Here is a 288,358-nt window from a genome sequence, read left to right as displayed (position 1 = left end):
CGGACACGGTACAGGAGATGACCAGAGACTGCGGACACGGTACAGGAGATGACCAGAGACTGCGGACACGGTACAGGAGATGACCAGAGACTGCGGACACGGTACAGGAGATGACCAGAGACTGCGGACACGGTACAGGAGATGACCAGAGACTGCGGACACGGTACAGGAGATGACCAGAGACTGCGGACACGGTACAGGAGATGACCAGAGACTGCGGACACGGTACAGGAGATGACCAGAGACTGCGGACACGGTACAGGAGATGACCAGAGACTGCGGACAGTACAGGAGATGACCAGAGACTGCGGACACAGTACAGGAGATGACCAGAGACTGCGGACACAGTACAGGAGATGACCAGAGACTGCGGACACAGTACAGGAGATGACCAGAGACTGCGGACACAGTACAGGAGATGACCAGAGACTGCGGACACAGTACAGGAGATGACCAGAGACTGCGGACACAGTACAGGAGATGACCAGAGACTGCGGACACAGTACAGGGGATGACCAGAGACTGCGGACACAGTACAGGGGATGACCAGAGACTGCGGACACAGTACAGGAGATGACCAGAGACTGCGGACACAGTACAAGAGATGACCAGAGACTGCGGACACAGTACAGGAGATGACCAGAGACTGCGGACACAGTACAGGGATGACCAGAGACTGCGGACACAGTACAGGAGATGACCAGAGACTGCGGACACAGTACAGGGGATGACCAGAGACTGCGGACACAGTACAGGGGATGACCAGAGACTGCGGACACAGTACAGGAGATGACCAGAGACTGCAGACACAGTACAGGAGATGACCAGAGACTGCGGACACAGTACAGGGGATGACCAGAGACTGCGGACACAGTACAGGGATGACCAGAGACTGCAGACATAGTACAGGAGATGACCAGAGACTGCGGACATAGTACAGGAGATGACCAGAGACTGCGGACACAGTACAGGGGATGACCAGAGACTGCGGACACAGTACAGGGGATGACCAGAGACTGCGGACACAGTACAGGGGATGACCAGAGACTGCGGACACAGTACAGGGGATGACCAGAGACTGCGGACACAGTACAGGAGATGACCAGAGACTGCGGACATACTACATCATATAAAGTCCCAACAGGGCCCCTCCACCCAGAATATCAAATGATCTGACACCATACACCAAGGAAAAGGACTACAACTCCCAGCATCTGTCATTTTAACTTACAGAAGGCAGGCTATAGAAGGCAGGGGGCGCACTGAGCTCCGAGGACAGGCCACACCAGCAGATAGGACCGGACTGTAGAGCAGGGAGCACACTGTGGACACATGCCAGGAAAGGGGAGGCGCTGTAAGGACAGGCCACACCCGCAGACCGGACTGCAGAGCTGGGAGCTCAGTACATAGACATGCCATGAGCGGGGAGGAGCTCCGAGGACAGGCCACACCTGCAGGGCGGACCGGACTGCAGAGCAAGCTGGCTGGGTTCGGCGAGGGGACTGTCTGCTATGAAGAGCTGCTGGGACAGCCCGCTGAGAGAGGGCAGGATGAACTTCGGTGACAGGCTACACTGGGATGGGACAGCCGCTGGCACTAACACGGCAGTGACAGGTGGAGGACTGGTCAGTATTCGCTCCATTAGACGCAGAGACATTTTCCCCCATATTTTTTGGGGAAAAAAGTGCGTCTTATGGAGCGAAAAATACGGTAATTAAAATTTAGTTGTATAAGCACTGTTTCTGAGAACTGCTGTACATCTGTGTTGCATGGAGTCAACCAACTTCTGGCCCCTGTGAACAGGTATTCCAGCCCAGGATGATTGGACTACATTCCACAGTTCTTCTCTATTTCTTGGTTTTGCCTCAGAAATTGCATTTTTGATGTCACCCCACAAGCTTTCTATTGGATTAAGATCCAGGGATTGGGCTGGCCACTCCATAACGTCAATCTTGTTGGTCTGGAACCAAGATGTTGCACGTTTACTGGTGTGTTTGGGGTCGTTGTCTTGCTGGAACACCCATTTCAAGGGCATTTCCTCTTCAGCATAAGGCAGCATGACCTCTTCAAATATTCTGATGTATTCAAACTGATCCATGATCCCTGGTATGCGATAAATAGGCCCAACACCGTAGTATGAGAAACATCCCCATATCATGATGCTTGCGCAACCATGCTTCACTGTCTTCACAGTGTACTGTGGCTTGTATTCAGTGTTTGGGGGTTGTCTGACAAACTGTCTCCGGCCAATTGACCCAAAAAGAACAATCTTACTTTCATCAGTCCACAAAATGTTGCGCCATCTCTCTTTAGGCCAGTCAATGTGCTCTTTGGCAAATTGTAACCTCTTCAGCACATGTCTTTTTTTCAACAGTGGGACTTTGCGGGGGCTTCTTGCAGATAGCTTGGCTTCACATAGGCGTCTTCTAATTGTAACAGTACTCACAGGTAACTTTACACCTTCTTTGATCTTCCTGGAGCTGATTGTTGGCTGAGTCCTTGCCATTTTGGCTATTCTTCTATCCATTCAAATGGTGGTTTTTCGCTTTCTTCCACGTCTTTCAGGTTTTGTTTGCCATTTTAAAGCATTTGTGATCATTTTAGCTGAGCAGCCTATCATTTTCTGCACTTCTTTATATGTTTTCCCCTCTCCAATCAACTTTTTAATCAAGGTATGCTGTTCTTCTGAACAATGTCTAGAACGACCCATTTTCCTCAGAATTTCAGAGAGAAATGCACTGTAACCAGCATGTACAACATTTGCTGCCTTCCTTCCTTAAATAAGGGCAATAATTGCCACCTGTTTTTCAAAGAATGAATGACCTCACTAATAGAACTCCACACTGCTATTATTTTGAACATGCCCCTTTCAATTAGTGATTCAATTACACAGAATCAGCAGCATGCATGTCATGACTGTTGGGTCTGTTGGATTTCTATTACTCTACTACACCTGCTAGTAAATTATTTGCCATGTAGAAATATCATTTCTACCAAAAACAGTGATTGATCAGGTTAGTGATATCTGACTGCTATTATTTTGAACACAACTGTATATGGTAAAATGGGAATCTGCGCAATGTGGGATGTTGCAAGTAGTGTGTATGTATATAAATTAGGTGGGTGCTAAACACCTACCACCACCCCAAAAAAGGTGTGTAAAATCCAAATAAATAAATCAATAGGGTGTAGCGCTACCTGAACTGATAATATGAAGGTGTGAACAAAAGTGAAAGTAAAATGTGGCGGCCGATCTACAGTGCACCTCCCCCTCTACCTAGTGCAAGTGTAGTGGATGGGCAGTGAGATGCAGATGCACCTTGTGTGATAAACTCTATTGTATGCTATGTGAATTTGAATTGAATTAAAACCAGTACTACAATACCCCTTAAAACTTAATAAATGTAATTCAAAATCAGTCCACAGGACTAAAAAGCTCCTTCCATTCATAAAAGTCCCAATTCTTGACCATAAATATATTATTGCTGCTGTGAACGTGCACTTATTCAATAAATCGGTGTTTTCACACAAGCTCCCCTTGAAGCCACCGCAGCCACCACAACTCCGTGACTGCTTAGTAAGCAGGTCAAATGCGCTCTGGTTCCAATGCCTGGCTGACACGGTATCCTTCTTATCCCTGGTGTCCAATATGGCTTAAACTAACTTTCCTCCTCCTCTAAATGGACTGTGCTCAGATGTATGCAAAAGAAACCTTCATGGTGTAAAACCCTTTTATTGGTCTCATAAAACAAAGTATCGCACTTACAGAATAGCAAACAATGGGCGCTTAGAGGCTGTGATACTTCAGGGACGCTGCCTGCATTCCACCACGAGTAATCGTGAAACTGGAAGTGACACAATTAGCTCCGCCCAATGCATTTTGTCATTGTAACATCATCAAGAGCAGGGCCATCTTGGATCACTTCCCTCCTTATACACAAGGTGGTAGCATAGGAACCGTTGACTCTGGCAAACAGCAGCCATTTTCGTGAAGTCCACATATTATTATTATTATTATTACTACAAGTTTATATAGCGCCAAAGGGTTTGCTCAGCGCTGTACAATAGGGGGGGACAATACATGGCACAGTACAACAAAGACAGACAGCGTACGAGGGGTAAGAGGGCCCTACTCTTACGAGCTTACAATCTAGGATTTCTGAAGCCAGATGTACCTCTTATCCTACGTCCCGTAACACCAAGCCTTCCTCGTGTGTAAGCCATTACCAACCCCTATAACAACTCCATATAATTATATAAGGTGATAAAGCTGCAGCCATCAAATATGAACTTACACCAGGTTTTTTTTTTTTTTTTTTTAGTCCATGTGAATATTACTGAGATTGATCGTTGAAATGATCACGAATGCTAAAGCACCCTAGGACCAATGTTCCACTCTCAGTTGTAATGCTTAAAATTATTCCATTACAAAATTCAGAAAAAATAAAGGAATACATAATATTTCTGAACAATTCATGTATAGTAAAATCATCTCACGTTCCATTCCCCTCATAAATTTTGTGCTACACGTTCTTTTGTACCAAATACCTAACTACTTTTGATTTCCATATAAAGTAAAAATAGGTTAGGATTATTGGTAGGTAATAAATAGGATGAAACATTCCCTAAAGTAAGGCCAATGTTAGAATAATCTGAGGGCAATTACTAAGAAGATATCTCCTTATACTAAAGATTGAAATGCAAATAAAAACAGATTAAAAGGTAAAAATGAATGTAAAAAACCACAACAACCTTGTATGTCATAACAATTGGTGTACTATCCTATCCCTCACAAACTAATTTCACATGGATAGCAAGGATACACTTACTCCATTATTATTCCACTGTGTGTGGTTGTGTATACAGTAAACTATAGGCACCATGATAAGACATAACCCTAATGGTTGCAGCAAGATATACTGTAGGTCTACAATTGAGTTCTAGATCTAGGTTTAGGCCTCCCAGGGTCATAGATTACAGCTCATAGATCCATTTCATTTTATTTCCAGAAAAAATCTGGTGCAGCTCGGCATAGAAAGCAATCAGCTTCCAGGTTTTTTTGTCAAAGCTTAGTTGAACAAGCTGAAGTTAGAAGCGGATTGGCTGCCATGCACAGCTACACCAGATTGTGCACTCTCCAGTTTTAGTAGATCAGCCCCACAGTCTTGTATCTCACTGATAGTTTCTGTCTAGGGGACAGGAAAAGCAGTTTTACTTACCTAATCTGGTGCTCCCCTACACTCCAGCAGTCAACTCTTCTACCTTTATTTGGTCTTGATAACATCAGAGGACCTTTGACCACCAGAGCACGGGGAGGAGAGGTTGCAGGAACCAGTCTAGCAGCACGGAGATGCCTGCAGGAGTGGAGGATCTGGTATGTAAAACTGCTGTACCCGGTCCCCTAGACACAGAGCTCCACTGCAAGAGAGGACTGCTGCTGCTCAAACATACACATACTAGGGACAATTTACACAGGAGCCAATTAACCTACCAGCAGGTCTTTGGAGTGTGGGAGGAAACTGGAGTACCCGGAAGAAACCCACACAGGCCCAGGGAGAACATGCAAATTCCAGGTAGGTGGTGCCATGGTTGGGATTTGAACCAATGACCCTAGTGCTGCCAGGTGGATGTGCTAACCATTTAGCCACTGTGCTACCCACTATTGTATTTTTATACCTGTTTTGAAAATCTAATAAAAACCACTGGAAAAGAAAACCATTCCTGCAACATACCAGGTTAATAAACATCTCCTAATACCATGCTCCATTCTAAGTATACATTGATAGTATCACCAGTCAAATAGTTCCTGTGATTATCTAAACAAACTTGCAATGATTGCTGTAGTTAGTGCATAGACTATATTGTCAAGTTTTGAACCAGTGGCTTGTATCTTGAGTTTACATTGAATACATCCTAACAAACTGTTGTACATGCTTGGTCCCTTAAAATATTTACAGCTCTGTTCAGGAATCTATTCTACTTGTACCCCAGCAAGGTCATGCTGTGAGTTTGAGTTGCTTTTGGTAACCTTCATATACACTATATTGCCAAAAGTATTGGGGCACCCCCTCCAAATCATTGGATTCAGGTGTTCCAATCGCCTCCATGGCCACAGGTGTATAAAATAAAGCACCTAGGCATGCAGACTGCTTCTACAAACATTTGTGAAAGGATGGGTTGCTCTCAGGAGCTCAGTGAATTCAAGCGTGGTACCGTGATAGGTTGGCACCTGTGCAATAAGTCCATATGTGAAATTTCCTTGCTACTAAATATTCCATGGTCAACTGTTGGTGGTAATATAACAAAGTGAAAGCAACTAAGAACAGCAGCAACTCAGCCACGCAGTGGTAAGCCACGGAAAATGACAGAGAGCGGGGTCAGCGCATGCTGAAGCACACAATGCGCGGAAGTCGCCAACTGTCTGCAGAGTCAATAGCTAAAGACCTCCAAACTTCATGTGGCCTTCAGATTAGCGCAACAGTGTGTAGAGAGCTCTATGAAATGGGTTTCCATGGCCGAGCAGCTGCATCCCAGCCTTACATCAAGTGCAATGCAAAGTGTTGGATGCAGTGGTGTACACTAGAGCAGTAGAGACATGACCTCTGGAGTGACCAATCACGATTCTCTGTCTGGCAATCCGATAGACTTGTCTGGGTTTGGTGGTTTCCAGGAGAATGGTACTTGTCTGACTGCATTGTGCCAAGTAACGTTTGGTGGAGGGGGGATTATAGTGTGGGGTTGTTTTTCAGGAGTTGGACTTGGCCCCTTATATGAAGGGAACTCTTAAGGCGTCAGCATACCATGACATTTTGGAGAGTTTCATGCTCCCAAAATTGTGGGAACAGTTTGGGGATGGCCCCTTCCTGTTCCAACATGACTGTGCACCAGTGAACAAAGCAAGGTCCATAAAGACATGGATGAGCGAGTCTGAGCTGGAAAAACTTTACTGGCCTGCACAGAGTTCTGACCTCAACCCGATAGAACACCTTTAGGATAAATTAGAGTGGAGACTGCGAGCAAGGCCTTCTCGACCTCACAAATGCGCTTCTGGAAGAATGGTCAAACATTCCCATAGACACTCCTAAACCTTGTGGACAGCCTTCCCAGAAGAGTTGAAGCGGTTATAGCTGCAAAGGGTGGGCCAATTCAATAATAAACCCTACAGACTAAGACTGTGATGCCATTAAAGTTCATGTGCGTGTAAAGGCAGGTATCCCAATACGTTTGACAATATAGTGTATGTCTGCATGACTATACACATAATCCTATCTCCTCAGATATGACAATTTTCAATTTTATCTGTATTAGATTGAGTAAGAAAGTTGAGGCAACCCTCCAATTTTTAAGGCATTTTGACATTAAATTGCTTTGCAAAAATTTGGATTTTGTGTTTTAGTTCTGGTTTTCTTTCTGGTTGTGTTTTAAATTGCAAAATAAAAACACATGGACAGCACTAGGGCCAGGCACCTGCTGCAAATGCCCTGCATCTCTTGCTGGGTGCCCCAGATACTGCATGCAGGGCCAATGCCAGCATAAGGCTGCTTAGGCAGCCGCCTTAGGGGACCAGGATAGGGGTTCAGTCAAATCTGAATCCCCATCCACTTGCTGGGAATTTGGATTTTTAAACCCTTGACGACACAGTAAAACCTTACACAGCATCCAGGAGGTGGGCTTTAAACCTTGGCACTGCATATATGTGTTCCTGTGTTTGTGCTGGGAGTACGCTGTGCAGCTCACTGAGAGCCCCAGGCCACGTACTAACAAACAGGATCCTGGTCTTCAATTTCCCAGTCACCTGATCACTGTGATAGCTTTCGATTGGCTATTAAAATGATCAGGCGCTGGGCAGCCCACCCATGTGTTTTCCTTTCTCCTCTGAATGGAGAGAAAGAGACATTGGGGTTGATTTACTAAAACTGGAGAGTGCAAAATCTGGTGCAAGTCTGCATAGAAACCAATCAGCTTTCAGTTTTGTTTTTGCTTAATGGAACAAGCTGAAGTTAGAAGCTGATTGTCCACCATGCACAGCTGCACTAGATTTTGCACTCAAGTTTTAGTACATCAACCCCATTGCATCTTCCTCCCCTTGCCAGGGAGAAAGATTTTAACAAACAAAAGAATGTTAAAAAAAATAAAAAATAATAGCTAGATGAAGGTCAAGGCCAGGGTCTGTATATTTTAGGGAGGATTTAAAAAAAATATTTTAAAGCAAAATTTGCACTATTGTTTTTGAACCCTACTACAGATACAAACAACATACACATATGTGGTATTGTTGCAATCATCAGGAGCAGGAGATTTTATTTTGGGTTGTTCTTTGTTGATAAGTTATAGTTAGAGCAAAAAATATACAGCTACATTAAAACAAATCTATATTTTTTTTACTATTTTGGGCGAGTTTTCCTTTAACAACATATACAGCTACAGTAAAAAAAAAATCATATTTTTTTTTACTATTTTGGGCCAGTTTTCCTTTATTAACATAAGTAAAAAAAAAAAAAAAAAAAATCAGAAGAGATCTATTACCATTTACCACCAAATGAAACCCAATTTGTCCTGGTATAATCCACCTGGATATACAAAGTAGTTCTGATCATAAACAGTTTTACAGACATGTGACAAAGTTGCAAAACTGGGTCTGGGCATTCAGGTTTGCTTTACCCTTGGTCATGAAAGGATTAAAATACCGCTCTTCAAATTCCCTAACATTGCACCCTTTCTCCTACCGGGAACAGCATGGAAGTTTTAGCTTGCCTCACCTAGCAGGTGCCCGTAGTCAGTGAGGGTAAGTGGGGAATGAATAATCCTGCCCCCTCAATGCACACTGCTGTTTACTGGCAGTTCAGCACAGCTCAAATTTTCAATTCCTTGTGATGTCCTTCACACTGTTCCCTCTTGTATTACAGGTACAATGTGAAGGAGGTTACCCCGCCTTTGTATTTTGTGGAAAATTTATATTTTTGATTAACAATGTGAAGGAGGTACCCACGTGGCTGTAGACAGTGAGGGGCACCAAATGCACCTTCGCCTGTGTAGACAAAAATCCTTGCACCAGCCCTGGACAGAGTTTGCAACCACCCGTCGTTTAGTTTATTCAAACTTACTGCTGAGCCAAGCTTGTACTCTTTGTAGATTAGGAGAAAAGGAGTGTACTGTATGTACTAGACCCAGACCTAATTGAAAAGAAAAGAAAAAAAAAAGTGGAGTGGGTATAGGCCTGTTGCACATGGGTTGCAGCTTATATAAAAGTAATGTGAACAGCAAGCTTCTGGTAGGAATCAGTTCTCTTTAAAGCGCCCTTCAGCTCCTGTATGGAAATGTCATGCATAGAGACACAACCATTGTAAAAATAAATAATTTACAGAGAGAAATCTGGTATGCTCCTAACTTCAGATCCTCTGCAGCATTATCAGCCCTATCCTGTTCACCTCTGTAGTCCTAAAATAATTGTTGCCCTAAAGTGGCAACTTTACTCCTCCATAGATGCAATAAAGCGATTGAGCATTTTCATTTGGGACAGGTAAACTGCAATATACAATATTACACTTTTTGTTCTTGGGTTTAGAGGCAGTGATTACAGTCCCTCTAGTGGCTAGTCTACATATCTATTAGTATTTAATAAACCAGTAGAATGGAGAATGCAAGAAAAAATGTTTAGGTAAAACTAAAAATAAGATTTATGCACTGTAAAATTTTTCTTGAAGTCTTTTAAAAGGACACAGGAATTTCTATACCGTTGGGTTATACTGTAGTCCAGAGGCGTCCCTAGGGTTGGTGTCACCCGATGCGGTAACACTTGGTGACACCCCCTCCGACGATCCCCACAGAATGGATCGGATCTGCGGATTGAGCATAATGGATCGGACTCCAATCCATTATGCTAATTCCACAGATCCGATCCATCCTGCGGGGATCGTCAGCTTTCTTTACAACTTACCTTTTCTTGGAGCGGGTCCGGTGTCACCCCGTATAGGTTGCATGCCGACGGTCCCCGCAGGATTGTTCGGATCTGAGGATTGAGCATAATGGATCTATTATGATCCCCAAGCCACAGATCCGATCCATCCTGCGGGGATCATCAGCATGCAACCTATACGGGTGACACCAGACCGGTATCAAGAAAACGGTAAGTTGTAAAGAAAGCTGACGATCCCTGCAGGATGGATCAGATCCATCCTGCAGGGATCGTTGGCATGCTTTACAACTTACTTTTTTGTGGAGCCTGTCCGGTGTCACCCCTGTGCGGGCTGCACCCCCCGCACCTGCCTCAGGACAAAAACTGCTGCAGTCTACAGAAAGTTGGGACACTGGCGAAACCAAAAAAAGTAGAAGACAGCCCTCATACAACCCCAACCTCCAGCAGTCATGCCTTATTTTTGTGTGTAAGCAGTACACAAATGCAAGTAGAGAGGGACTGTACTTGAGGGGCAGTTCACACCAGAACGCAGTGCCAGAAACCCACATTTCATGTGCGTTTCCCGCGTTCAAAACACACTGCCCTTGTGATCTGTAACGAGTGTCTGTGCAATGTGCATGACACCACAAATGCAGTGCTGACCTGCGAATGGGCTGCTATCACACTGCACCTAGATCATATTGCGATCCTGTGCGCTTTATGGTGTGATCCAGCCCTTAGTCCCTCAAAGGACTTCAAGGAAAAGCTTTTACATTATGTACAAAAATATTTTAAAATTTTCTTTATCGTCCATTGAAGGAAATGTGAATTGAGAAATTCTTAAAGCAGTTCAGCTGAGTGGTAGGTAACAGCTACAGAGTTCAAAACAGAAGTAGAGGATCAATCCACAACAGTTTTTGAAGGAATCATCACCAGAATCAATGCTACGTGAAAAAAAAAAAAAGTACCAAACAAAATATGGGGAGGGCACTGAGGATCAACCTGGTATTCCAGACCATGACATATAAGCTCCACCACCAGGGAGAGCTACCTGAAAGAGGAGAGTCAACAGACTATCCACTAAAAAAAAAAAAAAGGTGGAACACACTACCCAAATGGGAGGGAAAAAAAGCAAAAAGCAAAGCACTAAGAACAGCCTCTTCAGAAATAAGATTGGGAGGACTCTGAATCAGAGAGGGTTAAAGGGGCTTGAAGCACTTTTTGACATCAAGGCCCAGATGGGTCATAGCTAGACTCTGCTGGGAACGGAGCTGGAACGTTTAGAGGCTCTGAAAGTAGATTGTTACAATGATTGGGCACAAACTGACAAAAAGTCCAAAGTGGACACAGAGGTGCACTTGCCCTCACCCAGTGAAGATGAAGACTGTGTAGAAGAAATCCCTGAAATAACAGAGGTCCTAGGATCTAGATTACAGACCTTGGTTCCTTCATGGGACACTGAGTAAATGCCCCTAGAACCTGTAGAAGAGTATGGGTTGAAGTCACCTGTTGCTGAGGGAACGTCCTCCGTGTTTCTGTAGCACAAAACTAGGCCCAAAGCAGAGCTGAACAAAAAGTTTCCCAACTTCCTCTAGAGGTCACTAACAAAAAGAGGCTGTTAGATGCAGGGTTTTACAGGCTGCTTACAACAATTTTTTTTGTTTGCCAGTGCCCCAACCTCCTGAAGGTGGCAGTATGACTCAACTGTTTAGGAATTCCTACCAAAAATGCAGCAAGCAGGATTTTACTAACTCTGTCAATGGATAAAAAAAAATTGTTCTCTCTCTATAAAACTTCATCAGAAAATTTTAAATGGAAACACAGGACACTTGCACAAGAATAGGCTGGTTAAAAAGTTTGTACATATTCAGTTTTATTCATACACCGTGCACTCCATATACAATACAATAAATGCCCTGGATACATCATTTCCTCCCTCAAAGGGACCAACAAGACATCAATTTTATCTCTCAAAGCTGAACTCTAGGCAAACAGTTTAATGCTCACCTGAAATAAATATATGAACTAGTTTTCACCTGCCAAAAGATTTGAAATTCTATTTTGCCATTCTTTGATACAGGCAGCTCTGCCAGACAGCACAGCCAGATTCTCAACTTCAACCGTACAGCTTGGTCAGGAATGCACCCAACCTGATTGGGGAATGACAGAGCTATCACTATTCTTGTTCCTTATGTGAGCATATTCTCTGTCTGCACATGTGCAAAGTAACAGAGCCTCACTGGTTGCAATGATGCCCCCCCCTCCTAGGAGGCTGATATCAAAGACTCATTGTGAAACATGCACCAACTGCATTTAAAAATAAATTTGTTTTAAATGAATACATAACTGCATTAAACGACTTTTCATGTCTACCTGGAATTCAGCTTGGAGTACATTTTCTTCATGGACTGGCAGGCCATGGTTATAAATGACGGAGTTTAATAATTCCAACAGTAATCAGTTTGCATATATTTATAAATTATAAACTTTATCACTTGTGTTACTTTGAGGAAACCAAAATCTATAATAAAAAATATATTACATGTAATTAAGACAGGTGCAATGAAATATATGTATACAAAATGAACATTGCATTTAATTAGTTTAGCTCACGTGTTAGAGGAAACCTGTCATAAAAAAAAAAATTAAAGCTGCTATTACTGACTTCTGAAAATGCTAGCTGTCTGGCAATCATCCTGACCTCCCCCCCCAAATACGTTCAGTAACTGTCCCAGATCAAGTATGTCTTTCCTGTTCTCTATAATTTTTCTGGTTCTGTCTTTCACACTGATCCTTAGCAAAAATTTGTAAAAACACATACGCATGTTTACCTCATTTGCGGTGCTTTTCACAGGACATGACAAAAACAGCATCAAAAACGCAACGTGGGTAGGTTTTTGATGCATTTTCCCATTTTTTCAATGGGGAGGCACGTTTTTGATGTTTTTTTTTTACCGCACCAAAAATGCAGCAAGCAGGATTTTACTAAATCTCAGTGGACCCACAATGGATCAGTGTGAAGAGTTCCATAGGATTACGTGGTCACACTTTTTTTTCTGCTGTTCTTTTAAAGCAAGAGTGGAAGAAGAAACAGATCAGTGTGAAAGCAGCCTAACTCAAAAGGTACTGAAACCAGAAGGTTAGCATAATATCGAGACAACTAGCATTTCTAGAAAGAGGGCAGAAAGGGAAGCCCCCTTTTTTCTCTTAGCACAAGATCTGCGCAGTGCTTTGCATCTACATGTACTTCACACTGCCCTTATGAAACAAACCACAAACCTGGGCAATTAAAAATGAGCATATGATGAAAAATCCATCTGCAACATAGCTTCATCATGTGTTAATCTCACCAGTGGATCCCTCACATTTTCACTTCTGTAAAAGGATGACAACATTGTTTGTTCTTCAGCAAAGGTGCACAGCAGTGTTGTAACCACATGGATAGGGTAGGGCATGACTTCAAAACCCCCTAAAAAATTTACAGATCATTTCTACCTCAAAGCCTACAACTGGCTCTAAAAAATATATAAAAAAATAAAATAATCACAGGTGTGAGCTTGCTTTAACCCCTTAACAATCAGGGTGTCTATAAATGCACTTTGGTAGACCTAGGGCTAAACAATATGAATAAGTGTTGTATGGTTTGTAACAACTGTCACAAACAAACAAAAAAGGTATGTATAATGAAAGAAAAAAAAGAGTCACATACTGAATACAGTCATTACAGGTATTAAGACAATACAGTTACCAGTATACAATGTTTTTAATGGTTCTTTAAATGTGATTTGTTTTGACATCTGATTTTACTACATGTAACTTCTGATTTAGGATTTTAACCATCATGTACTTACAGTTTAAATTGCCCAGGTTTGCTCCATGCTTAACTTGAGCCCAGCTCAAGTCAAAACTTTTGTTTTAGTTTTGGACAGAGAAGGAAGAGTTATAACTTATCAGGTTATTATTGCTGTATCTTCAATGGTAAGTTTTCTCACTTATTTCCTACCTGTCAAAAGAGAGTTATTCTCTCTAAAAAAGGATACAGGTCACCCAGTATGTAATCACATTATTTTTTTTTTCGTTCAATCCAGTGGGCTGAACGAAAAAAAAAAGCAGGGAGATCACTATACTAAATAAGCAATGTTAGTGCAGCGATCTCTCCCACTGTGCGTTTGTGTTCTGACAAGGTGACCGTCACCCCTCCCCCCACCAGAACACACTAATCAGCGCTCACAGCCATTGGCTTCAACAGCTAATCAGATGCTGGCATTCCATGTCCCTTTGACAAAAGCCAGTCCTTAGACCAGCTTCTGTCAGAAGGACAGCTGTACACACAGTCCGAATGTCCAGAATATTTGGACCGTGTGTACCCACCTTAGTGTGTGATTGGGTGTCACCAGTACAAGCAGTGAATGGAAATATCGCACTGAATATTCAAAGAGCAATAAAGACCTCATCGTTTTGGCTTGAGCTGAGATTATGTTTTCGGGTTTAAAACTGATCAATCTCAGTGCAACCATTTTACAATAAGCTACAAATGTCAGTGGAAATGCTTCAATCCTGCCAATTGAGCAAATGTTCCTGTGTGACCTTTCCACAAGGCTGAGATGTACACTCTTATGATGTAATCCTCCAAAATACTTGCAGACATCAAACGTTTTCTAAAAAGATTTTGCAGGCAGCAGACATCACGTTTGTGGGGAAGATTGTCTTTGACAAGCTCAGCTTGTCAGTGTGAAAATGTGATCACATACATTACAATACAACTGGATCATTGTTATTAAAACCCTACCTAAAAGTGTTTCTGTCCCACAGGAAAAAATATGATCGGATTTGAGTGTAAAATGAACCTGTACAGATAAATAAAACAAACATGGATCATAACTGCAAGCCCTATAAGATGTGAGAGCATACCTATAGTTCTGATCAGTGGCCCCCAACATTCTCCAAATTCACCATGCAATAAATCAATTTTCATAAAGTTAGAGCACACACACTCTGTCCATGATGGGAGTGTGCCTGTGATCCATTTTCAGGTGGTTCAGCAGGGCTCCCAGGGTGATCTTGAGGTCCTTGGTGCAGAATTGGAACCATAGGATGTATGTTATGTACCATGTTTATTTTACCATTTTCCCCCTTGTACAAGTCTACTTTAAAATGCAGTCAATCGTGTTTAAAAAAAAATAAAATAAAACCTATGTATTTAGTAAAGATTTATTGTTACTAGGTTATTGGAAACAAACAAGGTAGCACCAAAGTGTTAAAGGACCACCAAACCAAAAACACTAGTTATTTTATCTGAAAATGATAGTAATATCAAATTGCAGTCTAACCCTGTAAAGCCATTGGAAAGTTTCAGAAAATATATCTCAAAATACATAATTTAGAAAGATAAATTAAGCAAGTGATTTCATTAGCTGAGTTCCAATTGAGGCATCAGGGGGGATTTACTAAAACTGGTGCACTCAGAATCTGGAGCAGCTGTGCATGGTAGCCAATTCGCTTCTAAATTCAGCTTGTTCAATTAAGCTTTAATAAAACCTGGAAGCTGATTGGTTTCTATGCAGAGCTGCACCAGATTTTGCACCCACCAACTTTAGTAAATAACCCCTAATGACTTTGGAAGAGCTCATTCACAATCCTCTCTAACACACCGCCAATCGTTGATAGCCATTTTACACAAGGCAAGCCATGACCATACACTATGTGAATTTCAGCCAATTATTGATGAACCTTTTTGCCACCTTCCCACCCAACATCCTTCAACTGAAAATACAAAAGGAGCCAGACAGAAATTTTTCAGGCAAACAGTGCCTGCAACCAATCTGTTACAGTGGCTCTTAACAATAGGAGCAGTAGGAGATTTGTCCATCTCCACTGAATATGATGGAGGAATCAGTTATCGGTTAGATTTTACTGTATTATCAGCTTAAAACTCATGGACTAATATAAGCACTTATAAAGTCCAGATGTGCCTGGAAATTAGCTCATTGCCTTTACTTATAGTCTCCTACATCTGCAAGTGCAAATGTAGTGCAGCCAGTGGTTCCAAGACAAGATGCTGATCTCAACTTGTGGCAGAAGCAACCATGTACATAATAATCCTAACAGAACAACCAACATCCCAAAGTATCTCAGTGCATGGTGGGTATCTACACACATGGCAACGGTGGAATCCCAGAACAAATTTGGCCCTGTCCTGATCCACCCAAATTTGATATCGCTAACCCCACCCACTTGGCCAAAAACCTATTTTTTCCATCTGAGGAGTCAAGCTGGTTAGCCAATCTTATAGACAAGTATTTTTTTTTGTTGCTTTTTGATATAGGGCAACAGCTCCTTTTTATCAGTGGCTAAATTGTAGTTTTTCACTTATTTTCTGAAATACAAAATGTGTTAACTGCAGGATCAAAAGGCTACATGAGAAGGTATAAAATACACAAGTAAAAAGCAAAGAATAAGCATCCTCTGTAATCAAAAACTTCTATAAAGACTACAACGACTGAGCCAATTTCTTTAAGTCTGGTCAAAACTGAGTAGCTCTGCAGGCTTCTAACACTGGGGTTGATTTACTTAAACTGGGGCGTGCACAATCTGGTGCAGCTCTACATAGAAACCAATCAGCTGCCAGGTTTTTTTTTTTTTCGTCAAAGTTTAATTGAACAAACTGAAGTTTACCTGCAGAGATGCACCAGGTTTTTCACTCTCCAGTTTTAGTTAATCAACCCCACTGAGTTTTTATCCAAGGAGAGTTTATATTGCAGTTCCACTACCTAACTTCGAATGGAGTGTATACACAAAAAAAAAAAGGAGTCTTTTGCCGCTTTTGAACAGTAGCTAGCCCCTTCTTCACAGAAGGCCTCATATAAAAAATCCAGACATAGGGCCTATTTATAGAGAAATAATTTGCTTATAAAATCTCATTCAACAGTTTAGCTCACCGTTTTACATTTCTTCATTTACCACTTGGAAATTCTGTTGTTTTAACCATTTTTTACCATAAAGTGGTGATATTTTGTACTTTTATCAGACTAACAGTAGTCTATAAACCGTTATACATTAGTATAGTAATACAATATTCTTCATTTTCATCTGTTCTAGCAGTTTTACTCCATTTTGCCATTTTTTTCAGTGCTGCTTTCTTCTAGTAATCCGTTTTGATGACTAGACCAACCCACATTGTCTACTTTTTCACAGCTGTATAAAGATCTACAAATATGTCTGGTAGCACCCATCAAACCACTGTCAAGTGAGAAGTGCCAACACTTTGCAATTCTGCACCATCCTTATAAATAAGCCCTATATGATAAGGTGTGGTCCACCTTGCAACTAGGCTGTTACATTTTTACACCACAGGCTAGGAGATGAAAGTCAATATAATTAACTTTTTTTCCTTTCCTTCAGTTTATATATCTGGAAATTTGGATTTTTAAAAGAAGAAAGTTGTTGTTTTTTTTTTCCATTGGTGGCGATGTTCTATAAAAATTGGTGATCCCCTTTAAAACCCCTAATGCTAGCTACTTTCTAGAAGAAAGGGTTATCCCCTATAACAACTTGATGCAGAGATACGCAGTAACCTACTGTAACCACATCTCAAACCTAGCTACATTAAGCTTTTAAATTCACATATATCATTAGCTGCTCTGGTTTTCAGTGTTTGCTCATTGCTCTGTATTACAAAAATACTCAGATTGCTGACTGGTTTCTATAGACTGTGGCACTTTTCCTTATTTAAAAAAAAACAACAAAACAACAAAAAAGAAAAAAAAAAATTACACAGCAGATCAGATTGTGGGATAATTACCGGGAAATAAATGAAAAATGTTATGAACAAAGCAAACAAAATCCCTATTGTACAAACATTAAAGGAGAAACATGTAGGATTCCTTTGCTGACACTAAAAATGCTACTTGCCTGGCTGTCTCTTGCTTCAACACTTTGAGTCGCAGATAACAAATATTCGGAAAGTGAAGTAAAAAACTGAAACAAGCAGTGAGATCAGAATTCCTGGTCTGCATATCTGCTTTGGGCAAGTTACGAAAAAAAAATTAAAGCTCTTGGATCAGCAGCCAGGCAACTAACATTTTTAAAAGTGGTCAGCTATGGCTAACCAATTTTCCTTTAATAGGATGCAAGCTGTGATGAAAAGTAGATGGCATTTGTGTAGGAAAGAATAGAATTTGTGGCACCGTGGAATGGTAGAAAAGCAGAGCTTGCCGGGGAGAACTATTAAAGAAAATAAGGTTTTGGAAGCTTCACAGCAGAGCTCATGACAGAACAGTTAGGTATAATATTTAGAAGGAAAGTCTGGCTAGAATGAGGTTTCCTTTACCATAAGCACGCTTATCCTTAAAGATCAGCCACACTTCTATGAATTCCACAAATATATGCCCTTTTAAAATCTGGGTCGACACAAAACTGATGCTGTTGTTATTGACAGGTGCTGGTGTGCTGAATCACCAACTTCTTTTTTATGCAGCATAAGTATACAGTATTGCAGCACTGAAATTTCCACACCGGCATTGCTTGCCCTGTCCTCACTCTCACTGTGCAGTTTCATTCCTCCTGCTGCATTCTCTGTGAAATAAATAAAAATATTCAGCAGGGAGTTTGAAATGAATGAAATCAGTTAGAGGTGGATTGACCTTTTAGACAACTCCATTATACAGATGGATAAAGGATACGTAACTATATAGAGGGCACAGCTCAATATTTTCTTGACACGAATATCCGTACACTGTAAACAGCCCTAAATATGCAGCAGTGCCAACATCTGGTTTCTTCCTCCTAAAGAAATATCCTGTGACTTACCAACATACAACACTCTCTGTCAGGCACCCTGTATAAAGTGTCAATGAGCGAAGTTCTTAGTTTATATAAGGTAAGAATACACTTGTGTTTCATTGACTGATAAAAAGAGAAAAAGGAAAAATAAAGTCTGTGTAACAAAACAAAATCCATTTACATATAGAATGTTGGTTCTCCATCACTGAGACTTTGTTCATTGAAAACTTGCTGACATTTGCACAGCTAAAAATCAGCAAGGTGGAGGCAGAGTCCCCGATGTGCAAGTCCTAAAAGCATAAAGGGAAAAAAATTAAATTAAAAAATATCAAAAGTGTAGAGTTCTTTGGTAGATACAGAGTCTGTGGAGTGATCTTTTGGCCCTCGCTCATGGTGGAATCACTGCTGGTAGGTGGAAGGCGAGGGCTAGACCCGTATCATAGGAGGTTCCTTTGCCAGAGCATGTCAATAAAACAACATGGCTTATTTTTCCGTGAGAGAAAGCCGCAGGATTTCTGCAAGTTCTTCCTCTTCTTGCAGACGCCGCTTCTCCTGTTCCTCCTGTTCCTTGGCGGACAGTTCCATAGCAAACTGTAAGTCCTTGTCATAGCTTTGAGAGTGGCTGCTAAGACTGGAATGGGCACTTAGAGAGTTGGCAAGAAGGCTTTCCTGCAAGGCCCTGCAAGGTACGGAAAAAATTTACTTTTTTTTTTTTCTTTACAAGCACCATTTTAAATAGGGATGCACCAATACTGGTATCTGTGCCGATACCAAATACTTTCAGGAGTACTCATACTCGTGAAAATGCTTTGGATACCTGAAACCGATACTTCAAAATGTATAGACTCAAATCACACTGCAAAGAATAGCATGCGATTTGAACAGGAGTGTGGTGCGATTTCTGTCCAAATCACATCCAGTTTCTCCACTGCTCCTGTGTGAACCCTGGCTTGTCATTCCCCGAGTTCACACAGGAGCGGTGCAGGAAACCTCCCTGCACTGATCCCTTGCTGTCACATGCTTCACAGATCAGCTTTCTCTCCTCTCATTGCAGGGATGACAGTATGGGATTGACAGCTTCCGTGACGGTGCTGACCAATCAAAAGCCATCTAGCCCGTACAGTCATTCCTGCAAGGAGAGAAGAGAAAGCCACGGTGATTTCACATCCTCAGACCTGTGTAGCGGCTTTTCCTTGTGTGACAGCATGGGATCGGTGTAGGGAGGTTTCCTGCACCACTCTTGTGAGAACTCAGGCTATCACAAGCCTGGTTTCACAAAGGAGCATTGAGGTAACTGTATTCCTGTTCAAATCGCACCGCAAAGTATCAGTACTCGGCAAGTAATTGACAAAGTATCGATACTCGTACTCGCGGATTTAAAGAAAAAAAAGAAAAAAAAAAGGTATCGGTGCATCCATCATTTTAAATTAAAAATTAAAAGAAAAAGGAAAAAAATCAGGAAGAGAAAAGAAACAGGAAAAGGAACAGGAAAAGGATGTATATAAATATACATGTATATTTATAGAAACATCTGCTACATACTGTATACACACCATAAAATGTTTTACACGTTTAATGTAGATATAATGTTACCTTTCATACTGAGCATCAAAACCCTGATTTGAAGAGATACTTCCATTAGACTGGCTTGGAGACAAATGCTATAAAGAAAAAAAAGAGAATATGGGAAAAACCAAATTAAAACTACTACCAAATGTGTTTAACTGATAATTTTCTAAAGCAATATTTCTCTCCCTCCAGTCTATCAGTTCAAAACAACCTCTAATCAACATTTTGTTCTACACAATATTTCTGTGTTAAGCCAAACTGATTTACAGCTTAAAGTGGTATTAAACCCCAAATCAAAAATGTAATATATTGCAGCTTACCATTCATTAGATGTAGTGGCTGCTTTGGTTTTCTTTTTAAGACTTTTTTCCCCCTCTGTTTTCACCTGGTAATCTAGCCAGTAACACACTTCCTGTATTAGAGTGCCCCCACTCTGGATGAAGGAGCACAAGGGGGGGACCTTTGGACACCAGCATTGTCAGTCTTGGGAAAGGGGAGTGTTAGAGGTACTAGCAGACTTAAAGAGGAAATTGAAGCCAAACTTCAGCTCACACTGCACTTACAGCAAGTGTTCTTTTCTTTAGGGATAAAGGTTTGAATGAATTAATGAATAACCAAAAGCTGATCATTGTAAGCATCCCTGGAGGTGTCAAATGGTTTGTCTCAACACTATTAACTGCTACATTTGCAGGAGAGCTTGTTCTGTGAAAAAAAACCACAGACTTGATCACCAGGTGTAAAAGAAAAGAAGGCCTAAAAAAATAAACCTAATGCAGGAATCACATCCAAGAACTGGTAAGCTGCAAAATAATAAATGTCTGCTTTTGTGTTTAATACCGCATTAAAATGACTGATGTCCTTATTCTCCAAAAATAATCCAAGCACATCCACTAATTAATCGCTCAGTAATCTATTTTTCATTAAAAAAAAAAAAGTTTTTCTATCACTTTCTTATGTCCTCTGAAGCCTCCCCCCAATTCTGTGTGTTTGGAATGAGCAGAGCATGTTAGTTGTGGTTATGTGAGCTGCTCTAGGCACACTACACATCCCATAATCTATAGCCCTTCTCAGGAGCTGAGAGAGGGTAGCTACATTTCTACAGAAAGTAGGATAATGGAGAATGAACACACCCACTTCTAACAGCATGGTGTATCACAGCACATCAGAAAAAAATGAATTTTGAAGATTTGCAGGAGGCTATGAGCTTCATATGGTACTTTTTGGAGTGTTGAATATGTCACTTTCAAGCCCAACTCCTTAAATTAGAAGAAAAAAAAAAACCCAGGGAGGAACAGATTTACTTTCTTTATCCCCCACTACAGCGCTGCCCTCTGCTCCCCAAATCTACAGTCTACGGGAGGTTACTCAGTGTCCTCAATACATATTATTAACTTTGCAATGTACGTGATGGGTGAAAGCATATGGCTGTGCAGTTACGCGATTTTGAAATTACTCTTCAATAAAAGTAGAGCCACATCATTCACACCTACGATGGCCAACAAAGGTGGAAAACAATGAGCCTACCAGGACTACAGTGCTGCAGGGAGAATATACTAAGGTCTTAACCAACATGTCGCTCCAGAGCACAATATATAGGCCCATGACATATACATAGTAATAGCATCTAAATATTAAATGTACAACAAAAACACTAAAGGCCATTTATAAACTGCTCAAACATGATATAGGCCAGCCTTTTTCAACCAGGGTCTCCAGGCACCTCTTGGTGCCTTCAGGATTCTTCAGGGGTGCCTGAGCAAAATGTCTAAATACCTGGAAATTGTAAACAAGCCAGTGGGTGGATCAAGCCTGTTTTTTAGTTACTTAAAGCCACAGGCTTTGTACCATTACAGCCTTGTAGCCGCCGGCGTCCTAACAACCAATTACGCCATCAGTTGATAAGGAGGATGTTGGGTGCCTGCACAGCTTCCTATTTTGCCCCTCCCCTGCCCCTGTCCATCAGCACTGGGGTCACATTAGCTGAATGAAGAAGAAAAACATTGGAATACTAGTCAATACCAGTGTGCAAACGTGTATTATAATATTGGGTGTCTTACGTGTGTGGATGTTGCTGCAGTATGTAAAACGGTTAGTTATGTTTTTGACATTTTAGAATGAGGTGCCACGAGATTGTACAGAATTTTAAAGGGTGCCCTGACTAAAAAAAAAAAAAAAAAAAAAAGATTGAGAAACAAAAGGACTTTTCCTTCCCCATCCTGGCAAATAATCATGAGGGAAAGCTCACCTGATTTCCACTGCACTCCAGAAGGCTCTGCTGAATGGCAAACTGCATGATTTCATCATCTTCATCCCGCATATGAAGACTCCTTCCATTCTCCTGGATATGATAGGATGGTGGAATCTCAAAGACGGACTGATCAACTTCAAATTTCGGAAGTGCAGCACCTGCAACTATATAGCAAGAGATCAAATGAAAAATATGAATTGGAAAAAAAAAAAAAAAAGTCCAGCAACAGCATTATCTTCTTAGCATGGGTTAACATAAGAGTCGAAACATTACAAAATATGTATCAAACTTGCGCCAAAGAAATTAGTGAAAAATTAAGTGAATAATGAAATGCTGCTGTTCAACGATTGACTAAACATCAAGAAAAAATAATAAAAATAATACAGTGCAAATAATACAAATAATCAAAACTGTGACAAATTATATGTGAAAGTCCAAAAAAAAAGTCCAAAATTAAAGTCCAATATCCCAAAAAATGTGAAAAAATTATTTACTCAAACTTTATCAATTTTCCAGCTTGCTCACATCTTCTGTGAAAAGCATTTTATAGATCCACACTCACCAAATGCTGTGAATTCCCAAACTGGTATGGCTTTAAGAGGCAAAAAAAGACAAACCTGCAGGTGGGGTGTGGTGTCCTCAGAGATGATATAACTCTTAATGCATAAATAAATTTATCTGCAAACTTTTATAAGAAAAACACTTTTTTTCAAAATTTTTGGACTTTTTCATTTACATAGCAAAAAAAATAAAAATCCCAGCGGTGAATAAATACCACCAAAATAAAGATCTGTATAAAAAAAATGGTAACAAATTCATATGGGTACAATGTTGCATGACCGCGCAATTGTCATTCAAAGTGTGATAGCGCCGAAAGCTGAAAATTGCCCTGGACAGGAAGGGGGTAAAAGTGTCCGGACTGGAAGTGGTTAAATAAAGCATCACAAAAACTGAATTGACCCTGCCATCTAAGGTGCAAAATAGGAGCTAGCACAAGGTTGAAAACCGGATCATTAGCTGTGCCATGAAAAGTTTTCTATTTTGGTACATTAGTTTTGATTAGCAATACTCACTTTCATTATCAGGTGTCCCTTTTGGAGTCCCAGGAGAATCTTCTGCTTGCGAACAAGAGTTCACATTTCCAAATGTAATTCTTGCATTTAAAACATGAAACAAAGGGATTTCTGTGGGAAGAAAAAAATACATTAAATTGCATGTAAACCCAAACAGTTAACTTCTCTTATTGGTTTCCTTTTTGTCTGTTACATATACCATTGAAAGCATTTTTGTTCTGTCGGTTCAACAAGTGCCAAAAAATACCTGTTAACTATGGCAGAAATCCAGTGAGCGCCTGTGACCACAAAGCTGCCATGAGTATGACTTTCCTATAGAATGAATGGAGAAGCAATATGCATGCACAGTATGAAGCAGCTATCTTGGGAGCCAAGATTGCTGGATTGGGGATGAAGATGGATTCATTCAAAGGGGTTGAGGGGCCTATTAAAGGAAAACTCTTCAAAGATACATTACTATAAAAATTGGATTTGCTTCTACATGCTTACCTGTAAAATACATTTCCTGGAGTACAAAAAGACCAACCTTGTTGTTGAAGCTGGATACAAATAGATCTACATCCGGGCAACCCAATCGCTGGCAGATTTCCTTGAAAACATTAGGATGCAAAGCCCATTCCCCTGGAATCAACTACTGGCAACTGAGATAATCTGCCTGCCAATTTTAGACACCTGGAATGAACACTGCTGACAGACTTGGAACATATCTCTTTGCCCAGGTCAGAATGTAGTTCACCTCGACTCCTGGGACCTCCTTGGTGGTTGATATATGCCACTGCAGTGGCATCGTTGGACTAAATCCTTACAGGTCAACCCTGAAGCCTGGATGTCCAATACCGCAGAGCCAGCCTCACTACTCAAAGTTCCAGGACATTGATGAGAGAGGATATTAAAGCGGTCCTTCAGCTAGGTTCCTCAGGACCTGGCAGAGGTACATTAGTGCCCTTTCCTGCTGCACCTCCTGCACTCCGCTTTCTGGAAGACATTACTTCCAATAGAGCAAACCTGTGCACCTTCACTAATAAACAAAGATCTCAAGATATAGCTATGCAAGTAGTGTACTGAAGTAAAAACACTCAATGTAAATGCTGTCTTATGAGCCACCTAGGGTGGCTCCTGACTGACTGGTCCACATTTCCACCTCAGGGGAGTACCCATGTGCCCCTACAGAATAGCCCGCTCTGTGTCCCGGCCACAGGAGATTCCCCAACAGCAGCAGCAGCCCAAGTGTGTCCTGGCCTCCAGAGAAACAAAATATGTCCCACTTCCATTTCCGGCCGTACTCCCCCTCTAGTGGCTGAAAACAAAAAGAACAAGCACATTTCGGAAACAGTGAGCACTCCCCCTGGTGGAAACAGTCACTAAACATCTCCTTTTCCCTCCAATTTAAAGCTTTGTTTCTCTTTAGAGGGGAAAAAAAAAGGAGATATCTTAACAGTACCGCAGCAGGTCCCCGACTTCCGTCAGGCACCAACCTAAACCCATCATGGTGGGCATTTTCATACAAACCTTCAAGGACTCAGTCCACATGCTGAGGGGCTACTGCCTTGGACCCGTATAGCACCCCACTGGAAGCATCTTGGTCAGATTTACAACTGCACAGGGTTCCATCTGCACGTGGTCCAGCACCATAAGGCTGCATTACTGGTAAAAAGGACTCTTCTCCTTATCCAGCGAGGCTCAGGTACCATCCACTTTAGCTCATAGTCTTACGAATGGATCCGATTAAAGTCCCTGATTCTCTAATGAAACCGTTCTGGACTTTCAGGTATGCTCCAAGAGCACAACAACACTTTCAGTGACCATCCACCTTACTGACACTGGAAAGAAAACAGGTACTTCCTTTATAGGAGGGGTTATAAAAGGGGAAGGCCTCCTCTCTGATTGGTTGGCCTGTGACCATTCACCTATAGGTGGCCTATAACCCACATAGTCCTGAATAGTCTGCTCGGTGTCCTGTAATTTACGATAAAGAAACCATAAAATAGCACTTCATATATGTTATGTAAAGTAAAAATGAGCTTTGAATCCTACAGGAGTGGAGAGAAACTATGCACTCTGAAGAATTTGTTTTCAGGAAATATACAGATTGGAGCAGAAAATATTTTACTTTGAAGCGTGTAGCATTTGATTTTAAAAAATAGGATTTTTGTACTCCTCATAAAATCCTTTTCTTGGAGTCCATTGAGGGACACAGGAAGTCTTGCCCTTAAGGTTATGCTGCTGCCTAAAGGATTGGACACTGGCAAACAAAACTGTAGGCCAGCCCAGGATAGCTCCTCCCACTTTTAGCATGCCTCAATTGTATGCTAAAGCAGTACCAAGATCATGACCATAAACCTACAGGGGTGGCACCTATGTACCTCAATAGAAAAAAAAAAAAAGGATTTTATGACTACATAATGACAAAAATAATTTTATTTTGTGTCCATTGAGAGATACAGAAGTCTTAACATTTGGGCACCTAAAAGCAGCCCAACTGAGGGTGGGCAAAACAACAAACACCAACAGGGCTAAGAAAACAGCAAAAAAAGAGGACTGCCTGCAGTTTAAAGAGCCTTACAGGAAGTAGCCTTCCTTGCCTTTATTATTGTAGGAATCACATATTCAGAGATGCCCCCCCCCCCCATCTTCCAAAACCTGCTTCAAATAGCCATGCCTTTACCACTTGTGACCGTGAAGCAGGATGGAAATCCATCCTTGAGACATCCACCAGGAGTCTTACCAGGCAGGCGTACCATATAAACATTGGCCATTTCAGATCAAAGAGAATCATCAGAATGGCTTCCATTTTGATCCTTTAAAGCAGAGGTTGAAGACGTTTCAGGCTTCATGAGGCACATAAAATGGCCTACAGCAAGAACATTATTCAACTTTAGTCAGAGCTGCCCACTTTGTTTCTATCTACAGGCACCCCTTACCTGCACTGGCAGCTCTTTGGTGAAGGCGAACTATTGTTTTAAAGACAGGTGAATCCTTCACTAGTATGGTAGTCCTTTTGTCAAGGCAGGCCACTACTGGATCCACAGTGGCTATGGACCACTTTTACACAAAATCCTCCCCAAACAGCCCAAGGCTAATAAGTGCTTATGAGAGCAAAGCTTGTCAAGGTTCTTCCATTGTCTGTAGAGAACAAGTTAGAACAGCAGGTGCAAATGTAAAAGTCTTTGCAGCCTTAGGGGCTTTAAAGACCCAAGAATGGAAACAGCACTGGTAGAAGCACCAAGCTCATTTTCTAGTTTCAAAGTGGTGTGCACCACACTTCTAAGAATCAAAGCAGTCTCTCAAATTTGGGAATAATAGCTGTGGGCTGTGACTTCTCAGGAGCAAGCTTAGCAGTCAAAAGCTAGAGCGTATCAGACAGTCTCAGCAGCTGATGGCTTAGAAGCTGCCAAGGTCACGGGTATATCAGATACAGAATCCTGTGGATAGAGTAAGTAAATAACCAGATAATTTGAGCCATAAAGCCTTACATGACTAATGAAAACCTTAGCCGAAAGGGAAAAAAAAAGCTAGCTAAAAATAATAAAATTTTGATAAATGTTGCATTTAGCTTTTTATTAAGATATTACATAGATGAAATAATAATGCCAAAATCCACAATAGTGTTTTCCTTCAAGACATGTTGGCATGCAAGTATAAATGGGACATATACCTATCTTGACTGGAAATCCAGGTGGGAACTGTAATGTTATGAAGTCCCTCAAATGAGCAAAATGAGAGCTTGTTCTGGCCATCAGGTCTATAATGGGGGTGACTTGTTCTACCAGGGACAGAGGGAAGTCTTCACACATCCACAGAGTGCCCTTAAACCTGAAAAAAATAGGTGTGTACATTTCAACTGCAATCACACAAAAAAAAAAAAACATTTTTAAAAATATTTTGTACATAAACATTTTCTTGCACATCTGTTTACATCTGCCTGCCTAAAGGAGACCTTATGGGTCAGTAAAAAAAGAATTCAGGTTGACTGACAATTTAAAATAATTTTGATAGGCCAGCTTGGACTAAACAAATTATTGGCATGCAAGAACAGGCTGGCTGTTGCTTAGGCTCTAATATACTGTAGTACCTTGCCCTATGCAAGAGGTATGTTCCAGAAGCAGTGTCATCGACTTTCATATTACTATGCATGTAAAGAGAGTTGACCATCCTGTAATTCTGTGATTAAAGTGGTTGTAAAGGCTAAAGTTTTTTTTTTTTCTTTTTTTACCTTAAAAGCAGTGTTTACATTACTGCAAAGCATACATCAACAGAGTAAAAGAAGCCCCTCCCACAAATCTTTCCCCACAGCTGTCAAAGAATAGGGAAAGATCATGTGACCACAATAGCACTGCAGGAATAAGTTACTTAGAGGCATTTTTTAAATATACTAAAAATACAATGGCAAGATATATGAGGGGTGTTCAAGTCAAACCAGGACTTTTGAATTTATATAAAAAAAGAAAAATGAAAACTGCATTTATTTTTCATCATACTCTCCTGCTACATTTATACACTTGTCCCAGCATTTAACTAATGCCTGTAAAGCTTCGGCATAGAAAGATTGTCAGTAGGCCTGAACAATCCTAGGACAGCCTGCTTCACTTCGTCCTCAGTGAAGCAAAGAAAGATTTGTTTCTCGTGCAATTTCACGGCAGGTTACTCATTCTGAGTCGATTATCCAGGATCAAGCATTCCACACGCTGAATGTTCACAGGAATGACTGCTGTGGGCTAGGAACCACCACAGCTGGGATCACCGCTGACAGATGGCCATCTTTGAAACATTTACACCATTCAAATGTCTTGCTGTAGCTGAGCGGCTCATTAGCGTACTATGCTTTAAGTCTTCTGTAGATATCCTCAGGTTTTACACCTTCGTTCACAAGAAACGTCACCACCACACACGCACTAACACGGTTGTCTGCCATCCTGATTAAAGGTCTCTGAACTGGCCTGCGACATGTGCGCCTCCTATCAGTAATAATACACACTTACCACTTACTACTGCATGTAGTACAGCCACACTAGCATCCCTCTTTATACCTGTAAAATTAAAAGTCCTGGTTTGACTTGAACGCCCCTCGTATATGATTTATGTCAATTAATTATGGCAATCTGTTTAGTATCACTTTATTGCGGTGACTGCATTAAAGGTAACAAACCTTTGACGTTCAGCTTCTCCACCCCTCTTACCCGAGCCTGATCTCAATCCAGTGCAGCTCTCCTCACTGGACATGGAGGCAGTAGCAGAAGCCACTAGCCTGTTAGAAGGGAGTGGGGGGAGGGTCCTAGGCTGCACTGTGTGTGTCAATAGACTAGCACTGCCCGACTCAGGATCGAGCACACACAAGTGCCCCCATAACAAGCAGTGGGGAACCCCAGAAATGGAGATTTGGGGGTGTGTGTGTATATATATATATATATATATATATATATATATATATATATATATATATATATATATATATATATATACACACACATACACACACACACACACACACACACACACACACACATATATATATACACACACACACACATTTTATTTTATTTATTTAAACCACCCACACACAACCATTCTAACAACAGCCTTATATTTTCATCAATGAAGGTAAAAATACAGCTTGCTATTGGGGCACTAGGAGGAACAAGGAGCAGACAGCAGCAGAGGAACACTCCAAAAGAGGTGGTAATATTGCTGCACAGAGCAAAGTATAGCATCTTTTTTTATTACAACATTAGCAACAAAAAATACCCTATACAATCATGTTAATGAACCTAAAACTAGTCAGAATACAGAATTGATGCTGTCAGCGTACTATGAAACCTAATGAGCACATCATAAATAATATGCTAAGCATTAGCAAGACAAACCCAAGTTCAGGTTTTATCAATGTATTATGGTGTTCACACATAAGGACCAGCAAACCTTTGTAAGACTGAGATTTTAGCCAATATAAATACCAAATGGAGGCACACATCGATAAGCTTGCCTTTAGGCTGAATCCACACTGTGCCATGTGCATTGTAGCATGCGTGGTAATGCACAGGTATTAAACATGAATGGGAACATAAAGTTTTTCTTTCCCATTAAACTGCAGTGCATAGATCTGAACTAACCCCAAAGGAAATAATAGGATATCTACTCGTAAATGTTTTTTTCATGCAGCGAAAAACATGAGCTGTGTTGCATGAAAAATGGCCTAGTGTGAGCAAGCCCATTAAGGTAATGTATTGTGCATTTTTATTAAATTTGCAGAGACCTTAATAAGGGCATTCTCCAAAATGATCCAACCTGTCCGATTGATGTGCCTGCCTGCTGCAATAGTTTTCTTTCTGTAAAAACTTAGATTTTGTGTATATATAGACTTTGTGGAAACATATTGATAAGTTCTTGCTACAATGTTGTAATGCCTATGAAATGTGTTGGCCTTGGGCCCTTTGTTTCTTGGGTACTTTTTACAATAAAAGCATTGTTGCCTAAATGCCAGGGGCATGAGAGGTGACTGGTGTGTCATTTCTCTAGGCCAAAGGAACAGAGTCACAAGATATTCTGCTCAGAGCAAAATAAAAACTTGTTTATGGAAATTGAATGTGTTTATGACATCTAGTATGTCACATTAGAAGAAAAAAACCTGTTTAAAGAGGTCTACTTGCTTGAGAAGTTGGAAATCCTTAAGTTTGGGGTAGATGAGTAGAAGTTTAGGGTAGAGAAGAAGCAAAAGTGATAATGAATATGGTGGTTAAACGTGACTCTGTTATCCTCATGGAACCCTTCTGTTAGCTCCTCCTATGGTGGGTGTGGCACCCGCCCACTATTGGACAGTTTCCAGAAAAATGGTTTAAAAGCCGGAGGTCCAGGCAAGACCAGGAGGAAGCCCCCCTAGTGGCCAGAGGACGCTCTGATGCTGGGATTTTTGCAAAGGCTATATGGGATCATCAACTGGTCGTGGCATCGGCTTCCCCATGACCCCCTGGACAGTATGGTTCCGATGGGATTTGTTCCTTCCAGCTTCTAACTTTGGTAATGTAGTGTTATTCTATGCTGTGAAGCTGTCAAATGATGTGTCTATTTCATGCTGTAATGCTCACATTATTATTGGTGTGTGTTATTATGCAGATTGTGATGACTATAAGATATATCCTCCTGTGTGTCGTGTGATAATAAAAGTGGAGGTTTTGAGAGTGCAAGAATATTGCAGTTGGATTATTTCTTGGAGTGCCGGGTAAATGTTATGATGTGCCGGGGCAGGTGTTCACTTGGTAGATGGTCTTTCACATGAGTAGAATATGTAATGGTTCAAATGATGATTAACAAGGTACCTGCATGTTGATTGTGTGCATGTATATGACTTGCTTTTAGTTATTACACCCAGCACTTCTATTTCAAATGTCAAAGGCATAAAGACATTCCACATAGAATAAGTCATCTTTTAAATACAAAAAAAAACAAAAAACAAACTTACTGCAAACTTTACATCACTACTCACTTTTGCGTCCTGATAGCTAACTCCTTGGGCCTCCCAATGTCTCTGTTTTTAAGATCAAACTCAGGATTAAAATATTCTTCAGGAGTAATAGCTGTAGGGTTGTTAGCTGTGGCAAACTCTGTAGTAAGGTCCTATGAACAATAAATGTTCTGATAAATTCTTCGTATTTTAGACAATTTCAAAGTCAGATATTCAACTTACCCATAAGTGTCATGTACAATATGTGTTTGTATCTATATCCAAAACTTTTTTTGTAGTTCGGATAAGACTGAAAAAGGGGGAGAACCTCTGTCAAGAATTATTGCTCTCCGTGTCTATGTTGCTGTGAAATCACCTTCTCTGTGTTTATCTTGGTGGCCAAGTGAGATAAAACTCAACATTTTAAGTTGTCACCAGTACAATATAGGGGAAATGTTTCAATCGAAAGAGGACACTTATTTGTTTTTCTTGTTTGTTTGCTTTTTTTAAAACACAAGTCGTTTCCTCTCCTCTCTATTGTATCCAATGCTAAAAATAGTAATTTTGTCTTACCTGTAAATTACTTATCACAGAGTTCAGTACAGGACTGGTATTTATAGATCATGGGCTATATGTTGCTACCTTCAAGTGACTAAATGCTGCCACCCCTAGAGTGTCCTCCTATAACCCTGCCCATTCAGGAAAGCACCAGTTTTTTTTTTTAGCAAGCAATAAGGAATGGTCAAGACAGAGTGAAGGACCTGTCCTGTGTCTTGTAACGTACTGTATGTGGTGATCTTAAAAACCCTGGATACAGAAGCTTGATGATGAAAAGCCCAGAAGATACCAGCAGCTCTGGTGTAATGGACTCTAAATGAGGGACATGAGTAAGACTAAAAGGAACTCAGTCTTGTGAAGAAGCTGTAGCTTTCAGGAAGAGCCCGACAGTTATATCCAAATACAAACATTTTTCTTACCAGGTTTTGGAGCAGGATAGAGGAAACAGAGGACAATATCCTCACTAAGGTAAAAGGAAGAGACCACCTTAGGCAAAAAGGAAGGATTTAGCTTCATAACCACCTTATCCTTCAGCAAAACAAGAAAAGGCTCTTTACAAGAAAGAGCAGCTACCTCAGAAACATGTCTAATGGACTAGATGATGACCAAGCAGGCAACCATAAAAAGGTGAGGTCTTCCAATGTCTATTATCAGTTTAAAGGGGAGGGGGTCTCTGAAGAGCAGAAAGCATAGATTGAGATCCCAAGGTGATACAGAAGGTCACACTATCAGAATAGAGAAGGAAGAAACCTTTCCCCTGAGGGTACTGAGGGCTAGGCGCTGGTCAAGATCAGACTTAAGAAAGCCCAGAATACAAGTGATAGAGTAAAACTAGGGTTAAGCCTTCTATCTGCGCACCATGCAAAAAAGGCCTTCCATCTGTGATGGTAAATCTTGTGAGAGTTGGATTTCCTTACTCTGAGGAAAGTGGTAATGATTAAGTCAGCTTCTCCAATCCTTTAGGACTTGGGTTTTAACAGTCATGCTATAAAGCCATGGAAGAAAGAATTAAAAACGGAGCCTGAGCCAATAAGAATGGTCTGTTTTGAAGAAGCCAATGTTTTCCCACCAGAAGTCTGAGTTTGTCTGTTTACCGCATTTTTCTGGGGCAATTTGGTGCAACGAGAATCACTAGGACCCTCTCCTCTATTTTGCATAGCAGTTGAGGAAGGATCTTCCCCTTAGGGAAGGCATAAACCATATGGAATTGAATCTAATCAGCAGAGCATCTAATGCGAATGCTAGAAGATCCCTAGTCTTGGCAACAAATTTGCTCAGCTTATTGTTGAACCTGGAAGCTAGGATGTCCACATTTAGTTTTCCCCACTTTTGACAGATTTTGAAAGATCTCTGGGTTCAGAGACCACTCCCCAAATCTAGGCGTTGATGGCTTAGAAACTCCACTTGCCAATTGTCCATTCCCTGAATGTGGACTGTAGAGAGGTCACTGCTGTGTCATTGCCCAGTTGTTCCCCTACTGGGTGACCTTGTAGATGGGACATCAAATGTTATAGAAGCAGTCTGATGGCTCTCAGTTTCATGTCTCATGAACAATCATTGCATTAACTCCTATAAGGCTCGCATCTATCATTACTACATTCATACAAGTCTTGTGAAGGAATGACTTCCCCAATTCCAGGGGATACACCATGTCAGTAAGATCTTCTCCTGACTGGATAAAAGCACTGGGTGATCGAAGGATTGTATTTGCTTTTTCCATGTCTTGTTAGGTTGAAGCTGACTAGAGAGAAAAAGGGCAAAAGGGAACTGCCTTGAAGGAGGTCACCGTGAGGCCCAGAACCCTCATGCAGACGCAAAATTAGGGATGATGTTGCAACCTGATAGTTCAAGAACCTCACTCTTAGGGAGGCAATCTTGTCTTGAAGGAGAAATTTTGTGGCTCGGGCTGTGTCCAAGATTAGACCTAGGTACTCCAGATAATGAGAATGCTGGAGGAGGGCAGACATAGAAAAGTTGATTATCCAGTCAAAGGTTTGAAGTATAGAACTGTATGGTTCTTTAGATGTTGGCAGATAAGGACCTAGCTGAGGGGTCCTTCAGAAAAAGGCTGTCCAGGTTACCTGTGACAGGAATGCCCTTGGTTCTTAGGGATGGAAGTGGGGCAAGCACTTTTGTGAACATTCGAGGTGCAGAGGAAAGCCTGAATGGCAGTGCCACAAACTGGAAATTATCGTATCCAACAGCAAAACACAGGAAGCGTTGGCGTGATTGGAAAATGAAGATAGGGTTTTGGTACTGTGAACAGGAACTTTTCTGCAGAAGGAACTGGTACAACCACTCCTTGAAGGAAAAAAGAGAGGAGGGAGTAGGAATAGAAATGATCTTTTACTCCCCTGAAATGACAGATTGGACCCAAAGATCCAGGTCCAGACTAGCACAAATGCCAACAGACATCCCCCCAATCCAAAGAGTGGGGGTGCCCTTTTATTGTGGGGGGGGGCTTCTGCGATGGCTAAGTGGGCTTAGTAGGCAAGGGCTTGCAACAAATGGTAGCGTTCTGTCTTGGTTTTGAGGTTGATGCCTTAGAAGAAAGAAAAGACCCTTTTCTTGGAGTAGAGGTAAAAGCCTAGGAGTGGGAGAAGACCTAGGCTTTTTCTTGTGGGGTAGGGGTACTTTACCTCCAGTAACTTCCTTGTGAGACTTATCAAGAGATTCCCCACAGAGGCATTTACCTTCAAAGGACATATGTAGATGATGTTTCTCTCAAGCATGTTGAGCAGACCAAGCTTTAAGCTATAAAATCCTGTGTATGTGCAAAGATAAAAGATTCTTGAGACTTGTCAAGAGCATCAACACAAAACTGAAGGTATCAGCTGAAATTCAACAGGACCAAAGTTATCAGCTGTAATTGTTCTAAGACAGCAGGGTCTTCAAAGATAGGTCCCTGGTCTCTGTTCATGCATCTTGTCTAGTTAGTAATGGTCTGGAAAACAGACATGATAGCAATAGCAGGCTGCAAGGCTGGACCTGCAAGAAAAAAAGCCCTTTAAAAAAGAAGGACTTCAAAAAGCCTATTGGAATGTCACTGAAAAAGCAATGGAACCCTTAAAATGGGGACATCCACACTAGAAATTGTAAGGTGATTATTGAGAACTGAAATGGCAGGATCTTCTGCCAGAACAGATATTTTCTTTTTAAAATCCTTTTCCATAGGAAAAATATCAGCAAATAGCCTAGGAAAGGAGTATAAAACGTTTCAGAACAGAAGATGGATGTGCAATTATTTTAGTAAATATAAACTGCTAAATACCTTTTTGTCATTAGAAGTTAGAGCAGTCTGGTGACTTCTATGTCCAGCCCAGCTCTAGCAAAAGCTTGTAGGAGTGTTAAAGCCCCAAATATGACATGATTCAGCTGTGTCACTTACCCCCTGAGCTCCAAACTGGTGCTCCACGGTTCCAAGTAACGACTCCAAAAAGTTTCTGTCAGCTAAAAGGAAAATAGGATTAAAAAAAAAAAAAAAAAAAAAAAAAAAAAAGTATTTTACTCCATATGCGAGCATGTATAAAAAGTTTTGGCCATGTGTCCTGCACTTTTTTCTAGCCATCTCCAAAAACAGATGTATAAAAGATTGCTCAGAGCTTGATAAAAAATCAGTGGCCTTTAATACTCTTCTAAAGCCACTATTGGCTGCGGAGGAACTACCTTTCTTAGTACATCTGAAATTTCAGGCAGTACTTTATAAATGCATATATTTCCTGGAATAATGATTATCGCTAAGCCCCATCCATAACTTACCATGTTATAATTTGTGGAAAGTAATACTGCAACATTTTAGATACGAGCACCACCGCACATTGCATTCTACTCCAATGTAAAGAGAACTAAAGACTATATTCAACTCAGGTCCCCTCTGACATTTTCCACCTATATTGGGCTTAATCGTAACTCTACGATTAAGCCTAATGTAGGTAAAAAATGTCAGAGGGGTGCGACCAATGGATAGGGACTGGAGCTGAAGTTTGTCTTTCATTCACTTCACATCAGAGTAGAACACAGTGTGCGGCGGTACTTGTACGCTATATTGCATCTTGGAGCGAGATGTGCTCTGCCTCTGCTAGCGCCTGAAACTACAGTGTAAGAGACTACGATGAAATACTGTCGGCTTGGAGCTATTACAACATACATGTTGCAAAGGTCCCAGTGCTGTACTACATCAACAGGTACATCCCATTTCTTTGAATCACACTGAAAGGACAGAGTTTAATTCACAGATGAGGGCCTTAAAGGCTCAGTGTATTAAGCATTGTCAATTTCCTGTTGTGATTCAATTTATTGGAGTAGTCCCATAAAAGCAGTGAAACTCCAGGACATTCATTGAATTTGGATGTAATGCATAGATTGTGGACCTTGCCTAGTTAGCTAAAGTAAACTAGGAACAAACATGCTACAACACATGTGGGACACATGTAAAAGGAAGTTTAGTCCTACCTTCCATCAGTTGGAGCACCAATTCTTATTTCTACCCATCAGTGGTGGCTTTACATATACTGTATAATTATGTGTATATTCTAGTGCCAACTTTGTAAGGCCAAACTCAACCTAAGCATTTACTCTTCTGTAGTAGGCTAGGTTCACACCTATGCAGTTTGCATACGTTTCTGCACTGCTTTTTCTGCAGAGGTCTTTTGGTAGACTGTAATGAAATTTAATTTTCAGACTAAAACCTAACTACAATCCATCTGCTATTAGATTTTTTGTTTGTAAGCTAATTTTAGAAATGGTCAAAGAACTTAAAAGCAATAGTTACATACTAAAGCATAAAAGAGTACTGAAGTCAGGACTAAGTAGATTTAGTCCCCGGTCACTCCGGTGCAACTTGTCATGCTATTTGATAGTTTCAAATTGCGTGACAAATTGCACCCTATTGTCTGCAATGGAAGCGGTAAAATCGGTGTGATTCCAACTCCAACAGTCAAACCAATTTTGAAAATACTTCCTGCACATCTTTTGTACGTTCAGGAGCGACTTACAGTTGTGTTCAAAATAATAGCAGTCAGACATCACTAACCTGATCAATCACTGTTTTTGGTAGAAATTATATTTCTACATGGCAAATAATTTACTAGCAGGTGTAGTAGAGTAATAGAAATCCAACAGACCCAACAGTCATGACATGCATGCTGCTGATTCTGTGTAATTGAATCACTAATTGAAAGGGTCATGTTCAAAATAATAGCAGTGTGGAGTTCTATTAGTGAGGCCATTCATTCTTTGAAAAACAGGTGGCAATTATTGCCCTTATTTAAGGAAGGAAGGCAGCAAATGTTGTACATGCTGGTTACAGTGCATTTCTCTCTGAAATTCTGAGGAAAATGGGTTGTTCCAGACATTGTTCAGAAGAACAGCATACCTTGATTAAAAAGTTGATTGGAGAGGGGAAAACATATAAAGAAGTGCAGAAAACGATAGGCTGTTGAGCTAAAATTATCGCAAATGCTTTAAAATGGCAACCAAAACCTGGAAGACGTGGAAGAAAGCAAAAAACTACCATTCAAATGGATAGAACAATAGCCAAAATGGCAAGGACTCAGCCAACAATCAGCTCCAGGAAGATCAAAGAAGGTCTAAAGTTACCTGTGAGTACTGTTACAATTAGAAGACGCCTATGTGAAGCCAAGCTATCTGCAAGAAGCCCCCGCAAAGTCCCACTGTTGAAAAAAAAAGACGTGCTGAAGAGGTTACAATTTGCCAAAGAGCACATTGACTGGCCTAAAGAGAAATGGCGCAACATTTTGCGGACTGATGAAAGTAAGATTGTTCTTTTTGGGTCTAGTGGCCGGAGACAGTCTGTCAGACGACCCCCAAACACTGAATTCAAGCCACAGTACACTGTGAAGACAGTGAAGCATGGTTGTGCAAGCATCATAATATGGGGATGTTTCTCATACTACGGTGTTGGGCCTATTTATCGCATACCAGGGATCATGGATCAGTTTGAATACATCAGAATACTTGAAGAGGTCATGCTGAAGAAGAAATGCCCTTGAAATGGGTGTTCCAACAAGACAACAACCCCAAACACACCAGTAAACCTGCAACATCTTGGTTCCAGACCAACAAGATTGACGTTATGGAGTGGCCAGCCCAATCCCCGGATCTTTATCCAATAGAAAACTTGTGGGGTGACATCAAAAATGCAGTTTCTGAGGCAAAACTAAGAAATAGAGAAGACCTGTGGAATGTAGTCCAATCATCCTGGGCTGGAATACCTGTTCACAGGTGCCAGAAGTTGGTTGACTCCATGCAACAGATGTACAGCAGTTCTCAAAAACAGTGCTTATACAACTAAATATTCATCAAGTGATTCAAAGGAAAGCAAAATCTTCAAACATTTTTCAGTTTATATAGTGAATGTTTGAGTTTGTAAAGAAGAATACAAAACACTGCTATTTTTTTGAACAGTCTAATAGTCACTCCTCTTCAATTTCTTTAGAGGAACAACACAAATTTGATATATTTTTCTTCATGTTTTGATTTGGAATAGAATGTGTAGTGTTCCCAATGCATTTGTTTGTATGGAAATAAAAGCTATTAGAAGGATTTTGAGCTTTATTCACTTTTTTCAACACACTGCTATTATTTTGAACACAACTGTACATAGACATCTGTGCATGAAGTCACACAGATGTCTTCTAAGTCGCACCTGAAGTCGGACTGACATCCAACCTTGAAATTTCAAAATCAGATTCGGTGTGACCGAGAACCTAATGAAATTCATGTACAGCTGTTGCATAACATGAAAGAACTGGCAAGTTACCTTTATACCGTGACTTTTCTTCTTCTGTTAAATGTTCAGTTCGTGTTTTTGTGATAACATTGACATTATTTGCAGAGTAAACCTTGAAAGAAGAGAATAAACCCAAAATGTATACCAAGCAACAAATTACTAAGAAATAAAAAAGGAAAGCAGCAAAAAGAAAATTAACAAACATTTGTGACATAAGCCATTATTGTTCTTACCTTTGCTTCATAACTATTTACATTTTCTTCTTTATCAGTCCTCCATCCCCAAAAACCTGCCTTGGTTCTTTGGAAAAAAAAAAAAAATATATATCACAAAGCTGCTGTCAAGGGTAAGCACGCTCAGCACAGTAAATTAAGAAAAAAAAAATACAGATGCTAAACTGCAGTTTCCATGAAAAAGGATATATTAGGAATTAGGTTCCTTATATGCAGCTCTGCTTTAATCTATTACACTTGATAGCAGTCTGTTGAAAAAACCTTTCCCCTTTACCAGAATCATATTTATTGTGTGATGTTCCCTCTTCACATATGCCCAGCTTTAGACTACGTTCACGCTAGCTTGTCAACAGGTATCAGACAGGCATTTGGGAAGTGTTTTTAATGCTTCTCAAATGCCTATGAAAATTTTGTACATGGCAGCACACAGTGTCAGAAGTTGAAGCCTCCCATTCAAGTCTATGATGACGCCTGGCAGGCGTTTGCAGAACGTTAATACCAATAAACTTCATTATAGGCGTTTGTGGCACGGTTTTAACGCTTTGCAAATGCCTATCAAATGCCTCAAATGCCTCAAAAACGAGCATAGGGAGTTTGGGGAGCATTAAAAATGGCGTTTGGCAGGAGTTAGAAATAAAGTCAAGTGTGAATGTAGCCTCAGAGTGACGCTTTCCTAGCAGACATAGGGGGCTGCCATCACCAGTCCGCTTTCTGAAGATGCTAGTTGTCTGGCTAGTACTCTGTATGGGTTGCATAAGATTTGAGTAAATGATCTGGAACAAGTATGCATATCTGTAAAGTAAGACATGCTCATGAGCATACAAGTAAAAGGGAGAGAGTACTGAAGCCAGAGGGTAAATGAGATTGCTAGTTTTCTGGCTTTCACATACTAGAAAGTAGCATGTCTTTCAGTAAAGGTTCCCTTTAACCTTTTCTCTGCCAAGGACATAGGAATAGGACTGCCACCTCAGTAAGCAGTATATCCTCTGCATTCTCTGCTGTAGTGAGCAACTCTGTGTTCATTCAGAAGAGATAGTAAACACAAGTCATATTTCTTTTTGTTTGTGAAGCAACCTCTACTGAATATTTCAATTTCCATTAGCAAGTGTTGGGTTACAGAGTAGAAAGAGATGAGGACCCTTTGTCCCATATCTCTTTCTGTATCTCAAAATTAAAATATTAGGGGTCTGCTTAGACCTAGGATATCCCCCCCCCCCCGAAAAAAAAAAATTAATTAAATAAAACTGAAATACTACCCCTTGCCTAACTTTCCCCACGCAGCACACATATGTGCACTACACACAATGTAATAATGCAAGCTATATGTATTACTGCACTGTGGTGCACCAACATGCTATGGGGTAGAATTACTAAAGATGGTGCACACAGAATCTGGTGCTGCTGTGCAGAGTAACCAATCAGCTTCTAACGTATGTTCAACTAAGCTTTGACAATAAAACCTACAATCTCATTGGTTACTATGCATAGCTGCACCATATTCTGTGCAACAGTATTAGTAAGTCTCTCCCTATGGGTCTATTCACACTAGCAGACTCATATTATAGTGCAGCTAACACACACGGCACTGCGGATTGGGCACTACCACAACGCATAAGTGTGAGCCCAACCTTCAGATTTTTAGAAGTTACTTATTCACAGATGTGGACCTACGATTTTTACCATTTCACAAAATGGCACAATTTAAAGTTTACAAATGTTTGTCATTTAATAACCTGATATTATTATTATTGGCACTTGTATAGCGCCGTCAATTTACGCAGCGCTTTACATATATATTGTACATTCACATCAGTCCCTAACCCTCAATGGGTGTACAATCGAAGATCCCAACTCACATTCATACATACACATACTAGGGCCAATTTAAACAGGAGCCAATTCACCTACCAGCAAGTCTTTGGAGTATAGGAGAAAACCGGAGTATCAAGAGGAAACCCAGGCAGGCACAGGGAGGACATGAAAACTCCAGGCAGGTAGTGCCATGGTTGGGATTCGAACCGACGACCCTAGTACTGCCAGGTGGAAGTGCTAACCATTTAGCCACTGTGCTGCCCAATTATATAATTTTATTTTTTAGATCTAGTAGAAATTTTTCAAAGTATGACTAAAGGAATTTTTTTTTTTAAATATAGTTTTGGAGAGAGTAAAAAGAGAGACTAGAACACCTCTCCAGTTAGGGAGAGATTAATCGAGCGTGTATCTACCACTTTTTGTGGGAGGAGTTTGTGGTTCTCATGACATGGCCAGGAGGGAACAGAAGGTTGTAAGGGAAGGATCCTGGTTATTTGGCTTTGGGGAAGAGGATTTACTCTCAAAATGTGTAAGCCGATTTGGATCTCGGACAGCGTCTTTCTGGGAGTGGAATGTTTTGGGTCTGACAAACCACTGAATACTACGGAATAGAAGCTTGATTTGCTGTGAACCTGCATGGATTGCAAGAATGTTTTTTTATAGATCTTGAATAAAGTATCCATGGGGTAAAGCACTAGGCTGGTGAACCCCTCTTTTTTGTTTTTATTTTTTTTGCAGTTGCCATCAGTAAAACCCTAGTCCTTAGAGGGCAGCAAGGTTTGAATTATCTCTGGTTTGTGCCAATTAAGGAGTGCACGTGAAGAATAGACCACAGTCCACCATACTCATGCACATGAGGTGTTAATATACTGAGTTACAAATGTTTCAAAGTGTTAGGCTCAAGAGCCTTGTAGCGAAAGGTCTCCAAGACACCCTAGGCCACCACCATATAGTGTGGTGATTTTTTTCACCAAAGCAAGGACTACATTGATGAGTGAATAGAAGGGGAGTATAACCCATCATGTCACATTTGCTATTAAAAATAGAAATAAAGCTCTTTTATGAGAGATATAATGACAGGTCTACAGTAGACTAGCTACTGCAGTAATTAGGACAGATGTCAGATTTAAGGATTCAGACTTGTCCCTAAAAACGACAAGGGGCCTTGTGCAGGATTTGGAAATTGCTTGCAATTCTTCCTAAAGGGGACGGAGATGACCACCCTCTGTGATTGTAAAGCTGCAAGGAGCTATAAGGAAACAACAAAAAGAAGACAGCAATAAAGGCTCTTGGTACCTCCAAAGACAGAGTGAAATAAAGGCCACAAGGGGTAGGGGCAAACTTTCATTGTGAAGAAGGCTTAACATGTCCAGTGGACTTACAGATAAAGGATCTAACACAAAAGAATGAACCAGCTGTAGATAATGCCTGGAGGGGGTGAACAGATCACACTGTATATATTGAGGAAGAGGACAAAAACATGGAGGTGCAATTGTGGATAGCGGGGTAGGAACCCCCTACCCTCCATAACCACCTCAATGTATTCCAAAGGATTTTTTTTAAAAGAGGATTTCACCTTCAAAAAGGGCAGTAGAAAAGGCACCCTTTCCTTCCCAGAAAGGTCAGCCGACCAAGCTCTAGCACACAAGTGTCAAACTGGTGGCCCTCCAGCTGTTGTCAACTAAAAGTCCCATGAGGCATTGCAAGATTGACAGTTACAAGCATGACTCCCAAAGGCAGAGGCATGATGGGACTTGTAGTTTTGCAACAGCTGGAGGGCCACCAGTTTGACACTCCTGCTCTAGCACATATTTTCTGTGCATATGTTCATAATTTTAAGGATATTCTGGAGATTTCACAAATTGCATTCACTATGCAGTCTATGCAGACTGGTAGGGCTGAAGGCAAGAACAAGATTTTCCATAGCAGAAGAAAGTTCACTGTGGAAACAGAATTCCTGTGGCTGTGTCTCCGAGGTATTAGGCAACAGAAGAGACAGCAAATATCATCATAGAAAATGGTGGACGGAAGTGTATTTTATTTGAATCTTAAAAGTACGACATTACCAGCCAGGGAGCTTTCTGGATTGAGGTGTAAAAAAAAGGCTGCCAAGTTTAAACTGATAAATGCTATATTAAACATTACCTTCAAAGGCATATAAAGTGAAAAAATAACATCTAGGGGAAAAAAAAAAAAAAAAAAAAAAAAAAAACCACCACACACCCAATAATCTGTGCCTTCAAAAAAAACTTGTGTGGTAAGCACTGCGGCATGTCTTGCAGGATAAAAGGATATACAGTGTAGTTTGTACTACAGGTCCAAGTAATGATTAAACATGACATGTATAGCCAGGAACTGTTAAGTAAAAAGGTACAGGGAAATCCTCTCTTATCTTTCCCACAACACTGGTCGAGGCCAGGGTCCAGGCTTCTCCCATCAAAGTGGGTATACCCTCAAAGGAATCTTCAGGGTCTGGGTGCCATAGGGATGAACCACAGCTGTGGACCTGTACAGCATCCTGTGACCAACTACACTTGTTGCACCATGTGCCAAGGATGGCACATACAAGCACGGTCTGCTACCTGAAGCAAGCATTAAAGACCAGCCCTGCTGCCATGTGGTCTGAGTACAGTTCCCCAATGTAAACACTGAAGGTAACCAATCTGGAAAGTGCTAGCGAGCCATAAAGCAATAAGCAGTCAGACCTTTCTAAAAAGTGTCAAAGGAGTAAAAAAATAGAAAACATCTGCAACATCTTATTATTTTACTAGTCCTGTCTTTTTTTTTTTTTTTGGGGGGGGGGGGGGTCCTTTTAAAAAAAAAATGAAATGCTGTAGGTTAAAATATGCAAACCATTGGCCCACGTTTAGGTTAAAAGTGGAGTGCAGAGTCTGGCATTGAAAGCATTAAGGAGAACCTGTGCTCAGCTCCTGCAAGGCAAACTAACAAAATTCACTTGCATAACCACCAGCAAAGCAGAGAAGAAGCACTAGGCGGAGCCTGAGCCATGTGCCGGTCCAAGCTTCTGGGTGGATCCCGACCATATGGTCACGATCTTTCCCCAGCCTGAACTGGCTGGGTGACATAAGCCGACAGCAGACTTAAGCCTACTGATGGCTGAAAACAGGTTATAGGTGTGTAGAATGAACTGCACTCCTGCGATCCATTAAAGTACAGCCAAATTAACTTTGGCTGTACTTGTCTTTTAAGCAATGGTTTTTCTTGTAAAAAGGATCACGAGAATTTCCTGAAAATTAAAAATCTATACTGCCTTATAAAGATCTGCTGAGCTGCACACCCTACATTTTCAGGCATGACTAACTTTGCTGTATCATTTGTAAATATGGGATGTTGTAAACTCTCCCTTACTCTACCAATCATTAATTGTTGATGTCTTCTAAGATGATATTATCGCAGCCAAAAGCTGTAAAAGAAAAAACCGACAACAGCTATGAAACTTTTTTAACCCGCTGAGCATAGCATTGCAAAAGTTCTGGTATATCATTTTTTTTTAGTCAGCTGCTAAAATATATACATAGCTGTTAAAAGTTGGCAAACTGACATAATTTTCCCCAAAGATAAAGAAATATACTATACCTTTCAAAGGCAATGGCTGATGTATCCAGGGAGGTGTTAATGACTGGAGAGGTGAGCCGCTTGCTAACTTCCCGCTCTGCTGGTTGCATGGAATCCAATGTAATGCCCTCTATCTCCTGGGAGATGTCAAAGCGTTCCTTGGTAACTGTCCTGTCGTCATGGTTGATCTCCATGAGCTCGGCCCAGTTATCTGTGGACATTGGAAATCTGTTTGTTTCTCCACTGCATTAACCGGGAAATTAGATTCAAAAAGGTCTCCAACACAAAAAGAAGCTTTATCTAGGGTGATTGTCATCAATCAGAACAGGAGACTGATAAACTGATGTCAGTGGATGTTATGGAGTCCCCAGGCTTATTTGTACCCAAAATGCCCTTGAGTCCTAGAGTGTTTTTTTATGAATACATTTTAGCAAAAGGGCAAAAAGTGAACAGTCACAGATTGTAAGAACAGATAAAATCATGTTCATACAAGATTAAAAATCACATCTGTCACATAGAAACTGGTAAATTTGAATGACTAACTATCTCAATGTGAACAGCACATGTACAGTCAGGTCCATAAATATTGGGACATCTACACAATTCTAACATTTCTGGCTCTATACACCACCACAATGAATTTGAAATGAAACGAACAAGATGTGCTTTAACTGCAGACTGTCAGCTTTAATTTGAGGGTGTTTACATCCAAATCAGGTGAACGGTGTAGGAATTACAACAGTTTGCATATGTGCCTCCCACTTGTTAAGGGACCAAAAGTAATGGGAGAGAATAATCATTATAAATCAAACTTTCACTTTTTAATACTTGGTTGCAAATCCTTTGCAGTCAATTACAGCCTGAAGTCTAGAACGCATAGAGATCACCAGACGCTGGGTTTCATCCCTGGTGATGCTCTGCCAAGCCTCTACTGCAACGGTCTTCAGTTCCTGCTTGTTCTTGGGGCATTTTCCCTTCAGTTTTGTCTTCAGCAAGTGAAATGCATGCTCAATCGGATTCAGGTCAGGTGATTGACTTGGCCATTGCATAACATTCCACTTCTTTCCCTTAAAAAAACTCTTTGGTTGCTTTTGCAGTATGCCTTGAGTCATTGTCCATCTGCACTGTGAAGCGGCGTCCAATGAGTTGTGAAGCATTTGGCTGAATAGGAGCAGATAATATTGCCCCAAACACTTCAGAATTCATCCTGCTGCTTTTGTCAGCAGTCACATCATCAGTAAATACAAGAGAACCAGTTCCATTGGCAGCCATACATGCCCACGCCATGACACAACCACCACCATGCTTCACTGATGAGGTGGTATGCTTAGGATCATGAGCAGTTCCTTTCCTTCTCCATACTCTTCTCTTCCCATCACTCTGGTACAAGTTGATCTTGGTCTCATCTGTCCATAGGATGTTGTTCCAGAACTGTGAAGGCTTTTTTAGATGTCGTTTGGCAAACTCTAATCTGGCCTTCCTGTTTTTGAGGCTCATCAATGGTTTACATCTTGTGGTGAACCCTCTGTATTCACTCTGGTGAAGTCTTCTCTTGATTGTTGACTTTGACACACATACACCTACCTCCTGGAGAGTGTTCTTGATCTGGCCAACTGTTGTGAAGGGTGTTTTCTTCACCAGGGAAAGAATTCTTTGGTCATCCACCACAGTTATTTTCCATGGTCTTCCGAGTCTTTTGGTGTTGCTGAGCTCACCGGTGCATGCCTTCTTTTTAAGAATGTTCCAAACAGTTGTTTTGGCCACGCCTAATGTTTTTGCTATCTCTCTGATGGGTTTGTTTTGTTTTTTCAGCCTAATGATGGCTTGCTTGACTGATAATGACAGCTCTTCAAATCTCATCTTGAGAGTTGACAGCAACAGATTCCAAATGCAAACAGCACACTTGAAATGAACTCTGGACCTTTTATCTGCTTATTGTAATTGGGATAATGAGAGAATAACACACCTGAACAGCTGAGAAGCCATTTGTCCCTTAACAAGTGGGAGGAACATATGCAAACTGTTGTAATTCCTACACCGTTCACCTGATTTGGATGTAAATACCCTCAAATTAAAGCTGACAGTCTGCAGTTAAAGCACATCTTGTTCGTTTCATTTCAAATCCATTGTGGTGGTGTTTAGAGCCAGAAATGTTAGAATTGTGTTGATGTCCCAATATTTATGGACCTGACTGTATGTGGTGCTTGAAAACAAATGGCTGGTAAATCTAGGACTATTTAATGAATTCTGAAAACCTTAGAAAACATAGGTTTTGGCTAGACCATTTGAGCCTGTATGATCAGCTGTTAGTGACACATGTTGTGGTAATTTTAGAACACAACTTTGTGTGTTAAGAGAGATGATATATAAAAGAGAAGGTGATTAAAAGGAGTACAGACAGAGGCAGAGAAGGGAAGGAATAGGGGAGAGAAAGAACAAAGAGGGGAGAGGGTGGGTGGGATATCAGGAGTGCAGCAGGGTATGTAGCTCAGCTCTTGGGTCCGCTCCCACACTCCAGTTCCAAAATTTCTGTCAAAATCCTAGGTAAATGAGTCATCAGTAGGTTTGATCAAGTGAGTGGCAGGAAATTAATACCCATGCGGTCCATGTACATTTGTATTGGTGCGCCTGTATTAGTCAAGAGTATAATTTGCAACAACGCAAACTTCCTTTATCCTGGCTAGTTGATCATTTCTACGACGCCATTTAGTGATGGTAGGGTGTGGCATGCTCTTCCAGTGTCTGGAGATAAGAAATTTGGCTGCGTTAGGTAGGGGGATGGTTAGAGACAACTTCTATAAGACTACTGTGATCTTAGTATAATGTAGTTGGTACGTTTGGGGTGAGAAAGGTAGAGTTTAGTATGTTAGCCTACCAATAGTTGTGTGTACTTCTTTCCAGTAAGGGGTGATCAAGGGGCATTCCCACAAATGTCGAGGATGGAAAGGAAGGCACCACATCCCCTAAAACATAAGTCTGAGGATTCCAAGGTAACTGTGTCATGCCAGATGACATGTTGCCACCTCCCTGTTGCCAGACTATTGACAACTGGTCTAGACACAAGCTTTTTGTTGATACCTTTGAGAATGTCATTCAACAAGTCTCAAGAATTGCTCAAATCTCTGTGCACATTTAAAATAATTTTTGTGGCTAACAGCTTGGTCTACTGAACATGCTTTTAAGAAATGTGTTCTAAACATGCCATTTAATGGTGAACAACTCTTTGGGAAATTCTTTGACAAATTCACCAAAAAAGTAACTGGTACTGTCCCAAAATAATAATCTCAAGTCCCCTACTTGAAAAAGAAAAGAAGTCCCCTACTTGAAAAGAAATGGGTCTCTGTTCTCCCCAGGCATCAACCTCAAAACATAGGCTTATCACTCATTTGTTGCATGCCCTGGTCCATCAAGCTTTTCCAGAAGTCATCCCACCATTCATGACACAATGCATATTCAAGGATTTGCTATGTTTAACCCATTCACTGCCTAAACCATTTTCATTTTTTTAATACATAAAAAAAATGTAGATTTTAGGCCTAATAGCCTAACTTCAGGTTTCATTTAACATTAAACAGTTTGTTTGGACCAAGCTGGTTGAAAAACTTTTTCCTTCACTAATACACGCTACCGCTGTCAGAAATGAATTAACTGCTCTAACAGCTACATACAGCGCTGTGTTCAGGCAGCAATACAGGGACTCCCCTTCCCATTCCCAGAACAAAATAGAGGTGGGCTGAGAGATTTTCAAATATTCATAGGAAGCTTTGCATTTTATGAATGAATACAAGGCTTCTTCTGAGTGGCTGAGATGGAAATCACCCACCCATCTCTTCACCCAATTCATAAACCACAAGGCTTCCCGTGACAGGCTAATGCAGTGCACAGCTCAACTCTTTTTGTTCCCGGGAACAAAAAGTCCCCATACCACTGCAGAAACACAGCTCTGTATACTGTATGTAACTGATGCTACTTACAGTTTCTTCAGTGCAGACAGCGGACACATCTGTAAGTGAAGGAAATGGCTTGTTTGGATCATACAAACGGTTTAAAGTTTAAGTCATTTTTTAAAGCCTAACTCCAGGTTTCATTAAAATGAAACTAAACCCATTGATTTAGCAGTTTAACAAAAACGGTTAGCATTCCCAGCACGCCGGAAATTTAACAGTCACATTTGCTTGTGCTCTCAACCAAACCGTCAAACCATCAAATGGCTGGTGTCATAACTGATCACATGTGCAGCACCATGGCAGTTGCAGATCAAACAGAAGGTAAGATGGCAGTTTCCTTGGCTGAAAAGGTTAGTTCCATTTTAAAACTGTCGAAAAATTATATATATTTTCTGAAAGCAGAGACCCTATAGAATAAACTGGCATCAGTTGCAAGCGTTAAAAAAAAAAAGTATTAAAACTGTAACAGCCAGATCATCGTTTACCTGTGGGCACTGTTGTCAAAATAACCCTTAAGGCCCCATTCACACTTGTGTGACTTGTCATGCGACTTTGGACATGACAAGCTGCAGCCCCTTGGTTTCAATGGCACCCACAGGGATCTGTGCAACTTAAAGTCGCAGCAAATTTTGAAAAGGTGCTTGCACTACTTTGATACATATTTTGATGTGACTTACGTCCAGAGAGTGTAAGAGTCAGATCAAAGTTGCACTCAAAGTTGCACTCCAAAACTGCACAATGAAATTATACAACTTTTGAGTTGAACAAGTGTGAATGGAGCATAAATTTAGCAGTAGTGCAAGGCTTAAAGGTTTTTGCTGAGAATAAAAGCTGCCAATGACCCGGTTCATCAAACTTGAAAATGTACATAAATGTTTGTTTTGGTTAAAATGGAGTCAAGAATCAAACCCTTTGTCAGGTTTTGACTGCTGTCTGTATCTTTGCTTGGGAGTTTCACTCCTCTATTATTACCTAATGAACATGGTCACCAAGAAAGAAGTGAGGGGAAACCCCAAAAAATTGAGTTGTCATCTGTTCCTGTGACAATTGCCTAAGATAGGAGTTCAATTCACCATGGAAAGATTTCGTTTCACTCCCATTGTGTCTCTAAAACAGGATGTAAAGGGAAACCTCCCTAGCGAAACACAGGCTTTACTTATGAAATGGCAAGGGAAACAGGAAATCCTGCCAATATATATATCAAGCTCACCTTCCTCTTTAAATATAAAGCTATGCTTTCCTCGGATCCAGCTCATGTTCTCAAATCCCAGCAAGGTGGCATCAACTCGAAGTTTGGCTCCACTCTTCCATATCCGACAGACATCACTGGGACACACTCTTGATAAGAGAGGAACTAAAATAGAAAAGGGCAACTAGTTTCTACAGCTGGAATCACTGCAAACATATGAATTTACAAAATATAATAACTAGAGGCATAAAACTAGAATAGATTATTTTTTGATTTACATAGAAAATGCATTTGAGCTCACCCCAGCTTGTAAACTCCCACTTCATTTCCACATAAAAATCACAAGCCTTAAGCAGAAAGACATAAAAAACATATTATCAGAAAACATTTATTTCAACGTGTCACAGAAAATCAAGCCAAACAATTATGAATGCCAAATAAAAGCTCAAAATAATCTGAACAGTTGAAGGATATAAAACAAATATACACGAGTAGATAGAAGTGGTGAGAGAGTTTAATATCTTATGGATTCTGTAAGAGTATGACGCTTGCTTTACTAAAGGAGTTCATCTAGCAAAGTGAATGTCCACCTTGTTAGTGGATAAGGTGAAACTGTGTTCAATATTAAACACTCGAGTCTAAGGGAAATGGGAAAAAAAAGCAGGATTTTTCCCTGATGATTGGGTATCCAAAGAACACAGCTACAACCTATTCACAAACATTTACTTCATTAGGTAAACAACCTCTACTCCTTAAGTAAATGAACCAAAATTGGATTCAGATACACAGCTGCATACAGGCTGTGCACATGGACAAACACCACAGCCATGGAAATTAGTGGAAAAACTGTGGATGTTAGGCCATTCCTTGTCATACCTGAAGGGTCAATTATAACTGGCTGCTGTAAAGCAACTATTTTATTTTTGTTGCTTTCTATTTTTAGATCATCAATGCTACCTTAAAGTGGAGCCCACCAAATGGGAAAGTTTCATTTGTTTGCACCCTCCCCTGCTCCACTGTCACATTTGGCACTTTTAGGGGGGGAGCAGGTACCTGATTTTGACAGGTGCCATCTCCCACTTTGGCCCAGAAGTTTGGCCACTTTCTTCCCCCAGCAGTCTTCTGGGACACTTCACAGTTCCCAGAAGACTATGGACCCATTCAAGGTGCAGAACGACTTGTACATGCACAGTAGAAAACCGGCTGTGAAGCTGCAAGGCGCTGGACCCCTGGACAAGTAAGTGTCTTTATATTAAAAGTCAGCAGCTACAGAATTTGCAGCTGCTGACTTATTTTTTTTTGGGGGGGGGGAGCCTGGTGCTTCTCGAAGTTCTTCATCCACTAGGCCAGGGATCTCCTAAAGAAAAAAAGGGCCAAGTTACTGTTCTTCAGACTTTGGGGGAGGCAGGCGGTGACCGATGAGAGTAAATAATGCCTCATGTTTGATGGTCAGTGAGAGTAAAAAAAAAAAAAAATTACAAAGCACTTGTGGTGAGTAGGAGGAGCACTAGTGGTCCATCATTGATAATAGTGGTAGGAACAATGCCCCTTCTTTTGTGTCAGTGGGAGAAATAGTGCCCCATCATTGTTGGAGTCAGTGGGAGGAATAGTGCCCTATCAATGGTGTCATTGGGAGGAAGAGGGCTCCATTGGTGGTGCCAGTGGGAGGAATAGTGCCCCATCGTTGGCTTCATTCGGAGGAACAGTGCCCCATCGTTGGCGTCATTCGGAGGAACAGTGCCCCATCTTTTTTAATGTCAGTGGGAGCAATACTGCCCCATCATTGCCATCATTGGCATCAGTGGGAGAAATGATGCCCCACTGTTGGCATCAGTGGAAGGCATGGTACCTCGTCATTGGTGTTAGCGGCAGGATACAGCCTTGTATCAGTGGGAGGAGTAGTGCTCCAAGAGCTGGAGAATAGCAAGCAAAAAGGCCACAACTGGCCCATGGGCTACAGTTTGGAGACCACTGCTCTAGGCTCATCTAACTCATTGTTTTTAGAAGCTACGTTGAAAAAGAGCCTTTGAGAAAATCTATGGTAAAAAGGGACAAAACAGAAGATGCAGGTGTTCAAAGGCTGCTCCCGTGCATGTATGTGGTTCTCATATGACTGATTTTATTGTCTAGCAGAATATGGGAATTGTGCACTGACACAATGCTTGCACATCTACATAACACATTTGCCCATCCCCACAGTCTGTTGAATATCTGCTTTGAAGGATTTTGGCAGCATAAAGCCAATTTAAAATTGCAAAGAGATCTTCTTGTTATGCAACTTCACTAAATCAATTTTTCAAACTGTATTGTCTTTTCATCACTACCTGGAAGAGAATGGCAGCTTCAACTGTTAAAAAAGTATTAAGCTACAAAAGGTTTTGTAAAAAAGGGAAAAAAAAAAAAAAAAATCAATAAGACACTCATTTACTCATTCTTAGTGAATCTACTATGTTTGGGTTACTAAAGAAGGCGAATTTGTATTAACAATCAGCAAGTGTAACCAAGAAAGTCAGCTGAAGGTTAAAAGAGCATATTGAAAATAGTATTATCCGATTTTGACATCCAATTAACAAACCTTACTGTGACACATCTTCAAGAGTCAAAGTAATAAAATGAAACTCAACCAAGAAAAAATACTCTGATGTAAAACAGGTAAGCTCTTGTTATCTTCTTGTAGCTCAGAATGTAAAATACTACAGAAGATGGTCACAATGTATGCCATATTTCTGTTTACTCTAAATCTCTAGATAATGCACTTACATTTGAAGTGCATTGTTAGGAGAACCATTGCTTGAACTGGAAAATTTGATTTCACTTTTGGTTACTAAAAAACACAATAAGCAGTTAAAGCAGGGCATAGCTTTGTACATTGTGGTCACTTTCAAATTCTATATACAAAAATGCTTGTATGTACATCTCCAAAAGTACTAGATAGAAGTCAAAATGACTGTCAATTTTACAGAACATCGATATTAGACTGACAGTTACCATAACTTAGCAGTTGTACAGCACAGTCATTATTCAACAGACTGATGGACCTAGGGCAAAATGTAATTGAGTACTGAAAGCCATGCTTTTGAGATTTGTTTTAATAGTTCAATTTTCAGAACAAACTTTTATGAGATTTAGAGTAGTGCAAAATAAAAAAAGCGGAGTCACATACAGTATTCAACTGTGTTATTACAAGAGCACCAATATGACCTTATGAATAGATAACATTTAAGAACCAGGTAAAAACCATTGTATTTGAAAGAGTAATGCCCAAAATATTGACCATGTGACCTTATAAAAGGCCATGGGGAATATCAACATCCATGGCTCCAGTGGTATTATTACAGTGGTTAACCCCTGAATACATCAGTAGGTAGGACAGTATTGCTCCCTGTTTTACAGTGCTATTAATATGGTTTTCATTTTCTGGCTACAATCCTGGTGTTCTGACTTTTTAAAACATTAAAAAGAATTATAAATAATTTTTCAATACTCAAGGCTACTTATAATCTAATAAGCATTAAATCAAATCCAACTAGTACTTACCACTTGGTTAACTGCTTTTAGAAACACAAAAACTTGTTATTGTGTAGCATTCATATCTTTTTTATTATTGCAATACTTATATTTGTATATTTTCAGCCAAGGCTATACATGCAATATTTAATTTTTTGGAAACATGCAGATAAGCATGGACCCAAGCTTGTTTTACCAACTACTCTGAAGAGAAAACAATTTATTAAAAAGAGCAGTGAGAATGCATTCTCTTTTCCCTTGGTATGGGGATACTAGCCTGTATGCATGCTTTGCTAGAGTCATACTGCTTAGCAAGAGCAAAAAAAATAATAATGTATATATATATATATATTTTTTTTTTTTTTTTTAATAATAAAAATAACACATTGTGAGACCCTCTGCGATTTCTTCTTTTTTTTTTTTTTAAACCCACAGGCTGCAATTCATGATTATCCATGGATCTTGAACGTGGCGCCATATACACTGTTCTCCACTGATGATTTGTGTAGAATATTTAATAACATTGTGACACATGGCATGTGCAAGGGATACGTTTAGTGCATTAATGCTCACTCACCTCCAGTGTTTTCTTTAGTAGTTCAGGTACACCTCCAAGAGCTGTGGATGCTTTGTGAAACTCTCGATACTGCAGAACCATTTGAACCATCTCTGGGTCCCCTGTGCTAACTGCTTCATGCAGAACTGAAATAAAAATACCAATTTTTCAAAGGTTTAAAAACTTCCATGTATACTTTACCAAGCAACGTTACACATCCTAGTTCTGCATATAATGAAAGTGTCGAGGAAACCTTTGAAAGACATGTTAATAAAAAGTGACACTAAACAATACAGTCATGGCCGAAATTGTTGGCACCCTTGATATTTCTCCAGGAAATCATGTATTTCTCACGAAACGTATTGCATTAACACATGTTTTGCTATACACATGTTTATTCCCTTTGTGTGTATTGGGACAAAACAAAAAAAGGGAGGAAAGAAAGCAAATTCGACATAATGTCACACAAACCTCCAAAAATGGGCTGGACAAAAGTATTGGCACCCTTTCACAACTGCGGATAAATAAGAATGTTACAAGCATGTGATGCTCCTGTAAACTCACCTGGGGCAAGTAACAGGTGTGGGCAATATAGAAATCACACCTGAAAGCAGATAAAAAGGAGAGACGTTCACTTAACCTTTGCATTGTGTGTCTGTCTGTGCCACACTAAGCATGGACAACAGAAAGAGGAGACGAGAACTGTCTGAGGACCTGAGAACCAAAATTGTGGCAAAATATCAACAATCTCAAGGTTACAAGTCCATCTCCAGAGAACTAGATTTGCCTTTGTCCACAGTGCGCAACATTATCAAGAAGTTTGCAACCCATGGCACTGTAGCTAATCTCCCTGGTCGTGGACGGATGAGGAAAATTGATGAAAGATTGCAACGCAGAATAGTCCGGATGGTGGATAAGCAGCCCCAAACATGTTCCAAAGACATTCAAGCTGTCCTGCAGGCTCAGGGAGCATCAGTGTCAGCGCGAACTATCCGTCGACATTTAAATGAAATGAAACGCTATGGCAGGAGACCCAGGAGGACCCCACTGCTGACACAGAGACATAAAAAAGCAAGACTACAGTTTGCCAAAATGTACTTGAGTAAGCCAAAAGCCTTCTGGGAAAACGTCTTGTGGACAGATGAGACCAAGATAGAGCTTTTCGGTAAAGCACATCATTCTACTGTTTACCGAAAACGGAATGAGGCCTACAAAGAACAAAACACAGTACCTACGGTAAAATATGGTGGAGGTTCAATGATGTTTTGGGGTTGTTTTGCTGCCTCTGGCACTGGGTGCCTTGACTGTGTGCAAGGCATCATGAAATCTGAGGATTACCAAAGGATTTTGGGTCGCACTGTAGGGCCCAGTGTCAGAAAGCTGGGTTTGCGTCCAAGATCCTGGGTCTTCCAGCAGGACAATGACCCCAAACATACGTCAAAAAGCACTCAGAAATGGATGGCAAAGAAGCGCTGGAGAGTTCTGAAGTGGCCAGCAATGAGCCCAGATCTAAATCCCATTGAACACCTGTGGAGAGATCTTAAAATTGCTGTTGGGAAAAGGTGTCCTTCCAATAAGAGAGACCTGGAGCTGTTTGCAAAGGAAGAGTGGTCCAAAATTCCGGGTGAGAGGTGTCAGAAGCTTATTGATGGTTATAGGAAGCGACTGATTTCAGTTATGTTTTCCAAAGGGTGTGCAACCAAATATTAAGTTAAGGGTGCCAATACTTTTGTCCAGCCCATTTTTGGGGTTTTGTGTGACATTATGTCATATTTGCTTTTCTGCCTCTGTTTTATATTTGTTCCAATACATACAAAGGGAATAAACATGTGTATAGCAAAACATGTGTTAATGCAATACCTTTTTTGTGTGAAATACTTGATTTTCAGGAAAAATATCAAGGGTGCCAACAATTTCGGCCATGACTGTATATTTACTCTCCAAAAACCATCCACTACCCAATCGCCCTCTAATGTACCTTTCATAAAATAGTCTCTTACTGTGTTTTCTGCCTCTTTGCTTTGTCCCCTATGAGCTCCCAAACATTTTCTTTTCCCTCTCACTTCTGTTTGGAGTAGTGTATGTTGTGGTCACATGCACTGCTCTATGTACTCTTCAAGTCCCATAGTCCAGCCTGTTTCAACCAGGATGCCCAGGCACCCTGGGGTACCTTCATGCTTCTTCAGGGGTGCCTGGGCAATATGCCTAAAAATTGCATACAAGCCAGCAGGTGGATCAGTCCTGCCTTTTAGTACACAAAGCCACAGATGTGCACTATTTAGGACCTTCTAGCTGTCGGCATCCCAAAACCCAAAAATGACATCAGTTGATAAAAAGGATGTTGGATGCCTGCACCGCCTGCTTTTTGCCCCTCCTCTGCCCTTCTCTGTCAGCACTGGGGTCACAAACTGAGTGATGGAGAGAAATTGAGGGATTAACATTGGAATTCTAGTCAGTACTAGTGTGCAAAGGTGTCTTTTTTTTTTTGGAAGAATAAAATCACCTCTAATGTTGGGTGTACTATATGTGTGGATGTTGCTGCATTATGTAAAACTAGTAGAATAGTTTTTTAAATTTTAGAATGGGGTGCCTTGAGATGGATTGTGCAGGGTGCCTTGAGATTTTAGAATGGGGTGCCTTGAGATTATCCATAATTTTAAGGGTGGCTTGACTAAAAAAAGTTTGAGAAATACTACCATAGTCCATTTCAAAAACAAGCAAGAGAGGGTGGCTATGTTCCTATATACAGTTGAACGGTGGAGAACAAAATGTTGCCACCATTTAAAGTAGGGATGCACCAAAATTTTGGTGGCCAAAACGTTTCGGCCGAAAACACCCCTTTAGGCCGTCAGCTGAAATGAAAAAAAAAAAAAAAAGCACCGATACAGATGCCGAAAAAACCCCGCCCCTTGCCACCGGCCGCCGCTCGATAGTTCTCAGCCTTACCTGAGAAACCATCGAACGATCCTGGCGCTGGGCATAGAGATGAGTGAAGGAAAGATGGCCTCCACTCATCTCTATGCCCTTGGAGGACCGGAACGATGCCCCTTCCGGTTCCAGCCATTTTTTTTTTTTTTTTTTAAAAGAACAATGCTTTTTTTTTGATCCAATGCTTTACATTGTAGAGGAGAGATATGGGGTCTTATTGACCCCATATCTCTCCATAAAAAGGACCTGTCACTCATTATTTCTATCACCAGGGATGCATGCATTTCTTGTGATAAGAATAAAAGTTATTACATTTTTTTTTTTTTTTTTTTAAAAAGGGACAGCGCAACCCCCCCCCCCCCCCCAAAAAAAACCAAAACATTAAAATAAATAAAAAATAAAAGCAAATTAAAGTGCCCTGTCCCACCGTGCTCGCACGTAGTGGTGAACGCATACGTAGGCCATGCCCCCATATGTAAATAGTGTTCAAACCACACACGTCAGGTATCGCCACGAACTTCAGAGCAAGAGCAATAATTCTCACACTAGACCTCCTCTGTAACGTTACACTGCTAACCTGTAGAAATTTTTAAAGCATCATCCATGGAGATTTTTAAGTACCGCAGTTTTATGCCATGAGCGTGCGCAACTTTAAAGCGTGACATGTTTGGTATCTATTTACTCGCAGCAACATCCTCTTTCATATTTTACAAAAAACTGGGGTATATATAGTTTTTTTTTTTTAATCAAAGTGTATTTTTTTTAATATATTCATTTTAAAAACTGAGCATTTTGGTTTCCCTTTTTGGCCAAGTGCATTATGAATTTATGTTTTCGGCATCAGAATTTTCATTTCAGTGCACCACTACTTTAAAGTGTTACTAAACCCAGTACCCTGCATTCACTATATCTGATCTCCCACATTACACAGAACATGGAAATGCAATTATTTCAGTAAATATAAACTGCTAAATACCTTCTCTCATCAGCAGTTAGAGCACTCTTGTGATTTCTATCAAGTGTTCAGAGCACTGGTTACAGCTTGTAGGAGGAGTTTTCTCTAGAAGGATGCAGAATCCCTGACCTCTGTCTGGGCAGTGCTGATTGGCTCTGTGCTGATCACATGCACTGTCCCAAGAAAAAAAAAAAACCTCTCTAGCAATACACACTAAACTGGGCATGTGCAGAGTGTCTTTACACAATGTCTTATCAGGAGATAAGAGGGGGACACTGGGATAAGGGGAGAATCAGAGAAGGCAGGATCAAACAGCATTTTTAAACAATGTAGAAGATTAACCCCTTAGGTTCCACAGAGAGTATAACAAGCATGCCTTACTGCATATACAGACTAAATTTTACTGTTGTGGGTTTAGTAACACTTGAACAGCAGCACAAAGAAAAAAAAAAAAGAATTTGAAGATTTGGACGGGGTTGAGAGTAATAGAATGTACTTTCTGATTTTTTTTTTTTTTTTTTTTTTACTTTTTACACACTTGAATCATAGTACCTTACTACATATGGAAAGACCATGACAGAAGGGCAACATGCATTCTGAATCATATACAGCAAAATTTCTCTCAAATATAAAGTGGCACATTAATTTGACTGCGAGGGCTGAAAGAATTTCAACTCATTTAGCCAGCAGAAAGTGCTCCTGTAATAAAACAACAAATGGAATGGTTCCAAAACACAAAATGGCAGGGATCTTCTGCAATATACAAACTACTATCCCATAACTGATCTTTTTGAAATCTACATGAGTGATCTTGAAACACAATTTTTTAAGGCTATGGAAACTTTTTACAAAACCCATTATCAGCCAGGATTTGTAGCAGCAGTGTGATAAGATTTGTAGAACAAGAAATACCAGGTAACCTCAGGTGGTTTGACAACTCAAAGTTAGCTGATCGGGCAGTTCAGGTGAATGAATAGATATCCATGTGCAGATCCTGGTTTTCTGGTTGTCTTGAAACATGTTTGTTAGATAAGTGATTTCCGCAGAGAAGAAGTCTGAGGAACACAGGGCAGAGGGCACACTGTGGGAGGAACTGCAAGACTCTTAAATGGACAATCTATAGGAACAGGGGCAAAGAATCTAGACTACCTGTGCACTACACCATTACCAAATCAATTAAGTTTGATTTTTTCTTTATTTTGGGAAAGAATGGGTTTTGTGTTTATGTGAACGATATTTAAGTACTTACCAGTCCACCCATCCTTATTTTCTTTTGTGACATCTGCTTTATGCCTCAGGAGGACTCTAGCAGACTCTAGGTGTCCAAGTGAAACAGCAAGATGTAATGGACTCCTGCCTCGTGGATCCAGCTCCTCTATATCCTATGGTGAAATTACAAATGATAAATTTAAAAAAAAATTTTTTTTAAAAAGGCAGCAATGCCAAAACCATACATGCATCATCGGTTAAGATAAAGCCCTAAATCCACCATGTAAGTGCAGCTTTAGGCTTAATGAATCACTTGAGCGTGTGTTTGGCAAACTACTCAAAATATACTCTCGGTTTTAAAACTGAAAACCTGCATTATGAAACAGGCTATGTCTTTAAGCTGTCAAGCTGTCAAGTCACTGGGCAACAGCCAACACTGAAGAGAAATCCTCTCTGCCAGTTATGGCCAAAAGAGCGATTATTTGCGGTTAATCCGGAACAATTAAAACCCATTTAATAGTAAGAGGATTACATTAAGTGGGAATATTACTGTATCACCATACATGAAAGGAGATTTCAGGCATCTACAATAACACAAGTTACAGTGCAAGTTTAGACCAATTAAAGTGAAAAAGCCCAGCCTAATGAGTATGACTAAACTTTCCTTAGTTCAGCACTATAGATGCTGGAGGGAAATGTGAGTGAAAAAAAAAATCTGGTTTGCTTATCAAATAAGTACTCTTAATGCATGTGTACTAAAATATGTCAATGTTGTTGTAAGGATAATGTTATGGGGCCATGAAATAATAGTACAACAAAAAATATGAATTTATTGTAATGTAAAAGTTTTATTTGTACACTATATATAAAGCACATTGGTATTCTTTAAATCAATAAACTGTAGCCATATTTATTCATCAATTACGTTTTGTTGTATTATTATTATTGGTGAGAAGATTACTAGATGCCTAGTTAAAATGAGACACAGTGGAAGCTGTCTCGGCTTCATTTTTCAGCTTCTCTACTTTTACTCAATGTCTACATAGGATCAGAAGTGTTCTATTGAGGGGTCTTTATATTTGTTCACCTATGACAATCACGGTTGTCTGAATCTTTTTGCTGTTGTTGTTTTAGAACTATTACACACCTAAATATACAATCCATATGCAGTATATACTGTATATTCACTTTTAAGACATGCCAGAAATATAAAAAGAGAGACTGTCAGTTTAAAGAAGCTTTCACGTGTTCCCTCTTAGAAAACACAGCATTCAAGTGAACCAGGAGACATGAAAAGTTTTTGAAGGTATGTTTAGGTACCAGTACTTCATACCAGGCAGCAGCTTCAGATTTCTTAAAGCAGTAGTAAAGTCCGATTTTTTTTTTAAATAACTACAGGTAAACCTATTATAAGGTTTACCCAATATATAAATATTTTTTGCCGCTTACTACCGCTTTAAACTAAACATCACTGGGAGCTAAAATGAAAGAATAATAGGGGTCCATATATATATATTTCTTTGTGAATGTCTCAGTAATCTTGCAAGTCAAGAATAATCGCTGTAATGTTTTTGTGAAGTGTCAAGTTCTAATTGTTGTCTTTCACAGGATGAATGTAACATTTCCTAACAATTAATCCTAAGAGAAAAAGCCTTAAGAACACTCGACCAGAAGAGATAAAGAACATTTAAAAAGGAGACGTAAAGCCAAAGCCCTTTTGGATATACTTCTCCTATAGATCACATGATGTCACAGAGCCGTCCAGGCTGATGAAGGATAGCAACCGTTTGGTCAAGATCCTCCCAGATGCCTGGACCGGCACCTGGCTCAGCCTCCCAGCGATTCACCAAGAACATGAGCCAGCTCCTCCTGTGCACCCCACCACAGCCCAGTGTTCCAGTGAGCTGGAAACTGACAGTCACAACTCTCTGCTCAGTATGGAGAGGAGAACTGAGCAAGTAGCTGTGTTTGATCGCTCAGTTCTCTGTGCAGAGCCGGTCTGTCCAGAAGAGGAAATTATGAATAATGAGGGAGACCTCTGTCTGCACAAAGTGTACGGAGATTCCTGTGTTCATCAATGACAATGTAATGCAGCTTCTCTCAACCAGGATTCTTCTAGAGGTTGTTAGGGACTACTTGAGCAATCAGCAGTTTTTGCCTCTCAGGTGAAAAAAAAAAAATTCAATCTACTGTACCTATGGCTATTCCCATTCAAGATGAGCCAATTTACAGATGGACTGTTCATGAACAGTCCTGCTGGAAAATTTTGCGACAATCAGCGCTTGCAGGCCACCAACTGCATCTGATCAGAGTATATTGACAGTGGGGGAGTCCCACTGTCAGAATACAATTCCACAGCAGCGAGGATTTCCGATCCTCCCTGGATGGAGATGGGGAAATTGGCTGTTTTTTTCTTTCAGCCAGCTGGCCGAACTAAAAAAAAAAAAATTGAGCCATGTATGACCAGATTATGGGAAGATTCTTCCTAATGACCACAAGTGTAAGGAGCATTATTCCCACTGACCATCACACTAATGTACTGTGAGCTGTAGATACAGTAATTAGCAGGATTACTGAAAGTTATTTCAAGAGTTCTTTTATTAAAAAGGCTAGTGTAATCAATCAGCTACTGCACAGAGTAAACTTTTATACGGAACCGATACAATGTTGCAGAGATGGACTCCTACTCAGACGTCAGAGTTCCATCTTTGCAACATTGTACTAATTCTGTATTGCAGTTCACTCTGTGCAGTAGCTGATCCATTACACTGTTAGTGGTGGCACCGGAATCCCTATACACTTTGTACAGAGATCTCTCATATTATTTACTCTTCTAGTCCAATGTTGAATGTTCTTGAACACTCTTTTGGTTAGGGATGCACCAAAATTTCAGTGGCTAAAAATACCCCTATTGGCCATTGGCCGATATGGAAATATGCACCAATACAGGTGCCGCCACTCGGTGGTTCTCAGACTTACCTGAGAAACCACTGAATGATCCCGGCGTTGGGCATAGAGATAAGTGAAGGAAAAATGGCCTCCACTCATCTCTATGCCCTTGGAGGACCGGAGCGATGTCACTTCCGGTACCTTGTAAAAAAGACCTTTTTTTTTTTTTTTTTAAAGCACTGAATCAATGCTTTTTTTGATCTGTTTTACATTGTAGAGGAGAGATGTGGAGTCTTATTGACCTCATTTTTAAAGGGACAGTGTTAAAAAAAAAAAGTTTAAAGTGTCCCTGTCCCCCCTGTGTCGCACATAGTGGTGAACGCATATGTAGGCTATGCCCACATATGTAAACGATGTTCAAACCACACGTGAGGTATCGCCACAAACGTCAGAGCAAGAGCAATAATTCTAGCACTAGAACTCCTCTGTAACTTTAAACTGGTAACCCGTATAAATTTTCACCCATGGAGATTTTTAAGTACTGTAGTTTGACACCATTCCACGAGCGTGCGCAATTTTAAAGCAGGACATCTTGGGTATATTTACTCAGCATAACATTCACTTTCATATTTTACAAAAAAATTGGGGTATATATTGGGTTTTTATAATCATTAAGTGTATTTGTTTCCAAAAAAATTGCTTTTGAAAAATATATGAATTTTTAAACTTAATTTCGGTTTTCGGCCAAGTGCATCCTGAATTTTTGGTTTCAGCACCAGAATTTGTATTTCGGTGCACCACTACTTCTGGTTGAATATTTTTTTTTTCCCTCTTAGTATCAAATGATCAAGAATGTTACATGCGCCTTGCGAAAGACAACAAATCACCCTGAATGCGCCCAATGTTGTCTGATCTCAGAGGCTAAGCAGGGTCAGGTCTGGTTACTACATGGATGGGAGACTGCCTGGGAATACCAAGAGCTGTAGCTAGCCTACGGCCACATCACCCTGAATGCTCCTGATCTCGTCTGATCTCAGAGGCTAAGCAGGGTCAGGCCTGGTTAGTACTTGGATAGGAAACCACATGGGAATACCAGATGCTGTAGGGTTGGTGGCGGAGCTGCAGCAAGTGACGTCATTCCGACCAAAGGAGACACTCGGAAGTGGTGAGGAACACCTGTGTGGTGCAGCGGACCGAGCCTGCACCAAGTTGCAGTGGATCCGGCCAGCTATGACAAAAGGCTGCTACACCCAGGTGCAGGGCAGAACCATATTTAATGTATGGAGTAGTTTTAATAAAGGGGTTTACACTATTGGAGCCTCTTACATGATGGTCTTGGTGACACTGAACGAGCTAAAGAGGATTCCTGGTTGCGATACATCTCATTTGGGAAACAAGAAGTGCATTAAGACCAACTCTTAAATGAGTGGTCATGACTATCTGGTGAGTTCTCCAGAATGGTGGTGATACACTGGTGGAGTGAAGCACTGAAGGCAATAGTGAAATACTGGAACTGTGGTTGGATCAATTGTTTAAACTAATATTGCAAGAAGCACTTTTATTAACATACCATAGAAGAGAAACATAGCTTTTGGATGATATACTTTTTATTGCACTATAGGATTGGACTTTACAGCACTTTAATGGATTTATGAATGTATTATTTATACGTATAAGATACATCGCAGGAGAGTTGTATTTTTGTGAGTAACATTGTAGCACTTAGTTGAGGTTTTAACTTATTAGGAGAGCTGCATACTGTGCGTTATATTGGTTGAAGCACTTAATTGAGTGCAAATACAGTTGCTGAAGTGTGGGGTATAGGTTTAGAACAAGTGTTAATGGTCAGAAATAGACATTTCAAACATATTACTAACATGTTCTGCATCATTTGTCAGTTTGGTACAAAGGCTGAGGCACTTGTAAAGTGATATATATATATTTATATTAAATAGGGACAATTCACCAAATGATTTTGCATGTGATATGACCGTCACATGACCCATTTTCAGACATATCACAGATACTAAAAGAGTCAATTCATCAAAGTTAAATATTGAATGTGAGATAAATACTGGGAAAAAAAAAAATTTAAGTTAATTCACCAAGACCCCGGTCACACTGGGTGTGACTTTGCATGCGATTTGCATGCCAAGTCGCACCCTATTGTCTACAATTACAGTGGTCAAATCGGTACGGTTCCGACTTAGAGCCGCACCGACTTGTAAAGTAGTACATGCACTACTTTTGGTGCGAGTTGCATAGACAGCTGTGTCAGATGTCTTGCAAATCACACTTGAAATTGGCATGTCCCCAGACTCAAGTGACTTCACTGTAAGGGAAGGGCCGGTCTATGGGGGCGTGATGATGTCAGCAAAAGTCCACCGCACGAGACCTCGGGGCGGCAGGGACTGGTTATGCGCTGGGAAGATCGCGCGGATTAGGTAAGTATATTTCCACTCTCCCCTAGACAAAAAAAACAGTTAACCCATGCAGTGCAGGCACAGCTCCACTGCATGGAGTTCTGCTTTAAAATGCATTGCAGTGCCTAAAGTAAAAGATAGTTGTGACAGAGTGTCTTTAAAGGCAAGCACACACTATTAAGCGACATGTAATAAGTCCATTCTACTGACAAATTCAGTAAGCGAAACCAAATTGCAATTTGATTTTCTATTGATACAATTCATTCTAAAGCTAGCTATACACTGATTGAAATTTGACCAGTGCAGCAGGGGCTGTCCAAATTTCAGTGTGTGGAATCCCCCACTGAACAGAAGATATTCGCAGATGCTTGTGATCAGCCATAGCCAATTCAATGACAGGCTGACTAGCACCATAGCTGTTGCACCACACATCCAGGCGGACAGATGAGCAGCTACGGATGCAAACTGTTCGTGTTCAGGACCACCCATCTTTCCTTAATTTTATGTAATCACTCATGTGGGGTTACAAGCGAAAAGCCACAGCGCCTGTTAGCTTTTCATTTATTTATATAGGATTCCTGGCTGCTGCTGATCACAAACACCTGTCAATACCCGCTGCAGAAAAATGATGATTCTTGGCAGCGTACAGCTCAAGTTGGCAGCATGAATAAGCTCTGCAGCCTGCGTTTGCTTAGGCACGGTAGCCCATTCATTTGAATTGGCTGCTGCGATTTGTTCCTTGCAAGAAATAGGTACCTTTAAAAAAAAAAAAAAAAAACGCAGCTGCAAGGAAACCACATGGTCTCTTTAACCATACATTTTCACTGTGGATTCCGCATCCACATATGCACTGTGAGCTGAGATGCGTGGGGTGAATTCAGAGTGAATGGCAGCCCCATGTGACTTGCAAGAGCAACACAATTCGGTTGCAGGAACAGGTGCGATTCCCGCCCCCACGAGCAGCCCTAAAGTGTGAAAAAAGTAAAGTTAGCCACAGATAATAGGTCTGTTGGTCACGCATGCGTGCTGATCATTTTTGAAAATGGTCATTATGTGAATATATAACTCACCCCATCATGTGTAGAGAAAGAAAGCAACAAGGGAGCAGCCAGATATCCCAGTGCAGGCCTCATTGCAGCTGAAACAGTGAGGTAGATTTACTAAAACTGGAGCACTCAGAATCTGGTGCAGCTGTGCATGGCAGCCAATCAGCTTCAAACTTCAGCTTGTTCAATTAAAGTGCAACTAAACCCACTACAGTAACAGCAGTCTATACATGCAGTAATGAATGCTTGTTATACTCACTGTGGAGCCTAAGGGGTTAATCCTCTGCATTGTGTAAAAAGGATGTTTGATCCTCTCCTCTCTCTACTGTCCCCAATATATGGCCTGATAGAACAGAGGCTAGGAGGCACTCTGCACATGCTCAGTTTGGTACATATTACTAGAGAGGTTTTTTTTCTTGGGAGAGTGCGTGTGATCAGCACAGGACCAATCAGCACTGTCTAGACAGAGGGTAAGGGGTCCTGCAGCCTCATAGGGGAGAATGAAAACTCCTCCTACAAGCTTTAACCAGTGCTCTGCTGGACACTGATAGAAATCACAAGACTGCTCTAACTGCTGATGGGGAAAGGTATTTAGCAGTTTATATTTACTAAAATAATTGCATTTCCATGTTGTGTGTACTGTGGGAAACCAGATATAGTGAATGCAGGGTCCTGGGTTTAGTAAAACTTTGGCAATAAAACCTGGAAGCTGATTGCTTTCCATGCAGAGCTGCACCAGATTTTGCACTCTCCAGTTTTAGTAAATAACCCCCAGTGATTCACAATAAAACCCAACCAAAGCAATCACTGATTTCCTGAGAATGACCAGTCAGGATAACACCTGGTACCTGTAGACATGAAGATGGATCTGGTCACCACATTCAACCAATGTCTATGGGGTACCAGTAGCAAGCCTCACAATTTAATGGTAGAGTCTCTGTATATTGCATTTCTGTGTAAGCCACAATGAAGTAGTGTATGTACCTACCTAAACAACCCATTCAGTTTATACCCAATACGATCGGCTTTCACACTTCACAATTGTTATTAAACTAGAACGAAAGGTAAAACTTTTTTTTAGTTTTAAATAGCGTGCAAAGGAATTAGAACACCTGTGTTTTCATTGTTGTCTGTGCCCTGTTAGGGAATTTCCCTATTTGTCCTGTTTACCATTATCATCAAAAGTGAAAATGAAAGAAAACCCCACATTTTGGGTTGTCCCCAGAACAGCAATAAAAGGGAAAGTTTTACCATGGGGACACTAGTGTTGGTGACCTTGGGGCCCCAGGATATTCCCTTAAGGTGATTCTATAGGCTTATTTTTTTTTTAAGAAAAAATAACAAACATGTCTATACTTACCTGCTGTGTGCAGTGATTTTGCACAGAGCAGCCTAGATCCTCCTCTTCTCAAGTAACCCACAGGCTCTCCTGGCCCCTCCCTCCTGTTGGGAGCCCCCACAGCAAGCAGTTTGCTATGGGGGCACCTGCTGCTCCATGTGTCCATTCACACATGGAGCCACCACTCAGCCCCGCCCCCTCTCTTATTGGCTCACTGGCTGTGATTGACAGCAGTGGGAGCCAATGGCTCCCACTTCTGTCTCAGCCAATGAGAAGAGGGAGTCCCAGGATAGCCAAGACACCAGTACATATTGCTGGTTCGAGAGGGGGCTTAGGTGAGACTGCTGCACATAGAAGGTTTTTTTTTTTTTTACCTTCATGCATAGAATGCATGAAGGTAAAACAGCTTGAGCCTTTAGAACCACTTTAATTTGCAGAGATTTCCTGTTTGGCTATGGGACAGGCAGTGAAGGTAAATCTTCCCTATAGGATACAGATGGCAAGAAAAACAAACTGACAGGGGTTATATCCATCTTTCTTGGATATGGAATGCCTTCCAACCTATGTTATTGGACGCATTTTATATCCAAGAAAGAGGTTTGTACCTAGAGATGATTATTTATGTCAGTCTAATAAATTGTCATTTTTATGCATATTTGTGTCAGCGTATAACATAGGTCCACTTGTGAACCCTTGAGGTATAATTAAAGTCCCACTTCCACAACCCAATTTGTACATATTCAATCAGGATGATACCTCAGGGAGTCATATTTTCATTTACACCACTCCTATCATACATTTATGTGACTCATTAACACTAACAATTGAGGGGCGGTAAAACCACATGATGAAGACACATTTTTACCATCCTCAAGTGCTACCTCCTTTTAGCTGCATAGGCAGCGGCCATGGGTATACACCTGCCATGGCAGGAATTCTGACCCCTTTTGCTTTTGGTGGATGTAGTGCGAGTATGACCGATTCAAATGAATGGGGCTCGTTCTGCAAACGCCCCACAACCGCGTGCAATACTGGTACATGGATCAAGGGGTTAAAGTAGGTGGTAAACAGGGGATATAACAACTCCTTACTGCCTGTCATAAGCTCTCTGATGAGCGATCTGAATGCAGATTGCGCTTCAGAGATCAAAGCACGCGTGAACGAGCCCGTAGACCGAGCACCGCGATGCACAGGTGCCATTGTTCTTGTGGGTTGTGGTTGGCTGCATGTTGAAAAATAAAGAACGACCTGATTTCTCGTGAATCATTTAAAATGAAAGCCTTGTGGGGTGAGCGAGTCCTTATGTCAATCAGCAAGGTTGGTACTGGCAATCTGATTGCATTGGTTCATCAATGTACACAAGACTCATCACATGACCTGCCAATCAGAAATCATTTGAAAGATATAGATCTATGTATGTGTGTGTGTGAGTGACTAGGACAAAGCCCCCATACCCCCACAGGCAGTGTGTGCTCTCCCTCACCTTGCCGTCCAGCTCTCTCTCCAGTGCCCGGAAGTCATTACTCCAGACCAGGGCATGCAGGGGGTACTTGGCCTGGTGGTCGTCCCCGGTGCTCATGGTATCGGCTGGTGTGGTCGGGCCTGGCACGGAATGTCCCCCTGCAGATCACACCCCCCGGGCTCGGGCCGCCCCGGAGACACCGGACTCTCCAATACAACTTTTCAAAACAGGGAAGCGGCGGACGTGTCACAAGTGACAGCTGTAGGGGGGACACAAAGCACACATGTCACTGCACACACGGCGAAAGCGGCGCAGGCGCTATGAGGTCCGGCAGCAGCATAGCAGACGCTGGGCTCAGGAGGGCACCACACCCCGGCCGGCTCCCATCCCCTACATCACCCGCACAGCGGTGCAGCAGCCCTTAGCCCCCCTGTAGGAGGTGCCGCAGATGGTACGATCCAGGACGCGGACGCAGCCATTGTCACTGGGAGGGGAGGAGCTGCCATTTTGTCATCCGCAAGCTAGTACAACGTCATTCGCTATAGATCGGATCACGGGGTAACGTGACCATCAGCCAAACCTTGCCGCTGTCATTTCTGGAAACCCCCCTACGCCGAGCCCCGCCCGTACCTTGCGTTGGTATGACCCACGGCAAGGTGTGCATCTGGATACAGCAGCTCGGCCTTCCTTCCATAGCCTGAGTGGGGGTTGTAGCCGGCGTGGGACGAGACAGCTCTGCTCACTTCAAGCTGCGTCCAGCGGAGCTGGCTGTAGAACCATACACGGAAGCCGTAACCATTTTTTGCGTTCCAAATTGTGCGTTCCACGCCTCGCTATGGCTCCACCCATGGTCGTCGCTGTGCAGCTAGTGGGAGGAGCAGCCTGGTACTGTGCGGCTGTGGAAGGAGGTTCTAAGTCGCTCCCACTCAGTTGGAGGAGGTGTGTGTTGGTTAGAGATTCTCTCCCCCACATATGCGACAATTATTAGAGAAGGAAGCTGCACTGGATACTAATGTATTATTCGCACTGCCAAGGATTGTTAAAGGATAAGTTCACCTCTTGCTACAACAAACAATCAATGCATATTTCTCTGCAGGTTAAACAATGTGCATTTATTATTGTTTGTTGCAGGAGCCTGGAAACCATTGCCCCAGCGATCAGCAGATCAGGTCTCCTGCAGACCTGTCCCGATCTGCTTGTCCGTATGGGATGTACAAGTAGGCAGATATACTGACAGGAAGAAGCAATGAACTACCACGGTGCCCCACAGCAGCTGAGGCTGTCAGTAATTGTAGTTTCTCATTCACAGAAGACTGAATGAGTGACGTGGCCTGAAGATCCTCCACTAGCTGTCAAAGGGGGGGTGCAGTCTATTCCTACATATTACACCGTGAATATGGAAGCAACATATTATGAAAGGTGAACGTACAGTGGATATAAAAAGTCTACACACCCTGTTAAAATGTCAGGTTTCTATTATGTAAAAAAAATGAGACAAAGATAAATAATTTCAGAACTTTGTCCACCTTTAATGTAACCTATAAACTGTACAACTCAGTTGAAAATCTGAAATCTTTTAGGGGACTGGGAGGTAAACAAAAAACTAAAATAATACGGTTGCATAAGTGTGCACACCCTCTTATAACCGGGGATGTAGTTGTGTTTAGAATTAAGCAATCACATTCAAAATCATGTTAAATAGGAGTCAGTAAATACCTGCCATCATTTAAAGTGCCTCTGATTAACCCCAAATAAAGTTCAGCTGTTCTAGTAGGTCTTTCCTGACATTTTCTTAGTTGCATCCTACAGCAAAAGCCATGGTCCGCAGAGAGCTTCCAAAGCATCAGAGGATCTCATTGTTAAAAGGTATCATTCAGGAGAAGAGTATAAAAGAATTTCCAAGGCATTCGATATACCATGGAACACAGTGAAGACAGTCATCATCAAGTGGAGAAAATATGGTGCAACAGTGACATTACCAAGAACTGGACGTCCCTCCAAAATTGATGAAATGATGAGAAGAAAACTGGTCTGAGGACTACAGCAACATTAAAGGAGCTGCAGGAATATCTGGCAAGTACTGGCTGTGTGGTACATGTGACAACAATCTCCTGTATTCTTCATATGTCTGGGCTATGGGGTAGAGTGGCGAGACAGAAGCCTTTTCTTACTAACAAAAACATCCAAGCCAAATTTTGCAAAAACACATCTGAAGTCTTGCAAAAGCATGTGGGAAAATGTGTTATGGTCTGATGAAACCAAGGTTGAACTTTTCAACCATAATTCCAAATGATATGTTTGGCGCAAAAACAACACTGCACATCACCAAAAGAACACCATACCCACAGTGAAGCATGGTGGTGGCAGCATCATGCTTTGGGGCTGCTTTTCTTCAGCTGGAACTGGGGCCTTAGTCAAGGTAGAGGGAATTATGAACAGTTCCAAATACCAGTCAATATTGGCACAAAACCTTCAGGCTTCTGCTAGAAAGCTGAACATGAAGAGGAACTTCATCTTTCAGCATGACAACGACCCAAACCTTACATCCAAATCAACAAAGGAATGGCTTCACCAGAAGAAGATGAAAGTTTTGGAATGGCCCAGCCAGAGCCCAGACCTGAATCTGATCAAAAATCTGTGGAGTGATCTGAAGAGGGCTGTGCACAGGAGATGCCCTCGCAATCTGACAGATTTGGAGTATTTTTGCAAGGAAGAGTGGGCAAATATTGCCAAGTCAAGATGCGCCATGCTGATAGACTCATACCCAAAAATACTGAGTGATGGAATACAATCAAAACGTGCTTCAACAAAGTATTAGTTTCGGGGGGCACACTTATGCAACCATATTATTTTAGTTTTTTATTTTTATTTCCCTCCACCTAAAAGATTTCAGTTTGTTGTTCAAATGAGTTACAGTTTCTAGGTTACATTAACCTCCCTGGCGGTATTCCTGAGTGTAGCGCGGGGTAAAGTTTCAGTACCACAAGCGGTAACCCCGAGCTACACTCGGGAATACCATGCGGTGCTGCTCCGGGAACCCTCGATCACTTACCTTGTCCTGCACTCCTGCGATGTCCCTCCTGCAGTGTCCTCTGTACTGTCCTCCGGCGGATGCCGGCATCTGTCATCTGGGTTCCGTCCCCTGCGAGCGTCAGGACGTACGGGGACGGAACTGGCGGGAAATTGGAAAATGACAAAAAGTGACATTCACTAAATTCACTAAAATCACATAGTAAAACATTACTTCTCAAACCATTTCACATACATTTTGTCCCTAGTGCTTTGTCTTGTGCCCTGCCTGCATTTTTACCATTCTTTGTGCCTGGAAACTGAGAAACGTCGATGGCATCCAAAAAGCGTCCCTTTAGGTCAAAATCGGTTTTAGATCAGCTAGAGAACAGCAATAGTAAATCAGAACCACTTGCAGAATTGAGTGATAATGATTTGTGGGGAAATTCGTCATCAGACACTGAAAACAATTTTGCGACTTTGCTCAGTCGATGTGTGAACTTGGAGCTTTATATCAAATTTCAGTGTTTTTGGTTTGATTATATTATTGAATTAAATTTATTATTATATTACTTTTTCTGATTATTTATTATATTATAACTTATGATTTTGTGTTTCAATTTTTAACATATGCGGGGTATTTACTAGACTCTTGTTCGGACAGATTTCAGTGAGTTATTCCTAAAAATTACAAGCCTACAATTAAAATAATACATATTTCCATGCAAAAAAAGTACCGTTTTGAGCACAGAAATATGGACATAATCAGACCACTAGGGAGGTTAAAGGTGGAAAATGTTCTGAATTGATTTATCTTTGTCTCATTTGTTTACATCACAGAAACCTGACATTTTAACAGGGGTTTATAGACTTTTTATGTCCACTGAGGGCTCATTTACACTTGCTTCAACTTTACCACATTAAAGCGTCTTCTACTTCAATGTGCTTTTTTGATGCTCCAGTGATGTTTTAATAAAGCGTGATCAATGTCCTGGGTGTAATAATTTTTCTATTGTTTTAAAATTGCCTAATAGTACCCCCACTTAGCAGATCCCCAGCTCATTAATAATTCTGTTCAGCAAATCCCCAGCTCATTAGTAATTCTGTTCAGCAAATCCCCAGCTCATTAGTAATTCTGTTCAGCAAATCCCCAGCTCATTAGTAATTCTGTTCAGCAGATCCCCAGCTCATTAGTAATTTTGTTCAGCAGATCCCCAGCTCATTAGTAATTCTGTTCAGCCAATCCCCAGCTCATTAGTACTTCTGTTCTGGAAATCGCCAGCTCATTAGTACTTCTGTTCTGCAAATCCCCAGCTCATTGGTACCCTGTTCAGCAGATCCCCAGCTCATTGGTACTTCTGTTCAGCAGATCCCCAGCATATTAGTACTCATACAGCAGATGCCCTGCTCAGGAGTACCCCCAGCTCTGCAGATGCTCCATTTAGAAGTAACCCCGAAGTCTGCTGATCTCCCACTCAGTAGAAATCCCCAGTTCTGCTGATCCCCTGCTCAGTTGTAACCCACAGCTCCACTGATTACCCACTCCATAGTAACCCCCAGCTCTGATCCCCTGCTCAGTAGTAACCCCCTCCTCAGTAGTAACCCACTCCTCTGCTGATCTCCCAGTCAGTAGTAAACCCCAGCTCTGTTGATGCTTCTCTCAGTAGTAACCCACAGCTCTGCTTATCCTCCATCCAGTAGTAACCCCCAGCTCTGCTCATCCTCTGGTTTACTGATCCTCCTTTCTTTCCAGTCCCCACCCAACTCCCTCTATATTTCTCCCATGCTGCTCACCATGTGTAACATTGCTAGTTTCTCCTGCTCTGTTCCCCTAGTTTTGCTGATCCTCTGCCGCTCAGTCCTCTCTCTCCAGTTCTCGCTCACCTTCTGCTATAGTGTTCCCATGTTGTACACCATGTGTGCCATCTGCTAGCTGCTCTGCTCCAGTCCGGACCCTGCTCACTTTCCACTGTTCCACGCTGCACACCAGATGTGACATGTTCACCAGACACTCCCAGAATATATACACTTGAACCAGAGGTGACTGCTGATGACATCTTGTTGGTTGCACAGTGCATTCTGGGATATATCATCTACTTACCTGCAAAACAAATTGAAACTAAAGCTGAATAAAAGCCTCTCAAAAGCTGCAGGTGCTGTAAGCGCACTTTGTCATAGACTTCTATGGAGGCTTTGGAGATGCTTTGAAGCACCAAGAAAGTGACATGGGGTATAACGTTTAAAGCAAAGCCAAAGCAACATGTAACCAGGTCTGTATGCTTGCCATATTTATTTAGTGACAGCTGCTTGGAAAGGCATTCAGAGCGCTTCAAAAAACATGCCCAATGCCACATCTTGAAGCAAGTGTAAATGAGCCCTAAAATCATCACCAATTCACCCAACTTTTCATGTCCTTGGTAAAGAAATGACACATCTTGACTTACACACTTTATTAATATTACAATACAATAATTACAGTCTTGTGTAGGGCCAGCGGCTTTAAAATTCAAATGCAAAATAACTGTTTTACAGCTAAATAAAATGATGTTATATCTACACAAAGTATAATAAAGGCTATAACCCTTGTCATTTTATTTACTTGTGCCCAATTGGGGAAATTTCACTTTGCTTCCTATACCTTAGATACAACAGAAAGTGAGAAAATCTTTCATGAATTACAGGCCGGGACCCAGTGATTGACATCTCCAGGAGCCAAAGACAGCGCAGGTAGGGCGTGCCCCCTACCCAGAAATGCAAAATCACCTATATATACGTGATTTTGCACAGCGCGGCCACCCTGTAGCAGTATATCTGCTATAGGTCGGTCCTTAAATGGTTAAAGGTGCAGTACATCTTTTACCCAAAGTTATCTATGCAGGTAAGAGGTGTCTGTATAAAAAACAAACCATGTAACAACCAAAGTTGAATAATGCCTATGGCGTAAGTTATTTATGTACCCATGAAGCTTGACTGTAAAAATTTTAGTCGTGCCTTGTTACTAGGATGTTGCTAAAAAACACCTAGCTCCTACTGTTCACCTCCACCATCACGGCAAGCTTTTTCTTTGATTCAAACCCCTCATATTCGCTTTCTTTCCCTGATCTAGTAACTCTGAGCTCAGTGTTTGAGAGCTAACGCCTGTGATGGAGGTGAACAGTAAGAGCTAGAGCCTGTAAAGATTGCATTATCCCATCCTGCCTTGTTGCTGGAACATTGCTAACAGTCAGGCTTCATGGCATATGTAAATGGCCTATACCTATATCAAGTTCATTATTCAACTTGTGTCAAAACTGTACAGTTTTTTATCTATAAAGTGCCCCTTAACTGCAGAGGTATTTTTGTTTAAAGATGACCATGCCTTAAAATTTTACCCACTTTCAGTCCTGTGACAATAGATATTGGAATGATTGGAGAGGGTGACTCTCTCTAGCAGGGACTAGACCGCAATAAAAACTGACAGGGTTTGCCAACTCTTCCCTACTCTGTTCAAAACCAAGGGAAAAATTGGCTTTAGATACACTTTAAATAGATAACCTGCAAGGGCAGCATGGTCATTTAATGCAGCCCTGGGCATACATGGAAAGAAAGGGACCTTTACCATGCTCCAGAATAGATCTTTCTATGAATTACAGGTATTGAAATCTATCTTCAAAGAAAAAAAATCCTTCCATGCAGTGGGGCTGCACCTGCACTGCAAGAATTAAATGTTTGTCTATGTCTAAATGAACAGGAAAAGTAGTTTTACTTACCTGAACCCACTTTTCCTGGCAGCCAGCACTCTCCTACGTACACTCCAGCAGTAGGAAGAGTCTGCAATGGAGGAATTATTTCAGCACAGCATCAGTAACTTGATGGTATAGGATGGGCAACAAATCTTGTTATTGGATGCAGAAGAGAGCTCCGGGAGCATAGACGAAGGGGACAACCGGCAAGGAGAGGCAATTTCCATTATTGTTCCTGCAGCTGCACCTTACTGCCAAGTGGGCCTAAGCATTGAGGATGATGCGGATGACAAGGTGACAGACTGTACCAGAAATTGTAAAGGAGGAAAGTGAGGGAGAAGCACAACAGCAGTGTGGGAGGATTTCTACCAGGGGCAGTTTTCAGAGGAGTTGAGGGAGCAGCTGTCCTTTTCCACTGGATGGTGCTGTCCTAAAAGTGCAGGCAACTGCCTTCTCCAGGACCATTACACCTAGCTCAGCTGTCTGGGCTTTTATCATATATCAGCTACTGTCAGCACCATAGTGGTCTGTGACCTTTGCCTGCATCATATTTAGCATGGTAAACCTACCAGTCATTTGATCACCACTCTAATGTTTATTGCATTATATAACCTGCTTCATCTCTCCATCTTATGTTGCTTACAAACTATACCATGAAACCAAAGATTATGAAGTTGAGGGCTTCAGTTTTATGTTTTATCAGTACACTTTCCTATAGTCTTTAGATTTTATATATATATATACAGTCATGGCCGAAATTGTTGGCACCCTTGATATTTTTCCTGAAAATCAAGTATTTCACACAAAAAAGGTATTGCATTAACACATGTTTTGCTATACACATGTTTATTCCCTTTGTATGTATTGGAACAAATATAAAACAGAGGCAGAAAAGCAAATATGACATAATGTCACACAAAACCCCAAAAATGGGCTGGACAAAAGTATTGGCACCCTTAACTTAATATTTGGTTGCACACCCTTTGGAAAACATAACTGAAATCAGTCGCTTCCTATAACCATCAATAAGCTTCTGACACCTCTCACCCGGAATTTTGGACCACTCTTCCTTTGCAAACAGCTCCAGGTCTCTCTTATTGGAAGGACACCTTTTCCCAACAGCAATTTTAAGATCTCTCCACAGGTGTTCAATGGGATTTAGATCTGGGCTCATTGCTGGCCACTTCAGAACTCTCCAGCGCTTCTTTGCCATCCATTTCTGAGTGCTTTTTGACGTATGTTTGGGGTCATTGTCCTGCTGGAAGACCCAGGATCTTGGACGCAAACCCAGCTTTCTGACACTGGGCCCTACAGTGCGACCCAAAATCCTTTGGTAATCCTCAGATTTCATGATGCCTTGCACACAGTCAAGGCACCCAGTGCCAGAGGCAGCAAAACAACCCCAAAACATCATTGAACCTCCACCATATTTTACCGTAGGTACTGTGTTTTGTTCTTTGTAGGCCTCATTCCGTTTTCGGTAAACAGTAGAATGATGTGCTTTACCGAAAAGCTCTATCTTGGTCTCATCTGTCCACAAGACGTTTTCCCAGAAGGCTTTTGGCTTACTCAAGTACATTTTGGCAAACTGTAGTCTTGCTTTTTTATGTCTCTGTGTCAGCAGTGGGGTCCTCCTGGGTCTCCTGCCATAGCGTTTCATTTCATTTAAATGTCGACGGATAGTTCGCGCTGACACTGATGCTCCCTGAGCCTGCAGGACAGCTTGAATGTCTTTGGAACATGTTTGGGGCTGCTTATCCACCATCCGGACTATTCTGCGTTGCAATCTTTCATCAATTTTCCTCATCCGTCCACGACCAGGGAGATTAGCTACAGTGCCATGGGTTGCAAACTTCTTGATAATGTTGCGCACTGTGGACAAAGGCAAATCTAGTTCTCTGGAGATGGACTTGTAACCTTGAGATTGTTGATATTTTGCCACAATTTTGGTTCTCAGGTCCTCAGACAGTTCTCGTCTCCTCTTTCTGTTGTCCATGCTTAGTGTGGCACAGACAGACACACAATGCAAAGGTTAAGTGAACGTCTCTCCTTTTTATCTGCTTTCAGGTGTGATTTCTATATTGCCCACACCTGTTACTTGCCCCAGGTGAGTTTACAGGAGCATCACATGCTTGTAACATTCTTATTTATCCGCAGTTGTGAAAGGGTGCCAATACTTTTGTCCAGCCCATTTTTGGAGGTTTGTGTGACATTATGTCGAATTTGCTTTCTTTCCTCCCTTTTTTTGTTTTGTCCCAATACACACAAAGGGAATAAACATGTGTATAGCAAAACATGTGTTAATGCAATACGTTTCGTGAGAAATACATGATTTCCTGGAGAAATATCAAGGGTGCCAACAATTTCGGCCATGACTGTATATATATATATATATATATAAAATTAATAACTGTATAAATATATATCTTATTATCTTTAGAAATTGCGAGAATTGATTTAGTTATTTTGTTGATTTTCAAGATTTAACCGTTATAGACTTCAGTGGAGCTCAGATTTAAGTTTTCAATTGTTCACGCTACTTTAGGTTCATCAAGCACCCCATAAACTGAACCCCGAGTCCCTTTAACACAGTACCACCTGGATTAATTTTTTCTGCTTTGAGAACCCCCTAAGCTTTTGTTTAATGAACTCCTTACTTCTTTCTCAGTGCAGCTACCCATTGTGCCGAAGTTCAGCCACCACCACTCATAAACCATTTGCTGGATCTACTTATTTGGAACACGTATACTTACGAACAGCTGTACTTGTATACAAGTATGTCTCGCCAGGGATTCTTTAGGCCTTTCACCTATGCAGGAGAAACATAACTTGCTAAGCCTAATAGCCAGAGCTCTCTGCAAAGCTAAGATGTAACCCACTTATTAATAGCGTGTGTTGTCAACTGTCTTCTAGTTCCACAAGACTCTTTTATGGTGACTGGAAAAATTGGAGAGTTTCACCAGAAAATTACTGTAAACATGAACTTTAACCACTTGCCTACCAGGCACTTTCACCTCCTTCCTGCCCAGGCCAATTTTCAGCTTTCAGCGCTGTCGCAATTTGAATGACAATTGCACAGTCAATCAACACTGTACCTAAACCAAATGTTTATCACTTTTTTTTAGACAGAGCTTTCTTTTGGTGGTATTTAATCACCACTGGGTTTTTTATCATTTGACAAACTAAGACAAAATTTTGAAAAAAAAAGTTTTTCTTAGTTTTTGTTTTAAAATTTTGTAAATAAGTAATTTTTTTCCTTCACTGATTTGTGCAAATTAGGCTGCACTGATAGGCAGAACTGACGGGTACTGACAGACATCATTGATGGGCAGTAAAAGTTAGCACTGATGGACACTGATATGTGGCAATGATAGACGGCACTAATGGGCACTTACAGGTGGTACTGACTGGCAATGATAGGCAGCACTTACTGGCACTGCCTTGCACTGATAGGTGGCACTGATGGGTACAGATAGACTGCACAGATGAGGAGGCACAGATAGGCAGCATTGATGGGCCTTGACAGGCATCACTGATGGGCACTGAAAGGCAGCACTGATGGGCACTGATATGTGGCACTGATGGTCACTGATTGGCACTGATAGGTGGCACTGATGGGTACTTATAGAATGTACTGAAGAGGCACTGATATGCGTCACTGATGGGCATTGACAGGCATCACTAATCGACTCTGGAAGGAAGCTTTGATGGGCACTGATATGTGCCATTGATGGACACTGATATCTGGCATTGCTGGGCACTCATCTGCAGCAATGATGGGCACTGAAAGGAAGTATTGATGGGGCTGCACTGATGATCAGTGCCCTGATTATTGGTGTAGATGTCCCCTCTGTGGAATGCTGCTTACTCTTCTCTCCTCATGCGCTGTCAGTGTGAGGACTGCCTATAACCGGCATTTCCTGCTTACATGTGATCACCTATGATTGGACACAGCTGATCACATGGTCGAGCCTATGTCATCAGCTCTTTACCATGATCGGTGATCCGCTGTGTCCTAGGGACACAGCACACCACCTATTGCCCCCTGGGGACACACATGCGCAGCTAGTGTGGGAGGACATCATATGACATCCTCCAAGAACAAGAGATCTCCTGCCCATCCATCATTTCCCTATACAGTGGGTGGAAGGTGGTTAAATGTTCTTTCTACTGTCCATCAGCAGTAGGTAGAGCAAGCTGCAACATCTGTACCCTAGATGAACATTTTTTGCAGTCATTACTTTACATTCAGTGTGGCATCACAAAAAAATGCCCTGGGAACACTTGGCACTTTCATGGTATTCCCAGGCTCCTTCCAAGTGTGAGAGTAAAAAGTATACTACCCTCTCTAAATTCTGTGTAGTATAACTATATTCTCCTATACAGTCTTCCTGACCTTTCAGATATTTGGGCTGATTTTTGAAAATTAGAGAGAAACAAACTAGCATTACTGTAACCAGTTTTATTCCATGTTTCTTTTGAAATAATAAATCTTATTGGCTGCTAAGAACAGTTCTCTATTTGCTGCAGTGCCTTGAGTAAGGTGCGTTCTTCCCAGCAAACCTTATGTCATCTTTTCTACTGTGTGCAGTATACATTGTTTTTAAAAAACACATGCGGCTGAAAAACCACCTCACCAATGTACATATCATAAATGTCCACTTCAGGATGAATCTTGGTTCATAGCATTTCACCTTTGAGAACCTAGAACACATTTTTCTAGTGCAGTGTGTTGTGCTGATGTTATATGCACTAGCATGTTGCGGTGCCATTCTTTTTAAATTGGGAACACAACACACTAAAGCATTACAGTTCCAATACACATGCATTACAGAGCACAACGACATGCGGTAGCACACTACCATACGCTGTGCTGAACTGCACTGCAAAAAATGGTGCATTTGCATTTTCTTGTGCATTTTATACATTGGCAGCCTATTAATTTAAATGGACCACCTTATAGCCCAACTCCGGGCACATAAAAATTATCTGTTGCAGTGGGGCTGTACCTGCACTGCAAAGGTTAATTGCTTGTTCTGGTCTAGGGGAACAATAAAAGAAAATATACTTACCTGGTCCTTCACTCCTCCCTGCAGCTAGACCAGTCCCCATAGCTTCTGCATCCCTGTGCTCTACCTATCTAGGGTCCTGATATCAACAAGACCAGAGTAGGGTCCACAGCCCTGCTCCGGATATGAGGACGCCGGGAGAGCGTCCACCACTGGATCATGGGGAAATGCCATCTGCTGGGAGAGTGGAGGATCAGGTAAGTAAAACTATTTCTCCACTCCCCTGGACTAACCAAGCTAATAAACCTTGCAGTGCTGGAAAAGCCCCACTAGAAGGGAGCATTATTTTTCTCCCTAGAGTTGGCCTTTAACTCAACACACATTAATGCTTGAAAAAACTTGCATTCACAATCCTCCAGGTTGCCAAGGTCTGTATGGGTCCTTACTATTTGGTAAAAAAAAAACTTCTTATGCTGAAGTTGAGTTTTCAATTGCACTTGTTATTTAAAAAAAAAAAAACCCTTATGTTGAAGCTCGGGTTCTACTCTTGTTCATGTGTCAATTTTTGATCATAAGGTTTATATGTGATCATTCTCAACATTTTAATCTAGGCAAAATCTGTTTATGAAGCCCAGAGCACATCAGCTGACTCCTAATTCAAAGGAGCTAGGATCACCAACCTGTCATCCCATTACAGACAAATAATCCTGTTAACCCAACAAAGAAATCTAATTTCTGCAGCTTGTGCTCAATCATTACATCACTGTAAACCTGCTGCTGCTGACCATTTAGTGCAGTGATAAACATGTTGTTTGTGCATGTTTTAAAGCTAATGATTTATTAAGAATGTTTTTTCAGTATAGTTCTAGGACACCATAACATCTCTTCAATGAGTAGAGTGCTAAACAAGAAATAACTAATATGTTAACTTGGGATTTGCAGGTTCTTAACAGAATGTGCAATCAGCTACAGTTGCAAGAAAAAGTATGTGAACCCCTTGGGATTACATGGAGTTTTGCATGAATTGGGCATAAAATGTGCTCTGAACGTCATCTAAGTCACAACAATAGAAGAACACAGTCTGCTGAACATAATACTACACAAACATTAGATGTTGCCATGGTTTAATTGCACATAACATGTAAACATTCACAGTGCAGGGAGGAAAAAGTATGTGAACCTTTGGACTTAATAACTGGTTGACCCTCCTTTGGCAGCAATAACCTCAAACAAACATTTCCTGTAGTTGCAGATCAGACCTGCACAAGGATCTGGAGTAATTTTGGACCACTCCTCTTCACAAAACTGTTTCAGTGTAGCAATATTCTTGGGATGTCTGGTGTGAATCGCTCTCTTAAGGTCATGCCACAGCATTTCAATCGGGTTGAGGTCAGGACTCTGACTGGGCCACTCCAGAAGGCGTATTCTGTGCTGTTGCAGCCATTGTTTTGTTGAATTACTTGTATGCTTTGGGTCATTGTCCTGTTGCATCACCCATCCTCTGCGGAGCTTCAGCTGGCGGACAGATGGTCGTACGTTTTCCTGCAAAATGTCTTGATAAACTCTGGAATTCATTTTCCCATCATTGACAACAATCTGTCCAGGCCCTGAGGCAGCAAAGCAGCCCCAAACCATGATGCTCCCTCCGCCATGTTTTACAGTGGGGATGAGGTTTTGATGTTGGTGTGCTGTGCCTTTTTTTCTCCACACATAGTGTTTTGTGTTCCTTCCAAACAACTCAATCTTGGTTTCATCTGTCCACAGTATATTTTGCCAGTAGTGCTGTGGAACATCCAGGTGCTCTTTTGCAAACTTCAAACGTGCTGCAATATTCTTTTTGGACAGCAATGGCTTCCTCCGTGGTGTCCTCCCATGTACTCCATTCTTGTTTAATGTTTTCCTTATTGTAGATGTGTCAACAAAAATGTTAGCATGTGCCAGAGATTTCTGTAGGACTTTAGCTGACACTCTGGGATTCTTCTTTACCTCATGCAGCATTCTGCACTGTGCTCTTGCAGTCATTTTTACAGGACGACCACGCCTAGGGAGAGTAGCAACAGTGCTAAACTTTCTACATTTGTTGACAGTCTGTCTTACCATGGACACATGAACATCAAGGCTTTTGGAGATACTTTTGTAACCCTTTCCAGCTTCATGCAAGTCAACAATTCTTGATTGTAGGTCTTCTGAGAGCTCTTTTCTGCGAGGCATGGTTCACATCAGACAGTGCTTCTTGAAACCAGTAAACCCAAAACAGGTGTGTGTTTTTTAAGGGCAGGACAGCTGTCAGGAACACATCCAATATTATCACACTGATTGGAGTCAAGGTTGGCTCACTCCTGGCTCCAATTATCTCTGGGAGAAGTCATTAAGCTAGGGCCTCACATGCTTTTTCCTCCCTGCACTGTGAATGTTTACATGTTATGTGCAATTAAACCATAGCAACATCTAATGTTTGTGTAGTATTATGTTCAGCAGACTGTGTTCTTCTATTGTTGTGACTTAGATGACGTTCAGAGCACATTTTATGCCCAATTCATGCAAAACTCCACTTAATCCCAAGGGGTTCACAAATTTTTTCTTGCAACTGTAAATAATCAGATGGGCTGTAATCAGCTAAATAATCAGACTGTTTAGTGAACTTGCAGATTACTAAATAGGTGCGAAGTTAGACACAATAATGCAAAACAGGTTCAGCATGGCAAAGAGCAAGTCTGATTATGAAAACTGCACAAACATGGACTCTTTACTGCAGTGTCTCTGTAGGTCAGTCAGAGTAACATGTAGCTGCAAAGCATTGAGGGTAGATTTACTTAAGGCAAATAGACTGTGCACTTTGCAAGTGCAGTTGTACTCTGTAAGAGGGCTTATGATTGGTCGATGTTTGACACCAACTTGTACAAGTCCTTGCCTTGCTTCTTTTTTCTAATACAACAAACCACCAACTTGAAGCCCTAAACCTCTGCCATATTTTGCCAAACTCCTTGCCAGAGACCTTCCCATCACATCCTTGGCCATTAGTCTTTATATTCCGAAGAAAGAAATGTCCACACAAAAGAAATATAGTTGCTACACCTTACAGATGTCACTTCAAAAGATGGCATGTAAAGTCACATAGACATACTATCTGGGGGGTCACTTGACAGTACTTTGTCAATCACATAGAGTGGACGATCCGCAGCAGTCAAATGTGAATGCAGCATAAAACACTTCCATCTTCCTTTTGCATAGTCTCTCTCCTTCCCAGTGTCATTAGTACGTACTCAGAGGGTTTTGACCTGCCATAGGCTCTATGTATCCAGCTCACAAATACCTGCTTGTCGTTTCAGAGACATGATCACTGTGGCTGCACCTCTAGTTTCAGTACACTTCTCCCAGGTCCTCCAGGGGGATAGAACTCACTGCAGAGAACACTTGGCCTGGCCTGAAAGGCTTTTTGCAATCTACTCTAGCCTCCACCAACCAAGAAGACTACAGCTGGCCTTTTTGGGTGCAGAACTATATCTCCCTGTCCTTCAGCCCTATCCAGGACCTCCACTTAGCTGACCACATCTGCATGCTGGTGGGGTATCTGGCTCCCATGCCCCATCTGCTCTAGGCTCCTCCCAACTTGGCATTATATGCCCACTGACTCACTCATGACAGGGCTCTAAGTAAAAGGGACCTATCACCTGATACACTATTCTAGGATAGAGACACCTAGTGGCAGGCTAGCCAACTGCACCTGCTTACAAGTGCATTTGCACTCATTTTCCCCAGAGATTAGGAAATGTAGTAAAGCTCTGCTGATTTCCATCATGTGCAAGTAAAAATGCTTTTTATTTTCCCTGCACCTGATTGGGTATACTTTACAAAGTGAATCCTTACTGTACTTACATTTACTAAGGAAAATTGGGGCAACTGCACTTGCAAAGTGCACAGTCTATTTGCCTTTAGTAAATCCACATCATAGACTCTATAACAACAGAGACTCTAGCTGAGATTCAGTACTTAAGTAAAACAGTTCAGTACACAAACAGCTACTTGTGATTTTCCTCAGAAACAGCATCCCTCTCAGTGAAGTCCAGGGTAGCTCTGGGAATATAGGTGAACAGTTAGAAGGATCCAAGGACAAAAGGCAGTCCCCTGCTAGAACTGGACTAGTCTGGTAGCAATTGTGGAAATGTAGCAGGGTCTTCCAGGGAAGCTTTGCGCCAAAAGCTCAAGGCAGGCTGCCTGCATGCCTGTTCAAACAGTGGAGGGCCTTGCACCTGGTTGCATATCACTTGTCTAGCTAACTCTGCCTTAAGTGTTGCCTCTCTGAGCTGCTGAATGTCAGAAATTGAGGAATTTATCTTCCCACGGTGTGTCCACAAACCCAAGGAGTTTTGGGAAATGGAGATAAAGAGGCCTGTATCTGAACATGTTGAGCAAATAAGCACTCAGCAATAGGTTTTACCTTGCAAGACTTTATCAAGGACCAAGTGTATATCAACTCATTATTAGTATTCAGAACCATATCATCATACTATGCCATATCATACAACAATTTTATTGTAGCACTAAGGGTGCTGCTATGCTGATGATGCTGGCAAAAAACATTGATTGGTATTTTGAGTAATTTTGTGTCTGGTGAATGCAGAATATGTTCAATCCACAAATAATCAGCCCTTCATCTCCATACTAAGGATCAGCAGTTGTTCAGAACAATTTACAGGTGGAGGAGTAGGTCTATAGATAAGCCCACTAAACCAAAAAAGTGTAAGCTATGACAAGAGACAATAGGTGGAGAAGTAGGCCTACAGATAAGCCTACCAAACCAAAAAAGTGTAGGCTATGACATGGCGCAATAGGTGGAGAAGTAGGCCTATAGATAAGCCTACCAAACCAAAAAGTGTAGGCTATGACATGGGGCAATAGGTGGAGAAGTAGGCCTATAGATAAGCCTACCAAACCAAAAAAGTGTAGGCTATGACATGGGGCAATAGGTGGAGAAGTAGGCCTATAGATAAGCCTACCAAACCAAAAAGTGTAGGCTATGACATGGGGCAATAGGTGGAGAAGTAGGCCTATAGATAAGCCTACCAAACCAAAAAAGTGTAGGCTATGACATGGGGCAATAGGTGGAGAAGTAGGCCTATAGATAAGCCTACCAAACCAAAAAAGTGTAGGCTATGACATGGGGCAATAGGTGGAGAAGTAGGCCTATAGATAAGCCTACCAAACCAAAAAGTGTAGGCTATGACATGGGGCAATAGGTGGAGAAGTAGGCCTATAGATAAGCCTACCAAACCAAAAAGTGTAGGCTATGACATGAGGCAATAGGATGACTCAGAAAGGAAAAGCAGCTTCCCTGACTGTGGTGAAAAGCTGTGGTATCAGTCTTTATATCACTGCAGGTATGTTCAGCAATAGAAACAAGTTCTGTTTGCTCTTTTGCATTTTAATGCTTTTAATTTTTTGGTCTGTTTTTGCATGTTTTAATATGCGTTTTTACATTAATGTGCATATACTATATGTAGCGCTCTCCTAGATAGATGCTAGGATTAGATAGATTTAGTTCTGGCTCGTTGTGTTCAGTGGAGCTGTGATTTTGTTGTTAGGTAAATTTAGTTTGTCTCCCTGTAATTAGTGTGGTTGCAATTCCTGTGTTAGTCAAATTTAGCTCTAGCTCACTGTGGTCAGTGCTGCTCCATGTGTTTGGTTAGGTCTGTTCTGTGTCTCACAGGCTGCTGGTTTGATTGCTCTTTCTGTCTTTTCAGAACTCTCTGGTTAAATCTGGAACATAAGTAAGAGTAAAGGTAATGGGAAGCATGAATTTTTAAAACCGTCTCAGTCAATCTTGATGAAGCCATGCACAGGTGACTAATGGGAAGGTATATAAATAGTCTGAGATCTGGAGTGATCTTGCCTTGTCCTGGAGAGGGGAATTCCACCATAGTGGGCATGCTGCCCTCCTGGGCAGCCAACGTGTGCTTCTGCTCATCCAGATCCCAGCTCTGCTGGCCTGGGGACCCATCCTATCAGTCACTTTGCTGAAGCTGATCAAGAGGAATGTTCTCTTTTGGGTCTAGTCTACTATAACTGGAAAAGGAGTCCAGAAGATAGTGGAAGGAGGCAGCCATTTATCCAAGGACTTTTAGTGAGTACAGACCTGTGTGAAAGATCTCTGAGACTGTGCTGCTGCCATACCTCTTGCAATAGAGTCAGCCTATGTCAGTTCTACCTAAAGGGAATGCATTATAGTTTTCCTGAAAAACCCAGGCCAATATTTGCAAGCAAAGACTCATGCTCTCATTTCTAATAGGGAGATTAGTGTCCTCAAGTTTGTTGCTAGGAGTTACTGCAGTATCCTAGAGTCACCCTTTACCTATCCAAGTTCAAAATGTAACCGCTTCCCAACCACCCTATAGCAGAAACACTGCTACAGGGTGGCACGGGTGCGCAAAATCATGTATATATACGTGATTTTGCATTTCCGGGTAGGGGGCGTGTGCGAGAGCAGCGTGTGCATCTTACCCGCGTTGCCATTCCTGGCCGTGGCTGTCAATCACCAGGCCCCAAGCATCTCCGACAGGGAGGAAGAGTGTTTTGTTTACAAACAGTTTTCCTCCCTGTCAGCTTGGGCACACTGCTCAGGATGGCTGTGCACAGCACAGCCATCCCGATCAGTGTGCTTACAGTGAAGCACACCCCCCCTGCCGCCTAGTAAAACACTCCCTACATATAATTAACCCTTTGATCACCTCTCATGTTAACCCCTTCTTGCCCAGTGTCATTAGTACAGAGTCAGTGCTTTTATTTTTAGCACTGATCACTGTATTGGTGTCACTGGGGTGTCAGTGACACAAAGTTAGTTCCCCCCCAGTGTCAGAATGTCCGCCGCAGTCCTACTATAAGTCTCTGATTACCGCCATTACTAGTAGAAAAAAAAAATCCCAGTATCTATACCGCCATTTGAAAATGCTATAACTTTCCCATAAACCAATTAATTTACACGTATTGTAATTTCTTTTAGGAAAGACATGTCGCAGAATACATTTTGGCCTAAATTTATGACAAAATTTGATTTTTTTATGTTTTTTTACTGCACATGTTTAATAGCAAAAAGTCCAAAATATAGTTTTTTTCTCAACATTGTTAGTATTTTTTTTTTTATAGCACAAAAAATAAAAAACACACAGTTGATCAAATACCACTGAAAGAAAGCTCAAATTGTGGGGAAAAAAAGGACATAAATTTAATTTGGGTGCAGCGTTGCATGACCGTGCAATTGTGAGTTAAAGTAACGCAGCGCCGTAATGCAAAAAATGGCCTGGTCAGGAAGGGGGGTAAATCCTCAGGAGGGTAAGTGGTTAATTAAAGCATCAGAAGGCTTCCCCTTATGCAGGCCATAGACGAGTTGTTTATCGGCCGAATTTTCGTCCGCATGAAAAATTGGCTGATATTCACGTCGTTAGTGAGGCCAGCCGTTGGCCGTTTTTCGTGGATTTTCTCATTTATTTTTATCGGTCATGCTGGAAAATCCACGTAATTGGTGGCAGCATCGGCAACAGCACCGACCGATTTTTTGTTTATCGGCTGATAAACGGCTCATCTATGGCCTGCATAAGACTAGTTAATGAGCCTGACGAGTGACTGGAATTCTGTGTTTCCCTGCAGTGCAACAATTAGTGAAACTATACAGTGGCCTGTGCAGAGGGGAGCACTACATGTGCGCAAAAAATTCCACTATATGCCGAACCAGTACTTTGCCCATGCAATGTGAAGCAACAAGTTTTCGTGAATGCTTATTTCACTAACAGCTCATGCATATCTTTCCTTCGCTCCACCATCTCTCCATTCAGCCTCCAGGAGCAAACAAAATACCCAACAGAAGAGAAGGTGACTCACTTCATGTGACAGCAATGGTGTTTGCTGATAGGTCAAGTGTAACCACTGTGGACAGGGAGAGTCCTCAGTCCTTTGTAAGCTCTGACTGGAGTCCAGTTCAGGAATGTATTTTTCGGAGATTTGTGATCCTCAGATTTTCTGGAGCTCAGGGATGTCACCAACACAGAGGTGATGTGTCGGAAGTCATGGTCTAAGTCAGATTAAAGGAATATATTACTGCATTAATGGATGTTATTTTTTATATGTTTGGAGATCAGCTCTAAAATAACTAAAATTTGGAGATCAGCTCTAAAATTACAAAGATCTCCACCTCGAGTTAATATGTCATTAAATCACTGCTCTGAAAGGAGAGGAGGCATATTGTGCAAGGTGGAGGAAGTTATGGGGGCTTACGTACCAAAGAGGGGTTAGAAGGATAGGAGCATTAAATACAGAAAGTAGTAGGAGTAATGATGTTGTAGGGATTGGGGTGTGTGTGTGTGTGTGTGTGGGGGGGTCGGGGTTAAGACATATAGGGTGTTAAATCCAAAGAATTGAGTATGGTGTAGTGGTCATGCCTGTAGGGGCTGCTGAATGTGGTCCTTTCCTATTCAGTGTAGAGGCAGCCAGGCACACAGCAGCAGTTACTCTTTCTGGCTCAATGAACAGTCTAGTGGTCTGTCTTTTCTATATTTATTGCTGGAAACTTTTAGGCCCCATGCAGACAGGCAGGTTTGGGCTGGGACAAAAATAAGGCCCTGGAATTTTAGACTGAGCAACTTCAAGCCTGTGGGCCTTTCCCCTGGAGCCCGGTGGCGGAAAGCCGGGGCCTGGACGCAAGTGCAACCTTTGCAACCCTGGTAGTTCCACCACTGGTGTCAGTAGTTTTTTATTTTTATTTTATTTTGTTTATTACTTTTTACCATTGTATTTATTTTTTTTTACATTTTTTTTATTTTTGTATTTTTTAGGAGCCCCTCAATCTCCATCTCAGCAGCACAGAATGAAAGGACAGGAATAGCTCTGTACAGAGCTTCCCATTCATTCATAAACTGAAGTATAGTAAACACAGTTTACAGTTTATGCCTCAGAGTCAGTTATGAATGGACGAATTCACTGATTGGTACCAATCACTGACTGCCCCTTCATACAGGGAAAGGTCTGGTAAATGACATATTTACTGCCCCTTCCCCAGAGAGGACAGGGGCCTGTGGGCAGCAGAAAGAAGATGGATTGGAGGGGCAGCGGGACGGCATATAGAGGAACCAATCCATCTATTTCTCTCTTGGCGCCGCTGAATGCCTGCGAGAGGAGAAGAGGGAGTTCAGTGGTGGCAGGAGAGAAATGAATGGATTGGTTCCTCTATATGCTGCTCTGCTGCCCCTCCAATCCATCTTCTTTCTGCTGCACCTCCTATCCAGGCAGCCCCAGCCAACTGGACAAATGCCCAGTGTGCCCTATGCCAGTCCAGGCCTGCACATAGGGCATGTTTGCAGCCACCTTAGGTGTGTGTAAATTATCTATTCTGACCAATGAAATTAGTCCAATGATGCCTGCAAAAGCTGCTAAAAACTTGTAAACGCTTTAGACACTTTTACAGTGTCAGGCATTTTTTCTGCAAAAATGCTACTGGCTTCTAAGAGAGTTAAATAAATGTCCTTAACTACATGAGAACAATAGGGAGTGGGATGCTCCAAAATGCATGAGCATGAATGCAAGCTAAGGACAGTTCTTGTTGAAACAACACTGTCAAATCTCTCACAAAAGTCCATGAGCAAAAAGGGGGTTTGAGGTAGAACAGCTCATTCTAAAACCTCTGCAGTTGAAAACGATGGAAAATCTTGAGCAAGTTCAGGGCTAACCGGGAACAGTCACTATCCACAGCTGGGGACCACGGAGACTGCATCTAAGTAATGAAGCTCTACTCATGGACTCAAAGAAGAGTTCCAGAGGTTGAGGGCCCTGCCCATAGGACTAGTCCAGCAGCCAGTCCTGGATGGCTCCAGGAGCAAGCAGCCGCCTCAGCCTATTTACCCCCTTCCCTGACCACCAACTGAGCACCCCCCCAAGCTGAGGAATCTCCCTGCCCTGGACTTGGGAAGTTTCTCCACAGAGCTAGGGGAAAGTAGTCAATCCCACAGCCTGTGAAGCAACAACAGACAAGTACAAAACTCACTCTGTGTAAATTTCTCTAGCACCTATGGGAATGAAGCTCAGAACCCTTGCACTGGAGTCCTACATCACAGGCACAATGATGCATGATAGCAGCCTAAAATTCAGATCAGTAGCTTTATGGAAGGAGTTGAAATACATTTTTCTTCCTTTTCCTGTGTTTTTCTCACTGCACTGTGCTCCGAGCATTTTGATGCGTTCTAGTACAATTCTGTGCAGGAAAAAAGCGCCATGTTGTACTTTTTTTTCTGCAACTGAAATGCACTGGAACTGACAACACTGGAGTGAACTATGTCCTTGGAACCCAGGTAACACACTTTCCATGTTTTTAATGCAGAAAGATGCACTGCAGTGCATGTGGTGTGAACTGACCCTGATTAAGGATGGCCATACATTATACAATTTTCTTGAAAATTTTGCTTTAGATTTACCAAAAACCATATAATATGAGGTCAAACCTAAAGAACACTTTCATTGCATCCTATCAGGCAGGCCCTTGCACTACATAGTTGGAAGGTAAATCTAAAGGAAATTGGGCAGAAATTGGACAGAAAATTGTATAATGTATGGCCAGCCTTACTCAAACTGGAGAGTGCAAAATCTGGTGCAGCTGTGCATGGTTGCCAATCAGCTTCTAAGTTCACCTTGTCCAGTTAGAGTGTTACTAAATCCACAACAGTAAGATCAGTCTGTATTTGCAGTAAAGCACGCTTGCTATACTCACTGTGGAACCTAAGGGATTAATCCTCCACATTATGTAAAAAGGATGTTTGGTCCTGTCTTCTCTGATCCTCCCCTTCTTCTACTGTCCCTAATCCATCTGCTGATAGTACAGAGCCTTGGGGGTAAGCTGCACATGCTCAGTTTTAGCTGTGGCATCACACTAATGCTTCTTTGGCTAAGTGTAGGATCTGTTCTTATCAGTCTCCAATAGGGGTGCTCCACTGTCATTCTTGCTTTTCGGCGAGGATGGCTGGCTGTATAGTACCCCTGCTGGTATGATGGGGGCTCTGAAGGTTAGTACCGGCTGAAAGAGAAAGAGAGAGAGAGGAGAGCTCCCTAACCTAGTACTTGGTGGTCAGCTTTGGCTAGCCACAAGGAAAGGGAACCGCAGGCCTTTTGGCTAGGTGGACTATTGCAGGCCATAGACGGGGAGAAAACAAGCCGTTTTTTTGTTAAAAAAATGCAAAAACGGTCGTTCAATCAGCCGTTACCACCATTGGTAAGAAAAAAGTCGGCCGATTTTCATCCCATCTACGGCCTGCAATTATATAGAATATGTAGAAGGAGAAATAGAATATGAATAAGATGAAGAAAAAGTTGCAACATTGTATCTATTTGTATCAATTTCGGATACAGATGTTTCTATTCGGATACAAATAGATACAATGTTGCTATACTTTTAAATGTCAAATAAAATATCGGACTGAAATTCTTTTTCTTTTTCTTCTTATTCATATTCTATTTCTTCTTTTTCTTCTTCATATTCTATTTCTTCCTCTTCTTTATATTGTATTTCTTCTTTTTATTCATATTCTATTTTCTTCTCATTCATATTCTATTTTTTTCCTTTTCTTCTTTTATGTCACTGCTCATGTGCATTTTTTAAATTCGGAAAAAGATCGGCAGATTTGTCCATCGTTGCCACAAAAATCAGCAGAACGACAAATTTGGCAGATTATTTTCCAGCAGGACCGATAATCGAAAAGGGCAAAAATCACTAAAAACAGCCGACTGATTACCGCACTAACGATCCAAAAATCAGATGATTTTTTTTTTCAGCCGATTTTCGGCCATTTTTCATCCCATCTATGGCCCGCATATGTTGGAAACCCTTTGTCCCTGTCAGGAGCCTTGCACCCGGGGGGATCAGAGTAGAGGTCCTACCCCATCGGGGGGGGGGGGGGGGGGGGTTGGGGACAAAAGCACACCATTAAGTGCACGTTTTTGTGTTTTGCACTTGCACGGTTTTTTTTGTTCACTTCCGGGTTCTTGTTTTTTCGCACCTACACGAAACAAAAAGAAGAAAATCACAATAATGCTGCAGCATAGAGGTGAGTATAATTTTTTTTATTGCCATGCTTCTCCTTTAAAAGGTCCATACTGCCATAAAGAGTGTGGTAAGTCCTTTACTGAAGGCCCCACTCTGTCCTAGGGCCCCATTGGTGTGACCACGCGTTTATTTTTTGTGCGTTTTCACATGACATGCATTAGGCAGCCCATTGATTTGAATGCCAGACCTGTGCATTACAAATGTACCAACCCAGCTCCTACAACTTTGTTAGGCTTAGAGCTTTGCGCTTTTTTAGGTGCCATTAATGGAAAGTGCTGATGTGAATAGAAATTCGATTGCTGGGCAAAGCTGCTTCCAAATGTGTAATGCCTCTTTTATCACCATGTAAGCCAGACTGAAGGTTTTCCCTCACTTCCAGGTTTGCACACAGCAAATGGGAAGTCAAATTCTCCCTGAGAAGTTGTGAATGTAAACCATGTCTGTTCCATGACGGAAGTCCATAGCAGAGAGGTGAGGTCGCCCCTCCACACACAGCAGGCTTCAACCCCCCCTTCCCAGCCCCGTCGTTACAGACAGGACGACCCGCTCCTGACACTCCTCCGCTCCTCAGGAGGGGGCGGCGTGCTCGTGCCAGACGAGTGTCCGCGGGCATGTGCGCTGGGTGGAAGGGGCGTGTCCTGTAGTCGGGAGGGGCGGAGTCGTGTCTGTAGCCCGTCCGGGGCTGTGTGTAGCGCCGCTTAGCGTTTCCCAGCCCTGGCCTGCTTTGTGTGTCCCGGGACCTGAGAGAAGGCGAGAGCATCTCCTCCATCGTCTGTGCGCCTCACCCTGACGGTGCGGGACTGGCCCCCCGCCATCATGTCCAAGCGGCTGAAGAGCCCGGAGGTGTGCGCCGACTGCAGCCTGCCGGGTAAGAGGGCGCCTGTCACCTGAGGGGAGAGCACCGGGGAGTGTGGGCGAGCAGACAGCACCGAGGCGGGCGGAAGACATATTGAAGAGGATGTATTGGTGGGAGGAGGCCGGGGATGGTGGGAGCATATCAGAGGCTTGGTGTTCATGGCACGGAGAGGGCTTCCTGTGTATGGAGGACATCACCCCTCTGCTATGTATACGTTTGTCATCTCATTCTCTCCTCTGACTCTACACACCCGGCCCAGCTGCCAGGGCTCCCTGATCAACAATAAAAAGCGAGCTATAGGAATCCTGGTGTGCTGGGTGTATTTCTTCCAGCTGTGTGCCGTCATCCACTGTGACACTTCCCTTTCCTGTAATAAAGACCAGTCACTGCTGCTCTCTCCTTATGCAGGGTGACTGGTCTTGTCTCCGCCCCCTCATGTAGTGGGTGGAGCCTGCTGGGCCCCTCCTACACCTCTGCAAAGGCTGTGTAAAGCACTGCTACATTTAGGCCAGTTCACGCTACAAAAATGTACTCCAGCTACATTTGTGCTTGCAGTTCATACCACTGTGTTCCAGTACAGTTCTGTGCAGAAAACATTCAGCATGTTCTTACTTTTATTATTTCAGGTATTTATATAGCGCCATCAATTTACACAGCGCTTTACATATTGTAAATATATATTACATTCACATCAGTCCCTAACCCTCAAGGAGCATACACTCTAAAGTCTCTAAATTACATTCATATATACACATACTAGGGACAATTTAGACAGGATCCAATTAACCTACCAGCATGTCTTTGGAGTGTGGGAGGAAACCCACACAGTCACAGGGAGAACATGCAAACTCCAGGCAGGTGGTGCCGTGGCTGGGATTCGAACCAACGACCCTAGTACTGCCAGGTGAAAGTGCTAACCATTTAGCCACTGTGCTGCCCAGACTTGCACTGGAAACTGACTAGAACTGCACTGGTGTGCACTAGGGCCATTGGAATACATGGAAAACACTGTGTATGCATTTTTGATGCAGAAAAAGAAGCACACTGGACTGCATCTGGTGTGAACTGGCCCTTAGGACTGGTTCTTGCCACAATTTCTGCCATCCGGATGGGTTTTGCATGTGCATGGTATATGTGGTTTTGGTGTGTTCCAGTGCATTTTTTTCCCTTTCACTTTGACACTTAACATGTTTGTAAAGTCAGTTTGTTAAAAATAAACATATACGTACCTGCTCTGTGTAATAGTATTGCACAGAGCAGCCCTGATCTTCCTCTTCAAGGGTTCCATGCCAGCACTCCTTCTTCTCCCCCCACCGGCACTCCTGGCTAGCCAGCACACCATCGCGCCAACACTCCTGGCTCCCCCCCCACAGCAATTCTGCAATCCTGGCTTCTTCTCTTTTTGATGTGCGACAATAAGAAGCCGCTTTCTATTGTAGCATACCTGCAGGGTTAAAGTGGTTGTAAATCTCAGAAATGAAATATGAACACAGCATATCCCTCTGTGGTATCAACTTGTCTCAATCCAGAGCACTAAGTGTCATTTCTGTCTGCTGCTTCATTCCTCTGCTATCAGCATGATTCACTTCTAACAAGTTTTCCTGACCCCAATAGAAAAATGGTGATGGGGAAGGGCCTCAGCTCTGTTTTTGGGAGCTGTGTGGAAGGGGTGTGTATTTTTTCCCTCCAATCAGCTATCCTCACTGAGCTCTGCAGAGTGTAATTTCTGCTCTCCGCCCCCTTTTTTCTGAAATCTGACAAGTTTTATAAATTCAGCACTTTCAACAGGTGTAGAGAAGACAGGAGATAAACAGGTACAACTTATGTAGGAGGATTTGTGTCATCTCTCTGTATCACTTGAGACCATTCACTTCACTGGTTATATGTAACAGTTTACAACCACTTTATAGGTTAAGTTCACCTTTTAAAAAAAAATAATAAATGCACTTTTTTTTTTTTGCAGGTAAAAAAATATGCATTCATTATATTTGTCTGCAGGAGCCTGGAAAGCATTGCACCAGCAATTAGTAGATTGCTGATGCCATGCAGGTCTCCTGCAGACCTGTCAGTATATCTGCTTGCCCATACGGGATGTACAAGTAAGCAAATATACAGAGAGGAAGAATCAATGAACTAGCACAGCGCTTCACAGCGCCATAGTAGTTCATTGACTACAAGCTGACAGCCACTAAGGCTTTTGGGACTTGTAGTCTCTTATTTTCAGATGACCGTGAATGAGTGATGCAGCTGTGTGGACGAAGCCCCGCACGGCCACCTTTTTTTTTTATTTGACAGCTAGCAAGGGGAAAGAAGATCCCCGCTAGCTGTCAAAGCGGGGGTGGGGGGGAGCTGGGGCCGGTCAAATTGTAACATGTTACATGTTATACCCTGAATATGAGTGTAACATGTTACGAAGGGTGAATTTATCCTTTAATCCTGAGCCCTGCTGCCTGCATCTATAGAGACTGACAGTGGCAATTGGCCCTGCCCTCCACTTCTTTGTCAGGGGGGCCAATGGCCCCCCTGTTTTCAGCAAAACCTGTGAAAGCAGAGGGAAGATGAGAGAGCCGCTATAAATGGGCACAGCACTGGCTCAAGATTGGGCACAGCAACTGTAAGGGGGGTGAGGGGGCAAAAGACATTCTAAAACATTTACCTCTGATGCAGGGAAAGCATTATATATGTTTAGAGTTTACTGCCACTTTAATTCAGCACAATGTGCTTTTTGGGTCATTTACATGTGTTTTGCCACATCCCAGATGTGTTCCAGCTGAAAAATGCAGAAGGTTCTACTTATGTTGACAGCACTGGAGCTGTCCATAGTGGTGTGACCTAGGGCCATTGGAATCCATGGAAAACATTGTGCATGTGTTTTTATTTTTTGTTTTTTTGTTTTTTTTTATGTGTCTTAAAAACGCAGTGGAAAGCATCTGGTGTGAACAGCTGTTACAAGCTTATATCTGGCTTTACAAAGGTGTTTTGATGCTCACAAAGTGGATTTTTAGCCTTTGTGGTTAGTGAGGAATACATTTTAAAGTATAACTAAATGCAATACTTTGTTGTTTTTTTTTGTTTAGTTTTGGATAGAGTGGAGAGAGATTAGAACTCCTGTCAGGTTTTTATTGGTGTCTGTGCCCCCGTTAGGCTAGGTTCATATATGTGCAGTTTGGGAATGCGCACAATTCCAACCCACAGGCAAATCGTGCCACTCTTTTGCAGGTGCATGGGGGGGGGGGGTGCCAATAATTCTTAATGCCCCCCCAGACATCAGAAACCACAGTATGTTTTCAGATGCATGAAATCGCATGGTGCCACATCATGCAGTTCTGTGCAGCTGCGTTTAAGAAAAAAAAAAAGGTCGTGGACAAATGGGTGAAATGAACGGGCTGCATTGTCTAACCTAGACTCAGGGAGATTAAATCTATTTGCATGTTAACATGATCATTGAAAGTGAAAGTTTAAAAATGCAAAACAGAACAGTAATAGAGGGAATATGGAGGGATTTCCTCCCACTTCCTGTTTTGGTTCTTGGACAGGAAGTGAAGGGATGTGTTGTTGGAGTAAAATTTGTTGCAGCGTGCTGTACAAGCCAGTGTCCCTGAAAATGATTAAAGAGTATCTGAGGCCTCATTCGCACAGGTGCTGTTTTTTGATATGCACAAAAAATCGCTGCTCAGAACTTATTGACAGGTGATATACCACATTGTGGATGCCTGTTTTTTGTTTTGGGGATTCCCTGCTGCACATCACCCATGGGTGTCAGACACAGTGACATCACAGTCCCATTCACTTGAATAGGGCGTGGTCCTGTTTGTTTGATTGGGTGCTTTTGAACTGCCTGCCAAAAGTGACATGCTGTATTAAATTTAAGCTGGCCATAGATTGAAATTGGGACCGGATGAATTTTGATCCATGTGTGGCTGCCTCCGCTTGACGGAAATCAATCTGATGATCACCTTCTGTCAAATGAGCTTGTTGGAAAAATGTTCCTGATCAGTGGCTGCAGCCACTGATCAATGTATTCTGACAGCCTAGAGTCCCATTGTCAGAATAAAATGTCTGTGCATGGTGGATTACATTTAGTTTTTTTTTTTTCTTCAGCCCACTAGCTGAAAAACAAAAAAGATAAAACGATCCATCTATGGCCATCCTTAAAGAGTATATCCACTTTTGTTGAGAAAAAACTTTCCCCTCTGAGTGATCTATGTACATTGCAAGGACTTTAACAAACTTTGTTGCAGATTTCTGATTTATCAGTCAGCTGCTGTACCTGCAGGGCACTAATGAGGAAAATTGCATGGTCTGCATTCCTTTAGACAGGATTTCTTGTAGGGAGTATTTTACCAAAAATAACATTTTTGTTGCAGGGGATGCTAAAAATCTGACTTGTTTCTCATTGCAGACTTCAGGAAAAATCAGTAAGCCAATCACACAAAAAGGAAATGTCATTTTCAGGGGGCGTTCTGTACACCATTTGTGTACAGAACACCTCCAGATAGCCATATTGCAGAAAATACATCATTTCAGATTGAAAGGGAAAGGTAATTTTTAATTACATTCAATTACAATATGGCTTGAGTCACAATTGTAAATGCTATATTAGTTTTTTTTTTGTTTTTTTTTTTAGTTTGCTAATTTTTTTCCCACAAAAGTAGAGTTAACCTTTAAGCTAATTTCACCCCAGCTTCAAAAGCCGGCATTTTTGAAATTCCGTGAATGCCTGTCAAAATTGTGTCCATTGCAGCGCTCAGTGTTGTTCACATGGCTGCGTTAGCGTCACATGAAAATTGACGCAATATGTGTTTCACTTTCATTGATGTCAAACTTGTAAACATGCCACAAATGTGCCACATGCCCTTAAGGCATTTTTGTAGGGCATGTGAAATGTGTTTACTAGCCAAGATAGTAATACAAAAGTAGTGAGCTGCAATAAAATGTAGCCATGTTGTATTTTATCAGCATATAGGAGGGAATTGCATGTCACTGTACAGCAGCACAGTGCACCGAGCTACTGTATATTGCCATGAATTAAGTGTCACTTTTGCGGGGGGGAAAGCCATCCAGAACAGACAGCTGCCGCACACTAAACTGCTGTGGTTTACTGTGCGGCAGCTGTCTATCTGTGAACAGACCCTCAATCAACCCAATCTGTGCCTACAACACAGTCAGCAGGGTGCTCATTGTATGGTGGTACTGTGCAAAACTTTGAGTTCCAGTTGAATGTTTATAGGTTTTCTGCATCGTCTTACTATTCTTATTGTTGTGAATGTCCCCAGTAGGGGGGTTGACAGCCTGTCCTGGTGACTTCTGACATCAAGACGGAATTGAAAGGAAGTTGATGACAGCGGAGGAGATTTCCTATCACCTGTGTCTGCAGGACAGGATGTAAAGGAAAATATTCCCATGGGTGTCAGATGCCAGAAAAAAAAATTGATGTTTTATCTATTCCCTACTGTATTTTAACCAAACAAAAAGATACCATTTATCCCCTTTTCACAATATGCCTATTTGCAGGTCAAGCTTTCATTTGTAATAACGTGTACTATGCAGTCCGGGGAGTTTACTATGCCAAAAGCTCCTAAACTCGAGTTTAGGAGCTGCTCGAGTACATGCAGCCTTAGACCCTATGTACATGAGCAGCTCCTAAACTCGAGTTTAGGAGCTTTTGGCATTTTTTTTTTGCCAAAGCTCCTAAACTAAACTCCATAAAAGCCTATGTGTCCATGTACACAGGCTTTTACAGAGTTTAGAAGCTGCCGTGTTTAGGTTAGGTTAAACCTCCCTCTCCTGAACACAGAAGAATTGCGTTCAGGATAGGAACGTTTTGACCACCAACCGACAGAAACCACAAAAACTGCGTTTTCCCGCGGCCGGCGGTCAGGGTAGGCTCATGTACATGCAGCCTTAAGCAATCACATTCAAAATCATGTTAAATAGGAGTCAGTACACACCTGCCATCATTTAAAGTGCCTCTGATTAACCCCAAATAAAGTTCAGCTGTTCTAGTAGGTCTTGCCTGACATTTTCTTAGTCGCATCCTACAGCAAAAGCCATAGTCCACGGAGAGCTTCCAAAGCATCAGCGGGATCTTATTGTTAAAAGATATCAGGAGAAGGGTACAAAAAACTTTCCAAGGCATTAGATATACCATGGAACACAGTGAAGATAGTGATCATCAAGTGGTGCAACAGTGACATTACCAAGAACTGGACGGCCCTCCAAAACTGATGAAATGATGAGAAGAAAACTGGTCTGGAAGGCTGCCAAGAGGCCTACAGCAACATTAAAGGAGCTGCAGGAATATCTGGCAAGTACTGGCTGTGTGGTACATGACAACAATCTCCCGTATTCTTCATATGTCTGGGCTATGGGGTGGAGTGGCAAGACAGAAGCCTTTTCTTACAAAGAAAAATATCCAAGCCCGGCTTACATTTCTGAAGTCTCCCAAAAGCATGTGGGAAAATGTGTTATGGTCTGATGAAACCAAGGTTGAACTTTTTAGCTATAACTCCAAAAGATATGTTTGGCGCAAAAACAACACTGCACATCACCAAAAGAACACCATACCCACAGTGAAGCATGGTGGTGGCAGCATCGTGCTTTGGGGCTGTTTTTCTTCAGCTGGAACTGGGGCTTTAGTCAAGGTAGAGGGAATTATGAACAGTTCCAAATACCAGTCAATATTGACACAAAACCTTCAGGCTTCTGCTAAAAAGCTGAACATGAAGAGGAACTTCATCTTTCAGCATGACAACGACCCAAAGCATACATCCAAATCAACAAAGGAATGGCTTCACCAGAAGAAGATTAAAGTTTTGTAATGGCCCAGCCAGAGCCCAGACCTGAATCTGATCAAAAATCTGTGGGGTGATCTGAAGAGGGCTGTGCACAGGAGATGCCATCGCAATCTGACAGATTTGGAGTGTTTTTGCAAGGAAGAGTTGGCAAATAGACTCATACCCAAAAAGACTGGGTACTGTAATAAAACCAAAAGGTACTTCAACAAAGTATTAGTTTAAGGGTGTGCACACTTATGCAACCATATTATTTTAGTTTTACTTCCCTCCACCTAAAAGATTTCCGTTTGTTGTTCAACTGAGTTTTACAGTTTATAGGTCACATTAAAGGTGGGAAAAAGTTCTGAATTGATTTATCTTTGTCTCATTTTTTTTTTTACATCCCAGAAACCTGACATTTTAACAGGGGTGTGTAGACTTTTTATATCCACTGTATATGTGTGTTTTGGCTTGTCTCCTTGCAAGATAGCAGTCTACTTTTTTACTCGGCCAATCAGAAACATGGTAATTTGCCACTGTCGGAGTTCTCTTTACTAGGTGCCATGCATTGTATCCTATTCATTGCTATATATCGTTCCTAAGCAGTATTCAGCAGATTGTTACTTAACTGCTTAGCATTATTCTTAGAGTCAGATTGCCTTCAGCATTAAATGCCCCGACAGCTTCACTATAAATAAACTTCTAGATAATGAGTGATGGTGCTTTTTTTGTGATTGAATTGTTACCTATTTGATCAGGTACCATACAATGATAGGACCTGATATTGGTGGTTTCGTCAGGACTAATTGTTTGTTTTTAGTTGTTGATCTAATCTTTGAAACAGCTGTATGAGACACAGTTGTCGATATTGTGACCAATTGCAGAGAAAAAGTGTGTAAGATGAAATTAATCTTTCTGTGGTATTTGTTTTGTAGGTTCTATTTAAAGTATTATCTGTCTTGTTTTACCAATAGGGGCTAAGACTTCCATGAATAGCAATATTTGATGCAATTATTTAAAATACAACTTTCCCCATGTATTTTTTTTTCTCCCTATTACCTCTATTGCTGGGTTATCTTCAAAACACATACTCACCACACAGCAAATCCATTGTTGTCCCACTCTAATCCACTGTTTGGATAACGTACAGTGCCACCAATTTGGTACTTTAACTGCCTCCTGCCCGCCATATAAGGAAATGACGGGTGCAAGGCAGTTCTCTCGTTCTGGGAGGAAGTGATATGACGTCCTCCTACTCTAACCACACGTGCGCAGCTCCAGGGGCGCACAGCGCGGCGATCGGTGGTGAGCTGTGTCCCTGAGAAAGAGGCTCTGTCATGTGATCAGCAGTGTCCAATCACAGCTGATCGCATGTAAATAAGGAAATGCCAGTTATTGGCATTTCTCTCCTCACTTGCTGTCACGCTGACAGCTCGTGAGTAGAGGAGAGCTGGTAATCGGCATTACTCAGAGGGGACATGTAAACTGATCATCAGGGCACTGAAGATCAGTGTGCCCTGATGATCAGTGTAGCCCCAGCAGTGCCACCTGTCAGTGCCCATCAATGCCACCTGCCAGTGCCCATCAGTGCCACATCAATGCCACATATCCGTGCACATCAATGCCACATATCAGTGCCAATCTGAGCTACCTTTCAGTGCTGCCTATCAGTGCGCATCAGTGCTGCCTATCAGTGACATATGAGTGCTGCCTTTCAGTGCCCATCAGTGTCACCTACTTTACAAACTTTTATACCAGAAACTAAGAAAAAAACGTTTTTTTTTCAAAATTTATTTGTTTTTGGTTTGTTTAGCAAAACATAAAAAACCCAGAGGTGATTAAATACCACCAAAAGAAAGCTCTATCTGTCTCAAAAAAATTATACAAATTCATATGGGTACAGTGTTGCATGACAGCGTAATTGTCATTCAAATTGTGACAGCGCTGAAAGCTGAAAATTGGCCTGGGCAGGAAGGGGGTAAAAGTGCCCAGTAGGCAAGTGGTTAAAGCTGGCTGCCTTTTCCGGGTTTAGACGGCCATCTGCCAATGATGTGTCTGACCCACCCTCCAGCCTGTGTCCTACAACCCCTTGGGAGGTTTACATGAATTTCCCTGGGAGGACCAGGGACATGTCTTTCTGCCTAGGCCAGACTGGAGGTGGGGGTGGGGATGGGGACAGGGGAAAAATAATATTAAAAAAACAAGAATGAAAGACTTCTGTGGTTGTGGAGGATTTGAACTGAACAAAAATATTTTTGGGAGTTGAGTTTCTCTTTAAATAGTGTATCTGTGGTCTTCAGTAAGATTAGCTCTATAAAGACCCAGCATCTTTTGTTACTGTATGGAATTAATGTTGCATATATAATAAAATTGTTGCAGATGATGGTAATGGCAGGGAGACTTGTACTGTGTAGTAGCTGGTAAATTGTCTTTACTTTGCAGCAAATTCTATCTGTACATGGTACATACACTCCCTGCTGACAGAGGATTCATGTAAATGTCTGCTTAGCATGCACCAGAAATCGTAGTGAGATAGCTGCATCCTGTCTTCCTGTTTTAACACAACTTCTTTTCTTTCTCGTGATTTGAAAGCAATAGACTAAAATTACCAAAATCTTGATTGCTTTGTACAATAAATGTAATAAGAGCAGTATGTAGAATACATAATGCAGTGTTTTGATGTGTTAATGTCCTAAGAGTAGCATCATTATTTTGGTTCATTGTACGTTTCAGGTAAAAAAAAAAAAAAAGAAAATTTGACACAGGCTGTGTCTTGTTGGTCAAGACAGGAAGAGGATTGCAGAAGTGTTTTTTTTTCTTTTTTCTTACTGTTTAATGTGTTTGTACAGTTAGCTTCTGTTTTGCCTTAGAATACTGTTCCTCCATTTCATTCTCTTGCAGTTGTTTCTTCATTATTTTCCCTACTGTAATATCTGGCACCAGTTGGCAATCTCAAGCACATTCTTCGATATCTAATTTAAGACTAGCCTACTGTTTAATGTTTCACTGGTCAGACTTACCAGCTGTTCACACCTATTGGCTTATTTATGGTGCAAATAGTACGCAATAACCCAGAGCTATCAACTAGTATCAGTTCTTAGTCTGCCTGAGATGTGAGATGGTATCTGTCTGATCTGGCCAATTCTTGTGTGTGGGTTCTCAGTGGTACTGGTATGAAACCGTATTTTTATTATTATTATTATTATTATTACTTGAGCCCCTAGGTGGGTTATACCATAATGTGCTAGTATGCACCACATATTAACACTTTATGGCAGACCTAACTATCAAAAGAAAACCTCCAGTGCTGCATTGTCTCCACTTCTGCTAGTCCTGGGCTCTTCCATCTTCACCCAGTCTTCCATCCGGTTTCCGTCTCTTCAGCCGCTTGAATAGCAGGGCTGTAATGGGGTTGTTTCTGCTTATGCACATGGGAATCACATCACAAAGTCAAAGATGGGTGCTGTAAATGTACGTGCAGCTGCGCATGTGTTGCTCAGTGTACATGAGAGCTGACAGGCAGGAGGAAGAATTTATGACAAAAGAGACTTGTAAAAACCCTGCCTGTCAGCAACTTTTAAAAAGCAAGTTTAAAGTGACACTAAAGTTTTTTTTTGGGTTTTTTTTTTAGTTTTTTTTTTTTTTATAACAAACATGTCTATACTTACCTGTTCTGTGCAGTGATTTTGCACAGAGCAGCCCTGATCCTCTTCTTTTCGGGTCCTCTCTGGTGCTCCTCCTCCTTGAGCAGTGCCCCCAGGGAAAGCCGCTTGCCCTGTGGGCACCTCTGCGTGCTCGTCCCCGAGCTGCTGATCTATGCGTCCATAAGACACACAGACCTGCATTTCGGCCCCGCCCCTGCTCTCTCCTCATTGGCTCACTGGCTGCGATTGACAACAGTGGGGGCTAGTAGGCTCCCATTGCTGTCTCAGCCAATGAGGAGGAAGAGTCCGCAGACAGCAGAGGCTGTCAAGAACATTGCTGGATCAGAGGGGGCACAGGTAAGGATTGGGGGGGGGGTGGATTCTGCACACAGGTTTTTCACCTTCAGGCATAGAATGCATGAAGTTAAAAATGAGGCCTTTAGAACCACTTTAAATCCACGTACACGAGGAGAATATAAGACAAATGATCTTTTTTTTTTTTGTTTTTTTTTTTCTTGCAAGCTAGTCTCATATCAAAAGTAAAGAGGTTACTAAAGTTACAAAAATTCTTGTATGACATAAAATTCAGAAGTGATGTCATGAATTTGTATTGTATTTTTGGACGAAAACTGTACTGATTACATGAAAATCGTATGATCTGGTATCGTACGAGAAACATTTTCATGCTTGTCCCTTCAAATAATTTTAGACTAAAGCTGTGCACGAATGATCAGATTATTGTACGACCGCTTCGAAAGCTGTATTTTTGTCTGATTTTCTGATCATGTGTATTAGGCTTAAAGTGTTCCTAAACCCACAATAGTAAAATCAGTCTGTATATGCAGTAAAGCATGCTTGTTATACTCACTGTGGAACCTAAGGGGTTAATCCTCTGCATTGTGTAAAAACGCTATTTGATCCTGACTTATCTGATCCTCCCCTTCTACCAGTGTTCCCCTCTTATCTCCTGATAAAAGATACTGTGCAGAGTCACTCTGCACATATTCAGTTAGGTGTGTATTTCTATAGGTTGTTTTTTTTTTTTTTGGGGGGGGGCCTGTGCTCAGCACACGGCCGATTAGCACTGTCCAGAAGAGGTCAGGGGTCCTGCATCTTCCTACAGCAGAATGAAAATTCCTCCTACAAGCTTTAACATGTGCTCTTCTGGACACTGATAGAAGGCACAATACTGCTAAATACTGCTGATGAGAAAAGGTATTTAGCAGCTTATATTTACTAAAATAGTTGCACTTCAATGTACTGTGGGAGACCAGATATAGTGAATGCAGGGTCCTGGGTTTAGTAACACTTTAAGGCCACTCTCTGGAAGGGAGGAGATTAGAGAACCTGTAAAACATATCTTGGTCTCTATTGTCGCCCCCCTCCCCATCTTCCCACTCTGTAAGGCGGGATTCACACCTTTGTTAATTTATGGTAATAAGTTGTATATTTTTTTTTTGTTACATTACCATTTGTCCTGAATTGCTCCTCGAAGCAAATATACAGTAGAAAAAATTCTTCTGTTTTATGGCATACATAGATGTGAATGTTCTGTAAACTGTGGTGCTCTGTTGTCAAAAATAGTGTGGTTGCGTTATTTTCTTGCATTGAGAGTCCAATTAAAATGAAAGGGCTACATTAAATGCTTTGTACATTTTCAATTTTTTTTATTTTTGTCACTGTGTATTTGTGTAATTGTATTCCCTGTGGTGTTTGTCTTATTGTGTATTGATTGGCTCACATGTTGTGACTGCAGTTTGTAGTGTTAGGGCTCATGTACACTGCAGCTCCTAAACTGACATTCAGGAGCTGTTGAGCGTTTTTATGTCCTTTTCCATCTGTCTAAAGTTCCATTACCTTGCTACGCAGGACTTTTGACAGTTCTTTTCTGATCCCCATGGCACAGTATCTAGCCTAGTCAGTGCTTCCATGTAAGAGCTAAAAAACTCATCAACTATTTATACACTGACACTAATTAAAATTTAAAAAGCAACAGATGTGGGACATTAACCTCTAATTGGCATTTTAACCCGTGTGTCACCTTGTGTGTCTGTACCAAGGCCAAGCATTCCAGGGTACGTAAACTTTTGATCATGGCCATTTGGGTGATTTCTGTTATCATTATGATTTAAAAAGGAGCCAAACAACTATTTGATAATAAATGGCTTCATATGATCATCATCCTTCAATAAAAGAGCATTTTTTGGCATGATCAGTCATATTTTCAATATCAGTGCCAAAATTTTACAACTTTTGAGCACAACTGTATATTAGTATTGTATAGGACTTGCAGCCCTTTTACAACTTTGGATATGTTGGAAGCCATAACTGAAGGAATAAAAAAAAATACAATGTTGCCCCAGTGCGTTATCACTGGAAAAGTTTGTTTAAAAACAAAGATTGCTAAAAGAGGTAGTATGTATGCATACCACTGGCCAAACTGAGGAAGAAATCTGTGGAATTGGTCAGTACTATGGCCAGTATGGTAAATCTACAGGACGAAGTTGCCTGCTGTGGTTGGCCCTGGACCTCTAGTATAATCCTGCTTCCTGAGGAGGAACATGGTCTATGCCAGTCTTTTTCAACTACGGTGCCTTCTGGGTTCCTTAGGGGTGCTTTGGCAAAATACTTAAAAATGACCAACAATTCTCAATAAGCCAATCAATAAGTAGATCAAGCCTGCCTTTTTGTATACAAAGCCATGTTTTTATTGTGCATCATTACAGCCTTGGGCACTGTGAGGGCCATCCGCTGGCATCCTAACAACCGATGATGTAATTGGTTGATAAAGAGGACGTCTTGCATCCTTGTTTGCCCTTTTCTTGCCCCTCTCCATCAGCACTGGAGTCCCTTTTAACTCCGTGAGGGAGAAGAGAAATGTTGGAATACTAGTCAGTTCCAGTGTGCAAAGGTGTATTTGCTTTGTAAGAATAAATTATGTTGGTTGTCCTACATGTGAGGCTGTTGCTGTGTTATTTAAAACTATTTGTTTAGATCTTTACACTTTAGAATGGGGTGCTTTGAGATTGTGTGGAGTTTTAAAGGGTACCTTGACTGAAAAAAGGTTGAGAAAAACCAGTGTATGCCACAGGAAAGCACACTATTACAGTGCTTCATGTACAGGCCGCTGAAGTCAACATGCTTGACCCTTGAGAAGTGGAAGTCCCATCAACCCCCACCCCCCCCCCCGACATTCTGAAACCTGAATCTGTTTTTTGCCTCGAATGTCCCACTTTATTTTTCATTATGATTATTTACTATGTATGTCTGCTACTATTCTAAGATGAATAAGTTCCTCTAAGCACTGGTGGTATCTAAAATGAACATACAACCCCATTACAAGTTTAGCTAACATGATGTCCTATCTGAGAAAGTGGATTTTCTATGCTATCCCAATGCCTCTAAATGCATTTATTAGCTGATGAAATTTGATTTGAGGGGGCTCAGACCCCATAATCCTATCATATCTTTCTCTAGACTACTTTATGTAAGCTGTGCTGTCATTCCAACAAGGGGGTAGACAAAGGTATAAAATGAAGCTAGCCATAGATGACGGAGCAAAGGGAAAAAAAAAAACAGATTCTCCAAAACTTTTCCAGCAAATGAGGTGGAGGAAGAAACTGTTTCCTAAAGAGGACCTTATATATTAACCCCTTCACGCCTAAGGGTAGTGCAAATCCTAATGCCGAAGCACAATTTTGCAACTTCCACGCGTGTTAGTAAATCTGTACATATCATCACAACTACTTTGTATATCCAGGTGATTTATACCTCATTTTTTCAGGACAAATTGTCCTTTCGTTTGGTGGGTATCTCCTAATTTTTTTTTATTACCAAAGGAAAACTGGCCCAAAAATAGTAAAACTATTTTTTTTTATTTAACTGTATACTTCTTGTTACTACCATAACCTACCACCAAAGAACAACCCAAAATAAATTCTGCTTCTGGCGATCAAGTGATGCCACATACAGGTGAAACTCAAAAAATTAGAATATTGTGCAAAAGTTTATTTATTTTAGTAATGTAACTTGAAAGGTGAAACTAATATATGAGATAGACTCATTACATGCAAAGCAAGATAGTTCAAGCCGTGATTTGTCATAATTGTGATGATTATAGCTTACAGCTCATGAAAACCCCAAATCCACAATCTCAGAAAATTAGAATATTGTGAAAAGGTGCAATATTCTCGGCTCAAAGTGTCCCACTCTAATCAGCTAATTAAGCCATAACACCCGCAAAGGGTCCCTGAGCCTTTAAATGGTCTTTCAGTCTGGTTCAGTAGGAATCACAATCATGGGAAAGACTGCTGACCTGAGAGTTGTGCAGAAAACCATCATTGACACCCTCCATAAGGAGGGAAAGCCTCAAAAGGTATTTGCAAAAGAAGTTGGATGTTCCCAAAGTGCTGTATCAAAGCACATTAATAGAAAGTTATGTGGAAGGGAAAAGTGTGGAAGAAAAAGGTGCACAAGCAGCAGGGATGACCGCAGCCTGCAGAGGATTGTCAGGAAAAGGCCATTCAAAAATGTTGGGGACTTTCACAAGGAGTAGACTGAGGCTGGAGTCAATGTCGTATTCCTCTTGTCAAGCCACTTTTGAACAACAAACAACATCAGAAGCGTCTTACCTGCGCTAAAGAAAAACAGACCTGGTCTGTTGCTCAGTGGTCCAAAGTCCTCTTTTCTGATGAGAGCAACTTTTGCATCTCATTTGGAAACCAAGGACCCAGAGTATGGAGGAAGAATGGAGAGGCACACGCTGCAAGATGCTTGAAGTCCAGTGTGAAGTTTCCACAGTCTGTGTTGATTTGGGGAGCCATGTCATCTGCTGGTGTTGGTTCACTGTGCTTCATTAAGTCCAGGGTCAACGCAGCCGTCTACCAGGAGATTTTGGAGCACTTCATGCTTCCTTCCGCAGACGAGCTTTATGGGGATGCTGACTTCATTTTCCAGCAGGACTTGGCACCTACCCACACTGCCAAAAGCACCAAAACCTGGTTCATCGACCGTGGGATTACTATGCTTGATTGGCCAGCAAACTCGCCTGACCTGAACCCCATAGAGAATCAATGGGGCATTGCCAAGAGAAAGATGAGAGACATGAAACCGAACAATGCAGAAGAGCTGAAGGCCGCTATTGAAGCATCCTGGTCTTCCATAACACCTCAGCAGTGCCACAGGCTGATAGCTTCCATGCAACGCCGCATTGAGGCAGTAATTGCTGCAAAAGGGGCCCAAACCAAGTACTGAGTACATATGCATGCTTATACTTTTCAGAGGTCCGATATTGTTCTATGTACAATCCTTGTTTTATTGATTGCATGTAATATTCTAATTTTCTGAGATTGTGGATTTGGGGTTTTCATGAGCTGTAAGCCATAATTATCACAATTATGACAAATCACAGCTTGAACTATCTTGCTTTGCATGTAATGAGTCTATCTCATATATTAGTTTCACCTTTTAAGTTGCATTACTGAAATAAATGAACTTTTTCACGATATTCTAATTTTTCGAGTTTCACCTGTATGTGTATGTTATTTGCTATTTGTATCCGTAGTACAGCCCAGAAACAATTGTGTGCATGTTTTTTGTCCTACCTAAAACACACTGACACTAACTGACATTGATGCTAATTTAAAAAAACATTTTTCTTTATTTTTTTTACATTTATTTTACAAACTTTTTTGTTTTTTTTTCTCTGAAAGGACAGAGAGAGTTGCAATGTGTCTCTCCTCCATTCAGAGAGAAGAAACATAGGGGCGGGCTTCACAGGGACTGATCACTGTGATGGCCAATCATAGGCTATCACAGTAATCACGTGACCCAGAATCCAGAGTTCCTGGTCCCGATCTTTGGTACCAGGTCCCAATCGTTGGTACGGGACCCGGAGCTCATGGTGAAATCCAGCTCTCTGTGCTGGGAACGCGTCTTGTGAATACGCAAATATGCGGCCCCACGGCATAAGGTCCAGTCCAGTGAGGCCGCATGAGGTTAGCATCAAGGGGGTTAAGCATAAATAACACAATGCAGAGTAGAAGAACATACCTTCTTATTGTAGCAAAAGTTAATCTGTCAATAATAGTAATGTCTAAACCTACAACCAAACATCAGGTGGGTATATCCGATGCTAATAAAATACTGGTAGAAATGGGGTCATTCTAAGTCTTACCGCTAACATAATATATAAAAATTATCAAAAAATATATACTAAAAGAAGAAAAATAAGTAGCCAGCTCTTGAATGCATTAGAGTTGGAAAAACCTGTCCATAACTAATTGCAGTGTAGCTAAACCCGGTATATTCATCCATCCCTGCCAGACTAGCTCAAACTTGTGTAGTGCATTGCAATGTCTGTAGGTGAGTTGTTCCCTTAAGAGTAAAGAATTTTCTATCCATTGTTTTGGGTTAGAGAGGTAGATGATTTTCACTACCTGGCTATAAGTTTCCTGGCAAGCTATAGTAAATGAGTGACCATAAAACAGATCCCTGGTTGATACAGTTCAATATCAAGTGCTCCCAGTATTCCTAGCAAAGAATCCAGAGATATTAGTTGCTCAAACTGTTATGGGGCAGTTTGCACCACTTTGGTCCTAAAGTGGACCTTTCAGTAACTTTACTGCATGAATAAATTCTTGATAAGTCACAATATACACTGTGTGCACAATTATTAGGCAAGTTGTATTTTTGAGGATTAATTTAATTATTAAACAACTACAGTGGTCTCTCTCAATCCAAAATGTTAATAAACCTAAAGCCTGAAGAAAGTAAAAGTGACATTTTGGCTTTCTTAGGAGAATATCTATGTGTGTACAATTATTAGGCAACTATTTGTGTGCAGAATTATTATGCAACTAAATGAAAATGTAACCATCTCACTTATTTATTTTCTGTTAAAGTGAGAATAATAAACCACTCAAAATTTACAAATATGTCTGACATTTCCAAAAAAAAATTAGTGACCAATATAGCCACCCTTTTTTTCCATTAACAGTCATAAGCCTTCCATTCATGGAGTCTGTTAGTTTCTTGATTTGTTGACTATCAACTTTTTGTGCAGCAGCAACCACAGCCTCCCAGACACTGTCCAGAGAAGTGTACTGTTTTCCTTCACCATAAATCTCCCATGAGGGAAAGGGTCCATGTAATTATTCTTTCATCCTGAAGGCCTTTACTGGCTAGCCACATAGTGGGGTACTTCGATGCATGTGATGGAGCATTGTGCTGCATAAATATCATGGTCTTCTTGAAAAATAGACTTTTTGTTTTACTGTACCACTGCTTGAAGAAAGTGTCTTCTAAAATCTGGTAATAGGTTTGGGAGTTGCTTTTGAATCCATCTTCAACCCCAAAAGGTCTAACTAGCTCATCTTTCATAATACCAACCCATACCAGTACCCCACCTCTGCCTTGTTAGAGTTGAAGTGGAGCTCTGTGCCTGTTACTGATCCAGCCATAGGCCCATCCATCTGGTTCATCAGGATTCACTATCATTAGTCTATAAAACGTTTGAAAAATCTGTCTTCAGATGTTTCTTGGCCCAGTCTTGTTGATTCAACTTATGTGTCTTGTTCAGTGGTGGTTGGGTTTCAGCCCTCCGTGCCTTGGCCATGTCTCTGAGGACTGAACACCTTGTACTTATGGGCACTTCAGGTAGGTTTCAGTTCTGGAATGACAGCACTGGAGGATACTGGGTTCCAGGTAGCTTCAAGCGTGATTCTTCTCAAATCTTTGGCAGTTAATTTGTGTCTTTCTCAATCACATTCGTTTTGTGCAACCCTGTTGACTATTTGAAACAAAATGTTTAATGGTCCTGTGATCATACCCCAATATCTTAGCAATTTCAAGAGTGCTGCATCCCTCTGAAAGACTTTTTTTGCAATTTTTGACTTTTCAGAGTCAGTTAAATTTTTTTTTGGCTCATTTTGCCTGAGGAAAAGAAGCTGACTAATATGCTCACATTGATATAGGGTGTTGATCTCCTTAGGCCACACCCTCCCTCATTACACAAATACTTATTACCTGATATGTTTAAATCCAATAAGCATTTACCTTTGTACAGCTTAGAGTTGGACAATATGCAAAAAAATGATTTGGTCAAAATACTCTCTAATATTTGTGCACACGGTATAGAACAAAGTCACAATAAAAAGCAGGAAGCATTTCCTCTGTCTCCAGCCTTGTAACTTTGCAGAAAGTCACATGGTGAAAGGCTGCAGAAGCAGTTAATCTGTTACCAACATTTGTGAATGCAGCCAGGAACTGCAGAAGGATCAGGATTTACATAATTGTAGATGCTGGGCCAGCATCTAAGTTCAGGAAGTAGATTCTGACCCTGGATGATGTCTGATTAACCACTAGCCTTTATACCCCCTTCCTGCCCAGGCCAATTTCCAGCTTTCAGCGCTGTCACACTTTGAATGACAATTGCGCGGTCATCCAACACTGTACCCATATGACATTTTTAGTATTTTTTTTGACAGCTTTATTTTGGTGGTGTTTAATCACCTCTGGGTTTTTTTTTATGTTATAAAATTTTGTAAATAAGTGATTTTTCTCCTTCACTTTTGTGCGCTAATGAGGCTGCACTGATGGGCACTGATAGGCTGCACTGATGGACACTGATAGGTGGCACTGGTAGGTGGCACTGATGGGCACTGAAAGTCAGCACTGATATATTGCACTGATAGGCGGCACTGATAGGCGGCACTGACGGGCACTGATAGGCGGCAGTGATTGGTGCTACTGATAGGTAGCACTGACTGGCAGTGATGGGTGACACTGAAAGGCAGCTCAGATGGGCACTGATATGTGGCATTGATGTGGCACTGATATGCACTGGCAGGTGGCATGGATGAGCACTGAGAGCTGGCACTGATGGACACTGACTGGTGGCACTGCTGGGGCTACACAGATCATCAGGGCACACTGATCATCAGGTGGCCATGCACACATAGGTGTTCATATTAGAAGAGGAGCAGAAAAAACACTTTACTTGCCTAAACATTTGTAAACATGTCTAACCACTTATATTAATATTCTTGCCAATGAAATCTATGAGTGCTGAAACCCTTGATGTGCCTGTGCCTGAACGTATCTAAACGTGTGTGCAACATGTGGCTGTAAGTGCGCTTTTTTTTTTTTTTTAAGCTGTATTTTTCTGCCAGGAGCAAAGGCGGTCAGGGAAAGGAAAAAAAAAAGTCCTGTGTTCATGAGGCATTAAGCGGTATGTAGTTGATGCAATAGGCTGGTGTGCTGTTTTACGTGATTCTTGCGTTCATATTTAGCTTTATTAGAAAAGGAGTCTTTTGGTTTTTGCCAGGTCAGACAGCTGCATTTATTTTTCTGGGAGAGAAACTAATGTATGCATGTGAAGTGGGACAAAGAGAAGGGAATCTGTAGTTTTTTGAGTCCATTAGGCAGAGATGACAACTCTGGTTTGGATTTCAGTTCAGCAGAGGCATTGTAGTCAGCCAAACTAGGAGCATGCTGGATTTCTAGTTGATTGAGTATTATTCTGTATTTTCAGGGTTTTAAAGGGCTAAACATGGAAGTGTGCATGTATTGACCCAACCCCCCCCAAACATAGATTTCCTGAAAGCAGAGACCCGGGAGAATATAATGGTGGTAGTTCCCATTTGTTAAGACTCACGATGTCAAAAGCAAGTTTTTAATAACAGTTCATTTTAGTGTACACAAACACAACATATTACTCAATGTTTTGTAAACAGGTATAAGATGAGTTTGCACAGAGTAAATAGATACCTAACATTTTAAGCCTTAAAATTGCATGCTCATGAAATGATGACAAATGTTTGCACACAATAATGTCTGCAGGCAACACTTACCTAGCCCTTACAGGTCATTGGTTTAGAGTTAAAAGTGAATGATTGCTGTTACTCCGGCATGCAAAGTTATATGTGACATGTAATTCAATCACAGTTTTCATATGTAGGTGTCTCCGACGTATGCATTTTTTAGTTTTATAAACGATTTATTAAGATAAAATGCACCAAGTCCAGGACAAATAACAGTGGATAATCGCACTCAAAAACCCACTGCCACATACACTAACCATGCACTGTAGTGCTTCAGCAAGATGTACCTTACAGGTACATAAACAGATCCGACATATGTGTTTTATGTTTGTGTGTATGTGGGACAGAGTGGCTCTAATTTTTTAGGGGGTGGGTTGCTTGGCTGTCACTTAAATTTTTTTATCTTCACTAAACTGTGTCATCTCATAGGGGTCTGACAACCATTTTGTGTGACATTCTCTTTAATGAGACTGATGGTATACTGATGGTGCACTATTTGCTTCTTTCCTGGATACAGCAGCTGTGGAAAGTGACAGCAGAAACTGGACGTGAGGTAATACACATGGCTTCTGGGTTCTTTTTAACCAGGAGAGTAAGAGTAAATGATCAGCCGGTCCTCCTCCCCACTATCTAGCGATGGCCACTATGCAAATCCCAGGCCTGCAGGTAGGTTAGCGGAGCCTGGGAAAGGGAAATATGGCAGTGGAGTGCAGGGTCATGCACTGGCTCCATGGAAGCAGTCCATTGGCTGTTTACTTGCCAGTTTGCTTCCATCTCACTTTTTTTTTTTTCATTTATATATTGGATTATATGTTATAATTACTTAGAAACACATTTTAAATATTGTATTTGTATTTATATTTTTTCTTTGTAGATCCTCGCTGGGCATCTATTAACAGAGGTGTCTTGATATGTGATGAATGCTGCAGTGTACATCGAAGCCTGGGACGGCACATCTCACAAGTCAGGCATCTTAAGCACACCCCATGGCCCTCTACGCTTCTGCAGGTAACAATTTGATGTTCAGCATAGTGTGTTTGTTAGAAAACCCAAACCCCCCCTCCCCCACCCAAAAAAAATCAAAATTATTTTTTTGCTAAAATATGCAAAGTACACTAGCAGACACAAACAAAACATAACTTACAAATTTCCTGCTAAATCTAAAAGATAAAACTGTATTGAGTTAGTAAATTAAGCTCTGTGTGTGAATGAGGTCTTCGGGCTCAATCACATTAACGTTGTTGCCTATACAGTGTGAATCAGGGTTTTATTTTGTTTATAAAGAACCAGCAAACCCAAATGCTCCTGCGCTTGGGGATGGACTCGATGCAGGCTACAACCACATTAAGAATGTCCTAGAACATGCACACCTTGCTGCCTTCAATAGACCGGGAAAATCAAAATATACTGAATGAGGAAAGAACAGAAGGCGCACAGGCCTAGTGCATTATCATCAAAAATGTTTAATAAGAAATAAAGTAGGTGTTGTACCCACAAACGACAATAAAGTCAAGGCATGTCATAAATGAACAACTGGGTCAATGGCACTGAGTAACAGTCCGCAATAGGGATTGTAGAAATCCAATAGTCTGATGCGTTTCGAGGACTTGCTTCTTCCTCAGAGCCCTACACTCCCTATTGCGGACTGTTATTCAGCGTGGTGTTGACCAAACTGTTCTTTTATGACATGCCTTGACTTTATTGTCGTTGTGAGTACAGCACCTACTTTATTTCTTAATAAACATTTTTTATGGTAATGCACTAGGTCTGTGCGCCCTCTGTTTGTTCTTTCCTCATTCAATTTTTTTTTTTTTATATGGCTAGAGCTGTGTGCAGGCAGCCTATGTTACGCTAAAGGGATGCAGCAGCTATATGAACACAGGTGCAGGTCATAACTTGACAGTCGTGTGGGCGTAGGTGTATGGCCTGAACACAGATAGTGTGTGTGACGGAGGGTAGGCAGGACAGAACACACAGAGCAAATGACAAACACGCAAAGCTTTATTGAAAGAATGACAGTCACTCAATTGGGGTCTGCAGGTAGCGTCTCAGTACCCAGTGTAGGAGAAGAGCAGGGAGAGGGCCCAAAACAATTGTAATCCGGCCTCAGGGGGGCAAAGTTAGAGTCTCTAGCAGTTTGCAATCCAAACAGTGGAGAGGAAGGGGGGAGAGTTCATGTACAGTCCATAGGGGAATAAAAACAGGGGTGCAGACACTCACGGTTCCGGCAGGGATGTCCTGGCTCACAGCAGACGACAGCGGGGGGGGGGGGGGGGTGACCGACCCTCCTCAGCACACAGCAGAGGGTCATAACAGCAGGTACTAGTCCTGATACTCCAGCACACAAGCAATCCTGGACCTGCAGTATTAGGCAGTATAGCAGCAGGTACTCCTCCTGAGTATTAGCAGAGTATTCAGCAGGTAATAATCCTTGAGTCCCTGGAGTATTGCAGAGTGCCCAGCGGGTAATAATGTTTTAAATCCCTGGGGTATTGCAGAGCGCCCAGTAGGTAATAATCCTCTAAGCCCCTGGGGTCTTTGCAGAGTGGCTGTGGGGGTCTTGCCTCAGCGTAGACCTCCCAGCAGCTCGCAGCTGACAGAACAACCTGGGGAGCCCTGCGCCAGCCTTCTTAAGGCTGCTGCAGGACGCTCCTGGTCGTCCTGGCAACCTCAGGCGGCATGCCTCGTCACCCGGCAACGAGGCACGCCCCCGTGACATGGGCCTCGCTCTCGAGAGCACGGCCTTTGTCTGTCAGTGAGTGCAGGCGCGGGGAAATCCCATGCCCGCGCCGCACTCGCCGGGGGCCGCGCGGCATCAAGCTGACTCCCTGTATGGGCTAGAGAACCCATGTGAATAAGCCCTTAATTATGTGTATTTTCTATTTTTTTTTTTTTACAGTTTTATTTTTTTTAATAAGTTTTATATTTTTTAACAGCCCTGTTGAGGATATGGGTGAAAATCAGGGGTCAAAACAGATTTTTGAAACCGAGAAATTGATTATGGTCACAGTTCTCAATCTGAGCTGCACAGAATGAATGAACAGGAAGGGCTTTGCACAGTCTCTCCATTCACAGACTGACGCAGAGTGATCAGTACTGTTCATTCAAAAAAATAGCATATTTAGTGGCTCCTTCCCCCACTCCTTCTGTCCTCAAACAGTGGGGGCTGCAGGGGGGCCCTGGCAGCAGATGGAAGGGGAACCTGGACAAGAGGGGTGGAGGGGCTGATACATTGATCAGCATTGCCGGGTATAGCTAGCAGTGCTGAATGTGCAGCAGTTTTCCAATAGGCTGGTTGTACAGAAGTCGGTGGGAAGATCGACTTCTGAAAAACCACCCTTCCCATATGATCCTGGTGCTGGTTATAGAGATAAATGAAGGAAAGATGGCCTCCTCTCGTCTCTATGCCCTTGGATTTTTTTTTTTTTTTTAAAGCACTAGATCAATTCTTTTTTTGATCTAATGCTTTACATTGTAGAGGAGAGATGTGGGGTTTTATTGACCCCATATCTCTCCATAAAGAGGACCTGTCACTAATTATTTCTTTCACAGGGGATGCATGCATTCCTTGTGATAGTAATAAAGGTAATTCATTTTTTTTTTTTTAAAGGGGCAGTGTAAAAAGAAAAATTAAATAAATGTAAAAAAAAAATTTAGTGTGTCCCCGTCCCCCTGTGCTTCCACGTAGTGGTGAATGCATACGTAGACCACGCCTACAAACCACACGTGAGGTATCGCCACGAATGTCAGAGCAAGAGCAATAATTATAGTACTAGTCCTCGTCTGTAACTTTAAACTGGTAACCTGTAAAAAAATTTTTTAAAGCATGACACCCAGGGGGAATTTTTAAGTACCATAGTCTGGTGCTATTCCACGAGCATGCGCAATTTTAAAGCATGACAGATTTGGTGTCTATTTACTTGTCGTAACATCATCTTTCATATTTCACAAAAAAATTTGGGGTGTATATATATTGTGTGTTTTTTTTTGTTTTGTTTTTTTTTAATTGTGTATTTTTTCCAAAATATATATATTCCTTTTTAAAAAACGTCCATTTCGGTTTCGGCACCAATATTTTCATTTTGGTGCACCACTAGATTTTAGTGCAACACACACAATATAATACACAATTGTTTGGTAAAATATAAAAGATGATGTTGTGTCGAGTAAACACATACTAAACATGTCACGTCTTAAAATTGCACGGCCTGTGATATCGCGAAAGACTATGGTACCCAAAAATCTCCATAGGACTTTAATAGCCTTTACAGCTTATCAGTTTAGTGTTAACGCTGTGCTATGGCCCTCACTATTGCTCTCACTCTGATGTTCGTGGCAATACCTCACATTTGTGCTTGCCCTGTGTGTGCGTTTGCATTTGAGAGTGCGTGTGCAGGGCAACGGTGCTTACGTTTTATTTTTTTAAATAAATGTTATTCTTTTTTTGATCTTTTATTTATACAGCAGCCCAAACCACTTTTGGTTTTCAGACGGAAGCTGGCTGAAAAAATAGAGGACACGCTTATGGATGCTCAGTCATGAGCTTGTTCTTAACCCTTCACTCACTGGACATATATAGCTGAGCTGGTTAAGCAGACATGATATTAACACCATATTCCTACAGTCTCATTTTTTTCTCCTGTCCCTGGCAGCATTTGTTGCAGTAATCCTTATCTGCTGAACTAAACTGCTAACAAGTTTTGTGGCCCCAAGGAGCTTTTGCCATAATGTGCAAGCATGCTTAGCAAACTTGCACATTATGGCAGACTTACATTGCCTTAAAGTACCTCCCTTGCATACACACAAAGGTTATTCAGAATCCTGTTGAAGCTACACACTGAGCTGTGCATGTAGGGCTTAGTGTTAATTCTGAAGAAAAAAATACCGTATTTTCCGGCGTATAAGACGACTTTTTGACCCTTGAAAATCTTCTCAAAAGTCGGGGGTCGTCTTATACGCCAGTACACGTTAGGGGGCACTTTTTAGGGGGGCGGCGCGGAGCTGCCGCCATCCCCTCCTTCCGACGGAAGGGACACCAAGTACAGGGGTGGACAGAGGGCTGCAGTCTCTTACCTGGCTCCCACGACGATCCATCCAGGAAGCGCTGCTCCTTCAGTCACTCCGGCCACTCCCTCAATCCTGCCGCTCGGCTCCGCCTCCTCACCGGTGATTGGCAGCCAGAACTGTAGCTCAGGAAAGGCACACAGGCGGCCAATCACGGGTGAGGAGGCGGAGCCGAGCGGACCCGCGAAAATCGAGTGAGGGTAAGTGTGCAGTGCAGAGGTGCTGCTGCAACCACATATGCTGGCTGCAGCCGTACCATACTAGAACAGGAGTCAGCAAGTGTCATTGGTGTCAGTGGGAGGAATAGTGCCCCATCATTGGTGTCACTGACACCAATGATGGGGCACTATTCCTCCCACTGACACCAATGATGGGGCACTATTCCTCCCACTGACACCAACGATGGGGCACTATTCCTCCCACTGACACCAACGATGGGGCACTATTCCTCCCACTGATACCAATGATGGGGCACTATTCCTCCCACTGATACCAATGATGGGACACTATTCCTCCCACTAATGCCAATGATGGGGCACTATTCCTCCCACTGATGCCAATGATGGGGCACTATTCCTCCCACTGACACCAATGATGGGGCACTATTCCTCCCACTGACACTAATGATGGGACACTATTCCTCACACACTGACACTAATGATGGGGCACCATCATTGGTGTCAATGGGAGGAATAGTGCCCCATCATTGGTGTCAGTGGGAGGAATAGTGCCCCATCATTGGTGTCAGAGTGAGGAAGCGTGCCCCATCATTGGAATACCATACCATATTGAAATCAAATCTGATGTTTTTTAATTTTTGGTGTGCGTTGGAAGAGGGGTAGTCTTATACGGCGAGTATAGCCCAAACCCTATATTTTAACAGGAAAAGTAGGGGGTCGTCTTATACGCCGGCAAATACGGTACTTGCAAGCTGGTAGAAGCATTTATGACAAACAGATACACATTTCTGTCATTAAAAAGCTGTTAAATTGGTCGGTCTCAGTAGGCCCTCACTAACTAGGTAATGTGCATATGTGCAAAATCCTTTACATTTTCAGCTATTTGTATTTTGTAATTTCCTTGTCCATAGATATACTCTGAAAAATATTCCATATGTGTTTTTTGTTTTTTTTTTCTGTTCAGCCCCTCTGTTTGTTCCTGAGAATGCAATCTATTTTTTAGCCCTTTTGGCCAAATTGTTTTTCCTGCTGGCTGTCGAACGTCATAGACATACATTTTAAGATTTGCTAAATTTTACTGGTGTTGTAATGATGAAAGAAGGTTGAGTGATGGCATATTGTGACATCTTAAGCCTTCGGTGGGGAACAGTAGTAATAGGGACAGGTTTGGGTGGCTGTGTTTGCCTGCTCTTGAAAGAATGAGATTGTTCCTAAATTCAGCTGAAAATGATAAGGTCTTAGGACTGTTTGTAGGCAACTATAAGAAATGGAATGCCTCAACACTTGCTATTTTTATGTTTTAGATGGTGCAGACATTGTACAGCAATGGAGCAAATTCAATCTGGGAACATTCTTTGCTTGACCCGGCATCTATAATGAGTGGAAAGCGTAAAGCCAATCCCCAAGATAAACTTCAGTAAGTAGAATCCTTTTTATTCATTCTGAACATCAGTAATAATCGTGTCTATAAGGAGAGTGGCTGAGTGTTTACTTGTATAGAGATTTCAAACATCTTGTAGAGGATTGCTACAGTGTGAGTCCTTGGAGCAGACCTTCATTCTAAAGTATATGTCATGTTGCCCTGCCTCCTCCTCCCTCTTTTCCAATTGGACATAAATGTATTTTTAAAAAACATTTATGCCATTTATTTATACTGCAAACAGCACTTCTGCATTTCTCACCTGGGTGAGAATTATGTTTTTATTCCATGCTCAAGCACAGATATGCTGCAGGGCTTTGAGTCTCGAGCCAACTCTGGCACATCTGAGCACGCACGGGCAGCCCTGTCTGCGTATGTGCAGTGTTTCCCACACATGCGCAAAGATGGCTTTTAGGGAACTCCCACACCTTTTCTGTCTTTACGGGTGAAATCACCTGTCAGCACACATACAGCGGGTAAAATAGAAAAACACATCACCATTTTTCTAAGTAAATATATTTCTGAAGGTGCCATTGAAATAAAATTTTCACCACATGTCGGTAACAACCCATGCAATCCAAACATATTAAAATAAATACGTTCAGAAATTAAGTTGTGTAATAAAATCAAATAACACAAGGAAAAAGTATTGAACACACTAACTAAAATGTATTTAATACTTCCTACAAAGCTCTTTGTTGGTATTGACAGCTTCAAGACACTTCCTGTATAGAGAACCTTGTTGCATGCATTGCTCAGGTGTAATTTTGGCCCATTCTTCCACACAATCTTGAAACCTTGAAGGTTCCGTAGGCCTCTTGTATAAACTCTGATCTTTAGTTCTTTCCATAGATTTTCTATTGGATTCAAGTCAGATGATTGGCTTGGCCATTCTACCAGCTTTATTTTCTTTCTTTGAAACTAGTGGTGCACCAAAATGAAAATTCTGGTGCCAAAACCGAAAATTCAGGATGCACTTGGCTGAAAACCGAAATGGACAGTATTTCAAAATTAATATATTTTTCAAACGCAATTATTTTCTGGAAAATTTAATGATTCAAAAAAAAAAAAAGAATCACAATATATACCCTAATTTTTTGTTAAATATGAAAGATGATGTTACGCCGAATAAATACATATCCAACATGTCATGCTTTAAAACTGCATGCTCGTTAAATGGCACCAGACTATGTTACTTAAAAATCTCCCTGGGTGTGACGCTTTAAAAATTTTTTACAGGTTACCAGTTTAACCCCTTCCCGCCGATGCCTCCCGGCCCTTTAAGAGATTCAGACGCCGGGAGGCAGGAAGGTTGGGGAGTGGTTTAGGAATCATGTGACCGCCGTGATGACGCGTCACGGCGGTCACATGATCGGGAAAGGTCGCGTTCGAAAGAGCGGACCGGGACCTTTCCGCGAGTACCACACGTGTGCTAGGAGCGCGCAGGGCGCGCGCTCTCAGCACATATGTATTTAGTTACATGGACGCAAATGTGCGGCCGCTCGGCGTCTAGGCCCAGACGCCGGGAGGCCGCACATTTGTGTGCGGCCGGCGCAAAGGGGTTAAAGTTACAGAGGAGGTCTAGTGCTAGAATTATTGTTCTTGCTCTGACGTTCGTGGCAATACTTCACATGTGTGGTTTGAACACCATTTACATATGTGGGTATTGCCTTCGTATGCGTTCACCACTACGTGCGAGTACGTGGGGGACCGGGACACTTTAAACTTTTTTTTTTTTTACACTGTCCCCTTAAAAAAAATGTTTCACTTTTATTCCTATCACAAGGGATGCAAACAGTGACAGGTCCTCCTTATGGAGAGGTATAGGGTTAATAAGACCCCACATATCTCCTCTAGGGATAGGGATGTTTTCAGCCAAAACGTTTCGGCCACTGAAATTTCGGTGCACCCCTATTTGAAACCAGTTGTGAATTTCCTTGGATTTGTGTTTCGGATCATTGTCCTGCTGAAATGTCCACCCTTGTTTCATCTTCATCATCCTGGTAGATGGCAGCAGATTTCTATCAAAAATGTCTTGGTACATTTTTTCCATTCATCCTTCCTTCAGTGATATGAAGTTTGTCAGTACCATATGCTGAAAAACAGCCCTACACCATGATGTTCCCACCTCCAATCTTCATATGGGGTGATGTACAGTGCCATTTGACCTCCAAACATGGTGTGTATTATGGCATCCAAAGAGTTCAGTTTTGGTCTCATCTGACCAGACTATATTCTCCCAGTATTTCACAGACTTGTCTAAATGTTGTGCAGCAAACTTTAAACAAGCTTCAGCATGCTTTTTCTTCTTCGAGTCTTGTGTGGTGAACGTGCATACAGGTCATGGTGGTTGAGTGCATTACTTATTATTTTCTTTGAAACAATTGTACCTGCTAATTCCAGGTATTTCTGAAGCTCTCCACAAGTGGTCCTTGGCTTTTGGACAACTCTTCTGATAGTTCTTTTCACTCCTTTGTCAGAAATATTGTGAGGAGCATCTGGTCGTTGCCAGTTTATGGTGAAATGATGAACTTTACACTTCTGGATTATGGCCCCAACAGTGCTCACTGGAACACTCATAAGTTTAGAAATCCTTCTGTAACCAATGTCATCAATATGTTTTGCAACAATAAGGTTGCAAAGGTCTTGAGATACCCATTTTCTTTTACCCATCACAAGATGTTTCTTGTGTGACACCTTGGTAATGAGACCCCTTTTTATAGTCCATCATTTAAGACTGAACCAGCTGATATTAATTTGCACTGACAAAGGGCAGGATTCATGTGTTTAATACTTTTTGCCTGTGTCATTTTATTGTATTACACATAACCTAATTTCTGAATGTATTTGCTTTGGTTTCTATGTATGTATAGATTGCATGGTTTGTTACCTACGTGGTGGACATTTCATGTCAATAGCACCTTTAGAAATATATTTGCTTAGAAAAGTGGAGACACGTTCAATAATTATTTCACCCTCTGTATTTGCCGCAATGCTCTGCAAGGACACGAGGGCATGACAGAGCCCCATATTCGGGGCACCAGGAGGGAGAAGAAAAGCCACTCCAAAGAAGACTGAAGTTCTTCTTTAAGTTCCTAGATAACAAAAATGGAGGCAATTAAAGTAAACCATGCCATTTCTCTTGCTGTCCCAACTGTGAGGCTGTATTTTTACACAGAGTTTTACAGTTGCTAAGGATAGAGAGCTGTGAAATGAGGGAGGTAGAAGAAGAGCTTGCATAATCTCTTTGCACAAGTACTATTGGAGGGGATAGCATGATTATTTTCAGTGTGTTTTGTGTGTGTATGTACAATAAATCTGTGCACATTTCAGAGCTGCAAAACATGCAAAGTACTTATTCATAATAAAAATGCACATTTTGTACTAGCTGTGAGCTTTCTTCCTTGTTTGTCATTTTTAAAAGCTTCTGAAATTCTATGCATTGTAACCAAACCACTCATCTGAATTGTTATAGAATTTTAGTACTTCACGGGGTAGTGTTAGAACTTTGTATATCTGATGGGGGCAACAGGGCTTCCAGGAAGACAGTATTGTACATGCTGCATATTTGTTTTCTTTGTTTAATATTCTTTTTCCCTCACAGTCCAAACAAGGCTGAATTTATTAGAGCTAAATATCAAATGCTGGCATTTGTTCACCGATTACCTTGTCGAGAAGATGATAGTGTTACAGCCAAAGACCTTAGCAAGGTAAATACGTAATTGCTATTTCTGCACATTTGTGTCTATCAAATAGATATGTAGCTCCATGGTACCCTGTTTTCACTGCATCAGTGATCTGTGCAGGTGGAATACATTTTCTACAGTGCTGTCCAGCTGGCAGCTTGCTAGGCTCTCCTGCCCCAGCCAGTACACAAAATGTATAATGGTAGCAAAGTGAGTGCTGAATTGCTCTCCATGTTCAGCACACTGCACTGCCATCCTATCTAGAGCTTGTGTTCAGGTAAGAAACCGCTGTACACCAATGAAGGGAGGTTTTATTTTGCTCCCACTGAACAGCAATAAAGTGTCTTGTATGTGTGTGATGGTGGTGGTGAGGGGGGAGCATACTACTGATACCAGTGAGATGGGGTTTATTTTTGCTGCCATTGTTACTAACAGTGAAGGGGAAGGCTATTATTGCTGACATAAATACCAATAAAAAGGGAGGAAGGGGGATTATTAGTGCTGCCACTGTCACCAATACTAGGGGTTTTGCCAGTGACACCATTGAAGTAGGGTTTATTACTGCTGCCAATTACAACAATGATGAGCGTTGAGGCCATCGACACCAATAAATGGGGGGGTTATATTAATTAATTTTCTTTCTTTTTTTTTTTTTTAATATGAGATGGCCATAAGCTGTAAATTTTGTAAAAAAGTTATAATTGTTGGTTTAGATTTGGCCCTCTGTTCAAACTGTGAATGGAAATGTGGATCTTGCAGCCAATTTAAGCTGGTGACTATTGATTTTTTATTTCATTTTTTTCACGGTATGGTTTCTTAACCTTTTTGCCATAAAAATAAATACAAAAAAAAAACAGGAACAAAGACAACATTACAATAAAAACCTAAACCGTCTGAAACTCTGATTTTGGTGTACAGCCCACGGCAGTACAAAGAGATGATCAGATGTCACATGGCAACAGCAAGTAAAAGGGGTTATATTAAAAGACAAGAAAAGGAAAAAGAACATGCATCACATGGACAAATTAGCAGGGCGTAGCGAGGGAAGCATGTGATGTGATGAGATGAAAGGTCCAAAGATCTTATCAAACTGTTTCAAATTCCCTGATATGTTAGATTGTAAAGAGGTAACTTAGTGTTGATTAAAGAACTACAGACATTTAGCAAGGGAAGATGTCTGTTTCTCCTTGAGGAGAATAGTTTTTTATTTTGCTTTTTTAGCTTTAGAAGAGTAGGACACAAAGCTTTTTAGTGGGCATATGGAGCAGGAAATGTTCCAGCAAGCCAACTAATTAAGTATATTGTGGGGTTACAACTGAAGGTTACGGCCAGCTGGCATGCATGAAGGCAGTAACCCCAGACCAGAGTCCGTGTGTAACTGTAGTCACAGGAACACATTGGGGGAGTTTACTAAAACTGGAGCACTCAGTATCTAGTGCAGCTGTGCATGGTAGCCAATCATCTTGTAACTTCAGCTTGTTCAATTAAGCTTTTGAAAACCTGGAAGTTTATTGCTTTCTGTGCCAAGCTGTACCAGATTTTGCACTATCCAGTTTTAATAAATCTTCCCCAGTGTATTAAGAAACTTCACTCAAATCCAGAGCCTTTAAAAGGTCAGTAGGTTTCAGTTTCAACCTATGCAGTTTACCAACTTTATTTTCAGATTCAAAAATCTTTTGCCTAGTGTAATGCATTTTCTTCTGGGTTTGTTGAAGTAAGAGGAGTTCATTGCCAGGCTTGACATTTGTCAGGAGAAGGGGAAGAGAAATATTGGAGTTGTGTATCAATCATGGCTTTTCTTGGCAGCTTTTATCAGGGTCTTGGTATTCTCATACAAATTATCTACAGTGTACATGAAGGCTTCACATAAGGCTTTGAATGCCTCCCACTTAAGAATGTTACAATAGGGGAATTATCTTTCCAGTAGTGCACAAAGCTTTGTGTGTATTGTTCAGTATCTAAGGGTCAGATATCCATATAGGGGTGATTATCAAAAGACTGATGATCCTCCTTTCTAGTGTACCTAAGGGTTAATGCAAGTGGAGAATCAGTGATACCTCTGGTAAGGCAGTCTGTATCAAGGATCTCTGGGAGCTGTGATGAGGTATAGTACGCTAGCTCAATACATAAGAATGCGCCATGGGAACCAGAGTGACCACAATAAATGAGTTTGTCTGGATGTCTCTGTTGCCACACATCTGTCAAGGCAATAATGACAATCCAATCCACATTCTTGTATTGTGATCCAGGTACACATTTGCGACCATCTTAAAATCAATACTAGCATATTGCCCTCTGAGATGTTCTTCAGTATTGCACAATGAAGAATAATAACCACTTTTCCACACATGTTAAAATGCACATTTTAGGCTTGAAGGTTAGTTCAAATCACCCAAACAGTATATATTTTCTGAAAGCAAAGACCCTGGAGAATAAAATGGCTGTAGTTGTCAGGTTAGAGTTGAATGAGAAGTTTAGTGTCACAAACACATTTCCTGAGACCCCCTTACTTTTCACATCATGAATTAATATAATTAGTACAGCATCAATCCCTCTGTATACAAACTGACCTTTTTGCTCTCCCGATGATGTAATAGCAGTTTTTCTGCAGTTCCTGTGTTTTTCTTAAGCCCTGGTTGTGTGGGAGGAGCCAGAAAAAAGTCCACAGATCACTGCAATCTTGTTTTCCCTAAGAGCTCAACCATTTAGTGGGCATGTTCATGCTAATTAGGTCAGCTTATACAAGTACCAGAAAGGAAAAGATTGGCAGATGGAGGCAGCCAGTAGGGATGAGGGGTGGGACATCGCTGGAAACAGCACAGGACTTCCCATGATCGCAAGCAATTGGGAGGCACTAAAGGTGGTTCATTCCTCTTCCAACTCCGCTAATGCAGACAGGTAACTATGCAGGAAAGAGGTAGAAGCAAGTGTGAACACATGAGGGGACAGGTTGCCTATAGCAGAAAAGCTACAAGGCTAGAATTCAGCTTTGACCAGGAATGATGGCCCTAGGTTTATGGCTGTCACTCTGATGTTCATATGTAGCGTATTCATAGTATTTGTACATGGGCGCACCTACTGCATGCTCTTCTGTTCTCATGTGTATGTATGTGGGGAACTACATACACATGAGAACACGCAGTTATTATTATGCAGGATTTATATAGCGCCAACAGTTTGCTCATCGCTTTAAAATAATGGGAGACAATACAGCAAAAATACAGTTCAAAACAAGGGGGATAGGAGGGCCCTGCAGTTAATCTTTATTGCTATCACATAGGGGGCTAATAGCGTTCTACCATTTATAAACTTTGCTGGTAGACAAATGGTTAATATCCAGTGGAGGGGATGCATATGTGTTCAGGATGGTGAGCATATAAAGAGGTCCAGATCCAGAAAAGTTTAAATGTATTTTCTGTACTGGAAGTGTTGTGGCATTGGTAGTGTGTACATATGAATGGCCTATGATCTGAACAGTGGAAGGGTGGTACCATAAAGCAGGTCAGTTGCTATCAAATTTATCATAGAAAGGGAGATCTTTCCACAGGCTGCAGAAAATAACACTTTTTAGGTGAAAATGCAGAGAAGAATGTTGCAGCCTCAAGCCAGGAGGCAGTATTTAGGTATGTAGGTAGGCCCGTAGGATGGGCAGTGTAGAGCTGTCTTCAAAGGACATGTAGCAGGGAAGAGGCTGGAAGCCCAACACATAGCAGAAACTACTGTAGGCACTTAAACGTTCCGAGAATACTCAGTTGTCCCGATATCTGGAATTGCTGTGATCTGATGGGGAGTTTCTCTCCAGCTTGATAGAAGCCTCAGTAATCGAGGTATATAAAGATCCTGGCACTGTTAAAATGTAGAATTTATTTTGTGCACGCAACTCCCAGATTGGTGACTTTGTAGTTAAAGTTCAAGATTTTTAGTAATTAAAAGGGTGAGTATTGGTTCCTGGGGGTGGGGGTCTGGGTGGGATGCTGTTGGCTCCTTCAACGATAAATCAACCAGATCAGGAAGGCTCTTTTGCAGATAGTTTTTTTTTTCTCGAGAAAAATTTCAGGCATGGCACTCTTAGACAACAAGTGCAGGTTTTAACCACCTAAAACATGTTTTTTTTTTTTTGGGGGGGGGGGTTTAGAGGTCAGCAGAAGGTGGGTAACTAGTGTCTTTAAGAGAGATAATGTGTTCTTTTGTCAAGGTGGTCCACTCTTCCAGGGACTACTATGTATACACTTTATTTTGGATGTAAGAGAAGTTTTACAGTTCCTTATGGCACTGATGAACTGGGATAGGGTGTGTTGCCTAGTTGTCTTAGGATTCCCCCTCTATGTGAATTGGTGGCAGGAGAGTTGCATGGTTAGGTGAATTCTCTGTCCTTTGGCTGGAAAGGAGAAGCCTTACCCTATTGCTCGATGCTGTAGCTGTGTGCATTTTGGCCCACTGCTGCAAGGCAAGAGGGAAGCCAGTGCTATATTTGAAATAGGTTAGATTTTTACTGATAACATATCTTCACCACTCTAGGGAGGTGGAGAGTGGTCTCTGGGGTGTAGCCAGAGGACAAGAGCGGGTGTGTGCGCTGAAGCTGAAGGCAGAATGAGGGTGAAGGTGACTTAGATGAAGATTGTATGACTGTCCTTGTGTGCAGTTAGGCCACATCACTAGACCCTACGGGTTTTATACTTCTTTTATAATATATGCTGTCCTCTACCTGATTACATGTACTAGCTTTATTTCCTAAGAATATTGATTTTAGTGATTTTTCTCTTCTTGGTTTGGGGCAGTAATGAAGTTTCTTCCTTTAAATGACAAAACAGACCTCAAATGCACATCTGTACTGTAAAGTAAAGGATACTAGTTGCCTGGCAGTCATGCTGAGGCTTTGATTTAATCACTTTATGAGCCGCTGACCTAGGATACGCATGTATTTAGTGAAATCTGAACTACTTATATGCACACTTCTGAGTCACTAGTTCATTAAGCATTGGCATCATAGCAAGCTGTAAGAAACTGTATAAATTGCATGACAGAATAACATATATTAATTGTTTTGTGCAGCAACTTCACTCAAGTGTGAGGACTGGTAATCTGGAGACTTGTCTAAGGCTGTTATCCCTAGGGGCACAGGCCAATTTTTTTAACCCGGTAAGCAATTGTCAATGCGAGCTTATATGCAAGACCTAAAGGTGCCTGCACATACCTGAAGCAGCCTCCCAAACCTTCCTAACACTGCTGGATCTCAGGCCTTTCTGACAGACAAAGCCATGGCTGAAGCTTTCCCAACCTTTCCTGCCTACTGCATGTTAATATTGCCCAGTGAGGCAGTCCATCATAGCGATGGACCAATAGGAATATAAGGGTGTGGGACATAGCAGCAAGGTCCAGCACTACCTGGATTTTTGAGAGCTCGGCTGTTTAGAAGGGCCAAGCAATTCAGTCATATGTGCAGCAAATTGCTGCAAGTTTGTACAGGCATCTTCTGGTAGCTGCACGGTAAGGCCTCATTCACATGGGCATACTTATCTGTACACCCATGTGAAGGGTCAGACAGAGTCTATAATGTTGTTATTGTTATCTAGGGACCTTTCACAGTTCTGTCACAAAAACTGATGATTTCTTTTACATCAGTATGTACATTTATATTTTTTCAGTGTATAAACAAAATGTTTCTTGCCCATCTGTTTATGTCCTTAGAAAAGTAAAAGTACATAACCATTTATGTTGATTTCTGTAGACCTAAACAGACTGTGATGTAAGCAGATATAAACAGACATACATCCATTTACATCTGCCTGCCCATAGACATACATTGGGGTTCAGTCTGGATCTATCTGAAAAACTGACAGAACGCTCTTGTGAAAGGGCCCTAATGTTCAAATTATGATTTATATGTTCACCTCTGTTATAATATATTCCGTGTGATCATGGAAAAGTAGAGTTTGCCTTTGTCAGAATTTTCTAAAACTGTTCGTTTAAAATGTGGCAAACATACACATGCTTCATAAGCAGGCATCATATCTCTATTAATTAACATGAGCACTGTACTGACAAAGGCACAACTGGTGATGTGCCATCTAGATATAACTAATTCTCTGCTCTTCCTAATAAATGGATATATTTATAAAATCTATGCTTTAAATGAATGACTTCTGCAAAGGTTTCATCCAATTCAACAACTGCCTAAATAATTTGTCTTGATCATGTTCCCTTGTTAGTCAGTTTGCTTTTGTAATTTAGTTTACCCTTTTAAAATACTGCACTATGGGGCATTCATAGGTAAAGGTAAGCAGCATTTATAAAGTGTAATCACCTCCATGCCCTCAGCAGTTCTCAACATGAAGAAATTGTTGGCTAAGACCCAGGGCAAGATAAATATAATTTCTGGTCATGGCAGATGCTCAGTTCCCTAAGTAGCTCCAGGCTGTGCCTTGACCACCACACTGAAGCCATCAACAATAATATGTATAATAATACACGAATATTAGGTAATGCCCTAAAAAACCCATAAGCTGCACAGCTTTATCCTTCTTTTTTTTTTCTTGAAGGAAAAGGGAAGTACACCTCTTCACGTGGCAGCTAAAGCAGGACAGATCCTACAGGCAGAGCTACTTACAGTGTATGGAGCAGATCCAGGCACACCAGATTCTGCGGGCAAAACACCCATTGACTATGCAAGGTGAGTGGATACTGTCTTGTGTGTAAATATAATCCATTGATTGGCCATGGAATTTTGTTTGGTAAACTGCATGCAGAGTAATGATCATGTAAAAAGCACAGAAAAACACAGAAATGTACCCTCTTACTTGCCTTACTGCTTACCTTTTTCTTAATTTCTTTTTACCTGCTAGATGCCTTTTTTTGGTTAATAAAATACATTGAATGCACATATCTTATGGGAAAAATTTTGTTGAAATGAATGGTCTGGCAACAGATTCTGTTTAACATTAATTGTGAGACTGGGGTTTAGAGGATAAGTTCACCTTTAGTAACATGTTACACATGTATTTAGGGTGTAACACGTTACTGTGCAGCCATCCTGCTGACCCCCCCTTGCCTGCACAGCCATGTCTTTCACAGGGATCTGTGAATGAATGAACTATAAGTCCCATCTGCCACCATGGCTAATCAACACCCTCGTAATTCACTGATACTTTCTGCGACTAAGTAACTATCTGCCCATACGGAAGTATAGCAGAGAGCTATCAGCAGTACCTGCAAGATCCCGACATCACACCCATGATTCACTGATCATGGGTGCAATGCACGGCAGGCTTCAAGTTAAAAATAAATAAATAAATGCACAATTCTTTTACCTGCAAAATCATGTGCATTTTATTATATATTTATTATTTATTTATTTTATTTATTACATCGAGTTTATATAGCGCCAAAGGGTTTGCTCAGCGCTGTACAATAAGGGGGACAATACATGGCACAGTACAACAAAAACAGACAGCGTACGAGGGGTAAGAGGGCCCTACTCTTTCAAGCTTACAATCTAGGAGGGAGGGGGTACTGGAACAATAGGAAGTGGCTGAGGGGGATGAAGTGGTGGGAGGAATGAGGGAGGATGGCCGTTAGGTGAGGGTGGGGTAGGCTTCCCTGAAGAGATGGGTTTTGAGGGAGCGCCTGAATGTGGGGAGGGAAGGCGACAGTTGGATGGATTGGGGCAGTGAGTTCCAGAAGATAGGGGAGGACCTGGAGAAGTCCTGCAGTCGTGCATGGGAGGAGGAGACCAGGGAGCAGGATAGAAGGAGGTCCTGTGAGGAGCGAAGGGTACGGGTAGGGTGGTACTTGGGGATCAGGTTGGTGAGGTAGTCAGGGGCAGTGTTATGAACGGCTTTGTAGGTCAGGATTAGAAGTTTAAATTTGATGCGTTGGGCAATCGGGAGCCAGTGGAGGGAGAGGCAGAGGGGGGTGGCAGAGGTGGAGCGGGTGGTGAGGTGGATGAGTCTGGCCGCTGAGTTCAGGATGGTCTGGAGCGGGGAGAGCCTGCACTTGGGTAGGCCAATGAGAAGAGAGTTGCAGTAGTCAAGGCGTGAGATGATGAGGGAGTGTACAAGAAGTTTGGTGGTGTCTGTGGTGAGGAAGGCACGTATCTTGGCAATATTGCGGAGATGGAGCCTGCAGGTGTTTGCAAGTGATTTAACATGAGGGAGGAAGGAGAGGTTCGAGTCAAGAATGACGCCAAGGACTTTGGCTTGCGGGGCGGGAATGATAGTGGTGTTGGTGGTGGTGATGGATAGGCTGGGGGGGGGGGTGTGGGCAGGGGGAAAGACGAGGAGTTCGGTTTTGGAGATGTTAAGCTTGAGGAAATGGAGCGACATCCAGTCTGAGATGTCGTTTAGGAGGTGAGTGATGCGGGCGGAGATAGTGGGGGTGAGGAGAGGGGTGGAGAGGTAGATTTGGGTGTCATCAGCATAGAGGTGATAATTGAAGCCATGGGAGTGTATGAGTGTGCCCAGGAAGGAGGTGTAGATGGAGAAGAGAAGGGGTCCAAGGACAGAGCCTTGGGGGACCCCAACAGAGAGTGGGAGGGAGGGGGAGGTGGTACCATTGTAGGTGACGCTGAAGGAGCGTCGGGATAGGTAGGATGAGAACCAGGAGAGAGCGGTATCTCTGATGCCAAGGGAGAGTAGTTTATTAAGGAGGAGGGGGTGGTCGACTGTGTCGAAGGCCACAGAGAGGTCCAGGAGAAGGAGGACAGAGTAGTCGCCTTTGGCTTTGGTGTTTAGTAGGTCGTTAGTGATTTTGAGGAGGGCAGATTCAGTGGAGTGTAGGGGACGGAAGCCGGACTGTAATGGGTCAAGTAGGTTATTGTCAATAAGGTGGGCGCTTAGGCGATCGTAGACTATGCGCTCAAGGAGCTTGGAGGTGAGTGGCAGCAGGGAGATGGGTCTGAGGTTGTTGGGGTTCGCGGGATCCAGGGAGGGCTTTTTGAGGATGGGGGTGATATGTGCATGCTTTAGGGGGGAGGGGAATGCGCCAGTAGAGAGGGAGAGATTGAAGATGTGGGTGAGGGAGCGGATGAGGGAAGAGGGGGGTGACTGGAGGAGTTGAGAGGGGATAGGGTCCAGGGGGCAGGTAGTGAGGCGGGCTTCTGAGAGGACCTTGACGATTTCCTCAGTAGTGACAGGGCTGAGGGAGTGCAGTGCAGGGGGGGTTACGGTGGGCGGGGCCTTGGGAGAGGTGGAGGGCAGTGCGGTTGTGAGGGCAGAGGAGGGGGGAGAAGAAGGGGTGACGGGGGTGGGGAGGCTAGGTGGGGAGGTAGATTGAGAGTTGACAATGTCCTTACGGATAGTGTCAATCTTGTTACGGAAATGGGTGGCAATCTCGTGGGCGGTGAGTGAGGTACTGAGTGGAGGAGGGGGGGGGAGAGAGCAGGGAGTTAAAGGTAGAGAAGAGTCGGCGAGGGCAGGAGGAGAGGGTGTTGATTAGGTTAACAAAGTAGGCCTGCTTGGCGGCGTGGAGGGAGGAGGTGTAAGTGAGGAAGGAAGATTTGTAGAGGGAGAATGCGTGAGGGGACCTGGTTTTGCGCCACAGTCTCTCCAGTGCGCGACTGCGACGTTTGAGGCGTTTAGTGCTGTCATTCTGCCATGGTTGAAGCGGCCTGGGTTTGATGATGCGCGTGGTTAGGGGTGCCAGAGAGTCTAGGGCAGCTGACAGTGAGTCGTTGTACAAGGTGGTGGCTATGTCAGGACATGACAGTGGGAGGATGCTGTCGTGTAGGCGGTCGGCGGCTGAGTGGAGGGAGGCCGGGTTCAGGTTGCGGAGATTGCGGCTGGTGATGGTTTGGCGTTTTGGGGGGGGGAGTTGGGGGAAGGGGAGATGGAGAACGTGATGAGGTGGTGGTCAGAGAGAGGGAAGGGGGTGTTAGAGTACTGGTTGAGGGTACAGAGGTGGGAGAAGACGAGGTCCAGGGTGTTCCCTCCTATGTGGGTGGAGGATTGCGTGTGCTGTGTGAGCGCGAAGGAGGAGGTTAGGTGGAGGAATTGGGAAGTGGCCAGGTTGTTGTCGTTGATGGGGATGTTGAAGTCCCCGAGGATGATGGTTGGTAGCTCAGAGGAGAGGAAGAAGGGGAGCCAGGCGGCGAAGTTGTCCAGGAAGTGGGGTATGGACCCAGGAGGTCTGTAGATCACTGCGATCCTTAGGGGGGTGGGTGAGAAGAGTCGGATGCAGTGCGCCTCAAAGGAGGGGAAGGATAGAGAGGGTGGGTTAGGGAGGACCTGGAAGGTGCTCAGCGGTGAAAGGAGCAGGCCGACACCACCACCTCTGCGATCGCTCAGTCTTGGCGAATGGGTCCAGATGTGACCTCCATAGGTGAGTGCCGCAGGGGAAGTGGAGTCGGTGGCCTGTACCCAGGTTTCGGTGACTGCTAGGAGGTTTAGGGAGCGGGAGATGAAGAGGTCGTGGATGGCGGTAAGTTTGTTGCAAACCGAACGGGCATTCAGGAGTGCAACCGAGAGAGGGGGGATAGGTATGGGGAGGAGGGGTACATGTATGAGGTTGAGGGGGTCGCGTCGGCTGGCGTGAGCAGGGGGGGCTCTAGGGGGGGGGGTGAGGTGGTGAGGGGCCAGGGTTCGGGGAGATGTCCCCAGCTGATATGAGAAGGAGGAGGGTGAGGAAGGTGGCATGGGAACGGGAGGTGTAGGAGCGTGTGGGTCTGGAAGTGGTGGCAAGTGGGTCAGCGGGGAAGTGGAGTAGCAGGAGGGGGTGGTGGGTGCCGTAATGGGGAGAGGGGAGAAGCGAGGGGGCGATATAGAGCTGCTTAGTGGGGGTGGGCGGGTAGAGGGAGGCGGTTTTAGGGATGGAGGAGAGGAGGACAAGGAGGAGGAGCGCGGGCGGCATGTTGGGGTGAGCGGGGTGCTGGAAAGGTCAGGGGGGTGAAGGGGTGCTGGTCAGGGATGGCAAAGCAGAGCATCTGTAGCGCTGTGGAGGAGACTATTGAGTTCTTCTGGGAGGGGAGAGGGAGAGTGGAGGGCAGCAAGGATAGCAGCTGGTTGGTAGTAGTCTGCGGGTGAAGTAGGTTGGTGTCCGTGGGTGCGGCGGCACGTCATCAGTGGGTGCAGTGGTTCGGTGAGCGGAGGGGTCGTAGGGCGCGACGTCTGGGGTGCAGTAGGCGCGGCATCTGGTGATGCTGGCGGCTCGGAGACCGGAGAAGTTGAGGCCAGGTGTTGAGGGCTTGGCGTCGGGAGGCGCTGAGGGTGCTGAAGGTCCCGACGTCGGGAGGAGTGGAAGGGTTGTCGTCAGGAGGTGGTATGGATCGACGTCTGGAGGTGGAGTAGGCTAGGCGTTGGCAGCTGTAGAAGGCTCAGCGTCCGTGAACGAAGTGAGCCGGCGCAGGCGGATTTTGAGGGCCAGGCGCTGAGGACTCGGCGTCGGGAGGCGCTGATGGTGCTGAAGGGCCCGGCATCAGGTGGTGTATGAAGGGACCGGCGTTAGGAGGTGGTGAGGACCGACGTCTGGAGGTGGAGTGGGTTAGTCGCAGTCTGGCTCAGCGTCTGTGGGTGAGGTGAGCACCGCAGGTGGATGTTGTGGGCCAGCGACTGGGGGTGCTGGGGGCCCTGCGTCGGTGGGAGCGATAAGGCTGCGTGGTAGGCTTGGCTCCGCCGAATTGGATAGGGTTTGGGCAGTTCAGTGGTAGGTGCCCCAAAGGGGAGGCTTACCCTCTCGGTGCTGGTGCAGGGTGCAGGGCATTTATTTATTTATTTATTTACTAAAGGTGAACATAGCCTTTAACAGTTTTTTATGAACTACACAGATTTGGCAGCTGCATAATTACTTTACAGAGAATATGGCCTAAATTGTAAAGGTTAAAGTTCAAGCATGTATCATCATGCTGATGACTTAAAGCTAGAGACCAGTAAAATTTGAGACTGAAGTCTTGAGATGTATACAGCAGGTTCATTCTGCCTCTTTAGTTCTTCAGTCCTTCATCTTAAAATTTCTGTAATGCACCAGTTCTCCTACTCCCTTTTTGGAAACCTGGTTATATTGGAATGCATTGGGATAAGATTCTAGAACCCCTCACTACAGACTACACAGTGCCTCTTGCAGATAGCCTGATGTAAAAATGATATTACTAAGAATTGTCTTCCAGCTGCAAATAAGATTAAAATCTGCTTAGGGAGTTTGAATGTGATTGCAGGAGACAGAGAGAGGAAGTTGCACAGGTCTCAGGAAATACACTCCTAAGGCCTTCCTGCTGAGCCTGTGAGACGGTCTGTGAGAATCTAGCAGTACTGAATTGCAGAGTGCTCTTAAATGACTGATAGTTGTACAGCTTAGGTATTTCATGGATTGCATTGGTACCTCACAGAATGCTTTCATCTGTTACTGTTTATATTTAAGGGCTTGTTCACACCAGCCTGCTTATTATGTTTCATATAACATATGCATGCTGGTGTGTGTTGTGAAGGGCAGTGTAATGCTTTGTTGGGACACATTTTACTGTTTACTTTTGTCAAAACTTTGTTGAAAAGTCAGAAAGTAATATAGATGCAGACATGCTCCATTTTCATGAAGCATGCCTTGATGTGCAAAGGACATAAAGAAAACAAATGTTTTCATATATTCCCTTGTGTTGAGCCTGCGTTTGATCAATGCCGCTCCAACAAACATGGCGGGAACAGAGCCCTAACTGGTGTTTGTAAGTGGTTTGAGATAGCGCTGCATGGTGCAAGCTGTTGTAATTTTTATAAAATTGAAAAAAAGTCCTCCTCCTTTGCAGTCTGGATAATATATTGGAAGTAGAATTGTGTGCTTGTTTCAAAAGCTTGCATTTTTAAACCTTTTAAGGCTAACTCCACCTTTAAGACCATGTTACACGTTAAACCCATATTTAGGGTATAACAAGTAACATAATGCCAAGCTCATAAAAGCAACCTATATTGACTGAACATTTGCTTTGAGATAAAGTCTCTCCATTTCTCAGACATGTAAATATAGGAGTACCTTCATAATCTGGCCCAGCTGTTTCAAACACAAGCAGACTAAACAGCACTGTTACTGATATGCAAAGTTAGACCAAGTCAGCAGCTATCCACTTAACTGGAGAATAGTTGCATATGACTGTTGCAGGTGGGTAGAAGTGTCTAAGGTAACCCATAGATGTTGCAACTTTCTTTCCTGCAACTACGGTAGAGCTATTGTGTTCTTCTGACAGGGATCCTTCCCTGCCTTCAGAGCATAATAATCACTGGTGACTGACTGTGGATATCCTCCTGCGCTTGTAAACAGAAGCCGCAAAACCTCGATATAGCTGCTGCCACTCGACTTACACCAATAAGTATGAATACAAGATTACTGTGCGCGAGTCAGTGTGTGGAGGTGAGCAGGCATTGCTGCCATTTGAGGATTTTTTCTTTTTCACTGGAGTGAAGATCACGTCAGCACAGTTTCACTTGCACAGACTTTATGTTCCAAAAAAACACAGATATGTTTTGATTGTCCTTTCGTTTGTTCATACACAGTGTGTCCCTAAGAGTTATTGTCAAACAGCACAGGATGTTTTTTCTTTTTTAAAGAACCACTATCACAATTATTTGGATTTTGTCACAATTTTAATGTTATGTTTCACTTATATTTGTTGATTAAGACATTTATTTGTTTGCAAGATTTTTTCACTGAGCACTAATGTGTTGGCACAGCTAGCAATATATAGCACTATTTTTACATATTAGATAGAATTGATTTATAGCGCCTCACTATTCACAGTAATCACTGGTGACTATAGTTGCCAACAGTGATTGCATGCAAAAAATCCAAAATGCTAGTTTTACTGAAGTCGATTGATGGTTTGATATTGTTACAACCAGCCTGCCCATAGATTGATCAGATCTTGCATGGATCCTGCTGAATCTCCAGCAGCGTGCTGTCAAAACAGACAGTTTCCATCTCCATCCGGTCTTCTTCAAGGTTCATGGGGCCTGGCCGCTTGAATGACCGAGCAGTCATAACGTCAGTCCCACACATGAGCACGGGAGCCGCGATGGCCGCACAGCGCTCTGACATGAGCCAGTAACGTCACTGACTGCAGAAATGGTGAATATATCCTAAACTGTGCACATTTAGGAGATATTCCTTGTAGCTACAGGTAGGTTTATTATACGTTTAACTGTAGGTACAAGTCACCAAGCAGTGTTTACTACTGCTTTATGTGTACATAAAATCTGATTGCGCAATCCCCTAGTTCTTCCATCACTATGTAGGGCAAGGGGCATGTCTGATTGGATACTGTTTAAATGGACTGTTTAGATTGTCTTCACCTTCTCTATGCAATGAGGGCCAAGATGGAAGCGCCCAATGAAGTATTAACGGAGTCCCTTGGAACAATCAAGAACAGTGTCTTTGTTCACCAATTTGTTTGAAGCTGAACAGCTCAAATGTGACATCAGGTTCCATGTATGTTGGCAAAAGAGAGTAATGCTGGCCATATGCATCTTGAATTTCAGTGTATTCCTGCTAAACCCGATTACATTTTTGGCCATGGCCCTGGCAGCACCACCTGGCTCAACAAACGTCAGTATAAGGCCTTGTTTGCACGAGGGAATTGAATCCATGTCCTGTGCAGGGCTGTGTTTTTCTTGAATGGGGATGCACAGGTGTTTGTGTGTTGTGGATACAACACCTGTGCATCTCCATGCTGGTAAACACTGCCCTGCAAGGGGCACAAGTAAATCTCCCCATGTGAATGAGGCCTGAAAATTGAAGGGATTGGGAGGAAAAATCTCAGCTTAACAGTGACTGCATTTTGTCAGATGGGGTCCGTGTTTGGGTATTCTGACAGCCACAGGGTTACTGGCTATTAGAATACAATATCCAGCACTGGATGGGGGAACCTATTGATTTAATGTGTGTAGCTAATTAAGTTCTTTAGTCAAAGGAGATTGGATTAATTAATGGATTTAACAGTTCTATACACCCTGACTGAAAATGGGAACAGGATTTCACTAAGATAGTCTTCTTCTTTATCTAATCACAACTGTATCAATGTTTGTATGTGTAAGTAAATTTGAATGAGGAAAAGCTGAAAAACAAGGAGCCACTCACTAAATACACCTCATATTTCATAGGCATTCCTCACATGCCTTTTTGCTGTATTGACTGAAAAATGAGAATGCCAGACAGATGTGCAAGATGATTGATTAAATTCTCCAGTGTAATTTTATGCATTAAAGCATTACATGAATCCTGGAATTGGCTTTATTTATTTTTATTTATTGGCATTTTTATCATCCCTAATGCGAGTGCTTTTCAGATAATAGTAACTCAAATCCTAGTCTAGATCCTGACTGTAACTCAATGCACTGTATCTCATTACTCAGGCAAGGTGGCCATCATGAATTAGCAGATCGTCTTGTGGAAATTCAACACGAATTGACCGACAGATTAGCATTTTATTTATGTGGAAGGAAGCCCGGTAAGCTGTAAACAAAAAGTTTTATGATGATTGCTTATTGATACTTTACAGCAGCAAGAATAGGCATATACTGTATGATCAAATGTGTGTATTATGATTGTTAATGCGAAATCTGTTTTCTAGACCATAGAAATGGACAGCACTTTATTATACCACACATGGCAGACAGGTGAGGTTTTTTTTTTCTTTGTAATGTTTAATTATATGTTTTTTGAAAGCGATAAAAATTAGTGCAAGGTTTTATTCGGTCGTTTAGTTGTAATAATCAGTTGGTAATATTTCTATTCCTGAAAATCTCCTAGAATGTTGAATGCATTTGTTCTGTTACAGAAGAATGTTGAATGCATTTGTTCTGTTACAGAAAAATTTTATTTTGTTTAAAACAATTCATAGAGGGAAATTGACACACTTAAATAAATAAAGTATGATTCTAAATAGTCGCTTAACTTCAAAGAGCTCAGTGACTGTTCCAACAAGCATGATTTCATCTGTGGAGCTCTTGGTTTTCCACTTGATATAAGGAAGAGACAGCTGCATGACAGCTGCAGGAAACCCTTGTAAATGGCATCTTTGTTATGTAGGCTGCTTTTATCATAATGTGGAAGTTTTTTTTTTTTTGCAAGCAGTTTAAATCTGCATACATCATAATGTTAATTTTCCTTTTTGTTCTGTGGCTATACATCTGGAAAAAGGAGGCTGTAAGTAAATCTCTTTTTGTATTTTGTTTACGAGTAATTGTATAATGGAAAGACAGATTAGTTCATTAATTCATTTTGGTGAATTTTATCTTTAAAGCAAAATGTCTCACAATAGCCAATGTGGTTAAAGATTGTAATGAGTCTAGAGCAAGGGTAGGCAACCTCTGAGAGGTGGAGATCTTCCTGAACAACATGAAAAAGATCAAAAATCACCAGGGTTCAGCACCATTTAAAAAAAAAAAAAAAAAGAGAGCAAAATTAACTAGTAAGGCCTAACTAAATAGTAAGGAAAATGTAGAAACATATAATAAAACAAATGTCACTGTAAAAATACCAACTTGGCCTACCTTAAGAATGGATAGTGTCAGTCAGCAGGGCATTGGATGGTGTCAGCAGGGCAGAGGTTGGTGTCAGTAGGGCAGTGGATGGTGTCTGTAATTTTTATTTTTACGATTTTATTTTTTTTTATTTCTCACAATTTTGTTTTAGGAGCCCTGTTGAAAGGACAGCACTTGGGGGAGGGGCCATTCAGCAGAAAAAAGGAGGAATAAGGATGGGAGGGGCAGCGGGGGAGGCATGTACTAGAGCCTATCCTCTGGATTTTCTTCCTGCCAGAGCTGTACACTGGTGGAAGGGGGAGGATATTAACAAGCTAGTAATTGGTTGCTAGGACCCACCTAACAACCAATCACCTGCGGGTTAATATGAAAAGTTAATTTGGCCAGCTTCTCCTCCCACCTTCCATCCTGAGCTGTGCTGCCTTCCACTGTGCGCTGAGGATGACCGCAGCGGAGGAAGCTGGGGGGAGGGACCAGCACCCAAAAGGCGGGGTTTGGTGGCACGGGAATCTGTTCAACAGGTAGACCACGATAGATGGAATGCCGACCCCAATCTAGAGTATGTATACTAAGTTGGAGGTAACACTGGCTTTACACCTCTGCGTTTTGGTGCAGTTGTAGAAAAATTTCCACTTGCTGCATCTTTGTTGTTTATAGTGGTAAATTGCAAGGTGATAGAGGGCTGATTCCTACTAGATCAGAGGGGCTGAGCTCAAGGGTGATATAACAACACACACTTTACAAATAAATATTGCTAGTATGTGTTATAATGAATCAAATGTAATTTTAAATAAAAATTGTGTATTTTTTTTTTTCTTTGTTGCATTGTATTGCACTGAGTGGTCAGCCTAAGACAGGGCTAATGTGCTCCTGCTTCTTTACTATTCTTCACTATCCCGTAAAAGAAAGACACTTATATGGCAGTCTAAACAAGTATAAAATCCATAACTATGTGATGCACAAGCCTCATAAAAATATAAATATATATATTTATATATATATATATATATATATAATATATATATATATATATGTGTGTGTGTGTATATATATATAATATAAATATACACACATACGTACACGCGCACACACACACACACACACAGCTGTGAAGCCTTTACATAGCAGATAAACAATGCAGTGACAAGAAATGAGATGATGACCATTGTCTTTTAAAACAGTGACAATATATGGCAATAAAGGCAGCAAATGTAAATACTCCTAGAGCTCATCCAAAAAAAAGTTATAAAGCCCCCCTGCAAATTCCCCAAAATATTTAATGATCATTCCAGTGAAGACTACCTAATACAGCCTTCTATGATGTTGTTGGAAAAAACGCTGCACTGTTCCTGAATTCAGAGAAGAATTGTTACTCTTATGTAGGCTGTGCCTGCTTACACTGCAGTGGAATGAGAAGATGTTGCAGGGGGTTGTTGCTATCAGAACGGTCACTGCTAATTCACAACCCTGTAGCTTGTCAATCAACACCTGGCCACACCTTTTTTTCTAGATTGACAGCACTAACTGTCTCACCTGCACCCCCTCCCAGACAAACTGTGTAGCTGAAATTCTCTCACTGTGAGCTGCAGTGTCTTGGAGGGGGTGCATGTGAGACATAAATGAAGGAGAATTTGGCTCCATCAGGATATATATATATATCTATCAACCAATATCTCACGTCTTATCACTACATTGTTTATCTGCTATGTAAAGGCTTCACAGCTGTGTGTGTGTATGTATGTGTATATATATATATATATATATATATATATATATAAAATACTATATGAATAAAAATCCTAGTATATGAGTACTTGACTTATTTTTGATGATTGGTGCAAAATGGACTAAACCTCCTCAGAAAAGCATGGTTTACTTCTTTCCTTTTAGTTTTTATCCTCATGATGGCTTTCAGAGTTACTGGATGTTTTTTTTCTTACTACAGGAGTATAGGGGGGAAAAAATGGGAAGCTGTAATATTACATATCACTTTCAGCACTGGGATCTTGCATTGAATTCCACAAGGGACACGTCCAGTGTTGTATTTATGTTATCCCTGTATTTTTGTGTGCGTTATCTACAGTCCTCTGTTCTTCTCTCACAATCCATACACAGCCTTGTAGATTAACTTCACTCCTTTGGCCTCTGTGACTGTACTCTTCATTTGGTTCTCATTCTTCTGATCCCACTGCACCTTCAGTTTCACTTGCACCTTCTTTAAACACTTCTACCTTCTCCTCTCCTCTTCCGTTTTCTGTCGGGGTCTCCCAAGGTTCTGTTCTTGGATCTGATCTGTCCTAGTCTCAATGTACACCTCCACCTTTGGTCAGCTGATAGCCTCCCATGAATTTCAATTCCATTTCTACACTATCTCTCAACCACTCAGCTCACTAAATCCGTCTCCTCTCACATCATAATTTACTGACAGACATATCAGGCTGGATGTCACACCACTTTCTCATCTCAGTCTATACAAAACTGAGCTAATATTTCCTCCACCATGTGTCTCTCTCTCTTTCTCTCTCTCTGACTTCTCTGTCAAGATCAATCGCATAACTATAAACCCATCTCTGCAGGACAGGGTGCTAGGTGTAATCCTGGGGAGTACAGAGTACTCCCCAGATGTTGGTGAGTACTGAGTATGAGGACATGGGGGATGTTTGGGGAGTACAGAGTATGAGGACATTAGTTGGGGAGGGGGGTTGGGGGAGTACAGAGTATGAGGACATGGGGGAGGGGGAATGTTTGGCAAACACAGAGTATGAGGACATGGGGGGGGGGGGGTCTATGGGGAGTACAGAGTATGAGGACATGAGGTGGGGTTTATGGTTAGTACTGCGTTTGAGGACAAGGGGGTTGTGTGTATGGGGAGTACAGAGTATGAGGAAATGGAGGGCGGTGGGTGTATGGTGAGTACAGAATATGAGGATGTTGGGGGGTGAGGGGTGGGATGTATGGGGAGTATAAAGTATGAGAACACGCTAAAAAAAATGTTTTAAGGAAAATTGTATTATAATGCGCTTACCAGCCTTTAGATGTGACGGCTGAATATGTTTATTTAAAAAAAAAACCCCCAGAAAACTCCACGTACAGAATATATCTGTTAGTTTCCAGAAATTTCACTTCCTGTGAGCTGAACTGATATTGTTATTTTCCTTCTATAAACTATGGATCCCCACGCCCCCATGGTTTACAAAGGTTGACATACACTATATTGCCAAAAGTATTGAGACACCCTCCAAATCATTGGAATCAGCTGTTCCAATCACCTCCATTTCCACAGGTTTATAAAATTAAGCACCTAGGCATGCAGACTGCTTCTGCAAACATTTTGTGAAATAATGGGTCGCTCTCAGGAGCTCAGTGAATTCAGGCGTGGTACCGTGATAGGTTGCCACCTGTGCAATAAGTCCATCCGTGAAATTTCCATGCTACTAAATATTCCACGGTCAACTGTTAGTGGAATCAACTGGGAACAATAGCAATTCAGCCACGAAGTTGTAGGCCAGGTAAAATGACAGAGCTGGGTCAGCGCATGCTGAAGCGCACAGTGCTCGGAAGTCGCCAACTGTCTGCAGAGTCAATAGCTAAAGACCTCCAAACTTCATGTGGCCTTCAGATTAGCACAATAGTGCCTAGAGAGCTTCATGGAATGGGTTTCCATGGCCAAGCAGCTGCATCCAAGCCTTACATCACCAAGTGCAGTGCAAAGTGTCGGATGCAATGGTGTAAAGCACGCCGCCACTGGACTCTAGTGGACTCACAGTGGAGGCATGTTCTCTGGAGTGACAAATCACGCTTCTCTGTCTGGCAATCCAATAGACGTGTCTGGCTTTGGCGGTTGCCAGGAGAATGGTACTTTCCCCTTAGTTCTAGTAAAGGGAACTCTTAAGGTGTCAGCATACCAAGACATTTTGGACAATTTCATGCTCCCAACTTTGTGGGAACAGTTTGGGGATGGCCTCTTCCTGTTCCAACATGGCTGCACTCCAGTGCATAAAGCAAGGTCCATAAAGACATGGATGAGCAGGTTTGGGGTGGAGGAACTTGACTGGCCTGCACAGAGTCCTGACCTCAAACCGATAGAACACCTTTAGAATGAATTAGAGCAGAGACTGCCAGCCAGGCCTTCTTGTCTGACATCAATGCCTGACCTCACAAATGCGCTTCTGGAAGAATGGGTAAACATTCCCATAGACACAATCCTAAACCTTGTGGGCAGCCTTCCTAGAAGAGGTGAAGCTGCTATAGCTGCAAAGGGTGAGCCAACTCAATATTAAACCCTACAGACTAAGACTGGGATGCCACTAAAGTTCATGTGCGTGTAAAGGCAGGTGTCTCAATACTTGTGGCAATATAGTGTATTTGTAGTCCAACCTAGGTGGAAACCATAGCTCCATCCAAAGATACAGTGAATTGAAAGAATGAGTGTGGCCACTCAGGAACAGGAAATCTGTTTTACACAGGATACCTGTGAAATGAAATGCAATGCACACAAATGCAGCCAACTCCTCTAAGGAGATTGGTAAGCTACGGTATATTACATTTTTGTTTTTGTGTTTAGATACCAAGAACCACCTAATGTATATGAATCAGCAACATAATATGAATATTAAAATTCAGAAGAATATCACTACGAAAGCTGTATACTTTCTAGTGTTGACTTCACTATGTTTTGCTGCTTGTGATCCAAAACAGGATCCAAGAGCTAAAAAATATGTTACACATAGGAAGTGCACCCCTATGTTTTTAATATTCCAAATTTTATGTGATAAAGATTGCACTTGTTTCATGGTAATATGCCAGTGCAATGCTTTTTGTTATTATCAAGGCAAATGTGAGCTTGCAGTTTCACTGCTCAGGAGTGCAATCTTCTCTGCCATCACTGCCATTCTGCTGTTACGGAATTAACATGGAAACAGCCATTGTTCTCTACTCGACTTGTAGCGTCTTACCGTGTACATTTATCATGAAATATTAAGTTGCTAAACTTGCACAAATGTGTTGTTACCATCTGATAGCATTATGAACCAATATGCAATATGGAAAATTACCCCTGAGGAAAACCACAAAGACTAACTGACATTTCATTTACTTAAATCTCCCAAGGCACATTCCTTTATATATTGTATTATGTGTTATAATTACTGATGCTCACTCTCTTTCCCTGTTTGCAGCAGTTTAGATTTATCAGAACTTGCCAAGGCTGCAAAGAAAAAACTTCAGTCTGTAAGTGTCACTGGTAATTGACTGACAGAATGTTACGGGAACATGACAATGGCATATCTAGTCACCAGAGGGTCCCTTTTGCAGGAATAATTTTTTAGGGCCTCCCATCCATTCAATGGCCAGATATAAACATTTACATTTATTGTGTATAGATAGATCACATCTTATCTAAACAGGACCCTATATCAGTGGTGGGCAACCTTTTTTTTCAACTGAGCCAAATCTCGCCAAAACCACGATTGAAATTTATTTTGAGAGCCAAATTTTTAAAACTGAAAATACATAGGATGGTACACTGTTTTTAGTTTCAATAAGTTTTTATAGTAATTCATCCCCCATAGTAATTCATCCCCCATATAGTAATTCATCCCCCATATAGTAATTCATCCCCCATAGTAATTCATCCCCCATATAGTAATTCATCCCCCATAGTAATTCATCCCCCATATAGTAATTCATCCCCCATATAGTAATTCATCCCCCATATAGTAATTCATCTCCCCTATAATAATTCATCCCCCATAGTAATTCATCCCCCCTATAGTAATTCATCCCCCATATTAATTCATCCCTCATATAGTAGTAGTAAGTAAGTAGCAAGTAGTAAGCCAAGTCCCCCCTGTGTCAATTCACTTACCTTTGCTCCGCGCGTTCCTCTCGCCGTGTTCCCGCGCCGTTGCGGTCTTCAGGGCGGACTGTGAGAGGAGCCTAGCTCCTCTCACGTTCGTCACGCTGCCCCGCCTACACACATCCTGACAGCCAATCACTGGCTATCAGGATGTGAGTGGCAGCGAGACTGGACAATCATTGCATTTGAGCGCGCTGCCCTGGCTGTTTTTTTTTTTGGATCACGCTGCAGAGTCCCTGCCGCCCGAGAGGAGGGAGGGGAGCGGGCGCCCGGCACACAAGAGCCGCATTAAAGCGTGTAAAGAGCCGCATGTGGCTCGCGAGCCGCGGCTTGCCGACCACTGCCCAATATCATTGTGCAGCTGTGCAGTCTGCACAAATGGTAAGTCTGCCACTGGAACATATGGCATATTGAAAGAAACTGTTCTAGTGACTCCTATGCATAGCTGTGAGCAGAACTTTGTTTCCCCTATTTCAAAGCATCTTCCTTGCATGTTATTGTGGAGAGGGCACATAGACTGAAATAGACATCTGTCAGATGTCTATATCCCTTCCCCAGGCTATGAGATCTAAGACTATCATTGTTGGTGTATAAAATTGCTAAAACACGCTTTATCTTTTATTAGTTAAGCAATCACTTATTTGAAGAATTAGCGATGGATGTATATGATGAAGTCGACAGACGGGAAACAGATGCAGGTGATTTTGCCTACTTTTATCTGTTGTATATTTATATACAAGTCTCTTTCGTCATCTAGGGTTTCTGATTTTCATTAGATATGATGTTTTACAGTGGTTAAATGTGAGTTTTATAGATGGTCCTTGAGAGCTGAGAGTTTTCCAGTACATTTTGGGCAATATTCATCATATAACATTCTGTTGTGTCCGATGATATTTTTCAAAATGTCTGCCATATAAGAGGATTTTAATGACCGGAGCTTGTCACAAAAAAAGAAAGAATGGACATATGTATAGAGCCTTAAAATGTGATTTTTAACAAACAATTGTTTAAATCGCATGCACCAGAAGATTGACCTGCAGTGAATGTTGGCCAATGGCTAAACTACTGCTTTATAAATAGACCTTTAAGCCTGTGCTAGTAAATCAACTAGAAGTGTATATAATAGAATTTACTATCATGTGAAACCGTATGGATGTGTAAATGTGATTCTGCTCCAATCTGTGATATTAGAAACAACCGGGTCATATATACACAAAATAATGAGAGCAGGCTTTTTTGAGATTAACCCATGTATCCTTAAAGAAGCACAACAAACAGAAAATAGACAAAATAGTGCATCCTGGTCTGTCATTATACAAGAGTGCCCTCTGCTGCTCACAGCTTCACAGCCACAGTTCTGCTACATTTTTTTTAACCATTATTTCTCACATTACCATTACTTATAAGCTACTCTGAGAGCTCCTGGTATGTACAGTGGGAAGCCACACTACTGGCTCTGCATTGCATGCGGTGTGTGTGAACAACATTCCTTCTGGTGTTTTTCCTTTGCCCTCTTCTTCTGCTATGCTATTCACAGAGCATAGTACAAACGTCATACTTGTTCAGTGCTTTATGAAAAACACAGCAGAGTGAGGGGACAGTGACACAAGCCCAAAACTGGTGTCATTCATATACTGTAAAGATGCAGCTGTACATATCAGATAAGCTTAGAGAGCTCCTGAAGTAATAACAAAATAAGAGTGACAATGTTAAAAAAAAAAAAGATATTAAAAAAAAAAAAATTATAAAAATGTGTAGAATTGTGCTTTAAGTAAACAATTGAATATTTGACCTAACTGTTTTTTTTGTGTTTACAGTTTGGCTTGCCACTCAGAACCACAGCACTCTTGTCACAGAGACCACTGTTGTACCTTTTCTTCCAGTGAACCCAGAGTATTCCTCAACACGTAACCAGGTAATGCTACAGGACTGCAAATGTTTGTGTTATGTCTGCAAGCTCACCTATCAGAGATATTCTAATTCAGTGTGTCTGTGAAAATCGACCGCATCATTCTTGTATCTTTTATGGAGTCTGGGTTTGTAATCTGAGTACCTAGAGTGTTCCTCATAGTAATTCTCTGTTTACTTACTTCACAGAAAGGAGTGGAGTGTGAGAATGGCATGCCTAAATGCATATGTATGTGTGTCTGTGTGTGTATATGCATATTTCATTTTATTCTTTTTCAATTCCACTTACTTTAACATCTGCCTTAGTGTGACCCTGTCACCACAGGATTGGTACAATAATGCCAGCCTGTAAACGTTAATGCTATCTTTCTTGTGACCTGTGTGTTAAAACTCTGCCAGGGCCCCCAGCTGGAGAAGATATCCAACGCTTCTTGATATGTAAATACCTGCCCCTCTGACTGTACACTATGGCTTCTCCTGCTGCTCCTATGTCGCTACAGGATGTACCAGTCGGCAAGAGGAACCACAGTGTGTGGCAATGTGAATCGGATATTCAGCGCACCTGTAAATGCACTAGTTAGATTATCCACAGAGTAACAGCTGCCTTCTGAATGTTTGTAGTCAGCTTTATGCTGTCACTTGCGGCTTTGACAACAGTCTAAATGCCCCAAATACCAGTCTGACACTACATAGCAAAATCTACATAGAAGGTATGGCATTGATAATGCTCTTGTCTGACAAAGAGGACTCTATGTTCAGATGATCTTTATCATTTCAGGGAAGGCAAAAATTAGCCCGATTTAATGCTCATGAATTTGCAACACTGGTGATAGACATCTTAAGTGATGCCAAAAGACGACAACAGGGAGGTTCAGTATCTGGATCGAAAGGTAAGTTACTACATACTCAAGACACTGCCAATGATTTACCAGAGATTTCAGTGTTTGATAAATTACCTTTTTCAACAGTTATTGGCTTATTTGCTTTTGTGTCCTTGAAATGCAAGCTTTTCTTTCTTCAGTCAATCATACTACAAAAGGGAAAAAATCTGTGTAGATCTCTTCCATTTTTAGATTATTTTTGTTTAATACACCACTATATGGAGAAATGTCTTTTATCTTCCCCCTTTCCCACTTTGTTCATTCACAAGGCATTCTCTGAATGAAGAAGAGGAAAAGGGGGTTGGGGAGTAAAGTACACTCTTGTTTCCCTGTATGAGAATCCCAGCAATATCTGGCATATACATTTGTATGAATTGTACACTAAAGAGAAGTGATTTGCACATTTAACAATTGATTTAGAAGTCTTTTTTTTTTTGTTTAGTTTTTATTCTTTAACAAATAATTTACAAATTATGTAAATTCTGCATTATGTAAAGTGTAATCTATACACTAACTGGATTACACTAAGATACAATAAGCATGTTTTCACTTAAATTCACCTCATTCACTAAGGCAAGTGAAAATACTCCTTCAGTAAATCAACCCCACCATGATTCTACTCACTGATATAAACCAACCCTTGGATGTGAGCTGCAGATCCATTTCCCTAAATTTAGTGTGCATTTTTACTAAAGAAAACTCCCAAAGTGTGAGTATATGATAAAGTTTGTCATTCTGTAAATCCAGTTTTTTCATTCTGCCATATATAGGTCATAATGTACAGTTAGGTCCATATATATTTGGACACAGGCACAATTTTAGTTTTTTTCAGGTATTTACCAAAACATATTCAAACTATAGTTATATAATGGATATGGGCTGACAGTGCACACTCTCAGGTTTAATTTGAGGGTATGTACATCCAAATTGGATGAAGGGTTTAGGAATTACAGCTCTTAAGAGTAGCCATCCCCCACTTTTCAAGGGACCAAAAATAATTGGACAGTTGAATCAATAGGTGTTTTACGGCCAGGTGTGGGCTACTCCTTTGTTATTTCTTCATCAATTAAGCAGGTAAAAGGTCTGGAGTTCTAAGTGTGGTATTGCATTTGGAATCTGTTGCTGTGAACCTACATCTTGTGTTCAAAGGAGCTGTCCATGCAAGTGAAACAGGCCATTGTAAGGCTTCAAAAACTAAACCAATCATTCAGAGAGATGGCATCAAGATTAGGAGTGGCCAAATCAACAGTTTGGTACATTCTGAGGAAAGAAGAACGCACAGGTGAGCTCAGCAACATAAAAAGGCATGGACGTACATTATTATTATTATTATTATTACTACGAGTTTATATAGCGCCAAAGGGTTTGCTCAGCGCTGTACAATAGGGGGGGACAATACATGGCACAGTACAACAAAGACAGACAGCGTACGAGGGGTAAGAGGGCCCTACTCTTACGAGCTTACAATCTAGGAGGGAGGGGGTAAAGGTACAGTAGGAAGTGGCTGGGGGGGATGAAGTGGTAGGAGGAATGAGGGAGGATGGCCGTTAGGTGAGGGTGGGGTAGGCTTCCCTGAAGAGATGGGTTTTGAGGGAGCGCCTGAATGTGAATAGAGAAGGCGACAGTCTGATGGATTGGGGCAGTGAGTTCCAGAGGATGGGGGAGGACCTGGAGAAGTCCTGCAGTCGTGCATGGGAGGAGGAGACCAGGGAGCAGGATAGAAGGAGGTCCTGAGAGGAGCGAAGGGTACGGGTAGGGTGGTACCTGGTGATCAGATTGGTGAGGTAGTCAGGGGCAGTGTTGTGAACGGCTTTGTAGGTCAGGGTAAGGAGTTTAAATTTGATGCGTTGGGCAATCGGGAGCCAGTGGAGGGAGAGGCAGAGGGAGCCAGTGGAGGGAGAGGCAGAGGCAGAGACGTACATGGAAGACAACAGTAGTGGATGATCACAGAATCCTCTCTATGGAAAGAAAAACCCATTCACAACATCCAGACAAGTGAAGGACACTCTCCAGGAGGTGGGCGTATCATTGTCAAAGTCTACAATCAAGAGAAGACTTCACGAGAGCAAATGCAGAGGGTTCACCACAAGGTGCAAACCATTCATAAGTCTGAAGAATAGAAAAGCCAGATTAGACTTTGCCAAAAAACATCTAAAAAAGCCAGACCAGTTCTTGAAAAGCATTCTTTGGACGGATGAAACTAAGATTAATCTATACCAGAATGAGGGGAAGAAAAAAGTATGGAGAAGGCTTGGAACAGCTTGTGATCCAAAGCACACAACGTCATCTGTAAAACATGATGGATGCAGTGTGATGGCATGGGCATGCATGACTTCTAGAGGCACTGGGTCATTGGTGTTTGATAATGTGACAGAAGCAGCTGGATGAATTCTGAAGTGTTTAGAGAGATACTGTCAGCCCAGATTTAGCCAAATGCAGCAAAATTGATTGGACAGCGCTTCACAGTACAGATGGACAATGATCCAAAACACACTGCAAAAGCAACCCAGGAGCTTTTGAAGGAAAAGTGGTGGAATATTCTGCAATGGCCGAGTCAATCACTTTTCTTCTGCCTGTAGCAGACTATTGACATAATTCTCCCAGAATTCCCTTCTCAGTCTAGTCAAAGTCAACTGCATGGAGCTCTTGCACTACTTCATTTATATCAATACATTAATTTGCTGTATTTTTTTATATTTCCACAGTTTAAATGAGACGTATGACCAAACTGTTTTTGGCTCTACTTCTCTTCTTTTGGATTACAGGAGTACATTTACTTTTGTTCTTCTGTGACTCAAGTTGACAGCAAGCTATTGCTATTGCTAACGGCAGAGCCACGGCAAATACAGGAAGGAGCCCAACCATATTGTTTGGATCCACCCAGCTGCCTGATTGACACGTGGCTCTGTCTTTCAGGGCCCCGCTGAGAGCCAGATCGAGTTGCGCCTGCTGCTTCACCAGCCTGGAGCTTCAGTGAGCACTGGAGGAGCAGAGCAGAGTGCAATGATTGATAATCACTGTTCTCTGATGCGATCAGACCAAGAGCTGACTGATCAGCAGTCATGTAATCGTTTAGCACCCAGTCTTAGAGCCAACATGGGACAGCTGCAGTGTAGTACAGATGTGGCAGCATGGAGGTAAGCAGGCAAAACACATTTCTTTTTGTTCTTATATGACTCATATTCAACTGTAGGTCATAACAGAATGGCACAATCATAAAATAAAACACGGCAACGAATAAACAAATGAAATGACCCCTGTTCAAAAGAAGAATACCCTTAGTAATTAATACTGTGTATTGCCTTGTTTAGCATCAATGACAGCGTACAGTCTTTTATAAAAGTTGTCTATGAGGCCCCGAAATCTTCCAGGTGGTATAGCTACCCATTATTCTTGGTAAAATGCCTCCAGGTCATGCAAAGTCTTTGGCCGTCTTGCTTGAGCCACACGTTTTCAATCTCCCTAGAGTGGTTCGATGATATTAAGGTTAGGAGACTGTGATGACAACTCCAGAACCTTCACTCTTTTTTGCCATGACCACTGGAGGGTCATCCTGGTCTTGTGCTTAGGGTCATTGTCATGCTGGAAAGTCCAAGAGCATCCCCTGCACAGCTTTCGTGCAAATTAATGCAATGCAGTATTTTCTCGTGACATGCTAAATTCATCTTGCCATCACAAGATTTCCCTTGCCTTTAGAGCTCACACATCCCCAAAACATCAGTAAGCCACCACCGTGCTTCACAATGGGGATGGTATTCTTGCCTCTATAGGCCTTGTTGACCTGTCCAAACATAGCGCTTATGGTTGTTATCATAAAGCTCTATTTTGGTCTCGTCACTCCAGATTACAGTGTGCCAGAAGCTGTGAGGCATGTTAAGGTGTTGTCAGGCATATTGTAACTGGGCTTTTTTGTGGCATTGGCACTGTAAAGGCTTCTTTCTGGCAACTCAACCATGCAGCTCATTTTTGTTCAAGTATCGTCATATTGTGCTCCTTGAAACAACCGCACTGTCTTTTTCCAGTGCAGCCTGTATTTCTCCTCAGGTTAGACAAACGGAAAAGAAAGAGGGCACCGCATCAGATGTAACCGCAAGTTCCAACTCACGGGGCATGTCACCTGTTGGTGAATCTAAAAAGATCCAACTGGCTGACACATTTCATGGCATTGCCTCTTCCTCAGAGCCATAAAGTAGTCTAACTGGGTGACCATACTTATATAGGATGAAGTGGTCCAAGTCTCCTAATGGTATGAGGCCATTGCCCAAAAAGGGTGGGATCAGCCCCTTCACCACTCCTCCATCAACAGGATTGGTGAAGGGGCTGACTCTGTCCTTTTTGGGCGATGGCCTCGCACCATCAGGTGACTCTGACCACTTCCTCCTCATACTATGTAAGTATGGTCACCCAGTTATACTCCTTTATGGCTCTGAGGAAGATGTAAGGCCTCAAAACGTGTCAGCCAGTTGGATCTTCTTAGGTTCACCACCAGGTGACATGCCCCCTGAGTTGGAGCTTACAGTTACATCTGATAAGCTGTGACTCATCCGTTGGTTTGTCAGTATATTACTTACCACCTTTTTATTAATAAAGTGAAGCCTTGAGCATAATGCACTAGACTGGTGCGCCCACTATTTCTTTTCCGTTTTGTCTAGTATCCATAGACGTCCCTGGTCTTGAGAGGGCAGCAAGGCAAGGCTTGGCTTATCCAACAGTTCTAAGATGGTTCTAAGATTAACATCTATACAATTGCCATCGTAAAGGAATACTTCAGAGCGCAGGAGACTGTGTGGAGTTGTTCACCTACGTGTATGCTTTCCCCTGAGGTTACCTGTGGGTTTTTTTTTGTAACCTGAAAAATTCTCCTGGCAGTTGTGGCTGCAATCTTTCTTGGTCTACCTGACCTAAGCTTGGTATCACTGGATCTCTTTACTTTCCACTTATTTATAAGTGATTGAACAGTACTGACTGGCATATTCAAGGCTTTGGATATCTTTTTATATTCTTTTTCATCTTGATAAAATTTCATTGCTATGTTACTCAGGTCTTTTGACAGTTCTTTTCTGCTCCCCATGGCTCAGTGTCTAGCCTGCTCAGTGTATTTATGTGAGAGCTAACAAACTCATTGACTATTTATACACAGACACTAATTGCAATTTAAAAAGCCACAGATGTGGGAAATTAACCTTTACTTGCCATTTTAACCTGTGTGTGTCACCTTGTGTGTCTGTACCAAGGCCAAATATTCCAGGGTATGTAAACTTTTTATTAGGGCCAGTTGTATGATTTCTGTTATTATGATTTTAAAAAGGAGGCAAACAGCTATGTATCATTAAATACAAACAAATCATATTCTGTAATAAAAAAATATTAGTGCAGCGCTCACTAATATTTTGTTATTACAGAATATGATTTATTTGTATTTTTTTTCACAGTGGAATGTGGCAGCTGATTATCTATTAGTTTTGGGATATACACGTGTCATTTTTTATAGCGCAGTTTGTATTTTGAAGGTCATTTTTTCTTTTGACTTAGAGAAATACGGTGATTTATACATGTAATATTAAATTGCTTCATATGATCACTATCCTTACATAAAAGACAGTTTTGGCATGATCAGCCATATTTTCAGTGTCACGATTTCTGCCAAGGTATGCAAACTTTTGAACAAAACTGTACTTAACACTTGCTATGCAGACACACATAATGTGTAACCATACTTTGTATGTAGCCTAAGTGTATGGATAGGTTGTTGCTTACCCAGGGGATGTTTTCTAGGGTGTGTTACTCTAACAAAAGCTGTAATGGATGTAATGGTTGCTGTGTGCTGCAGCACATAGCTATTGCACATTACTTTCCAAACAAATAAACCAATTTGTATGAGGCAGCATGCATTGTATGTTCAAAAGAAATATGTGTAGAACAATTGGAAATTTACTGCTCCAGTTACGTTATACACCACCTGTATGTTCAATTGCAGATAATGTGGAATTAGTGTTAAAAAGTATAAGTAACCAACATAGTACAGAAAGTCAAGATAATGACCAGCCAGATTATGACAGTGTGGCATCAGATGAAGAAACAGACTTGGAGAACGCCCCAGCTAAATCAAATAGAGAAAAGGTAAGTTTTTTTATTTTCATGGCAAAGTGACATTTGCAGAAATTATCTTGTTACTGCTAATATTTTTAACTGCTTTTTGTTAAATTTCTTAAGCTATTTCTATTTCTTAAGCTATTTCTATGTAAAATTCAAGGGGTAGATACCACCAAGAAAGAACAGTCTTAGTTATGCCAATGGTGCCACCTTTTTTTTTTCTAAGTTAAATATTCATACCGGTGGTGTTCAGCTCCATATGGCAATAAATTGATTGTCTCTAAATCTCTCTTTGGTGGCAGCTATAACATGCAGACACCACACCACACAAGTTGGAGCCTAGGCTGAGAGCATGGCTTATGCCAGTCCTCGCCCCCCATACATCCCCTGTGACACCCTCACTCTCCGGACTGGCTCTCTTGTAAAAGCAATCTGAAAAGCTAACTAGCCGTTGGATTGCCTTTACAAGCAGCGGGAGGGGATGTCCCACCGCATATCATGGGCTGTTCCATTCCACTGGGACACCCAATCAACCAGTCGCCGCTTCCTTCAGCTGATCATAAGGTGGACAAAGACTGAAAACGTTATGTCGGCCTAAGATATAGGAAACCGGAAGCGATGAGCATACATCACATCCGGTTTCCCCGGATGTAAACAGCCTCATTTTTTAAAACAAAAAAAGCATTTGATCACACCAATCTTGGTGTGATCAAATGCTTTATGTACAGAGGAGGGATGTCCCACCCCCCCCATGCTCATGCGCAAAGGCGAGCGCATGCGTCAGTGCCGCACACCTGCAAACAGCGATTGTCCCACACATGTGAGGTATCGCTGCAAACATCAGATCATTAATCATTAGATCATTAGCAGTAATTCTAGCACCAGACCTCCTCTGTAAATCTAAAGTGGTAACCTGTAAAGGCTTTTAAAGCATCGCCTATGGATAGTAAATTTACCACGTTTGTTGCCGTTGCACGGGTGTGCACAGTTTTAAAGTGTGACATGTTTGGTATCTATTTACTTGGTGTGACATCATCTCATTTATTTTAATGGGTCGTGTATTGTGTTTTTTTGCATTACAATAAACAAAAAAAGTGTAATTTGTGTTTGAAAAACTGTTGCGCAGATACTGTGTGACATTGAAAATTGCAACACCCAACAATTTTATTCTTAAGGACCTCTGCTTTAAAAAATATATAATGTTTGGAATTCTAAGACATTTTCTAGCAAAAAATAATAAAAGTTTAGGTCTCCATAAAGCCTCCTTTATTTTCAAAAACCCCAGACATTCCTAAAAGCACGTCTGCCTAATGAAAAAAATCAGACCTCCATATGTTCCACCCTGGCAAAATTTTTTTTTTTTTTTTTTTTTTTTTTTTTTTAATCTATCAGGACAAGTAAATTGTCATGAGAGACAAGTAGATTGGGGCCCCAATTTAGTCTGTGGACAAGTAGATTTAAAAAATTTCCACACCCCTTTATGCATTTTAGAACCCATTTATAAAACAAAAATATAAAACATAACCTCAGTATTACCGTATTTTTCACTCCATAAGACGCAGCTACATTTTAGAGGAGGAAAACAAGAAAAAAAAATTTCTGAACCAATGGACTGCAGACATAGTACAGGAGATGACCAGAGACCGTGGATATAGTACAGGAGATGACCAGAGACTGCGGACACAGTACAGGAGATGACCAGAGACTGTGGATATAGTACAGGAGATGACCAGAGACTGCGGATATAGTACAGGAGATGACCAGAGACTGCGGACATAGTACAGGAGATGACCTGATACTGCGGACATAGTACAGGAGATGACCAGAGACTGCGGACATAGCCAGGTGCCCACACTGAAGATGCTAGGGAGAGAAGACGGCCGATAGAAGCAGGACACCATTGGATTGAGAAACAGGTAGGACGGAGGAGCGGGTTCTTCTGCACAGTAGAGCCGAGTGGCCGGCCCAGTAGTCTAACGCGGCGGATGGAATACCGGGCGAGCCGCTCCATATTCGCTCCATAAGACGCACAGACATTTTCCCCTATTTTTTGGGGAGAAAAAAGTGCATCTTATGGAGTGAAAAATACAGTAGTTTACAAGAATTAGTAATGACTGGAAGTGTTACAGATCCAGCAAGGAGTTCCCACTTGTAGATCTGTAAATTGTGCTGCAAGATTTTGCTATAACATTGTTGTATCTACCTAGCTGTGAAAATTTTTTAGGGATTGAGCTGTAACTGCAAGGTGCAGTTGAAGTGATTTGTACAGGTAAAAATGTTCTTTAGTAATAAACATGTCCTACTTACCTGCTCTGTGTGATGGTTTTGCACAAGGCAGCCCCGATCCTCCTCTTTTGGGATCCCTCTCTCCTGGCTTCTCTTCCCAAGTGCCCCCATAGCAAGCCGCTTACTATAGGGGTTCTGCATCTGTTGATGCACACTGTGCAGCTCAGTTTCACCCCCCCCCACTCCCTCCTCCCTGGATTTGATTGACATCAGCAGGAGCCAATGGCTCCCACTGCTGCCTCCATGTCCAGTGAGGGGAGAGAGCAGCACTGCTGCTCAGGCACAGCGCTGGATCGGGACTATTTCCCCTAATGCAGTGTTTCTCAACTCCAGTCCTCATGGACCCCCAACAGGTTGTTTTCAGGATTTCCCTCAGATGAAACAGCTGTGGTAATTACTAAGGCAGTGAAACTGATCAAATCACTTGTGCAAAATAATGGAAATCCTGAAAACATGACCTGTTGGGGGTCCATGAGGACTGGAGTTAAGAAACACTGCCCTAATGCAGGAATGCATTAAAATTAAAAAAATCTTCTGGAAAAATCTAAAAGATATTTTATCATCTACTTACTATTTCCAGGTCAATGGTTGAAAAGGTATTGAAGCCAGTGTTACTTTGATAGCCAAGCATCATCTTCAGAAGGTGGATAGTAATATCAACCTCCACATCTCTATTATGACATATGTTTACTTTAATCCTAGAACAGTTTGCAAACTGTATTGTATATAAAAGTATATATAATTTACTCCCCAGAGTTTGGAAGGTGATGTGTCTGATGGGACTGTCACAGCACAAGATTTTATGGATGTAAAAAATGCCCTGGCTGCATCTGAAGCCAAAATTCAACAACTGATGAAGGTTAATAGTAATCTGAGTGATGAGCTCCGAATAATGCAGAAAAAGGTAACCATTTACACATATTTTATTTGTGCTAAATATTAATCAATTTATTGATTCATTGCTGGCAAAAGGGTTAAGAAAATATAAAATTTCTATAGGAACATTTCATGTATATTGACTTTTAATGAAATTTTTTTTTTGCTCCATTCATGGGGGCTTGATGGTAGCCAACTAAATCTTTTTAAGGGCACTGTCACAGTTTGTACCTGTTTATTGCAAAACATCCAATAAACGCATTCTGGTAAAATAATAAAAAAATATTATGGGCATTTTCAGAAGATGCTAAAACCTAATTCTTTCAACTTTGCATAAAAATAGTAGAAGATGAGTCTACAAGAAGAACCGAAATCCATGATCTGTTCTGTACCTGCAAATTTAAAGTGTTACTAAACCCAGGACCCTGCATTCACTATATCTGATCTCCCACAGTACACAGAACATAAAAATTCAATTATTTTAGTAAATATAAACTGCTAAATACCTTTTCTCCTCAGCAGTATATAGCAGTCTTGTAACTTCTATCAGTGTCCGGCCAAAGCTTAAAGCTTGTAGGAGTTTTCATTCTCCTCTGACTGTCCTCTGTCTGGACAGTTCTGATTGACCCTGTGCTGATCACATGCACCCTCCAAAAAAAACAAAAACAAACTAGCAATACTCAGCAAACTGAGTATGTGCAGAGTGCCACCTAGGGCTCTTTACTATCAGCAGATGGATTGGGAATTGTGGAAGAAGGAGAGAATCAGAGGAGATGGGATCAATCAGCCTTTTTACACAATGCGGAGGATTAACCCCTTAGGTTCCACAGCTAGTATTACAAGCATATATTACTGGATATATAGACGGATTTTACTATCGTGGGTTTAGTAACACTTTAAGTATACTTGTATTAGCTTTATCCAATATGTATAAGGGTTCGTGCTGGATAGCGCACACAGGTGCAGTATCACACTTTTTAGTGTGGGGTTGATAATCTTGAGGTTAAGATCTACTTAACCCCTTGGCGCCAGTGCCTCCCGGCCCTTTAAGGGTTCCAGAAGACGGGAGGCAGGGCGGGGTTTTAGGGTCATGTGACCGTCGTGATTCGCTGTCACGGCAATCACATGATTGGGAAAGGTCCCGATCAAAAGAAGAGATCGGGACCTTTCCGTGAGTACCGAACATGTGTGCTGGGAGCACGCAGGGCGCTCTTATTTGTGTTCATCGTGTTCATATTTGTAAGTTGGACTGTAACTTACTGATAAAATGTAAGTGAAATAAGGGTTTGACTGCTGCTTTTCATTGATGGGATTACACTTCAATCAGAGTAGCAGCCACATTTTACTTTATCATGGACAGTTCCTTAAGCATATTCTTATAATGTATATAATTAGAATGTGGAGCTGGTCGTATGATCAATATCTGATCTTTCACAGTTACTGGAAAAAGACTAAATAAAGAAGACGAGGAGCTACTCCTGCTGTCAATGTTTCCTTCATGGATGGGTCATTTTTTTAATTTTTTTTTTTCATGTGGTGTTTGAGCTTAGTACAATTCAGCTGACTATGATAGTGGGAAAGGTTATCATATATGGATTGAAGAGGAGAACCAAGAAAAGCAAAACAACTAGAAAACTACAAGATAATTTTAGGGATTTATTTTAAACAGTCCAGCTTCATTGCTGCATGATTTCTTATCTCATGAACAACCTTCTATTTTTATCTTCACAAATGTATGGACTTTCTCTATTTTGAGTAAAAAAAAATAGCTCTCATACTGTTACAGTGAAAGGCTCAATTTTATTACTAAAAGAACCAGTAAGCCTAAAACGTTTTAAGAGCTATTACTAACACAAGTATATCTAAAGTCAAACTTAGTTTTTTTTTTTTTTTTAGATGGAGAATGGTTTAAACCCCTGTCCGGTTTTCTTTGGTCATTGTGTCACATTGAGGAGATTACCCTTCACTTTCTGTCCTGCAACAGGAAATAAAAGGAAATCTGTCCTCCTAGTGAGAGAATGGCGATTTTAGATATTTGTTTTCCTTTATATTTATGTTCTGGTGACAACGTAACAGAGAGAGTAAATCTCCGCAAAGGAAACACAGGATGGCAATAAAACTTGACAGAGGTTCTAACACCCAACTAATTAATCCTAAAATAAAAGTACAATTTTATGGAGGCTTTTCATTACTGTGCACATTTGGAGCAAAAACATTGAAGAACAGAGTTATTCCAATGTGCAGATATATACATGTATATAAAACAGATGCCTAATGCCTGTTAATGCACAAAAAATACTGCTTGCAAGAGATTTTGGAAACACTCTATATTGCAGCGCATTGATGTGCACGGGGTGTTTTTCCTTTTTTAACACATGAATTGCTCCTTATGTAATGGGTATCAAAACACAAACATTAAAATTTTATATAATGCAGGTTACTAGTCCTTCAATAACATGGCTGCAATAGTTGTCTTTTTTCTGACTTTTTCCCCTTTAATTTTCAATAGGGAATTCTATGAATAAAACACTTTTCCTGTCAACTCCATCTGTGTAGGGATCCTTGGTTGCCTCTCCTGTTGGGAATTGAATTATGTCTGCCTGTCTCTATTATATGGAGTCTGATGGTATTAGCAGTTTGCAAAACAAAGATAACATTGTTTTTGCTTCTAGTTTATCTCACAGGAAGTGAAAATGACACCGTTTCTTTTTTTATTTTGAAAAAAATTTCGTACTTGCTGAAAATGTTCTTAGCCCAAAAACAGATAATTAATGCAACCACCATATCTAAGGGCTCGTAAGATGCAACATATTAGAATTGTGTTCTTGGGTTTTAGTTATCCTTTAAGGTACATTATATTTGTGCCTTTGCAATTCTGTTTGATTTATGTGAAAGTAGACTTAAAGTACAACTAAAGGCAAAATCTGTATTTTTTTCATTTTGGATATAGCAAGGGAGGGTTATAGCACCTGTTTTATCATTGCCATCTGTGTCCCATTGTGGAGATTTTCTTTCACTTCCTGTCCCATACACAAATCAGAAGTGAGAGAAATCACTAAAGTGAGGGAATCTTTGTTGTGACCAGGTCCACATTGGAAGATTTACCCCTCTATTCCTATTCTGGGGACAGCCCACAATTTGGGATTTTCTTTTACTTTCACTTTCATTGATGAGAATAAACAGGACAAATAGAGAAGGCGAATCTCCCTGACAGGACATAGACAGCAATGAAAATGTGATAGGCGTTCTAATCTATCTCCACTAAAAAAAGTTTTGCTTTTAGTTGTACTTTAATCTGTAAACTGCTGATTAACATCAAGAGCATAGGGCAGGTGGAAATGAAACCAATGTAGAAATACTTTTTAAACATGACCTTTATTTTCTTAATTTGGTGTGAAATATTTGTCAATGTTATTAATTGCTCGTTTGTATAGGTCAAGTTGTATTTTAAGCTTACTGGTTCCTTAAGATGGCCTGTATGCTATTTATTTAATTTAGAGTTTATCATTCATTCTTTTAAAGGATTCAATAGTAGATGTGGCTGGTAATGTGTGTATGTATATACATTTTCTTGCAAAAGTTTACAGACCCTGAACTAATTCTTTAATTTTACTGAATAGCAGATCCTACACTGAGCCCATGCTTGAAGCTGCCGGGAACGAATTTCAGTCTGACAGCTTGAAAACTTTGTATATTGTAGTTAGTTGCAGCTCTCTGACCAACTCATTACAGTGTATTTGTCCTATTTTTTTTAACATAGCTTTTAGTAAAGAAAGTAGATCATTATACTTTACCCCCTACCTGGCCCTTCCTTAGATTTTGTTTTTACAATCATAATGGTAATATGCACGTGCTTGTGCATTTTGTCCATTAGTTTTAGCATATAGTGTAATGTAAAATAGTAAAAAATCCTATTTAATTTTTAAATTACCTCACTAAACTATTAGAAATTTTATCAACTTGAAGACCACAATACGTATATAAAGTTTCAATTTTCAATTGGTTTACCAGGGTTATGGCTGAAAAAAGCAGCCATAATCGCAGTATTTTTTTTTTTTTCCCCAGCTTCCCTCCGGCTTTCTATTGACCTCTATTTCTTTTGGCAACTATGTAGCATTGGGAGGGGACATCCCCACCTCCCCATCCTGCCACTCGCTGGTGTTTCTCGGGATTACCGTTAAACCAGTGGGCAGGAGAAACAGTACTGTAATTTGTCGTCATTCCACAAGCGTGCCCAATTTTAAAGCGTGACATGGCTGGGTATCTATTTACTTGCTGTTACATCTTATTTCATATTTTACAAAAAAATTGGGATATATATTGTGGTTTTTTTTTTTATTCACTTAAGTGTGTTTGTAAAACCATTGCACAATTGCCTTTTCATTCTCTAGGGTCTTTGCTAAAAATAAATAAATATAAATATTGGAGGCTTTAAGTCATTTTCTAGCAAAAAAATACGGATTTACACTTGTAAATAAAACGTCCCAGCAAAAATGCTTGATCTTCAAGTTGTTAGTTTCGTGTAAAATTACACCGGACAGATTGCAGAATAAAACTGGCTCCCTAAAGTATTGTTTACTTTTAAATTTGGTTAGTCTGGTACTGGTCATTTTGGGGAAAAATCAGATTGCTATTTTTTTAAATTCTATTTGCTTTTAAAGTGCATATAATATTAACTGCTTTCCGACCGCCCTATAGCAGAAATACTGGTACAGGATCTCTGACTGGGAGAAGAGCTGTTTTGTTTACTAACAGTTCTCCTCCCTGTCATTTCGGGCACACTGCTTTGGATGGCTGTGCATTTGGGTGCAGCTTTGCATGACCGCGCAATTGTCAGTTAAAGCAACGCAGCGCCGTAACGCAAAAAATAGCCTGGTCGGGGGGGGGGGGGTATAAATCCTCAGGAGGGCAAGTGGTTAAATACTTTATTGGAAGACCATATCACAGAAAAAAAAATTCACTATTCACATATGCAGTTACTACACATACATATTTTGTGATGCTGGAGTGATTATGGCCTATTTTTCAAGGCAGATTTGCTCCATTTTGTTGAAAAAAATTTTTTTTGAGGACCTGCTTCAATACCGCATAAAAAATTGAGAAAGATTGCTCCAAACAGTGTGCTAAGCTGGTATATACATACCTAAAAGACTGCTCAGCAGAATCGTATTTGGGGTAAATTACCAATGAAACATATTTACCGTATTTGCCGGCGTATAAGACGACTTTTTGACCCTTGAAAATCTTCTCAAAAGTCGGGGGTCGTCTTATACGCCGGTACACATGTTAGGGGGGGCTGCGGCATTAAGTACAGGGGTTTGCAGGGGCTGACGTCTCTTACCTGGATCCAGTCCCACGACGATCCGGTCCAGGAAGCGCGGCGTCTCCTTCAGTTCGGCCACTGGATGTTCGTGCGGCTGCGCGGCTCCGCCTCCTCACCGGTGATTGGCCGCCAGAACTGTAGCTCAGGAAAGGCACACAGGCGGCCAATCACCGGCGAGGGGGCGGAGCCGAGCGGCCCCGCGAAAATTGAGTGCCGGAGCAGCAGGTAAGTGCTCTGTGTAGAGGTGCTGCTGCAACCACATATGCTGGCTGCAGCAGCACCGTACTAGAACAGGGTCAGCAAGTGTCAGTGGGAGGAATAGTGCCCCATCATTGGTGTCACTGATACCAATGATGGGGCACTATTCCTCCCACTGATACCAACGATGGGGCACTATTCCTCCCACTGACACCAACGATGGGGCACTATTCCTCCCCCCCACTGACACCAACGATGGGGCACTATTCCCCCCCCCACTGACACCAACGATGGGGCACTATTCCTCCCCCCACTGACACCAATGATGGGGCACTATTCCACCCCTCACTGACACCAATGATGGGACACCATTCCTCCCACTGACACCAATGATGGGGCACTATTCCTGCCACTGATACCAATGATGGGGCACCTATTCCCCCCACTGATACCAATGATGGGGCACTATTCCTCCCACTGATACCAATGATGGGGCACTATTCCTCCCACTGATGCCAATGATGGGGCACCATTCCTGCCACTGATACCAATGATGGGGCACCTATTCCCCCACTGATACCAATGATGGGGCACTATTCCTCCCACTGATACCAATGATGGGGCACTATTCCTCCCACTGACATCAATGATGGGGCACTATTCCTCCCACTGACATCAATGATGGGGCACTATTCCTCCCACTGACATCAATGATGGGGCACTATTCCTCCCACTGACATCAATGATGGGGCACTATTCCTCCCACTGACATCAATGATGGGGCACTATTCCTCCCACTGGTGTGCATTGGAAGAGGGGTAGTCTTATACGGCGAGTATAGCCCAAACACTACATTTTAGCAGGAAAAGTAGGGGGGTCGTCTTATACGCCGGCAAATACGGTAAGTTTTTTTTTGTTTCTCTTGACAGTAAACAAAGTTAGCGAATAGCAGTTCAGGGTAGGTTTTCTTGTTCAGTAAATAAGAGAATTTTTTTAAATTCTATATACTTTTGCAATGCATTGAACAGTACATTTCATTATCTTAGCCTATATCAGTCCCAGTTGTTGTACGTTATTTATATGCTGCTTTAGAGTAAAGTTTATGTTAGCTATGGTGCTCAAAGTATAAGTATTGAGCACTGTCAGCTTGGAATTTGAATAGCCATATAGTGGGAAAATGGTGTTATTTCATAACACTGCAGTACCACCAGACAGTCCACTTCTTTTGAGGTTTTCTGTAGATTGAGATATACATTTGATATCACTTGTCATTTTATGTACAATTTTGTAAGCAATCAATAATAAAATCTATTTAAACATATTTTTCTGGATTTGTTTGGATGATTTTTATTTGTTCATTGCATTGCTCCTATTGCTTTGCTTTGCTGCTTCATTTTTCTTTCTTGGCATCACTGCTGACGTCTGGTGGTAAAACAGTGAGCTCAACTGAACTGGTTTCATTTCAATGACAAAGAATATTTGGCATGATACAGGAACTATTGTAGGATATGTTTAATTTATTTGGCTTATCCAAAAGAAAAGATCAAATGGAAACTGACTGGAAATACATTTTGACATCATTAACAGCTGTAAAAGTGTATAACTTTACATGATGGTTTGATTTACATAACAAAAAAGGTTGATCATCTGCTTATTCCATTTATACTGGAATATGGTCTTTTTTAGTGTCAGGTATTAGCTCGTTAATTTCAGTATGTACAGAATTTTATGTTTTTACATTTGAATACTTTAGAAGAGCTGTTTATCCACCTAATCACCCTACATCTCTGTTATAAAGCAAATTGCAAAGTCCCACTGGTGAACATGTTTTTCAGCTCCAAACACTGCAATGTGAAAACACCAACCTCAGGAGACAGGCCACATCAAATCTATATCAGGTCCCTGCTGGGTCAGAGTTTGCAGACCTCACCAACCCACCTTCCCTAAAGAGGCGGCCTTCAGCACGAGGTAGTAGACCCATGTCTATGTATGAGACTGGATCAGCTCAGAAACCCTACCTCCCACTGGGAGAAGTCTCATATCCAGAAGAGGGCATTAAAAGACTGCAGCCTTTTCCACCACATGTAAGTAATCAGAGTGCTTCTCCCACTTTTTGCATGCTTTGCTGTTTCTACTAGCATTTGTGCTGCCCCATTTTTGCCATTACAGTTTTTTAAAAATGTTATTGTTTTATAAAACCAGCTACGATCCATTCACCAACAGTTAGCTGTGCATCCAAATATGGTTTACACCTTTTTTTTCCCAAATACATCTTGTTTTACAATCTTTTTAAACAGTCATACTAACAGAAGTCCATATTTACGATGGTTTTTTTGTAAAATAACCATAGGTATGTTGCCAGAGTACTCATTTGGATCAGATGTCTAACATTATTTTTGTCAACAAATGCTATTTTGATATTTTTTGGTGCTGGCTGTAACCAAATTGGGCTTTCACATTTAGTACATAACCTGATTGGAAGTGTACATGTTGAAAGGGTAGCAGGCCCACATTTTTCTCAAAGGTTGCAATGTTCTGCACATACAGCATTCATTTTTAGAAGAGCTGATTTCACTGTAGGTTAGATTCCTGGAATTCGAGTTAAAAAAGAGAAAATATATATCGAACAGCCACAAACATCAAGATGTTCATATTTATTTATCCCTTACATTAGAAAATAAAATGTATCATAGGAGGCCATGCCTGTTAATTTGACATTTTCTGCCAATACACTGTAATAAACCAACGCTGCTTCATTTGTACCACCTGCATCTACATCATACTGCTACCCTTAGTAAATTACACAAATCCGGATATATTTTCTTTCTTTAGTAGCTTGAGAAATCTTGCTGTATGTCAAGCTTAAACTTGGAACCCTGCTCTACTAAACCACTAGCAATAAGTTAGGTCAGTTACATTACAATTGTATTAATCTATCCAAACAGCACAGTTTTAAGTGTAGCTTTTTCTTATTGCACCTGACATTTCGTAATAAAAAGCAAATAGTACACCATGAGACTGGAGCACCGTCATCAGTTCCTTACTTTCACCTATGCCTTGGATTTTTTGTGTTTAATATTCAGTGTTTCCAAGCAAAGTTAAGCTGTTATATAATTATAAACCCTAAATACATTTTGTCTTAAAGCATATATTTGCGAATACATTTAACCAGGACAAAGAAACAGAATATGGAAGTACTCAGTTCATTATTTTACCTGCATTCATAACTGTGGAAGTATCTGGTCCAATTTCTCTAAAAGTGTTTTTATTGAAGTTTGTTTTTGGGTGTCTCGAGTGTTTTTCTTTTTCCCTTCAGATTGGGAGGAGTGCTTTTGTGACCTCCTCTTCATCCCTGCCATCCTTCCCCTCCACGCTTTCCTGGTCAAGAGATGAAAGCACACGAAGGGTTAAGTACCTTCCACATTAGCTCTGCTCCTTGGAGACCTTGACTTTCTCCATAAGAGCTCTACATCTGTCCTTTTTGCCATTTTTGCTAACAGACCTCTTTTTCTCTGCATGAAGCAATAATGCCTCATTGTAACCTTCATTCACTGCAACCCATCCACACTCCACAGCCATGTAATGCTAGCAGCACGAAGTTCTGTATAACCAAACTTCACATGAGCGTCTTGGCTCCACTCATTCACTTGCAATGGACAACTTGATTTATGCATTCAAACTCTTCTGATCTATTGTGTGAATACTATGAACTTAACAACTCACAATGAGTTAGAAATAGTTTTCTCATGTAGTCAGCAGATGGAAACATGTAGAAAACTATGGAAAGAAGCCATCTAGTTTGAAACATGTGTAACATAAAACCTCTTAGTCATATAATGTTCTTTTTTTTGGTGTAAGGCCAAATGTCTACTATCTTTTAATTGCCTAATATATTTTTGGCCAAGCGGAGTAGATCAGTCAAAGATGTATTCTTGGCCAAGGGGAAGAGATGGGTTAAAGGTGTTTTGTGTTGGAGAACACTATGACGTACAATGAATGAGTAAATCTTTTCACACTTTACGCTGGCCATAGATGGCTTGAATCTCTGCCAGTTTGGCAGGGACTGGGCAAAATTCGATCCATCTATGGGCAGGCTGGTTGTATTGAAGTCAATCAATGGATCAACCAGCTTGTTGGATTTTTTGCATGTGATCCCTGCTGGCGGCTATAGCAGCTGACAGTGATCATTGTGTTCTGCCGACAGGGATTGTCCACTAAGCTTATTTTGACATTTTAAAGGGGAACTTTGATTAAAAAAATACTAAACTATGTGATATTTCCCAGGTTTGACTAGCATATTGTAAAATAATCTGTGTACCTAGATCCTAAATCATAGTTATTGTACTATAAAAATTACTTCTGCTTATCAGATAACAGTAATAATACACCCTGCTTGCTCTTCTTCTGAATAAAGAAATATGATCCTCAAGTGGAGATGTCTAAACCCCCCCTTAAAACTCAACTGTGGTCAGGCTATGGACATTCGGATACTAAATTTTCTTAGCAAATGGTAAATGAGCTTTAAAGCAAGCCCTCACTGACCTCTGTAGCTGCAGGCACTGTGAGGTAATTCCTCCTCAAACTTTACAGTAGAAGCGCTTTTACTTTCTGCTGCTTCCTACCCCCAACAGCCAGTTGTCAGCCTTGTAATCTTTAATATTAGCACACAGCAAGGGGGAACTAGAGTTGCTGAAACTGAACTTGAATACCTAATGCTTTTATAGTGATTCTTGAGGATGAATTGCTTCACAGTGGGGCACATTTATCAAGCAAATTAGCAATACGGTTATGTGCAAATGAGATTGCCTCTCTTTTAGTGAAGTCTGTGGAACAGTTTTCTTTGAATTTACCACCCATACACCTGTAATCCTGGTCAACTAACTGTAACTTTGCAAAGGTATGGGATAGATCTATCACTGTAGCCGAAAATTCTGTCTTAATTTCTTTATTGTACATTTTGGGACACAGAGCATCTTCATATGCATGACGATAAGGTTATGCCTCCACCATCAAGTGACTGGACACTGGCAAAAGAAAAAAAAGACAGGAAGTCACCTCCTAAGAATACGTTTTTAGTAACGTAGTGCCCTCTCAGCTGAAGTGGACTGCTTATCCAGCATTTTTGCGGACCTAATCAATGAGTTGCTAGATCTTCTAATTTGAGAAGACTGTCCTGCCTGTTCCTCGTTTACATCCTCATTCTCATCTAGTAGAGACAATAACCTATTTAGAGCCTCCTGAGTAATCTCATCTTTAGGCTGTGATACTTTCAGTAGATTTTCCTCTTTTTGGGCATCTACCTTATTTTGATTCCATAGTCTAAAAAGGACTTTGCGCAAGAAAAGGCTAATGTTCTTATAGACTTCAAATTCATCCATTGAGGATGCCAGAGAGAAAGTTAAGCCTTTTTTAAGGAGACTCAAATGTCTCTCCTCTAGATGAAAATCAGAGAGATTGACTACTTTCATATCTAATAAGGGACAGGCTTCTTCAAGTGTTCCCGTTGTGGTGTAAGTGTCCTTTTCTATTACCCACTGCATGTCCTGCCTGATTTTTGATTCCTCACTGAGCTCCTTCTTGCCTCCTCGTGCTCTTTTCCTCCTCCTTTTTCTCTTTCTCCATTTTCTCCTTCTCCTTGCCCTTCCTTTATTCCCCTTTTTCCTGGACCTGGGTCTAGCTCCCTTGTTTTGAGTTCATCTAAAAAAGCCACTGACTTAATAGAACTGTCACCTTCACTTTCAGATGAAGACTGGGTATTTTTTGAATGTGCACGTGATCTAAAACGATCTACTACGTCCTCTAGGGGCTTTAAGATTAAAAATATCACCTGTTCCCCAGTCTTCAAGATTTTGTCAACATTCTTATTGTTTATTAGTACGTAGATTCCTTTGAATCTTCTCAGTTTAATTTTTTTAAGAGTACATTAAGTCTCTCAAATTCAGGATTTTCTTTAACCACTTCCCATCCAGCCCATGTAGATAAATGGCCAGAAAGGGAGCGCTGCTGATGCGGGTGGATGTTTCTAAACATCCCCCCACATCCATTGCCTTTGCGCGCTTCCTGGGAGCATGCAACACCGCGATCGGTGCCGACACAGTGGAACACAGATCGCTGTACGGGACCTCTGTGTAAGGTCCCGATTCATGTGATCACTGATTGGCCAACCAGTAATCACATGAATAGTAGTAAACAAGATGTCACTTCCTGACATTATTGCCTACTACGTGTGAAATCTGTGAATGATCACAGAGGTCACATGGTACAAGGCTATTCACAACAGTACCTTGTACCATGTGACAAGATGTGACCAATCACATTTCTCACAGTATTTCTCAATGGCTGCAGGAATGCAGCCAGAGAGTAGAAATGATTGCTTTTACAGCCTTTATGGGTATAAAAGCTATCAGTGTAAAAAAAGAAAAAAAATCTTCATCACCCCCCACAAGTAGTACAGTGTCACTATGGTGATAGTATGTTAAAAAAACTGAAATAATATAATAAAATAAAAATGTAATAAATAATTTATAAAAATTATAATTTTGGTTGTAAACTAATTTGGGTTATTATTTTTTTTTGCTAAAAATATAGATGAATACATTTTGGCCAAGATTTATGAAGAAATATTATTTATTTGCAAAATTTTATAAGAAAACACTTTTTTTCCCCGAATTTTTGGACTTTTTCATTTATATAGCAAAAAAAATTAAAATCCCAGTGGTGATTAAATACCACTAAAATAAAGTTTTATCTGTCTCAAAAAAATGCTAAAAAATTCATATGGGTATAGTGTTGCATGACTGCGCAATTGTCATTCAAAGTGTGATAGCACTGAAAGCTGAGAATTGGCCTGGACTGGAAGGGGGTAAAAGTGTCCAGACCTGAAGGGGTTAAAGGGCTCCAAGGCCCTACTGCTTTCTTCTATTTCCATTTGGATTTCTAAAAACCTTCTCTTTCTCAACAATAAGCTTCAAAAGAGATAACCCATGATCGATACTGTATTCCTTCCATTTTTCTAAAAACCTGGGAGTATGTAGATGCTCTGCAGGAATAACTTTCTCTGTTGGACCTCCCCATTTCCTGTTTAGAAACTTAATGGTTAATTTTTTATGGTGTTTAAATAATTTTTTAGTTTGTTCATCACCCCCAGTCTCATATTGGGGTCCCTGTTCAAATATTGCTTGAATTTAAAAATCTTAATCTTCCCCTAATCTATAGACCATTGAAATTGATATCAGAGCATCGAAAACACTGTGCAGTATTTTCTAAAAAAAAAAAGTGAGGTGCAGAAGAGTGGATGTTCAGTAAAAATTACCTATATTTGTAAATAGTAGCTAGAGGCCCAGCGTCATGGTGAAGAGGATCATAGAACCTCAGCAGATCAAACTCAAATTGAAACTTCCTTCCAGGGATAATCTATCACCCATGATTGTTGCAGGACTTATTGATGAGTTTCGGTGACCGTACCTATCTACTTTAGGGTGAAGTCAGCAGCAGCTTGGTTTTTGGATATGATTACAGTTCCACATGCATCTATCAATTGTTGACACTGGCTATAGAGGCCCTTGGCGTATTCTTTTATAAACTCTTTTTATTTCTTATCCAGCAAGTGTCCCTGAACATTCATCAGCAGGCCATGTCTCACTGAAGGCAGGAAAGAGAGGTTGTAGGGGGTCCTAAATACCGTCTTTATAAAGGGAGGAACCTGTACGCAGTCCCCTGTGCTGTGTATCCCCTGGAGGTCAGTGCATTCCATGTGATGCTGATACCATTCTACTATCTGGTATCTCCACTCTCTTCCTCTGGGCACTTTCCTACTTATCTGCTATTGCAGGTTTACAGCATCAGCTTTGTGGAACACTTGCCGGCTTAGACCTCCTTGGTTGCAAATGGAAGCATTCCCCCTATCCTTATTAATGGAGGAGGAACCAGTAGAGGATGAGGTAGCGGAAGATGAGAATGTTCTGAGAAAAGGGGACACAAGAACCTCATCTGAGGAATCTACTCCTGAAGAACCCAAGGTCAGAGTGTATCTCAGACCTTAAAGGCCTTTTTTCTGCTTTCCTGCAGATGTTAAATCTAAGTTAAAGTTACCACTTCCCAAGTCCTCTACTCAGAAGGTTACAGGATTTGGACTGTGGTGTTTGCCACGAAAAACTCAATCCTTTCCTGTACATTCTCATTTTAAAAGATTCTTTGTATGTGGACCTTGCTCACCCTTACAAGATGTTTGTTCACTTAGAAGTGGAATATGCTTCTGGCGGATCCAGCAGGTTTCTTTTCTTAACTAGGTCCTCATGTGCTGAGTGGACAAGATGCTGGTTTTAAGAATTTCTCGCGCTAATGTCAAGGTCTTTTTTGCTCTGGTGTGAGCGGCTTTACAACCGCCTTCAAAGCTGGAGAACAAGTTCTCTTCATAATGAAGGGGCTTCCTACTTAGGTGGAGGGAAGGAACCTTCATGGAGGGTAGGCAGGGGGAAATTGCAGAAGAGTGGGTCTGCAATATAGTAGCTTGCAGTTTAAAGTAGGGATTTCAGAGCTTTGACCCTCTGCGCTTTATTCAAATGTTTATTTGAATCCACAGAAAACATTTGCTTTTGCAATATTTTGATCATCTTCTATCTCAAGGTGTGATTATGTGGCGTGCTCAAACCTTTTCCCGGTTCTGAAGCCAAACAGTGATATTCTGCTCTTAGATCTCAAGAGACTCCACAAGCTTTTATGAGTTCAAAAGTTCTGGATGGAATCTGTTCATTCAATAGTGGCCTCTTTTCAGCAGGAAGATTTCCTGGCTACAGTCTGTCGACAGCTTCCAGGGTGTTCACCACGGTTCTGGTTCCAGTTATAGGACCCCTGCATACCTGGGGTATCCTTGTTTATAGGATTCCTGTATGGCTTACTTCTGAGGAAACAAACTGCTTCACTGCTGGAGATGAACTTCTCTCTCATTGTGCATACTCTGGAGAGTTTTGGATGGGTTCTGAGTTCTTCAAGGGTCCAGTAAGTCAACGGCACAGCTGTGGTGTACATAAATTCTCAAGAAGGCATCAGAAGTTAGGCTGCTTAGGAGGAATTTTTCCTTTCTCTGTGTTGGGCGGAACTCCATGTTCCCATGCGGTCTGCCATCTACATTCCAGGCATGGTAAATTGGCAGGCGGATTTTCTTAGCTGTCTCTGGGGGGATTCGGCTCTTTACCCAGAGGTGTTCAAGGACCCTATGGTTGGGCACTCCAGATGTGGATCTTCTATGGTCAGTGCGAAGCTGGACAGGTTAGCCTCCAGGACCAGGGATCCCCAAGTGCTTGTGCTGAATGCTTTGATGACATTGTGGGACCAGTTCTCCCCAATTTAAGCCTTTCCACAGTTACAGGTTCCTCATCTTTGCAGGATTCAAGTGGAAGGAATTCTGGTTATTCTGGCACAGGAGAACTTGGTACTCTGATGTTGTAGACTTGTCTGCAAAAGATTCTTTCATCCTTCTGGATCAACCCAACCCTCTGTCACAAGGTCCAGTTTTCCATCCTTCCTCATGGTCACAGTTTTACTGCCATGGCTGTTGAAGCCAAGGTTTTGAGAAATAAGGGAATCTCTGTTTTGGCCATTCTTACCCTACTAAAAATTAGGAAGGCGACTTCAGGAAGATTTACAACAGGACTTGGAAATCTTGTATTGGGGTGAGGCTTGGGGATTTCATCTTTGTAGATGTGTTGTGGGTTGCATCCTGGTGTTTTTCCAGTCTGGAGTTGATCTGGGATTGGCCTTGAGTACAATTAATCATCAGATTTAATTCTTGACAATCCTTCAGGGACAGATTGCTTCACAGTCCATTCGGTATGTTCCTTTGTACAAGGCATAACACGCATTGGTGAGTATCAGAATTGGCTGCCCGTTCATGTAAGAAACTGTACCTGGTGCTCCACCATGATAAGATGGTTTTACAGTCTCAGCCATCATTTTTCCTTAAGCTGGTTTCTTTGTTTCATCCCAGCCAGAACATTTCTGTTGCCATTTTTTTGTCCTAAGCTGCAGAAGCCAGGGAACAAGGCTCCTGACACTTTGGATGTGGTGCATGCTATCACGTGTTACCTGAAGTCAGCTGCTGCAATTAATCAGTTAAATGCCCTTTATTTTTTCTTCCTGAAGGCCCAAGTGTCATGCTGTTTGTAAGTCTACCATTTCTTGTTGGATCTGTTTTTCTCATGCCTACAGTTTAAAGGGCAAAGTTCCACTGTCTTCAGTGGCCACTCCTCTACAAGGAGTGTGCGTTTCTCCTGGGCTATTCCCCATCAGGCGTCGGTAGCCCAAGTTTGTAAAGCTGCTACCTGATCTTTTATTGATCGGTTTACGAAGGCTTAAAGGATGTTAGAGTCGTGGAGGACTCTACCTTTGATCAGCGTGTATTGCAGGCTGCTGTGTGAGATTCTGATCTTTTCTGATTTAGTTCTTGGGGTCAGTTGGCTTGTTACTGTTTCCCCCTTACCCCCCCCCCCCCCCCTCCCCCCGTAACAGCAATATTCAGTGCATTGGGACATCCCTATTGTCATGGATATATCCGTGTCCCTTGATGTACGATAAAGAAAATGGGATTTTTGGTTTACCTGTAAAATCCTTTTCTTGGAGCACCTCACAAGACAAAGAGATCCTGTCCCTTTTGCTTTGCGTTTCATGGCTTGCTACAAAAACTGAAGCCATGCCTAGGAGGGGACTGTTTTTTTTTTTTTTTTCTTCTTCTTTTTTTTTTTGCCAGTATCCAGTCACATTAAGGTGGCAGAATAATCTGGTCATCATAGGTATGAAGATACTCCTTGTCCCATAATGTACTTTTAAGAGACAGATTTTACAAGTGAACCAAAAATCCCAATTTTTTTATGTTGTTGAAATGTTTGGGTAGCCAACCCCAAAGCCATTGTTATGGATGATCTACTATTTTGTTTTAAAAGCCTGTTAAATAGCATTTTGATTGGTGTAGTGTTTTTGTTGTTTTTGTTACATTTGCCTGCACAACTGTACAGAACTGTACTGTGAGAACAGTCAAACCTACATGAACCTTGAAATCCAGAGGTGGATTCTGATCTAGTTAGTGGTATTAGCAGCTGTGATGCCAGCTCATTCTCTAATGAAATTTAGTAGCTCTGAATATGTATGCTGCTGACTTGCAGTTGAAAGGCTGCTTGTGTCACTGGCCTCCTGCCACTATTTATAGAGGGCCTGTCCAAAGAACAAAAAAAAATCTACTTTAAGGTAAGTGTATTTTATCTATGTTTTCTGTGTTCTAGTGAGTGCAGATGTTTTATGGCAATACAATATACCTTTTATTCCTGAATGGAAGATAATTGAAGCAAGAGTAGCTCTTTTGACTAAAATGATCATCTAGCAATTTAAAAATATCGGTCCCTTCTTTTTTACTTAACATATGAAAGGGTCTCAATCTTTTATTATTGGCTGAATTTCCTTAATCAGATTCAGTTCAGTTATTTGAATATGTTATAAAACCATGGGGGTTATTTACTAAAACTTTGTGGTGCAAAATCTGGTGCAGCTCTGCATAGAAAGCAATCCGCTTCCAGGTACTATTGTAAAAGCTGAAGAACAAGCTGAAGTTAGAAGATGATTGGCTACCATGCACAGCTGCACCAGATTCTGAGAGTACCAGTTTTAGTAAATCTACCCCATTGAGTCTAATATTTAGCCTGCCATGGGTGTTTTTTTTCTTTATTCTATTGTTGTAACTCACAGTAAAAATGTAAAGATAAATGTCTACTCACTTTAGGGGTCAAAAGTAGAAAAACAATCCAGTGTGCCAGAAAGTGACTATGATAATACCATCCATGACACAGAGCTTGAGGAAACAAGGTAAGTTCCAATTGTGCATTATTATGCAATTTCTAGTTTTTTGCTTTCTATGTTCATGTACATTTGTGCATTGTGAATCACACATATCTCTGGTGATATTGCTTTTAGTATCCTTTCAGTATACGGTGTTCACTGCAGCCCTTTTGAGAATGGAAAACAACCTTCTGACAAGACACTGATTAGATCAAATGTTTTACTAGTGCAAAGTCGGTGCCAATGGTTGCTTTGACATTGACGTTCACGCTAGAGTATTACTGTATGTACATTAAAAAAATAATATAACGTGCTAAAAAAAAAAAAAAAAAAAAGCATAGCACCATATTTGACATCTGTCCCTATTTTAGGTGTCCAGCAACTGGCATTCAAAACTAATGACCATTTACCAGCCAGTGGTGTCACTCAGCACATTTCATGCATCATGTATTTGACAGCATCAGGGTGCAGAAGAAACCATGAGGTGCATACAGTTGCTGGTAAATGGTTGGCCTGGTCCAGAGGAATTCACTGCATGCTATTATAAGAAATTTGTGGAACCCCTAATTCCCCAAATCAGTATATTTCGCAAAGATGATCACTTCAGCTCAGATAGCTTGACTGCCAGCTTGTGCCTAAACTCAACACTGATCTCATACCTCATGGTCCAGTTACAGGCCCATTTCGCTTCACAATTTTAATGTTATCTATTGTCAAAAATTGAACAGACTGGCCACAGCTATTTATTCTCTCATTGGCAAAAAAAGATCTTGGCTTTATACTCAATAGAAAAGCTGGGGAAAATGCAAGACAAATTTTATATCTTATTTATCTTGCAAAATTAAGAAAATTGGGGATCCCTGGATATCAAGAGATTTTTATACAGTATATTGGCCATATATGATGCAATGGTTAGAAAATATGGGATTTGGCACATATATCTGGAAATGGATACGTCTTTGTACCACCAACTTAGGGCTTTCATAGAACATGCTGGGTATTGCTCTCCCTTTTTTCTTGATTTCTAGAGGCATGAGACAGGGTTTTTCTCGGGTTTTCTCACTTGCAGTAGAACTTCTGATCATTTTTGTTAAATCTTAATCCTAATATACAAATGTTGAAAATTGCCTGTTGCCATCATCAGCTTTGCCTTTTAACAGAAGAGGTTATCCTAGTGCTCTCAAACCCACAAATCTCTCTTCCCAGTTTGATGAATATGATAGATTTGCCATACGTTCTGGCCTCTAACCTACAACAGTCTTTTATAAAGTTTGCTCCACTCTGTTTAGGCAAATGAGGGTGACTTTGGAATTGTTCACAATTTGAGATATTGTGGTTGGGTCTTATTGCTGCCCTAAAAATGACCCTTCTCCCTTTTATATCCATTTAAGATCCTACCTGTGTCCATTCCAGCATTCTCCAGCACCTTGTTTTGAGGTTTATCTGAAGCATTCAGGGACCAAGGATTTCTCAAAATACAAATTCAACCCAAGCTTTGACAGTCTTGTAGATTCAATACTATTACAAGGCTGCTCAAATGGCCTCTTGGTGGCATATCATGCTGCTTCAAATACTCATTTGTGGGTTAGCCTGGAAGCAGTAATAACCCCAAAAGCAAGCATTTATTATATTACAGCTTAACAATTCTTAGATGTGATGGCTACTTTCGTTTTCTTTTTTAGGCTTTCCTTTCTTTTTCACCTGGTGATCTGGCCAGTAAGTCTGTTTTCCTTCAGAACAAGCTCTCCTACAAATGTATTAGTTAACAGTGTTAAGACAAGCTATTTACCACTGAGAGGGGTGCTTACAATGATTAGCTTTCATGTGTTCATGTAAAACCTTTATCCCACAAGAAAAAAAAACTGTTTGTTGTACCTGCTTGTGTAACTGCAGTGTGAGCTGGAGTTTGGCTTCAATTTGTTAGTGTTTCTAAATCTGCTAGTTCATTTAACACGCCCCCCCCCCTCCCCCCAGACTGACAATTCTGCTTTCTGCTGTGCCCTCTGTGCTGCTTCATCCAGATTTGGGGCATTCTAATTCAGGAGGTGTGTTAATGGCCAGATCACCAGGAGAAAACCGAGGGGAAAAAGCCTAAAAAAGAAAAATAATGCAGCCACCACATCTAAGGATTGCTAAACTGCGATATATCCAATATTTGGTTTTGGGTTTAATACCATTTTAAGCATTCTCTTAGAATATGGGACAGTATTAAGTAAATATAATTTTATCCTATATTCCTATGGCTGCTCTCTGCCATAACCCTTCTATTTTATTTGTACAGCACATGACATGATTGAGTTGATTCTTAGACCATGGGTTATATGTCGCTATACATATTTAGGTGATTGTACACTGACAGAAGCTTTGCTGGGAACCTCCCCTTAGTGTACCCATGTACTCCATGAGGCTTTTGTTTTTTCTAGTGTTCTTAAGCGATGCACCCCCTCTCAGTTGGAAATCTTTTTTTTTTCTCTATTTCTTCACCAATTTTTCTTCCTTTTTCAACCGATACTTCTATCAAGATCTGACAGTTTTTATAGCCTTATGGCTCACTAGCAGTTTCGGAACGGGAACTGTACCTGGATTCTGTAATAGCAGGGCTGGGCTGAAATATTTGCTTTGGGCATTGAATTTCTGATTTATTGTTTACCTTGGCACATGGTGCAACGAGTGAGTTAGCCACAGGATGCTAAATAGGTCCATGGCCATGGTCCATTCCTATCACACCCAGATCCTCAATACCCCTTCAGGGGGGATGCTCATTGTGTTGGGTGAAGCCTGGGTCAAGTAAGACAGGGATTCCCAGTACCTTTACATACAGGTTGCTGGCTAAACATGTCTTGTTGGATTATTCTCTGGATATGCATTAGATACTACTATAAATCCTTTATCCTACAACCAGAGCGGTTTTGAGGGCACAGGTTATGGGGGAATTTACAGTTAAGTTTTTTGTTTAGCCTATCATTATCTTGCTTAGTTGGCTTTATAGGTAACATTAACATCTTGCCACCCACCTAACATATTTATGGGCAGCCGAGGTTTCTGTGCTGAGAGCGCGCTCACTGCATGCTCCCAGCATAGTGACTAAACTGTCATAGTCAACTCCTGGTCTCTAGTAGTCACATTGGTCACGTAATTGGGCAGTTCTTTCTGCCCCACTGTGTATAGACCCAGTTAAAAGAATGCAGGGACTGGCCTGAAGGGGTTTACATATTTAAAATTGGCAGTTTTTTCTTCTTCATGTCACTAGTTTTTTCTGGCTAGTGACATAGATCCCATGAGACTCCATTTCCAGCTAACATTTTTTTGCTGACAGTGCAAGCTAATCATGTGCCATCTCACCTGTTGCCTGATGGCTCCAACACACAGCCACAGGAACTTTAACTCCTAGGTTTCTAGACGCACAACACCATCAGTCTGCATCTTTTCTTTGAGTACCCCACAAGGCAAGCTTCTCACTTGGTAATATCCAATTACAGGTGCTTGGGAGCAGGAAGCACATGGGCCAAACGGCAGAGATTCCACTGCAGATCTTGAGGAAACACCAAGTACTTCTCAGATTGATAGCATTCCCTTTTTCTGGAGCAAAGTCTTAACACTGACATTGTTCCAGCCTCCTAAATTAGGCTCCCAACATGCAGCTTGCCTAACTAAAACAAAATTCTCTGCCACTGTGTCTGATCTGTTCCAAAGGCTATCACCACCGCTGGAATTGGTGGGAACAAGCACCCTTAAAGTGTTACTAAAACCCACAACAGTAAAATCAGTTTGTATATGCAGTAAAGCATGCTTGATATACTCACTGTGGAACCTAAGGGGTTAATCCTCTGCATTGTGTAAAAAGGCTGTTTGATCCTGACTTCTCTGATTCTCCCCCTATTATCACCTGATGAGACATATCGTGTGGAGACACTCTGCGCATGCTCAGTTTGGTGTGTATTGCTGGAGAGTTTTTTTTTCTCTTCTTGGCGCATGTGATCAGCACAGAGCCAGTCAACACTGTCCAGGCAGAGGTCCGGAGTTCAGCATCTTCCTAGAGTAGAAAGAAAACTCCTACAAGCTTTAACCAGTGCTCTGCTGAACACTGATAGAAGTCTCAAGACAGCACTAACTGCTGATGGGAAAAGGTATTTAGCAGTTTATATTTACTAAAATAATTGCATTTCCATGTTCTGTGTATTGTGGGAGACCAGAGAGAGAGAATGCAGGGTCCTGGGTTTAGTAACACTTTAAATACTCTTCTGCCTCTCCATCCCCTGATTATCTTAAGGTGTTGCAACCTGATCTGCCTAGTGCACTTCCATTTACAATGGGGATGCCAACTTTTTAGTGGTGCCTGTGGATGATTTTTCATTTTCAGGATTTAGTGAAATTACTTTTTCAGCTTATCACCATACTGGCTACTGTGTACTGAAGCAGTTCATCTAGTCTCTTGATAGATACATCTAGTGCTGCTTATCCACCACCTAGAAGAAATGAACTGTTCCCACTGTAGACCTGGCCATTCTTGCACTAAATAATCAATCTGCTCTTTTCATTGATGGCATTGCCTCCTTCAGGGATTCAGTTCACAGGCATTGGCAGACTCTTTTGAAGCTTTCCTTTACCTCGGCAGGCCCAGCCTTACAATCAGCTATAGTTCATCCTTATTGTGTTGCAAGATTGCAACTCTTGCCCTTAGCACTGCTTTTCTGTGTAGATGCCATGATGAACGTGATCTGTCAAATCTCCAGTATGTCCTTGCCTCCTGTACATATACACAAACCTGCTCAAAAACCTTCTTCACATTAAAAGTTACCATTACCTGTTGACAAAGGAGGGGAAAGAGAGAGGGATGTATCTTGACACCTTAGAGCAGGGGTCTCCAACCTATGGCCCTCCAGGTATTGATAAACTGCAAGTCCCATGAGACCTTGAAAGATTGACACCCACAGGCAAGATTCCCAGAGGTTGAGGCATGATGGGACTTGTAGTACTTCAACAGTTAGAAGTCCATAGTTTGGAGACCCCTGCATTAGAGCAAGACATCCCAGTCTTTTGCTTCTTCATTGCCATTGTGATTTTCTGTGTCCTTCTGGGGCTTTCCTTAGGGACTGTTGCCCACGCAGAGCTCTCCCTTTGTTCCTTTTAACACCCTGTGTAAGAGTGGAGACTACTTCTCTTCCTCAACCCCAAAAGCTGTAGTTTTGCCTTGGGTCCCCTTTATTCTTTCTGGGTTCCCTCTCCCTTTCTTATGATGCATGAAAACAAAGTATCCTGGAAGCCAGTCCTTCCTTCCGGGGGGGGGGGGCTTTTTATTCAATTTAAACTGCTCTTAAACATACATCATGACCCCTTTCTTTCAAGCTCCAGTGCTTGGATACACACCCCTTGAGAAGGGTACATTGTCTGATATACTCCTCCATCGTGGAGTCTGATTATCAGTACCCTCCTGCATATGGGAAAATCACCTGGGCTCCCCACTTGGAAACAAAACCACTGGCTTCAGGGATGCTACAACACACAGATCAATTCACTCTGCCTTGGTGGAAGCTAGTTATAAGCTACTATTATGTTGGTGTATGGTCCCTCAAAGGTTGAAAAAGTATTGTCACAAATTGGACCAATATTTGAGTCTGTAGTGAGATGGGTACCCTCAAACACATATGGTGGGATTATCCAAAAATTTAGCCCCTTCTGGATTAAAGTTTATCAGCCAATTTACAGTATTAGGCTGGGGTTGATGCAAAAATCTATATGGGGCCTTCTTCAATATTATATGTTGAAACTTACATGGAATAGCAAATGGAATTGCTCACTTTTATCTTCACAGTGCTTAGCAAACACTCGTAAATCATGATGGTCCACACAGCCAACCAAAAAGGTTTACTGGGTAACTCAATGAATACTTTACAAAACCCACTGTTGCCCGATAGATTTTGATTGCATTGTATTGGCTGCTTTCTGTTGATTATATTCGCTAAAAATCTCCTGTATTTTCCAAGGATATAGAGTAGTTTCTTCTGTCTGGGGTTCCTCTTTCTCTATTCCTCCTTGCTCCTTTTTATTCGCTTCTAGCCATGACCCACCCTTTTCATTACCTCCTGTTTACCTTTTACTTCATTTTGCGTTCTATGCCTGTACTCCGCTTCTATACCCTTTAGGATTCTTCAAGATGACAATGACTTGGCAGTTAGGTTGCCCCAATAATACATTAATGTATCACTTGTACATGTGATCAGACTGCTGTGGCCATATTGTGACTTTCAGTAGTAACATTTCTAGCCAGTAACAGTACTCTTGGCCAACGCCAGGTCTTTTGCTGTCATTGTTTTCAGACATTGTTTTGTAACTTTTAAAACCTCAATAAAAAAATGTATCAGATACTATTCAAAGTATGGTTAATCTATATTATTAATTCTTGGGGGTTGTACCAACATCCCATATACATTTAGTGAACCAAACGCAATATTGACAAACCTTTGGGATTGTTTTTAGGTGCCTAAAACATCAATTAGCTGGTAAAATTAATTTTGTCTATTTATATCTTTTCTTAATAAAAAAATTAAACCCATATATTTTTCCTTTTTAACCACTTGACCTCCGGAAGATTTACCCCCCTCTTCATGACTAGGCCATTTTTTGCTTTTTGGCACTATGTTACTTTAACTGGCAATTGCACGGGCATGCAACACTGTACACAAATTACATTTTATATAATTTTTTTTCACACAAATAGAGCTTTTTTTTGGGTGGTATTTGATCACCACTGGGTTTTTATTTTTTGCGCTATAAATTAAAGTACGAAAATTTAAATAAAAACAATATTTGTTACTTTCTGCTATATAACATATCCAATCAAAAAAAAAATTAAAAATCAAATTTCTTCATAAATGTAGACCAATATGAATTCTGCTACAGTCATGGCCAAAAATATTGTCACCCCTGCATTTCTGTCAGATAATGCACTGCTTTGCCCAGAAAATTGTTGCAATTACAAATGTTTAGCATTCTCTTGTTTATTTCTTTTGTTTGTATTGGTATGACTCAAAAAAGTGGAGAAGCAGAAAGCCAAATCTGACACATTCCACACAAAACTGCAAAAATGGACTGGACAAAATTGTTGGCACCTTCTCAAAATTGCAAGAAATAATTGCATTCCAAGTTTGTGATGCTCCTGTGATTTGTAATTAAACTCACCTGTACCAATGAACAGGTACTGACTATATAGAAATCACTCCGGAAACCAGTTAAAATGGTGAAAAATTAATTAAACCTTTCTGTTGTGTGTCTCTGTGTGTTGCATGGAGAAGAGAATGAGCAAAAAAGAATTGTGTGAAGATTTGAGAGCATAAATTGTGAAATAGCATGGACAATCTCAAGGTTACAAGTTCATCTCCAGAGATCTTAATGTTCCTGAGTCCACTGTGCGCAACATTGTCAAGAAGTTTACAGACCATGGCATTATAGCCAATCTCTCTGGACATGGTCGAAAGCGAATAATTAATCGAAGATTGCAGCATAGGATTGTTCTAATGGTGGCTAAAGAACCTTTGTCAACTTTCAGACAAATTCAAGCTGACCTTCAGGCACAGGGTACAACTGTGTCAGCTTGCACTAGACCTCACCATCTGAATGAAAAGTGACGCTATCGGCGATCGCCGTGCATCACTGACGGGGGAGAGACCTGTATGTAAACAATACAGATCTCTCCCCTGTCAGCTCCTGCACACTGCTTTTGTATGTCAAATTCCAGTAGAGAGTTGTAAGAAACTTATTGATGGTTACAGGAAGCAATTGATTTCAGTTATTTTCTTCCAAGGGGTGTGCTGCCAAATATTAAATTCAGGGTGCCAATAATTTTGTCCAGTCCATTTCTGGGGTTTTGCATGGAATGTGTCAGATTTGGCTTTTTGTTTTTCCACTTTTTGGTGTTATAACAATACAAACAAAAGAAATAAACATGACTGTCAGGGCTCCCAGGTATGACCAGAGGTGTGTGACTGAAGCAGGGAAACGCAGACCTCAGATATGTTATAAACAATATAATTTATTAACACTAACAGTACAAACATAAATGCAGTGCAATACTAAAACATAATACGGTGCAAACAAACCAAACCAAACCACCCACAGATAACAGTATATACAAGCAAGCGTCGTCAGGCAGGCCGGGTCAATATCAATTGGGCAGGTAGGTACAGGGGGAGCAAGCGGAGAATGGTCGGGGTCACAGGCCAGGTTCAGCAGGTAGCAAGCAGCATAGTACAGAGGGTCAGGCAGAGGGATGGTCCGGGTCACAAGCCAGGGATCAGAACAGGTAGCAAGCAGCGTAGTACAGAGGGTCAGACAGAGGGATGGTCAGGGTCACAAGCCAGGATCAGAGCAGGAGAAGTCAGCAAAGGAACAGAAACAGGATGCAGGACAGATACAGGGCCCAGGACAAACACAACACCAAGGCAGAGTCTGCAAGTCTGGCCATCCCTTAAATACACCAGTATCATCAGTTCCAGGTGTTAGCTGGCTGAAAGGTTGAGTCTCTGATTGCTGGGAGCACCCGCTGGCCAGCCCTGGTACTGCAGATCAAAAGGCAGGTGAGTCCCACCATTGCTGGCCAGTCCATTCCTAACAGTACCCCCCCCTCAAGGAGCGGCCTCAGGACGCTCCAAACAGTCCTAGCTGGGCAAAATGTTCCACCGCCCGGGTCTGGCAACTGGCGGGATATCAAAGACTGGCACACCGGGCAGGACTCCGGGCAGCGGCACACCGGGCTGGACTCCGGGCAGCGGCACATCGAGCAGAGGCACACCGGGCAGAGGCACATCGGGCAGGACTCCGGGCAGAGGCACATCGGGCAGAGGCACATCGGGCAGAGGCACATCGGGCAGAGGCACATCGGGCAGAGGCACATCGGATTACCAGGCGAAGCAGCAGGCAGCGGGCCACCAGGCGGAGCAGCAGGCACCGGGCCCCCGGGCGGGGCGGCAGGCACCGGGCCCCCGGGCGGGGCGGCAGACACCGGGCCCCCGGGCGGGGCGACAGGCACCGGGCCCCCGGGCGGGGCGACAGGCACCGGGCCCCCGGGCGGGGCGACAGGCACCGGGCCCCCGGGCGGAGCAGCGGGCACCGGGCCCCCGGGCGGAGCAGCGGGCACCGGGCCCCCGGGCGGAGCAGCGGGCACCGGGCCCCCAGGCGGGGCGACGGGCACCGGGCCCCCAGGCGGGGCGACGGGCATCGGGCCCCCAGGCGGGGCGACGGGCATTGTGCCCTCAGGCGGAGCGGCAGGCGCCGGACCCCCAGGCGGGGCACCGGGCCCCCGGGCGGGGCGACAGGCACCGGGCCCCCGGGCGGGGCGACAGGCACCGGGCCCCCGGGCGGAGCAGCGGGCACCGGGCCCCCGGGCGGAGCAGCGGGCACCGGGCCCCCGGGCGGAGCAGCGGGCACCGGGCCCCCGGGCGGAGCAGCGGGCACCGGGCCCCCAGGCGGGGCGACGGGCACCGGGCCCCCAGGCGGGGCGACGGGCATCGGGCCCCCAGGCGGGGCGACGGGCATTGTGCCCTCAGGCGGAGCGGCAGGCGCCGGACCCCCAGGCGGAGCGACAGGTCTCGGGCCCTCAGGCGGAGCGGCGGGCGCCGGACCCCCAGGAGGAGCAACAGGTCTCGGGCCCTCAGGCGGAGCGGCGGGCGCCGGACCCCCAGGCGGAGCGACAGGTCTCGGGCCCTCAGGCGGAGCGGCAGGCGCCGGACCCCCAGGCGGAGCGGCAGGTCTCGGGCCCTCAGGCGGAGCGGCGGGCGCCGGACCCCCAGGAGGAGCGACAGGTCTCGGGCCCTCAGGCGGAGCGGCGGGCGCCGGACCCCCAGGCGGAGCGACAGGTCTCGGGCCCTCAGGCGGAGCGGCGGGCGCCGGACCCCCAGGCGGAGCGGCAGGTCTCGGGCCCTCAGGCGGAGCGGCGGGCGCCGGACCCCCAGGAGGAGCGACAGGTCTCGGGCCCTCAGGCGGAGCGGCGGGCGCCGGACCCCCAGGTGGAGCGACAGGTCTCGGGCCCTCAGGCGGAGCGGCGGGCGCCGGACCCCCAGGTGGAGCGACAGGTCTCTGGCCCTCAGGCGGAGCGGCGGGCGCCGGACCCACAGGTGGAGCGACAGGTCTCGGGCCCTCAGGCGGAGCGGCGGGCGCCGGACCCCCAGGAGGAGCGACAGGTCTCGGGCCCTCAAGTGGAGTGGCAGGTGCCGGACCCCCAGGCGGAGCGACAGGTCTCGGGCCCTCAGGCGGAGCGACAGGTCTCGGGCCCCCAGGCGGGGCGGCGGGCACTGGACCCCCAAGCGGAGCAACAGGTCTCGGGCCCCCAGGCGGAGCGGCGGGCACCGAGACACCAGGCACGACAGTGGGCTCCGAGTCAACTGGTATGACCGCAGGCACTGGGTCAGACATTGGATGGTCTGGCTGGACAGCGGGCATCGGGTCACCAGGCATCAGGTCATTTGGCTCGACAGCGGGCACCGCGTCATCTGGCAAGGCAGTGGGCTCCGAGTCAACTGGTATGACCGCGGGCACTGGGTCAGACATTGGATCGTCTGACCGGACAGCGGGCATCGGGTCACCAGGCATCAAGTCATTTGGCTCGACAGCGAGCACCGCGTCATCTGGCAAGGCAGTGGGCTCCGAGTCAACTGGCATGACCGCGGGCACCGGGGCAGACATTGAATCGTCTGGCTGGACAGCGGGCATCGGGTCACCAGGCATCAGGTCATTTGGCTCGACCGCGGGCACCGCGTCATCTGGCAAGGCAGTGGGCTCCGAGTCAACAGGCACGACAGTGGGCACCGGGTCATCAGGTACCGGATTGTCTGGCTCGACAGCGGGCATCGGGTCATCAGGTATGACAGCGGACACTAGGTCACCAGGCATCAGGTCATTTGGCTTGCCAGCGGGCACCGCGTCATCTGGCAAGGCAGTGGGCACCGAGTCACCAGGTACGACAGCGGGCTCTGAGTCAATTGGCACGACAGCAGGCACCGGATCAGGTACCGGATCATCTGGATCAACAGCGGGCATCGAGTCAACTGGCCTAATAGGATCGTCAGGCTGGATCAGTTCATCATGCTGGGTAGAGGCATTAGGCCGAGTAGAGGCTTCAGGCCGAGTAGAGGCTTCAGGCCGAGTAGAGGCATCAGGCCGAGTAGAGGCATCAGGCCGAGTAGAGGCTTCAGGCCGAGTAGAGGCTTCAGGCCGAGTAGAGGCATCAGGCCGACTACAGGCATCAGGCCGAGTAGAGGCTTCAGGCCGAGTACAGGCATCAGGCCGAGTAGAGGCTTCAGGCCGCGTAGAGGCTTCAGGCCGCGTAGAGGCTTCAGGCCGAGGAGAGGCTTCAGGCCGCGTAGAGGCTTCAGGCCGCGTAGAGGCTTCAGGCCGAGTAGAGGCATCAGGCCGAGTAGAGGCATCAGGCCGAGTAGAGGCTTCAGGCCGAGTAGAGGCATCAGGCTGCGTACAGGCATCAGTCTGAACCACGGAAGGCAGGCTCACCGGTTTGGATACTGGCAGGATGGTATTGGTTGGAAAGAATTTTCGCTTTTTTCTGGTTTTAACTACTGGAGCACTGCAAGTAAACGCAGGTCTGCAAACGAATGGAGCAGCTGGAGACAGAGAAGAACTGGAGGATGGAACAGGAGAGGGAGTAGTTGCTACAGAGGGCTTTTTTACAGGGTTAAAGGCAGGATAGGTGCAGCGAGTGGGAACAGGGTACTGACATGCGGTAGATAGCCAAGTATACTGGGCTGTAACTGGAGGAGCTGTTGGGAATACAGGAGTAGAGTTAGAAGCAGGACTGGGTCTTTGTAAGCTGACTGAGGCTGGGTGCAACAAGTCTGTCCATGTCTGCAGTATGGGTTGAACAAAGCTGAGCTTACACAAAGCCTGTCTGACCAATGACTGCACTGCGTTTATACAATCTCTCAGTGTCTGTGGTGAACATGTTGAATAACGCTCCAGAAAGTAACCCACATCATCCTCTAATAACCACACCAGGGACTCTACCTGGTCTGCACTAAATGGTGGCAAAAATTCATCCCTGCATTCGGGGGAACCAGATGAAACCAACTCTGCACAAACCTCAATCAATGGCTGCACCTCAGAGAACACTGTGCCCTGATCTACTAGAACATGAGCGAGCCGTATACATTCTAGCAGTTCATCCCGGGTATACTCCTTCAGAGTTTGATAAGCATACTCCCTGTCATCAAACACTAGCAGATATAAATACTCAACCTCCTCAAGATCCATCCTTCCCATCAACAAGCCAAGATGGCTTCCCTGTGCAGCCACTTCTGGTCAGGATTGGCCTTGGTGTAATGTCAGGGCTCCCAGGTATGACCAGAGGTGTGTGACTGAAGCAGGGAAACGCAGACCTCAGATATGTTATAAACAATATAATTTATTAACACTAACAGTACAAACATAAATGCAGTGCAATACTAAAACATAATACGGTGCAAACAAACCAAACCAAACCACCCACAGATAACAGTATATACAAGCAAGCGTCGTCAGGCAGGCCGGGTCAATATCAATTGGGCAGGTAGGTACAGGGGGAGCAAGCGGAGAATGGTCGGGGTCACAGGCCAGGTTCAGCAGGTAGCAAGCAGCATAGTACAGAGGGTCAGGCAGAGGGATGGTCCGGGTCACAAGCCAGGGATCAGAACAGGTAGCAAGCAGCGTAGTACAGAGGGTCAGACAGAGGGATGGTCAGGGTCACAAGCCAGGATCAGAGCAGGAGAAGTCAGCAAAGGAACAGAAACAGGATGCAGGACAGATACAGGGCCCAGGACAAACACAACACCAAGGCAGAGTCTGCAAGTCTGGCCATCCCTTAAATACACCAGTATCATCAGTTCCAGGTGTTAGCTGGCTGAAAGGTTGAGTCTCTGATTGCTGGGAGCACCCGCTGGCCAGCCCTGGTACTGCAGATCAAAAGGCAGGTGAGTCCCACCATTGCTGGCCAGTCCATTCCTAACAATGACAATGCCTAAACATTTGTAGCTGCAATAAGTTTCTGAGCAAAGTGGTGCATTATCTGACAGAAATGCAGGGGTGCCAATATTTTTGGCTATGACTGTACATATTTTTTGTAATAAAAATCCCAATAAGCATATATTAATTGGTTTACTCAAATAGCATCTATAAACTATGGTATATATACTGGAATTTATTTATTTCTTTTTTGGTAATTAACTAGTAATGGCAGCAATCAGCGTCTTATAGTGGGACTGCGATAGCAATCTGACACATTAGACCTTATTGGGAACCAGTGACACAAATACAATGATCAGTGCTAAAAATATACACTGCCACTGTACCAATAACACTGGCTGGGAGGGGGTTAAACATCTAGGGTGATCAAAGGGTTAAATGTGTGCCTAACTGGTCCTTGTGTGTTCCATGAGGTGCTTTCACTAACGGATGTGCCGTTTTTTTATCCCCAGCTTTTACAAAGCTTTGCCTTGTCCTCCTCCTCGCCAATCAGCAGGTGCCAGCAGTCAAACATTGGCCTGGCGAATGCGCAGCCCCCTACCCAGAAGTGCCAGATCACATACTAGATACATGATCCGGTACAGGAGAGCCACTCTGCCACCGTACTCCTATGGGAGGCGGTCGATAAGCGGCTAATAAATTCACAGACTTTTCTAAAATTCTGTTTTCACTTTGTCATTATGGGGTACTGAGTGTAGATTAATGAGAAAAAAATGAATTTAAACAACTGTAGTATCAGGCTGCAACATAAAAAAATTACAAAACTGAAGGGGGGGGGGGTCTGAATAGTTTATGAAAGCACTGGTATGTGACTCAATGTTCTGGTGATGTGATGTTACATGGAAGCAAGTAGAGTCCTCAACCCTGTGCAAGCTCCAAGTAGAGTGACTCAGAGCTTGTACAGTCTCTATTACCCCTGTTAATCTGACAAGAGGCTATCCTAATAATTCAATTGTCCTATCACTTGCTGTTTGTTCTACCTGAAAGCCAGTCACTATAATGTACAGTATTTATGAAGCCAAACTTTTTTTTTCATTTTAAGAAAGAGCTATGTCACTCTTCACATATCTGAATGTTGCCCAGCAGTTGCTAATTTTTGTTTGACCATTACCAGTGTGGGCTTACCAAAATGTCTATGAAAACTTTTTTGTGTGGTAGAATAAGAAGCAGAGTTTAATTTCTTTTTTAAAACAAGAATTGTACCTTCTTCAAACCCTTGGTTATGATTTTATCCTTACAACATGACTAATGTGTGGTAATCCAGTCTCACAATGCCTGGCTTCCTCAGGGTAAGACTGGCTTCAGAGTTTTCCGCACTATAACCAAGTACTTACTAGGCCCATCCAATGGCACGAATGGCCCTATTTGAAGCATGGGTGTACTTCGTTTGAGCATGTAGTACACAGACATGTTGTTTAGAGTACAGAAACTGAAATACAGTGGAGAGGACACTGAAGTTGTGGCTGAAAAGCACTGTCTGGCTGTGGACAAGCCAGACAGTATGAATTTGCTTTATGCTTGATGATAGTGGTTGGAGAATGCCATGATCGTTCTAGGTGCAGTTACACTTTTAACAATAACGAAAATAAAAGCAGAAGGCAGAGGTCAAATGCTTTGTAATGCAGTTCTAAATGCAAACCCTTTTGGCTTGTGATTATATGACCATTGCAGAAGTGTTGGTCTCTGCAAAAGTGGAAGGTCAGTATTTAAATAGAGACCCTGGTCATTTGTGGTTGAATATCAGTCCCCCAAACCCTTTAGGATTTACAGACCACATGACCAACACCTTAGCATTGATCATGTGACTAGCACCAAAAGAATTTGAAATGAGAATATCTACAAGACAAGTACCCCATACTTGCCAATGTTGAGTGTGTGTGTGTATGTATCATTAAGGATTGTAATAAAGAAAACTTTGTTTTCTGAAGGAAGAAGTTTGCTGTTGAGGTAACAAAGTTACCATGGTCATTGGACATAAACTGTATAGGAGTATAGTAACATGAATGTTTGCTTTTTGTGCAGTTCAAGTAGAAAAGGAAGGCAACGAAGTATACCATGGCATGGAGAAGGTTCAATTCCTGAAATGGAAGATCCTGATGTTGATGCTAGTTCAACTCTCCCCAGCACTGAAGATGTCATTAGGAAAACTGAGCAAATCACAAAGAACATTCAGGAACTTTTGAGAGCAGCACAAGAAAACAAGCATGACAGGTATTTAATGGGGATATTTGACTCAGAGAAGGAATGTTTGTTCAGGAATGGACTTGTAGTTTTAAAATGAATATGCAGTCAGGCTGTAACTAATTACATACAGTGTTTATACTAAGCAGTATAGCACCTTCAAAACCAGCTGTCCCTGACGTCAAGCACTGTAGGCACTGTGAAGTAATGTTTTGTGATATCAAAGATGAACCGGCTTGGACTCGAGTCACTTTTCAGGCTGTACTGTCAACCTCACTCATGCAATTGTTATGCTGCAAGATTGTGCTCCATTCATACTATGCGTTTACAGGCCTGCCAGGAGACCGCATATAAAACTCTACTAGTAGAATCCAAGGTGGCTGTTTCCACAGTGCTGTAACAATTATATGCAGTGTTCATTTAAGTCTGCACAATATTATCCTCAGGCTACTTTTATACATCAAATGGTGTTATAACAGCTTAGTTTACATTATTTCTGTCACTGTTGAAGACCAATTGAAATTTCAGGTTGAATTTGCTAAATACATTCCAGGTACATCAAATGTTGTTCAAAGTCTTCCAATTTGTTTTCTTTAAAAATCAACTACGTTTTGTTTAGAAAAGCTTGTTTCCTGCCAGCATGCTGTACAGCGGGACCCTAAAGCCGTACACACGGACTCAATATCGGCCAAAATCAGCTGGTACAATAGATACTGTCCTAAATTCTGCCTCTGTGTACAGGTTCTTTTTTGACAGAAGCCAGTCTCACAGCCAGCTTCTGTCGAGTGAGCATGCTGGAAATCCAGCAGCCGATCAGCATCAGTGCTCTCGGCCAATGGCTGCAAACTCAGACCAGTGTTTTCAGATTGGGGGGAGGGGGCGGGGCAGTGGCGGTCCCCCTGGCAGAGCACAATAGCTCAGGGAGGGGATCGCTGTACTAACATCGCATCATTGGTACGGAGACCTCCTCATTAGCTCCTCTGTTTTTTTTGGTGGTTTTTTTTGGGGGTGGGGGGTTGTGTCTCAGGCTTTCCTCTCTGTGAGGAGGCAGTTCTCTGTGTTCAGTGGTCAAACATGGCCTCTGCCTGCCTAGTCACAAGCAGGAAGCACAAGTTTTGCCTCCGTAGGTGTGTCAGACCTCTGCAATAAGACTGCCATTTCCCCACAGGGAGCAACAGTCCCACTCATCAGCATGCTTACAGGGGACAGGCTTTTCTACTCAAGCTTTGGCTGCTTTGCAAAAAAAATGAATTGTAAGACATTAAGTATCTTTTGTTTTAATCTACTGTACCTTGAATGTTTTTAGCAAATTTAAACTTAAGGTTTGACCTAAAGTATTGATGTGTAAAGTGTGACAGGAAAAAAAGTAAGCCTGCTGCCCATAAGTTGAACACTTTGTAATGCAGGTTAGAATACGAAATTGGGCAATAATTTAGATGACACATCCAATTAATTTATCTAATGGCCAGCATGGAAATTATTTGAACACATTTGATCATAAATCCCTCTGTGAAGGTCATATCGTTAAAGAATAGGTACCGTAAGATGACTTTTTACCCCTTGAAAATCTTCTCAAAAGTCGGGGGTCGTCTTATACGCCGGTAACGGCATACTGACACTTTTTAGGGGGGCGGCGCGATGCCGCCGCCGCCCTCCCTTCCAACAGAAGGGAAACTAAGTACAGGGGTGGGCAGGGGCTGCTGTCTCTTACCTGGCTCCGGTCCCACAACGATCCGGTCCAGGAAGCGCGGCTGCTTCTTCATTCAGTTCGTCCACTGGATGTTCTGCGGCTGCTCGGCTCCGCCTCCTCACCGGTGATTGGCCGCCAGAACTGTAGCTCAGGAAAGGCACACAGGCGGCCAATCACCGGCGAGAAGGCGGAGCTGAGCGGCCCCGTGAAAATCGAGTGAAGGAGATGCAGGTAAGTGTGCCGTGCTTAGGTGCTGCTGCAACCACATATGCTGGCTGCAGCAGCACCATACTGGAACAGGGGTCAGCAAGTGTCAGTGGGAGGAATAGTGCCCCATCATTGGTGTCACTGATACCAATGATGGGGCATTATTCCTCCCACTGACACCAACGATGGGGCATTTTTCCTCCCCCCCCCCACTGACACCAACGATTGTGCACTATTCTTCCCCCCCCCCCCCACTGACACCAATGATGGGGCACTATTCCACCCCCCACTGACACCAATCATGGAGCACTATTCCACCCCCCACTGACACCAATGATGGGATACTATTCCTCCCCCCCCCCACTGACACCAACGATGGGGCACTATTCCTCCCCCCCCCCCCCCACTGACACCAATAACGGGATACTATTCCTCCCACTGACACCAATGATGGGACACTATTCCTCCCACTGACATCAATGATGGGACACTTTTCCTCCCACTGACACCAAAGATGGGGCACTATTCCACTGACACCAATGATGGGGCACTATTCCACTGACACCAATGATGGGGTGCTATTCCCCCCACTGATACTAATGATGGGGCACGATTCCTCCACTGACACCAATGATGGGGCACGATTCCTCCCACTGACACCAATGATGGGGCGCTATTCCTCCCACTGACACCAATGATGGGGCACTATTCCTCCCACTGACACCAATGATGGGGCACGATTCTTCCCACTGGTGTGCACTGGAAGAGGGGTAGTCTTATACGGCGAGTATAGCCCAAACACTACATTTTAACAGGAAAAGTAGGGGGTCGTCTTATACGCCGGAAAATACGGTACATATTTATCCCACCTTTTTTTTTTCTTTTTTTTTCTTTTTTTTAGCTTTGGTCAGATCAAGGCAGTTTTACAGAAATAACCTTTCCCTTTTCTTTGTTTTGCTATCTATTAAGAGCTCTATTGAGATCTAAAGGAGTTTTATGGTTCAGATGTCTGATCTATGGCAAATTAATCTATCTACAAATGTCTTTTAAACACAACATTCCTTATTTTGAGTTACATAGTTGATAAGTTTGAAAAAAAGACAAGTCCATCTAGTTCAACCTTTTGTATGTGTTTTTTTGGCACATGGATAATCTGTGAATCTGCTTCTATTGATATGAAGAATTCCCATAGCCCTGTATATTGTGCTGATATTGTGAAGATAGCTAATTTTTGTTTTTTAATTGTTCATCTTCCAATAATACCACTTCCTGGGGAAGAGTTTTTTCTGCTCTAACAGTAAATAACTCCTTTTGCAATTTAACCCCTTCACACCTAAGGGTAAAACAAATCTAAATGCCTAAGCACAATTCTGCAACGTTGACGTGTTAGTAAAACCGTACATATCGTCACAACTACTTTGTACATCCAGGTGGATTATACCTTGTTTTTTTCAGGACAAATTGGGCTTTCATTTGGTGGTAAATGGTAATGGATAGCTCCTAATTTTTTTTTTATTATTAAAGGAAAACTGGGCCAAAATAGTAAAAAAAATCATTTTTTTAAATTTAACTGTGTGTTTCTTGTTACGACCATAACCTACCACCAAAGAACAACCCAAAATACATTCTCCAGTTCTTGACGATCGCAGCGATACCATATATGTGTATGTTATTTGTTGTTTGTACCCGTAGTACAGTCCAGAAACAACAGTGCCCATTTTGTTTTTGTCTTTTTTTTTATTTTTTTTTTTACATAAAACACACTGTCACTGACATTGACATTAACACTAACTGACACTGATACCAATTTTTTTTTAAATCCTGACCTTTGACCCTGACCTTTGCCCTTGAACTTACCTTTGACCCTGACCTTGACCCAAACACTAACCCTGGTACTGAACTAGATCAAACCTTGATCTAGGTATTTTTCTTTATTTTTTCTTTTATTTTTTAATTATTTATCTTTTTTTTTTTTTTTTTACAAACTTTTTTTTTATCTCTCTATGTCAGGAGTTCGAGAGATACAATGTATCTCTCTTCTCCATTCATAGAGAGAGAGAAAACAAGGGGGCCGGGCTGCACAGTGATTGATCACTGTGATAGCCAATCAGAGGCTATAACAGCGATCACGTGACCCGGATTCGGGAGTCCCGGGTCCCGATCGTTAGAACGGGACCCGGGGCTCTCAGTGACACCACGGTCTTGGTGCTGGGAGCGCGCCGAGCGGCGCGCTCCCAGCACAAAGACAGGCACGCAAATATGCGGCCCCACGGAAAAAAAGCCCAGGTCCGTGAGGCCGCATATTTGTGTTACGTCGGCGTCAAGGGGTTAAAAACGAAGTTCACTTTTAGGAACATGTTACACCAATCAATTGACTGAGTGCAGTAATTAGCTTTCTTGTAGTTCATTGACACTTTCTCCAGCTTTCGAACTGAAAGCCCGTACACAGTGTTTGTTTGTTTTTTTTCTGAAAAAAAATGGGCATTTATTATTTTTTTTTAAGTTACTTTTCACCCAGTCTTATATTGTGCACACATGTCTCTTTCAGGAACAAACAGTTTATTACAGTTTATATACAGTAATCGCCTTTGATCACATCCCTCCAGAATAATTATTTACAATCTCTGTAATTGTTCATTATATACATTTCCAAATTACTTATTGATTTTGTTGGCTTACATTCTTCCTATGGATTGGTGACCAAAACTGCATGTTCAAGATGAGACTGAACCAGTGTAATTTTAAAGGAATAGCATTATTTATTTATCTTTTGAATTTATGCCATTTTTAAAGTGTTACTAAACCCTCAACAGTAAAATCATTCTGTATATGTAGTAAAGCATGTTTGTTATACTCACTGTGGAACCTAAGGGGTTAATCCTCTGCATTGTGTACAAATGCTGTTTGATCCTGATTTCTCTGATCCTCCCCTTCTTCGAGTGCCCCCCTCTTATTTCATGATAAGAAATATCGTGTGGAAATACTCTGCAGATGCTCAGTGTGGTGTGTATGGCTAGCAAGGTTTTCTTGTTTTTTTTGTTTTTTTTTTATTGGGGGGGGGAGTGCATGTGATCAGCACAGGGTCAATCAGCACTGTTCGGCCAGAGGTCAGGGGTTCTGTGTCCTAGAGCAGAAAGAGAATTCCTCCTACAGGCTTCAAACAGTGCTCTGCTGAACACTGATAGAAGTCATAAGACTGCTTTAACTGCTAATGGGAAAATGTATTTAGCAGTTTATATTACTAAACTAATTGTATTTCCATGTTCTGTGGGAGACCAGATATAGTGAATGCAGGGTATTGGGTTTAGTAACACTTTAATGCAAGAGGTTATTCTGATAGCTGTAAATTGGTGTTGCATGCTGTTGCCAAATCTGTGATCTACAGGGACCCCAAAATCAGAATCCAACAAAGATATTTCCAGAGGAACCACTCCCACACAATGTTGCATGCGTATTTTTAGTGCAAAAGTGTGCAACTTTATATTTTTAATTCCAACCTCTGTAGCATTATAATTAGGCAAGTTAAATAGCGCTAGTCTTAAAACAGAGCCATGCAGCACACCACTCACAACCTTAATCCAATTAAAGAACAAGCCATTGATCATTACTCTCTGGACATGTTCCTGTAACCAGTTTTCTCTTCATGTACATGCAGTTTCTTTTACACCGATACATATTATTATTTTGTAAATTAAATGTTTATGAGGTGTTAAATGCTTTATTAAAATCCCAGGTTTGCTAAATTCCTACTCACTACCTCCCAGGATAACAAATTGGTCTGAGAAGAACCATCTTTCTTAAATTCATGGTGGTTATTATTCATCATATCTTTTATCTCAAACAAATTCCAGAATATAGTCTCTTAGCAGGCCCTCAGATATCTTACATACATTGTTATGCTGATTGCTCTATAGTTTCCTCATATACATCTCGACCCTTTTTGAATATTGGTACAACATTTGCTTTACACCAAACAGTTGGCACCATTCCAGTCTCTAAGGTGTCCTTAAAAATTAGAAATACCGACCTGGCTATGACAGAACTCAGCTCACTAAGGACATGTCAGTATAAGTCAACCCGCCCTGATTTTTTTTTTTCACCTGGTTTTTCCAGTCTGTTTTGATTTGGATTTCTGCTAGTCACAGGAGTACACTCAGTACTCTTTTATTAGGATTTATGTTCATCAAAATGTGTTTAATACATCTCTCTTCTCCTTATTACTTGTGACCAATTCCACATGTATCTTACCTTTTTATCACTATTATATTTAATTTTTTTTTTTATTTGTATTACTTAGTGTGACAATATGTTTTTAATATTCTATGTTAGCCGGACCGATTTATTCATTTGCATCTCTTATCGCATTTCTTGTAGCTTTAAAATACAGAGGATGTCCCTTCCAATTTGTATTTTTAAAAGACAATTTTTCCCATTGATTAGCTTTTTTACACTAGGATTTAGCCAGTTAGGTTTTAATTTTGTTCTTTTCTATTTGTTACACATAGGAATACAACCTCCTTAAAACGCCCCATCATGACTTCTGTGTTGCTTGTTAAGAATTTTTGATCCCCTTTAAGTATCGTATATATACTCAAATTATGAAGCACATTGCTCTGTTTACCAGCCATATCAGTCTGTGACGGGAGCCTAATTTTTTCCCTCACGTTGGGGGTGGGAGCTTGTAACATACTCCCACAAAAATTTGGCATTTGATGCACTGATATGAAGCTTCAGCCATAATGACTGCGCCATCACAACTCTCGTTAGTAATGTTCACTCTTGTAATCCCTTTCAGATCACACTTGACATACAGGCATACACCACCACCTCTTCTACTAATCCAGTTCCTTTACCCCTTCAATAGTAACAGCCTAGCCTTGTTAGTTGTTCAATAAGATTTCTGATATTCTCTTCCAATCCTAATACTTCTTTACTAACATAAGTTTTATCACTTCCAATTTCTTGTCAGACTTCTTGCATTGATGTACAAACATTTTTTTTTCGTATTAGCAGTTGTTATTTTAATATTACTCATTAAACAACAATTACATTTTTTAAAGTATTGGGCTTAGTTAATGCTATCATCACCCTATCCAACGTGACCTCCCCTCTCCCAACCCTTTTTTTCTTCTGTTCCATGAATCTCTATATCTGGTGGCCCCTTTGACATACGCAGTTTTCCAGGAACCCCTAACCTTCCTTCCTACACATATTTATCAATTTCTAGTTCAGCTCCCACTGGCTCTTTGGTGTGGCTTGTGGCAAAGGAAGTATTTCTGAAATTACTGCTTTACGGGTCCTTTTTTAAGCTTGCTTCCCAAGTCGCTGTAATAGTTTTTTAGGATGCTGCATTTACCCCTAACTGTGTAATTTGTACCTATGTGTATTATGGTAGCTGGGTCTTTCACAGTCCCACCCAACAAACTGTCAACCTGATTATGGTCCCAGTGACTATTTACTTTTGTCTGTCCTTCTAATAATTGAGACCTCAAACTGAAATTGTGGATGCTGCTTAGGTTGTAAGGATCCCAATCAGTAAAGCCCAACCATCCTGAGTGCAGGATAGGATGGAGCTAGTTGTGGTCCAGGCAGCAGTGTACAGGGAAGAAAATGTCTATATGAGCTGCACACCTCTGCACACCCCAGGTAAGAAAATGTTACAGCCTCAGTCCAGGCTCCAGCTAGGCCATGCTCCCAACATGTTTCACTCTGCCCAGGAGCTTAAAAGAGAAGTATGGGTTTTCTTTTTTTAGCTTTATCCTATTCCCTGTGAGCTGCTAATACATAAAAATCTTTCCAGCCCTCGAATAGTGCATCCTTTCTGTTACAATCAAGGTAAATATCTGTGAGAAGGGCTTCAGTCTTCTCAGGATTCTTATGCTGACAATCTTGTCTGGATCCTCCTCCTTCCTTATCCTGTGTTTGATGTCAGCTCTGGGCTGTCTGCTCTCTCCCTCCTCCTCCTCTCACATAACACACAGCTCACAGTCGTTTTTTTATCTAGGAACTTTACGTGTCAGAACTGCAGAATAGCAGGCAGCTACCCAGTGTGCAGACAGGTGTAGAAGAATCGATCTGAGGTGTGTGTTTTGTGTGAGAGGATGATGGAGGGGGGAGAAAGCAGACAGCCCAGAGCAGACATCAAACACAGGAGAAGGAAAGAAGGTGGATCCAGACAAGGTTGTCAGCATAAGGATCCTGAGAAGACTGAAGCCCCTCCCACAGTTATTTACCTTGATTTTAACAGGGTGCACTTCTCAGAGGACTGGAAATATTTTTATGTTTTAGCAGCTCACAGGGAATAGGATAATGCTATTTGATGTGTTCTGCTCCAGTAATTCTACCCCTGAATTGATATCCCCGATATCACCCAACCGAACATATTTATTTGGGTGCATCAACTCAGGGCTAGCCTCTACAACAGTTTCCCTCTTCCCTGAATTCTAAGTGTAAGCCTGATGCCTACTTCTGGACACTGCATTTCCATTTCTCCACCCTTTTATATATTGGCCTCAGGCAGCACCCGATGGGTGAAATCCAGATTCTCACCCCGAGTTATTAATGCTTCTCAGTGTTGTCAATTGATTCTTTAGATTCAGGATATGCAGTGAATTACCGTGTTACCACTTGGAAGACATAATTGCATACATCGGTGAGGATAATCAAAAATCTTGAACACTGCTATACTCTACATCGGAGTAATGAATTAAAATTCAAGGAGGTCTGGTTCCTAAAACTCAGCAGAGGTTCGAATCTCTCTTTTCAAGAAAAAGAAAATAGAACCACCTTGCATAAGGTGTCCCCATCAGAGTACCTCTTAGTTCAGTTGCTCCCATCAGAGTACCCTCTTATATCAGGTGGTCTCCATCAGAGTGACTCCATTCATCAGGTGTCACCATACATGAGGTTCCCCCATCAGTGTGCCCTCATATCAGGTGCCCCCTTACAGGGTGTCCCCATCAGGGTGCCCCTTTACATGAGGTGTCCCCATCAGTGTGCCCCCTTACATGAGATTTCCCCATCATAGTGCTCCCATTAATCGGCTGCAAAAATCACAGTGCCCCCTTATATCAGGTGTCCCCATACATCCAAGTCTCACTATAGATCAGGCCATTAGAGCCAGGTGGGGGTGGGAGCTGGGAGAAATGTACAGCAGGGGGCAGGGCACACACGTGACATCATTTGTTGCTATGACACCGGCAATCCTAACAACCAATGACTGCAACTTAGTGAGGATCCAGCACAACAGAGTGGTGGGCCGATGGCCCGGACTGGGCTGTCACTAGGTCTGGACTCCATTTAGTGAAGGTTGCTCTACATCAATGCTATACATTAAGTAACAATGAGACAGCACAAACCCACCACAACCCAATACACAACCCAGTCAAGTCACTTAACAATCCTTCCCCTGAAGTACAAAAAATAAATAAATATTCAAACAGACTTGAATAAATCAATAAATAAGTCAATATCACTTCAACCCAAAGTCCAAAATAAAGTCCAAAAATACTTGTAGGTAAATTCACAATGACTCAGATCCTAGGAGAGGTCGATGGTGAAATTCCAGAAAATCTTCATGTACCTCAAAAAAGATAAAACCTACACATAGTGTATTATCTTAAGGTCTCATAATTGTGCCACATGCAATCATGCAAACACTAAGGTGCCACAGCAATCGTGAAATATTAAAGGCAGTACAATAAGTAAACCCACTGCACACAATACAGTAAAAGTGCATAATTACCCTAAGGTAAATTAAACCAGCATAGGATCCATAGTAAGAATGGAATTTCCTTTAAATGACATCCTCTTCTCCAGACACTTCCCATAAACCTCATAAACAGACCAGGGATCAGCATTTGAATCAGATAACACACAATTTTATTGTAGCAACTTACATCAAGGAATGATGAAATCAGCTTCCATATCATGAAACAATATAGACAGCATCAATACTCAACGGTAGCTCCAAAGCAGTGGCCATTCAACTCTTAACGGAGAGGCAGGTGGTAAATGGAAGTCCCAGGGATATGAACAACCGCGTGTTCCAGAACCCAAAATGGCTACCAAGGCACTTCCGGAAACGTCAATGCGTCACTACGTCACGTGCCCCGGACGCGTTTTGTGACATCCCTGTTGAAAAAGTCCGGATGTGACGAAACGCGGCCTTGGCGGCCATTTTGGGTTCTGGAACACGCGGTTGTTCATATCCCTGGGACTTCCATTTACCACCTGACTCTCCGTTAGAGTTGAATGGCCACTGCTTTGGAGCTACCATTGAGTATTGATGCTGTCTATATTGTTTCATGATATGAAAGCTGATTTCATCGTTCCTTGATGTAAGTTGCTACAATAAAATTGTGTGTTATCTGATTCAAATGCTGATCCCTGGTCTGTTTATGAGGTTTATAGGAAGTGTCTGGAGAAGAGGATGTCATTTGGAGGAAATTCCATTCTTACTATGGATCCTATGCTGGTTTAATTTACCTTAGGGTAATTATGCACTTTTACTGTATTGTGTGCAGTGGGTTTACTTATTGTACTGCCTTTAATATTTCACGATTGCTGTGGCACCTTAGTGTTTGCATGTGAAACGTGTGGCACAATTATGAGACCTTAAGATAATACACTATGTGTAGGTTTTATCTTTTTTGAGGTACATGAAGATTTTCTGGAATTTCACCATCGACCGCTCATAGGATCTGAGTCATTGTGAATTTACCTAAAAGTATTTTTGGACTTTGGGTTGAAGTGATATTATTGACTTATTTATTTATTCACGTCTGTTCCAATATTTATTTAATGCTATACATTAGCTTTAAAGCTTAAAGTGACATTAAAGGCAATTTTAAAAAAATAACAAACATGTCTATATTTACCTGCTCTGTGCAGTGGTTTTGCATAGAGCAGCCCCAATCCTTCTCTTCTCGCGCTCCTGGCTCTTCCCTCCTGCTGAGTGCTCCCAGGGCAAGTAGCTTTCTATGGGGGCATTTGAGCAGGCTCGCTCCTGAGCAGCTGCTTTGCATGCCCGCCCCCCTCTGTCATCATTGGCTTAGTGGCTGTAATTGACAGCAGTGGGAGCCAGTCGCTCCCTCTGCTGTCTCAGCCAGTGAGGAGGGAGAGTCCCCGGAGAGCCTAGGGTCTTGTGCACATCGTTGGATCGCGATGGGGCTTAGGTAGGTGTTGGGGGGTGGGCTGCTGCACACAGAAGGTTTTTTAACTTCATGCATAGACTGCATGAAGGTAAAAAAAATGTTGAGCCTTTGCAACCACTTTAACTTGCTTTGCTGCACCTTTTGTTGTACTATGCTTTAGTTTTGACAATACACTTTACACCATGAAACTTGACTTAGTAAAGCCTGCACACTGCATGCAGCATTCAGATCAACGTGGCATCACTATACCTGGCAAATACAGAAGCACACACTTAGCTGTATACACATGTAACCTGGCAGTTAGGGGCAACTGGTTGGCATTCAAATTGTGTACCAAATTTCCAGTCTTAAGATGCATGTGAACTTACTTTTTCTATTTATTTTCCACAAGCTTCACAAGCATGATGTCATTAGTTTAGCAAACAAGGGTAAAAATGAACTATTTGTTATGTTCTAATTCATGTAGAGTTGCAGTCCTAATATCATAGTTCAGAACCTCCTGAGAATCAGCAGTGGCTGGCAGCTGAAGCACAGAAAGGCCTAAAGCAGTGGTGGTCAACTTAGTAACTATAGAGGACTTCAAGTATGGTCCACAACATGCTCTGTTGTCCACACAATAGCTTTATTTTCATAAACAAAGCTTACAAGAACTAACTGTTGGTCTGAATGTTCAAACTATTTTCAAGATTTGGCTTTATATATAATAATTTTTTTTGTTTTGTCCCCTATGAGAAACATTTGTAGAATTTTGTCTTGTGTTGTTATGTGCTTAAACCTGGCTGTGAGGTCTGACCCTCCCATCCTGCTGTGAAAGGATGAGCACTTTGACTGCTCTAAGCACTTTCCTCCTGACCAAGCAATAACAAGCCTCTGCATTCCTCTAGCCATTGCTTGTCAAGAAAAAGTGCCATCGGCAGCTAGATATGGGTCTGCATTTGAAGTTTTTTACTGAGCAATTTTCAGTTCTTTTTAAAAGGGACTAATCTACATCATTGATCACAGTAGTAGTAGCTCATTATAATAGTTCATAGCAGGCTGGTAAAAATAAAATTGTCACTTGATACATACCTCTGCTCTTCAGCTTTTAAGCTCTATAGGGTTCAAGAGCAATACAAAATGGTTACAGAAGAGTCAGTGATGTATAATTCAGGTAAGGGAACTCTAGGTTTTATTTGTGTCACAAGGTAAGAACAAGGTGCACACTTGCTCCATAATACAGATGTGTATGGAAATTCTTACACTTTTTTTTTTACACATGAAGTGTCTCTAATCAACTTATATGAGAGAATACATTTTTAGAAAACTCTTTAATCTTTAAATGTTAAAGTCCAACTGTGGAAAATTGTGCCCACATTGCACTGGTTAATTGCTTGTTTAGGTGTAGGGAATTTGTTAAAACAGATTTACATACTCGATCCTCTTCTCCCCTACGCACCATCAGTCTAAGGTCCTGTCATCAACAGAGCCAGAGCTGTTTTGGTTTTTGCACATATTTAAATCACTTTGAGTCTGAAGATTAGTTAAAACCTCCAAAACATATATTTTATGTAAGCAGACACCCTGGAGAATAAAATCGTAGTAGCTCCAATTTTTTATGTCACTCGATATTAGCTCAACCGTTAAGCACACAATTTCAGTAAAAAAATAAACTTTGAAATAGAAACTGGCGCAGATGAACCTGAAACAGGTCTGTCTGCTCTGTTAATGTGGCGCATGCCACTTCAGACAGTTCAGGTGCACGTAGCTTTGTTAATTCCCAGAAACATGTTGAAATACATCACATATACAATATAATGTTTTATATATATATATATATATATATGCTTTTTTTTTGTATATATAGTTCAGGGCTTGAAATTTCCGCTCGCCAATGGCGAGTGTGTCCCCCAGGGCCGTCTTGCTGAGCAGGCTTGGAGCTCAGGCCGGATCTGTCTTTGGCACTGAGAGCCGGCAGACTGCTCAATAGCTGAGTGCAGTGAAAGCAAAGGAAGGAGTGTGTGCTGTGCTCTCTGCCTCCCCCTAGAATGCAGTACCCGGCTCTGTGAGTGAACAACAAAGTACTGCAACTTTTTATGGGGGTGTGTGTGTGTACGTGTGTGTATGCATGTACATGTGTCTGTGTGTATGTACATGTGTGCATCTGTACGTGTCTGTGTGTATGTACATGTATGTGTGTGTGTATGTACATGTGTCTCTGTGTGTGCATGTACATGTGTGTTTGTGTGTATGTACGTACATGTGTCTGTGTGTATGTACATGTGTCTGTGCGTGTGTATGTACATGTATCTGTGTATATGCGTGTCTGTACTTGCCTATGTATGTATACATGTGTCTGTATGTGTGTGTGTACATGTTTCTGTGTGTGTGTGTACAGGTGTCTCTGTTTGTGTGTGTTTGTTGGTGGCGAGTAACTCTTAAGGCCTGGCTAGTAGCTCAGGACTTGAAATTTTAATCCCTGTATAGTTTGTAATGATAGATGGATGAGGGCAGACATTTTTGTTCCATAGTCACACTTGCTTTTATTCTTTGCAGTGCAGCACATTTATTGTGCTTGACTGCTGTTTTTTGCAATGCAAGTCTAGGCGTCAGCTGACCTGTTGAAAGCAGAGCTCTGAACATTTGATAAAGCAGGGTGAATGAATGATACATTCCTTTAATGGTAAATCTCTATATTTGATGAAATAACAAAAATAAGAAAGCTCAGATATGTAAAAACATGAATCATATCACTGCATCAATAACACTGAACTTACCCTTGAAGCTAACCATTGGGGCTTGTTTAGACCATGTCCATTGTGCTGCATTTTTCTACAGACTATTACACATCTGCACATCTATGGTGTGAACAGAGCACAACATTGATTCAAATGTGCCCTGTTCATACCATACATATGCAGTGGTATGCAAAAAAATGCAGCTCAACAGACATGGTGTGAACAAGCCCTCATTCTAAACATAAACTTCAAACCCAACTAAGTTAAAAAAAATAAAAAGTCAGATTTCATTGCCGTCTGTGATCTCCCTTTCTGTCCCTGTGATAGCAGAAAAAGAAATGAGGGGATAATAGCCAGGACAGGAAGACACAGACAATAGTAACACATGACACATTTTTCTGAAAAAGCGTTTTGCAGTCTGTGTTTTCACTAAAGAGACTTCTCATCACATCCTGTCCTAACAAGGGAAACACATCCTGCATAAAAACCTGAGAGGTGTTGGAACCCTCCGCCGCACTGCCAACAAGTAAGAAAAAATTTGGCTCTTTAAACATTGTTGCAAAAATTAGCTATCAAGCCAAAGTATGCTGAAAAATTAGTACTGAAGGACAATGCACCAAATGCTCTGCATCGAAAAGTTTGGCACCCTAAATTAACACCAAAAATTACTGATCTGCTGCCTGGGTTCTGGAGAACCCATAGATATCCTATTGACAGCTGATGGTGGAAGAGCTTTCTATAGAGAACAGACAACAGATGTGCTTGTTCCTGAGTGTCTTTTTTTTTTTTGTTAATTTACTTTTTTTTATTTGTTACTGAAGGATGTCTCATAACTTTCCTCAGAATTTATCTCCGCACATTTATTAAACTTTGAAAGATTAGATTAAAGCATTAGACAATAATCAAAGAGAATAAGACCATGGCTCATGTTGGTGTATCCCTGAAATATGCATTTATTTAAAACATGTTAGAACTGTTTGTTTTTTTTTTTTTGCTTTGTTTTTTTTTTTTTCTTTTATTCATGCCTTATAATTTTACTGGAATGACCTGTATTTTATGTCTATATAATGTAGTTTTTTTTCCCTCTGCATTTCACTAAACATTTTATATATTAACGTTTTGTTTCTTGTCCATCCCTCACTGTGACTCAGGCCCTTTGAACGTGAAGGTGTGCGTAGGCTGAGGCATAGCCTTGGCTGTTTCAGTACACTGGTTCCTTGGGCAGAGAAAGCCCCACTCCAGCCACTGAGCCTCCAGCAGACTGACTCTACCTCCTGGTACTCCGGCCTCTGTCCCTGTTTTCCAGGCACAGTGACCTCTCTTTTCTTTGTTTTTGCCTGTTTATCTTTGCTGCAAGCTATTATGTCCATTGGTGGAAGGATCCTATTTCCATATAGTCTTGATATAGCAAAATATGTTTTTCAGATGATAGTGAAACCATGTGGCTCACCTTGGCTAATGTGGTAGCAACTGATCGGTGCAGCACTGCAATAGCAACTGGTAAAAGTAGCATTACAACATTTGCCACATTAGCAGTGAGAAAGCTAAAGATTGTATTGGAATCATTTTCTTCTACCACTGGCCATGCTCTGTTGAATAAGTAGTGCATGTGGATAATTTTATTAACTAGCTCATATATACTTTCTACTTACTAATGGAGAGTTTCCATCATACACATTGTTTGGTGCACTGCCTTTCCTTCATTCACACGGTTTTATGCATCAGTAATTTTTCTCACTGAATTAGAAGTTTAGGTTTTGAGACAAATAATATGACAAAAAAAGTTGGCACTGTAGCCATGCAGTCATTCAGTGTACTTGCTAAACTGTGTCAGCTACTTAGAAAATAGTATTTACTAGTTATTACACTAGTGTTTTTTACTTCTATTCCTTACATTATTATTGTAGGGCTATTTCACAAGAAGTGCTCTAAAGGAATTTGTTGTGGCCTCACAATATTGCGGGCAGTTACCTTCCATCTGTCTCTTATCAAGCGTAGTTTTCAAAATGTATTGAAAGGCCTAGCTTAATTTGTTTCTTTCTGCAACCTTCTACAGTGTTTATAAATGTAGTCATAGCTGTTTCAGTTTTGTTTTGGAAGCCCTTAGCGTACACATCAAATTGTTTCAATGATGAATATATCACTTGAGACAGCATATTTCACTATTGTGGTTTTAGTCTTTTTATGTATGGAAATATAGGTATTATTACATTACTTTTCTACCTCTTGCAGTTTGTTTTCTAAGGTGACCTTTAACTCTGTTATCACTTTTAAACTTCGCTATAAATGGGTAATGAATGACCCAAATTTAGCAACATGTATTGACTGATGCAACATTGACTTTGTTTAGTTTTTTTTTGTAATTGTGTGATCAATTTAGATGTCTAAAGCTGAAGTTCAAAGCAAGTAGTAAATTTGCCTGTATCACTTTGATCATTTTTAATGTCAAAAATTCACTGGAAAGAAAATGAAACCTGTTATTAAACACATAGGCCACATCTAAGTTAATCATAACAAAAATTTAGTATCTTTTTTGCTGAGGACCAAGTGTGTTAAGGTTACTTTAAAGGTGCCATGCTCCAAGGCCATCATCCTTCTTTTTCTTTTATTACTTGGTGTGTAATTTTGGTAAGCCAGCCACTACTGGGTGTATCAGGTGTCACAGCACTTCACTAACTGCATGCTTGGCTCATGTCAAGCTCACAAAGTGAAGCAAAGATAAGCAATAAGACTTGTACATTCCAAAATGAGTCTACGTTGTGGGCTCCTATAACTGGCCCCCTTTATAGAGGAATGACATCCCTCAAAAAATCTACACATGGCCATACTTGCTATTTTCTGGTGACATGTTTGCTTTAAAGATGCCAAACCATTCATTTTGCATTTTGACAATAAACCTGTAGGATTCTATGTCCAATCAATGTGTTGTGGGCATTTATTTGCAAAAGCCTCCTTTGCGTAGACATCCAAACTTCTGGGTCCTACCATCTTGGTCAAGTGACACACTCTATAGTATTCCCTTTCGCTGCTCCCACCAACTACATGACCGTTTACATAGGAGCTTGGTCAGCACATACAGCATTTAGACAATCCCAGAAGGGGACATAGCTTTACCAGGCAATGGAGTTTTCTGAGATAGTCCAATTTTCCAGCAAGTTCAGAGCCAATTTGAAGTCAGTGAAAAGGAAAATTGCTGCAAGTAAGCATTTACAGTGCTTGATTTTTTTGTGCTTTTGACTGCAGTTTATTTTTTTGGTTGGTGACAGGGTCTCCCTAAATTGACATATAATGGCTTTGTGAATGAAAAGATCTTTTATCTTGAAAAGATATAGCTTTTGTAGCGCTACAGATTCATGGATTAAGTTGGCTCATTTTATAGCTTGGGGCATCTTTGTGCTGTGTATACCTGTGTACAGATTTTTTTGAAAGTAGTACTATGTAAAAATCCAGTGCATCCTGTGCTTGTAATAGCTGAAGAAGTACTGGTGCTTGCACTCACCAAGTAGATGAATAAATCTGTACCATGACCTTTTTTCATTTTGTGCACTTCTTGTGTTGGACCTGACTGCACTGGCATCATTTAGCTAATCTCTGAGGGAAGAACGGTCCTAGACTTGAGTCGGCTGAGAATGTGATTCGCTACTTTCGCCATACTTTGTGAAAGCAAACAAACCTGATAGTTTTCTGGCTTTGCAGATCATAAACTTGTTCAGATTAAGAAACCCATCCACCTTAAACGTTTGCGCACGGCCTATACGAGTAACCCTCTCGGTGTTCTACAACTGTTTCACCACCATCTCTCAGCTCTACATGCTTCATTGAACACCAACTCAGAGCAAAAAGCCGATCGGGTTCTAGCACATTCTTCCTACAATCACAGCTTCCCAGAAAGCTCATCTTGATTGCCCTATAACTTTTGAGGAGGTAGCTTATGCGATAAAATCTGTGAGCTCCAACAAACACCCTGGCCCTGACGGTCTACCAGCCACCTATTATAAGAAATTCTTGGACCCCCTCCTAGGCGATGCAGTTAACGCACTTCTTGATGGACCTTCTTTTAGGCCAGAGACATGAACCGTGACTGTGATCCCCAAGCCTGATACCGACAATACCATATGGTCAAACTACAACCTCATTTCTCTACACAATCACAATGTTAAAGTGTTACCTTCATACCGAGATGGCATGCTCAGGATAATATACATAAAATAGTGTGGTTCCTCCATATTTCTCATTCTCGCAGCATCCCTGCACGACTACAACTCATCCAGGAGGTCATAAAAGAACCCAGAACAACATCTAAATAACTGCAGGCCTCACTTGCCTCAGTTAAGATCCGTGTTTATGATTCAACAATAAGAAAGAGACTGGTCCAAAATGGCATCCATGGGAGAGTTTTAAGGCAAAAGCCACTGCTGACCAAAAAGGACACAAAGGCTCCTCTCACATCTTAATTTTCCAGATGTGTCCTGTTACATCTGGCGTAAACAAAACAGAGCATTCCTAAAAAAAACATAACTCCAATAGTCAAACGTGGTGGTAGTGTGATGGTCTGGTGCTGCTTTACAGCTTCAGGGCTTGGACGACTCTGCCGGAAAATCCTTAAGGAGAATGTTTGGCCATCAGTTCGTGACCTCAAGCACACTTCGGTTATGCAACAGGACAGTGATACAAAACACATCAGCAAGTCCACCTCTAAATGCCTCAAAAAAATAAAAATTAAGGTTATAAAGTGACCTAGTCAAAGTCTGGATTGAGATTAAGATGCTGAGACATTAAATTCATGCTCAAACCCTCCAATATTGCTGAATTAAAACAATTCTGCAAAGAAGAGTGGGACAAAATTCCTCCACAGCGATTTGAAAGACTCATTGCCACTTATGGCAAACGCTTGATTGCAGTTGATGCCACCGGCGCCTGGTGATTACCAAGGATCTCCGACGGGGAGGACTACTTTGTTTACTAACAGTCGTCCTCCCTGTCAGTTCGGGTACGGTGCTCTGGATGGTTGTGCTCAGCACAGCCATCCAGAGCAGTGTGATTACAGTGAAGCCCCCACACACCGCCCCCTATGTAAAACACTCCCTGCACACAATTAACCCTTTGATTGCTCCTCCTGTTAACCCCTTCCTGCCCAGTGCTAATAGTACAGTGTCAGTGTTTTTTTAGAGCAAAAAGTAAAAAATATCGTTTTTTTTTTCCTCAAAATGGTCGATCTTTTTTATTTTTTATAGAGCAAAAAATAAAAATGCACAGGTGATCAAATACCACTGAAAAGAGAGCTCAATTTCATTAGGGTGCAGCGTTGCATGACTGCGCATTTGTCAGTCAAAGTTAAAGTAACACAGCGCCATAACGCAAACAATGGCCTGGTCAGGAAGGGGAGTACATCCTCAGGAGGGCAAGTGGATAATGAAATAATAATTTAAAAACTGCATTTTGTATTAAAGTGATACTAAACCCAGGACCCAGGATAATGCTCCATTGCATGCATAGAAGTACTCCACTGTGTGGCTAGCCAGCAAAGGCCTTAAAAGATAAAAGAAGAATGACATGGACCCTTTCCTCATCTGACCTAAACCCTATTGTCAACAGATCAAGAAACTGACAGACTCCATGAATAGAAAGCTTATGACCCTTTTTGAAAAGAAGGATCACTGATATATATATATATATATATATATATATATATATATATATATATATATATATATGTGTGTGTATATATAATTGTTTTTGTTTTTTTTTTAAATGTCAGAAATGTTTATTTGTACATTTTGAGTTGTTTGTATCTACAGTTAAGTTTATAATAAGGCTTACTTGTAGGTACTGTAAATATCTCCTAAACGTGCACCTTTTAGGAGATATTTACTTGTAAAAGACCAGCGCATGCCCATGCCATACCTTCAGAGCTGTGTGCTGTAGAAAGTGACTCCCATGCACATGAGAGGGAGCAGGGGCAGACTGACAACTCATGGGGCCCCTGGGCAATAGGGGATCATGGGGCCCCTGTGTCCTTGGCCAAACTCAAAAAAGCCTATGAAAAAGATACCAGGGGCATCTCATGGGGCCCCCTACTGACCCTGGGCCCTTGGGTATTGCCCGAGTTTCCAAATGGTCAGTTCTCCCCTGAGAGGGAGTGACGTCATCGTGGCTCAGCCATAGTCCGCAAATCCGGAAGAAGGACCAGGTGAAGATGGAAACCCATTTTAGAGAAAGTTTCACATAATGTGCTAGCATGTAATGCACACTAGCATATTTTGACATTGTCTTGCAGGGTTTGTTTGTTTTTTGTTTTTTTTCAAAGAAAAGGTCACAGTTTACTACCGCTTTAACAGATGAAAATAAACGAGATGCGAAAATGTTTGTTTTCCATTTAGTTGCATAAGAATTCTGCACATTAATATTTGTCCAATTATTGTGCACACATAGATATTCTCCTAAGAAAGCCAAAACCTTGCTTTTTACTTTCTTAAATATTCAGGTTTGAGGTTTATTAACATTTTGAATTGACCAAGAGCACTGTAGTTCAGTAATGAAAATAATCCTCAAAAATACAACTTGCCTAAGAATTGTGCACACAGTGTAAGATGGCATATGTAAAACCCAACTTTTTTTTTTTCTTTAACTAAGCATGGTCTTTTTCCAAAAATTACAACTTGGTTATGGTATCTAGTCTGTCTAATGCTGGATGTACAGATAGCGATTAATCCAGTCCATCTTATGCTGGGGGGAGATGGTTATACATATGTCAATCAAATAGTCATCTAGCAAATATCATTTTGCCCATTACTTTGATCCTTTTCAACCGATTTTATAATATCAAATCAAAGATAAAGAGTCAATTGTAGAAATGATTCCTCAGGAGATCATTTGTTCCAGGATGATTTTGATTTTAGAAGCAAATATGGTGTTATTTGTGTCATTTCCATTTAAATCAATTAACAACACATCCTTTTTCAAAGCAAGAGTCAATGGCTCCTGGTCTGCTTTTGTCAGTGAAAGCGTTCAAATTGATGCAGGCAAAATTTTCTTTGGTTTATTATCACACAATGTTTTCAAAGTGTTACTATTAACTATATCTGGTCTCTGACAGTACAGAGAACATGGAATTGCAATTATTTTAGTAAATATAAACTGCTAAATACCTTTTCTCATCAACAGTTAGAGCAGTCTTGTGACTTCAGCTGAGCACTGGTTAAAGCTTGTAGGAGGAGTTTTCTTTTTGCTCTAGGAGGATGTAGAACACCTGTCCTCTGTCTGGACACTGCTGATTGGCCCTGTGCTGATCACATGCATTCTCCTAAGAAAAAAAAAAAAACTCTAGCAATACACACCAAACTGAGCATGTGCAGAAGGGCTACGGGTTCAGTCTTATCTGCGTGGACATTGAACAAGAAGAGGGGCAGAGAAGTCAGGATCAAACAACCTTTTTACACAGTGCAGAGGATTTAACCCCTTAGGTCCCACAGTGAGTATAACAAGCATGCTTTACTGCATATACAGGCTGATTTTACTGTTGTGGGTTTAGTAACACTTTAACGTCTAGCTCAACAAAGTAATGAAAAACCACCGCTTATATGGCCTTCATTAGGGTAGCTGTATCTTCAGGAACAGCAGGTTTGAGAAAATCAAGGCGCAGTTCACTGTGGAGTTTCAACCTGTAAACAATCTGGAGTGCTACATGTTAAGGGCGCTTAGGCTATGTGTGATTAACATCTGCGTGCAGTGCTTTAAGTCTAATAAAAGTTTATTGCATACTTGTTCTTCCTTAGCTTGTATATAGGTTACAGATTATATTTATATTTTACTAATTGTTTTGTGTATTGTGCTCACATTCCTGCACCTTTCAGATAATTGCATGGAATAGGGTAAATAAATGTATTTGTTATATAATATCTGTAAGATGTATTTGAGAAGGCCTGAAATCCAGATTTTTGGTTTCCTACTGCCACAGTTAACACATACTTTTATTTTAAGTGTAGGAAAATCACCTGTGTTCTTTACAGCTGTAAAAAAAAAAAATTGGTTATCAATGTATTCATGTACATATCCCTGTCATAAGTACAGATATACCAGACCTACCTTGGAGCAGAAACCTCAAGATGACTTGCTATGTGTTTCCTTTAAGTATACCTGTATATGAACCAACAGAAATACAAGGAACAACCAATATATACCATAACTCAATATATAGTGTTACATAGTTATTCCGGCTGAAAAAAGACAAAAGTGCATCAAGTTCAACCATAAAAAAAAAGTTATAATCCTACACCCACAGTTGATCTAGAGCAAGGCAAAAAACCCAGCAAAGCATGATCCAGTTTGCTTCCTTACGGGACAAAAATTCCTTCCTGATCCCCCGAGAGACAATTGGATGTTCCCTGGATCAACTTTACCTATAAATGTTACTAACCAGTTATATTCTGTATATCCAAGAAAGAATCCAGGCCTTTTTGAAAGCAATCCACTGAGCTTTCCAGAACCAACTCTTGAGGGAGTCTGTTCCACATTTTCACAGCTCTTACTGTGAAGAAACATTTCCGTATATGGAGATTAAATTTATTTTCCTTCTGACGTAAAGAGTGCCCCCTTGTCCTCTGTGATGACCTCAGGGTGAATAACTCTACACTGAGTTCACTATATGAACCACTGATGTATTTATACATGTTGATCATATCTCCTTTATGTATTATACATGGAGATCATATCCCCCTTATGTATTATACATGGCGATCATATCCCCCCTTATGTATTATACATGTTGATCATATCCCCCCTTATGTATTATACATGTTGATCATATCCCCTCTTAATCTCCTCTTCTCGAGAGAATAAATTCAGATCCTCTAATCTTTCCTCATAGCTGATGTCCTCCATGCCTCTTATCAGTGTAGTTGCCCTTCTCTGTACTTTCTCCAGTTCCCCAATGTTCTTTTTGTGAATTGGTGCCAAAAACTGAACTGCATATTCCAGATGAGGTCTTACTAATGATCTGTACAGGGGTAAATGATATCTCTCTCTCTGGAGTCTATACCTCTTTTAATACAAGAGAGGATTTTGCTCGCTTTAGAAACCGCAGCTTGGCATTGCATGCCATTATTAAGCTTGTGATCTGCCAGAACTCTCAGATCCTTCTCCACCATTGATTCCCCCAGTTGTACCCCCCCAGTATGTATGATGCATGCATATTCTTAGCCCCCAAGTGCATAACCTTACATTTATTAACATTAAACTTCATTTGCCACATAGTTGCGCAATTGAACAGAGCATTGAGGTCGGCTTGTAAGTTGGATACATCCTGTAAGGACGTTATTCCACTGCACAGCTTGGTGTCATCTGCAAAGACTGAAACTGTATTTAGAATCCCAGACCCTATATGGTTTATAAATATATTAAAAAGTAAGAGTCCCAACACTGAACCTTGGGGTACACCATTAACAACCCTAGACCATTCAGGGTATGAATGATTAACCACTACTCTCTGAATCCGATCTTTTAGCCAGTTTTCTATCTATTACATTAGTGGAATGTGTCAAATGTATACTGGTGAACAAATCTGTAAATAAAAAATGCATTCCTATAAAATGTCCTAAAATAGCAAATATATTAATATTTTTAAAATTATGAATTCGTATTGTTTCTCGTGGATACCCATTGGTGCCTTTTATAATAAAACTGTGCAACTGTATGACACTATGAAGTATGACGTTATAGGGTTGATTTACTAAAACTAGAGTGCAAAATCTGGTGCAACTTAAGCAGAAGCTGCACCAGATTTTGCACTCTCCAGTTTTGGTAAATCAAACCCTAGGAGTCTGTCCTTTTTCCTTTCTCCATTCCCCATTTATGATGTTTTGAGGGGTTGTAATGCCAGCCAGAGGGGGTTGATCTGACAATTCCCTAGATAGCATTTATGACCTTTATGTTAGAGGTCTGATATCTCTAGTAAGAGGCTGTGTTTGGTGTTGGAGCACAGGAGTGATCATGTTCGATTTGCAATCAGCATTTATTCACCTGTGGATGACCTTTGTTCATTTGTTTGAGACTGCGGGACGCTATTTTATAGGTATACATTTTTAGCCACTGATTTGTTCACCAATATATATTTATTGAGACATATTTTGGGTTATAGTATATTTTGGTTGTTTAGCACATTTTTGCTAGTTCATACATACACTGTATTTCCAAAAGTATTGGGACACCTGCCTTTACGCACATGAACTTTAATGGCATCCCAGTCTTAGTCTGTAGGGTTCAATATTGAGTTGGCCCACCCTTTGCTGCTATAACAGTTTCACCTCTTCTGGGAAGGCTGTCCACAAGGTTTAGGAGCGTGTCAATGGGAATGTTTGACCATTCTTCCAGAAGCGCATTTGTGAGGTCAGGCACTGATGTCGGACCAGAAGGTCTGGCTTGCAGTCTCCGCTCTAATTCATCCCAAAGGTGTTCTACCGGTTTGAGGTCAGGACTCTCTGCAGGCCAGTCAAGTTCCTCCACCCCATTCGTGTCTTTATGGACCTTGCTTTGTGCACTGGAGCGCAGTCATGTTGAAACAGGAAGGGGCCATCCCCTAACTGTTCCCACAAAGTTGGGAGCATGAAATTGTCCAAAATGTCTTGGTATGCTGATGCCTTAAGAGTTCCCTTCACTGGAAGTAAGGGGCAAGCCCAACTCCTGAAAAAAGAACTCCACACCATAATCCCCCCTCCACCAAACTTTGCCCTTGGCAAATTGCACTCAGATAAGTACCATTCTCCTGGCAACCACCGAACCCAGACACGTCCATCGGATTGCCAAACAGAGAAGCGTGATTGGTTACTCCAAACAGACAGTTGGCGACTTCTGTGCACTGTGCGCCTCAGCATGCGCTGACCCCGCTTTGTCATTTTACGTGGCCTTACCACTTCATGGCTGAGTTGCTGCTGTTCCGCGTGGCTTCCACTTTGTTATAATACTCTAACAGTTGACTGCGGAATATTTAGTAGCAAGGAAATATCATGGATGGACTTATTCCACAGGTGGCAACCTATCACAGTACCACGCTTGAATTCACTGAGCTCCTGACAGCGACCCATTCTTTCACAAATGTTTGTAGAAGCAGTGTCCATACCTAGGTGCTTGATTTTATACACCTGTGGCCATGGAGATAATTGGAACACCTGAATCCAATGATTTAAAGGGGTGTCCCAATAATTTCGGCAACATAGTGTATGTAAAATTGAGGTGTCGCAGGTTTTATGTAGATACACTCTAGTGAAGGTATAAGCAGGCACCTTGTTGTGTCTGCTCCTGTCTAGACTTTCACATGAAGAATGTATATGCTTAATGTTAGTGCCACATTTATTTGTGCAATTTAAACATCTTTTCTCAAGATCTCTTCTGTCCTCTATATATTTTGTAAAAGAAGTGAGATAGCTGGCAGTTTGTAGACAAGGTGCTGTCAAGTCATAATTTCCACTTCACCTTTGAAGTTTGAGGGAAGCACTTTAATATGGAAGAACTTAAATTTACGTTTCCAAAAGAGGTTGATTTTTTAAAGTATTGTAGTGACATTTGTCAGTGGAGGTATCTAGATTTCATATTTTTGTTTTTGTTTTCCTCCTGCAGCTATATACCATGTTCAGAAAGAATACACATTGCAGTGACAGAAATGGCAGCTCTGTTTCCAAAGGTAAGTTTTTCAATATATGAGATGTTTAGCTATTACCTTTTTATACAAAGGGTAATGCTAGTGATTTAAGGGATAGCTAACATTTAGACCAAAGGTGTCTGCACTATATTTGCAAAAAAACAGAGAACAAAGGTGTGTACTCCACATATTTGTTTGATTTTATGTCTTCGTTGCCAAGATCTTTAGAGACCCCATAGATCTACCGTCTGCAGGAGCACAGCAATAGATATCTAATGATGGGCTTTATAGACAGCACTGCAAACACCAACTCATCCTGTATTAAATGTTTATATTTATACACCATGATTCAAGCTTGATGGCACCGCTCTAAATCCTGGATATGACAAAGAGAAGTCATCCCGCCGGGAATGGAGCAGTGTACCAAAGCTATTCCAATAACTAGAGTAAGTTAAGGGAGCCGATGCCGCTTGGAACCAGTCCTTGGAGTTGGACATATAGGATGTATGGAGTGGCCTCATCTGTCACTCTAGTCACACTCTCTAGAGCAGTGGTGGGCAACCTTTTTTTTCAACTGAGCCAAATCTCGCCAAAACCACGATTGAAATTTATTTTGAGAGCCACATTTTTAAAACTGAAAATACATCCCCTATATAGTAATTCATCCCCCATAGTAATTCATCCCCCATATAGTAATTCATCCCCCATATAGTAATTCATCCCCCATAGTAATTCATCCCCCATATAGTAATTCATCCCCCATATAGTAATTCATCCCCCATATAGTAATTCATCCCCCATAGTAATTAATCCCCCATATAGTAATTCATCCCCCATAGTAATTCATCCCCCATATAGTAATTCATCCCCCCTATAGTAATTCATTCCCCATATTGTGTCAATTCACTTACCTTTGCTCCGCGCGTTCCTCTCGCCGTGTTCCCGCGCCGTTCCGGTCTTCAGGGCGGACTGTGAGAAGAGAGGAGTTGGTCACGCTGCCCTGCCTACATCCTGACAGCCAATGTTTGCCACGCTCCGCGGGCCAGATTAAAAGGTCCACCGGGGCGTAGTTTGCCCATTGCTGGGCTAGCTGCAGAGTCCTGACTTGGGGCGGCCGCCCGAGAGGAGGGAGGGGAGCGGGCGCCCGGCACACAGAAGAGCTGCATTAAAGTGTGCAAAGAGCCGCATGTGGCTCGCGAGCCGCGGCTTGCCGACCACTGCTCTAGAGTATACATTATAGTATGCCATCACATAAAAATTTCCCCTTCTCCCACGTACATGCACATAAAAACAGGTGCGCCTACATATGAAAACGATGATTGTGATACACGTTACTTATAGTGAGATAAAAAATACTAGGTCCATCATTCATGGTTAACTATAAACTGATAACTTGTAATGGATTTTAAAGCCATGCCTATGGACTGTTTTGGGTACCAAAGTTTGTCGCTGTTTCTTGGGCATGCACAATTTGATTAACAGGTGCACTAATATCATAACATAAAAAATGCAACTACCACCATTTTATTCTCCAGAGGTGTTGCTTCTAGAACATATATACTGTTGGAGGGGAGGGGGGTGGCTGTTAACTAATCATCAGGTCTAAAATGTGCATTTGAACACGTGCAAAAACAGGGAAAAAATGGTTCTGATAGTCAAGTGGTTAAAGTATAGGAGGCGAATATTGTCTTCTTTTTTTTCTGGCCTTTTTCAAAAATAATTTACAAGCTATTGTTAAAATTAGGCTTGGGTAGCTGTACACCACTTTGTGAGCCCTGTACCAATTAAAAATGCAATTAAAAAAAACACAATCAGCAGGGAGAGGGTCTTTTCACACAGCAACATTTTCAGGGTAACATTGGAAATAGTATCCTTTGGGGATGCTACATGTGCAGTTACAGAACAGTCTGATATAGTCTTTAAAAGTAATAGTTACTGGAAATAGAAAATGTTGTTCCCCTTAAAATTCCTGCCGTGTTCTTATTCAGACATGCAGGTTGGGTAGCCAGGCTCCCTTCCCCTCCTGAAAAATACCAAGCCAATGTCTTTCAACACAGGGAGGATACTTTGCAAGAGGGGGTGGCAAAGCCCCTTTTTTCCCTTCCAAGGCACTTTGCCCTACGTTGGGAAGATGGGGGGCTTCATCCTCATATCCAGCTCCCAAGAGAATGGGGGGGTGTAGCTTATCAGAATCTGGAAGCCTTTATATTAAAGGGGCCCCAGATACTTGCTCCCTACCCCAGAGGAATGATTAAGGGGTACATTAGCACTCCTTATTACTCATCCTGTTAAAAAACCATGTGAAGCAATTTTCCGGCTATAAAATTAATTAACCCCCAGAACATTTTATATACAGTATTTTCTGAACATGAAATGTATATTCTGAAAGCAGAGGCCCTGTAAGATAAAAAGATGGTAGTTTTTTTATGTCACAATATTTGCACAACTGTTTATCAAACCTATTTATTCCCGAAAAATTTACTGACTTAATTTTACTGTACACAAACACAATTTGTGTCGAGTAAATGTATATCAAATGTGTTGGTCCTCAAAACTGCATGCACCAGTAAAAATTTACTTAAAATTATCAATAGTCAATTCTTTAGATGTTGGGAGTCCCCACTATCAGAACACAAGAGCACAGTAGGAGAGATACCTGCATTCACGTTGTTTGTGTGGATGTGGGAATCTGTGAGATCTTTTTGTTCAGCCTGCTGTTTCAAAGAAAAAAAAAAAAAATTAGTGTGCACCCAGCTTAAGGGCTGTGACCTCAGTATTCTAATACCCTATGCAGCAATTGCAAAACATTATGATTATGTATGTTTTTCCTTTACCCGTCCTTTGATATGTTTAATGTATCCTCGATTTTGTCTTGTTAGAAACCCAAGTCAGATATGGTAAAGACATCTCTACGACTCCTTACATCCAGTGCTTATCGACTGCAAACAGAATGCAAAAAGACTCTTCAGGTGGAATCTAGCCCAAGCACGGACATCCAGTTGGTGACACAGCAAGTGATCCAATGCGCCTATGATATTGCTAAGGCAGCCAAGCAACTAGTCACCATCACAACCAAAGAAAACACAAACTAAATGACAGTTCCCTTTTGTTTTACTGAGAGGAGGCTTGACTCCCAAGACTTTTTTTATATATAAAATGGCAGGTTCCTCAATATCAGTATTACTATATTTGCATGTTTTATTCTAAAGTATTTGTTTTGGACTATTTAACACACTGCCTTATGTGTAAAACTGCCAGTTCAAACTATAGTGTGTTATTCAATTGCGCAACAATGCGTCCTATAGGTTTTATCATTGCTCTAATTTTTTTCACTTAAATCACTGTGAGAAGTTATAGAAAAATGCTTTCATGATATTTTTTTCACGTTCTGTATTACTGAAAGTATTATTCTGTGCTGGGTCACTTCCACCCCATCCCAATCCTGAAATATTGTAATAATGTTTCTTCCAAAGCTGGGGGATTCTTATTTTGAAATCAGTGGGAACCTTGTCTGACGCAGGAGCTTCTAAGGTCAACCATAAATTATGCAGTATAAAAGAGCAGAAAAATGTATGCAACATGCAGAAACCAACTGACTGCCTAAATTCTGGTTACTGTCTGCATTTTGCACATCATCATTGCTATTTACACTGCCTTATTAAATAAACCCGATAGTGTAGAAGTGATATTAAATGTTCCTGGGCAATTAAAGTGATCATTGCTAGCTACAGGAGTTGTGCAGCATGTTTTAAAATCTCTGTGCAGCCTGTTGAGAACACTTTCAATCTGAATTTTAATTCATAGGCTTAACAATCTCAGTGGGAGCATGGGTCTTTTGAAATGTGGCATCAAATGAGATTTTCATAAGGCAGTCTGCTCCTCCACTTGCAAGTCATCTTTTCCTTATGTAGTATTTAGAGGAAAGGGCACTTAACCTGAAACATAGAACTCCCTTCACCAGTGTTGATATGTGCTGGGCCATGCTGGTGCCTGGGCAGGGGTGACACGTGAAACACCCTCTAAACAGTACTAGGTCAACTGCATTAAAATGCTGATGATCATCCTTTCAGCTACCTTTGGAAGGTGGTCACTGTATTTTAATGTATCTAGGTTTTATGAATCATGCATTCTGATTGACAAAAAGTTCAAACCAAGCTGTTGGCCGACCAATGTGAAAATTGTCAAAATGAATTGATTTTAAACATTTCTTACTATTTTAGGATGTTTTTTACGCTTTTAAATAGACATTTTTCGATTTCTGAGAAGTGCCTGTTTATGTACATAGTAGTACTGTGCTGCCAACATGTTTGTTTTGGGCATTGATATATTGATATCAAGTGCATTAATAGGTATGGACATTTGTAGGCCACGAGAGTGTACACTAAACTGCCACACATTTATTATTTACTGCTCCCATATTCAGAGGAATGCTGCCCCCTTAACCATATTTAGAATAACTGTCTCCCTCACCAATATTTAAAGTAATAACAGAATATTACCAGAATAATTTTTCCACTGCATTGCTTCCAGTACTTGGATGAATTTAGTTTTCAAAGTGGAAAGGTTTTTTGGGTACACAGTGGGAATTAGAGTGGAGGTAATATAGAGACTGCTGCATTTATCAGTCTGTCAAGTTTTAGCTTTCATGCTCTAACCTGTGTATTGAAAAATCTAACAAATTTCAGATGATGTGGACATTGCCCTTCCTTTTTACCTTCCAGCTTCCACAAGTCATCCCCTTAAAGTGAACCTGGTAAGGAAAAAAATAAGCAAGTCTCAATCTAATATAATGGCCTACTAGCAAGCACCAAAAGATGCCTTCACATACCTCCAACTGTCAAGAAAAAAACCCCACCAAAATCTGTGCATTGTAGACAGAAAACGAGTTGGCTCCTTGAAACCCAGCCCACCACTTGGTACATTTACAATCTAAAATTGTTTGGTTTTGTATTAGCTGCAGATGGATTGTACTATAAAATACCAGGGAAGCTGCTGAGCTCCAACATTTGTTTGCCCAATGGCACAGAAAGCTTCAGAAGCAAAGTTATTTTTGACAACTGGAGGTGTTTTGTATTAAATGTTTTTTTGTTTTTTTTTCCCATTTTACTTCCCAGATTGAGTTCAGTTAAAGAAAACTTGGAATTTTACTGTAGTTAATTTATTGGTGGGAAAACGGAGAGTATAATTAATTTGTGTCACAAGTTGCATCAGTGCAACAAGGTTTCCTCCTCGTATAGAGCTGTGTTGTGTGGACTAGTTGTATCCATGGTCATTGTTCCTCTTAATTTTTACAAGATAAAAAACACGTAAGAAGAAATGCAATAGACACCACTCTCTTTACTGTGCATTACTTGGCCCCCTCCTAGACAGGCATGTATTTGTTAGGAGAAGGTAAGAACTGCAGTACAATATCTCCATCCCTTTCCCTTTTATCGCCTTTATCTTGTCAGTATGGAAACAGATTCTGTTGTTGATGCCATGTGCATCTCATGATTTTGACCTACGTTTTTAAAAATATTTATCCAATAGTAACTCGGCAAAAAATTGGACAACACTGGTGTAAGATAATAGAATCATGGTAACTGTTGAATTAGTTTTGTGCAGGTGATTGGCTGGTAAATGTATGTTATAAGGAATGAACGAAAACAAGATTCTGCATAACTTTTTTAAAATATCTCTTATGGAACACGCACAGTTTCTTTAAGCAATGCACCTAAAACTGACCTCTGGGCCATATACAAAAACAGGGCAAATTTAATACATAATCAACCACAGAAAGAAGCTTTGATTTCGCAATATATGGAGAAAAGGGAATTGCACTAAATGATAACAGCTTCTAGGAGCTTAAAAAAACGCTAGTGTGCATGGAGCCTTAAGGTATAACATGCTCCTGTTTGTGCACTGTAGTTCATCCACAAGCCCTTCGGATTTTATACTGACAGCCTGTATGGTATGGGCAGAAAGCTGTAGGGTTTGTGTGCTGGAGCCTGACATTGCACCTATGATCCAATGATCATGAGTGCTATGCTCTATACGCACTGTCCTGCAAAAATATGTGAATTTATTTCGGAAAGGTGAACTTAGCTTTAAAAATGTTTTCTTTTAAACGACAGACTGACTATACATACGTCTCAGTTTCTTCAGCATATTCTTAGATACAGACCATTTTTCTTAGATACAGACAAATTTTTCTTACATCCATTGCACAATATTAAGTAAAGAATTGGGAACAATATAGAATTGCATTGTTTAGTTTATATAGATTCTGAGTTACATTCAATCCTTTACCAAAAAATCTAGCTTGACCTGTTGATCAAAGAAAAAGAAATCATTTTTCAGTCTGATGTGGTTGTATTGTTTTTGGACCCCTTACTTTAGGTTTTGAGACTTGGGGTTTATATCTCCTGTGATAGTTTTGTATTTATGTATTTATATAAATGGGACTTGTAGTAATCTTTATGAAATTAGTTATTTTGAATTCATACATAACTGTATTAATTGGTGGTGCTTTTATTTCTTCCTGATCTCAGCAAGTGTGGGCAGGGGTTTCTACATTTTCTTTAAAATGCCTACTGGCTCTTAATGGGGTAACCAAATACAGTTTATTAGTAGCAAGTAGTTGCTGTAAACCCTAAAATATTTTTCCCTCTCTTGGAACTTGGATTCCTTCAAAGTGGAATTTAAGGCTATAAGCTGTAGCCCATACCCCCAATTAGGGTGCCTTACCATTTACATTACTACCATGCAGCCAGTACTCTTCATATAGCAAGAACTAAATCTCTATAGACTGTGGCGGCAATTAAGTAAACTGGTGGTGATATGGACACTTCCTTTGCCACCTGAATTGTTCAGAAATCCCAAGGGGCTAAATGGCTTTTGTAATGTTATGATAATGTGACTTCAGTGGGAGGAGTTACTGCATGTGTAATTAAGTGAATAAACCACTAGAGAGCATGGAGAGGTGATCTTAGCAAGCTACTTGGTTAATGTTTGAGTTTGTTCCCCATGGGAGACATACATTTTAGCTTGGTGCAAAATATTAATGGTGCATATTTATTATTATATTAATAATACTAGAGTTAATGTTAGGTTTATGGTTGGGGTAAAGTGGTTTCTAACTGAAGAAATGTAGATCCTGTGTCTTTAAAGGACTGACTCCTGTAGCCCACTAGGATCTTGAGCCAACCATGCCTTCAATGCCTCTTTCTTCACCCATAAAAATTGCTAGACAGCATATAGTACCTTTGTTTCATACTTTTTGAGTGTTTGGCAGAGCAAATCTCCCAGTGTCATGTGACCAAGCCATGTGTTACCAATTTGTGACTTGATTTTAAAATACAGTTTTATACTTTTACAGTTTTAATAGGTGACGTTTTACCATTCGTATTAGGGTTATTTCTACTTTGCAATATCATTATTTTGATGCTTTGACTTTTACTCAAGGAAGGCAGGAATATTGAATAAATGGTTCTTATTGGAAGGATGGTCCATGTCCTTCCGTCGGGAACCATTTTTTCAACATAGGAGTTATACCTCCTAAAGACAGACAGGAGACTGCTATCCAGTCCAAATATTTCAGACAACTGTTATTGAACCGAAGCACTGGCGGTGAAGCTCTTTTGCAACTCTTATATTGCATTTACAAGTGGTGGGTGTTCATGTTATAATTGAATATATTTGTAGAGTTTTATATGTGGTACAGATGGTAAGAAGACAGATTACTCACAATATACAAATACCTGGACTAAGACGTAAGACAGTGCTTTTCCTACTTCAGCATTTTAAAAAGGTTAAGTCTGTCTAATGGCACACTTTAGGACATTTCTTAGTTTACTTGTTAATATTTGTAAGGTCATAGACCGTTTTTTAACAATGTTAATGTGTTGGATAAAGTGTTCCATTTGCTGCACGGTGTTCCTTATGTAATGTCCTATTACATAGGATTTGAATTACTGTAGCTCCCAGTGAAATTCATGACTTTACCAAATGTTTGTATGTTGGCAGTTATAGGGAATTCTGTAGACAGCCTGCTGGAATGTGGCAAATGTGTCGATATGTATTTTGAAGAATGTAGTTCTTAGCTTTAGGGCCCATTTACTTATTTGTGGTGCGTTAACACATGCTGTGTCGTGTTAATGGCTGACAACACACCTTGACATGCCAAAAATCAGATGTGACCCATTTTTGTTTTTTAATTGTAATGCACTACCATGCATTGCCCTATTGCGTTGGCATGCCATTCAGAATGAATGATGCCCCAATTCATGTTACATGTGGTACAAGGACATGTTCGTGTATATGGGTCCTTAATCAATGGTGTAAAGTTGGTATTAAAAATGAGGTTGCAAGGGAGCCCCAGTCACTGAACAATGAACTAAACAAAATAGATAATAGGACTTTGAAATCTGGAGTTGTTTAAAATAGGCTTAACAACTGGAATTCATAGGAAGCAACACTTGTGTTGTACTTGGGAAAAAAGCACTGCAAACCAGGGTGCATTCCTCCAATGAATTAAAGATTTGTCCCTACTTTTTTGAGAAAAAAAGTGGACTCCCATATAGCAGTATTGCAGCTATTCTAACCTGCACCTGCTTACCCTGGTGCTTGCTAGAATGACAGTATTGGATTTCACCTGTAAAACATGTTAGACAGATGTGTAAATTATTTTTCCCACTGTGCTGCAACTCAGAATATGTTTATTATGTCATATAGTCTGGCACTCTTCACATGCTGCTGTAATGAGTTACACATTTTAATACATTTAAAATGTTGGCCAACATTTTATACACATTTGGGTTGATTTGCTAAAGGAGTAGAGCATGCTCATGTTCATAGTGGATTTTTACTTTTCTTAGGATATGAAGTGAAACAAATGCAAACTCACTTTGCAAAGAATACCCAATCAAGCGCAAGAAATACACAGATATTAAGTCAGTACACTTTAGTCGCTAAGCTAAGTGAATTTTCTTTCTACAATTTGAAATTTCACTTCATGTTGTACTGACATCAATCATCCAGTTATTTTTTTTTTTTCTTGCACACAATATTTTTTTGCAAAGTGAAATTTTTACTTTGTTTCAGCTAATTAAAATTACAGAAAATTCACTTTCGAAGTTAACTTGCTCTAAAGTAATTCATTTTTAACAAGTGATTGTGCAAGCAACAGTTATCTGTTTGAGGCTCTCCTGTAGCAAAGTTAGGAAGCGGTAAGTGGAGATGGTATTGTAATCATTGAAACCTCAGAACTAGTGAATATTAAATAAGGAGCGTGAACAACCCACTGCTTTTTTTTTCCCCCCACTTAATATTTAGGATCTGATGAGCAGAAATCCTCAGTTTAGGAATGTAGTTAATTAAGATTGACAGGTATGTAGACCTGTAATCTATGCTAGTATCATGTCTCACTGTAAACAATTTTTAGAAAAAAATTTGTTTCCTACAGGGAGATCCTGCCAGTAGCAACACTTCCAATTTCAGACTGACAAGGCTACAGCACTAACTCTCAATTAGCAACATTGTTTGCTTGCTGTGTAAACTCTTTTGGTTATTATTATTTATTACAGGCACTTGTATAGCTCCATCAATTTATGCAGCGCTTTACATATATACATACATATATATATATTGTACATTTACATCAGTCCCTAACCCACAGGATCCAATTAACCTACCAGCATGTCTTTGGAGTGTGGGAGGAAACCGGAATACCCGGAAGATGCCCACACAGGCACAGGGAGAACATACAAACTCCAGACAGGGTGGTGCCGTGGTTGGGATTCTAACCAATGACCCTAGTACTGCCAGGTGGAAGTGCTAACCATTTAGCCACTGTGCTGCCCATTGGGCTTCCTATCTGATAGACAGCCCAATGGCCAACTGAAGGGGTGCGCACAGCAGGCAGACAGCACTACTGTTAACTGCTGTCAGCCATAAACAGGAATTGCTGTTATTTGCAGGATATCCAGGTGAGAGACTTTGCAACACGTTCACAAAAAAAAGTTTCTTAAGAAAACTGTATACAAGGCATAATGCCAGATATACTGGGTTTATAGAAGTAATGAAATTGCAATTTGTGTGACTTTCTGGCCACCTTCACAGTTGTCTGGTGCTTGTGTTGTACTTTGTGAGCTCACTGTCATTACTGCTCACAGAACCATACCTGCACCATGTTTTTTTTGTGCAGCACAACACAGATGGTTCACATCTGAGCCTCATGGGTGCCATGTGCACTAAAGTGCTATTCAAAATAAAAAGCACACAATGTGGATTGTGCACTACCCCAACACACAGTGTGAAGCCAATCAGTTTATGACTGATTTTAAGTGTTACAAGGATTTTTAATCCATTTGCAAGTAGAAGTAAATGGTGTTTAAGTGTGGTTGGATGTGTCTGGAAACAATGCAAACAGAGGGTTACATTTTTTTTTTGGTATCATGCTTGGCCAGTATTGTCAATGTGCACCTTAGGAGAAAAGGGTGTATCTAATAAGTCTGCCACTGAAAATAGGAGGTAATCTCACTGCACAGTAGCACTGGCTGCCTCCCGTTTGGAGCTGTACCATTAAACAGTATTAAAAGCACTTTTCATTCTCCTCCCCAATCTTCCCATTGCTTCAGAATGTTTTTGAATAGGAAAGCATTTTCTATTGTAACCACTTGAGTTGTTAATATTACCTTCAGTGCCAAAAGCTATGAAGTGTCAGGCTGGTCAAATATGAAATTTTATTTTTGTAGATGTCAGGGCTGGTTTGGTTACTATTGAGGTGAATGGTGAATTTAAGCAGCTTGCCTAGTTAATGCGAACCAGAACATTTCTTTTTAAGGATATTACAATTACGTTTTTATGACATAGGAAAAGTTAAATGCCTCTTGGAACCTGTATTTATGTGGTATTATTAAACCTTTTGAATATTGTATACATTGTTTATTAATGTACACTTATGTACAATTGTGAATTTTATCTTATCTTTAGGTTTTTATTTTCAACTTATAGCTGTGCAATAAACGGTCTTCATGTGAGCCTGTTATGATGTTTACTTTTCTTTTTTTCTATGCTAGAATTAAAGCTTGGGGTAGAGAAACCCACACAACTCACCAGAACAGACAAAACCTATGTCAATCTTCAATTATGAGCCAGAAGTACGTCCATCTCAATAAAATAACTTTAATCAAAGCACCTCATATTACTGAAAACCAACTCTGACCTGTTCAGACTGTGCAAGGTCCTTTAAAAAAAGGTGGAATTATTTATTACATAAAATCTTATAGACCTGACTTCAGACTATCCATTCCTTTTCCTGACAATATTTAAAAGATGGAGTGAGGAAATTGTGCTGATGTTTTCTGATTCTATGGTATATTGTAATGGTACTGTAAGATTTTCATTGGTGTGAGTGTGTATGGGGGGAGTTAATAGAGGTGACAATGGGAGATACACTCACTAGCCACTTCATTAGATACACCTTGCTAGTGCCAAGAAAATATCCCCCACACCATTACACCACTAGCCTGAACTGTTGAAAAGCATGGATCCATCGTGCCTTGTATCATGTTTACACCAACCTCTGACCCTACCATTTGAATGTCGCAGCAACCAGTCTGCCCATTCTCCTCTGACATCAACAAGGCATTTTCCTCCACACAACTGCCGCTCACTGGATATTTTCTCTTTTTCAGACCATTCTCTGTAAACCCAAGAGATGGTTGTGAATGAAAATCCCAGTAGATCAGCAGTTTTTGAATACTCAGACCAGTCCATCTGTCACCAACAACCATGCCATGTTCAAAGTCACTTAATTTCCCTTTCTTCCCCATTCTGATGCTCAGTTTGAACTTCAGTAAGTCGTCTTCACCTCTTTAGATGCCTAAATGCATTGAGTTGCTGCCATGTGATTGGCTGATTAGCAATTTGTGTTACTAAGCAATTGAATAGGTGTACCTAATAAAGTGGCCGGTGAGTGTTGCTGCTATAAAGTATGATTGTGATGTCTTAAGCTCCTTAGTTATCTGAGACAGACATACAGTAGTTGTAGAGAATTCTGCCTTGATCATATAGGCCACTTGTTATATGCCTGCCATAGATCTAGAATCAGATATAGAGACTGGTGTTACAATATCAAGCAATATCCCCATTTCACACATTCCTGGAGTAGGAAAGATATAATTGAGTGCTGCAGCAATTTTACCAGTTAGAGAATGGTAACAGCATAAGTGGCCCTTTACCAGGTGATGTGATCACCTTAATCACTTTAAGACGAGTCTTTTTCTAACACTTTACTTACGTGTAAAAATCAATATTTTTGCTAGAAAATTTCTTAGAACCCCAAACATTCTATATATTTTTAGCGAAGGCCCTAAAGAAAAGGATGATGGGTTTTGCTATTTTTTTTTTGTCACACGGTATTTGGCAAAATACACTTTAATGAACCTTAATGCATACAAAAACAATATATTACCCATTTTTTGGTCAAATATAAAGGATGGTGTTATCCTGAGAAAATGGATATCTAACATGTTACGCTTTAAAACTGCGCATGCTTGTGGAATGGGGCCAAATTGCGGTATTTAAAAAACTCCATAGGCAACACTTTAAAACCCTTTACAGGTTACCAGTTTAAAGTTACACAGGAAGTCTAGAGGTACTAGAATTATTGCTCTTGTTCTGGCGTGTGCAGCAATACCTCACATGTGTGGTGCGATTGCTATTTATATACCGACACATGTATTCACCTTTACACACTTTACTTTTTTTTTTTGATCACTTATTTATTTCAGGTACTTATATAGCGATGTCAATTTACACAGCGCTTTAGATATATGTATTGTACATTCACATCAGTCCCTAACCCTCAAGGGGCGTACATTCTAAGATCCCTAACTTACATTCATACATACACATACTAGGGCCAATTTAGACAGGACCCAATTAACCTACCAGCATGTCTTTGGAGTGTGGGAGGAAACCGGAGTACCCAGAGGAAACCCACGCAGGCACAGGGAGAACATGCGAACTCCAGGCAGGTGGTGCTGTGGCTGGGATTCAAACCAATGACCCTAGTACTGCCAGGGGAAAGTGCTAACCATTTAGCCACTGTGCTGCCCATCACTTATTATCACAAGGAATGTAAACTTTCCTTGTGATGGTAATATGCAGTAACAGGTCCTCTTTATGGAGAGATCTGGGGTCTATTAGGGACTCTCTGGTCCCCGTGAGATCTATAGTAAGCTGGCAAAACCATCAGCTTTCAGTTCTGGGTTGTTGCTGTGAAGGAGAGGAAGGCGGAAGGGGGCGGGTGACCCCTCCTGCCGCCTGTAAAAGTAATCCCTTGGCTAATTAACTACAGGCTGAAAAAAAATACTAGGATCATGCCTGTAGCTGGAAGTATCATCCCGGTATAACCATTTGAAGTATTGGCATAGATGTACTGATTGCGGTCTTCAAGTGGTTAAATAAACGTATTGTCATTATCGTACAGATGGTGTGCTGGTGATATACACTACTGTGCAAAAGTTTTAGGCAGGTGTGGAATAAATGCTGTAAATTAAAGTAACATTAAACCTTCATTTTTTTTTTTTTTTTAATTAAAATAACAAACTCGTTATACATAACAATGTAATGGTTTTTCACAGTGCTGCCCGAATCCTCCTCATCTGGGGTCCCCCGCCAGCCATCCAGGCTTCTCCTCTTCAGCAAGTGCCCCTCCAAGGAAAGCCGCTTTCATAGGGAGCACCCATGTGCGCTCGCTCCCGAGCTGTCTTGTTTGCTTCCATTGACACAGACCAGACCAGGCATCTCAGCCCCGCCCTCTGCTCCCTCGTCACAGCATTGGATGGACTTCACTGCAAGTCGCACGATTTCAAAGTCGAGCTTGATGTGACCGGGGGGCTAATGTATTGCTGCTCATTCTCAAATAGGCTGAGATGGCCCTTTGAGAATGCTATCCAAAACGTAATCATTTTTTGGCTAGATTTACACTTAAATGTACCTGTAGTTTCTTTTCATACGTTTATCTGTTCCTTCCCTTCCACTCCTCTCCCCTCTGCTTCTTCCTTAGGTACTCTCCCCCTGCTTAGTTTAGATCAGGGGCGGACTGACCATTCGAGAACTGGGGCACTGCCCGAGGGCCCGGGGTCAGTAGGGGGCCCCATGAAATGCCCCTGGTACCTTTTTATAGGCTTTTTTTTTTTTAGTGTGGGCAAAGACACCGGCCCCATGATCCCCTATTGCCTGGGGGCCCCATGAGTTGTCCGCCCCTGGTTTAGATATTCCCCACTTGCAGTTTTTGCTGCTGTCTTCATAGTAATACTGTCCTTAGTCCACATGCCTTTACTGGGCTATACTGGCCACTGGGGCTCAACAGCGCTGTGGTAGTTCATTGAAAACTACAGGCCAACAGCCAAGGACTTGTAGTTCATTAACCACTTCCCAACTGCCGTATAGCAGTAATACTGCTACAGGGCGGCACGAGTGCGCAAAATCACATATATACAGTTGTGTTCAAAATAATAGCAGTGTGTTGAAAAAAGTGAATAAAGCTCAAAATCCTTCTAATATCTTTTATTTCCATACAGACAAATGCATTGGGAACACATTCTATTCCAAATCAAAACATGAAGAAAAATATATAAAATTTGTGTTGTTCCTCTAAAAAAAAAAAATGAAGAAAAGTGATTAGACTGTTCAAAAAAATAGCAGTGTTTGTATTCTTCTTTACAAACTCAAACATTCACTATATAAACTGAAAAATGTTTGAAGATTTTGCTTTCCTTTGAATCACTTAATTAATATTTAGTTGTATAAGCACTGTTTCTGAGAACTGCTGTACATCTGTGTTGCATGGAGTCAACCAGCTTCTGGCACCTATGAACAGGTATTCCAGCCCAGGATGATTGGACTACATTCCACAGTTCTTTATTTCTTGGTTTTGCCTCTGCATTTTTGATGTCACCCCACAAGTTTTCTATTGGATTAAGATCCGGGGATTGGGCTGGCCACTCCATAACGTCAATCTTGTTGGTCTGGAACCAAGATGTTGCACGTTTACTGGTGTGTTTGGGGTCGTTGTCTTGTTGGAACACCCATTTCAAGGGCATTTCCTCTTCAGCATAAGGCAGCATGACCTCTTCAAGTATTCTGATGTATTCAAACTGATCCATTCAGTGTTTGGGGGTCGTCTGACAGACTGTCTCCAGACACTAGACCCAAAAAGAACAATCTTACTTTCATCAGTCCACAAAATGTTGCGCCATTTCTCTTTAGGCCAGTCAATGTGCTGTTTGGCAAATTGTAACCTCTTCAGCTCGTCTTTTTTTCAACAGTGGGACTTTGCGGGGGCTTCTTGCAGATAGCTTGGCTTCACATAGGAGTCTTCTAATTGTAACAGTACTCACAGGTAACTTTAGACCTTCTTTGTTCTTCCTGGAGCTGATTGTTGGCTGAGTCCTTGCCATTTTGGCTATTCTATCATATCGAATGGTAGTTTTTGCCTTTCTTCCACATCTTTCAGGTTTTGGTTGCCATTTTAAAGCATTTGTGATCATTTTAGCTGAGCAGCCTATCATTTTCTGCACTTCTTTATATGTTTTCCCCTCTCCAATCAACTTTTTAATCAAGGTACGCTGTTCTTCTGAACAATGTCTGGAACGACCCATTTTCCTCAGAATTTCAGAGAGAAATGCACTGTAACCAGCATGTAGAACATTTTCTGCCTTCCTTCCTTAAATAAGGGCAATAATTGCCACCTGTTTTTCAAAGAATGAATGACCTCACTAATAGAACTCCACACTGCTATTATTTTGAACATGCCCCTTTCAATTAGTGATTCAATTACACAGAATCAGCAGCATGCATGTCATGACTGTTGGGTCTGTTGGATTTCTATTACTCTACTACACCTGCTAGTAAATTATGTGCCATGTAGAAATATCATTTCTACCAAAAACGGTGATTGATCAGGTTAGTAATGTCTGACTGCTATTATTTTGAATACAACTGTCTATATATATATATATATATATATATATATATATATATATATATATATAGACATGATTTTGCATTTCCGGGTAGGGGGCACGCGCAAGTCGCAAAGTTATTCACAGCCTCGGCTGTCAATCACCGGGTCCTGGCCGGTGATTACTCTCCAGCGCCCAGTGATCAAGGACCATTACCGACGAAGGGGGAGAACTATAAGTAAACAATACAGTTATCTCCCCTGTCCGCTCCTTCACACTGCAGAGCCATGCAATGCAGTGTCCTTACAGTGAAGCACACACAGCACAGTAAAACTGCACGCAGGTAACCCTTTGATCACCCCAGATGTTAACCCCTTCCTGCCCAGTGCCATTAGTACAGTGTCACTGTATTGGTATCACTGGGGATGTCAGTGACACCAAGTCAGTTCCCCCCAGTGTCAGAATGCCCGCCACAGTCCCGCTATAAGTCGCTGCTAGCCACCATTACTAGTAAAAATAAAAATCCAGTATATATACCACCATTTGTAAATGGTATAACTTTCACATAAATCAATTAATTTACATGTATTGGGATTTTTTTTTAGCAAAGACATGTCGCAGAATACATTTTGGCTTAAATTTATGATGAAATTTGATTTTTTTAAATTTTTGTAGTGGACATGTTTACTAGCAAAATGTCAAAAATATTGTGTTTTTTTTTCTCAACGTTGTCGGTCTTTATTTATTTATTTTTTTAAAGAGCACAAAATAAAAATAAAAAACGCACAAAGACCACAGAAAGAAAGCTCAATACATGGGAAAAAAGTATGTACATTTCATTTGGGTGCAGCGTTGCATGACTGTTAAAGTAACGCAACGCCATAACGCAAAACATGGTCTGGTCAGGAAGGGTGGTAAATGTCAGGAGGACAAGTGGTTAATTCACAGAATTCTGTGAATGAATGATTCGGCTGTGTGGGCACAGCACTGTTTTCAAATAATGACAACTACTACGGGGAACTTCTCCCCATACTGCTGTCACATGGAGGGGAGGATCAGGCAGTAGCTGCAGCAGTGAGAACATGTTACATTCTATAAACGGGTAGAACATGTAATATGTTCCCAAATGAAAACGTATCCTTTAAGAACAAATGTACAGAACCTATCTTGGTCATAACCCGCAGACTGCTTGTATTGGCTAGACCAGGGGTGGGCAAACTTTTTGACTTGAGGGCCGCAATGGGTTCATATATTGGACCCGGGGGCCGGACCAAGAGTAGATGAATGATGTGTGTGTCATCCATAGTAAGTATAGTAATATTCCCCCATAGTAAGCATAGTAATTCATCCCCCATAGTAATTCATCCCCCCTATCGTAATTCATCCCCCATAGTAATTCATCCCACATATAGTAATTCATTCCCCATATTAATTCATCCCCCATATAGTAATTCATCCCCCGTATAGTAATTCATCCCCCCTATAGCAATTCATCCCCCATAGTAATTCATCCCCCATATAGTAATTCATCCCACATATAGTAATTCATTCCCCATATTAATGCATCCCCCATATTAAGTCCCCAAGTCCCCCCTGTGTCAATTCACTTACCTTTGCGCCGCGCGTTCCTCTCGCCGTGTTCCCGCGCCGTTCCAATGTAGCATGAAAATCTGTCTCCTATGAGGATCTGTCCCCCTCGACGTATCTGCGCATGTGCCAGTTTCAGGCATTAGCAGCCGATCGGCGATCTCCGGCACATGCGCAGATACGTTGAGGGGGACAGATCCTCATAGGAGACAGATTTTCATGCTACACCGGTCTTCAGGGCGGACTGTGAGAGGAGCCTAGCTCCGCGGGCCGGATTAAAAGGTCCGCCGGGCCGTAGTTTGCCCATTGCTGGGCTAGACTATTGAACTACATCAAGCACCATATTATCAAAATATTATACGCCCCCTAAAAAACTTTTAATGTAGTACCTAAAAAGAAGATACAGTGTAAAATCTATGTATAGTTATAGAGTAGAAAAAAAGTCAAAACCACTAGCAGGTTCACTTTTGCTGTCTGTGCCTTGCTGGGGAGATCTTCATTTAGTTTCTGTGATAAAGGAACAAGAGGATATCTCATACAGGGAAAGCATTAAGGCTTCGTTATCACCAGATGTGGTGGGACTGTGCTGGGCGGTTATGTCAGTGCAGTTCCACTGCATGACTAGGCAAATGCCTGGACTCCTGTGTGCCAGATTCACACCACTGCATTGCCCTTTACCTTGACCTCTTGCTCTGGTGATCGCACAAAATTTCTGGACTTCCCTCTACTTTCTAAGTGATAGTGGTCATCAGAGAAATAGAAAGATGAATCTCCCCTGTTGGGACACAGACAGCAACAAAAACCTGGTAGAAGGTCTAACACTACCCTACTCTATTCAAAACCAAATATAATACATATTTTTGCCTTTACATACATTTTAAATGAAATCACATTACTTCCCAACAACTCTGAAGGATTTTGTTTGTAAATCACACCCTTCCGCTGCATAAATCCATTTATAAGAGTTGTAGCTGCTCCAAGAAATTTCAAAAAAGTGTGCTATCTATGGTTTTGTGGCCAATGTGTAATTATTGTGACCTTTAACCACTTCCCGCAATTAGGATATACCTGTACATCCCCAGGTGTAAGAGATTATACAAGGACGAACACCATATTGATTTTTACAGTACAGTTTTACATTTTTAAAGTGATCCAAGCAGCTCTACAGTCACTTTACAGCCCACATGGAAGAAAAATATATTTGAAATAACTTTTTAAAATATTCTTCCCAAATATATTGACATATATTTGAAATACTACAGTTTTGGTCATATTCAATATATATATATATATATATATATATACACACACACATATATATGCATATATACACATACATAATGCCATATATATATATATATATAATACACACATACATATATTATATTCTTCAGATTTTTTTTAACATATAAAAAAGTCATTTTAACATATATTTGTAAATGCATTCCAAAAATGTAGATTTGTATTTTGAAAGACATACAGCATATTTGAAAATTGTTTTTTTTTAAATATTTTTCATATAGTTTGTAATAAAAACTAATTTCAACATACAGTATATATATATATTTCGAAATATATTGAATATGGCTAAAATTGTAGCATTTCAAATATAGGTCAATATATTTGGTAAGAATATTTTTTAAATATATTTCAGATATATTTTTCTTCGATATGGGAGGGCTCAGAAAGAGGGCCTACCTCCCACCACTGTTCGTGGGCTCTCCCATTCCACTGGAGAGCCCAGGACTGCTGCAAACTTCCTCTGTGTCGAATGAAGCTGGAACCAATGAGGGTTAATCACTTCAGATTTTGGTTGGTTGTTTACTGGGCAGGCAAGCATCTGATCATCTGATCAAACAGGGCAGATACATCCATAAAGATTACCTGTTACTGCCCCAGCTATCACAAGGGATGTTGTTCATCCCTTGTGATAGCAATAAAGTTGAATAAAAAAAAATTATGCACAAATGTGAATGGTTACTGTATCACACGCTGAGGTACTGCTGAACATATCAAAGTGAGAGCAATAATACTAGCACCAGAACTCACATGTAACTCTAAACTGGTAAACTGTAAAGGCTTTTAAGGCGTCGCCTATGGAGATTTTTAGGCACCGTAGTTTGCTACCATTTCACAGGCATGCACGGTTTTTATATTTGGTATCAATGTACACATCGAAACATCATCTTTTATATTTAAAAAAAAAATGGTATTATATTGAATTTGTGTACATTAAAATGCATTTAATTGTATTTTTTCTTGAAAATTTGCAACATTTACCAGGGCCATTTCATTCAGAAAAATATATAATGTTTGGGTGTTCTAAATAATTTTCTAGTAAAAATATCCTGAAACATGGATGTGAAAAATAATTAGAACTAGCCTGGGCATTTAGGCCTGGTTCACACCTATGCTTGCTGGAAAAAAAGTCCCTGAACCTTTCCAAAAATGCAGTGGCTGAAAGCATAGATGTGAACATGTCCCACAGGAAACCATGTTAAATGGACTGTAGTGTGTTTCTGCAAAACGCACAAAAAAACCCTCAAAAACACATAAGTGTGTACTAGGCCTTAGTAGTTAATCTAAATTGGTACCTGTAATAAGTTAAAGAAGTTTTTTTTAATACCCCCTACCCATGTTTCTAAGTGCCTCCCTATTTATTTGATGCAGACCTACATTTTTAATTAATGTGTGTTTTAAAGAGGAAACCTCTGGTGTCTAGTACTAGCATTTCCTAACACATTCAAATAAATATATTTGATTCATTTTTATACATATACATTTATACAAGTCAAAACAGTGTACAGAAGAATAAAACAACTGAATTCAAGGACTGTGCAAAAACAAATGATGTGCCTGCAAACATATAGGTAAAGGTGTCCATAAACAGGGCCGTTCTAATGACTTCAGTCTTATAAAACATTGATTAATTATAAAATAATTCATTCATTTCCCTTTAATTCTCAACTCCAGCTTAAAGGTTTAGCGCACCAAATGCCCAAAATGTGGCCCTTGAGGCCCCTGCAGACAGTAGCCTATGGTTTCCTTACTTTTTGATTGATTACGTAAGCCAATCCTGGAAACATTCTGTGCACTGGGTTCTAGTTGTTAATGGTTTTGTTTATACCTTTTTAGTAATATTAATAACCCCTTCATGATGGAGAGTAAAACAAATATCAAAAGAGAAGTATGAGATTTTAAAAAAAAAGAACAAGAACTGAGCGATCAAAAACTGCTGATGCCCCGTCTCTGATTCTCTGCGATCAAAAACTGCTGATGCCCCGTCTCCGATTCTCTGCGATCAAAAACTGCTGATGCCCCGTCTCCGATTCTCTGCGATCAAAAACTGCTGATGCCCCGTCTCCGATTCTCTGCTCTACCCCTCCAGCGCTCACTGGAGTGCTGAGTTGTGGAGGGGGGCGGGAGCAGCTCACTGAGAGGCTGAGCCAGCTGCATCTGGGTGGATCCCGACATTAAAGCTGGGATCTCTGCAGAGTCTGGATCAGCTCTGTGACATTAGCCGACAGCAGACTTTTGACCACTGTTCGCTGGAAACGAGTCAGAGGAGTGCAGAATGAAGTGCACTCCTATGATCTACAGAGGAAGTATAGCCAAGAGATTTAGCCCTTCCTCTTTAAAGCCTGAACACAATTTTGCAACTTCGACATGTGTTAGTAAAAAAGCACTGAACATTGCAAGCACTTAATGTATCCAGGTGAATTATACCTTGCTTTTTTTCCAGGACACTTTGAGTTTCATTTGGTGGTAAATTAAAATAGATATGTTGATTTTTATTTATTATCATAAGAAAACTTGCACAAAATAGTACAAAAAATGTTTATTTAAATGTAGCTGTATATTTCTTACTTTGCACTGATACTAAATTTAAAAAAAGTTTTTTAATCCTACCTAAAATACACTGACCTTAACCTTTGACCCAAGCTAGTTCTTTTTTTTTTATTTTAACCTCCCTAGCGGTCTGATTATTTCATATTTTTTGTGCTGAAAGCGGTACCATTATTTTGCATGGAAATATGTAGTTTTTTTATTGTAGGCTGTAATTTTTAGGAATAACTCACTGAAATCTGTCTGAACAAGATTCTAAATCATACATTTAATTCAATAATATAATCAAACCAAAAACACTAAAATTTGAAATATAGCGCCAAGTTCGCACATCACTGAGCAAAGTCGCAAAATTGTTTTCAGTGTCTGATGACGAATTTCTCCACAAATCATCACTCAATTCTGCAAGTGGTTCTGATTTACTATCGCTGTTCTCTAGCTGATCTAAACCCGCTTTTGACCTAAAGGGACACTTTTTGGACGCCATGGACTTTTCTACGTTTCCAGGCAGAAAGAACAATCAAAATGCAGGCAGGGCACAGGACAAAGCACTAGGGACAAAATGTATGTGAAATGGGTTGAAACAGCAACGTTTTACTATGTAAAATCGTTTTGAAAAAAATGAAATTTTTTTTAAATGTTCAAATTTCCCGCCGCGGGCGGCGGCGCCCGTACATCCCGACGTCACAGGGACCGGAACACAGGAGGCGGATGCTGGCATCTGCCGGAGGAGATGGCCGGGGACGCTGCAGGGGACACATCGCGGGAGCCAAGGACAAGGTAAGCTCTGCAGGGACTCCCTATGCAGTGCTGCATGGTAAGCTCGAGTGTAGCTCGGGGTTACCGCTTTTGGCATAGACATTTTACCCCGAGCTACACTCGGGAATACCGTTAGGGAGGTTAAGCACACTTTTCTTTGTTTATAATTTTTCTCCTCTTGAAAGGGGAAAAAAAGATACAATGTATCTTTTTCTCCATTCATGGAGAGAAAACAGCCCAGGGGTAGGCTGTACAGTCAAATGCTATCACAGCAATCAGATGATTGGGAACTGGGCCTCCTGGTTCCTATCAGTACAATACCCAGAGCTTTTGTTCACAACTCGATATCTGTGCTGGATGTATGTTGTGCAGTACCTCTCAGTAAAATCGCTATATTGCGAAAAGTATTGGGACAGCCCTCCAAATCATTGGATTCAGGTGTTCCAATCACCTCCATGGCCAAAGGTGTATAAAATCATCACCTAGGCATGCATACTGCTTCTACAAACATTTGTGAAAGAATGGGTCACTCTCAGGAGCTCAGTGAATTCCAGCATGGTACCGTGATAGGTTGCCACCTGTGCAATAAGTCCATCCGTGAAATTTCCTTGCTACTAAATATTCCACGGTCACCTGTTAGTGGTATTATAACAAAGTGGAAGCAACTGGGAACAGCAGCAACTCAGCCATAAAGCGGTAGGTCATGTAAAATGAGTGGGATCAGCGTATGCTGAAGTGCACTGTGTGCAGAAGTTGCCTACTGTCTGCAAAGTGAACAGCTAAAGACCTCCAAACTTTGTGTGGCCTTCAGATTAGCACAACAACAGTGTGTAGAGAACCTCATAGGATGGGTTTCCATGGCTGAGCAGCTGCATCCAAGCCTTACATCACCAAGTGCAATGGTGATGGAGAACGCTTATGGCATCAGCATACCAAGACATTTTGGACAATTTCATGCTCCCAACTGTGTGAGAACAGTTTGGGGATGTCCTCTTCCTGTTCCAACACGACTGACTGCGCACCAGTGCACAAAGCAAGGTCCATAAAGACATGGATGAGTGAGTTTGGTGTGCAGAAACTTGACTGACCTGCACAGAGTCCTGACCTCAACCCGATAGAACACCTTTGGGATGAATTAGAGTGGAGAGTGCAAGCCAGGCCTTCTCGTCCGACATCAGTGCCTGACCTCACAAATGCACTTCTGGAAGAATGGTAAAACATTCCCATAGACACACTCCTGAACCTTGTGGACAGCCTTCCCAGAACAGTTGAAGCTGTTATGGCTGCAAAGGGTGGGCCAACTCCATATTGAACCCTACAGGCTAAGACTGGGATGCCATTAATGTTCATGCGTGTGTAAAAGCAGGTGTCCCAATACTTTTGGCAATATAGTGTATGTGGCCCCATGGAAGACTAATTTCTGTGGGGCCGCATATATGAGTGCACTCATCGGGAAGGGGTTAAACTATTAAAAAATTGTCTGGGTGTCCGTAGGTAGAGAGTGCAAATTTTTAATTGTTTGATAACCATGATAAGTAGTGAAAAATATCCCTCATATAAAAACTGTTTTATAATTGTTCACTAGCACACATTAAAACCTATTTACAGTCAAATAAAAACCTATTTACAAAGAGTTCCTATAACAAAAATACAGCCATATGTGTTTTTCCTGGGCTCAAACAACTGCAATGGTTGATGGTTGGTATGCCAAACTCTCAAGACCACTGTCAAGACCAGGCAGGTCTGGGGCGACCAAACACCTGCAGAAGAGAAGATAAAAGATAATTACATCACAATCCTCATCCATCTATACACTGTACACACATGGACATATTCAGAAATGCTGGGGTGGAGAAACTATTAGAGGTTCGCTTTGATTTTCTTACCAGCTAGTGAAGAATAATGGCTAGAACTCCACTGGCCTTTTTACCTGTTCTATTTTGTGTATGTTCTACCTATGTGTATATGACTATAAATCCAGAAGACTGGTTAAAGAAATCAGCCATAGTAAGTGAGCTCGCAGACAGTGCATCTCTGGAGGGAGAAAAACACTGAACTTTAGCTCCATTTGATGTGAAAACAATATTAAAAATGACATACCTAATGGAAATCTGACAAAATAGACAGGCTGCCATTTCTGAATTTTTTATTTTGAAAAATCTAGCCACCTGGCTGTTATGTTGATCCAAAAGTTTATTACTTTCTCAGTATGCAGATCAGGTGTTATGACTGTCCTCTGACTTCACTAGCTGCATGCTTGTTCCATGTCAACTGCCCAAACTACAGAGGCCACAGACAGTAATTAGAGGAGCAAGTCAGCAATGGCAGCCTCTATACCAGTGTTTCTCAACCTTTTTTAAATCAAGGCACCCTTTAAAATTATGAACAGTCCCGAAGCACCCTTTAAAATTATGGACAGTCTTGAGGAACCCCATTTAAGAATGCGGTGCCTCAAGACTGTCCGTAATTTTAAAGGGTGCCTGGGGACTATCCATAATCTTAAAAGGGCACCCCATTCTAAAATGTGAAAAACTATTCTAATAGTTTTATATAATGCAGCAACATCCACACATGTAGAACACCCAACGTTAGACAATTTATTCTTCCAGAGAACACATACTTTTGCTCACTGGTACTGACTAGTATTCCAGTGTTTCTCTTCCCCCTCAGTTCTTCTCCATCACTGACCTAATGTGGCCCCACCACTGATCGGGAGGGTCAAACTAGGATGCTGTGCAGGCAGCTGACATCCTCCTTATCAACTGATGATGCCATTGGTTGTCAGCTCACCGGCGGCTAGAAGGTCATAAATGGTGCACAATGAAAACCTGTGACTTTGTGTAACTAAAAGACAGGCTTGTTCCACCTGCTGGCTTGTGTACAAGTTTTGGGCAATTTTTAGACATTTTGCCAAGGCACCCCGGTTGAGAAAGGCTGCTCTATACTACTCTTGGAGCCACGTTCCTTAAATGATACATTTTTGAAGCCTTAAGCCCTGCACAAGTAAACATTTTCAGGGCATAGATTATTTAACTTTAAAATCTTTTTCAGAGAACACTTTCAAAGATAAGTGTAGGCAGTAAAGTAATTTTAGTGATTGTATGTAAATTCCTTGCCTAAAGATCTGAATTTCATCTCTGTTTTACCACCACCACATGCTGATAAAAACGTGCTCCCATTTATAGTGAGTACAGCAGAAAGGTATTAGAGGACCAGTTACCTTTTTCTGATAGCCTCTTTGTGTCATGATTTCTGCCTCCTGTTCTACTAAATCATCTTCTTTTTCTTCTTCCAACTTCTCCTCCCGTCCTTCCTCCTCCTGACGCAGCATCTCTTCCATTTCTTTCAAACGCCGTTCAGAAATCTACAAAATGTAATTTAACAGGTATTGGACACAAGGCAAAACAAAGAACTCAAAGCAACTGTTTCCTTTTCAAGTGCCTTCAGGCATTAGCTACAGCATATTAGCTACACCATATTTAGAGTCTTCTGGTATATCAAACACCAGCTCACAATATCCAAAGATTCCCTTTTCTTTACAGGAAAGGAACTCTTCTTTTCACTGCCCATTTACTACAGTGGAAGGTTGTCCAAAGATCACGGCAATTTTGGAGGACAGCCAAATCTTTCAATTAGCCATAATCTGTGACAAATTTGCCAATTTATGGCTAACCTCAGTCAGAAGATCTCCAAAGGATCTGGGCAATAGTTAGAATGTATGCCCAGGCATTACTTCTTTTTAGCCCTTCAACTGCATCCTCCCCTCTAGATCATATCCCAGAATTTTTTCTTTTACCTTGTTCCTGTAGTGAGAAACAACTGCACCCTTTTGCAGGGACAGCTGTCGGAATTCGAGTTCATTCTGACATAGGCACACCCACAAGGGCTCTCATCTTTCCTGTGAAAGAGATGGCTAAGGATAGGTGTTTTGTAGCCTAACAGGCAGGGGTGACAATTCTGACTGGGGTTTCAGTTCAGCAGAGACATTATGATACTGGAAGATAGGAGAACACTTTCTGGTAGATCAACAGGTATTTTTCTGTACCACACTTCTACACATACACTTCAAAGAGAAACTTCACTCCCCCTGCCTTTTCTCCTGTGCATCCCCCTTACCTGTTAGTTTTCTTCAAAATGTATACTCACCAGTTCAGCAGATCCAGCGTTGTGTTGTGCGCTGCCATCTTGGTCCTCCACAGCTGGCTGCCTCTTCCAGGTTCAGGCAGCCTGGCCCCCAATGATGCTATAGAGCTATGTTCCCTGGCTGCTGTATGAATGGGCTCCCAGGGCCTCTTTGAATGTGTTATGGAGGTCTCCCAGAGGGCTGCATCAGCAGAACACAATATTCGTGGCCTAGGGAACAGTGGTGACAGGCGGGGATAGCAGCAGGGGTTCTGCCGCTGTCGAAAAAAAAAATCAATCTAAAAAAAAAATCACTGCCTATTACCTTTGTTCAGGCATGGTCACAAACCTGCAGAGTGAAATTCTGCTTTCAGTTACCTGTGTCTCCAGTTCCAGTCTACGAGCAGTCTTCTGTTCCTCCTCGTCTTTCTTCACTCTAGAAGTCAGCTGTTTAACTTCTTCCAATTCTCTGATAAGCTCTTCCCGAGACTGTAATGATTCCCTCTGAGCTAGTCTATTCCGCTCTATCTGCTCCTCAATCTGTAGCTGTCTCCCATATAATACCTGGTAAAAAAAAATTGAGCTTCATTGGTACAACAATCAATCCCTAAAGTGTATGTATAGCCATAGTGAATCATTCGACTGCTATTGCAGCAGAGGTGAGCCAGTACAGATGCTTAGTGATTTAGACAGCCAGCTAAAAGCATTTACCAAATCACTTTAGAGAGTGTATTTTTTACTACCAATGCAGTTAGTATGCTGTGGTCAGTTACTGTTCTAGAACAGAGCTGTCATAGTGAGATCATTTTTAAAGCTGAATTTCAGGCAAACACCAGAAAAGCACAAATTAAATACTGTACATATAGGACCTGGTTTAGCTGCCAAAGGAGTTGTATTTCTGTCCATCCTATCCTGTGATTCACACAGCTCTGCCACACCACAGCCCCCCCACACAATCTATGAAGGGTTAACACTTTGAGGACCATAAGATTACGGAACGCCAAAAGAATCAATGTTTTGTTTTTAAAGTTCGTACACTTCAGTTGCTGTAACTAAGCCATTTCATGAAATAATTGGCAAAAAGCTAGATCCATTTGTTGATAAGAACTAATATTTTGACTCAAACCAAAAAAAAAAAAAGTATTTTAAGTTCTTAATCAGATGATACAGGCAATTAAAAACATGGGACAAATCTGTCCCTTGGTCCTCAAGGTCTGGTCAGTTTCTCTCTATGTCACTTTGCTCTCCATTCTATCAACATGTACCTTACACTTCAGCACAACACATTCGCTCCTTGTGCTTGTTTCTCCCTCGCCCAGTCTAAGCTCTATTGTACAGGGAATGCAAGAAGCTGATACCAAGTCAAATTGTAGTAAATGTAAGGATGCATATATGAATACAGCGCTGCATTTACATGTGTCTTTAATATCAGCCTGGCATTGAGCTTTGACGTGGAGGCTGGAGAGCCAACGTTATCTAGAATGTAGAGATACATATGTAGATACACTCCCTCTGTAATCTGGGAATTTATATATATTTATCCCACTGCTCTGGCCATCAACAGACATTTTAATTTGTGGGATAATGTCAGAGTGTCATGATATGCTGCTACAGAAATAGAATTATCTTGAAAATTTTAAATCAAACTCCCTACAATTGGGTAGAATAGCTTCTGTGGCAGAATTTCTTAAAACGAAACACTTTTCTATGGTGAAGAGTAACTTGTAGCATACTATTCTGTTACAAACAACATAAACTATGTTTCTACCTACCTCTTTCATGAGACGATTTCTTGCGTTCCGCTCCCTTTCCCATTCAGCTTCTCTTTTCTCCCACACTTGTCTGGCTTCTTCTCTGTAGAGTAAGCACAGTGTTAGAAGGCACAAATTATAATTTAATTGGTTTCCAACAACAAAACAGATGACGGAAAGTCTTTAAAGCCCCAGCTCCAGACAAAAACGCTTTGGAGGGATTTCCCATTCTGAAGTCAGTCTACCCTGAACTGATATTTCAGTTTTGGTAGATGCAGAGGCAGTCACACCACCTAGCAGTTTCTAATATCCTTCAAGTATTTCCAATAGTGAGGTCTTCAAGTTTGCACTGCTAAGCATGCACACATGCCTTGGCGATATTAGGGGTTTGCTCTCTCCATAATATATAGTATTTTTAATTTACTTTACATTAAGAGAATTCCAAGGAGGACTGACAAATTTTATATTAGGAGCACAGTTTTCCCATTCCTATTCTATTTCTAAAATGCCGCCTCTGGAAACAGAGCTAATCTGCGGTCAGCTTGTGTGCAGCCAAAACTCTGCAGAAACGGTACTGATGAGCAGACACTGAATGCATCTGAGTCTGTATTCACATGTAACTGCTTAGATAAGCAGTTGTGTGCAAACAGCAGCAGCCACTGATTTGTACAGAGTACAAATCTGATAGCCGCTGCTGGTTGCACACAGCGTGTGCAAGCACCATTTACAACCGTCATAAAAATCTACTGATTCTTGCCAGCAGCTTACCCCTGGCTGACATATATGATCATCTGAATGCAGCCTTAAAGTTTCAAAGTACTGCATGTCTGTTAGAGGCAGGCAGGCAAGCAACATGGCAGATCTCATTGAAGTTGCATGAGGACAAGGGATATCTCATCACTTGTTGATATTTGCCCCTCTATAGCCACCTTTACATTATAGCTGAAAGCCACCAATCAGATTCAAAATTCTGTTCACTAAATGTTACTTTCTGGTTCAGGTTTGAAATAAATGTTCAAACCTGAAATGTTTTTGCAGTGTATTACATGTCTCAACTAACAAAAGACTTAATATGTGTTACTACAGTAACCAAAACAGCATGGACATGAATCACTGATACTTAAATGTCATTAGAGCTATATTTATCAGTGAGTACCGAGCAGACAAGAGGAGGATTACTGTATAATTATGTTGAGCTGTCATCAGAGCTTTTACATGGATTGAAGCAGTCACCGCTGCATGAGAATGCCGTGCATTGCATTCAGTGTTAGGGGATAGTTTTAATGCTGTGATTACCATACATGAAATGATGTATGCTTGAGGACCTGTCCCTTACCTAGAGATAACAGATGTAGGCTCCGGCCAAGTTTCTGATCAATTTACTCAATGTGAGGGAGGTTATGTTACTATATTTCCTGAGGGTAAAAATTCAGGACTCATTCATATAACATGCATGTGCTGGCATGTGGTGTAAACTTGCGCTGCGGTGCAATGCAATGTATTCTTAACATGCAGAGGGGTACAACTCAATGGGGTTGATTTACTAAAGGCAAATAAGACTGTAAACTCTGCAAGTGCAGTTGCACTCTTTTTCCCCAGAACTTAGTGAATGTGCTAAAGCCCTGCTGATTTCCATTATCCACTCATATGCAAGCAAAAAAGCAGTTTTTTTTAAATTTTCCTTGCACCTGATTGGATATTTTTTACAAAGTGAAGCTTTACCACATTTACTAATCTCTTGGGGAAAGGAGTGCAACAGCACTTGCAAAGTGCATAGTCTATTTGCCTTTAATAAACCTACCCCATTGCTTTTATCCTGCACTGCAAAGCACAGCATCAGAACACACTGTGCACAAAAATGCTACAGTTCCTATTTTTTTTTTTCAGCGCACACCAATACAGCATGTTGGTGTGAACTAATTCCATAGGACATAAGGCCATTTGCCTTGTCTTAGCATTGGGATGGTAATGGTCAGAGCCAGTCTATAGTTTCAAGTACAGCTAACGTGGAGCTCATTAACCATTAAGTTGGCTACACACATTCCAATCTGTCTGAACAATCTCCTTTAGATTTACCAACAACTATGCAAAGCAGGGGCCTGCCTAAATAATAATCATTTTATTTTATATCCGTTCTGGAAGGCACTTGAACTATAAAGCTGATAGTAAATTTAAAGACGGTTGTACAAGCAGATTGGAATGCTTGTAACAAGCATTAACTATTAGCTGCCCGGCCAATGGCCGAATGGCGGCGTGCAAAAGCCATTAGCGTTCCGGGTGGACGCAATATGGCGTACTCCCGGGCATGCGCAGTTTGCGCGCCTGCAGAGCCGCGCAATCTGTCACCGGCCATGTACCTCGGACACGGCCGATGACAGATCTGAGTACTGGCCCCGTTGCCGATACCATGTGACCTGCTGTAACCAATCACAGCAGGTCAAGACAGTTGTATACAATGGATGGCTTCATTCATGCCATCCATTGTATACTAGTGTGTGTAGCTGTGATTGGTCACAGAGATTAGCCCAGCTGTGTCATGTGATTAGCTGTGGCCAAATCACAGCTAGGCACAAAAAAAAAAAAAAAAAAACCTGAATGAATCGATGTCATTCAGGTAAATGCTTGCTTATACCAAAGTAATTCTTTGCTATAAGCAAATTGTGTAAAAAAAAAATACTGATCACTTCCCCAAAGTAGTACAATGTTACTATGGTAACATTATACTACTTTGGTCATAGTGAAATATGAAAAAAAAAAATCGTAAAAAAAAGAAAAAAAATTTAATAAAAAATAATAAAAAAAATAAAATTTTTTTTTAAAAATGATATATATTTTTTTATACTGTCACCAGTCAGTGTCCCTGTTCACCGCCATGCCAGTTATATGATGATGCTGTACTGCACTGGTGACAGTATGTAAAAAAAAAAAATTGTGAAAATTATTTTTTTCATTTTTTCATTTTCCGAAAAATTATGACAAAAAACATACAACTTCAAAAAACTCGCCATGCCTCTTATGAAGTACGTCAGACTGTCTAATCTGCAAAAAGGGGTCATTTGGGGGATATCTGTACTATTCTGACATTCTTGGACCTCAAGATATTAGATTGGCTGTCAGTACTTCAGGATTGATCAATATTCAGATCTATACCATAGTTTGTGAACTCTATAACTTTCCTACAAACTAAAAAATACATCCTAATTTGGGTTATTTTCACCAAAGACATGTAGTAGAATACATCTCGGCCTAAATTTATGAAGAACAATTATTTATTTGCAAACTTTTATAACAGAAAGAAAAACGTGTTTTTTTTCAACATTTTCAGCCTTTGTTAATTTAGCAAAAAATAAAAACCCCAGTGGTGATTAACCACCACCAAAAGAAAGCTCTAGTTGTGTGAAGAAAATGATAAAATTTTAGTTTGGGTACAATGTTGTATGACCGTGCAATTGTCATTCAAAATGTGAGAGCGCTGAAACCTGAAAAATGGCCTGGGCAGGAAGGTGTAAAATTGCCCGGTATTGAATTGGTTAAAATAGTGCTGGAGAAATTAGGAGACGACAGGCACCTTTATAGTATGTGGGACAAAGTCAAGCAAAGGTTGCCACCTCTGATCACCTTCTGAAAATGCTAGTTTACTGATTGTTATGCTGACCCTCCGGCCCTAATATTTTGAGTCACTGACCTGGAATAGGTATGCAGATCAGTAAAGTAAGAGAAAAGTCAGGAGCCTTTATCTGCATATTTATTCTGGGTAATATTTGCCTGGAGATGTGCTTTAAGATGGGGGGTTGTTATGATCACCGTAAGTATTTGGTTAAGGTTTGGGATCAGAGCATTTATTTTCATGCCCAAAACTAATCTACTATTCTTAATTTTACTGCCAGAAAGAATAATTTTGTAAGAATAAAAGACAGTGTTAGCAATTAGTTTCAGATTTTGGAAGGGATCGTTCAGGTTCACCTAAACATAGTATCTATCTCTGCCTCTCGCTGTCTCTCCAGATGGAGCTGCTCCTCAATAACACGTTTCATCCATGCTGCATCAGCTGCAGCTTGCTCCCTTCTAGCCGATTGCAGACGTTGTTCTTCATCCTCCTTACTTAGTAGAGCAGAGAGGATTTTCATGTCCATTTCCTGCAATGACAGAACAAATGCTACAATCAAAGAAATAGTCATGGTACAAAACTAACATAAACAAATGGGACTTCCTACCCAACTGCATGTAAGTGTAACGAGCATATTTGGCAGCAGTTAAAAAGGTTATTTTAGCCATCTGGGGATGAAGGGGGGAATGGGGGTAATATATTCTAATCTCCTTTCCACAGTTGCTTCTCATCCTTACGCCATGCCTGGAAAACATGCGACTACATGACTACATATGTTTTATGGTTATTCTGTCAAGGTTCTCAATACTCATACATGGATTTGGTCCATGTGAAGAGGTCTGTATGTGTTACTGCAGGCAATTAATAATCACAGAATGCCTGTACAAAGCTGTACTTGTATATGTCTTTGTTTTCTTTATAAAGATGTTTCTCTAATCTGCATATGCAGGCTTGAGAAAATGGACTCTACCAAGAAACATGCTGAATGAACAAAAACATCTAAAAATGGGAGTACTTATACATGTTATAAACACCATATTTTCTGAGGGACTTTATGAAGATTCTTAAGCTTTTGATATTGAGAGCCTTCTTTTTATCATTATATAATTTAAAGTTGAACTTCAGGAATTATCTGTTTTTTAAAAACTCACATTGGGCCAGCTTGGCTACATGATTCTTCATGTTTCTCATCCATGGGACTGCTGAGGAAATCTTGTATTAATTGAAAAAATACATAAAATACATTTGATGAATGCTGGAGGTACAGGACCAAGTGACTTTCTGTGTTCAATGTGAGGATGGAAAGTGGCTGAAAGCGCACCTAGAGTAGGACAGCACTGACTGTATGCAGCATAGGCCACTACAGTGAATTTTCAACATACCAGTGGCCATCTGGATGAGACAGATGGATTACACGCAACCAAGCTGACCCAATGCAAGTTTAAAAACGTATCATTTCTGGAGTCTTTTTTTTTTTAAATCTTTCTGCGGGTAGCGGCGGCAGCAATAGGCATCGTGGTTGACGTTGGATCTACTTCAGGGGACATTCTTTTATTTTTCTTCTTTTAATAAAGGACTTGGTAAAGACTGTCTCCTGTCTTTTTTCACACTACACTTTTTTTTTTTGTGAATGGGTAGCGGTACCATGTACTGCATACTCATTCACATGGGGGGGGGCAGGATCTGGGGGCTTCCAGATTCCGATAAGCCCCCACCCGCAGACCCCCACAACCACCGGCCATGGTTGTGCGGAAGAGGCCCTTGTCCCTATCAACATGAGAACAAGGTGCTTTGGGGGGGAGGGGCCCCCTCCGCCCCAAAGCACCCACCCCCCATGTTTAGGGCATGTGGACTGGTATGGTTCAGGAGGGGAGGGGGCGTTTGCTTGTCCCCCCTCCTTTCCTGACCTGCCAGCCTGCCTACTCAGATAAGGGTCTGGTATGGATTTTGAGGGGGACCCCCATTCCGTTTTTTTTTTATTTTGGTGGGGAGTACCTCTCAAAATCCAAGCCAAGCTCGAAGGGCTTGGTATGGATGGAGGGGGGACCCCACGCCGGTTTTTGAATTATTTTTTTTAATTGCCAGCAATTATTTCATTTACATTCAGCTGTCAGTGGGGGACCCCCACTGACAGCTGCAGCATTAACACATGTTTTCACTACTAAAATACTACATGACTTGAAAAAATAACTCATGCTGTATTTTTGTAGAGTTTTTTTGTGAATTCAAATTTTTTTTTTTTTGTAAATGCTATGCGGTATCCTACCGCACACTTAGATGCAGTAAGATACCGCTTAGTGAATTGTGCCCAGTGAGCCTCTCACCGGGCTCCCTACTGACCCCGGCCCTTGGACAATGCCTGAATGGTCAGTCTGCCCCTGGGTGGTACCCCTCAGATGGCGGCCCTGCATGGCTCTGTCCGCCGCTGCTTACCAGGTACCTTCTTTCAGGAAGCGGTGCTGCCCCCCTAAAAATTGCTGCCCTAGGCAAACGCCTTGTTTGCCTCGTGGTAGATACACCCCTGTGTGTGTGTGTGTGTGTGTATATATGTATGTTACTTTTAATTGTCCTATTCCTGCCCTTTCAGAACTGATTTTTTAGGACTTTTTTCGTAATAGCAGCAAGGACTGCTGCTCCTCTGAACAGCAATCCATGCTCAGACCGCTTTTCAGAGGCATTTGACAGGTGGTGAAGGGGCAATATGTTGCCTCCTCACCCCCTGGTTTAACCCCGTAAAAAGCAGCATCAATGACCACACCACAACTGAGTGCAATGCGCACACAGTTGCGGCATGGTTGTAGTTCAACCCCATTCATCTGGAGGTATACTTCCAGCTGCGGCAAGAGCATGTGTATACCCCCAGCTGCTGTTTCTGCAGCTAAAAGGGGAGCAGTTGGGGGTGGTAAAAGCAGCTCAACTGCGTGGTATTACCACCCGCCAACCTCACAAGTGAACAGGCCCTTGGTTCACATCTGTGTGGCTGTGTGTAGGGCAGTCCATTCAATTCAATGAACTGCCTTACCCGCAGAAATGCAGGGAAAGTTGTCCATGACCTTAGTCTTAAAATTGCACCACACCAAAAGCACCCCACGTTTGCCAATGTATGGGGTACTCCTAAAGAGCAGAGCATTTGTCTGCATATCAGGAAGGAGCGCAATTTCGTGTGCATTCTGTGACACACAGTAACGTGAGCCAAGCCTTGGACAGGGGTGCCTCGTGACTGAAAATACTTTTCAAGGGCGCCCCGACTGGAAAAAGGTTGAGAAACACTGCCATAGATACTCACTGAGTTCTTTAATGCAGGTCTTTCCTTGACCAATCCTATCAGTTCAGCTTGCTGAAAAGCTGGATCCAGGCCATTACACAGCCCTTGACTGTGCAGGCAAGATACAGAGTTTAAAGGTTCTGCTTGTTTCTTTTCTAAGTATATAAAATATATGTCTTACCAGTTCTTCTTGTACCATCTGGGCTCTCCTTTTCATCTGAGCTGTATACTGACGACTCAAGAAATGACTAAGAAATAAATATCATATAATAAAGAGTTAGTTTCAATCATCACCTAAAATATTACGGTTAGTACATAAGTACCAATTAAACAAATAGCGTCGTTATTTTTCATTGCTGACTTTAACCATGCTATTAAGTAAACTGAGCCAGCTTGTTAACTCTAGAAAATATACTGAAATGGAAATTTCAAAACTATTTTGGGAATAACAAGCAACAACTGTTTACATAGGAATGATCAAAGGAAACCTAGAAAGAGTATACTGATCCTTGACTGCAATAGTTAGTACCACAATATTGCCTCACTCTCATTACTTGGGTCAATCTGCCATTCTAAATTTTTAATGAATAGAGGAAATCCTAAAAATTCATATTCATATTTTTCATACCCAAGCTCTGTTTTTTTCTGCATTTCTTCAGTCTTCCTTCTTTCATCCTGCAGCTTCTCCACTTCCCACTGCTGTCTTATTAAATGCTCCTGTTCCTTCTTTAGCTTGTGAGCCTATATAAATAAGCATGGAAGTGTGTCATAAACCAGCACAAATAAAAACAGAGATGGTAGAAAGTCTTCTCTTCTGGTGAAAAAATCCTAACTGTGCTCAACAGATGGTCAGATATTGTCCAGACAGTAGGGCAAACTAGATCTAAAATCACCTAACTAATCTGATAAGAAGCCAGTGAATGAGTATGTTATTTATGTTTTTGATGTGTCACCCCTTGAACACAATGTTTTGAGACATGAGATCATGAAAAATTATATTATAAATATACTAACCAGAACTGCTCACAAAGCTCCAGCATCACGTAAACACATAAACTCCTAGAAAAAAATCTTAAGGTGGTTAAAACACTGGTCAAATTGCATGTGGTTCCTTGTGAACTGGCTGAAATTCACTTTATGGGTGGCCCTTCTGGCACCCTCCCGCCTAACATCCTTCGCATAAAGAATAAAAGGAGCTGGGTGGAAAATTGTCAGCCAAACAGCAACTGCATCAAATCAGATGAATTGTTTGGGTATTCAGACAGTCAGCAGTGCAAACTGTCAGAATACAATAGCAGGAGATTCATCCATTCACACTGTATAGTGTGGATGGAGGAATCTGCTAGCTCGCAGGCTGAATTAACCTCCCTGGCGGTATTCCCGAGTGTAGCTCGGGGTAAAGTTTCAGCACCACAAGCGGTAACCCCGAGCTACACTCGAGAATACACTGCAGCGTTGCTCCGGGATCTCTTCTTCATTTACCTTGTCCTGCACTCCCGTGATGTCCCCCTTGCAGTGTCCCCTGTAATGTCCTCCGGCGGATGCCGGCATCTGTCTTCGGGGTTCCGTCCCCTGCGACGTCGGGACGTACGGGGGGACGGAACTGGCAGGAAAGTTGTAAAAGTGACATTCACTAAAATAACATAGTAAAACATTACTGTATCAAACCATTTCACATACATTTTGTCCCTAGTGCTTTTTCCTGTGCCCTGCCTACATTTTTACTGTTCTTTCTGCCTTGAAACTGAGAAACGTCCATGGCGTCCAAAAAGATTCCCTTTAGATCAAAATCGGTTTTAGACCATCTACAGAATAGCGATAGTAAATTAGAACCACTTGCAGAATTGAGTGATAATGATTTGTGGGGAAATTCTTCATCAGACACTGAAAACGATTTTGCGACTGAGCTCAGTGATGTGCGAACTTGGCACTATATTTCAAATTTCAGTGTTTTTGGTTTGATTATATTATTGAATTAAATTTGTTATATTATTATTTTTTATGATTATTTATTAAATTATAATTTATGATTTCGTGTTTCAAATTTTAACATACCCGGGATGTTTACTAGACTCTTGTTCGGACAGATTTCAGTGAGTTATTCCTAAAAATTAGAGGCCTACAATAAAAAAAAATACATATTTCCATGCAAAAAAATGTACCACTTTGAGCACAGAAATATGGACATAATCAGACCACTAGGGAGGCTACAAAAAAAACAACAACTTGAGTATCACCAGGTATAGTTACACATAACTCGGGGTGGACATAGAAGGGCAGAAATATTCCTGAGAAAGGAAGGCAGGGAGGTATCCGTCTGTCCTTGAGGAATTTGGTGAACCACCAGCTCACTGTACCCTGATTGTAACAGGACTCTGCTTTCTTCCATCTGTCTCTTACACAGAAAAGTGCAGGAATGGTCTCATTTGCAACTACATTTTCCAACAATTTTTTACTGAGCAGAATGTCTGAAGTAAAAAATATAAATAAATGAACAAAAGATGTCAGCTTAAAAGCAAGCTCTGAAACCTATGAAAACACTGCCACCTTTCTACAGACAGAAATATTCTTTTATTATAAACAGGATTTATATTTTACTTTTCAGACAGATTGTGTGGAACCTCCCTCGTCTGCTTTCTTGTGTGTGAGGAAGACTGTGGCAAGCTTGAAATGAGGAAGATGCTAAAGCTAGAGGACACACTGACCTACTTTATCACAGCTTCAGATAAGAGTACTGACACGTATAGGAATTTAGCTTGCTGGGCAGGCGGCTGCACAAGAATAATACCAGGATAATCCATATAGACTGCAAAAACAGCATAACAGCATAAGGTATAGTATACAACATAAAAAAGGCATATATGTAACAATCATTCCAATAAAGTACAATCATGTACAGTTTGTATTTCTTTGACTGCAGTAGAGAAAAATACATGCTCAGGCCCTTGCCATGTATTTTGTGTGGCAGGGGTATTTGGATTAGAATACTGGCTCAATAGAATTGCATACTTTTCAAATCCAACCAAATAATGATCAGATAGGAAATGCATGTATTGCCTTATACATGTGCAATTATTGTTATATTAGGTTCAATATGGTTTGACAATAACGTTCATGTGAACTCTGCCTGTGTTTTCAATATGTTAGCCCTGAATAGTACACAGATTGATTTCAAAGAATTCATCATCACAAAAAATAGCGTCACATAGAAACCAGTAAGAACTGTGCACAAAGCTCCAGAGAAATCAAACCCCCACAATAGAGCCCAGTCACACATAGCTTACTCAGCACTATTTTGTTCTAGTTATATGTGTACAAGTTGTTACTAGAAGGCCCGTGCACACTTTCCATTAACATGACACAAATGAATGCTACCTACACACAGTGATTGTAGAACTGTGAAGCAGCAGCAGCTGTTTTATAGATGACACACATGCGCTTTTGCAGTGTTCTCTAGAAGTAGAGAATAAAATCTACAATCATGAATTACTCAAAGGGTCCGTTTATGAAAAAAAAGTTGCTATGCAAATGTCTTATCATTTGTCAGGGATAATAGCCATAATGTTTGTAATATGTGTGAAACGGGGCGGACTGACCATTTGGAAACTCGGGCACTGCCCAAGGGCCCGAGGTCAGTAGGGGGCCCCATGAGATGCCCCTGGTACCTTTTTGATAGGCTTTTTTGAGTTTGGGCAAGGACACAGGGACCCCATGAGTTGTCAGTCCGCCCCTGGTGTGAAATATTCTGTTTATCTTTTTCAGGGCAAATGTAACATTAACTGTCATTTCACCTAACATAAAAAAAGAATATATAAGCTATATTACATGCTGTTCAGAAGTAAATGATTGATTTAAAACAGGAAACACCATATTTGATCACTAGATGGAGATAACTGTTAGTGTAGTATGGAGATTCCTGCGCTCACCACTGAGAATTTACTGCAGAAAGTGAACTGCTAGACAGAATTGATACAATGTCGCAGAGATGGAATTCTATTGATTGACTTATTTATAGGACTGAAACCGTTTAGCCTGGGTTCACACTGATGCGGTGCAAAATTTGCACTGGTTTCTATGGGATTTCCGCACTGCATCATAATTGCATCCCGTGTATTTTGGGTGTGTATATTAAGTTAACGACACCCTGAAATCAGTTTGCAAAACGTGGTGCGATGTGCATAATTGGATCGGATAGGTGTGAACAGAACACCCATGCGATCCGATTCTAGTGCGGACCACTGCACAGAATTTGCATGTGATTTGCACAGGAATGCGGTGCGGTTCCTGTACAAATCACATGCAGTATGTTGCACTGCACAAGTGTGAACCCAGGCTTACAGATCACCCAAACCCTTTAGAGATCGCCTAAGGTAAACAACGGAGCTCTGTCTTTGCAATATTGTACCAATTCTATATTGCAGTTCCTCCTGAAGTAAGTCATTCATTCTACTGTCATTGGTGAGCAGGAACAGGAAACTCCATACACTTACCATAGAGTGCAGACGTTTTACTCATTACTTTTTCTTTTAGTTGAATACTCTTAGCCTACAGTGTTAGGCTACCTTACCTTAGGATCAAATGTTAGAGTATGGTACATTCACTGCATGAAAGGCAACAAACAGAAACTGGCATTACAAACATCAGGGATATTATGCGTTTCTTTTGCACGAATGCTGAGACATTTGCACATTAAACTTTTTAAAAGTAGGGCCTTATGTATGTGTAAACCCAAACAATAAACTTTTCTTATTTGTGCTATTCTGTTAAAGTGTTACTAAACCCACAACAGTAATATCAGTCTGTATGTGCAGTAAAGCATGCTTGTTATAGTCACTTTGGAATCTAAGGGGTTAATCTTCTGCATTGTGTAAAAACACTGTTTGATCCTGACTTCTCTGATCCACCCCTTCTTCAAGTGTCCCCCTCTTATCTCCTGATAAAACATATCATGTGGAGTCACTCTGCACATGCTCAGTTTTGTGTGCATTGCTAGAGTTTTTTTTTCTTGGGGGAGTGCATGTGATCAGCACAGGGCCAATCAGAACTGTCCAGAAAAAGGGTCATGCATCCTCCTAGAGCAGAATGAAAACTCCTCCTACAAGCTTTAACCAGTGCTCGACTGGACACTGATAGAAGTCACAAGACTGCTCTAACTGCTGATGAGAAAAGGTATTTAGCAGTTTCTAATTACTAAAATAATTGCATTTCCATGTTCTGTGTACTGTGGGAGACCAGATATAGTGAATCCTGGGTTTAGTAACATATAGGTGGATATAGGTCCTGGGTTTAGTAACAATTTAAATGTGTAAACCCAACATTTCATATTCCTGATATGTGCCTGTTGTACCATGTACTTGTATGAAAACATATCCTGTTCTCCTTGTATTACTTCCTTTGTGTGAAATCCCTGGTGATCCTGCCAGAGCTTTCCTATTAAAAACTGACCACACTAAGCAGGAGAGCACAGAGTGGTCAGTTCGCTAGGTGTGCTGGGAGCTCAGTGTGCTCTCCACCAATGATAAGGCTTGTCTTGATACCCACCCCCCTGTAATGTAATCACTAAAAAAAGTTAAGAAAGGTAAAAGAAAAAAAAAGTAGTGATGTTTTTATATTATTATTATACAGGATTTATATAGCGCCAACAGTTTGCTCAGCGCTTTACAATATAACAGGAGACAATACAGTTCAATACAAGAGGGTTAGGAGGGCCCTGCTCCTTGGAGCTTACAATCTAGGAGGGAGGGGCTAGTGGTACAAAAGGTAGTAACTGTGGGGGATGGACTGGTTGGAAGAGTAGAAGATTCCATTATTAGCTGAGGGCAGGATAGCCTTCCCTGAAGAGATAGATTTTCAGAGATCGCCTAAAAGTGAGCAGAGTAGGCGATAGTCTGATAAATTGGAGTAGAGAGTTCCAGAGGATGGAGGAAGCTCTGGAGAGGAGCATGGGAGGAGGAGACAAGGGAGCTAGAGAGTAGGAGGTCTTGCAAGGAGCGAAGAGTATGGTTTAGGTGATCGGTGAAGTAATTTGGGGCAGAGTTATAAATGGCTTTATACATTATTGTTAATGTTTTGAATTTTATCCATTTGGCAATGGGAAGCCAGTGGAGGGACTGGCAGACAGGGGTGGCAGATACAGAACGGTTAGTAAGGTGGATGAGTCTGGCAGCAGCATTCATGATAGACTGAAGAGGGGATAGCCTGCGATTAGGTAGGCAAAGAGGAGGGAGTTACAATAGGCAAGGCGAGATATAACAAGGGAGTGAATAAGTTGCTTAGTGGTTTTGGAGGTTGGGAACGGGCGTATCTTGGAGATGTTGCGGAGGTGAAGTCTACAAGATTTGGACAGTGAATGGATTTGGGACTGAAAGGACAGATGGGAGTCTAGGATTACACCTAGTACCCTGGCATGAGGGGAGGGACTGATGGTTGTGTTATTGATCTTGATGGAGAAGTCAGGGGAGGGGGCGCAGGCTGGGGGGAATACTAAAAGCTCAGTTTTGGAAAGATTGAGTTTGAGGAAGTGGAGTGACATCCATGCCGATATGTCACTTAGTAGGTTAGTAATGCGAGAGGAGACTGAAGGGGTGAGGTGAGGGGTAGAAAGATAGATTTGTGTGTCATCAGCATAGAGATGGTACTTAAAGCCATGGGAGTTTATCAAGTGACCAAGGGAGGAGGTGTAGGTGGAGAAGAGAAGGGGTCCAAGGACAGAGTCTTAAGGAACCCCTACAGAAAGAGGGAGTAAAGAGGAGGAGGCAGCGTTATAGGTAATGCTGAAGGAGCGCTGCGATAGGTAGGAGGAGAACCAGGAGAGAACAGAGTCTCTGAGGCCAAGAGAGTGGAGTTTTTTGAGGAGGAGGGGATGGTCAACCGTATCAAAAGCCGCAGAGAGGTCAGGTAGTAAGAGTATGGAGTAGTGGCCATTGGTTTTAGCTGTTAGTAGATCATTAGTGAGTTTTAGTAGGGCAGTTTCAGTGGAGTGTAGTGAGCAAAAGCCAGACTGTAAAGGGTCAAGAAGGTTGTTGTCGGTGAGGTGGGAGCTCAGGCGATTGTAGACTAACCGTTCTAGGAGTTTAGAGGTAAATGGCAGTAGGGAGATGGGTCTTAAGTTGTTCAGGTTGGTGGGGTCCAGGGAGGGCTTTTTAAGTATGGGAATGATGTGTGCATGCTTTAGAGGGGAGGGGAAGGCACCAGTAGAGAGGGAGAGATTGAAGATGTGAGTGAGGGAGCATAGGATGGAAGAAGAGGGTGACCGTAGTAGTTGTGAGGGGACAGGATCCAGGGGGTAGGTAGTGAGACGGGCTTCTGAGAAAACCTTAGTGACCTCTTCTGTAGTAGCAAGGTCAAAAGAGGAAAGTGTTGAGGGAGGTTTAGTATAAGGTATGCTAAGTGGAATGGATGTCTGTGTAGTGACGATGCCCCTACGAACTGCGTCAACCTTGTTTTAAATGTATTTTAATCTGAATGGGTTGTTTTACAAGGTGAGGGTTTACAATCACTTTAGTATGCCACTGAAAATGTTTTTACTATATCTGTTTGAGAAGTGAAAAAAAATACCTGTTTCTTATGCTAGAAACATTGTGTACATCAGTTATTTTTCTGAACTTGTGTGTTTAAAGAGATAAAACTTATGCATTCATTGTATTCCTGAGATGTGCTAAATATTTTTTTTTTAATCTCTTTTGCGATTACATACTCTTTACCAAGATGCTCTTCTTACCTCCAGTTCCCTCAGTTTGAGCTCCTCCATTTGCTGCCGCAGATATTCAGCTTGTTCCCTCTCTGTCTGGCGCCGTCCCTCCTCCTCTCTTTTCATATTCTCTAGAGCTTCATGTCGGGCAAGTTCATATTGGTTCTCAAACTTCTTCTTTTCTTGCTCCTCTTCTAATTTTTCCTAGAAAATAAAAAGATAATTTTAACAAAAGGGATTACAAATTTTCTTAAACATCCTGATTCTGAAACTACTGCACACCAGCCTTAAAGTGGAACTCCAAACAAAACTTTTTTTTTTAATTTGTTTTTGATTTAGTGGCGAGTGCGAGAGTGTTAAAACAGCTGTCAGATTGGTATTGTTGTCTGTGTCCTCATTGGAGAGTTTCACTCTCAGTTTCTGTCCTGGCGAAGAAAAAGAGGAAGGATCCCGAACTGGACAGTCATCACCAGAATACAGGTAAGGGGAAATACACCAGTAGAGAATGGGATGAGGTTACCCCTCACTTCCTGTGGTGTCTTTGGAGCAGGTAGTGAAAGAAAATATCTCCAATGAGACACAGAGATCATAAACCTTCCCCACTCTCTAAAGCTAAAAGAAATAAAGTTATCCCCTTTAATAGACATATTCCTGTTTTAGATCATTACAATCAAAAGATAAATAAAACCTTCTTATACAATATGTAGGGCATACCTAACTGAGAATCTTTCAGTAAGGACCAGGGAATTACCTTATTTCTCTCTGTGATCTGTTCTCCCCAAGCATCAACCACATACTTCTTATGTATACTGGATTCCACCTTTAGAGAAAACAATATTTATTCAACCAACACATTGATGATCTCCATCATAACAATCTGAATTACATACATTACAAATGTATGGACAATGCTCAGTGACACATATTAAAAATAACTACACCCTGTTTATGAGGCTACGCAACCTATAGATCAAGATAATTTCTTTGAAATGCATATTACCATTTTTGAAAATGATATTCTTAAACGAATAATAAAATTAAAAAATTTAATTTAAAAAATCTGTGATTATAGGTTTATCACTATTTAAAACTTTCATACCATAAATAAAAATGGCAAATGTAGGGCAAAGCAATTAGTTCAATTACTGTAACTGCATCCCTCCGTAGATGCACACATTCTCACCTTATCTTTACTACTTCACTGGCAGTGAATATTGATCAGATATACCCAGTACTTGCAGGCATGGGGAGTATGCAACTCACTTGCATTTCTCCCACATGACAGCTTGGTGATTGGCTGCTCAGAAATCCAATGCTGTCACAAAAGGATAGAGAAAAATAATTCAACCTACGTAGGTTCCAAGTCACAACTCTGATCTTAGACGAGTCTTCTTCTCATAGCTAACGACAGTTTAACGAAGCTCTGGGTAACAAAGGGATAGGAAATGCACTATATTGCCAAAAGTATTGGGACACCCCTCGAAATCATTGGATTCAGGTGTCCAATCACCTCCATGGCCACAGGTGTATAAAATCAAGCACCTAGGCATGCAGACTGCTTCTACAAACATTTGTGAAAGAATGGGTCGCTCTCAGGAGCTCAGTGAATTCAATCGTGGTACCGTGATAGGTTGCCACCTGTGCAATAAGTCCATCCGTGAAATTTCCTTGCGACTAAATATTCCACGGTCACCTGTTAGTGGTATTATAAGAAAGTGGAAGCAACTGGGAACATGCCATGTAAAATGACAGAGCGGCGTCAACACATGCTGAAGTGCACAGTGCGCAGAAGTCACCAACTGTCTACAGAGTCAATAGCTAAAGACCTTCAAACTTTGTGTGGCCTTCAGATTAGCACAACAACAGTGCATAGAGAGAGCTCCGTGGAGTGATGTAAAGCACATCACCACTGGACTCTAGAGCAGTGTAGATGTGTTCTCTGGAGTGACAAATCACGCTTCTCTGTCTGGCAATCCGATGGACATGTCTAGGTTTGGCAGTTGCCAGGAGAACGGTACTTGCCTAACTGCATTGTTCCAAGTGTAAAGTTTGATGGAGGGGGGATTATGGTGTGGGGTTGTTTTTCAGGAGTTGGGCTTGGCCCCCTAGTTCCAGTGAAGGGAACACTTAAGGCGTCAGCATACCAAGACATTTTGGACAATTTCATGCTCCCAACTTTATTAAAGTACATTTTTTTAAAAATAAAAAACATGTTATACTAACCTGCTCTGTGCAGTGATTTTGCACAGAGCAGTCCCAATTCATCTCTTCTTGGGTCCCCCACCGGCGCTCCTGGCTCCTCCTTCCTGCTGATTGCCCCCCCCCCTTTCCCCCCAAGGACAGGCAGCTGGCTATGGGGGCACTCAAGCAAGAACACTCCTGAGCTGCTGCTGTGTGTCCATTTACACACAGAGCCGTGGCTCAGGCCTGCCCCCTCTCTCTCCTCGTTGGCTCACTGGCTTTGAATGACAGCCAGTGGCTCCTGCTGCTATCTCAGCCAATGAGGAGGGAGAGTCCCCGGAGAGCCAAGGCTCTCGTGCATATTGCTGGATCTCTATGTGGCTCAGGTAAGTATTAGGGGTGCTGGGGGGGATGCTGCACACAGAAGGTTTTTTACCTTCATGCATTGAACGCATGAAGGTAAAAAACCATGAGCCTTTACAACCATTTTAGGTGTTAAGGCAGGAGGAGAGTAATGTGTTAAAACTTAGTGACAATTACTGATGACTGCAGGATTTACACTTGCTGCAGAAAGCACTGAAAATATCGCCATCAAGTTATCAGTGCTGAGACTTAATGTGCTGAAATATCTGGTATGTCACAAATACATTTACTGACCTGTTCACCTCACTGTACATATTCTGTAACTGCCTGTCAGAAATCATTTTTGGGGCCATTTAAAAAAAATCTCTGGAGAAATGCCACAACTATTTGCCCAACCGTCACAAATAATCAATGTAATTTGCCTAATATGTTTATTTCCTCTGATCATCAACTCCATCTACTGGCCATAATTCTGTATTTTCCTGAAAACCACAATCAGGAAAATACCACATTATTATTATTTTTAATATTATTATTATTATACAGGATTTATATAGCGCCAACAGTTTGCTCAGCACTTTACACTATAAAGGGAGACAATATAGCAACAATACAGTTCAATACAAGAGGCTTAGCAGGGCCTGATCCTGGGAGCTTACAATCTAAGAATAGACACTAGGAGCTGATGATCATAGAAAATAAATATATTAGGCAAACTACATAGATTATTCATGATGGCTGGGCAAATGTTTCGGACATTAGTGCAGCGTTTTTTTTCTATAAATAGACTCCAAAGTGTGATTACAGATTTTTATATATATATATATATATATATATATATATATATATATATATATATATATATATACAGTGGGGATCGAAAGTTTGGGCACCCCAGCTAAAAATTTGTATTAATGTGCATAAAGAAGCCAAGGAAAGATGGAAAAATCTCCAAAAGGCATCAAATTACAGATTATACATTCTTATAATATGTCAACAAAAGTTAGATTTTATTTCCATCATTTACACTTTCAAAATAACAGAAAACAAAAAAATGGCATCTGCACAAGTTTGGGCACCCTGCAGAATTTATAGCATGCACTGCCCCCTTTGCAAAGCTGAGACCTGCCAGTGTCAGGGATTGTTCTCAATCATCGTCTGGGAAGACCAGGTGATGTCAATCTCAAAGGTTTTAAATGCCCAGACTCATCTGACCTTGCCCCAACAATCAGCACCATGGGTTCTTCTAAGCAGTTGTCTAGAAAACTGAAACTGAAAATAGTTGACGCTCACAAAGCTGGAGAAGGCTATAAGAAGATAGCAAAGCGTTTTCAGATGTCAATATCCTGTGTTGGGAATGTAATTAAGAAATGGCAGTCATCAGGAACAGTGGAAGTTAAAGCAAGATCTGGAAGACCAAGAAAAATATCAGACAGAACAGCTCGCAGGATTGTGAGAAAAACAATTCAAAACCCACGTTTGACTGCACCATCCCTCCAGAAAGATCTGGCAGACACTGGAGTTGTGGTACACTATTCCACTATAAAGAGATACTTGTACAAATATGGTCTTCATGGAAGAGTCATCAGAAGAAAACCTCTTCTACGTCCTCACCACAAAAATCATTGTTTGAACTTTGCAAATGAACACATAGACAAGCCTGATGCATTTTGGAAACAAGTTCTGTGGACCGATGAGGTTAAAATTGAACTTTTTGGCTGGAATGAGCAAAGGTACGTTTGGAGAAGAAGGGGCACAGAATTTAATGAAAAGAACCTCTGTCCAACTGTTAAGCATGGGGTTGGATCAATCGTGCTTTGGGGTTGTGTTGCAGCCAGTGGCACAGGGAACATCTCCCAAGTAGAAGGAAAAATGGATTCAATAAAATTTCAGCAAATTTTGGATGGTAACTTGATGCCATCTGTGAAAAAGCTGAAGTTAAAGAGAGGATGGCTTCTACAAATGGATAATGATCCTAAACACACCTCGAAATCTACGGGGGATTACATCAAGAGGCGTAAACTGAAGGTTTTGCCATGGCCTTCACAATCTCCTGACCTCAACATAATTGAAAATCTATGGATAGACCTTAAAAGAGCAGTGCGTGACAGACAGCCCAGAAATCTCAAAGAACTGAAAGACTTTTGTAAGGAAGAATGGGCAAAGATACCTCAAACAAGAATTGAAAGACGCTTGGCTGGCTACAAAAAGCGTTTACAAGCTGTGATACTTGCCAAAGGGGGCACTACAAGATATTAACTCTGCAGGGTGCCCAAACTTTTGCAGACGCCATTTTTTTGTTTTCTGTTATTTTGAAAGTGTAAATGATGGAAATAAAATCTAACTTTTGTTGACATATTATAAGAATGTCTAATCTGTAATTTGATGCCTTTTGGAGATTTTTCCATCTTTCCTTGGCTTCTTTATGCACATTAATACAAATTTTTAGCTGGGGTGCCCAAACTTTCGATCCCCACTGTATATATATATATATATATATATATATATATATATATTTTTTTTTTTTTTTTTTTTTAATTGCTGGTTGTTCATTTTCTATTTATAACAGAATGGATAAAATGATTCTGGAGTAACAATGTTGTGTATAGAAAATCAAAACCATAAAACTAGAAAAGGTTTACCTCACGTAGTTTTGGATTGTTTGTCTTCCACTGCTCATAAAGCATCTCCTCAGCAAGCTAGTGGTAAAAGAATGAAACATGAATAAAATGAACAATGATTAGAAAAATAAAGAATGGTAACTTGGGAGTGCACCAGCAAACTGTTAAAGGAAGAGAGAAAAATGGAGGCCCCCACTAAACCTCCTTCCTAAACCACTATTAGAATGTCTGTTACGATGATCCTTCAATTCTTTGAGTCAGTGGCCTGGAATAAGTATGCTGCTAAGGATTAATGCATTTCCCCTGACTTTCCACATTGTCATCTAACTCTGGGTCTATGACCAAAAAGGTATTTAAGCCAATGGAACAGAATAACAGCCAGGCAAGTAGCATATTCTAAAGGTGATCAGAAATGGTAGCCCCCTTTTTACCGCCATCCTATTTTCAGCATACCTTTTTTCTACGCTCCTCCCGTGCAGACCTTAGATCCTCTGCTCGTTCCCTCATGCTGTTGAGGTCAGGCTCCCTATTCTGAGAAAGCTCCTTCAGCTCTGCTTCCAAAGTGTCCCGCTCCTCCTGTAACATATTACGAAGCTCATCTCTCCGGCGCTCCAGGTTCTTCCTTTTCTCTTCTCTCTGTTTCTCACGGTGGTAAGCATTCATACTGAAAAAAAGACGTTATTCAAGAATACTGTAGTATAGACCTGAGCAGTGCAAAGAGCAATGACAGCCCAGACCTGGTGGGGATCGCTTGTTAGGCCAGTCTGCCATAATGTGCTGCGTAGTACCACATTATGGGTTAAGGCTCCAGGGGCTCATTTTTCAATTTTTTTTTTCTTTTGTGGAGGTTTAATTCTGCTTTAACATTACATAGATGAGAGGAGCAAGGTAGGATTTTTTAGCAAGTAAAAAGGTAAGCAGCAATTCGCTCTGGTCCAGTGAGGTGATCTCCCTGTATTTGCCAGTGCCGGCTGAAGGGGAGAGCAGAGAGCAATCTACAATGGCTGATAATACCTGGGAGCAGTGACATAACCCATAGGCTTACTACAGCCCATCTGCTGTTGGCACTCCATCATTTTCCCTGAAACCACCACTGGCTGACACAGAGGGTTGGATCAGATGACCGAACTACAGCGGCCTGAGGATAAATAAGTATACAAATATTTCTTATACAGGTTAGTCAGAATAGGTGTTAGGGGGGGGGTAGAGAGCAATTTTAAAAAATATGTAAACCCAACATTTCATATTCCTGATATGTGCCACCTGTACCATGTACTTGTATGACAAAGTATCCTTTTCTCTTTGTATTGCTTCCTTTGTATGAAATTCCTGGTGTTCCTGCCAGTCCCTCTGCTTTTCTATTACAAATTGATGACATTAGACAGGAGACCACAGCGTGGTCAGTGTTCTGGCTGTGATGGAACTCAGTGTTCTCTCTTCCAATTATCAGACTTGTGTGCTGACACCCCCCCATACAGCCATTTACTGGTAAGGTCAGTGTGATGCTGTTTCTCCTCCCCTAGCTCTTATGCAGCTGAGATTAGAGGTTATGTAATCACTTTAAAAAAAGGAAAAAAGGTGTATATCTTTTTTTAAACCTATACACAAATGTTTTCCCTTTCATTTCTATTTTAAACTGAGTGGGTTGTTTTACAAGGTGAGGGTTTACAATCGCTTTAGGAGTAGTTAAATTTTGCCTGGAATTTCACTTTAAAGACATTGTACACTTTCACATGCTTTTGTTATTCTAACTAGGTATTAGTGTAGCTATAGTCCCTGTGTCATTTGCCTTACCTTGTAATGATTTGTTCACATGTTGCTGTTGTAGTTTGTAGTATCAGGGCTGATCGATTCCCCCATGTCTATGTATTCATTCACCTACCTTGTCCTTATTCACCAAATGGACACAGAACTTCTTGTTTTGGCTCACACAACATGATATCAATGCCTTGCCATTTCTCCTTGTTTCATTACAAATGTGGGCATGCTAATGTGATGAAAACACATCTCTTCCCTCCACTGCTCTGCCTGTGTCAGATTTAATTACTAGTTTTCACCTGCAGTAGAATGAGACACTTAGGATTGTGGGATACAGGATTTAAAGAAATGCATTAACCTGGGCAGAATATATGTGTTCTGAGCGTATGTCCCTGAATGCATAGGGAATTAAATAAGAGTTCCATGCAGTACTGGTTTCAGTCCCATCCAGCTGCAGCATATTTCAGCCTGCCGTAGACTTTGACAGGCTAGACATTACATCTCTGCTTCCCAATTGCAGTAAAATGCCAGGATTGTAAATACAGGGGCTAAAAGTCCAGTGTGTAAGGGGCCTTGGAAATAGCATCATCTATAGTACATGCTATAGAATTTATTAAAATGAGTAAAAGTGAAATGCATTACCTCTGTTCATAGGAAATACGTGAACTCCACTGAGCTTGTTTGCTGCTACACATATCTGACTGTTTAAAATACTGATTGGCCATGTCCCACTCATTACGAAAACGAGCTTCTTGCTCTCTATGGCGTACAATCTGTCTCTCCAGAACCCTGCTACGACTGTGCCAGTTTGAAGGTAGTGTCGGCAGCGCCATCTGATCATTAAAAAGAAAAAAAAAAAGATATTCATCAATTTTTGTTGGCAATATATGTTAGACAACCATGAGCAAGGGTCAGAAAAGGAAAAGATTCACTGCACTCTGCACTACACCAAATTAGATAACAGCAGGGTTCTCTTCTGACAGATTTCACCTTGCAGCCTGGAGAGCAGTGATTCATTTCTTTTTCTGAATGATTTCCCAGAGTACAACAAACCAAACCAGCAACAGAGATTTCCAGTGGAGCCTGTGAGGAGCCACTAATCTTGTGCAGCATACGTATCTTCTTGTGGAACATAACTAAGGCTGTTTGGGTTTTCTGTTGCAAGCAATGTGACTGGAAATTAATTTCACCTGTGACGTGCACATTTTCAGAATATACTGCTATGGTCAATTCCTGGCTGTTTTGCAGTATCAGTTATCTTTAGAAGATTCTAGCCCAATGGATCAACTCTTCTTTCTCCTTAGGCATCCAAATCCATTCAAGGGTTATCTGTCCTGATAGCGTACACCAGCAGTCTCCAAACTGTGGCCCCTAAGCCAGATGCCAACCTTTGCCTGCCTTTATCTGGCCCCTGGGGCATTATTCCTTCCACTGACAACAACGAAGCACCATTCCTCCCACTGACAACAACAGTGGGGCATAAATCCTCACACTGATATAAATGACGGAACACTATTCCTCCTACAGACACCACAGATGGAGCGCTATTCTTCCTACTGATATCAACATTGGGGTACTATTTCTCCCACTGACACCAACGATGGGACCCTAGTCCTCCCACTGACACCAATGATGGGACCCTATTCCTTCCACTGACAACAACAGGGCACCATTTCTCCCACTGATACCAATGATAGAGTACCATTTCTCCCACTGACACCAAAGGGGCACTATTTCTTCCACTGACACCAACCATGGGGTACTACTCCCACTAATAACAATGATGGTACAGTACTCCACCCAATATAGCCCTGCGCGCTCCCAGCACATATGTCAGTATCTCACAGAAAGGTCCCGATCTCCCCTTGCGATTGGGATCTTTTCCAATCCTGTGGCCGCCGTGACAGCGAATCACGGTGGTCAGATGACCGTAAGACCCCGCCCCGCTTCCCGACGTCTGAAACCTCTTAAAGGGCCGGGAGGAACTGGAGTGAAGAGGTTAAACATACATAGTCAATACAGAGAATACTGCGTATAAATATGGCTCAGAATGAATCCTAAATGGCTGAGATCTGTCAGCATCCCCACAGGACTGTGCCCCCAAAGGTCCATCAATGTGCATGCATAGGTCTGTAGAGTATAAAAATAATGAATAAACAAACAGTGCTGTGCTTTCTTTGAATCCAACTCCTTAAAATTATATGTGAATAGAGAAAATTATATATATATCCTGTGAACAATGTATCAGCTGACCGCGACGAGGGGCTTGGTGACATCGCGACGCTCGCAGTCAGCCAGTACATTGGTACAAACGGGTGAGGGAAGTGGACGCTATTTGTGTGTGTACACGATGTGATATTCTGGATTTACATGCGTATGATATCAGGTGCGATGGAGCACCTATACAATGTGAGTGGACAATTTGAATGTTTTTTAATAAAGCAGTGTTATAAAAGGGATAACGCACTATTGTGTTTCACTTACTCTTTCTGACATATACATGCTGAGTGGTGGAGGAGGTATTAAAGGGACCGTTCACTTCTGAAGGAAGACTCAATATACAATATATATCCGGCATCTTATGTCCATGTCAAGGGACACAAGCGTTTTTTGACCTGACTTCTCGTGAGCTCAAAAACTCCAGGTGAGGGCACATCTGGTGTTTTTGGTGGTGTATTAATATTAAGAAGACACTCAGCAATTGGGAATATGCATTGTTTAGGGACAGAAATAAGAAGCAGCATTTAATTAAGAGACTTTGCAATACAGAAATTGTTCACAGGATATATATATAATTTTCTCTGTATTCACATATGGTTTTAGGGAGTTTGATTCAAGGAAAGCGTGGCACTGTTTGTTTATCTATTTACAGTTTTGCACATTTATATGAGTATGTGTAGGTGTGAGCAGCTCTCTCCTTTTTTTAGGTATTTTAGCTATTTTCACTGTTAAGTTGATATATTGTGGTGTTAATTAGCTGCTCGTGAGAATCACTTGGTATTATTAGAGTATAAAAATACATGTATGTGTATGCTACAAAAATAAAATTGATCTAATAAGGGCTCATAGCCAAATGTGCCGGCCCTCTGACGTATGCCGGGATCATTGGGGATCCTTGTGACAGTTTGATGGACCTTTCGGGGCACAGTCATGTGGCTCCCTGGGGATGCAGACAGATCTCAGCCTTTTAGGATTCATTCTGCGCCATCCTTATACGCAGTATTATCTGCATTGACTATGTACGTTTAAACCAAGACTGTTTTTGGTGTATTAGCATACATTTCTCTTTTTCACCGTGTACTGTATGACTGCTATTTTTGGTTCTTTTATGTTATATTCTCGAATTGATGTACCAGTTTCCTCCCCCTGAAGAAGGAGTTCTCTCTCTGAAACACGATGGGAGTTGGAACTTATTGAGGAACACATTCCAACTGACCAAGCTATGTTTATTGATTGGCAATATATTTATGGTACACATTCATATGCACTTGGGTACAGTCATGATGTATTGTCAGCATAACTCTATATCACATTCCATGTAAAGACCAGACATTTTTACTGACCTATTAGTCTATTTTATTGTGGTACTGTTTATGTATGTTTAATAAAGAATAATTATTTTTAATGATTTACTTTATTGTGTGTCTGCCGTTAAAGTTCCGGGGGGGGGGGGGGGGCGGGGTTCTCTGATCTAGTATTGCTACTACTACCAATGATGGGGTACTATTCCTATATTATATTCGCACTGTCCACCATGCCTGAGACATTGTTTACTTCCAAAGACGTCTACTCCTGCTGGCCACAGTCCTGCCCCCCTAAAACATGAAGAACAGTAAACTGGTGACCTCCTGTGTTTACTATGCAGCACATGATCCAGAAGTTAGTGGCAATGACTGCAACAGTGTCTATTACCGTGATTTTCAGCTTCAATTGGAATCCTGCAGGTATGGCAGATACATACTTACATTGGTCCAAGCTCCCCTCTCCCAGGCTCAGAGACAGCGTCAGGAGCCAATATATATCAAATGCTGTGAGGAGGGAGCGAAGAAGGGCTCATTATGGTGGGGCACCAAGAATTGGAGGAGCCAAAAGCACTGGCAGGAGACTGCAGAAGAGAAGGATCGGTGCAGCCCTGTACAATACCACTACACAGAGCAGGTAACTATAACATGTTTGATATTTTAAAAAAAAGTGTATATATATATATATATATACACACACACACACACACACACACACACACACACACACACACACACACACACATACACCTTTACAAAGCGGATCTTCATCCTAAGAATAAACTACACTCCAATCCCTTCCTACTTAAATAGGGCTGGTTTTTTTTTGGGGGGGGGGGGGGTTAATGAAAGCTGTGCAGCCCCCCATGCACGTCTCTTGCCTAGATGAATGAACTGCACTGTGCTCGATGTGCCTCCTGATATGTTTGATGTGCAAAGGCAAAGTGAGCACAGTGCACATTATTCGTCTGGGGTAAAAAAGGTAAAAAAAACCATAGCCCTTCATTCACAAAGAAGGAGGGAAGTGTGCCTAGTGCTGCATCAACGGGAGGCATGCCAGCTGAAGCTGGAAGAACCAGTGGGGCTCTTGGTGGCGTCAACATGGCAGTGCAGGCCAGAGCATTGGCAGATGACAAGAGGATCTCAGAGGGACAATGCTAGATCCTCTGTGTAGGCGAGTATCTGAACTGTGCACAACACACCACCTGGTAAGCATGGATACAAAAAAAAACTAGCAATAGAAACATTTGTATCTTTTTGGTCATATTGCATCCAGCCACATACCAGCTGAGGCAGCTTTGGTTATAATTTGTTACAATGTGATCTTTGTGATTGTTCTTTGATAGCATTTCTCTCTATCACTTTGTGTCTCTAATGCCCCATACACACGATAAGAAAATCGTACGAAAAACTTTGCGGAACCTCTGATCGAACGATTTTCTCTTCGTTGATGAGCAGGATGTTTTAACCAATAACGATATTATGAACGAAAAAATCCAGTTGAACAACAGTGAAAAATGTTGTCGTTTCACAAACGAACAACCGATTTTCTATGCGGTGGTATGACGGTCGTACGAAAAAAAATCTATCAAGCGCTATCACGCATGAGCGGAAACAGAAGATGACTCGGATGTTTATGTCCAAGGAATCTTCGTAAACACGAACGAAAAATCCAAAGGTTAAAAGTAGATTGGCCTAATGAGATAATGAAACCAGAATTCTGCATATTATATTTTTATGTATCACTATTTATGTATATAGATAATGTAATAAACTATATTATACTCATTGCTGTCAATTGTTGTGTACGGAAGACGTCAACACTACGTATTGCCCAACGAACAATTTTCTGATCGTGTATTCCCACCTTTAGTGATGCCAGCAGCACCTTTGAATGACCATCCCCTGTGTAAACAGACAGCTTAAAGTGTAACAATAGGCAAATCTTTTTTTCTTAAATTGGATAGAGTAATTGAGGATTATAACCCCTCAATTCTTTTTTGCTATCTGTGTCCCAAAGGGGAAATTTTCTTTCACTTTTTCTCTGATAGCTAAACTGAGACATGAGAGGAAATCCCTCCAAAGTGAGGTAATCCAAGGGTGTCACCAGAGTCACCAAAACTACTGTCCCCATTGGAAGATTTCTCCTCTATTACTCTTCTAATGTCAACTCAAAATTTGGGATTTTCTTTTGCTTTCATTTTTAATTATAAAGGTAAACAAATAGAGAGGGCGAATCTCCAAACTGGGACACAGACAACAATAAAAACTGACAGGTATTCTAATCGCTTCCCACTCCATCCAAAACTAGAAAAATAAGATTTGCGTTTAATTATACTTGTTTTTTTCATGTGAAATATGTCTTCCTTTAATTCTAATGTACAGTATGTAGTCAAGTTGTATTGCATTCTGGTTCTGAAAATATGTTTGTTATTTTAAGCTTCTCTTCCAGTCCTGATGAAGGGGAATTGTGTGACCTCCAAAATACATTAGCTGTCTTTTGCCCTGCTCGGTGTAACCAGATGAACAATAAAGACTTTGAACTCCTAAGGATTTTTCATTTGGTTCTTCCTTTGATGTACTACGCCCAGGGGGAGATCTACTAAGACTGGTGCAGCTATACATAGTAACCAGTCAGCTTCTAACTTCAGCCATAATCCCTACTTCATCCAAACAGAGAAAGCCTTTCATTCGTTAAAAGCATTTTTATGTATGAGCAAACAAGCGACCTCCTGTGTTCACTATGCAGCACAGGACTCGGAAGCTAGTGGCAATGACTGCAACAGCGATGTCTATTACTGTAATTTTCAGCATCAATGGGGATCCTGCAGGTACGGCACATACATACCTACATTGGTCCAAGCTGGTCCAAACACTATGTACAAAATATGGAATTCAGCTTTAAAGTGGTTCCAAAGCCTGAACGTTGTTTTTTACCTTAATGCATTCCCAGTATTAAGGTAAAAAAAACTTTTGATAGTTGTTCCCCTCACCCCCCCTCCCTAAATACTTACCTGAGTCCTGTATCAATTCAGCACTGTACCCATCTGCAGCAGTGCTGCTTCTCTCTCTCCTCTCACAGGCTCAGAGAGAGCAGCAGGAGCCATTGGCTACTGCCACTGTAAATTAAATGCTGTGAGGAGGGAGGGAGTGAGAAAGGGCTTATGCCGAGAAGACAAGGAACCGAAAGTACTGGCAGGAGACTGAAGAAAAGAAGGACTGGGGCAGCTCTGTGCAATACCACAACACAGAGCAGGTAAGTATAACATGTTTGATATTTAAAGTGGTTCTAAAGGCTTGACAAACATTTCTATACGTATCTGCTGTGTGCAGTGGTTTTGCACAGAGTAGCCCCAATCCTTTTCTTGGGTCCCCTGCCGGCGTCTCTGGCCCCTCCCTCCTGTCGGGTGCCCTCACAGCAAGCAGCTTGCTATGGGGGCACCTGCTGCTCTGTGTGTCCATTCACGCATGGAACCACGGATTGGCCCTGCCCCCTCCCTCTTCTCATTGGCTCACTGGTTGTGACTGACAGCAGTGGGAGCCAATGGCTCCCACTTCAGTCTCAGACAATGAGGAGAGGGAGTCCCAGGATAGTCAAGACTCCAGTGCACATCGCTGGATCGAGAAAGGGGCTTAGGTGAGTATTGGGGGGGGGGGGGCTGGTGCACAGAGAAGGTTTTTTACCTTCATGCATAGAATGCATGGAAGTAAAAGACAATGAGCCTTTAGAACCACTTAAAAAAAAAAAAAACTATATATATGCCTTTACAAAGCAGATCTTCACCCTCAGAATAAATTGCACGCCAATTCCCACCTCCTATTTAAATAGAGCTGGGTATTTTTTTTTTTTAATGAAAACTGTGCAACCCTGCCCCCCATCCATGTCACTTGCCTAGACGAATGACGTGCACTGTGCTCGATGTGCCTACTGATATCTGTGATGTGCATATTCCAGGGGTCACAGTGAGCACATTGCATGTTATTCGCCTAGCTAAGGGAGGGGGGAAGGGGGGGGTTGCAAATTTTTCTTTAAGGGCCAATTCACACTACATGCATGTTAGTTGCTTTTTTTCTGCATCCAAAATGCACAGAAAGTAGGTTATATGGTTGTCAATGTCATAGTTCACATTGGTGCTTGCAGTTCCAGTGTGTTCTGGTTGCAGAAAACAAAATTAGAACATGCTGCATTTTTCCTGCACAGAACTGTACTGGAACGTGGTGAAACACATCACAAATGCACCAAAATGCAATGGAACACAAATGCCCCTATCTAAATTGAAGAAAAAGAGGAGAAAAAATGAACCAGAACGTGTCAAAAATGCACCGGAACATGCCAAAAACGTGCATGCAGAAATGCATCCGGAACACATCTGGATTGTGTTTCTATGATGTGAACACGCCTTAAAAAAAAAGGTGAAAGAAACATAGCCCTTCATTAACAAAGGAGGAGAGGTATGTGCCGAGTGTCACATCATCGGGAGGCATGCCAGCTGGACCTGGAAGAGCCATTGGGCCTCTTGATAGCATCGCAGGACTGAGCAGTGGAAGAAGATATGAGGATCTCAGATGGACAATGCTGGATCATATGCGTAGGTGCGTATCCAAATTGTGCACAGCACACCGCCCACTAAGCACAGATACAAAAATGGGAGGGTGGGTGAAGAGCTGCTTTAAGGCTAGGTTCACGATTCACAAAATCATACTCTATCCTGTAATGCACAAAAACAGCCCTTTTTCAGGTGCTCAGCAGTGCCATTAATCCAGAATGGCACCCCATGCACCTTGCTAACACTTGCGCTTTGCATATACCTTAGATTGTACGCCCTTTGAGGGATAGGGACTGATGTGAATGTACAATATATATGTAAAGCACTGCATAAATTGACGGTGCTAGATATGTGCCTGAAATACATAAATATCACAAAACATGGTAACAAAGCACGAGACATGCACTTTTGTATGATTTTCATGAATAGGGCAGCCTATGAAAGAACTGGCCTAAGCAAAAAGCACTTGGTTCCTTGTACCTAGACACACTGATATTCCTGACTAGACAGATTAATAAATTGAAAACACGCTGTGGGGGAGATAAAACTGGAGCACTCACAAGCTGTGCATGGTAGCCAATCTGCCTTTAACTTCAGTTTATTCAATTAACTGCTTCTCGCCCGCCCTATAGCAGAAATACTGCTATAGGGCAGCATCGGTGTGCAAAATCACATATATATATGTGATTTTGCATTGCCAAGTAGGGGGTGCACGTGCCCTAACCATGCCACCATTCGCAGCCACAGCTGTCAATCACCGGGTCCCGACCAGTGACTGCCAAGGATCTCCGACGGGGAGGAGAACTGTTTGTAAACAAAACAGTTCTCCCTGTGAGCTCGTGCACAATGCTCTGGATGGCTGTGCACAGCACAGCTATACAAAGCAGTGCGCTTAAAGTGAAGGACAAACGCACGGCCGCTGGTAAAACACACCGAGCACACAGTTAACTCTTTGATGCCCCTCATGTTAACCCCTTCCTGCCCAATGCCATTAGTACAGTGTCAGTGTTTGGTTTTTTTTTTAGCACTGATCACTGTATTGGTGTGACACCAAGTCAATTCCCCCCAGTGTCAGAATGTCTCAATGTATCCTGCAGTCCTGCTATAAGTCGCTGATCGCCGACATTACTAGTAAAAAAGAAAATTCCAGTATATATACCGGCATTTGTAAACGCTATTTCACGTAAACCAATTAATTTACACGTATTGGAATTTTTTTCAGCAAACACATGTCGCAGAATACATTTTGGCCTAACTTTATGACAAAATTTGATTTTTAACATTTTTTTGATGGACGTTTAATAGCAAAAAGTCTAAAATATTTTTTTCTCAAAATTGTTGGTCTTTTTTTTATAGTGCAAAAAATTAAAACCGTATGACCGCACAATTGTCAAAGTAACGCAAAGAATGGCCTGGTCAGGAAGGGGGGTAAATCCTCTGGAGGGCAAGTGGGTAAGCTTTGACAATAAAACCTGGAAGCTGATTGGTTTCTATGTGCAGCTGCAGATTTTGCACGCTCCAGTTTTAGTAAAGAACTCCCTTTGTATGCACAGAATTGATTGGTCAGGAAAGGTTCAGGTTATTGTAGATCAGCACAGAGATTGCTGGAATACTGTGCTAGACTGACATTGCAAGGCAGCCATAATCCACAGAGGAGCCTACACCCTGGGATATGTGTGCACCGTGTAAATGTGCTGTGTGGAGGACGTTAGACACGTGCAGGAAGGTGAGAATTCCCAGACAGAACAACACCAACGTACACTTCATTATTATCATTCCTTACCGCTCTACTCCTCTGCTCCTAGTCTTCCTTTTAACGGATTCAGAGCCTTCATTTGCTGTGTACTTCCTGTTCCGGTGTCTGTGGTTGCCATGGACACGGCTGTGGCGCGTTTAGGGGCGGGTCAACAAATGGAGAGTGACAGTTGGAATATAGAACGTCATGTATACTGTAATTAGATCATTTTGAGATCCAGGACTGAGGAGGGTGACAGTACACGGTGCAGTGTGTATAGACTGGGATCCATCCCACATTACTTCCTGAGTACTCTGACCTATTGAGGAGGGTGACAGTGCTCAGGGATCCATCCATCCCACATTATGTCCTGAGTACTCTAACGTACTACTGAGGAGGATGACAGTGCACAGTGCTCTGTGTATAGACAGGGATCCATCCATCCCACATTATGTCCTGAGTACTCTAACCTACTACTGAGGAGGGTGACAGTGCTCAGGGATCCATCCCATCCACATTATGTCCTGAGTACTCTAACCTACTACTGAGGAGGATGAGAGTGCACAGTGCTCTGTGTATAGACAGGGATCCATCCATCCCACATTATGTCCTGAGTACTCTGACCTACTACTGAGGAGGGTGACAGTGCTCAGGGATCCATCCATCCCACATTAAGTCCTGAGTACTCTGACCTACTACTGAGAAGGGGGACAGTGCTCAGGGATCCATCCGTCCCACATTATGTCCTGAGTACTCTAACCTACTACTGAGGAGGGTGACAGTGCACAGTGCTCTGTGTATAGACAGGGATCCATCCATCCCACATTATGTCCTGAGTACTCTGACCTACTACTGAGGAGGGTGACAGTGCTCAGGGATCCATCCATCCCACATTATGTCCTGAGTACTCTAACCTACTACTGAGGAGGGTGACAGTGCTCAGGGATCCATCCATCCCACATTAAGTCCTGAGTACTCTAACCTACTACTGAGGAGGGTGACAGTGCTCAGGGATCCATCCCATCCACATTATGTCCTGAGTACTCTAACCTACTACTGAAGAGGATGACAGTGCACAGTGCTCTGTGTATAGACAGGGATCCATCCATCCCACATTACTTCCTGAGTACTCTGACCTACTACTGAGGAGGATGATAGTGCTCAGTGCTGTCTGTATAGACAGGGATCCTCCATCCATCCCACATTACTTCCTGAGTACTCTAACCTACTACTGAGGAGGGTGACAGTGCTCAGGGATCCATCCCATCCACATTATGTCCTGAGTACTATAACCTACTACTGAGGAGGGTGACAGTGCTCAGGGATCCATCCCATCCACATTATGTCCTGAGTACTCTAACCTACTACTGAGGAGGATGACAGTGCACAGTGCTCTGTGTATAGACAGGGATCCATCCATCCCACATTATGTCCTGAGTACTCTGACCTACTACTGAGGAGGATAATAGTGCTTAGTGCTGTCTGTATAGACAGGGATCCATCCATCCCACATTACTTCCTGAGTACTCTAACCTACTACTGAGGAGGGTGACAGTGCTCAGGGATCCATCCCACATTAAGTCCTGAGTACTCTAACGTACTACTGAGGAGGGTGACAGTGCTCAGGGATCCATCCCATCCACAATATGTCCTGTGTACTCTAACCTACTACTGAGGAGGATGACAGTGCACAGTGCTCTGTGTATAGACAGGGATCCATCCATCCCACATTACTTCCTACGTACTCTGACCTACTACTGAGGAGGGTGACAGTGCTCAGGGATCCATCCCATCCACATTATGTCCTGAGGTACTCTAACCTACTACTGATGAGGATGACAGTGCACAGTGCTCTGTGTATAGGCAGGGATCCATCCATCCCACTTTACTTCCGGAGTACTCTAACTTACTGCTGAGGAGGGTGACAGTGCTCAGGGATCAATCCCATCCACACTACTTCCTGTCCACCTTAACCGTTTATTTGGGGAAGGTGACAGTACACTTAACTGACATACCTCCTGGGAAAAAAACAACAGTCCTTTTACTACTTTTATTTTATTTCTGTTTTAAGACCGCTTATGGTGGCTTCCATTTCATTGTCCAATTAATGTGCAATTCAATTGAATCAGCAGCCACTTGAATAGGCATAAATTCACACCTGACCAATTTAAATTCAATCGGCCAGGGTGGAAAAAGTTCAACTCTGTTTGCATCGATCAGCAGCTCTGAAACGCTTTGGTCATGAATTTGATCATATTATCAGAATATGAGATTGAACTGAAAACAGTTCAATAGTTGCAATCATATCTTCCAACTGTCGATTGAAATCCAATTCCCTGTGTATGGCATATCCATTGAATGTGTTGTACACTATACAGCCCTGGTTAAAAGTTTTGAGAATGACACAAATATTAATTTACCTACAAGGAAACACATGCAGTCATCCACAAAAAGGCATTCGCAGCCAAGTATATTACTGCTACTAAAATTGCACCTAAACCAACCATTTATTGGATCATCAAGAACTTCAAGGAGAGCGGTTCAATTGTTGTGAAGAAGGCTTCAGGGCTTCCAAGAATGTCCAGTAAGTGCCAGGACCATCTCCTAAAGTTGATTCAGCTGCGGGATCGGGGCACCACCAGTGCAGGGCTTGCTCAGGAATGGCAAGCAGGCAGGCGTGAGTGCATCTGCACGCACAGTGAGGTGAAGACTTTTGGGTAATGGCCTGGTGTCAAGAAGGGCAGCAAAGAAGCCAGTTCTCTCCAGGAAAAACATCAGGGACAGACTGATATTCTGCAAAAGGTACAGGGATTGGACTTCTGAGGACTGGGGTAAAGTCATTTTCTTTGATGAATCCCCTTTCCAATTGTTTGGAGCATCCAGAAAAAATCTTGTCCAGAGAAGAAAGGGTGCGCGCTACTATCAGTCCTGTGCCTTGCCAACAGTAAAGCACCCTGAGACCATTCATGTGTGGAGTTGCTTCTCAGCCAAGGGAGTGGACTCACCCACAATTATGCCTAAGAACACAGCCAAGAATAAAGAATGCTCTAAAAACAACCTCCGAGAGCAACTTCTCCCAACCATCCAAGAACAGTTTGGTGATGAATAATGCCTTTTCCAGCATGATGGAGCACCTTGCAATAAGGCAAAAGTGATAACTAAGTGGCTTGGGAAACAAAACATTGAAATTTTAGGTCCATGGCCAGGAAACTCCCCAATCCTTAATCCCATTGAGAAATTGTGGTCAGTCCTCAAGAGGTAGCTGAACAAAAAACCCCACAAATTCTGATAAACTCCAAGCATTGATTATGCAAGAATGAGCTGCCATCAGTCAGGATGTGGCCCAGAAGTTGATTGACAGCATGTCAGGGCGAATTGCAGAGGTTTCGAAAAAGAAGGGTCAACACTGCAAATATTGACTCTCTGCATAAACTTTATATAATTGGCAAAAAAAGCCTTTGACATTTATGAAATGCTTGTAATTATACTTCAGTATACCATAGTAACATCTGACAAAAAGATCTAAAAACACTGAAGCAGCAGATTTTGTGAAAATGAATATTTATGTCATTCTCAAAAGTTTTGGCCAGGGCTGTAGATGGATTATTTCTCTCGGGAGAGATTGATCTGAAAGAAACTGATCATTGATTAAAGTGCGTATAGCCACCATGATAGTTGGTAAGCTTTGATAATTTGACAAATCAAGCATTTGGCCAGCTCAGTTACTTTATATATAATTGTATTATTGATAAACGTACTGTCAGATTGGAAAAACATTTGAAAGATCGAAAAGATTGTTTGAGGAGTCATAAACTTACTGATCATATCAAATTATCTACTTTCCTATGATCAGGTTTTTCCATCCAGACCATTTAGAATAATTTGATTTACAGTTTCAAGAAAAAGTATGTGAACCCCTTGGGATTACGTGGAGTTTTGCATGAATTGGGCATAAAATGTGCTCTGAACGTCATCTATGTCACAACAATAGAAGAACACAGTCTGCTGAACATAATACTACACAAACATTAGATGTTGCCATGGTTTAATTGCACATAACATGTAAACATTTACAGCGCAGGGAGGAAAAAGTATTTGAGGCCCTAGCTTAATGACTTCTCCCAGAGCTAATTGGAGCCAGGAGTGAGCCAACCGTGACTCCAATCAGTGTGATGATATTGGATGTGTTGCTGACAGCTGTCCTGCCCTTAAAAAACACACACCTGTTTTGGGTTTACTGGTTTCAAGAAGCACTGTCTGATTTGAACCATGCCTCGCAGAAAAGAGCTCTCAGAAGACCTACGATCAAGAATTGTTGACTTGCATGAAGCTGGAAAGGGTTACAAAAGTATCTCCAAAAGCCTTGATGTTCACATGTCCATGGTAAGACAGACTGTCTACAAATGGAGAAAGTTTAGCACTGTTGCTACTCTCCCTAGGCTTGGTCATCCTGTAAAAATGACTGCAAGAGCACAGCGCAGAATGCTGCATGAGGTAAAGAAGAATCCCAGAGTGTCAGCTAAAGACCTACAGAAATCTCCGGCACATGCTAACATTTTTGTTGACACATCTACAATAAGGAAAACATTAAACAAGAATGGAGTACATGGGAGGACACCACGGAGGAAGCCATTGCTGTCCAAAAAGAATATTGCTGCACGTTTGAAGTTTGCAAAAGAGCACCTGGATGTTCCACAGCACTACTGGCAAAATATACTGTGGACAGATGAAACCAAGATTGAGTTGTTTGGGAAGAACACACAACACTATGTGTGGAGAAAAAAAGGCACAGCACACCAACATCAAAACCTCATCCCCACTGTAAAACATGGTGGAGGGAGCATCATGGTTTGGGGCTGCTTTCCTGCCTCAGGGCCTGGACGGATTGTTATCATTGATGGGAAAATGAATTCCAGAGTTTATCAAGACATTTTGCAGGAAAACGTACGACCATCTGTCCACCAACTGAAGCTCCGCAGAGGATGGGTGATGCAACAGGACAATGACCCAAAGCATACAAGTAATTCAACAAAACAATGGTTGCAACAGCACAGAATATGCCTTCTGGAGTGGCCCAGTCAGAGTCCTGACCTCAACCCGATTGAAATGCTGTGGCATGACCTTAAGAGAGCGATTCACACCAGACATCCCAAGAATATTGCTACACTGAAACAGTTTTGTGAAGAGGAGTGGTCCAAAATTACTCCAGATCGTTGTGCAGGTCTGATCTGCAACTACAGGAAATGTTTGTTTGAGGTTTTTGCTGCCAAAGGAGGGTCAACCAGTTATTAAGTCCAAAGGTTCACATACTTTTTCCTCCCTGCACTGTGAATGTTTACATGTTATGTGCAATTAAACCATGGCAACATCTAATGTTTGTGTAGTATTATGTTCAGCAGACTGTGTTCTTCTATTGTTGTGACTTAGATGACGTTCATAGCACATTTTATGCCCAATTCATGCAAAACTCCACGTAATCCCAAGGGGTTCACATACTATTTCTTGCAACTGTAAATTAATCAGTTTTACTTGAAATTGATAAGTGATACAGCGTGGGGGAGATTTACTAAAACTGGTGCACTCAGAATCTGATGCAGCTGTGCATGGTGGCCAATCAACTTTAGCTTGTTCATTTACCTCTGGTTCATATATATGCGGCCGTGCGGGCCACGTTTTGCACAGGCACGAGAGCCCATTCATTTGAATGGACTCCCGTGCCTGTGGCACGCAGGGAAGAAGTCCCTGCACTTCTTTGGAAAACGCAGCCCGCACAGGAACCTCGGTTCCCAGGACAGTTGCGTTTTCCAGTGTGGGTGGCATGCCATTAGAACTAATGGAACCCGCCTGCAGGTCCACATTTCTCTGTGCGGGTGATACGGCTGCACGGATTTTTGTGTGGATCCGCAGCGGCACCACCCGCACAGATGTGAACCCAGGGTTAAGCTTTGGCAATAATACCTGGAAGCTAATTGGTTTCTGTGCAGAGCTGCACCAAATTTTGCACTCACCAGTTTTAGAAAATAACCCCCATGTGTCAGTTCAATAATCAGATTGTTATCTGTATGGTCATACATGCTTTTTTATTATCAGACCGCTGTCCAGTTCATTTAAAACAATCAAATGGGCATAATTTCCCATCTGATCCATTAAGACCCGATTTAGATCAAAATTTAATCAAACTATAAACTGCTTCTCAATAAGGACTCTCTTGTTGAGAGGCCTCACCGTTATATGAAGAGATGGGAGGATGAACTCCAATGATCTTTTTCTTTGAAATGTTGTCAGGTGATTTGGGATTCTGTTGCTAAGACCTCTCATTGTGTTGTATATAAAGAAAATGTATATAAAATATGGATGCATTGGTACAAGACCCCTGTAGTGCTACATGCGATCAACCCAAATCTGTCTGACAACTGCTGGAGATGCATGGAAGGAGTAGATACATTGGAACACATTTTTTGGTTTTGTCCACAGATTGCGGGTTATTGGGCTACAGTTAGAAAGGTATTGGATCACGTATTCAATGTTATCCTACCCCTAGACCCGCTACACTATCTTTTGGGGTTACCCTTTAAGGGTATCCCCAAGCGATCTAAAAGGCTGGGAGTGCATATTCTGACAGCCGCTAGAAGGGTGATACCACGACTCTGGAAATCAGTTGATGTTCCTACGCTAAATCATCTTTTAAGAGTGATCTCTGAAATCAGGGAAATGGAATATCTTACAGCTCTAGTGAATGAACACTCAGGTCACTTTTGCTCTATTTGGGATTGATGGGATCAGTCTCTCTTTGGCAGACTTCCTTCCTCTCCCCCTGCCCCCCCCCCCCCCTTTATAGTCCAGACACTTTTCCAGGTAACATGCCTTTGACAAATAATGTAATCCAATGATGTGCAGGTTTATGTTGATTTATGTTTTTTGAATTGTGCAGACTTCCATGCTGTCTATTTCTATTCATATTTCTCCTGAATTTGTTTTCTTTTATATTAATGCTCTCATTGCAACGTTTACACTTACAGTGTTGTTGTTGTAACTATGTTCTGTTTTAAAAAATGGGCACTGGCCCTCAATAAAAATTTACAATATTAAAAAACAAATGTAATCAACCTGGGTTGAAAATGAATGATCATTTTGCATTCTTTTGCATTCTTTGGCAGCACTGAGATTGTTTAGTCATGAATTTGATTGTATTTCTGTCACTTAGATCAGGGGTCTCCAAACTTTCTGAACAAAGGGACAGTTTACTGGCTTTCAGACTTTAGGGGAGGCGGACTGTGGCCATAGTGAGTAGAAATTGTCCTGGGTGAGTGGGAGTGCATCTTTGGTATTAGGGGGAGGAATAGCGCCCCATTGTTGGTGTCAGTGGGAGAAATAGTGCCCCATGATTGGTGTCAGTAAGAGACAAAGTGCCTCATCATTGGTGTCAGTAGGAGGAATAGTGCCCTGTTGTTGGTGTCAGTGAGAGGAATAGTGCTCGTTGGTTATGTCAATAGCAGGAATTATGCTCCATTGTTGGTGTCAGTGGGCTGACTAGTATCTTGCATCAGGGGAAGGAAAAGTGCCCCATGGGCCGGATAAAGGTAAACAAGGGGCTACACCTGGACCCCGGGCTGCAGTTTGGAGACCACTGATTTAGATTACGAGCTTGCATGAAGGAAATAGAAATGTGATCGATAACTGACAAACATATCTTCCAACTATTACTTAAAATCCATATCTCCATGTGAGTCATGTCAGTCAAATGGGTTGTCAATTATAGATTGATCGGAAAAGATTTGATCATTTATCAAAGCATGTTTGGCCACCACTAGTGATAGAAATGCAACTCTTGTATTCTGGGATCATCCAGCGCCTTTTGCAATTATGAATTCCTTTATGGCTTTTCCTTCTGACTCCTGTATCTAAAGCCCAAACCTTTTTCAGTTTGGATAGGAAGTGAAAGGCTAAAAACGCTGATATATTTTTATAGTTGCTAATATCTCTGCAAAAAAAAATCCACTCTCTAGTCCTAGTGACCATTGTAACTGGGACTGAAAACAAGGGAAAATCCAAAATGTTTGAGTTGTCACCAAAACAGGAAGAGAGGGGGAATTTTATTGGAGACACTTGTGACTATTGACTCGCTTCCAAAATAAACAATGTTTTGTCTTTTGCTATACTTTAATGGGTCATCCAGGAAATGTATCCATCCTAGTTTTTGTATTTTGAGGTCTTCTGTTTGGATAGCATTGGGGAGGGGGGACGGGTTGAGAGGGTTTATCATTTTATTTTAGTTAGGCTAGTCAAGTAAGAATGTAAGCCATGCAAGGCCTCATATTGTTTGGTATGTTTTTTTTATTTTTGTAAACGAGCCATGTGTATTCTTCCCTGAGTCTTGGCATACTTTGTGTATTTCTTCCAGATCTGCGCAGTAATTCAATGTGAATCTTTGCCTCTGTTCAGGAGCTGTGATAAAGACCAGTCAATACTGCTCTCTCTCCTTGTCCAGGGTGACTGGTCTTCTCTCCGCCCCTTCCTGTACTTTCCTGCAGGCAGTCTATAGACCTCACACATCTCTGATCTCTGAGAAGATTATGTAGACATAGTTTGGAACTTACCAAAAGGTTGATCACTACCAGTGTCAGTATAAATATATCACAGAACACTTATTAAACCAACATCATTGCGCCAATGTGCTTCAGTTCAAAATATACACGGTAGGAGCTGCTATTAATAATAATAGTACACTGTAAATAATAAAAATGTGAGAAGACAACCAACCACAAATAATAGCGCAACCCTACACCAATGAATAAGTAAATATTTAAATAAATATTCATATGAATTGATAAATAATAAATCAATAAATGAATAAATCAATGAATAAATCCACCACCACATATGTGCACATAAAAATAAATAAAAAATAAGTCCATTAAAGTACATAAATGATCCTCTGATAAATGAAATAATGAAATAATGAGATCCTCCTTCACCAACGTGACATCCAGTGCTCAGAACACCCCATCAAAATGCACACTCACCATGTGCTGGTGATAAACCAGCGTATCTTTAGATATCCAGCAATCCACCACATTACTCCGGTTTAAAGGACATCCTCTCATATCCAATTAGTACATGTGAATAAAAAACATACTCGCCATTGTGCAATATCATCCAACTAATTTATTAAGAAGTAGCAAATCCTCCCTTAAAACTGCACTCACAATGAGTATAAAACAATAAAGCATAGATTGTTTAAGAGCCACGGGCTCTGTCTGCGGCGTCTCACCCGCCCGCCCTCATCCAAGATGGCGATGGTGCAACCACGTGATCTGGACACGTGGGACAGCGTGCGTGCGTGATGACGTCACCGATAGCCACACCCTAACGCATTTCGTCAGACGACTTCTTCTGAGGGAGTGGTCAGTGTAGCAAACTTGCTCATCAGAGATGGATGCGGCGTTCCCCTTTTTTATTAGAAGTATTCCTCAATCCTTTATTCCCTACCCCCTCCCTTCCTGAGAGGCACAGGGACAGATGTGTGTGTGTTAAAAGTTGCTGGCAGGCTGGAGCAACAGGGGGCCCAGCGCTACAAAGCCCCCCCATAGAGACAGCAGACTCTCTGTCCCAAGGCCTGTGTAAACTCACACCTCCTAACCAAGATAAGGTAGTTTTTTCCTGGACTTGAAAGAAGTTGGAACCTCATAAACCCTACTAGCCAGGTGACAGAAGTTAAATGAACATTCCTCAGGTCAGCTGTCACCTATGTTTCATATCATGGATTATGAAGCTGTCAGTTTTAATGCTGAGTCCATCTGACGATCCCGCCCAAAACAGGGTATTGGCCAGTACTCAGAGCCACCCCCCCTGCAGGGGGACTTTAAAAGACAGGCTGGCAAGCCTAAAAAGTTAAGCTAAACACATCTCCCAATTTTAACATCGTAACAGCAGGAGATCAAAGACCCTTCGCTCTGCAACTTAGATCTGCTTTCCTTAAGGCTGAACATGGCAAGTAACTTAACCTTTTAACTTCTCCCTGTTATCTCTTTGCTGTGCTGTGCTGTTTTCTATGTATATATAAATATATATCTTAGTTACATTTTTTTGTAAATATTTTATTGCACCTGTTTGACTTTTTTAGTAATAAATCTTTCTTTCTGAAAGTGTTAAACTGTTTCTAAAGCGTTTAATTACAATTTACGAATCCCTGCCTTCTGAAGAGACGCTACTGTGTTTGTTTAATCCTCTGCCCAATCGGCCTGCGGTGACCGTATTGGACAGGCGACTTTTCAACCATTACAGTGTATATATGATAAAGAGAGTTTCCCCTTTCTCTGTACAAAAAGTGGTGGTGGCAGTAGAGGGTTAGTTGCGTAAATAAACCGACCCAGTAACAAGCGCATTCAGGCTGCCGGTGCGTCGATTGCGTTCCATTAGCTTGACAATCGTTGTGCAGAGTGTGGCATTGTTATGCACGTCACACCGCGATTTTAGATTGGCCGGTCCTTCGGTCACGAGTTTGGTGAGAAGGTCTGGGGTCTGACGCCGCGGGCGTGACGTATTGGTGGTCGCGGTCGTGGGATTGTCGCATGTTGGTGGCGGCGATCCGGCGACCGTGACAGTCAGCAGTGCATAGAGAGCGCTCTTAAAGACACAACTCCTTCCTGATTGGCCAAATTACTACAGCACCAGGTGCAATGTATTGACCCTGATATACATGATCTAATCTATACACCAGACTACCTCATTGCAGCAACGCCATCTTGTGTACAGATAGTATAACAACAGGGTAATTACAATGCAATAGCAATCAGCAATATATTTTATATTTATTTTTATGTGCACATATGTGGTGGTGGATTTATTCATTGATTTATTAATTTATTGATTTATTATTTATCAATTCATATGAATATTTATTTAAATATTTACTTATTCATTGTGTAGGGTTGCGCTATTATTTGTGGTTGGTTGTCTTCTCACATTTTTATTATTTATAGTTTGGAACTTGCCAGAATTGAACAGACAATGCCAGAACTTCAATTCTGTAGACAGATCATTGTTGGATCTGTCTAAATCTCCAGGCTGGTTGCTTTGTCTGGAAATTTTAATAAACATGCATGTGTGACATCCCTCTTCCGAGTCATGCACGCTGCCTGTCTGATGCCTGTTTGAGACCCGCAGCAACCCCCAGAACTTGGACCTTTGGGTGCCTGGGGGTACGGAAGGTGGCAGAGGCTCTCAGAGGAGCTGTAAAGCACAGAGTCTATGTGATAGACCACCTGGCACCCCGCATGGGTGCTTCTGTCAGAGGACTGCTGCCTCACTCCTGGAACATAGGAACAAGGTAAGGCCCTTAGTCCACTCCAGAAGCCCCTGTCAAGGTTGGGTCTGTCACAGTCTACTGATAGGGAACAAGCCCATCAAGTGACAGCAGCCAGTGGCAAGACAAAACCACACTGGGTAAAGAAGAAACCAGAGATCACGGCATAAAAGTAGTTCCACCTCCAGGGAAAAAGAGAATCTGATAGTAGCATGAGGAGGTGGGGGGTTGTATCTAGGAGGAATTCTGCATGGGGACTGCTGACTGGGGCTGGACTGCAGTGATCTTCACCCTACTCCTATCCATGGAATCATAGGGGTACAGTGGTCTCCACCCTACACCCATCCATGGACACACAGGGTTACAATTATCCTCATCCTATTCCCCATTTGTGGATACACAGGGTACAGTAATCTCCACCCTACACCCCATCCATGGATACACAGTACAGTGATCTCCATCCTACTCCACTTACATGGACACACAGGGTTACAATAATCGCCCTCCTAGTCTCCATTTATGGACACATAGGGGTTCAGTGATCACCATCAATCATACAACCCATCCATGGATACACAGGGATACAGTGATCTCCATCCTACTCCACATCCATGGACACACACGGTTGCAATTATCCTCATCCTATTCCCCATTCATGGACACACAGGGGTTCAGTGATCACCATCATACTCCCCATCCATGGATACACAGGGGTACAGTGATCTCCATCCTACTCCACTTACACGTACACACAGGGTTACAATCATCACCCTCCTACTCTTCAGTCATGGACACACAGGGGTTCAGTGATCACCATCATACTCCTCATCCATGGATACACAGGGGTACAGTGATCTCCATCCTACTCCACTTACATGGACACACAGGGTTACAATAATCGCCCTCCTAGTCTCCATTTATGGACAAATAGGGGTTCAGTGATCACCATCAATCATACAACCCATCCATGGATACACAGGGATACAGTGATCTCCATCCTACTCCACATCCATGGACACACACGGTTGCAATTATCCTCATCCTATTCCCCATTCATGGACACACAGGGGTTCAGTGATCACCATCATCCTCCCCATCCATGGATACACAGGGGTACAGTGATCTCCATCCTACTCCACTTACATGGACACACAGGGTTACAATCATCACCCTCCTACTCTTCATTCATGGACACACAGGGGTTCAGTGATCACCATCATACTCCTCATCCATGGATACACAGGGGTACAGTGATCTCCATCCTACTCCACTTACATGGACACACAGGGTTACAATAATCACCCTCTTACTCTTCATTCATGGACACACAGGGGTTCAGTGATCATCATCATACTCTCCATCCATGGATACACAGGGGTATGGTGATCTCCATCCTACTCCACTTACATGGACGCATAGGGTTACATATATTGCCCTCCTACTCTCCATTCATGGACACACAGGAGTACAGTGATCACCATCATACTCCCCATCCATGGATGCACATGGTTACAGTAATATCCACCCTACTCCCTATTCATGAAAATACAGGGTTACAATGATCTTTATCCGACTCCCCCATCCATGGACACACAGGAGTACAGTGATCTACCACCCTACTTCCCATTAATGCATACACAGGGGTACAGTGATCTCCACCCTACCTCCATTCATGAACATACAGGAGTACAGTGATCTCCACCCTACTGCCCATTTGTGAACACTGAAGGATGGAGAGCAGGATAATCTTTATTGCTCCCTGCTTCAATATCACACCATGAGATCACTGATAAGATCTCATACCCATGGATAGAAAAGACACCAGTGACTTTTGGCTCATTTATGCATTTAGTAGCAAGTAGTAACTCTGGACCTATCATTTATGCCCCTCACTCTTTTAATGACCATATGCAGGGCTGCTGTTAGAAACCTGGGGGCCCCATACAGCCAACCTGACAGGCCCCCTCCCCCAAAAACATGTTTTACCATGCTTCAGTTATGAATGGACACAGTGAGTGATTGGCACTGATTACTCCTTGTGTTCATTCAGTAAAAGGAAGGGGCTGGTAAATGTGACATACAGAGTGAGTCATACAGGGGATCGATTCCAGTAATCTTCCCCCTGCCGTGCTGATCACCCTCCCTGCCCACATCTGATTCACCTAGATATCTGGGCCCCCTGCTGGCCTGGGCACTGTACAAGAGGACTGGTGCTACCCCCTTGTCCATGGCCTTGACCATATGGCCACACCTACCATTCAGTGCGCCTTACCCACTGCTCCCCTCCCTCTTCTGCCCTTATTTTCAGGAGTTAATAGATTGCAAAAATTCCCATATACAGCACAGTGATGATGTCACTATCACTTTTTTAGGGTATCATCTGGGTTTACAATATCATTTGGCGCTTGCAAAGTGGATCTTTATCCTTTGTGCCTATTATGGAATACTGTATATACATTATTTAAAGTTAAACTCTAGGTTATACAAACCTTGTCTAAATGCAAGAGCCATGTTTATTTTTCCATGAATCTTGGTGTGCTTTGTGTTTTTCTTCCAGATCTGTGCAGTAATCCAGTGTGAAACTACCTCTGTGCAGAAGCTTCCTATAATAAAGACCGGTCAGTGCTGCCCTCTCTCCTTGTGCGGGGTGACTGGTCTTGTCTCCGCCCTCTCCTGTACGTTTCTGCAGGCAGCCTGTAGTGAGTGGTGCCTGTGGGCCCCTCCCACTACTATGCTGTCTGTATAGTCTGTGTACATTACAATGATGATGTCACTGCTACTTTTACAAGGCAATATTGAGGTTTGCAAAGGCATTGGCACACACAAA

The 288,358-nt window shown here is 41.7% G+C and overlaps 3 protein-coding genes and 1 pseudogene across 7 annotated transcripts; 2 read left to right on the top strand and 2 right to left on the bottom strand.

Annotated features, from left to right (window-relative positions):
- Positions 1-11,743: 11,743 nt before the first annotated feature.
- On the bottom strand, positions 11,744-68,183 carry ANKRD13A (ankyrin repeat domain 13A). Of its 2 annotated transcripts, XM_089684109.1 has the most exons (16): positions 68,012-68,183; positions 67,403-67,640; positions 58,263-58,395; positions 53,152-53,276; positions 49,369-49,414; positions 49,089-49,232; positions 43,953-44,142; positions 38,544-38,610; positions 38,341-38,422; positions 34,948-35,009; positions 31,044-31,174; positions 27,222-27,379; positions 23,567-23,677; positions 22,491-22,657; positions 20,270-20,337; positions 11,744-19,355 (listed from the first exon to the last, which is right to left on the bottom strand). In XM_089684109.1, the coding sequence occupies exons 2-16, from the start codon at positions 67,496-67,498 to the stop codon at positions 19,160-19,162; spliced, it is 1,776 nt and encodes a 591-aa protein (XP_089540235.1). In that variant the 5' UTR covers positions 67,499-67,640; positions 68,012-68,183; the 3' UTR covers positions 11,744-19,159. The 2 variants fall into 2 exon arrangements, with proteins under 2 accessions (XP_089540235.1, XP_089540234.1); XM_089684108.1 differs by lacking the exon at positions 68,012-68,183 and having other exon boundaries at positions 67,403-67,895.
- LOC149457073 (5S ribosomal RNA) lies at positions 62,101-62,219 on the top strand (annotated as a pseudogene).
- A 23,640-nt stretch (positions 68,184-91,823) lies between the features above and the next one.
- Positions 91,824-225,938, top strand: GIT2 (GIT ArfGAP 2). Of its 4 annotated transcripts, XM_089684106.1 has the most exons (21): positions 91,824-92,065; positions 113,169-113,302; positions 118,842-118,954; positions 122,562-122,667; positions 127,696-127,782; positions 129,183-129,313; positions 137,964-138,058; positions 138,182-138,227; positions 144,272-144,323; positions 145,577-145,649; positions 146,769-146,866; positions 147,638-147,749; positions 153,718-153,860; positions 156,874-157,023; positions 164,352-164,600; positions 165,833-165,922; positions 174,284-174,366; positions 189,364-189,552; positions 204,440-204,565; positions 214,899-214,962; positions 217,800-225,938. In XM_089684106.1, the coding sequence occupies exons 1-21, from the start codon at positions 92,014-92,016 to the stop codon at positions 218,010-218,012; spliced, it is 2,406 nt and encodes an 801-aa protein (XP_089540232.1). In that variant the 5' UTR covers positions 91,824-92,013; the 3' UTR covers positions 218,013-225,938. The 4 variants fall into 4 exon arrangements, with proteins under 4 accessions (XP_089540232.1, XP_089540230.1, XP_089540229.1 ...); XM_089684104.1 differs by lacking the exon at positions 204,440-204,565 and having other exon boundaries at positions 91,825-92,065; positions 144,275-144,323; XM_089684103.1 differs by lacking the exon at positions 204,440-204,565 and having other exon boundaries at positions 91,825-92,065.
- Positions 225,939-236,283: 10,345 nt separating this feature from the next.
- Positions 236,284-274,407, bottom strand: TCHP (trichoplein keratin filament binding). The gene is made up of 13 exons (XM_089684102.1): positions 274,275-274,407; positions 265,066-265,256; positions 263,119-263,329; positions 262,687-262,743; positions 258,252-258,320; positions 257,531-257,704; positions 250,439-250,551; positions 249,992-250,058; positions 246,902-247,074; positions 242,960-243,041; positions 241,566-241,751; positions 240,286-240,429; positions 236,284-238,825 (listed from the first exon to the last, which is right to left on the bottom strand). The coding sequence occupies exons 2-13, from the start codon at positions 265,254-265,256 to the stop codon at positions 238,793-238,795; spliced, it is 1,500 nt and encodes a 499-aa protein (XP_089540228.1). The 5' UTR covers positions 274,275-274,407; the 3' UTR covers positions 236,284-238,792.
- Between the last annotated feature and the right edge of the window lie 13,951 nt (positions 274,408-288,358).

This window comes from Staurois parvus, unplaced genomic scaffold (genome assembly GCF_062004578.1).
Source record: "Staurois parvus isolate SC_StPar_1 unplaced genomic scaffold, SC_StPar_1.0 ptg000336l, whole genome shotgun sequence".
Lineage (NCBI taxonomy): Eukaryota > Metazoa > Chordata > Amphibia > Anura > Ranidae > Staurois > Staurois parvus.
The sequence above is the reverse complement of the archived record's forward strand: the minus strand, read 5'-3'. Positions and strand labels throughout refer to the sequence as shown.

Coding starts and splice junctions, on each gene's coding strand:
- ANKRD13A (XM_089684109.1), bottom strand. CDS start 67,498: ATGAGCACCGGGGACGACCACCAGGCCAAGTACCCCCTGCATGCCCTG. Junction 22,658..23,566: donor AGGGACACCTGATAATGAAA/GTGAGTATTGCT, acceptor CTTGCTATATAG/TTGCAGGTGCTGCACTTCCG. Junction 19,356..20,269: donor TTTGATGCTCAGTATGAAAG/GTAACATTATAT, acceptor CGTACCTTGCAG/GGCCTTGCAGGAAAGCCTTC.
- GIT2 (XM_089684106.1), top strand. CDS start 92,014: ATGTCCAAGCGGCTGAAGAGCCCGGAGGTGTGCGCCGACTGCAGCCTG. Junction 144,324..145,576: donor CAAAGAAAAAACTTCAGTCT/GTAAGTGTCACT, acceptor ATCTTTTATTAG/TTAAGCAATCACTTATTTGA. Junction 146,867..147,637: donor ATTCCTCAACACGTAACCAG/GTAATGCTACAG, acceptor TTATCATTTCAG/GGAAGGCAAAAATTAGCCCG.
- TCHP (XM_089684102.1), bottom strand. CDS start 265,256: ATGGCGCTGCCGACACTACCTTCAAACTGGCACAGTCGTAGCAGGGTT. Junction 240,430..241,565: donor GACTGGAACTGGAGACACAG/GTAACTGAAAGC, acceptor TACATTTTGTAG/ATTTCTGAACGGCGTTTGAA. Junction 238,826..240,285: donor AAAGAGGCTATCAGAAAAAG/GTAACTGGTCCT, acceptor TCTCTTCTGCAG/GTGTTTGGTCGCCCCAGACC.